General features: G+C 56.8%; 10 protein-coding genes, 2 long non-coding RNA genes and 1 other non-coding gene across 37 annotated transcripts; 4 read left to right on the forward strand and 9 right to left on the reverse strand.

The window, feature by feature from the left end:
- Positions 1-1,292: 1,292 nt before the first annotated feature.
- On the reverse strand, positions 1,293-11,789 carry NUAK2 (NUAK family kinase 2). The gene is made up of 7 exons (XM_048328272.1): positions 11,530-11,789; positions 6,914-7,034; positions 5,511-5,662; positions 4,632-4,697; positions 3,714-3,833; positions 3,350-3,482; positions 1,293-3,274 (listed from the first exon to the last, which is right to left on the reverse strand). Exons 1-7 carry the CDS (start codon positions 11,746-11,748, stop codon positions 2,166-2,168), a joined length of 1,920 nt encoding a protein of 639 aa, XP_048184229.1. The 5' UTR covers positions 11,749-11,789; the 3' UTR covers positions 1,293-2,165.
- A 1,586-nt stretch (positions 11,790-13,375) lies between these two features.
- LOC125338114 lies at positions 13,376-15,027 on the reverse strand. The gene is made up of 2 exons (XR_007208193.1): positions 14,744-15,027; positions 13,376-14,575 (listed from the first exon to the last, which is right to left on the reverse strand). It is a non-coding gene; the product is annotated as an uncharacterized LOC125338114 (long non-coding RNA).
- A 4,272-nt stretch (positions 15,028-19,299) lies between these two features.
- Positions 19,300-29,309, reverse strand: KLHDC8A (kelch domain containing 8A). Of its 3 annotated transcripts, XR_007208147.1 has the most exons (7): positions 24,366-24,842; positions 23,209-23,629; positions 22,503-22,667; positions 21,389-21,604; positions 20,753-20,854; positions 20,196-20,463; positions 19,300-20,144 (listed from the first exon to the last, which is right to left on the reverse strand). XR_007208147.1 is itself a non-coding variant. In XM_048328072.1 (6 exons), the coding sequence occupies exons 2-6, from the start codon at positions 23,582-23,584 to the stop codon at positions 20,270-20,272; spliced, it is 1,053 nt and encodes a 350-aa protein (XP_048184029.1). In that variant the 5' UTR covers positions 23,585-23,629; positions 28,945-29,309; the 3' UTR covers positions 19,300-20,269. The 3 variants fall into 3 exon arrangements, 2 of the variants coding, with proteins under 2 accessions (XP_048184029.1, XP_048184028.1); XM_048328072.1 differs by lacking the exon at positions 24,366-24,842 and adding an exon at positions 28,945-29,309 and having other exon boundaries at positions 19,300-20,463; XM_048328071.1 differs by having other exon boundaries at positions 19,300-20,463.
- Positions 29,310-36,319: 7,010 nt separating this feature from the next.
- Positions 36,320-37,090, reverse strand: LOC125337989. The gene is made up of 2 exons (XR_007208164.1): positions 36,875-37,090; positions 36,320-36,407 (listed from the first exon to the last, which is right to left on the reverse strand). It is a non-coding gene; the product is annotated as an uncharacterized LOC125337989 (long non-coding RNA).
- TRNAW-CCA lies at positions 36,848-36,919 on the reverse strand. Its single transcript has one exon. It is a non-coding gene; the product is annotated as a tRNA-Trp (tRNA).
- Positions 37,091-38,569: 1,479 nt separating the features above from the next.
- On the reverse strand, positions 38,570-65,265 carry BLACAT1 (BLACAT1 overlapping LEMD1 locus). Of its 5 annotated transcripts, none has more exons than XM_048328270.1 (3): positions 65,174-65,265; positions 40,537-40,711; positions 38,570-40,232 (listed from the first exon to the last, which is right to left on the reverse strand). In XM_048328270.1, exon 2 carries the CDS (start codon positions 40,669-40,671, stop codon positions 40,570-40,572), a length of 102 nt encoding a protein of 33 aa, XP_048184227.1. In that variant the 5' UTR covers positions 40,672-40,711; positions 65,174-65,265; the 3' UTR covers positions 38,570-40,232; positions 40,537-40,569. The 5 variants fall into 5 exon arrangements, with proteins under 5 accessions (XP_048184227.1, XP_048184224.1, XP_048184226.1 ...); XM_048328267.1 differs by lacking the exon at positions 65,174-65,265 and adding an exon at positions 55,300-56,668 and having other exon boundaries at positions 38,570-40,228; XM_048328269.1 differs by lacking the exon at positions 65,174-65,265 and adding an exon at positions 56,398-56,665.
- An 11,812-nt stretch (positions 65,266-77,077) lies between these two features.
- Positions 77,078-108,474, forward strand: CDK18 (cyclin dependent kinase 18). 2 transcript variants are annotated; one of them, XM_048328058.1, is made up of 16 exons: positions 77,078-77,435; positions 92,675-92,829; positions 98,826-98,974; positions 99,088-99,213; positions 100,434-100,490; positions 100,719-100,833; positions 100,937-101,031; positions 101,105-101,167; positions 101,499-101,622; positions 101,700-101,820; positions 102,531-102,628; positions 103,393-103,498; positions 103,687-103,729; positions 103,932-104,022; positions 104,280-104,357; positions 108,373-108,474. In XM_048328058.1, the coding sequence occupies exons 2-16, from the start codon at positions 92,706-92,708 to the stop codon at positions 108,414-108,416; spliced, it is 1,434 nt and encodes a 477-aa protein (XP_048184015.1). In that variant the 5' UTR covers positions 77,078-77,435; positions 92,675-92,705; the 3' UTR covers positions 108,417-108,474. The 2 variants fall into 2 exon arrangements, with proteins under 2 accessions (XP_048184015.1, XP_048184016.1); XM_048328059.1 differs by lacking the exon at positions 108,373-108,474 and adding an exon at positions 104,651-108,207 and having other exon boundaries at positions 77,080-77,435.
- A 4,017-nt stretch (positions 108,475-112,491) lies between these two features.
- Positions 112,492-130,826, forward strand: MFSD4A (major facilitator superfamily domain containing 4A). The gene is made up of 10 exons (XM_048328165.1): positions 112,492-112,969; positions 118,507-118,705; positions 118,997-119,236; positions 123,122-123,290; positions 125,433-125,548; positions 125,966-126,139; positions 127,669-127,816; positions 128,411-128,481; positions 128,660-128,780; positions 129,686-130,826. Exons 1-10 carry the CDS (start codon positions 112,515-112,517, stop codon positions 129,748-129,750), a joined length of 1,758 nt encoding a protein of 585 aa, XP_048184122.1. The 5' UTR covers positions 112,492-112,514; the 3' UTR covers positions 129,751-130,826.
- A 1,186-nt stretch (positions 130,827-132,012) lies between these two features.
- Positions 132,013-158,970, reverse strand: ELK4 (ETS transcription factor ELK4). Of its 4 annotated transcripts, none has more exons than XM_048327712.1 (5): positions 158,780-158,970; positions 146,369-146,584; positions 144,126-145,055; positions 142,918-143,034; positions 132,013-141,754 (listed from the first exon to the last, which is right to left on the reverse strand). In XM_048327712.1, the coding sequence occupies exons 2-5, from the start codon at positions 146,573-146,575 to the stop codon at positions 141,656-141,658; spliced, it is 1,353 nt and encodes a 450-aa protein (XP_048183669.1). In that variant the 5' UTR covers positions 146,576-146,584; positions 158,780-158,970; the 3' UTR covers positions 132,013-141,655. The 4 variants fall into 4 exon arrangements, with proteins under 4 accessions (XP_048183669.1, XP_048183668.1, XP_048183671.1 ...); XM_048327711.1 differs by lacking the exon at positions 158,780-158,970 and adding an exon at positions 154,109-154,216; XM_048327714.1 differs by lacking the exon at positions 158,780-158,970 and adding an exon at positions 148,631-150,965.
- LOC125337708 (BUD13 homolog) lies at positions 137,207-138,438 on the forward strand. Its single transcript, XM_048327715.1, has one exon. It carries the CDS (start codon positions 137,207-137,209, stop codon positions 138,410-138,412), a length of 1,206 nt encoding a protein of 401 aa, XP_048183672.1. The 3' UTR covers positions 138,413-138,438.
- A 4,936-nt stretch (positions 158,971-163,906) lies between the features above and the next one.
- Positions 163,907-169,521, reverse strand: LOC125338137 (Krueppel-like factor 15). 4 transcript variants are annotated; one of them, XM_048328513.1, is made up of 4 exons: positions 169,446-169,495; positions 167,975-168,074; positions 166,155-167,117; positions 163,907-164,284 (listed from the first exon to the last, which is right to left on the reverse strand). In XM_048328513.1, the coding sequence occupies exons 3-4, from the start codon at positions 167,042-167,044 to the stop codon at positions 164,107-164,109; spliced, it is 1,068 nt and encodes a 355-aa protein (XP_048184470.1). In that variant the 5' UTR covers positions 167,045-167,117; positions 167,975-168,074; positions 169,446-169,495; the 3' UTR covers positions 163,907-164,106. The 4 variants fall into 4 exon arrangements, with proteins under 4 accessions (XP_048184470.1, XP_048184469.1, XP_048184467.1 ...); XM_048328512.1 differs by having other exon boundaries at positions 167,975-168,156; XM_048328510.1 differs by lacking the exon at positions 167,975-168,074 and having other exon boundaries at positions 169,446-169,521.
- LOC125338036 (translation initiation factor IF-2-like) lies at positions 169,030-170,822 on the forward strand. Its single transcript, XM_048328347.1, has 4 exons — positions 169,030-169,054; positions 169,152-169,360; positions 169,407-169,776; positions 170,206-170,822. The coding sequence occupies exons 1-4, from the start codon at positions 169,030-169,032 to the stop codon at positions 170,562-170,564; spliced, it is 963 nt and encodes a 320-aa protein (XP_048184304.1). The 3' UTR covers positions 170,565-170,822.
- Positions 170,823-171,106: 284 nt separating this feature from the next.
- SLC45A3 (solute carrier family 45 member 3) lies at positions 171,107-193,837 on the reverse strand. Of its 12 annotated transcripts, none has more exons than XM_048328088.1 (8): positions 193,365-193,457; positions 193,175-193,275; positions 182,240-182,545; positions 180,903-181,027; positions 178,522-178,918; positions 177,492-178,313; positions 175,772-176,037; positions 171,107-174,259 (listed from the first exon to the last, which is right to left on the reverse strand). In XM_048328088.1, exons 5-8 carry the CDS (start codon positions 178,667-178,669, stop codon positions 173,792-173,794), a joined length of 1,704 nt encoding a protein of 567 aa, XP_048184045.1. In that variant the 5' UTR covers positions 178,670-178,918; positions 180,903-181,027; positions 182,240-182,545; positions 193,175-193,275; positions 193,365-193,457; the 3' UTR covers positions 171,107-173,791. The 12 variants fall into 12 exon arrangements, with proteins under 12 accessions (XP_048184045.1, XP_048184043.1, XP_048184042.1 ...); XM_048328086.1 differs by having other exon boundaries at positions 178,522-180,197; XM_048328085.1 differs by having other exon boundaries at positions 178,522-180,273.
- Between the last annotated feature and the right edge of the window lie 9,991 nt (positions 193,838-203,828).

Raw genomic sequence — 203,828 nt, forward strand, 5'->3', positions numbered from 1 at the left:
CGGAGGCGGCGGAAATCAGCGCTGGGATGAAAGGAGCGTTTCCAGGGGCTGGCGGGGGAATTCCTGGAGCGCAGGGATGGGGGGCGGTCACCGCACCCCTCCCACGGACACCGAGGTGCCCTCGGGCTCTGGCTGCCTCCTCATCCAGCCCTCCAAGGGCATTTCCCACCCTTCCCAGCGCTGTGGCCCGGGATAAGGTGGGAAGGGACTCGGAGCAGCCCCAGGGAGCTGCCACAACTCAGGGTCGGGCTGAGCTGACCCCGACCCCAGCACCCGGGATGGGGCGGGCAGCGCGTTCCTCGCACGCAGCGGTGCCCACCCAGAGCTGCCGCGGCTCCAAACCAGCACGCGGGGACGTTTTCCAGCAAATCCCGAAAGAAACGGGGCTGCGGCATCCCGGGATACTCCAACACCGAACCCGAAAAGGAGCCTCTGCTCCAGGCGCGGCTCATCCCATCCCATCCCATCCCATCCCATCCCATCCCATCCCATCCCATCCCACCCGGGCAGCTCCCGGGGCACCGGGACTTTGCCCAGGCTCAGCTGGCCGCCCTCGGAGCGGCTTTGAGCGCTCCCGAGTTTCTCAGCGGCTCGGGAAACACGCGGGGAATGCGCGGCGGGGGGCCGAGCGCGGTGACCCCCCCCCGGCCGCAGCCTGGTGGGACAAGGGGTGGCATTCCGGGCATAGCCCTGCTGCGCCCTGGGAGGGAGGAGGCGCGGAAGGGCTCCGATTAACCCGACTGGAAACGGGAAATGGTTGCGGAGCAGTGAAATGGATTTCCATGGCGCAGCGGGAGAAGGGGGTGAAGGGAAGGGGTGGAGAGGCAGCCAAAACCCGGAGATATTGCCCAAATCTAAACCCACCCCGGCCCAGGAATGTGCGGGCGGCGCTGGGACAGGGGGCTGCCCACAGTGGGGAGGGGAGAAGGGGTTCGTGATCCCCCACTGCCCCACTTCCATCACAGCTTTCCCTGAATTTTGGGCTCTGCTGGTCCAGCAGCTGCTCAGCCTCAAAATCCAGCTGGTCCCACTCCCGGGGGTGCTGAGCCCCCACATCAGGGATGCGCCCAGTCCCAGTTCAGTACCACAGAGCACTGGGGAAGCACCAGTTAAACCCAGTTTGAGGAGGGGCTGAGCGCACAGAGTTGTTCCACCCTGCAGGACGTGTCTGAGCTCACCCACCCTCACCTGGGCCGGAGCACGGCCCCATCCCAGCGGGAAAGGAACAGGGACAGGGGCAGGAGCCTGGCCCGGGCAGCCCCTCCCTCACCCCCAGCAATCAAGGTGACAACTCAGCTTTACCATTTGCTTTTAATTTAAAGTTTTGCTCCAGCCCTTGCTGTAGGAGGGAGGGAAAACGCCCGCACGCCCCTGGAGAGGGGAAAGGGCCAGCGAGCACACGCGGCAATAGTGCAAGGGAGCCGTGGGACACCGGGGCACAGCCACCTCCCCAGAAACACCCCTGGGAGGCCGCTGTGCAGCCGGACACCTCCCGTGCTGCTGCCCTCCACAGCAGCTTGGACAGAGGCAATAAATCAATAAATAAAGACCCGGTGCCTCTCCAAAGGCACCTTTTTTTTCTTCTTTTTCTCTTTTTTTTTTTTTTTTTTTCACATGCCAGTGAGTTGTCGGCGTCACAGCCTTCCTCAGCCCGGGCTTTCGGCCACATCCAGTTCGGGTTTCTCAGCACTCAGGAGAGGGCAGAGCCGTGGCCTGGGCGCTTTGGCCACCAGCACCTCCCAAAGCCCAGCCCACGGGCAGCACCTTTGAGCCCTCCCAGCACCCTGCTACATCTCCAGCTTGTTTGAGGTATATCACCCGCCCCCTCCATTACCTTGTGCAGCCAAAAAACAGTGCAAAGAAAACAAAAATGGCCCCCCTCAACCCCTTGCTTTCATCCCCGCCATGAGATGAGCCTGTTTAAGAGGGGAGGACGGCGGCGAGGCACCTCCGGGACCCCCCAGCCCCTCCTCGGGGGTCACTCTGGGCTCTTTGGTCCATTAAATGTCCTGGCCCTGGGGCACCCCCCACCACCACCGAGGCTGCCAAATAAATCCGTGGGACGTGGATCAGCAGCACCAGCAGCCCCGGGGAAGGCTGGGAGGGCTCAGCCCCCTCCCCAAAATGCACCACCCCGGGCGAGCCCTGCGGGGAGGGAGGTGGCCTCAGCTCAGCTTCACCCCGACGGCCACAGCGCGCCGGTAGAGCTCGGTGACATTGTCACAGCCCGCCAGGGACGCTCTGCTCTCCGCCAAGGGGCTGCGGCAGTGGGTGACAGTCCAGCGGCGCAGCCGCCGCCCTTCCTCCCGCTCCTCCTCCTCCTCCAGCCGCAGGAGGCTGTCGGCGGACACGCAGCCCCGCATGGCCCCGGCGCCGGGGGGGCCGCGGGCGGGCAGGTCCAGCTGGTCGAAGGACTCGGTGGACAGGATGCTGTCCTCGCTGACGGCGCTGGCCGGCCGGGCGCGGGGGCCCTGCGGCAGCGGCACCTCGCTGAAGCCCCCGAAGCCCCTCCCGGGGGGGGTCCCCGGCTCGGCGCTGCCCGAGGAGAATTTCCCGTTGTGCTTGAGGATTCCTTTCCTGCGGGCTGGGAGCCCCTGCGGGCCCCGCGCCGGGGAGGGCGGCTCAGCAAACACGCTCTCGTCCAGGTCCAAGCTGCCCGCGTCCAGCACATCCCCGGACTCGCAGCACTCCAGGGACGAGTAATACCCCGACTCCCTGGCCGAGGGCTTCTTCAGGATTCCCTTCTTGGGCATGGCCGCGGGCGCCGCTCCCGTGCCGGTGCCGCGGGGCACCATTCCAGAGGACAGGACCCGGGAGAGCCCCGCGGGGACCCCCTCCCCATCCTCCGCTGGCGGGGGGCCGGGGCCGGGCACCTTCTGCTCACAGGAGTTCCTCTTCTTCAGGATGCCCTTGGGCCGCTTGAGGATGGACTTGGAGGGGTTCTCGGGGCCCGCGGGCGGCTCCTGCAGCGCGTGGGAGACGTCGTTCTCCTTCTTGGACTTCTTGAGGGAGCGCTGCCGCTCCAGGGCCACGCCGGGGATGTGCTGCTTCAGGAAGCAGCGCACCTTGGAGCCGTTCTCCAGCAGCGGCCGGGACGAGCGGCGCAGCCACTCGGCCACCGTGGCCAGCGGGGATTCGCTCTCCCGCAGCAGCTCCTGCTCGCCCAGAGGCATCTTGTAGCCCCAGTTGACCCACCAGTGCGTGGCGATGTCCTCGATGGTGGCCCGGCGCTCCGGGTTCACCATCAGCATCCACCGGATCAGCCCGCAGGCATCTGGGGAAGGGACAGATCAGGCACGGGAGGGGACACGGGGATGGGGGACACACAGGGGGATGGGGGTGGCCCTACCTGAGAGCTTCGTGGGCTCCCGGTAGTCCCCGCTCGTGATCTGCTTGACCAGAGTCTTGTAGTCGTGGCCATCGAAGGGCATCGTGCCGTGGACCAGGATGTAGAGGAGGACACCCAGGGACCAGCTGTCCACCTGGGAAAGGGACAGAGGAGCCTGGAGGGGACAGCAGGACTGGGCTGTCCTGGTCCCCATCCTGCCACAGTCTCATCAGGGCTCCCAGGATGGCAGCAGCCACAGGAGGGGACAGGGCATGGGGCAGGAGCTCAGCACATGCACCCACCCCGCAGTGCCCGGGCTCAGGGGTCCCGTTATCCCAAAAACCCCCGGAGCGATTCCCACACCCGGCAGGGAGGCACAACCAACCTCGGGGCCCTTGTAGGGCCGGCCGTTGATGATCTCGGGGGACGCGTACAGGGGGCTGCCGCAGTAGGTCTGCAGGAGTTTGTCCTGCTGGAAAACGTTGGACAGCCCGAAATCTGCAATCTGGGGGGACAAACACAGCTGTCATCCAGCGGCAAAGTTCCCTTTCCCAAAGTTCCCAAGGCTGAAAGTTTCCCTGGACCTCTCCAGGGATGAGCCTTTGGTTCTGAACCCCCTCCGGGGGCACCTCCAGCCTGGTTTTCCACCCCAAGGTTGCTCCTGTTGCTCTCTGTCTCCCAAAAGCCTCATCCCAGCCATGGCAGCAGCTGCCCTGCGGCCCTGGCAGTGGGAGCAGAGTGGGAAGGTGAGGTTGGAAGGGCTTCCAGGCTCTCCTCCAGCTCATTCCCAGGCACCCCAGGCTGTGCCTTGCACAGGTACTCATTATCCTCATTACGGCTGTCACCTCACACCGAGCAGGAGCTTCTGTGGCTGCCCGCGAGCTCCATTGCAAAATCATCCCTGCTGGAGATAAATCCCGCAGCCCGTTATCAGTGACCACAGGGATCTCCGGCCGAGGCCGCCCCGTGCCCTTCCTCCCTGGCAGAAAGCATCACTCGGGGCCCCTGGAGCTGGGATTTCCTGGCTGGCATGCACAGAAACCAGGAAAAGAGCTCTTCTCATCCACCCAGCGTTGATCTGGGTGCGCAGACTTTGCCCCCTTATCAGCAGGCAGATATCACTTATGGCTTTGCCAGATCTGCCAGGCTCTGTTTTTCCCAGGCAAACCGCATTCCCAGGCAGTGCCAGAGCTCCGGGAAGCCCTGAGGGGACTGAGGTGCTGTGGTCACCCCTTGTCCCTCCACGCTGGGCAGCTCCCCTCGGGTGATCCCCGAGCGTGGCCAGGCCGTGCCAGCCCCTCACCTTGATGTTCCCGTTGGCATCCAGCAGGATGTTCTCCAGCTTCAGGTCCCGGTGGACGATCCCGTTCTGTGGGAAGGGCGGGAGAGCCGGGGTTAATTCGCGGAGGGTTTGAGGGAGGGGAAGTCCGGCACACCGGGAGGGAGGTCACTGCCGGTCAGGGCACGGCGAGCAGGGCAGAGGAGCCGCGCACAGCGCTGGGTGTGGCCCGGGTGCCACCAGGTCTGGCTCTGCTCGGCAGCAGGAGCAGGGAGGTGCCTGCACCAGGTGCCACCCTGGGCTCCTCCATTGTCCCCAGCACCTGGTGCCAGCCCCACCAGGGCACAGCTCCTGCTTGGCCAGGGCCTGCTGCGCCCAGCTGAGCGAGACCCCGATGTGCCTTGGGGTCAGGAGCTGCCCTGCCACCCCCTGCTCCCACCGAGGACTGAGGCACAGCCTTGGAGCATCTTCCTGGGAGACCCTGGTCCTGCCAGGGCATCATCCCACAGCCCCGGGGAGGGTCCTGCAGCTTCACGTTCCCGTCAGGAGCAGGACAGGTGACCCAGGGCTTGGCTTCCAGCCCCGCGGGCAGCCCTGGGCGTCTCCGTCTGGTTGGGTGGCAGGGGAGGTGACACCTCCCAGGCCGGGTTAGTCACCCCCACACCGCAGCAGCCGAGGCCAGGACCTCCCAAAAGCTGCCGGGGCACTGCCACACCCTTCAGACAAAGGCAGCATTAACCCTTCTCCTTGGAAAGGCGCAGAGCCACGAGCTCCTCTCACCGTCCGCGGGGCTGCATCCCTCCCCAGCCCTCTGCTGCAGGGCGGAGCTCTCAGGAGCCCATCCAGCCGCTCTCCCGCCGGGAAAGCACCGGCAAAGCATCGGGAAGCGCGGTGCCAGCCCACCTTGTGGCAGTAGTAGACGGCGGACACGACCTGGCGGAAGAAGTGCCGCGCCTCCTGCTCCGAGAGCCGCTGCCGCTCGCTGATGTAGTCGTACAGGTCCCCTTTGCTGGCGTATTCCATCACGATGACGATCTTGCTGCTGTTCTCAAACACTGTGGGACGTGGGGAAGGGTTAGGAGGGATCCTCGGGACTGTGGGAACGCTCATTAGGACATCGCTGTTAACGAGCAGCTGAAGCCCTGATTGACCCTAACGCTGCCCACCCCAATCGCTGCCCTCAGCCTTGGCCTAAACAGGGACCTGCAGGTCAGGGGAGCCACCAGAGCTGTCACCCACATCCCCCAGTGCCACCGGGGCTGCTGGCCCAGCAGCTGTGCCACCACCGAGGCTCTGCCACCACCGGCTCTGCCACCACCGAGGCTCTGCCACCACCGGGGTGACTCAGGCGTGCGGCTCTTTGCTGGAATCCCCCTCCAGGGGGGAAGGCGACAGCGCTGGCACCGCCAGTGACCTTCCTGCCTGTTCCCACTGCTCCCAAAAAAGGCTCTGGCTGGAGCCAGGAGCCGGAGCGTTTTCTTCCTGTTTGCAGAAAGCCACCTCGGTGTTTTTGAATTCCAGCCGCCGGTGTGACTCAGCCCTCGCAAACACGGCGGAGGAGCTGCCAGCCCGCTCGCTTTTGTTTGGAGGACAAAAGGGCTCTGGAGCCCTCCCAAGCGCCGGGAGCAGGGGCAGAGCAGGTTCCAGCCCAAGGACTCGGTGTCTGCAAAGCCTGACCCACCTGCGAATTTGGGCTGAGCCCGGTTCTGGTTGGACCTGGAGGAGTATCCCTTGGGTTATCCCAACCCCCGCCGGTAGCAAAGCCCGGCCCTGGCCATAAAGCCAAGCCCGGCAGCACCAGGAACTCTCCCAGCACTCTGTGGTTTGGTTTTCCAGTGCCCCGGGGGAGGGAATGAGGAGGACTCCAGGACTGAGATTAAATCCTGCCTCAGGCTCAGAGTGGATCCACGGAGATCCCAAATTCTCCGGGATGAGCGTCCGCCACAGCCACACACAGCCCCTGCTCCGCAGCACAGCTCAGCCTCCCTCCACAGCCCCACCGAGGCTTCCAGCTCCCAAAATCCACATGTGGAGCTGGATTCCCTGTCTGGGAGGGAGGGACGGCACAGGAAGGGCTATTTCTGGAGCAGGTATTTCCCCTCGGCGGGGAAAGCACAGCCCGGGAGCATCTGCTTTCCCTGCTGAGTCACCGGGAACGGGAGCCAGGTCCTGGAAGGGAGGAGAGGGCCGGGCTGAACCCACCCAGCCGGGCCAAACCCACTCCAAGGCCCACCCCCCCCCCCCCCCCGTTCAGGAGGCTCCGATCATGGATGCAGCTGGAAAAGGGAGGGGAGCAGAGGCCTCACCTTCGTGCACAGCGATGATGTGGGGGTGGTTGAGGGAGGACATGATCTCAATCTCCCTCCGGATGTGGACAAGGTCCTGCTCATCCTTGATTTTGTCTTTCCGGATGGATTTGATGGCCACCTGCGGATGAGCACAGAGGGGGCTGTGAATTCCCAAAGCAAGAAATTCCCCGCTCCCTATTTTAGGAAGGGGCTCACAACCAAGATCCCAACCACCCAGCTTCCCCACGTGCCGTATCCAAGAGCTGAGCAGCGCAGCTCCATGGAAACAGCTCTGGGAAAAGCGAATTTGATCGATTTGGAATTTATCCTTCCCAGTTCCTGCTGCTGCACGCACGGGAGAAGCTCCCCCCGAGGGACACCCGTGCCAGCTCCTCGTTTTGGGGGGCTCCCCGAGCCTCCTCCCGCAGGTAGCGCAGCTCTGCTCCTCATTTTTGGGCTTTGCATGGATTTTATGCCGCCGCTGGAGCACGGCCAGGCGCAGGAATGCGCCCTGCACACATGACTCGGGAGATAACCACAACAACAACAGCCCGCTCCTGGGCTCAGGAAAGGGGGAACAAAACCCCACACCTCGCGTTTTGTGTGCCCCTAAGCCACTTTATTTCTAGGAGTAAGAGAAAGTTGGGATGCAAAAGTAGATCCCCGCTCAGAACGGGGTGGGAGACCCGGCTTTTTCCAGCCTTTCCTTTGGGTTTTCAAGCTCTCCTCCACAAGGAGGTTGAGAAGGGGGAGGAGAACGAGGAGTAGGTGCCGGAGAATAGACGCCTTCTAATCCCCTTTCAAAGGAGCTGTGGGCACACAATGCGTTCCCAAGGCTGAATTTACAACTGAATCCAGCAGAACCTTTCATTTTTTTTTTCCCCCCCTCTTTTCCCCTCCCAGACAAGAATGCGGAACAGCTTTAATCCCGCCAAGGGACCCCCGCGCCGGTCTCCCAGCAACGGCGAGAGGGGCCACAGACCCCTGCCGGCCCCAGCTGCCCGCACGGGGACCTTCCTGCTGCTCCGAGGGATGCTCAGCCTCGTGTCCCTGCGATTTAGGGGCGCTGGAAGCCTCGCTCCTCAAAACCCAGCCTTGCTAAGCCAGGCTTGTGGCAGCAGGCATGGAACCAGCGAGATCTCGGCAGGGAGAAGCCCCTGAAAGGGGGGCTCGGGTGGGCACTGAAGTCCCATTTTGGCCCCAAATCCCATTTTTATGGCACTGAACCACCTCAGGCAGCACCAGCCAGAGCAGGAATTGCTCCTGGAGGATCTGGGCAGGGCGGACTCTGGCCGGGGGAGGTTCAATAACCGCGGCCCAAGTTTCTGCAGAAAGCAATACTGAAAGTGTTCAACGCTTCTGGGAAGCCCAGCCAGGTTTTCGTTCCCCTGACCTTTGTTTAACAGGTTAAATTTTAACAATTTTTTTCGCTGCTGCCCCAGTTACCTGACCCCTGCAGAGCCTCCCTGCAGCCAGCCAGCCTCCCAGACTCCTGCTGGCTCACTCCTTCCATCCCCCTGCTAGTGCCTGGCACCCAGCCCAGCACCCTCAGGAGTTTGGGGGGCTCACAGAGCATTTCCTTTGTGCCCCCCACACCCCCAAAATTCTGAGCCAGGGCTCAGGGCAAGAGCCACAGTCCACGGAAAGATGGAGCAGCTCCAAGAGATGCCTCCGGCTGGATCGAGCAGTGCTGGATCCTCACCATGATCCCAAAATCAGTGACCTCCAGGCAGATGCAGCCATCCCATCCTCCCCCAGCAGGGCCAGGCAGCAGCTTCGTTCCCAAACTTTCCCTGCCCAAGAGGGCTGGGAGCAGAGGATGTCCCCTGGAGACAGGACAGCAGCCTCGGGGACAGGCGGTGCCACAGCCCCACCGGGAGAGTCCCCTGCAGGGGAACAGCCGCAAGGAATCCCACTGGAGCCTTCCTTGGGAGCCCAGGGAGCTCGGGAGCGCTTTCCAAGGCAAAAAAAGCTTTTAATTAAAAGTTTTTTGGGGGCAGAACAGGTATTTTCAGCAGCTGCTGAAAAATGCATTAAGCTACAACCCCAGGCAGCGCTTCAGAAGTTGTTCCAGACTGCGAGGGCAGCGTTTCGTGCTCCATGAAATATGGATTAAAATTCACCCTGGAACAGCCCAGGCTTCGCCCCTTCCTGGAGATCAAAAGAAGCTCTGGAATATTCCAGGTGCTGCCTTCTCCTGTCACCAGCACGGGCCCCTAAATTACGTTTGTGACACCGAGGAGAGTCCCACGGGAGGTCCCCCGGTTGTGTTTGGCTTGGCTGTGGGCCAGGGATCGGGAGCCAGGCTGGGAAAAACTCCAGGCTGGGAGGGAAAGAAAGAGCGTGGAGGCTGCCCCGCAAACAGGTGCGGTTTGCAGCACCACGGTGCTGGATATTCAACCCTGAGCACAGAGGGGGAAAAGGGGGAAGGAGGAAAAAAAAAAGGGGGAAGGAGGAAAAAAAAAAAGGGGGAAGGAGGAAAAAAAAAAAGGGGGAAGGAGGAAAAAAAAAAAGGGGGAAGGAGGGAAAAAAAAAAGGGGGAAGGAGGGAAAAAAAGGGGGGAAGGAGGGAAAAAAAGGGGGGAAAGGGGAAAAAAAGGGGGGGAGGGGGAAAAGGGAAAAAACCAGAACGAACAAAAAAGGGAAGGAAAAAATAAAAAGGAAGGAAAAAATAAAAAGGAAGGAAAAAATAAAAAGGAAGGAAAAAATAAAAAGGAAGGAAAAAGAACCAGCAGCTCCCTCCCCACCCGATGTGATATTGTGGGGATTTTTGCAAGGATTGGGAAAGGCAATGCTCAGCAGGAGCATCGCTTCAGATAAAGGATTTCTAGCCAGAAAAAAGGGTGGGTTTTTTTTTTCCAGACAAATAATTCATGGAAGTCCCAAACCATCCTCCAGCTGCAGGAGCCTGGAATTTCCTGTCACCTTCCCACCAAATCAGCCTGCTCTGAGCCCAGGTATTTTAAAATTCAGAGAGGAACAAGAAATCCGGGCAGTAAAACGAGATGGTTCAACACTCAGCGCCTCTGTCAGAGGCAATTCCCGATTCGCCAGAGGCAAAATCCTTGCGGATGGAGCAGCTCCAGCTTTTCAGCCCGAGCCGGTGCCGTGGGATGCCCACAGCCCACGAGGGGTCCCTGCCCTCACACCTGCGGGGTTGGGAAGTGAAAGCCACTTAGGGAAGGAGCGAACAACAGCCGAGCTCGGGATAAGGCTCGGGATTAAAGAGGCCCGGAAATGCTGAGTGCTGCAGAAAAGAGTTTGTGGGAAGAGGAGAGATTTGTGGTTTAGGGCTCGTGTTCCTTCACCAGGCCGGGGAGGTGCTGGTGGCAGAGCCTCTGATTATCTGCGGCGGTGATTGAGGGCTCCGTGGCCTGTGGGTTGAATTTGCATGATAAAAGAGCGATGCCGGAGCCGGTCCTGAGGGGCTTCCGCAGCCGGGCGAGTTTTGGGGCAGAGAACTGAGATTTCTGAGCTGCGGCTCTCTCAGGTGCGGGCAGGGAAAGCCAAATTTTCTCGCCCATGCCGAGGGGAGGGATCCTTCCCGCTCTGTGGGTGGAAGCTGCATTTCAAGGCCCTGATTATGCAGCAAACCAGCGGCTTCTCCCGGCTCGGACGAGAGATCTGCCGTGGGATCTGATTTCATTAAGAGCCGTGGTGTTACACAAGGAAACCTCGCGAATTCCCAGCTCTTCCCCTGGCGTGTCCCCGTGGGATGTCGCTGATCCCATCTCACGCCCTGCTCAGCCCCTGGCAGGGCCAGTCCTGCCGCTCGCAGCTCGCCCCCTGCTCAGGCCGGCCTGCGAGGGTCTTTTTGGGTCCCTCCCACCCCTCGGGGCTGGGAAATCACGGCCAAGTTTGAATCCTTGCAGATTCCCACAGGACAGAGCAGCACCCGGCGCTCCCGGGGGTTCAATCCCCTTTTCCCTGAGGAAAGCTGCGCCCTGCGCTGAGCCGTGCCTCGCACGGAGCCTCTTTCTCCCGCGGGCTGGCGTGAGTCAGGATTTTGGGCTGAGCCCGGCTGAGCTCTGGGTGTCCCACACCGTGTGAAAGCCAACAGCAAACCCGGCCCGCACTCAGGGTGAGAGGAAGGGAAAAACCCTTCAGACTCGAGTGCGGTGTTTGCTTTGGCGGCCGCGTCCCCGCCCGCTCCTTCCCCCAGGAAGCCCGACCGCGGTCAAGTGGGCGAGAGGAGCTGCAGCCCCCCGAGAGGAGGGGGGCGAGACTCCCTCCGGGCTGCCCCCGGCCCCACGGGGAGGGCAGAGCCGCAGCCTCCCGCACGCTGCGGAGGAGCGGGGCCCGGGGAAGGCTGCGCCGAGCCGGTTACCGGCTGCGGAGAGCCGGGGCCGGGGGATGCAGCGGGGACGCGATGCTCGGAGCGGGGGATGCTCGGGGGTCCCGCTCCGGGGCACCGTGAGGATGGGAGGTGGAGGGGGAGCACCGGAGGGGGAGGCACCGGCGCCGGGCTGCGGGAAGCGGGGGGTGCTCAGGGACCGCCGAAACACGGCGGGGATGCAGCGGGGACAGGGAGGGACGCACCGGCCGGGGGGATGCAGGGGGGACGGCGAGGATGCAGCGGGCCGGGAGGATGCTCGGAGACCCCGCACGGTGAGGATGCCCCGGGGCGATCCTTACCAGCTTCCCGGATCGCTCCCGGGCTTTCTTCACCTTCCCGTAGGTGCCTTTCCCCAGCGTTTCCAGGAACTCGTAGCGGTGCTTGAGGTTGTGCTTGTGGTGGTGCCGCTTCACCGCCTGCTTCTTCATCAGTGGCCGCGGCGACTTGATGAGCCCCTCGGCCAGCGAGGCGGCCAGCGCAGAACCGGAACCGGTGCCGGGCCCTGCCGCCCGCTCCATTCCGATCCCGGCTCCGGCTCCGCCGCCGCCCGGCGCGTCCCGGCCCGTCCCGGCCGATAAATGCGGCGGCCCCGGCGGCCGCGCCCCCCCGCGCCCATTGGCGGCTGCCGGCGGCCGCCCCGCCCGGGGCCGGGACCGGGGAGGGGGAGCCCGGGCTGCGGGGAGACCCCACGGGCAGCGCTGGGAGCGGGGAACCCATGGGGAGCGGTTGGGGGGAGACCCAGGGACCAGCGGGCACGGGGCAGCCACGAACTGGGGGTAAGGGAGGGGGTGTGGAGAGGGGGGCAGGAGGAATCCAGGGACAAGGGAGAGAGGCAGAGGACAAAGGGGGACACGGGGGTGGCTCCAGGATGGAGGGAGACGAGGATTTTCCAGGGCATGATGCAGGGAGAGACTTTCACCCAAAGGCTGGGAAGGGGTGCAGGCCCGGAGCGCTGGGAGGGTCAGAGGGGCTTTGGACAAGAGCGTGGAGTGCCAGGACACAGGGAATGGCTTCCCAGTGCCAGAGGACAGGGTTAGATGGGATTTGAGGATGAAATTCCTCCTGTAAGGGTGGGCAGGCCCTGGCACAGGGTGCCCAGAGAAGCTGTGGCTGCCCCTGGATCTCCTGGAAGTGTCCAAGGCCAGGCTGGATGGGGCTTGGAGCAGCCTGGGACAGTGGGAGGTGTCCCTGCCCATGGCAAGGGTGGCACCGGGTGATGTTTAATGTCCCTTCCAACACAAACCATTCCGTAATTCCATAATGTGGAGCAAATTCCGTAATGTCTCACACCGGCGACAGAGGGACACACACAGTCAGACGTGATTCGCTGCAAGGAGTCCCAATGCACCCAAACCCAGGGGAAAAAAAATGGCATTTAGGGCAAAATCAGGGAGAGGAGAGGCCTGGGCGAGTGCAGCCTGTCCACACTCGCCACAGGGCCACGCTCTGCCCTCCTGGACACACAGCTTGGGAGGGAAGAACAGGAACTTTCTCCAGGCCCGGAGCCCGGGGGGGGGAAGCGGCTGCTGAGGCTCCCACGCGAAGACTCCTCTCGGCCATTCCCGGCTCCCTCAGCAGCACCTTCTCCCCGTGTGGTCTCCCTGCCCCTGCGGTAAATCTTTGTTTGGAGATATTAAAAGAATGCAATTATTTCCCAGAACAGCCAAAACAAAGGCGCTTGCCCAGCTCCGGCATGTGTGAGGACACCCCGCGTCGATGGCAGAGGGAGATAGCTGCGGGATTACTCATCCAGACCTGGATTTTCCCACCGCTCCCCGCAGCTCCGGCAGAGCAGGGGGTCCGGAACGCCTGCCAGGGGTGATTTAATCCAGCGCCGACTCCTCTCCGCGGGCTTCGGAGGTGACACCAAGGTGACACAGGATGGGGCTCTCAGCATCTCGAGGCTGTGCCTCGGTGTCAGGAGAGACCCAGGCGGGCGGCACTGTCCCCTGGCTGGTTTTGTCACCGGGGTGAGGTTATGGAGTGACCTGTTGAGGGCAGCTGTCCCTCAGGGAAGCTGAGGACAACAGATCATGGACACAGCCTTGCACCAAACCGCTCCCCGTGGCTGTCACCCATCCCAGTGCTGTCCCACGCTCCTTAAACACCATTTGGATACAATTAAGACACACAGGTCTCTTCCCCTGCCACTGTCACCGGTTTTTATTGCCGGTGGCCACGTGGCACCTCCGCCTCTCACAGGGAAGAGCAGCTCCAGGCTGCTCATCCCCACCTCAAGCCTCCCCCCGAGCTGAACAAACCAGGGACGAGCCGCTGCCCTCGTTTTAAAATCAGCCCGGGACATCCGAAGACGATCCCGGGCCGCAGCAATTGCGATAACGAATTGCGATAACGAATTGCGATAACGAATTGCGATAACGAATTGCGATAACGAATTGCGATAATGAGTTGTTTACTGAGCAGCACCAGGAGCCGTTTCCATGGGGAAGATAAACAAGGCGGAGATGAGCCGAGCTGAACCGAAGCGCCGTAATTCCAAAGTCAAAGCAAACAGCCGGGATCCTGTCCGGGCACGGCCCAGGGACTGCGGCAGAGCCGGGGAGGGAAGGCACGAACCTCCCGGGCTGCGGTGAACAAAGGGACTGCACCGGCCTGAGGGGAAAAGTGTCGCTGTCGCTGTCGCTGTCGCTGTCGCTGTCGCTGTCGGTGTCGGTGTCTCCCGGAGCTGTCCCAGCTGTGGGACCGCTGCTGGCTCGGCCCAAAAAAGCGCTCGAGCACACACCGAACTGCAGGCACGTGTTTGGCATCCCCGTGGATTTACCGGGATGCTTTTCCCAAGGCTTTCGCCGCGAGGAAAGGAAGCGCAGCCCGGCGGAGCTTCCCCTTCTGTTTCCACCGGATAAATTCCTCTCGGCGATGCTGTGCTGTGGCTGCGAGGGAGGGAGGCTGAGGGATGCGTTTCTTCCAGACGGGCTCAGGAAGCCGTTCCCGTTTGCATGGAAATGCCAAGGGACCGGAGCCGAGCCCGCTGGAATCCGCTGATAAGGATCCTCTATTGTAGCAGCACCCACGGCTTTCTCCACCGGGGAAATCCACCGAAATTCCACAGCTCAGCCCTGGAAATCCCAAACTGGGCTTGTCCCGCGGCCCCAGTGCGTGTCCACTAAAGCCAACCTGAAATCCAGCCAGGAATTTAGCTCCATGTCTGGGAAACCCGCTCTGAACTCAGCTTGGTGCTTGGATATAGCGGGAGCTCTGTCTGCTCGCAGGCTCCGAAATTCGTATTAATGAATTTATTACATTGAAATAAATCCTACAGCGTTATCCCGGCGCTGAAAACATCCACGTCCTGGCCAAAACCTGTGGGTTCGGCGGCCACAGGCTCTGCTTGTGGACTGGGAGAGGAACAAACGTTAGGCAGAGGATTTTCTTGCAGCAGGGAGACCTCCCACGGGGAAAGGAAGAGCTCCCGGAGTCATCGAAATGCCAGAGACAACAAAAGGTTTCACGCTCGCCCCTCGTTAGTGGCCCCGCAGCCTCAGCATTCCTCACCTGCTGCCGGGGGATGCTCGGGCAGGTGTGAAACCCATTTTCCCTCTGAAAAATCCCGGCGTGCTCTGATCCTCCCCATCCATCAGCAGGAGAAGGGAAACTCATCAGCGGCAATGGGAACCTTTGGAAAAGTCATTTATGGCCTTTCACTGATGGTGAGAGCAGCAGAGGCCTCCTCGCACCCCAGGAGGGCAGCTGGGGGTTCCATCCATCCATGGATCCATGGATCCATGGATCCATCCATCCCTCCATCCCTCCTTCCATCCATCCATCCATCCATCCACCCATCCATCCATCCATCCATCCATCCCTCCTTCCATCCATCCATCCATCCATCCATGGATCCATCCATCATCCATCCATGGATCCATCCATCATCCATCCATCCATCATCCATCCATCCATCATCCATCCATCCATCCATCCATCCATCCATCCCTCATCCATCCATCCATCCATCCCTCATCCATCCACCCATCCATCCCTCATCCATCCATCCCTCATCCATCCATCCATCCATCCATCATCCATCCATCCATCCATCCATCCATCCATGCCTCCATCCATCCATCCATGCCTCCATCCATCCATCCATCCCTCCATCCATCCATCCCTCCATCCATCCATCCATCCATCATCCATCCATCCATCCATCATCCATCCATCCATCCATCCATCATCCATCCATCCATCCATCCATCCATCCGTCATCCATCCATCCATCCCTCCATCCATCCCTCCATCCATCCATCCATCCATCCATCCATCCATCCATCCATCTGTCCCTCCTTCCCTCCCACCATCTCCTCTGGATAAACCCAGGCTCATTTCAGACCGATCCAACGGGCAGAATTTGTGTCCCACTTTGCAAACCCCACCAGCCTGATGAGGTTCCAATCATGAGTCCAGGCTCTCCCGGCGAGAAAGGAGATTGGGAATGTGCCGCAGCCGGGGCTGGATCGCGGTCGGACAGAGAACATTTCAGTGGGAAGATGAGCAGTGAAGCACATCGAGGAGAGGAGAGGAGCAGAGCAAAGCCCTAATGAGGAGTGGCTGGCTTGGAGTCCTGCTCGTTCCACAGCTGAACCAGCCACAGGAATTCCCAATCCAGCCTGGATCCACGGCAGTGGATCCTGGAGTTCAAACTGGGATGAACCCAGGAACCGGCCCCTCCAAAATCTGGATTTTCCGATTTTTAATCTGTGCTATCAGGTGATAACGAGATCTTTGTTACTGTGCCCTGTTTGCCTCAGAAAATGCTCCACATTGATAAGGGACACGTGCAGCGTCTGAGTGACAAAAACTCTGAAAGTTTTTTGAATAAAATCCAACCCAAGCCCTGTTTCAACCCCAAAATTCGTCACCCGCCGTGGTGAAGCCTCCAGCAAACCCCAGGTGAGTGGCAGCAGGAGCTGAGCAGGCTCCAGACCAAATTTCCTCCCGTTTTTGCGAGTTTGGAGCAATTCCCAGGTATTTTTCTCCCCTCTCATTCATCCTCCAGACCACAACACTCGCCCACACCAAGGAGATTAAATCTTATAGATATAATTCATAAAATACATGGTTATCAATACATTTTTTCTATTAAACCACTCCTTCAAGGCTCCCTTAACTACAAATCCACCCCGCCCAGGCTGTCCCTGACACCCTCCCGGGCGCTGGGGGGTCACACCACGTGGGGCTGCAGAAACCCCGAGGCATTTAGAGGAAAAATAAGCAAAATTCCCCTCCAAAAAAAAAAAGCTTTTGAGAGCAGGAAGCGTCTGTGTCTCAGGATGGTGACTCCACATCCGCCCCAGCGCCGGCGGATGCAGAGGGAATGGGAGCAGACGGGAGTGACTCCACTGCTGGTGGCCCCACAGGGTTGGGGACATCACCGGGATGGGGATGGCAGTGACAGAGGTGCTTCCCGGAGCTCCATTCCCAACTCTCCAGAGCGGAATTCCCAGCTGAAGCTGGAACAGCAGCCACACAACCCCACGCCGGGCTCCTTTTGGGAATTGTCAGCCACAAAGGGCAGAGCTGACCCCAAAGAGCACCGCTGACCCCTAAAGATATTGTCCCTAACAGCCAGGACCAGCCCGGGTGCGTGTCCTGGGCCCACGGCAAGGTGCAGGAATCATTTCTGCTCCGCCACCGGATCCTTTGGAGGTTGTTCCTTGAGGAAGTTTCCTGTTTGTGCAGACAAGGTCTGCTCGGGGACAACAAATGATGATTTTTGGCAGCAGGGCCAGCTCAGCCCTCAGCCTCTGTGTCGGAGCAGCCACCGGGGCCAGGGCTGAAAAGCCTCTCAGTAAACCCCGAGCGTGGGGAGTTCAGGCGAGGACACGGCCGGGGCCGCTCCGGGATTTTTTTTGTCGCTGGAAAACTCCAAGGGCTCGGCTGGGTTGGGATAAAGGCACGCAGGGAGCGGAGCGGGCACGGAGGGTGCGGGGGGGTCCTGGGGGCTGCCTGGGGCAGCGGGACCAGCCCGAGGCTTTCTGCAGCCCCCCAGGGACAGGAGGTTGGTGACAAACCCGCTGAAGATCCCAGCATTTATCCAGGGATAACCTCTCATCCCGAGGGATTCGCTGCAGAGCTCAGGGAGCTGCAGCGGGACCCAGACCCGGAGATATTTCCTGGGCTGGCTCTGGGCAGCAGCATCAGGGACTCTTTGGACCCAAACCCAGCTCTGTCACGGCTCCCTGGAGAGGTTTGGGGCTCCACGGGGATGTCTTTCCATGGGAATAAAACGCTGGAGGAGGCGCGCAGCATCCTTTGCACACCAAGTTATGTGTTGGATCTGGGAAATGGGGTTTTAGAGCCAGCCCGGCCCATCACCGCCCGGCCAGGGCAGCCCAGGACAGCGGGAGGGCTGCCGGAGGTGCTGCTCCAGCCGTAGCTCAGCCCAGGGATGCCATCTGCTGTTCACAGCTCTGGGAACAGACCTGGAGCCGGCCCAGCACCGCTCTGCCCGAAACAAACCACCCAAACCCGCTTAAACAGCGCAAAAACACCCCGCCCGCACCGCCAGGAGCGCCTGAGCCACCCGAGCCTTGGCTCAGGGTCACACCTCCGTCACCTGCAGGGTGGGCGCAGCCCTTTGGTGACAAAACCCAGGAGGTTGTGTCCTGCAGGATCCCATTTCCCAGCAGGAGCATCCCAGGGAAGGGCAGCATCGAGGCGCAGCCGTGAGAAGCGTCAGGGGAGGGCGGTGAGTGCCGCGCTCACCCTCCGGGTTCTGCAGGGCTCCATCGCGCGGAACATCCCCCCCCGAGCCAGGAGCACCGAGGGCGGGCACTCAACAGCTCCAGGGATGTCCCAGGGATGGGAGCTTGGGATTCATCCAAAGGCAGAGACCTGGATCTGCTTCTCCTTCCTCCACGGGGACTCAGAGCTGCTCCTTTCCCGCTCTCTGGAAGCTGGGGACACCCCCAGCTCTGATTCTGTCACCCCCAGTGGCTGTCACCTCTCCGTGGAGTGCCCCAGCGGGCTCATTCCCAGGATGCTGCCCTGTCCGTGCCTCCCTCCAGGATTTCTGGAGGCAGAAAGGGAAGGATCAGGCTCCAGCTGCACTGCAGCCACACAAAGGATCCCTCCTCCCCCTGCTCCAGCCGAACAAAGCACCGAGCCCGGAGCCGCGGCCGCTGAGCTACGCTGATTCCAGGTGGAATCAGGAGGAAAAGAGCTGGAAAAGGACAAAGGAAAATTCCTCATTAACGGCCCGGCTCGATGCAGAGGCGACTCAAAGGGAGATTTGCTGTGCCCGGCTTTGGGCTAGAGGGGAAGGCTCCTCTTTCCCTCCATTTCCCCTCCTCTTCCCCTCCCTGTCACTCCAGCCGCGCAGCGCTCGGGATCGGGGGAATCCCACCTGGAATGACCGGGAGAAGGAACCGGATCCCGGCCGCCGGTCCCTCCGTCCCCGCCGTGTCCTCGGCGGCCGCGCGGTGTCCTCGGAGCTCCACACGGGGTCCCCGGAGCTCCGCGCGGTGTCCTCGGAGCTCCGCGGCGACGGGAGCGGCCCCGCGCCCCCCTGCGCCGCACGGAGCGGGGACAGCGCGGGGACAGAACGGGGACAGCGCAGGGACAGCGCGGGGACACCGGGACCCCCTCCCCGCAGCGCAGGGAGCGCGTTAAAGGAGGGATGTGACGCCTTGGAAGCGAAGCGGCGATGGGGTCACATCCCTGGGAGTGTCCAAGGCCAGGCTGGACAGGGCTTGGAGCAGCCTGGGAGAGGGGAAGGTGTCCCTGACCATGGCAGGGGTGGGACTTTAAGGTCCATTCCGCCCTAAATTATTCCATGATTCCATGATCCCAGCCTGCCCTGACCCCTCTCTCCCACATTTTCACATCATCCCACCCCTGACGCAGCCCGGGCTCCTCCGAGGGCTTTCCCAAGGACAGCTTTTAACGGGACAACTGCTCCAAGCTGGAATTGCGTCCCGACAGTTTGGACACTCCTCCCAAAAACTGCCTGGGGTGAACGGAACCCAAGAGGAGGTAGCGGCTGGGGTCACTTTGGTGTCACCAAAGCCACCCCCGGTCCCTGGGGTGACAAACTGGAGGCACAGCCCTGGTTTGCTCCTTTCTCCCAGGGGAGATCCCAAATCTCCAAAGCAGCCAAAAAACACCTGAAAATTGCAGGTTGAGGCCGTCTCCTCCTGACACCCAGCAAAGGCAGCAGCTGTGCCGGTCCTGTGCCAGTCCTGTGCCAGTGGTGAGGAGCCAAAGCTGTCCCCTGGGAATTCATCCTCCGGAAGCCTCGGCAGCCCCCGGTTCTGCCGGAGTGCCAGGGAAATGCCACGGGATTGCAGGAAAAGCCTCGCGGTGAAGGCGAAGAACGATGCCCCGATCCGGCTGCAGGTCTGGAGTATCCCTTGGGAGAAGGGGACCTGTAGGGAAGCACTCACAGATCCCAGGATCGAAGAGGACACCACCACTGTCCCCCCCTGAGCCACCACTGACCCTCTGGAGAGTCCCAACACCTCCCACGCTGTCACCTGTGGCCGGGATGGCTGCAGGGACACAATTCCCACGCCGGGATCTCTGGAGTCCTCCCCACAGGCAGGAGATGTGGAGAGCGGCTCCTCCAGCTGGGTGTCCCCACGGAGCTGTGACAGCGACTGGAGGGGACCCCTGGCCAGTGTGGGGGTGCCTCACGGGGGTGCAACAGCAGTGCCAGGGAGGGAGGCACAGAATCCCTGGATGTGGTTCCAGAGGAGCTTCCAGGCTCCTGCAGCAGTCTGATGGTGCTGGGAGCTGCCAGCACCGTCCCCAGCGCCACTGCTGGGGACAGCCAGGGGCAGGCGCCTCTTCCAGGTGGGGTCCTCTTCCAAAGAGCTCCAGTCAGGAATCAGAGGGGCACAGGGACCTGTTCCAGGTGGAAACCTGCTCCGGTCAGGAATCAGAGAGGCACAGGGACCTGTTCCAGGTGGAAACCTGCTCCGGTCAGGACTCAGAGGGGCACAGGGACCTGCTCCAGGTGGAATCCTCTGGTCAGGACTCGGAGGGGCACAGGGACCTGTTCCAGGTGGAATCCTGCTCCAGTCAGGAATCAGAGAGGCACAGGGCCTCCACGGCCGTGCTGAGCCCCTGGCTCACGCCGCCCACAGCCAGCAGGCAGTCCCGCAGAGCGATGCTGGAGCAGGCGCAGCGCGGGGTGGGCATGGGGGGGAGGCTCTCCCACTTGTTCTTCTCCGGGTGGAAAGCCTCTGCCGACTCCAGCACCGTCGGCTGATTCCCTGGAAGCACAAATGGAGGCGCTGGATGATAAAAATCCATCTCCCCCCGCAAAAAAAAAAAATCCACTCAAGGACCAGAATTTGCTGTAAACCCACAAGAAAGTTGGATTTGAGCCCCTGGAGCTTGGAGCTGTCCAGAGCATCTCTTGGCTGCTCTGTACCCCAACCCCTTATGGGGGCTGCTTTCCCTGCTCCCTCCCACCAGCCAGGATCGGGATTTCTCCCTTTTCTGGGATGACAAAAATTCCCACATGATTTTAATGGGTTCCCACCAGTCCCAGAGCCTCACCCAGGCCCCCGGCCACAACAACTCTGCCTTGCAGGTAGCCGGCCACGAAGTCTGCTCGCCTTTTCTTCAGGAAACAGGAGCGCTCCATCTTCATCCACCCACCTGGGAAGGGCAGGACACGCTGGGTTTTATGGGATCATCTGCTCCTGCAGAAAGCATCTGCCCCTCTGACCCCCTGGCTTGTGGAAGTGCAGTTTGGCTGCTGCACCTTGGGGTGATAAAACCCCATGGAATGGGTTGGGTTTGCCCCCAGCACGCCAGGAAGGAGCTGTTGGATCCAGCTGCCTCGGGATTGTGGTTTTCCCATTTCGCTTGTTAATTCTGGCTGGAAATCGTCCTCTAAGCTGAGCTCAAGACAGCAGCTGATGGGAACTCTGAGCTCTGCAAGGCCAGCAGAGCCCCAAACCCAGCCCTGCGTGGGCCCAAACCCCAAAACCAGTCATGTGTGTTCTCAGACCCCAAATCCAGCCCTGTGTGGGCCCAAACCCCAAACCCAGCCCTGTGTGTCCCCAAACCCCAAAACCAGCCATGTGTGTTCTCAGACCCCAAACCCAGCCCTGTGTGTCCCCAAACCCCAAAACCAGCCCCGCGTGCCCCCAAGCCCCTCTGGAAGGGAGGGGCAGGGCCAGCCCCCACCTTGCTCCAGGTCGAACACGTCCACGGTCCTCATGAACTTGGGCTGCCGGTAGAGCCGGCCCTGGCGCAGCCCCCCCAGGCTGAAGAGCTTGTCCTCGGTGGGCACGAAGCTGGAGAAGGCCCTTTTGTTGGGAATGTTGGGGAACTTGGCCCACGACCTGGTGTCCGTGTCAAAAACCTCGAAGGCATTGACGGCGTACTTGGATTGCCTTCCCCCTGGGAAAAGGAGAGGGAATCCCAGCTCAGGGGCTGCAGGAGCCTCGGATCTCCAGGCCCCTGAGTGAAACAGGGGATTTTTTTTGCCTCTCTGTGCTCCTTTTCTCTGTTTCATGGCAGGAAAAAGCCGAATTTTCAATTTTCCAGCCTATCCCCCTCCCCGCGGTGTTGGCACAGGGAGGTGTTTGAAATGCACCCGTTCAATCCAGACAAACCCAGAGCAGAGCCAGGATCGGGCTCAGGGAGCTTTTGCAGCTCTGATGAGCTCGGATCCAGAGAGAGAGGAGGAGGATGAGGAGGAGAAGGAAGGGAAGGGGAGGAGAAGGAAGAGAAAGGGAAGAAAAGGGAAGAAAAAGCAGGAAGGAGAAGGAGAAGGAGAAGGAGAAGGAGAAGGAGGAGGAGGAGGAGGAGGAGAAGGAGGAGGAGGAGGAGAAGGAGGAGGAGGAGGAGAAGGAGAAGGAGGAGGAGAAGGAGAAGGAGGAGGAGGAGGAGGAGAAGGAGAAGGAGAAGGAGAAGGAGGAGGAGGAGGAGAAGGAGGAGGAGAAGGAGAAGGAGGAGGAGGAGGAGGAGGAGGAGGAGAAGGAGAAGGAGGAGGAGGAGGAGGAGGAGGAGGAGGAGAAGGAGAAGGAGAAGGAGAAGGAGAAGGAGAAGGAGAAGGAGAAGGAGAAGGAGAAGGAGAAGGAGGAGGAGGAGGAGGAGGAGAAGGAGAAGGAGAAGGAGAAGGAGAAGGAGGAGGAGGAGGAGGAGAAGGAGAAGGAGAAGGAGAAGGAGAAGGAGAAGGGAGGAAAAAGGAGGAGAAGAAAGAAGAAAGAAAGACAAAAATGGAGAAAGAAGAGAGGAGGAGAGAGAAGGAGAAGGACAAGGAGGCCAAGGCGGAGGGGGCAGGGCTGGTCCTTACCCAGCACGTAGATCTTGCTGCCCCTCAGGACGGACGTGGCCGCGTAGCGGGGCGTGGGCATGGCAGCCAGGGACACCCAGATGTCCTTGAGCACGTCATAGTGCTGCAGGAAGTTGTGGGGCCTCAGGTCCGAGCCCATCCCCCCTGCTGCGTACACCCTGTAGTCTGGATGGGGGGAAAGAAACCACGCCAAAAATCCCACAAAATTATCATAGGAAAGCAGCAGAAATCCAGAAATCCCCCCCTGAAAAAAATTCCCACAAAACTGCTACAGGAAAGGAGCTGAAATCCCCCTCCTCTGCACAAATCCATCCCCACCACCAAAAAAATCCACTCAAGGACCAGAATTCACTGCAAACCCACAGAAAAGTTGGATCTGAGCCCCTGGAGCTTGTCCAAAACACCCCCAGGGACCAGCAGAGCCACCAGGGCTGGTGACAAACCCGGGGGTGGCTCTGTCTGCGCTTCCAGCCTCCTGTGGAACATCTCGGGAGGGTGGGAGGTGACAAACGCACGAGGCCCAACTCCTGGAAGCACAGGAGATGTTTTGGAGACGAACGAAGCCACCCTGGGCCATCACCCAGAGAGTTTTTGCGCCTGAGCACAAAAGCTCAGAGAGTCAAACCTAAATCACCAATTCCTCAAGCAGATCCCGAAATCCCCCATCCCACCACTCCACAGGTGGCCCCGGCAGGTCCCTCCTTGCCTTTGGCCGTCACCGAGATGCCCATGGCGGCCTCCCGGAGCGAGCTGCGCTTCCTCCAGCGTCCCTCGTCCGTGTTGTACATCTCCACCACCTTCAGCGGCAGCTGGTTTGTGCCCACCCCGCCGATCACCATGATCCTCTTGCCCAGCGTGGTCACGGCCACGCCGGCCCTGGCCGTGGGCATGGGGGGCAGTGCTGCCCACTGGTCAGCCTCGGGCGAGTAGACCTCGAAGGAGTCCACGGGGACGCCGTTGTCGTCGCAGCCGCCCACGGCGAAGACCTGCCCGGCCGCCTCCACCAGCGTGGAGTACACCCTGCGGCTGGGCAGCGGCGCCAGCGATTTCCACTGGAAGTCTTTGGTGCTGGGCAGCTCCATGGTGGCCACCGGGGGGTTTCTGCCCACGGGAAGGGGGGGGTTATGCTGGAAAATAGAATTCTGGAATCACTGAGGGTGGAAAAGGTCTCCAGGATTGGCCAAGCTGTGCCAAATCCCTGCCCCGAGTGCTGAGCGCCACGTCCAGGCCTGCCTTGGACGCCTCCAAGCCTCCCTGGGCAGCCCCTGCCAAGGCCTGAGCACCCTTTCCATGAGGAAATTCCTGCCGAAATTCCACCCTGACCTCCCCGGGCACAGCTTGAGGCCGTTCCCTCTCATCCCACCCCAAATTCCCTAGGATAAGATCCCAAATCTGCCCCCCCCGGCTGCCCCCTCCTGTCAGGGAGTTGTGCAGAGCCAGAAATTCCCCCGGAGCCTCCTTTACTCCAGGCTGAGCCCCTTTCCCGGCTCCCTCGGGACTCTCCAGACCCTTCCACAGATCCCTCCTGAACTGAGGGAAAACACCAGAGTGCCACCCCCACCGCAGAGCAGCACCGCCGGCACCTCTCAGTGCCTCTCCATCAATCCTGCGCATCCAGAGCTGCCTCGGCAGCTCACGCAGAGACCGAGCCTAAAATAAAACCAAACCAAACCAAAAAGGGGTAGGAAAGAAAGAAAGAAACAAACAAACAAACCAGGGAAAAAAAACCAGGCAAGAAGGTCGGAGTCAGTTTGTCCTGCTGCTTCCCGAGCTCCCCGCCCCCAGGTGACATTGAAACCCGGCGTCTGCCCGTTCCACGCCTGTTTTCCGGCCTGCTGGCCAACTTCTCCTTCTCTGACCCACCTGGTTCCTCCTCCTGATCTTCCTCACCCTGAGGAAAACAGCAACCCCCAGCTCCCTCCTCTCCATCCCCGGGAGCCGGGAGGGATCCCAGGGGAAGCGGGCTGGAACCCCCGCGGTCTCCTCTCTCCAAACGTCATTAGGCGCGATGCAGATGAGCTTAATGAGCGCGGGAGGACGGAGAGGGGGCGAAGGGAGAGCGGCAGAAGCGGTTTTGCTCCGACATCTCCGCCTTGGTGTCCAACACCTGCCCTCAGCCAAAGGCAGAATTCCCTTTGTCCCTGCGGCGGCTCTCGGCGGCTGCTGCCCGCTCAGATTTTGGGACACGGCTCTGAAGGGCAAAGCCAGCCTCGGCCAAAAAATCCCCAAAAAAGGCACATTCCTGGCTCAGCTGCGCTGGGAGAGCAGCATTCCCTCTTCTCCCCGTGCACAGATTCCTAAGGGTTTTCCATGGGGATGCTGAGGTCCCACTGAGCCGGGAAGAGCAGCATTCCCTCTTCTCCCCGTGCACAGATTCCTAAGGGTTTTCCATGGGGATGCTGAGGTCCCACTGAGCCGGGAAGAGCCACGCTGGCAGCAGAGTGGGGCTGGAGCAGAGGGTCACTCCCAAAACAATGTCCCTGACCCCCGAATCTGTGTCCCTGATCCCTGAATCCATGTCCTTGACCCCAAAATCTGTGTCCCTGACCCCCGAATCCATGTCCCTGGCCCCCAAATCTGTGTCCTTGACCCCCAAATCTGTGTCCCTGACCCCCGAATCCATGTCCCTGACCCCCGAATCCATGTCCTTGATCCCCGAATCCATGTCCCTGCTCCCTGACTGACACCCGGCCCTGTGGCTCTGTCCCATCCAAGGTGCCCAAGCACAAATAAATCATCCAGGAGTGACACCCCTTGGGTTTTCCAGGGGGAAATTCCTCCTTTTTCCCCCCAAAAAAGCAGACGCAGACTTGTTTCCTGCTGGAGCAGAGACAGAACGAGGGGGATCCGGAGAATTCCCTGCCCCAGGACGGAGCTGCCGGGTCTGAGCAGAGCCGGCCGGGAGCAGCCGCAGGCGTGGCTTAGCAACAGCCCCCTCCGGCCTCCTGTCGCCACCCGGGCCCCGGGATCAGCCGGGGGATTCCCGGGATCACAGCGTGGAGCAGGATCCCCCTGGAATCCTGCATCCCCCGCACCTCCTGAGTGCTGGGAATTTCATGTGGTTTCTCCTAAAAATTCCCGGCTGCTGCGTCCCCCGGGTCAGCAGGGGGACAGAGGCGGCCCTGGAGCCAGCGCCAGGGACAGCGCAGCGTTCCTGCTGAGCACGGCGCTGCTGCCATCCTGGGATCCCTGCAAACCCCAGAGCCGCCCCAAGGGGGGATTTCCGGGCTCCTGTTTGCTCCCGCAGCTCCTCTGAAAGTGGGAATTACACGAGGCTGGCAGGGATCCCACACCCCTGGAAGTGGCCAAGGCCAGGCTGGAGCAACCTGGGATAGTGGGAGGTGTCTGTGCCCATGGCAGGGTGAGGATTTTTTAAGGCCCTTCCAACCCAAATCATCCAGGGATTCTATGATTCTATAAAGAAAATTGAAAGCATCAGTGAAAAAGGGCTCATGCCTGGACTGGAATCCAGGAAAATCCCTTCCCATCCAGCTCTGAGCTGCCATAAAATCCAATCATTCCGAGCAGGGCTGTTTATTTTTATTTATCTTCCCAAATAAATTTTCGGGAGCGCACCAAACATCATTTATGGCATGAGGAATGGGGTTGATGAATAAATCCTCCTTGGGCTGGGGTCCAGGACCTGCTGTGGGCTCATCCACAATTCCCGGCGCAATTCCAGGCTCCACAGGGGCCGCAGGACAAAGGAACACAAAGCCACGATAAAAAGCAGCAGCAGCACATCAAGCCACGCTTCCCATCCTCCCAGAATCCAGGGAAAAAGGGGCGAACCCCAGCCCAGATCCCGCTGCTGCTCTGCCCTCCCTGAGCAGCTCCGGGATTTGTGCCCTGCCAGCTCCAGCGGCTCTGGGATTCTGCCTCCGTGAACGATTTTTTTCCTTTCCAGGTGAATTTTCACAGACAAATTCAGCCTGGGCCGGCTAATCAGCAAAGCAGAGCCAGCTCCTGTTTCCAGCAGCACGATGGATTTGCATCCAGACATCCAGGAAATCCTTTTTTTACCCCGTGCCTCTCTTCCTTCGAATCCAAAGTGCTGGGATGAGGCACAACCAGCATCGCTCTGGCGCCTGCCAGGAGCAGAACCTGGGGCCAGGCAATTCCTCTGTCCAAAGCTTAGGAGTAATTGCCTCAAATTGCCTAAAAATTCCTTTTCAACATCCCAGCACGCAGAGAGCGCTTGGAGAGGGATGAGGATTTCTCTGGGCAGGTCCCTCGCGGGAACAACGCAGCAAAGAGCTGGGAATTCGGCTGGAATGCAGAGCTCTGCCTGAATTCAGCTGCCTTGGCACACAAAGGATCCGCTCCTCTTCCCTCCCGTGCTATTTTAAGGAAATCAAGGTCAGGCTCACACGCTGATCCCACGCCTTCGCCTCCGGCTCTCCAAAATCACCTGGATTTCACCGGGAAGCGACACCAGCGCCGTGCAGGGAGCTGGGAAAGCGTCCCGCAGCCTCATTCCCCTCCCGGGCACAGGGAATTACGGCTTCGTTATCCCAAACTGACCGACGTCTGAAATCCAAAGGAAGGGAAATTGCTTTTCCAGCAGCGGAGGCAGCAGGGATGGGGCCGAGCCCGCTCCAGTCCTTATCCCTGCAGGATAAAATTCCCGGCTCTAAGAGCACCCACAAACCCTCCAGGGCCTTTTCCAAGTGGATTTGGAGCATGGATGGGCAGGGGCAGCCCCACAGCACGCCCTGAGAGGGGGTCAGGGCTCCAGGGGACAGCGGGACCTCTCCCTGGATACTCCCTCCATGGAAAACCCATTCACCATTTGGGAGAGGCCCTGGATTCGTGGCATTTCTGGGCCTGCGGTAATTTGGGATTTATCGGAGCCAGGCTGGTGGGGTTTAAAGGGATTCACGGGATGAACGGGGAGAGAGGTCAGAGCACGGCAGCTTCTTTCCCTTCCATTCCCATCTCTCTTCTCTCCAGGATTTGGAAGTCTTGCTGCTCCAGGGTCGAAATTCCAAGGGCCAGCGCATGAGCTGTCCGGAACCCAAATCTCCTCCCATTTGGGAATGGGACAGATCCAGGGTGATCCCCACAGCCCCAAAAATCCCGTCTGCCAACGCCTCCGTGCCACCAGGAGCAGGTCAGACACCCCCAGCCAGTCCTCAGCGGGACAGAGAAATCCACCATGGAAACTTCGGGAAAAAGGATCCTCCTCTCCCTCACGTCCCAAGGGAAAAGGGGCCGGGAACAACCCGATTCTGGTGCCTTTGCTCCAACCCCGGCAGCTGGGAATGAAAGGAGCAGGCATGGAATTGTCAGCCGGGGATTCCAGACCTGCCCGCCTTCCCTCGCCATAGTAACAACCGCCCGGAAAATAACAACAAAAACAACAACAACAACCAAACGCTGCCGGTTCCCTGCCTCTCCCTGGGAAAAAAAAACAGGCAAAAAGAGGGAAAACCACTGGAATTAGAAGAGATTTCGTTATGCCAAGCAGAGGGAAACAGCAGAGCTCGTTTCGTACCCCCCGATCCCGAGCATCCTCCGGGATGCAGGAGCAGCTGGGACCGCTCCGGCCTCCCCCAGCTTCACCCCCTCCCCCACCCCGGTCCCTCGGGATCCTTTCCAGCCTCCTCCTGCGGGCTGCAATTTTCCTGCTGATGGGAGGGAGGGGGATTGTGGAAGGAAATATTCCCCAGCAGGATGATGGCAGCCACAGCTCCGGGACAGGGACAAAAGCTGCTTCATTTTTTGAAAGAGGGGAAGGAGCCCAGATCAGCTTTTTTTTTATCGTGGGTGCGCTGAAAAAATCAGTGGAGCAAGGTGAGGTTTGCTCATGTCACAGTTTAGCCCAGGAGATTTTATTTTATTTTATTTTATTTTATTTTATTTTATTTTATTTTATTGCAAGGACCCACCTGCAAGAGCAAAGGGTCTCCCTTCCCCATCCAGCTCCCACCAAAATCTCCCTCTGCCCCAACAGCTCCTCTCCTGCGCGAGTGAAAGCCAGAAGGGCTTTTCCGAGCCCTGCAGCCTCTCAGGTTGTGTTTCCAGAGCTCCTTTTCCTCTTTATTTCAGCTGCACAGGGAATGGGAAGAGCTCCGGCCGGATCACAGCTGGGGGAGGTCACAGCAACCCCAGCACTGCCAGGGCCTGGGCTGGAAGAAAGGCTGGAAAAATGGCAGTGGGGATGCTGGGAGGAGAAAGGCTGAAAAGAAGGGATTTGGGGGCTACTGGGGGGAAAAAAAAAGTAAGGGAAAACCCCATCCTTCTTCACAAAAAGTAAGGAAAAAATCATCTTTCTTCACCCAATTTTTGGAAGGGAAACGCAGACTCCGAGCTTTGTTTGAGGCTGAAAAGCCTGGGAGGACCCGGGGTCTCAAATCCCCCCCCAAATGACCCAGTGACCTCCAGTGAGGAATTCCCTCCCTCTCTCCTTCCTTTCCCAGGATTTCTCGGGAATACTCACAGCTCCGGAGCCGCCGCGCCGAGCGCAGGTGGAGCATGGCTGGAAAAGCTCCGCAACTTCCCCTTTTCCCAAATCCTCCGAGCATCCCCTTCCTTCCTCCCACTCCCCGCCGGGCTGCGAGCGGCGCCGGGAGCAGCCGGGGTTGGGAATTGCTGCGTGGGAGGGGGGGAAAAAAACGGGAACAAAAATCCGCGTAAATCCAGCGGCGCTGCAGTTCCCCCTCTGGAAGATGTAGGACGCTCAAGGCGGGGAGGGTTTCCCCATCTGGGCTCCTCCTCGGAGCGGCAGCCGGGGCTGTGCGTGCGAATTCCCGGCGTTCCCAGTCCATCCCTAAGCCTTTTATGGCTCCCCACGCTCGCACAGGATGTTCTGGAACGGCCGCGCTCCCCCCGCTCCCCGCCCTAAACCGGCACCGACAAAACTCCTGGGAAAGGGAGGCGGGAGGGCAAAAATCGGGAAGCAGGAGCTGGAAAGACGGAGCTGAGAGGAGGCAGAGACCCCGCGGTGATGGTGGGAAGGGATGGGGGCTGCCCCTGGGGGAATGCCAGGGATCAGGGAGGGAAGAGCCCATCCCATGGGTGTCACCCCGGAATGGGGAAAAGGGGCACGGCAAGGCAGCAGAACCCCCAAATTCTGCTCCTGCACCCCACAAGGAGCTTGGGGGAGTGGGATGTTGGGACCTTCTCCCAGCCCGCCGGTCATCCCGGCGTTTTTCTGCCTTGACCCGATTCCCTCAAAAGGTGTTGGAAGCGTCTCCTTCTCCTCCAAGTGCTGCAGATGGATCCATGGATGGATGGAGGGATGGGTGGAGGGAGGGATGGATGGAGGGATGGATGGATGGATGGATGGATGGATGGATGGATGGATGGATGGATGGATGGATGGAGGGATGGATGGACCCATGGATGGATGGATGGAGGGATGGATGGATGGATGGATGGATCCATGGATGGATGGAGGGATGGATGGATGGATGGAGGGATGGATGGAGGGATGGATGGATGGATGGATGGATGGATGGATGGAGGGATGGATGGAGGGATGGATGGAGGGATGGATGGATGGATGGAGGGATGGATGGAGGGATGGATGGATGGATGGAGGGATGGATGGATGGATCCATGGATGGATGGAGGGATGGATGGACCCATGGATGGATGGATGGAGGGATGGATGGATGGATGGATGGAGGGATGGATGGATGGATGGGTGGATGGAGGGAAGGATGGAGGGATGGATGGAGGGATGGATGGAGGGATGGATGGATCCATGGATGGATCTATGGATGGATGGATGATGGATCCATGGATGGAAGGATGGATGGATCCATGGATGGATGGATGGAGGGATGGATCCATGGATCCATGGATGGATGGAGGATCCATGGATGGATGGATGGATGGATGGAGCCAGCCTCACCTTCCACGATGAACACCCGAGATAAACAAGAAAAATCGGGATAAATCAGGGGGAAAATGGGGAATTGAAACATGACAGGAACAGCTCAGCCACAAATCCCAGCTGTTCCAAGCTTCCCGATGGCTGAGCCGGATCCAGCAGGCTGGAAAATGTTTTTCTGGGAATGATGGATTCCCGCTTTTTTTGGTGCCTCAAAAAAAGCTGATTTAAATTCTCCCAGCCTGCTCGGGAATGGTAAAGGAGGTGTCGCTGTTAAAAAATTACCAATAGTCCTGAGAACCTCTAGAATCCCTGCAATTCCACATCTGTTTCCATGGGAACAGCAGGAGAGGTGCAGGAATTCCTGCAGATGACACCAACGAGCCCAACGGGGAGGTTTTAATTCCCGGTTCTAATTCCCTTTTTTCCACCTGCAGCACCTCAGGCTGAGCCAACTCCATCCCTAAAACATTCCTGGGATGGGAGGAGCTGCAGGAGGAAGGAAAATGGGGAGGAAATGGGAAAAATCAGCTCTGGAAACACAGGAAAAGGGGTTTTTTTTGGGAATAATGAGGATGTTGTGGGTAAAGAGGGAAAACAGGGAATTTTTTCTGCCAGCAGGGAGAGAAATGCAGGGGACTGGAGGTCCTAAATTTTTCCCAGAGATTTTCCAAGCTGACAGTTAATTAAGGAGTTAATTAAGGAGTTCTCCAGTGCAGAGAGCTCCCTTAATCCGGGCAGACAGCAGCCAGGAACTCCGGGATTTCTCCATCAGATTTTCACCCACGGGGAGAAGTCCACCAGCTGTGCTTGGCCGAGTGACAAACGCGGGGAGACAGGGCAGGAACTCAGAAAAGACAGGGAAAAAAAGGAGAAAACCACCCCAAAACCCATCCCAAATCAGCCACAGCTCGGGGAGTGGCAGCTGAGCAGGAAGCAGAATCGAGCTGTGGATTTTAGAGGGTTTTTATAATTAAAATAAATTTTAAAAAATGAAAAAAAAATCAGAATATAAATAAAAGTTTGGGTTTGTATCCAACTGGAAAAAAAGCAGTTCCCAGGGCTGGGAGCTGCTGATCCCACATTCCCAGAATGCTGAATAAAGCAGAGTTTTTTGGGATCACCACCTGTATTCCCCTTCCTGGGAAGCCCAACCAGTCCATAAATCCCAGAGCAGGGCACAAAATTCCCTGGATTCATCCCAGAGTCTGTTTGGCTCTGGGAAGGAGCTGCAGGGAAATCTGAGTGGGAGAAGAGGGATTTTGCTCCTCAGCCACAGCCGGGGTTAATCATTGATGGCCCAGGCAGAGATAAGAGCCAGGAGCAGCTCTGGGTGAAAAAAAACCAGAGTAGAATTCTGATTTTCTATGATTTTTCAATATTTTAATAGACTCAGAGCGCTGATATTTTAATTAGAGTTTAACAGAGTGAACGAAATCCTGATCCACCTCAGAAATCGTCATTCAAACCGCACAGAAATGTGGTTTTATTTCCTTTGGGGCTTAAATACGGAAGCATTTCGTGCTTTAAAAAGGCAAAAAACCAAACCCATCTTGGAAACAAAATTTCAGGGGCCCGGATTTGTTCCAGGGGTTGCCATAAGGAAACTCCTGCATCCCTCGGAATCTTCCTCTTTTGCACATCCCTAAGGCTGAGTTCATGGGGGAATTTATTGATCTGAAACAATGCAGGGTTTAGGTGAGGTATTGGGGGGGAAAAAATCACGGAGATGGTTGCGAATGTTGGAATGGGCTGTGCAGGGAAGTGGTGGAGCCCAAACCCCTGGAAGTGCTCGAAAAATGTGGATGTGGCATTTGGGGACAGGGCTCAGTGGTGGCCATGGCGATGGTTGGACTCCTGGGTGGAACATGAAGCAGCAGAGATCCCAAAATCCCAGAATTTAGGTTGGAAAATCCCTCCGGGATCATCGAGTCCGAGCTGTGCCCGATCCCCACCCTGGGCACTGAGTCCAGGTGACGCCTCCAGGGATGGGCACTCCAAACCTCCCTGGGCAGCCCTTTCCAACCCTTTCCATGAGGAAATTCCTGCTGAAATTCCACCCTGAGCCTCCCCTGGCCCAGCCTGAGGCCGTTCCCTCTCCTCCTGTCCCTGTTCCCTGGGATAAAAATCCCAAATCCCCCCCGGCTGCCCCCTCCGGCCAGGGACCTGTGCAGAGCCAGAAATTCCCCCTGATCCCCCTTTTCTCCAGGCTGAGCCCCTTTCCCAGCTCCCTCAGGACTTTCCCAATCCCACCAAGCCTCGCTTTCCGTATTTCCCACTCTCCAGCCCATCCTGGGGTGTTTTTGGGAATGGGGCCGTGCCACAGCCGCTCTTCAGCTCCCACTTCCCTGTCACTGCTGTCCCTGCGTGTGCCAAGCTCAGCTCTTGGCTGACAGGTCTGGAATTTCAGTGCCTAAAATTAGGGATGGGGTGGAGGCAGATTCCCAAATTCCTCCCCCGCCCCGGGATGTCCCAGTTCTCCCAGAGCAGACACGGATGTTTTTGGTGCGAGGCTGGAGGAGGAGGCTGAGAACGGGATGTCAATCCCGCAGAAATCCCAGCCATGCTTCCCAGGGGGAAACGGAGCAGAGCCGGGGAAAAGGGGCTGGGGGAAAAGAGCCAGGGGGAAAAAAAGAGGGAAAACACCACGGAACGGGAACCAGCCCCGGTATTTTCTCTGCTGCCACCCCAGGAGGGCCAAGGCTGGTTCTGCTTTGGGGCTGGAGGTGCCACGTGTCCCCGTGGGATGAGTTCCTTAAATCCCATAGGTCCCCAAATCCATGGAATCCCGGACTGGTTTGGGTTGGGAGAAACCTTAAAGATCCCCCAGTTCCACCTCTTTCCACGATCCCAGGTTGCTCCAGCCTGGCCTGCGACACTTCCAGGGATGGGGCAGCCGTGGATTTTCTGGGAATTCCATCCCAGCCCCTCCTCACCCTCCCAGGGAGGAATTCCTTCCCAAAATCCCACCTAAACCTTCCCTCTTTTAGTTTCAAACTGCTCCCCCTCGTCCTGGCTGCTCTTGGATAACCCAGTGCTGCTCCATCTCCTGCTGGACACCTCAAATTCCCAGGGAAAGGAGTTTGGGATGCAGGAATGACATCCTGGGATGGGTTTTCCATGTGCTGCTGGAGCTCGAGCTCAGCCAAGACTCCAGGTCAGGGCCCCTTTGGTTCCCTTCATCCCTTGCAAGGCAAAATTCCCCCTTCCAGGATTTTCCAGCAGCAGCAGGAGGGAGTCTCCCAGCGTTCTGCCCATGGAAAACCAGGAAGAATGGGAGTGGGAGTGGTTTTTCCACAAAGCAAATGAGATATTAGATGAGATATTAGGGGGAAAAAAATCATGGAAATGGTCATAAATATTGGAATGGGCCACTCAGGGAAGTGTTGGAGTCAAAATCCTTGGAAGTGTTGGAAAAACCAATTGGAAAAATTCCCCTGTCAGGATTTTCCAGCAGCAGCAGGAGGGAGTCTCCCAGCGTTCTGCCCGTGGAAAGCTGAGAAGGATGGGGGTGGTTTTCCCACAAAACTGCCCTCGAAGGGAGCTGGGAGCTGGAAGAGACTCTGGAGGAGTCTGTGGAGCCCGGCAGGGATTTGTGCCAAGGTTTAAAACCCACCAGGAGCTCATCCCTTAAAGCCGTGACCCCACAAACGTTCCCCAATCGTTCATCTCTCGCTTCCAGGCACTCCTGAAACAAGGTTTGGGAACGGGGTCAGGAAACTCCATCCCGGGAAAGCCCCGGAGCATCCCCGGTGTGAGGATAAACCCGACAGGGATGAGCTTTCAAATGGATAAAATTCCCGATTTCCAGCTTTTCCAGAGGAGCAGCACGAAAACAAATCCTTGAGTTCAACCCCGTCCTGCTGCAAAGCAGAGCTGGAGGAAGGAAAGGCCGAGGAAGGAGCGAGCTGTAATTAACTGATTGCAGCTAATTGCTGCGTTTGTCACGAGCGAACACAAAGAACGTCAGTTTATATCAACTTGTAATTCCCTCATTTGGCGGAGCAGACATCAAATATTCATGTTGGAGCAGATTACTGCCTCCAGGACAGCCCGAGGCGCAGGCTGCCGGCACTTTGACCTCTTTTGTTTCAAAGGTTACTCCGGCTTTTGCCTGGAGGAGAAAAAAGGGGAGAAAAAGCCTTAAAATTCGCGGAATTCACCCGAAATGTCCCTGCCAGGTTGCAGAATTTGATGCTTTGAAAACAAAACCCCAATTCAGGCCATTTTCACAAGTTGGAATTGTTTAATTCTCCTTGTGGAGCACGCTGGGACTGCAGGTGTGGGGTGGGGAAAGGGTTGGTGCAGAAAGGATTCGTCATCCCAAAAAAAACCCCCCCAGGCAGCTACCCAAAAGACAGAATTCCAGAAAAACCCAAAGTCTCCAAACCCATCCGAGCCCTGAAATTCGAGGAAAGAATTGGTTGAGAGCCCATTCACCTGCTGGGGATCCCATAAAGTCAGGCTGCACACAGGAGAACCAATAAATAAATATAAACGTAAATATAAATATAAATATGGATATAAATACAAATATAAATATAAATATAAATATAAATCTTTATTATGTATTTATTATATAATTATATTTATACATATAATTATTAATTATACTTATATTTATATTTATTCTATATTTATTATATATTTATACTTATAATTATTATTTATATTTATATTTATATTTGTATTTGCATTTGTATTTATATCTATATTTACACTTATATTTATACTTACGTTTATACTTATATTTATACTTACATTTATACTTACACATATAATATTTAAAATATAAAATATAAAACAAATATAAAATAAATATAAATATAAATATAAATATAAATATAATATTAATATAATTATAAACTAAATATAAATTAAAGATAAACGAAATATAAACGAAATATAACTTTAAATACATCAATAAGTAACCTTTTCCTTTAAATCCTTTCCTCTCACCCCACAAAGCAGCGGCGTTTGGAGCAGCCCTGCTTTTGTTGTGACAGCTGCTGCGCTGTCAGATTAGGCCAGAGCACAGCTGTTGGCTCCGTGTTTTCCTCCAAACATGTCCAAACCGCTCAGGATTTGGGAATTTTCCCCTTCAAGCAGCCCCCCAGGAATGCCCCCACCGAGCTAATTGCTCCGACAAAGGCGGGGATTCATTCCGGGCTGCGGAATAAACGAGGGAAGTCGGCCTGCAGCTTTTGAAGGCCACTTCAAAGGCCGCCTCCAGAAAGGAAAGGTGGGGGCAAAGCAGCTTTTAGTGCCCAGGAACTCCCCAAAAGGCTTTTGGAGATTAAAAACTGAATGTTCTACTTGAGTCAAAAGAGTAAAAAAATCCCTTTCAACTCCGATTCCCCCCCCCCCAGGATATTCTAAGACCTCTGCAACGCTCCACGTACTTCATTCCCTTTATTCCAGCTCCTTTATCTGCTCCTGCAGCAGCATTTTGCTCCCTTCCCACCCAACTCCCTGCCAAAGCCTTCCCTGAGTTGGTATTTTCAGGGATTTCAACCTAAAAGAAGCAAATACGGATAATTTAGGGACGGCCCATAACGCTCCCTAATCCCAAAGGGGTCGCTGATGTTTCTTTGGCGTCCCAAAGCCAGGAAAAGCCACGTCAGAACCCCCCCAAAAACCCCAGCCCAGCTCTGAGCACAAAGGGTTATTCCAGCAGCACATTTCCATGGATGTTCCCGGCACAGGGAATACCGGGAATGTCGCGCCCGGCTGGATGCGACAGCTGCTGCTCCCTGCAGAGCTGATTCAACATTTGCCACCCCCACCAGGGGCAAAATAAAACATCCCCAAAATCAACCCCTGGCGGGAGTTTAAGGAGCAAACCTGACTCGTTCCGCTCATTTAATTCCCTTTACCAGGGCTCCGAGCTGCTCTTTAATGCCTCTCCGGATCAAAAATCTTTCCTTACTCCATGCCAGAAAGTCAAGGAATAGGGACAGGATAAAGGCAAACAAACTCAGACATCCACATGGTTTTTATTTCTGGTTCTGAGGCTCGGGACAGGTTCTCGCAAGACCTCACAGGGCACCAAACCACTGGAAGCGCTGTAGAAAAGTGAAGTTTTATATCAACAGAGCCCTTGTGCCACCAGCACTCACTTCACCGGGGCCTCGATAAACATTCCCACGGAATTTCTCAGCGCTGCCTATTGGAATTCCCAAGGAAACCTCAGGAAGAGCTGGCAGATCCCTCTGCTTCAGGGATCTCTCTTCATCAATCCCCAAAATACTGGAGGAAGGATGGGCACCCATCCAGGAGACCCCTTCATAACCCGTATTCACCCCCAACGCGACTTTTTAACGTTCAATACTCAACATTCGGGAAGAATTCCTTCCAACCCTGACGCTCAGGGGCAAAAAGGAGGCGGGCGGAGGGGCTCGGGAACCGCGGGAGCTCCGCTCGGCCCAAACCCGCGGGGTCCGCGCCCCGAACCCCCCGAAAACCCCGGGGGGCGGTGAAAAAGGGAGCCCCCCTAGGGGCGCCGTGACCCCGACGTGATTCGAACACGCACCCTTCTGATCTGGAGTCAGACGCGCTACCGTTGCGCCACGAGGTCTCGGTAGCGCCCGCTCCGCCCTTGCTACAAGAGCCTGCGCGCCGCCCCTCGCGCAAACTTCCGCTGCCGAGCTTCGCTCGCCCGCCCGGGAATCTCCGCACACCGGAAGCTCTCCGCACACCGGGAAGCTCCGCACGCCGGGAAGCTCCGGTTTCTCCGGGATGGCCCCGCAGCAGCTGCCGCGCCCCCCCCCCCCCGCCCCGCCCCGCCCCGCCCTGCCCTGCCCTGCCCTGAGGGGCTCCGAGCCCGCCGCGCTGGCCACGCCCCCTCCACACACACACGTGGGCTGTACCACCGTCCGTGGAGGAGTGGCGCGGCCTCACCAGCTGCGCGCTCCAGCGGCCGCGGAGGAGGAATCCCCCCCCCTACCCCGCGGTGGTTTGTCCCACGCCGGCCGATTTAAAGGGGCCGCGCGGGGAGAGGGGCCCGGGACGTGCGATGAGTTGGGGGCGTTCTCAGCCCGGCCGAGCCCAGGGGGTGGGGGGAGTTCTCACCTCCTTTTCCTGCCTTTTTCCATGTGTTTCGAAAAAAAAAGGTCTGCCAGCGAGCTGGAGAGGGACTTTTGATATGGGCATGGAGTGGTAGGATAAGGGGAGTCGCTTTATACTAAAAAAGAGGAGATTTAGATGGGAAATTGGGAAGGAATTCTTCCCTGGGACTGTGAGGAGGGCCTGGTAGAGAAATTGTGGCTATCCCATCCCTGGAAATGTCCAAGAGACTCCACCTTTCCCTGTCTCCCTCCCCAACCTCCCCTTCTGTTCCCATCCCACAGAATAAACCTCAATCTCCGAGCGGTGCCATAAATCCCATTTATTCCCGCAGCTCCACGTGCTGGATGGGCTGGGAAAAAGCTCATTCCAAGCGCAGACAGAGCCGCTCGAAGGAGAATATTCACCGGGAGGAGACGGATCAATAGGGGAGTCTCGGGGCAAACCGCACCCGTAATTTATGGGATCACCGTGTAAACGAGGGGCGATGCAGCGGGAGCCGCCGGGATCGGGGTGTCCGCGGCTCCAGGAGACCTGGAAGGGCTAAAAGGGATCGGCATCCATCGGCTGAGCTCTCCTGATCCCTTCCCATGGCGCTCCCGGGATGCTCCTGGATCCCTCCCTGACGCTCCTGGATCCCTCCCTGACGTTCCTGGATCCCTCCCTGACGTTCCTGGATCCCTCCCTGATGCTCCTGGATCCCTCCCTGATGCTCCTGGATCCCTTCCTGATGCTCCTGGATCCCTCCCGAGGAGGGCAGGGAGAGCCGGGAGATGCCCCAAATCCCGCCGTCCCCCAGAGGACGATGGATGTCGGAAGAAAATCCTCCAGGAAAACGCTAAATCCCGGCCAGCGATGCTCGTTAGGACGGAGCCCAATAATTACTCAAATAAATTGTGGGGGGTTTTTTTCCCCCCATCTGACTTCCAAAGCCTCTGGCTGGGAGTCTTCCCGACATCCCAGGCATCGCTGTGGGGCTGGTTTACGCCTTAACAACCCCCGTGCCCTCCCCCGCATCCATCCCATCCCCAAACAACGGGAATTTCTATTTCAGGGCTCTTTTGGAAAGGGGCATTTTGGGAAGAACCAGCCGAGAAAAGGAGGGAGCAAAATCCCTCACCTCCAAACGACCATAAACCCCACACCCCAAGAATCATCATAATTAATTAATTAATTGGTTTGTTTATTTATTTCTTCCTCTGGCATAGGAATTCCGATAGGAAGCGCTCTGCTCTGTGCGTGGAAGACGCCCGTGCTTATTTACAAACGCCACGGTTATTTTCTCCCCCCCCCCCCCAAAAAAACCCAACCCCCCCAAAAATAAATGTACAGTACGGATTCCTATGGCTCCTGGGGCCGGGAGATTCCCGAGGAACATCTCAGGAGTCCCTTCCCGATGAAATCCGGGCAGCTGGGATTTAAAAAAAGAAAAAAAAAAGACAATAAAAAGAGATTAAATTCTTTGATCCGTGTCAGGGAGCAGGAGGGAGAGGCTCGAGGATGGTTCTGTGCCTTTCCTTCTTTTCCAGGGATCGATGCAGGCTGGAATCAGGAAAATTGATGGGGTGGAGCAAAATCCCGAAGCAAAGCCTCAGGTTTAAGTAGGGCTTTGTGGAGTCAGGACCTGCTATGAGGCTGGCTTTGGTTTTGCTGGTTTTTTTGTGTGTTCTTGCATAGGAAAAAACCTGGAGAAACAGGAAAAATCTGGGGGTTGGGAGCCAGTCCAAGGTCATTTCTGCATAATTAATATTTTTCTACGTATCTCGGTGTCAGGCTGTCCCTCTGGATTTATCCTGGAAGAAAACAAGGCTGGAATTCCACCCTCATCTTTACACTTGTGATAAACTCCAGATTAACCCCAAATGAAGTCTTTAAATGTATTGCTCGTGTGGCCACCAGGAATCCTTGTGCAAAAACGAAGTTACATTCAGGAAATGCCCTGTGAGTTCCGCCAACTTCCTCGGATTTTTGTTTGGCCCAGAGCTGATCCCGAAGGTCCTCGCCAAGGGCAGCGCTGGGGATGCCAAGGTGGAATTCGGGAGGATCTGCTGATGTGCAAAAATAGGAGCAGACAAAGTCAGCATTTTCCCAAAGCAACGGGAGCTTCCCTGGGCCCACCTGGAGCTGCCTGGGCCCTGTCCTTGCAATAACATTTGGAAAAACGCCGAGTTTTGGGGCAGCCGCAAACTATTTTGGACCATAGGAAGACTGGAAGCAGCTGGAAGAAAATCCTGCCCACGGCAGGGAGAAAGGACAGCTTTGACCAGGTGATTTCTGGGGAAAAAAAATTTTAAAGGGTTTTTTTGTTGTTGTTGTTTGGGGTTTTTTTCTCTTGGCTGCAGGATCCATTCCTTGGATGCAGGAATTGCCCTGCCTGGAGCAAGCAGGGCCCGTGGTGAGTCCAGTGCTCCAGGTGGAGCGGGCTGGAATTCTGTCCTGCTGGGGAATGTCTGCCTCAGGATCTCCAGGGTGATATTCAGCTCCTTTTTCCCATCTCCAGCAGAAGCTTTAGGAAGGTGGTAGAGGATGAGGAGCTCAGGCTGCAGCTTTCCCCTGGCTTTCCTCCTGCAGCCGCTGCTCGTGGCCTTCCAGCTGAGTGCCCGGGGCCGGGCAGGATCCCTCCAGCACCAGGATCCCTCCAGCACCAGGATCCCTTATCCACCAGGACCCTTCCAGCACCAGGATCCCTCCAGCACCAGGATCCCTTATCCACCAGGACCCTTCCAGCACCAGGATCCCTCATTCACCAGGACAATTCCAGCACCAGGACCTGGGTGACATCCTCGGCGAGGTCATTCCTGGGCTTTGGCTCTTCCCTGGCCTTCCTGGGGAGAGGGAGGGGAGAGGAAATGAGAGAATCTGCAATAAATGAGAGAATCTGGGATAAATGAGAGAATCCGTGGGATAAATGGAGAACCTGTGGGATGAACGAGCGGATGAAGCAGCTCCCCCCGTGCTCCCCCAGCCCCTGATTGCTCAGCTCCCCTTCTCTGCCCAGCACCATCCCGGACACTTTGGATCAGCCCCTGAGCCCCCCGAGACCCCCCCAGACAGGGCAGGCAGAGGTGACACCGCCGGGGAGGTGACGAGAAGGAGGCACCCGCTGTCCCCCCGGCAGTCCCGGCGTACCCAGGGGACAGGAATGGGGTCCCGGGCTGCTCCTCACACGGCCGTCTCCTGCCCCCCGCTGGCCTCTTCCTTCTTCCTCTTCATCTTGCAGAAGCCGTGGAGGCCACAGAAACAGGCGAAGGTGAACTGGGGCATCCCCCGGAGCAGGAGAGGCTCGGGAGCGACCCCGGGAGACCTGGATGGGGACAGGGAGAGGAGTCAGGGCGGCAGCTGGGAGTGCACGGGCAGGAGGGAGGGTGGAGAGCAGAGCCCCAAATCTGGGACGTAAAACTGGGACATCACCCTGGAGCGGGACACATCTCATCCATCTTCAGTCCCTCTCCCTCTCCCTTCCCCTTTCCCCTTCCCCTTTCCCCTTTCCCCTTTCCTCTTTCCCTTTCCCTTTCCCTGCCACTCTCTCCCAAATTCCCCACCCCGCCAAACCCGTGGAGACCCAAACTCGCCCCCAGCCCCTCTCTGGCCAGCAGGGAGCAGCTCCCGGTGCCCGTGGAGCTGAGGATCCCTGGGGTTACCCCGGCACAGGGGCAGCACCGGCGGTGCCGGCACAAAGGGGCTCAGCTGGGACCGAATTCCCTCTCTTTGTGTCCGTTTTCCAGCAGATAAAATAATGCCCCAAAGCCCAGCCCACGCCACGGCCCAACAGCTGCAAAATGTAATTATGCAAATGCAAGGCTGGGGGGTTTTAAATAAATAACAAATCCTCACAGAAATGCTGTCTGAAGGGAAATCTTCACTCGCTCCCTGCTTGAATTCTGAGCTTTTCATCAAATCACAGAATCCCAGACTGGTTTGGGTTGGAAGTGACCTTAAAGCCCACCCAGTGCCACTCCTGCCATGGGCAGGGACACCTTCCACCGCCCCAGGGTACTCCAAGCCCCGTCCAGCCTGGCCTTGGACACTGCCAGGGGTGGAAGCTTCCCTGGATAACCCTGTGCAGTTTGCAGATGGTTTTGCCCCAGAAGGGGCAGTGCTGGTGCCCAGGGGGAGTCTGGATTTGGGATCAGTTCCCATCAACACCAGCACGGACAGGGAGCACTCGGAGCCTCAGTTTACCCTCCGTGAACTGGGCATGAGCTCGCAGGGTTTGGGGCACTGTTTGGGGCTCCCCATCCCACAACCCTGTCAGAGTTTGGAGCAGCCCTAATTCCCAGCAGGGCCAGGTGGGAGGAAATGAAGCAGCCAGAGCAGGTGGAGCCCCGTCGGTGACAGCGGTGACAGCGCCGGGGGGCGATGCCACATCCCCGCCTTCCCCTTCTCCCTCTTTCCAAGGGGCCCAGCTGCAGCACAAAGCCTGAAACATCCCCTTTAATTCCCTCCTGCCGTCCGCGGCCATCTGGGTACCTGTCTGGGGGCTCCCAAATTCAATCAGGCCACCTCTGGAGCTCACAAATCCCCACGGCCGCCCCTCTAATGAGCGCCCCGCTCTGAATGGCTTTCCCGCACCGCGGCGGGTCCCGGCGTCCCCTCTTTGTGCGGCCGCTTTTTGTGTTCGCCAGCGCCGGGATGGGAATTCGGAGGGAGCGGCTGGGGCCGGGGGGCCCGCGGGGGCCGGGGGGGCCGCTCACCTCCCACCCCCGCGGCCTCCCGGGAACGCGCGGCTCCAGCTGGAGCGGGGAAGGGAAGGGGGGAACAGGGAAAGCTGTGGGGGCTGCTCCAGCGCTGCCCAACCCCGGTCTGGCCGATGCTTTCCTTGCTCCGGGGGTGTTTAACGCTGTCCAGAATAACCAACCCCCCCTCCCAGACCTCCCAGGGTGGTCCCCAGGGGTGCCCTGTGCCACCTCACATCCCCCTGTGCCCGTCCCCCCCCTCCTTGCAGACACAAAACCACCCCGAGAGCCTGGGGGGTCTGGCTGGGACCCCATTAGGGACCTATTGAGATATTTAGAGGGGCTTGTAGCGCGCGGGCTTTTCAGGCTGACCCTCTGCCTCCCATTCAGGCAGGGGACAATGATGAATGAGCCCCGGAGAATGGAGGCAGCCCAGCTGAGGCCGACGCTCCTGTTCCTCTTGAAAAGGTGGAAAAAGGGATCCTGGAGGAGCAAGGAATAATTAAAAAAATTAAATGGACTGGCTCGGGCAGCGCTGACAGAAGCCCTGGCTGATTTGCAAGGGCCGGGCAGGCACCCCAGCCCCGCGCTGCCCTTTCCATTCAAGGGAGAAGATCCTCGGGATAAAACTCAGCTGCAGCCGAGAAAATGCGCGGAGCATTAAAAATGTAAAGCTGGAGAATTCTCTTTAGTCAACTGCATCACCGCGGGCCGTGTTTGTCACTGTCACAGTGATGAATTGGGAGCTGTCTGCAATCAGCATGCTCACTTTAATAATGTCACTTTCCTGAGCCCGGAAAAATATCTTTCTGAAGCAGCTGGACCGAGTCTGTTCCTTAACCCAGCAATTCCCATTTCCCTGGGATTTGCTGGGCATCCGGGAAAGCTCCTGGCACTAGGAGCAGGTTTAGGAGGGAAGGAGAGCAGGGATGGCTCGGCACAGCCACACTGCAGGGACACTCCCAGGTGACACCAGTGGCCGCCAGCCCCCGGGTTGGGATGCTCAGGCACCAGGATCTTTCATTCCAGCTGATTTTCCTCCCTCTCCCTCAGCTCTCCTACTTCTGGGAGACACCCTTGAGTTGACTTTTTAGCGAATCGGTTGGAAAAAACAACAAGTTTTGCGTTTGAACCCTCGGATTTCAGAGCTGCCTTTGCCGCCGGCGTGCCGGGCGCTTTCCTCGGGAAAGGAGATCATTTGCAATGGAAATCGGGGCTGTACTTTTTGCAGGGAGCCGAATGGAATTGAATTGTGATGAAATGGAGAAAAAAAAAATCTCATTTCATTTGCCTTTCGTGATAACCAGTCCATCCATACCCACAGCCACGATTTTTAGGAAGGACTGATGATTTGGGGATCACCAGCCTGGCTTTCTAAAAGCCACTGAGGAAAACACCCTTGGAAGAGCCACAGCTGGGGCTTGCAGGAATTCCCTCCTGAATCCTGGACTTCTCTGGGTGATGGGGATGCTCCACGTACGGACCTTTGCCTGGGATTCTTGTTCCTTTTGGCTTTTCAGCATCCAAAGTTCAGCTCCTGCATCCCAGAACTCTCTGTTGGGGCATCCTCTCCCTGTGTGGACGCAACCCCTTTCTCACACTCCTCATCCTCCTCCTCCCAGCCTCAAAATCCATCCAATTTAGCATTTTTCCAGCCAAGCTTTCAAACTCACTATTTTCTAGCCTGGCTTTTTAATTAATCCCCAAAAAAAACCCCTCGGACACTTCTCTGCTTACAACCAGTCCTAAGCCAAACTCCACTTCAAAGCTGCTTCCCTAATGAGCAGCAGAGCTTTAAAAACCCAACAACAGAGGAGCCAGAGGAGGGGATAAAACCCACCTGAAAAGCAGCACCATCCCTTTAAGGGGAGATAATGAAGGGAGAAGATGTTGCCTGGCATGTTTGCAGAGAATCGCTAATTAAAACATCGCTTCTGTAAAGTCTGCTGATCCCATTGATTCTTTCCCCCCACACAGTTAATTTGCTGCTAGCAAGGCAAAGTCGCCAGGGTCCTCATTATAAAAATTTCACTGGCTGCAGCTAATGGTTGTAATTAATAGGTGCAATAAATTTCAAATGGGCAGCCGGGGTGTTCATTAGCTCGGGGCTGACTCAGCACCGGTGGCCTCACCAGTTCCTAAATAACCATTCCCAGGCAGCCGGGAGGAGGAGGAGGAGGAAGAAGAAGAAGAAGGTGCACAACTGGTGCAGCCGTAATTCCCCAGCCAGGGCAGAGCTGGGTAAATAATTCCAGGATTTGTGTCCTTTTAGTCTCGTTTCTTTTTGTCCCGCCGGTGAATTGTCAGTGCAAACCTTCCTCCAGCTCCCCAGCTTTCCCAAACGCCTGGATTTGGGGTGAGATCAGCACTCGAGGAACTGAACCCTCTGAGGCAAAATATCCAACAATAACACCTCACATCCAGGCATGGATCAAACCCAGGCATGGCTTGGGTCGAGGATTTGGGATTTAATGTGGATTTTCACGTCCTGGTTCCTCCTCTCCAGGCATCCCGAGCCAGGGTTGAGCTTCAAACCCACCCAGGCTCCTGCTGAGCATCATTCCCTGCCTGGAAGATCCCATGTGAGCACCAACCCTCCCAGGGAGGGTGCTGGGTGTCCCACAGGGCCGGGTGCTGCCACAGCTTTGATTAAAAAACTCAGCTTTTCGGTTCATTATCATCTGGCTGTAATTAAAATATTCATAATTGGCACGCTTCCGCCAATTTATCCCCTGGCACCGGCAGCCGCGGGGCTGGGTGACCCAGCAGGGAGGTGCTGCTGCTTCCCTGCATTGCCCATCCCAATCCACGGCGGAATTTGGGAGCTGGCGCCCTGTCCCTGCACATTCCTGAGCCAGAATTTGGGCTGGTGCCCCCCAGGGATGCCCAGGGGCTGATGTGGCAGCGCAGGGGCTCCGTGCCGGGACACGAGGCTGTAATTCCCACTCCAGGCAGGACAAGCCCGTGCCTCGCCCGGTTTTGGGATGCTCCACACCCAGAGCCCGGCAGGAGCCCGGCCGGGGGATGCCTCCCTCACTCATTATCTGTAATTAGTGCTTGTCCTGCTCTCCACCATCACTCCTGCGAGCTCAGGAAGGACCAGCGAGTGCTGGAGGGGTCCAGCTGCTCCAGAATTTGCCTTTGCCGGGTGTTTTTGGGCACAGAACTACCCGAGAATGGCTCGGAGCCGCTCCTCCTCCAGCTCCTTTCAGCCCAGCGCTGGGATGAACTGGGAGTCCGCCGGGCGCCTGTTCAGAACCAGCCGAATTCGCGAAGATGCTTTGAAAATTCCCACCCGATCCCGCTTTCTTCCGCCCTGCCGTGAATGTTTCATCAGCCGGGGCAGCCGCGGATGTGGCCCAGCCCTGCCCTGGCCGCGGGCAGCGCTCGGAGCCGTGCGGGCGGAGCCGCGCCAATCGAAAGGTGCCCGAGAGGTGATGCCAGCCGGGCTGGGAGCTCGCCTGGCGCTGGCAGCTCCTCCTCGGAACGATGGAGCTTTTCCAAGGGGCTCTGCCAAGGTTTTCTGCTCGGCAGCGCTTTCATGGGAACGCTCAGGGGGCGCTCGGGGGACCCAGATCTGGATGGGGTCTGTGGGGTGCGATCGGCAGGAATGGGGTCTGTGGGATGGGATCAGCAGGAATGGGGTCTGTGGGATGGGGTCTGTGGGACATGACCTGCGGGATGGGGTCTGTGGGATGGGATCAGCAAGAATGGGGTCTGTGGGGTGCGATCAGCAGGAATGGGGTCTGTGGGGTGCGATCAGCAGGAATGGGGTCTGTGGGATGGGGTCAGCAGGAATGGAGTCTGTGGGATGGGGTCTGTGGGACATGACCTGCGGGATGGGGTCTGTGGGATGGGATCAGCAGGAATGGGGTCTGTGGGATGGGGTCTGTGGGACATGACCTGCGGGATGGGGTCTGTGGGATGGGATCAGCAGGAATGGGGTCTGTGGGATGGGGTCAGCAGGAATGGGGTCTGTGGGATGGGGTCAGCAGGAATGGGGTCTGTGGGATGGGGTCTGCAGGAATGGGGTCCATGGCAGTGGGATCTGTGGGATGGGGCTCCTGCGAGCCCCTGACTGAAAACCTCGACTCAGATCTCTCCAAATCTCTCTGTTAAAGCCCTGGGGGGGCTGGGGCTGGCAAAAAACACCAGGAGATTGGGCACAAAGTTGCCAGGCTTGGCTGCTGACCACCAGCCACCCCCACCAGCGTGCCCAGCCCGTTTCCTCCCCCCAGCTGCACACAACTGGCCGTGCTCCCTCCGTTCCTTTCCAGCCTCATCCGTGCCTTGCTAAAGGAAAATCAATCCAATGAAAGGCAGTGACAGCCATTCCCGAGGCTGCGGGATCCGGGAGCGCAGACAGGCTGCCGATATTCCTGCCTGGAGCTGCTGTGCCCATGGTAGGCATGGAAATATCCACAGGGGCCGGTGTTTGGGGCTGTCCCATCCCTGGAGGTGTCCAAGGCCAGGCTGGACAGGGCTTGGAGCACCCTGGGACAGTGGGAAGTGTCCTTGCCCATGGAATGGGATGAGCTTTAAGGTCTCTTCCCACCAAACCATTCCAGGAATCCTCGTGGTGACAGCGGGGACCATCCCGAGAGGATTTTCCTTCCCCACCACAACACTTTGGGTCGCAACAAAGCAAAATGGCAAAAACGGGGGACGTTTGGGTTCCTTGGCCCTGCTCTCCCTGCCTCGGCACCCTCATTCCAGGCTCCCATTCCCGGTCTGGAGCAGCCCCGGGGCGGGGGCGGAGGGGCCAAGCCAAGCGTGTCCCTCTGCCCGGCGTGAATGGCTCGGGGCAGGCATTGTCACGGGTGAATTTTCTGAATGAGCAAATCCTCATTAAAAAATAATTAAAACAGCCCGGCGAGATTGGCTTAATTCCTTTCATTTTGACGGATGGTGTTTGGTTTGGATGATTTATGTGCCAGCTCTCCCGCTTTCATTGTCGGAACTCATGGGATTTCACCATTTTCTTCCTTCCACACCTCCTTGAGTCATGGGATTACAGCTGAACCTCAGCTTTTTCCCCCTTTTTTTTTTGTTTTTTTCCAAGGACTATTATTTTTAAGGATGCATTCCAGGCTGGTGAAATAAACTTGAAAGGCTGACACCCAAATGAGTCAAAGCTCAGGAAGTGAGAAAAGAAAAAACTGAAGGAGGGAGAAATTGCTCGTTTCCTGCTCTGCGAGAGAGGGTGGAACCCCACGAGGTTGTTGGGGTGGTTGTGGAGGTGGTGGGGGCTGCAGGAACGGGATGGGGCCTGTGGGAGTGGAGTCTGTGGGGTGGGATCTGCAGGAATGGGATCTGAAGCCGTGGGATCTGCAGGAATGGGATCTGAAGCCGTGGGATCTGCAGGAATGGGGTTGGTGGGATGGGATCTGCAGGAATGGGGTTCATGGCAGTGGGATCTGCAGCACCCCCCTCCTCTTCCGCCCCATGGCTCCAGCAAACTTCACCTTTGCACATTTCAGAAGTCCCAATTTGCCAAACCCTGCCCTATAACTAAACCCATCCTCCTCACATGCCCCTGGCCACCACCTCCCCTCACCACCCTCATGACCCCGGCCAGGCCACGACCTCCTGGGAGCTGTGGGGACAAACTGGGTGGCCCCAGCTCTGTGGTAGGAGACGGGGCTGGAGGTGCCCAAACTTCCCTGAACCCCCTTCTCAGGGGAGCACAGGGCTGCTGCCAGCACCTGGAAAATGCCATTCACCCTTGGAAATGACCTTGGAAATGCCCTTGGCCTCTTCCCGGCGCTTTTGTCCCCCGGGATGCAGGTGGGGACTCTTTGAACCATGCAAGAAAAGCTCCATCCCAAAGAAAATCGGCTCCCTCGCCGCCGCTGAATGGGGCCGGCCCCACCATCCCCGGCCCCTTTTGTCTCCCCTCCCTCTACCCCATCCCTCTGGCTCAGGCCCTGCAAGGCTTCAATGCCCCCTTTCACTCGGTGTTTGGCCCCAAACAAATTTGAGTGGCTCGAGAGGGGCTCGGGGAGTCGGTGCGGAGGTGCCTGGAAGGTGGAGTCCCTCCTCTGTGTAGCCCATGGCTTTTCGCCCTACATGAGTTCGGGAAAGCAATCACATAGGAATAAAAAGCCATAGACCACAGCAGAGGGCTTACCCTGGACAAGCCAGCAGTCTTTGGGAAAAGGGGAGGGAGAAGGGAAAGGAGAATGGGGGAAAAAAGTGACTCTTTGGGCTAAGTTGTCCTCCCTCCTTGTGACCAGCAGGAGCTCAGCCCCAAAAACAGAGTGGGTTCCCCCACAACCCCAAAACCAGGATGAGTTCCCACCCCAAACCCCCCTCAGCGCCACGGGGTGGCTTCTCCTGGGTTACCCAGGGCTCAGGAAGGAGCAATCCCAGCCTGGAATGCTCCCCTCTCTCAGCAGGGAGCTGACCCCAGAGGAGGACCCCGCATCCTGGATGCTGTGAGGAGCTGGGATTGCAGGGACAGCTTAAAAGCCACGGTGCCATGGCCAGAATTAATTGCAGCGTGCCCCGGGAGCAGCCATGGAATGGTTGATTTCCCCTCACCCGGTGTCCTGGCCACGGCTCCACCTCATCCCCGTCAGCACCTGGCATCCTCTCATCTGTGCTGCTTCCCAGAATCCCAATGAACCCGACAAACCTGGAGTTAAAACCCAGGCGGCCGCTCTGGCTGCAAATGGAGCAGCACAAATTTCCACCTGCAGATCCAGCATCCTTCTCCGAGCAGGAGCTGCTGGAGCCCGTGGCATAAATCCCATTTTTGGGGAGAAGCACTCACCTTGGGGTGCAGCCGCAGCCTGCCGCGCAGCTCTTTGGAAAATCTGACCTGTAGGGCCACCAGGGGATTGCCCGGGGTGGCTGAGCAGGACCGGGATCTGAACCCCGTGGTGGCCCCGCTGCCCCCAGAGCTCACCTGGCTGCAGGGGCGGCGGGTGCTCGGCCAGGTTCATCCAACAGAGCCGCCTTTGTGGGCTCAGACAAAGGCCCAAAGAAAGGTCTGGCTGCCAACCCTCCTCCTGCTCGCTTCCCCCGCCGCCGCTTCCCCCCTCGCCCCCCCGGGCCTTTTCGGGGGAGTTTCCGTCTCCGGACCCACAAAACAGGCGCTCGGGACAAGGGGATGCGTTTCAGGGGGCAGAAGCTCTGCCGAGAGCTGGACACGGCCCTGATTCTTCAGGAAAAGCCTCTCGGCACCTGGGGGAGCTCCTTGGGTGGCACCAGAGCTGCGCAGGTTGTCCCTGGGAATGCTCTGGCCTCCGCCTTTGCTCCCTCCCCCTGCCAGGACACGGCTCGGCTCGTTCATCAGCGGCTGTTAATTGCCAGGGGCTGATGAGGTCAGGGTGGGAGACTCCCCAGAATCCCTGGGAAATCCCGGTTCTCAAACGCCCCAGCCGCCAGGACGGGAGGCAGGGAGGGATTTTGCTGTGGTTTGCAGTAGAAAAGAGCACGACTTTGACCTACAAATCGAACTCCTGGAGCGCAGGGTGGCTCTGAACTGGCATTTTCCCAAGGTTTTCCCTCTTTTATTTCCCATGAATGGTGAGGGGAAAGGGCCACCGTGCCCCCCACCTGTGACACGGCCACAGTCCCCTCCAGCCCCTCCCCAGGACGGTGTCCCCTCCTGGTATCCCAAAACATGGAGCTATTCCAGAGCGTCACTTGATCCCAAAATTCCATCCTTGGGAGCAGGTGCTGCTCTGGGAAGAGCTTTTGGGAAAGCCCCCAGCTATGGGGTGCACGCCAGGAGCCCCACATGGATCCCTGCACCCACCCACCCCTAATCCCCATGGATCAGCCCTAATCCCCATGGATCAGCCCCAGTCCCATCGTGCGGGGGGCGAGTCTGTCAATTTGTCCTTCGCGGCTCTTTGGGACGTGGCCCTGTGGCACCCAAGGCCTTCCCACGGAGGTGGCACCTGGCAGGGCACAGGCTGCTGTCCCCAGCATGGCAGCGCGAGGACACGTGTCCATCCCAGCGCCACCATCCCCTCTCCACGCCGCAGGGACCCCAGGACTGCCCGGAGCCGCCGGCCGAGCGCGCTGAGCTCACCTTTGGCAGAGTGGCACCGTCTCCGCGGGAAGGGCCCGGTGCCAGCGGGGACAGGGCTGGCATGGCGGGGACAGGGCTGGCATCACCGTCCTCTCCTTCCCCCGGTCCCCGCGGGGATGCCCGGGGCTGGGGGTGCCCAGCGCTGCTTGGAGGGGGGGGGGTCACCCCGCTGCTCTGAGGCTCTTTTGGACCCCCCAACCTTTCTCTTGTTGCCACCGCAGCACCCCCGAGCTGCGCGGGCACATGGCTGGGGTGGTTGTGCCGCGAGGGGCTGGGAGCGGAGGGAGGGAGGGAAGCGGGGAAGGAGGGAGGGAGAGAGGGAGGGAGGGAGCGGGGTCAGGTATTTCTCCATCCCTGGCTCCGGAGGGCCGCTAACAAAGGCGCTATTGAACTGCAGCCGCTCTGGTCTGTGAAGCAGAAACCTCTTGTATCTGCTCCGGTGCTTTGATCTCCCTCCCCCGGTGGGATGGGCATTACTCATGTCCTGCTGCTCGGGCACCGCTGCCAGCGCGGCACGGCGGGGACAAACCCCCGCTCGTCACCGCGGCGTCGGGAAATGTCCCGCCGGCATCACGCACCCGCCGCTCACCCCACTCCTGTCCTCCCTCTCTGCCTTTCCTCTGCAACCCCCCCCCAAACCCCTCCATCCTCGCAGATCCCAAACTTTCGGGGGTCGGCGCGGTGCTCAGCCGAGCGTAGGGGCGGGAGGAGCCGCGCTCTGCGCCGCGCATTCCTCTCCTGTAATTAAAGCCGGTGCGCTGGGTGGAGGGGGAATTTCCCAAAGGGTTTTACTGGCGTGTGGACAAGGGTCAGACAATGAGAACATTTGACAGGGTGCCCAAATCCGCTGTATCTTGGATACGCTCAAAGCCTCCCCCGTGCTCCTCGTCCCAGGCGCTCCTTTGGGGGAGGTGGGGGAGGTTGGGGCAGGTTCGGAGGTGGCGACGGCGCGGGGGGAGCTTGGGGACTCTCACAAAAACCCCGCAGCTTTCAACCCAGCCAAGTTGCCCCAAAAATGCCAATGCTTGAACAGCACAAGCTCTGGAACCACACTCCCGGCGGGATGCGCCTGGAAGTCCTGGGAAGAGGCATCAAACGCACCTTGGAGACTCTCAGCGCTCGGATCGGTGCTTTAAAAAGTGCTCTGCTGCCTTCAGCAGGTCCCTGCCTCTCTCCCTGTGGATCCAGGGGCACTGGGGGCTTATCCCGGTTTTGCCAGTCCCATGGGATGCTCTGACAACCTGCCCAGAAACCATCGCAGTTTCCCAAAAGCGCTCGAGTGCCTTTGGAAATCTCACTCCCTCCTGCCTCTCCAGCTCATTTGCAGAAATCCTGGCAGCTCCCACAGCACCCAGAGGGGCTCATGTGGGAATCGCCTCTGGAGCAGGGAGGCCCCTGGGGTGACCACACGGCAGCGCCCAAAATGAGGGCACCCGGAATTAGAACATGGGAGGGATCCTCCATGGAGCCAAGGGCTCCCAGCACCATTCCCGAGGCGCATTCCTGCTTTTCCCAGCTCCCAGGTGTGGGGAGAGCCCGGGACATGTGCAGAGCCTGTTTGTGTCCCCGCCGTGGGGTGGACACAAATAAAACCCCCCGAGAACTGGGATGGACAGATGGACAGACAGATGGATGGACACTCCAGAGCAGAGCCGGGAACATCGTGTTTCCCACAGAGATCCACACCAGTTGCATCCCCATGGAGGCAGACTCAGCCTCTCTTTTGGGAGATCAGCTGCAGCTCCCCCTCCCCAGGCCCAAACTGGCTCGTGCCCCATCAGGCCCTGATTCCTGGTGGATTTTTAAACATCAACCCTCAGAATTTTGGGGAGTTTGGGAGTCAGAATTTGGGCAACGATCCATTTGCAAACTGTCTTGCCAAGTGGCTCCAGCACAGCCAGATTAGATCTCCTAATCACATTTCCGAGGCGCCCGGGATCATGGATTGGGGATTTAGAGAATATTCGTCATTGTAACAATGTCATTTCCCAGCCCTTACCTCGTTCTCCGAGTCATTATGCCCGGACTTTATGGCTTCATGGGAACATCTCCCAAGGAAAAGGGAGGCTCCGGAACATTTGTGGTGCAGCTGAAGGTGCGCCGGTTGTCTGTCACCTGTGCATCCCATGGACGGGGTGATTCCGGGGTTATTTATGGGTTTTAATCAGCTTCCTCATCACCACCTGATTTTCTACTGAAAGCTGCTTGAACAGAACCCAAATCTTTGCAGAATTCCTGATAAATCTTCCAGGAATAAAAAGCAGGGAGGGGAGGGACCAGGGAAGCTGAGGAACGGCCCAGATCCTGCAAAGCTCGGGAGAGCAGAGCTCCCCTGCTTCCCTGCGGAGCTGAGGGTGAGACCACAGCATCTCCAACACCTTTATGGAGGCATTCCAGGAAAATGAGCTCCATAAATCCCTGTTTGCAGCCACAGCAGCCATGGCAGCAGCGCAGGCAGAGCTGCAGCATCACAGGCAGAGCCCGGCTCCCTTCCCCGGGATGCAGCCATGGAAAACCACTTTGGGAAGGGCCAAACTGCTCCTGGTTTTCCAGGTGCACACACAGCCACGGGCTCCTTCCAGGGCACAGAATCCAGTGTGGAACTGCTCCGGTTTGTTTGGAGGAGGGAAGAGAGATCTTTCATTCCTGGCTGCTTTTGCACTTCGCTTCATTCCCGTTGGGATGCTCCTGCCCACCCCTCTCCAGGAGCGCAGGTGTTGCCCCCTGGCAGCCCAGGAGATGTTTCCCTTTTCCAGTGGGCATTCCAGGCTTTCCCTGAATCGGATTTGTGTATGAAAAGTGGGGCTGGAGAGGTGCTGAGGGGACAGCGCTGTCCCCACACCGGGCAGTCCCACAGGAGTGGCTTTTCCATGGGTGCCCGAGGTTGCAGGAATGTTCCCCCTGGGACAGTTTTGGGCCAGGAGGGATATTTTGTGTCTCCAGTTCGTTTGTGCCACTCAGCTTCAGGCACAACACCAGCCTGGAGGAGCTGCAACCTCTCCTTCCCACTTTTCCATCTGGAGCAGCACGCCGCTTCCAGCCCTCCTTCCCTCTCCCCCAAACGACTATTTTAGGTGACGGGAAATGCAGCGAAAGGTTTTTCTTTGTACCGAGCAAAGTATCCTCCAACCCTAAATGATTTCGTTTCTCAGCTTGCTGGGATAATTCAGGGTAAATTCATTTCTGTTTGACCCCTCGGTGCTCTGCAAACCAACAAATCCATCCTGAGCAGGGAACCGACCCTTGGAGAGGCCCCAGGATCCCAAAATCGTGACTTGTGTGCCCCAGGTCACAGCCCAAATCCCTCTGCTCAGCCCCACTGCCCTTTGCAGAGCACCGATTCCTCTGGATTTATTTCCAGGTGGAAGGATGGGAGAGGCAGAGAGGGAAGGGACGAGATAATGACCCAGATCTGCTCCTGCTCCCTCACCATCAATTTTTCCATGGAGCCCATTAGGAGACGGCAACAGCAGCTTGGGAATCCAGGTAAGGCCCTCGCTAACAAGATCCTCCTGGGCCTTTTAGCACCTTCCTGGTCACAGATATCTCAGCTCCTGCAGCCCCAGCTGTAATTAAGTCTGGGCTGCGAGGCAGGAGATGCCGCAGGAGCTGGGGGGGAATCTGTCTCGATTTGCTGGAGCAGCTGCAGGGCTGGTGAGGGATGGTTTGGATCAGGCAGGGATTGGAGCTTGATGGCCTGGATCTGGATCAGGCTCAGTGGCTTGGATCAGGCAGGGATGGGGGACTGATGGTCTGGTTCCATCAGTTGTGGCGAGTCAGTGGTCTGGATCTGGCAGGGATGCGGGGTCAGTGGTCTGGATCTGGATCAGGCTCGATGGTCTGGCCCTGGCAGGGATGAGGGGTTGATGGTCTGGTTCCATCGGGGATGAGGGGTTGGTGGTCTGGTTCCGTCGGGGATGAGGGGTCGATGGCCTGGCCCTGGCAGGAATGGGGGAGCTGCCCCTGAGCCACGCTGGGTGCTTCAGGGGCTGGTCCCTGGTGAGGGATCCCTCGTTCTCCAAGTCATGATGACTTTTTGCCTTTATAGGAACATCTCCCATGGAAAAGGGAGGCTCCAGAACCTTTCTTGCACTGGTGCTCTGGACAGCTGAAGTGGCAGAGGGTGTCAAGCCTCACGCAGCTTTTCCTGCTCTCCCAGGGTTTGAGAGACCCTGTCTGGGTGCTGAGGGGCCAGGTTTGCTCTGGGTTTGGGGTTTCAGGGTTGTGCTGAGCAAAGGGAAGGTCCTGACAGCCGAGCTCAGGCTGACCCCAGGTCTTGGGCAGCTCAGTGCAACAGGCAAGGGATGCGTGTAGGAAATGTGGGACTGGAATGAGGCAGCACATGGAGTAGCCCCTGGAGAGGGAGCAGGGCCATCCTAGAGGCTGTTGGGCAGCCGGAGTGCTGGGGGCATCTTCCGTGTTGGGTCCAAGGGGAGGCAGATGTGGGGCCACTGCCGGCCCTGTTGCTCCCTGTTATTCCCCGTTATTCCCTGTTATTCCCCATTATTCCCTGTTGCTCCCTGTTGTTCCCTGTCCCCAGCTATTCCTCCTGTTCTGCTGACTCGTGACACAACGTGGCACCTCTCAGCACGAGCAGGAATTCACCTGGAGCCGGTGTCCCTTTGCCGCTCCGGAGCCGGTCCCTTCCCTACTTGCCCCCCCCTGGGCAGGGCACTGGGGGCTCACTGTCCCCTCCCAAGGGACAGCCACACCTGCAGCGTGGCCCAGCCCCACGGGGACACCCATAGGGGCAGTGTGAGGGTGTCCCACCCCTGTCCCTGAGCCTGCTGTCCCTGCCTGGAGCCAGCCCAGCCCTGCTCCCACCCAGCCCTGCTGCTGCTGCAGGTCTGCCACTGCTCCCTGGGGACACACAAAAACCAGGAGGGGACATTGTCTGAGACCCTCTGGGCACTCCCAGCCCGCTCATCAGAGAGGGGCCCAGGGCTTCTGTCCCCCTCCCCTCTCCTCAGTGGCACTGGAGCTGCTGGCAGGGAAAAAATCCTCATTTTCCTGAGCGGGTCTTGCAGTCCAGACGCGTGAGAGCACCGGGCACCGCCACACCACATGCACAGAGCCCCCACACCAGCCCCCAAATCCCTGCACGAGCCACTGGGACCCATCTGGGCTACCCAGACCTCTCAGGACCCCCTCGTTTTCGGCACCACAACACACCTGAACGAACAGCAGCAATCAGGTGACACCAAAATCGCGGCAATTCCTCTCTCCAAGTCCTTAATCTGCTTTCTTCTGGCTGACATCACCGCTCAGGTTGATACACGAGCTGCTTCCCTTATCTTTCTTTGGGATTACCTCATCGGAGAGGACCCGGAGAGCCTCCCTCTCCCTCTCCCTCTCCTTCTCCCTCTCCCTCTCCCTCTTCCAGCTCGGGGCTTGGAGCTGCAAGTTTGCAGCCGGAGGAAGGAATCGCTGGGATGCGGCTCCAGCAGCACCCCCAGCCCTGCCGGCCACTTCCTCCCGCATCCTTCCAGGATCCGGGGATATCCAGCCAGGCGCAGGCAGCGGCAGATCGGCTCTCTGCCCTTCAGAAAGCAAGACGCACCTTCTGCAGCAGGCAGAGGCTCCGTGGGGTTTGTTCCCGCTATAAACAATGCCAAAGCGTTCGCACGCACGCAGAGCCCAGTCCTGCGAACCCCCCGCCTCACCTGGGAGAGACGAAAAACTTAAAACGTAAATTCGGGTACGGGAGCACCCATTCCAGCCCCGGCGGAACCCAACCGTTAACGAGCTCACGTGTAATTAACTGATAACTGCCTTAACATGTGTTGCATGTAATTCTCTGTCAACATAAATAATGGGGATGTAGCATGAATATACACACACACCTCACAGATATTCACACAGAGATGAATTTTCACCAGCTCGGGATTATTCTCACCCAAAACAAAGCCAATTTAATTTTTCCCCAAGCTCACCAGCTACCTCCACAAGAACAGAGCCGCAGCAAGCCACAGCCACCCTTCGGCTACAACACCGCCAGGAGAATTAAATCCATATATTCCCACGTTCTCGGCACAGACTGAGGGCTCGGATCGCTTTGGGATGCTCCAGGCTGGCATCCCCGGGGATGCTGCCCAGGAAAGGCAGCCGGGAGCGGGGGGATGCAGGTGCCTGCGGGTGCTCCGCGTGTGCTCAGCGCCGATCCCACCGCGGGCTGAGCGTTCCCCCGGTGCCCCCACTCGCCCTCACGCACGCAGCTCCTGCAGGCAACGCTCCAGACAAAGAAAGCGAGAGAAAAAAACGCCGTCTTACTTTTTTTCCTCCTTTTTTTTTTCTCCTGCTTTTCTTCCCCCCTCCTCTCTCCTCCCGCAGCCTCACCCGCGGGACTCCAGCGATTCTTTTTTTTGGGGGGGGGGATCCTGCAAAGCAACTTCAGGAGGCGCCGAGCGCTGCTCGGAGCCGAGCGGAGGCACCGGGGAGAGCTCGGCCGGCGGAGAAGAGAAGGAACAAAAGCCCCGGCGCTGCCCGAGCGGTGCTGAATAGGTGTCTTCCTAATTGTAAAGGGGATTGTGAGGCTGTGTGTGGCTGCGGGGCGGGAGGGGGCGGGTGAAGGGGCGATGGGGAGAGGCCTCCCTCCCTCCCACCCGGCTGGGGCCGGGCCGCCCGCAACCCCGAGCCGAGCTGGTGCATAAATTATCTCCTGGCTCTCCATCTCTCGCCGCCGGAGCCGCGCATCCCCGGCAGTTTCCCATTCCCCGCACGGCCGATGCGGTACCCGGGGCACGGACCCCGCTGCCCCCCGCCCCGGGCAGCGATGCCGCCTCTCCTTGTCTCTCCCCGGCTCTCCCGGCTCTCCACGGCTCTCCCGGCTCTTCCCGGCTCGCTTCTCTCCCGCTTTCCTCCTTCCTGCTTTGTCTCCGGCCCCGTCTCGCAGCCGAGCAGACACAAAAGAGCCTCTGACCTGGGGGGAGAAATCCCCTTTTCCGGGAAAAAAAAGCCCACCCGAGGTCTCCGGTGCGCGCTTTGAGCAGGCAGGGGAATTAAAAATAGCTGGGCTAGCTCGGAATCGGAGGCAGCATTCCTCCCCTAATGAGTCTAATTAGCGGGGTGAGGATGGAAGCGGCTTTCCCTGCGCCTTTCCCTGTCTGCAAGCACTGCCCGCGCTCTTCCAGGGGCTTTTGGGGGAAAACGGCGTTTTCCCACTTCCAGGAGCTGCTGGGGCAGGAGCTGTCCCTGGGTGCAGCTCTCGACCTACGCCTCAGCTGCCTTAAGCACCTCCGTCTCCAACCAGAGGGGTTCAGACAGGATTAAACCCCAAACGCGCATCCCGAGTCCTCCGGGGCTTGGCAAAGCAAAGACAAGTCGGATTTGGGACCTTTTTTTTTTTTGGCTGGTCCTTTCCGCGGCTCGTTGCTGTCCCTGCACCTCAGCTCTCCCAAATCCCGGGCTGTCAGTGGAACAACGAGGGATTCAGTGGGGATTTAGCCGGGCTCGGGAGCCAGATCCTCCTCCCGTGGCAGCGCCCGAGCCGCCTGAGCACGGCATTACCTCACCCCGAGCCGGGACAGCGGGTGCGGGGCTGCTCTGCCCTGGGGACACGGGAGGTCCCCGGAGGGGGGCAAGGACCCCTCCTGCTCTCTGCCCTCTCAATAACTCCAAAAATCCAAATTTTAGCCATTAATTTTGGCTGCAGGGGTGTGGGTGAGGCGCGGGATGGGGGGAGGATGGAGCAGGGTCCATCCTGCGCATCCTTCCCCTAAACAGGGATGGCACAACTGATGAATCCCCCTTGATGTGCTGGGCATCTCATTAACTGTTGGGCCTAATGAGCTGCTGGGGTTGTCCAACAAGCCAGGAGCATTGGGACTGGGGGGACAATGTTGGATCTGGGCACGGGATTGCCGGAGCAGGAAGTCCAGGCAGGCCAGGAGCGGTCAGGGAGGGCTGAGCCGTCTCCCAGCATCTGCTCCGCTCTGACATTGTGCTCACTTGGGCTTTTTTTTAATTGTCTTGATGTCCCTCATTTGCATAATCCCCCATAATGCAGCGCAGCAGGACTTTTGCTCTGAGCTAATAAATAGACGACAAAAATAAATGTGTCATGTAAGATTTGCTTCCATTCCTTGCCTTTGTGAGGGAGCTTTCACCAAGGAATGACGCCGGCGGCGTTGATCTCACAGGAACTGTCAGCCTGGCCTGCCACGAGCAGCGACTTCCCCTCGCCCCGGGTGCTCAACTTTGCCAGATGTTTTCAGCCGAACTCGCCAGCGAGCAGCAGGAAAAGGTGGCTGCGGAACGCCGGCACGCGCTCCTGGCGACCTGGGGATTGCCCCCAAAGCTCTTCCCCCAAATCACCCCACCCCAAAAATGTCCCCCAGGCCGCCAAAATGTTCGTTGTTGTGATTTTGCATCCCGTGATGGGCAGGCAGGTGCCTGCGGTGCCTCATTCTTGGGGTATTTAATTCAGAATTACGGGGCGCTGTGGTTTCCTCTCCTCTCCGGAGCCGTGCCCAGTTCTCCTCTCACGGCGGTGATGAATTACTGATGAAATTCGTTCCCTGAGCTGAGGAAAAGGAGTAATTGCTGTGCCATGAATATCCAAGTGGGCTCACGAGGCCGGGAAAGCGCCGTGTGTTTGCTGCAGGAGGATTTCCCCCTTGGTTTGACAAGAGTTTATTCGTCCTCTTCCAAGAATTTGGCTGGATGGAGCTCGGGATGTTGATGGGAACAGCAGAGATCCCTTAGCAGGCTCCGAGTGTCAAAACACGGTTTTAGAAGAAGTTCGCTGAGTGTTTTCCCAGGATGGAGCTCGGCTGGAAGTGCGGGAGCTGCGGGAGGATCCCTGGGCTCCAGAGGATCCCTGGAATGCCAGGCCTGTGAAGAGATTTCGATCTGATGGAGCGATGAGACTCCTCAGATTCCTGGAGGTGTAGCAGGGATGTTTCCTTTGAAATTCCTCGGGATTTCACACCTCGTGCATTCCAGGAGCTGGGTTTTTCCTCTTTCTTCCCCCAGCCCTGTGATCCTGGAGGATTCTCAGCTCTGACCTAAGAACACTTCAGCATTTCCCACTCTTTTGTTTGCTGAGAAAAGCCTGAAAACACCAGTCCTGAAGGGTAAATGCCACAAGAGAAATAAAAACCTGATCGTAGGTGAAGTTCCTTTTTCTCTTTTAAACCCTGACCATTTTAACTCATTTTTATGGCTGTCCATAACACGACTCTGGAGTGGGAGAGCTCTCCACCCTGGGAAAAGAAATTCCATCCACAACAACTCCTCTCCCAGCTCATCCCAGCAGCGACATCTTCACCCCAATGGTCTGGACCAGCCCCTGAGCACCAGATCCATGCACTGGGATGAGAGACTGGAGCGCTGGGAGCTGGGAAGGCAGAGATCCATGAGGGTGGAAAGAAGGGAGAACCAGCGGGAGCGAGATGAGGCGCAGGAGCGAGGGATGGACGGCTGTGGAGTCTCCCTCCAGGATGCAGCGAATAATTTCCCTTTTCCCCACAGCACCAGGGCGAGAGGACGGGATCATCCGTCTTCATTACATCCCTGGAATAGGCTCTGTCAGGTTCCGCTGTAAAACCAATCAATATTCCCTTGGCCTGGCTGCCCACAGCTCCCGCCAGGCCGGGAGGAGCTGCACAACCAGGGCGGGCACGGGACATGCCAGGCACCACTTTGGGTCCCCAGGGGGCTGAGGGGACACAGACACACCCAATTATTGCCCCGGGCTGTCCACACACGCTTGGGTTTTGAAAGGAGTTCACGCTTTTTCTCATCCGGCTCCCCGGGGGTTTTCCTTTGCCATCAAATCTGCAGGCAACAGAACAAATCTCCTGCCGCAAAACCCCGCAGGAAGGAGTTGTTCAGGGAACAAAAAATCACCCAGGAAAGCCTTCTTTGCCCAGTTGCAGTCACACAACCCCGCTCCGATTGCGAAGCCAGCTCCAATCAGAGCTCCCACACAGAGCAAGGCACCTGCAGGGGAGCTCCAGGGATCAGCCCTTCCCAGGCCAGCAGCATTCCCACTGTCCGGTTGCTCCTGAGAACCACCAGAGAGAGGACAGACCCTGGAATGGGAGACCCTCAGGGCAGACACGTCCCTGACCACCACACCTTTGGACATGGAATTTGGATTTGGGGTCTTTGGGTTTTACCGGGAGATGCTGGAAGCAACCACAACTGGGGGTGCCTGGTTGGGGCAACCGCCCGGCAGCAGGCAGCCCTCAAACCGACCTCAGGCCTGGCATGACCCCTCCATGCCCACCCTGCAGACCTTTCCCGGGGTGGGAACGGGGCTCTGGTGATCCCCCCTGCCCTGGGAAGCTCCCCCAGGGCCGTTTCCACGCCTCGTGCCCGGGCTCCTGCTGCAACAAAAGTCTCTCAGCAGGCGAGACAAGCCCCATCCATCTCGCTCCCAACGCGGCCACGCAACTAAAAATAAGCCAATAAAGGAGCAATCACCTCGGAGCGGCAGCGGCAGCTCCTCTATCAGAGCAGGGAGGGCTGCGGCAGCTGCGGCAGCTGCGCCCAGCTCCGCGGCCAGCCAGGACCCCCAGAGCCCCCTGCCCCTCTCTGCCGTGCTGTGCCAGCAGTGCCAGCACCTGCTGCTGCCCCACAGCCCCGGCTCTGCCTCGCTGGGCTTGTCCAGGGTGCTCCTGGTTGTCCCAGGGCACCTCTGAGAGTGCTGGCAGGAGGTGGGGACAGCTCCGAGCTCCCGGCACTGCTGGGAGCAGGAGAGGGGCTCCCCTGACAGAGGAGAAGTTTAGGGTGGATACAGGGAAGGAATTGTGCCCTGTGAGGGTGGCACAGGGTGCCCAGAGCAGCTGTGGCTGCCCCTGGATCCCTGGAAGTGTCCAAGGCCAGGTTGGACAGGGTTTGGAGGAGCCTGGGATAGGGGAAGGTGGGGGAGGTGGAACTGGATGAGCTTTAAGGTCCCTTCCCACCCAAACCAGTCTGGGATTCCGGGATCATGGCAGGGTTTGGGTGACCACCCCAAACCCTTTCTGCAGACAACAGCGAATAACTCAAACACCCCAGCCCTGTGTGTGGATCAACTTCTGCGGGGTGAGGACGCCAATTTGGGACAACACTCCCACCCCTCCTTTCTGTCAGCTTTTAATGAACGATCTGTTCAAGTTCTGCTCCTCTCCACTGTCCCAGCAGCTGAATTGTCACTCTGGGGACCCCGATCCTGGTGGTGCCGCGTCCCTGTCCCTGCAGCTGTCGGCCCTGGGGCAGCTCCAGCCTGGCGGGACGCGCTGGGCGTTTGCCTCCGTTCGCGCTCGTTTGTCATGGAGATCTCCTGGCATTTTTTAAAGGGGAGATGAATTTCGGGGAGCTCTGGGCTCCGATTTCCCCGGGGCAATGGCTCTGCCGGGCCGCGCGCAGCGGAGCAGCGCTCCCGTCCTCCCGCTGCTCCTGATGGAATTTGATTCCGCGCTGCCAAATCTGCAGGGCTGCGAACACATTCCCGCTCCTGATTAATGGGAGTAATTTCTGCTTGAAAGAAGGTTTGAAATGAGCAGCCGAGGGGAAGCGAACGCTGAGGGTTCCCCCCAGTCCCCCCCTCCCCCGGCGCTCGCTGCTGTTTGCATTTCCCAGCTCGGGGATGGGCGAGCAGCTGAACAGACTCGCTGGCCCCGTTTCAGCGCGGCAGAAGGTGTGGGAGGCAGGGGGGTTGCGGGGATGGGCAGGGGGACGAGCCAGGGGACCCCCAGGACCTCGGGCCGGACGGGGAAGGGACCCCCGGGCCCACGGAGCCCGGCCCGGCTCTGCCGCGCCGGAGGAAAAGGGGACACACGGGGGGGACACTGGGGGAGACACGGAGGGGACACGGAGGGACGCGGGGGAATACGGGGGGACACAGGGGGGACACGGAGGGACACGGGGAGACACGGGGGGCCTGTGCGGGGGGTTGAGGGGCACCAGGGGGCTGCACGTGGGCGGCCGGTGGGTCTAAAGGTGAGGGAAAAGAGGGGTCCCGCCTGGGGGTACCCCGGCTGCGGGGTCGGGGGTGTCGCGACCCCCCGTGAGCTCAGCCAGGGCTCAGCCCTCCTGTCCCCAGCCTGGGGCCACGCTCCTGGGGTGTTCCCATCCCTGTCCTTCCCTCCCGCCCCACCGTTGTAGCCCCAGGAATCACGGGAGCTTTCCCCCGTCCCCTCCGTCGTCTCCCTGAGGAGCAGCGGTGGCTCCGCATCTCCTTTTCAATTTATTTTTATAAGGAAGGGGAAAGAGAGAGAGGGAGAGGGAGAGGGAGTCACATCCTAATCTGGCAAAATGTCAGGGAGTGATTCAGAGAAGAGGAGAGCGGCAGAGAGAGGCAGCCCACACAGGAGACTTGTTTCTGATTTCCAAATGTCAGCATGTCCTTTAATTAAATGCTGATTAACAGGGGACGTGCTCCCCTGCGCCGGAGCCGGGGCTGCTGCTGCTGCAAGCCGCGGCTCCACGGAGAGGCCGGGCACCGCTGCAGCTCTGCCAGCCCCGGGATGAGCTCCTGGCAGTCCTGGAGAGCCGCGGGAGCCGAGCCAGGCTGTGCTCGAGTCCCCGCTCCTTGTCCTGTCCCCGAGCTGGGACCCAGCCCGTGATTTTTGTCCCCATGTGAAGCTGCAGCAGGTGCAGCTGAGTGAATCTGGATGCAAACCCTGAGGTGGATGCTCTTGCTTTAGTTTGAGCAGCTCTTTCCTTCCTCAGCTCTCCCTGGGCACTCCAGCCAAGCTGCAAAAATGTTACTGGATTTGGGATCTCTGGGAACAACCTGTGTCCCTCGGCATGATCGGCTTCGATGCTGCTCTTTGTCGTCTCGGGCTGCCTGGGCTTTGAGCTCGGTGGGAGGGTGATCCTTGAGGGAAGGAGGGCTGGGCTGGGCCCTGGGGGTGTCCTGGGGGTGACAAACCCTCGCTGACCCCTGGAAGTGGGGAGTAGCTCCCTACGGACAGAGCCAGGCCGGGCAGTGTCCCGCTGCCTCAGTCCTGGCCGCTGTTCCCGAGCCCCAGGGGTTGATGGAGGTGGGATTGGGGATGGAGGTGGGATTGGGCATGGAGCAGGTGAGTCTGGGCAGCACCTGTGCCTCACTCCATGTTCCCACTGCCATTCCTGGCCTGGCAATTGCTTTGCTGTGTCTGGATTCTCCTGGGGAACTTCACCAAGTGCCCTGGGATGGGTGATTCCCAATCCCGGCCCTGCCCGGCCCTTTGGGATGGCTCAGGATGGTTTTATAAGGCTTGGGGCAGCCCCACACGAGGTTTATGGGACAAGAGAGGAACGTTCTGCTCTGCACCCCTGGCTGGCCACGGAAGTGCTCCCGAGAGGACAAAAGCTCTCCAGGCTGCACAGGAACTGGGGCAGGTCCTCTGCGGACCTGTGTCACACGGAACCACTCGCACAAAGCTGCCAGGGAGGTGACAGGGCTGAGGCCACACGCCAGACAAGGCTAAATCTGAAACGGGCTGTAATTAAAATCAAGATTTCGGTGCCAAAACGGAGAGGAAAAGCTTTCCATGGTCATCCTGCCACGTCCACAGCTCTGCCTGCTCCGCACATCCCTCCCAGTGCCACTGGAGGTCCTCTCTCCCTTTTTGTGTCACCTTGGGGGGTGTGAGACGGGGTGACCAGGGGCCCTGGGTGTCCCCTGCCCCGTTCCCAGTGCCATGTGCAGATCTCTGTGTGCCCCATGTCCCTGTTTCCTGTGTCACAGGGCTCTGAGTGTCCCATGTCCCTGTTCCCTGTGTCACAGGGCTCTGAGTGTCCCTGTTTCCTGTGTCACAGGGCTCTGGGTGTCCCCTGTCGCCGTTCCCGGTGCCATGTGCAGCTCACAGCAACAAGTGCTCCCTCTCCAAACTCCCGCGGCGACGCTGCCTATTCCCAAGCGCCACCTGATGGCATCAGCCCCAGGAAGGATTTGTTGGACAACATTTGCACAGACACAGACACAGGAATCAGCTCCGAGGGTGGAAATGGGGAATGGGGGCGCCGAGGGCAGCCCTGGCCCAGCACCTGCCCCGCTCCCGTCCGGAGCAAAGCCGGGTGCAGGGAGTGCACAGCCGGCTCCTCTCTTCTTCCCAAGAACACAAAAATTCTTCCAAGCTCCCCAGCAGACAGATTCTCCTGCAGGATCCCCACAGCTCCCCTGTTTCCCCTTGACAGGCCTGAGAAAACAGCTCCGGGAGAGCAAATGACACCGAAATCCCGGGAGCAGCAAGCCCCAAACACCTCCCACGGGGAAACGAGAGAGGAGCCACTTTCCTCTGCCACCAGACATGGGGTTTGTCGCACCAGTGTCACCTCCGCCTCCCTCTGGTGCCTCCCAGCTGCGTGTTGGGACCCTCCAAGCGGGAGTTTGGATACGCTGCAGCTGAAGGAGAGGAGCTCCCCCAGCACAGCGAAGAGCTTTGCACAACCAGGAACAGAGCCAGGCTTCTGCCTGCCCCTTCCCCAAACCGCTCCAGGGCAGGGGACACAGGTGACATTAACCAGCGCTGGGTCAGGGTCCTCTTTGAGCGTTAAACCCTCGGAGAGGGGAGTTTAACTCCGCCGTGCCCCCGTTTCACCGCTGCCCCTCCCCGGCGAGTGCCAGACACGTGTCAGGGAGAAGCTCCCGTTTGGGGCAGCCCCTGGATCCTCCCGTGAGCTGAGCAGGGCTCCCAGGGATGGATTCACCAGCTGGGATCCCTGGAACGAGCCAACCTGGCCGTGTCTGGCTCCCCAGGGATGGATTCACCAGCCGGGATCTCTGGAATGAACCAACCTGGCCGTGCCCCGGCTCCGGAGCCCACCCAGCCGGCGGAGACCACCCATCCCTGCTGCTCTCCCCATTCCCGATTTTGTCACACTCAGGGAGCACCGAGACCCCGCAAAATGAAGGCTCCCAGATGGAGAGACCGCAGCAAAGTGTCGGTGCTGGGAGGGACGGGGAGAGCACGCCGGAGGAGGGGAGGTGGCGGCGCTGGGGAAGGGGGGGGATGAATCATTCCGAGGGAGCCAGATTTCCATGATTCCCCCTGCCGGAAAATTAAAGTCTGCTCCGAGTTTGCATCCCAAATGTGATTGCTCTGGGCTCCCTGCCTCGGAAGGCACGTACCTGTCTCAGCAGCCGGCCCTGGCGGGCTCAGGGTCCATGCTGGCTACCTGGCAGCGGGCTCTGCCTTCTGTTCCCGCTGAGCAGCATCTCTGCTTTGCACACCGAGGGAGTTAAAAGCTGCAACTTAAGGGCTCGAGGGGGGGTGGAGGTGGACGCACCCGCTGAGCATGAAAAGCAGCCATTGGCTCTGCCTCGCCGGCTGCTCTGCCGCTGGGTTGGGCTGAACATGTGTCATCCTTCCCCTCGGCTCCCCTCGGCTCCCGGGCGCTGGCCGGGCCCCCTCGGGACCGGCGAGGCGGGGAAGGAGGCGCGGGGTTGAGGGGGGTGACCCTGGGGAAAGAGGCGCGGGGTGAGGGGGATAAATCCTGGGAAGGAGGGGCGTTATTGAGGGGACAACCCTCGGGAGGGAGGGGTGTTATTGAGTGGGATAAATCCTGGGATAGGAGGGGCGTTATCTAGGGGGATAAATCCTGGGAAGTAGAGGCGTCGTTGAGGGGGTAACCCCGGGGAAGGAGTTGTTGTACCCCGGTGTGATGAACCCCAGGGAAAGGAGTCCTGTTATCCCCGGGGGGATGAACCCCGGGGAAAAGAAGCGCGTTATCCCAGGGGATAAACTCCGGGGAAAGGAGTCCCTTTACCCCGGAGCGATGAGCTCCACGGGCAGGACTCGCGTTATCCCCGGGGGATGAACTCCACGGGCAGGACTCGCGTTATCCTCGGGGGATGAACTCCACGGGCAGGACTCGCGTTATCCCGGGGGGATGAACTCCACGGGCAGGACTCGCGTTATCCCGGGGATGAACTCCACCAGGGATAACACGAAGCAGTCGCTTCATGGCGGGGGCTGACCCCCCCCGCAGCCCGGAGCGCACCTGCCCGGGGCAGATGCGGACGCCGCTCCCGACGCTCCGCTCCCTGCCGGGGCCGCGCGGCATATGGTGCCTGAGTTTTAATTTCCTCGGCACGGCGGCTCGTGTGGCGACTGGCAGGTTCCTCACGGAGCTCCAGCAGGCCTTTGATTAACCCCCGGTAGGTCCCGGCGTGCCAAGTGTCCGTATGGGCTGAACAAAGCGCTTCCCGATCCCACCGCTCCCGACTTCCTGCTCATTAACGGCGGGCGCTTCGCTTGAGCCCCGGCCAGGCGAGCGGGAGCTGAGTCCTGCCTGCCTTTAAAGCTGCCTCTTCCCACGTTGTGGCAGCTGAGATCCCGCGAAGAGGAGCCTGGCTATCCCTCTTTTCCAAACCCTGCCTACCTATTCGCCAAGTGAAATGTTTCAACCAGCAGCGGCGGGAGAATCCAGGTTTTTCGCAGGGCTGCCGTCCCGTGCTCCCTGCAAACACGAGTGGAGCAGCAGGGTTTCACTGGGAAAGCTTCCACCGCAGCCAAACCCACTTTTCCTGCGAAATTCGAGGTCCTTTATTCCATGAGAAATCAGCGCACTCCTGTGACAGGTCCCTGCGGGATTACAAGGGGTGTCTGGGGCATTCCCGACACACACACGGTGCTCTCAGGGCTGCTCATCCTCCTGCGTTAATTCCCGATTCCTCACGGGAATTCCTTCCACTCCACACTCTCTTCAAGCCGCGGCTGGGCCGGGGATGGTGTGAGCACAAACGGGACACGAGCGGCCTGGCGGTGACCTCTGGAAGGATTCTGATGTGGCTGCGACAGCGGGGATGTCACTTCAGCGCGGGATCCTCGCGGGAGCAGCGAGGGGGGAGCCCCTCGGGTGGGTTGTGGTCGGTGGGAGGTTGTGGGGAGCAGCTGTTCCTCGGGGAGGCTGTGCGGGCGCTTCCCAGCTCGGATCCCGCTCTGCAGCATCCTCAGGGCACTCTGCTCCTTCCCTGGCATCAGAGGGAGCAATCCCGGCAGGTTTCTGCAGATAAAGAGCCTGAAATGGGTTTGCCGTCTTCACGGGCTTGGGTTTTTAACAGTAGCAAAACCTGCTAAAAATGTAATTGGTTTATGTGACAAAACAAAGCTGAGCCCTGCTCAGAGAACCCCATTCACCTCTGCTTGGGCACAGAGGGAATCCTTGGGACAGCAGATTCCATCAGGGAGTTCCTTCTGTTAATTTCGTGTGGCTGCTCCATCCCTGGCAGTGTCCAAGGCCAGGCTGGACGGGGCTTGGAGCAGCCTGGGACAGTGGGGGATGTCTCTGCCCGTGGCAGGAGTGGCACTGGATGGGCGTCAACATCCCTTCCATCCCAACCCATCCTGGGGTTCTGGGATTCCATGAAACCTCAGTGTCCTACCGGACCTGTGTGAGAGCTGATGGCGTTTTCCTGGAGTATCGGAGATCAGGAATCTCCCGCAGTGGAGCAGAAGAGCCTTTCCCAGCAGTTCCGACTGCGCTGGTGGCAGCATCAGGACGGGGACCCCCACGGGGCTGTGACCCCTCCCCCTGCAGCATTTCGGGTGAAGCCCTGAACCTCACACGGTGCCTGGCGCTTCCCGAAGTGTGCCCGAGGCTTTTCCACTCTGTCCCCACCCCAGCTGGCCGCGCAGGCGGATTTCGGAGGGGCAGCAGCAGTGGCGGTGCTGTCCCCTGGCAGAGCGGGTCCGGCAGCTCCGGCTGAGCTCTGCCAGCACTCGTGTGCTGGGAGGACTGGGAGGACTGGGTTTGAACAGACCACGGCCTCCTCCAGCTCCGCCTCAGCCCTGGCCCGTGCTTATCCCGCGGGATGCGCCAGCGCTGGTCCCGGGATCAGCAGCACCCAGAGCCGAGAGGAGCACTGGGTGACCAGGGAGGGTGGCACGGCCGCGGCGGTGCCTGGCTGGGTTTCCCGGGAGCGGCCAGGCCTTTCCCAGGCAGGCGTTTCTCCAGAGGGCCACGAGGTGGAAGCATTTTCCAAAAACTGCCGCGATCTCCGCGGGGCTGGGGACGAGCCGAGCGTGCCCGGAGCAGGGGACAGGGCAGGCGGGGAGCTGAGGGGTGGCCGTGGGTGGAGGAAAGAGCTGGGGAGGGACCAAGGAGAGACACAGGGAGGAAGCTCCTTCTCCAGGGAAAGGCTGCTGCAGCTCTCCATGATGTGAACTGCCCGCTATCCAGGGGAAAATGTCCCGTGTCGTACTCCTCAAGCACAGGGACGGTTCCATGCTCCGTGCAGGGGCTGCCCCGTGCCATTTGTAACTTCTGGACCCCCGACATCCTGGAGGGATCATAAAACCATGGGGTATCCTGAGCTGGAAGGGACCCACAAGGAATCATGGATCCAGCTCCTGGCCCTGCACAGACACCCTGACAATCCCATCCTGTGCACCCCTGGCAGCGCTGTCCGAACGTTCCCGGAGCTCTGGGGTTGTGCCCATTCCATGGGGAGCCTGGGCAGTGCCACAGAACCTTCTGGTGGAAGAACTTTGAACCTTTTCCTGATTATCCAGCCTATCCCTCTCCCCTTCCCGACACAGCTCCACATGACCGGGTTCCCCTTTTCCCTCCCCTGCACAGAATTCCTGGACACTGGGAATGTGCAGCTTTCCTGGGAGGGCCAGCACAGGTATCCAGGTGCTCCCTATGGATCTGTGATCCTGGCAGGGCCCACCTGTGCCTGTTTGGGATCACCTGAGCTTCCCTGCGGGCTCAGGTACCACAGCCAGGGCAGGATTTGTCCCTTGGCACAGTGACACACTCAGCGCTCGTCCCTCACGCCCGACACGCGCTCGGGGTGCTGAGTCATGGCCGATTGTCCCTTATCATTCCCGGACACTGCCGGGCAGGGATGGATCCAGGCTCCATCCAGCCTGGAGCGTGTCTGAGCTCACGGAAGATGAAAGAGCTCGGCCACGGCCACCCAGGCTCTGGCACAAAGCAGGGTGGGGACAGAGATCCCATCAATGTCACTCCTTAGGGCCATCAGGCTGTGTGAGGGTGCTCTGTTCTCCTGCAAAACCACATTTCCCCGGAATATTTCATGAGGGAGGCACAGAGAGGATGAAGGAGCTGGCAGCGGTGAAACAGAACCAAGATTCACCTCTGTGAAAGGCTCCTGTCCAGCGCTCTGGGGACACAGTCCCAGTCCCTTCACCTCTTCTCTGTCTGTGACAATTGAATTGGACATTTCTTTGCTGGCTGCGGGTGTGGAGGGTTTAAAAACGTTAAAAAAAACAGGGAAAAAAGGATCTATAGAGGCAGCAAAATGGGGACTGCACCCCTGCGAGAGATGATCCCACAGCCAGGAGGCCACCAGATGTTTGGAGAGGGGGTTAAAACATCACCAACTTCCAGGCAGGACCAAATTCCTTGGCTGGCTCTGCTCCAGCCCCAGCTCCCAGCAGCTCTAGCACCCCCGTGTGTGACGGGGACATGTGCAGGCCCAGCTGGGAATGCAGGAACGCCCTGACATTCAGCCTCCCCTGCCTGTGTTTGGTGAGGAAACAGCTAAAAATAAGTTGGTGATACCCAAGGGGCTTCTGAGGAGCACCAAAGGCAGCGAGGGAAGGCTGGGTACAGAACTGGTGTTTTCCTCTCCATTGAAGGGGTTTTGTGGACTTTATTCCTGACTGGAAGCAGCAGCAGCAGGGCAGGATCAGGCTGAGGGCCTGGGTGGGGCTGGGCCTGACCACAGAGCTCTCAGCATCCCTCGGGAGGAACCCTGAGCCTCTGCCAGACAGGAGAAGTCACTGGGAAGGTTTCTCTGAGTCTGGCAGGGAGGAAAGGGGGTGTCAGGCTGCTGGGAGAGACTCAACTTGCAATTAAAGCACTTTTTGGGTGGGAAATCACAGAGTTAATGAAGTAATCAGTGCAGTCAGCAAGGAAGAGGCTCCTCTGGAGCTTCTCCCCAGACAGGGAGCTGGGCACTGGTGGCTTCCCCTGGGCAGCTGCCTCAGCAGCAGTTAAAACAAATTCTGACCACCCTGAGAGCTCATTTTCCCCTCCCTGCCCAGCCGAGCAGCACCTGAGCCTTGTGCTGTCCCTGGGACGCTGAGGCTCTTCCCTGGGACGCTGCCAGCCCTGCCAGGCTGTGCCAGCTCCTACCTCCTGGAATTCCTCTGCCCTTTGCCGCTGTCACGCCGTGTTTGCTCGCGGGGAAGGAGGGGGCAAGGTCCTCGCCTGCCCCGCCTGCTCCAGCCGGCTTTGTTCGTGCTTTTTGTGGGGAGAAGCAGCACAGAGCAGCCTGCGAGGGTTTTCTGAGGAGGGAAGAGGCTGGAGCAGCGTTAAGTTCCCCTAAATCCCGCTGGGATGAGACCAGGAGCGGCCCCGAGGCGCACAGACCCTCAGGAGCTCAGGGAAGAGGAACCGCGAGGTCCCTGCGGTGCCCCTGGTGCTTTGACCACACTCACCGTGCTTCTGTCACCTTCCGCCGCCCCCAGCTCCCAGCTGGGAGTGTTTTGGGGCTGCTGTCACTGCACCCAGCCCCGGCAGCGTGCCCTGCGCTCCCGGAGCTGTCGCTCCCAGAGGGAAGGACGCAGCGCACACAGCGAGCGGCAGCTGCGGGAGAGGTTTTCCCTCTTGCCAGCCGACTCCGCTGCCATCTGCTCCAGTTCCCTAATTATCCCGGCAGAGCTAGGGGATGTCAGACGGGACGGGAGGCGTGTGGGGGGAACAGCAGCTCCAGCAGCCTCGACAGCCCCGCGGGTGCTGCAGGAGCTCGGCTGGCACAGGAGTGAAGGTGGGGCTGCGCCCACTCCGCTCCCAGCTCGGCCAAGCGTCTTTCCCGGCTCCATCCCTGCCATTCCTGCCCTCTCGGGGATTTTTCCTCAGTGCTCCACCGTTCCTGTGTCCAGCCCTGCAGCTCAAGTCCGTCCTTGGCTCTCTTTCTTGGGAACGTTCTCACATTCATCATCCCTCTAATGCCCGCTGAAGTTTATGCCTGCATCAATGTTTTGGGAAGCCAGAGCTGGGCTGGATTCCTCATTTGGGCTGAAAATAGCTGAACAGGCTGTGAGTCAAGCAGCAAATCCTGGCCGAGCATCCCGAGGCTGTGCGAGCCAGCAGTGGGGGAGTCCCTTCCTGGTGCCACCCAAGCTGTTCTGGCTGCACAGTGCCAGCTGCTGCCACAGCTCCTCCTGCTCCACCACCCACCCATCCACGCATCCCTGCGCCCAAAGCCTCGCAAAAGTCCTAATTATCCTCCAGCCAGGCCTCCTACACACAGGATTACCTCCTGCTAACAGGGTCTGCTGCTTTGGGCTGGAAAACCCCTGTGTGATGTCTGTTCTGGGTGTTGCTGGTCCCAGTCCAAGCAGGGACTCCCAGTTTGTGCCAGCAGGAAAGCACCAGCCCTTCTCTGGTGTGTTCGGTGTTCCCTGGCAGGGAGAAGGATCTGCCAGCTTTGCTCAGACACATTTCCCTGCAGAACTTTACCCCCGGTTCCCGTTGCTGCTGAGGAAGCAGCTCCGAGCCCCGGGTGCGTTCCCTCAGCCCTTCCCTGCCGGGAGCGAGCAGCGTTCAGCCTCCAGCTCACCCCGTGACCTGCCCGGGAAGGGGAAGCTTGTCAGTGACTCAGTTCGAGAGATGGATTGTTCCCTGAAAAAACAGCTTATCTCCTCCCTCGCTTCGCACAGGGTGACCGGGGACAAGGTTCGCTCGCAGGAGCAAACTCTGGCTCTTTCTAAACTGCAGCGCTGGCAGTGGGGCTGAGGGGGTTCAACCCCTGCGAAACAGCTGCTGAATCACCTGGAAACATCCAGGCAAAGCCGTTCCTGCAGGTCCCAGGGCTGGGTGATGCTCAGAGCTCTCAGGGGTGACAGCTCAGGTTCTGTGTGCGCTGAGCTTCCCTTCTTTGGGAGGGGCACCACGCAGTGAAACGCCAAAAACAGAGGCCAAACCCCGCAGTGGCACCACAAGCAGGGCAAGGGAGGCTTTGGCACCTTCTGGGGCAGAACTTTAGGGATCTGTGGTGCTCTCTGCATTTTCCTGGCTTGCCCAATGCAGCTCTGCACACCCACAGCAGGACCATGGAGGAAAGACTTCATGCAGGCTTTTTTTTTTTTTACTTTGTTTTGCAATTTGGCAGCTCCTGGTTGCTAAGGGCCTGGATGTCTGGCGTGGATTGGTGGAGCTGTTGTTATGGTGATGCTCCATGGGCAAAATTCAGAGGAGATGCTGCTGGATTCACAGTCGGCCTTGTGGTTGCCATGGTCAGCAGGGCTGGGCACTTTGGGGACGGGGATTTTGTGTCCCACAGCACTGAGAATTTTGATTCACTCAGTAATTTCCACTGAGTTTGGATTTAGGGTGCCTGAGATTCATAGAGAACCAATTCCAGTGTGGACGAGAGCAGCCTGCTGTGATCTGGGCTTGGGGATTTGCAGGGAGACCCTGAGGAGCTCCCTCAGCTCTGGGACACACACAGGGATATCTGAACTCGTCCCCGTTTCTCCTGGTCCTCATTTCACCCCCCTGTGAAGCGGGAATCATGATATTCCTTCTGTGCTGCCTGTTTTGGGAGTGACAGGACAAGGGGAATGGGTTCAGACTGAAAGAGGGGAAATTTAGGTTGGATAGATGGAAAAAACCCTTCCCGTGAGGGTGGGGAGGCCCTGGCACAGGGTGCCCAGAGAAGCTGTGGCTGCCCATCCCTGGGAATGCCCCAGGCCAGGCTGGACGGGGCTTGGAGCAACCCGGGATAGTGGGAGGTGGAATTTTAGATGAGATGATCTTTAAGGTCCTTTCCAACCCAAACCACTTTATGATTGACATTTCCTGAGCCTGTGAGCCCACCAGAGGTGTGACTGGGGGGGGGGGGGGGGGGGTTGATGTTAAATCAGGGTGTCCCACCTCTCGTGAGCCGCAGGCTGGGGTGCGACACCGCCCTCCCAGTGACACCACTGGGCACATTTGCCCTCTCCAGCATCCAGCTCCCGCCGCGGCAGGCTGGGCACTGGAGCACGGCCCTATTTCCCAGCTTTCCTCGATTCAGCAGCCAGCTTTCACCCCAGCCCTGGGACTGCAGCTGAAGCGCAGCGCTGCTCTCCAGGCAATGATTTCCACATGCCTGCGTGTGCACCGGGGGGAGCGGCCAGGCCAGGCCAGGGCAGCGGCAGCAGCAGCAGCAGGAGGAGGAGGCATTGAACACATTTTTCTTTCCATGACTCGCTGCCCGTGCTCCCATTGAGTGGCAGGGCAGCGGGGAAGGGATGCAGTGACTGTGAAATGTTCCCCGCAGAGCTCCGGAGCCGCCGGCTCTCCTCGGGAGCGGCACACATGTGAGGCCATGTGAGCCGAGCGCTGGGGGAAACGTGCCCAGCAGCTGCTGAGGGCTCGGCACGGCTCTGCATCCTCAGCAGGAAAACAGGTGAATGTGAACCCCCTGGAGCTGACCTGCGCTTCCTGCAGGAGTCAGGCACTTTCCTGTTGCTGTTTCTCCACAGCTCCAGTCTGAGCTGTCAGGTTTAATCCACTCTCTGCCTTTACTGGCGATGGCCAGGGCTCTTCTGGGCTGCAGATCTCAGCTCTGCAGCTCTCCCCAGGGACACAGCGGTGCCTGCTCGGTAGAGCTCGGTTAGGAGGTTGGATCTTTCTTAACTGGTTCTTACTGGGCCTGGTGTGTCGTCGCTGGGTGGGTTTGATCTCCCCTGCAGCCTGAGGATGGTGCAGGTGAGCTCTTGTCTCTCTGTGTGTGCTGTGGGACGAGTGGGATGAGTCCCCCACTCTGGGGACAGGTATTCATTCCATGGGGGCCAGCAGCTGGCAGCCAAAATTAGGTGTTCTTACACCAAAAACTTGGTGCTTTTACAGCAAAGGACTCTTGGCACGGCTGTAGCAGGGCTGCTCCCTCCCTCTGTGACACATTTGGACACTGCTGTCACCTCTGCTCAGCCTGAGCTGCTCTGCTCTCCTCCTGAGGCAGCTCTGCCAGGCTGTCCCTGCTCCCCAGGCTGCCCCGGGCTCTGTCCCCCTCCTCGCCGTCCCAAACCCAGCACCAGGGCCGGCTGCAGTGTCCCCAGCGGGGCCTCACCATGTGAGGGAGAAGCGGAGGATTTAATGTGCCTGGCCAGGAGCCACGCAGGGAGCGGGAGTGCGCCTGAGGCAGGCGCAGTTTCACAGGGCAGGCACTGCCTGGGCTCCAGCTCCGTGCCAGCCGCTCGGAATTCCCAAATCCCTGTCCTCAGGCAGCTCGCCACAGGGACAAGGGGCGCACAGTGACGTGAGACCGGGGCTGGGATTGCCGTGCTGCTTCCTCACCTTCCTCTTGTCCCTCTCACATCCCTGCGCTGGCGTTTGCTGGCAGGGAAGGTTCTGGAGAGGAGAAGCCCCGGGGAAGCCCTCGGGGTGTTTTTGGGATGCTGCTCAGGATGCTGCAGCATTCCCTGGTGCTCCTCACCGTCTCTGCCACCTGCAGCCTGTGGGGCACAGGAGCCACTTTGCCCTGGGTTTGGGAAGGAGCGCAGCTCAGCAGCTCCTGGTGGGTTTCTGGGGGTGCGTGTTCGGGTGAGTGATGCTCTGGTGTGGAGCACAAACAGGATTGCTCCTCTGGATCACAAAAAAGGGGAAAAACAACCCCAGAACGCGAAGTAATTGTAGAAACAAACTCACAAAAAACCCCCCCAAAAACCGCAGCCCTTTTGTCTGCCCTCTGCTCGGCCGTTCCGCCGGCGTGTTTGGAAAATGCCCCGAGGCTCTGCCTTGCAAATTCACTGCGGGATCGCAGAGGCGTCTCAGGTGAGCGCCGAGTTCAACCCCGGCGACCTTAGAGCACACGAGAAGTGTCAAGGGACGCTTTGCTTTGGCCTCGTACGGGTGGGGCGGCCCCAGCCCCATTTCCAGCCTCGTTATCCCCCCTCAGACGTGCCCTGCCCCCGCCCCCCATGCTGGGATCATCCATCCCGATCCCTCCGCTCCTCTCCCCTCTTTGAACGCGCCCGGCCCGGGATCCCTGCTGGGTGCTTTCCCTCTGCACATCCTCCTCCAGAGCCGTCCCTGTCAGATTTCACAGCAATCCCCGGCATGCTGGTGGCTGTAATTTGTGTTTATGAGGAATGTTCTGCACCAAGGAGCAGCTGGTGTGACGCAGCCACCGAGCTCGTGGCTCTGTCCCCCAGTTGCTGTAACCTTCCTGCCCTTTGCACGTCACTTTCTCTTCATGGTTTCTCTGAAGCTCCAGTTTGGGGCCTTCTCCTTAATTTGCTGGAGCTTTTCCTGGGAATCTCTTTTCCTTTCTGTTTCAAGCTGGGTTTACAGCGCCAGGTGGTCTCGGAGCTGTGGCATGGGGGGTGTGGCAGCAGTCGTTGGAGCTGCACTGAGCTGGGAATGACGCAGAAATGCTTGAGACATCTCCCCCCCCGGGTGACATCTCCCCTCTAAACAGAGGAGACGGGTGAATATGGAAGTCAGAGCCATGCCAGAGCCTGGGATGTGGGGAAAAAAAACCCCAAAGCTGCCCATTTCCGCAGCCAGCAGCTGGAAGGGAACGTGATGGGCACTCATGGGGAGCTGACTGTGCAGCCCACATGACCAGGTACTCATTGACCAGGGGTGAGGGGAGGGCAGGCGTCCACAGGAGCCACGAGCCAGCCTGGACATCACACCGCAGCCCTGGACATCACACCGCAGCCCTGGACATCACACCACAGCCCTGGACATCGCACCCTGCACATCACACCCTGCGCATCACGTCACCCCTGGGTCTCCCACTTTGCTGCTCCTCCCTGAGCAAAGGATGCAAATCCCCGTGAGATGCAGGTGACAAACGAGCCGCTCGCCCTGTGCCACCAAGGATGGAGTCTCACCCCGGCTGCAAAGCCGCCACGTCCCCACTGGGTCACTGTGCTTCAATCCTGAACCCCCCACCTGCGTCTGGAGGGGCAGTTCCAGTACAGAGCCCGCTGGTTCAGCTCCTGTTCTCACTGAGGAGCTGCTGTTGAAGCTTTTACCCCACTCCCGGAGCGCTCAGACATTGCTGAGGGCCTCAGGGGTGTTGCCCCGGGACAGGCTAAAGTGGCCAAAGGAGATGGATCCTGCTAGAACATCCCTTTCCTCCACGGGGGCTCAGCTTTGACGCTTCTGCCGCGCCATCTGGGAAGCACTTCCCCGCTCCTCGAGGTGTCTCCCCGCCAGCCTGGCGGTTCTAAGATAAGAAATGAGAGTCAGCAAGTCCAGCGAGACTCCCACGTTCAAAAGGGAAAAGGTGGAAAGGAGTTCTGGCAGCAGCAGAACAGAGGAAGCCCAAATTTGTGTCTCCTGGACGGTTTTCTAGTGGAATCTCCATGTCTGGAAAGGAGACCCTAAATGCTTCCCCCAGTAGGATTTTCCCCCAAGGAACTTGTGTCCCCTTCCCTCCTCCTCGCCAGCCCTGCTGTGTCCTCCGTGTTCCCACCCTCCAAAATCTCCGGAGATGGATTCTGTGCCTTCCCCGCCCAGGTTTCCCCCTGCCCTTCCCCACCACCTCAAACCTCCTGCACATCCCCCAGATTTCGGCACGATACCCGCTAATCAAAAAACCTCTGCTGACAGACAGGGCGGTGTGTGGAGGGAAGGGGAGGATTAATATAGCTGAGGATATAAGAAATTAATTACTTTCAGGCAGACAATGTTGGCACCTCCAGTCAGCCTGATTTATTTCCATGGCTGCTCTATTTTTGGCGAACCCAGAATGTTTGACTAAATATAAGACAACAAGTAGCTGGAATGGGTGGCGGAGCCGCTGCTAAACCCACAACCCCGAGAGGCTGAAATCCCCACGGCTGCCGGTCCCGGTGTCAGGGCTGCCCCGGCTCTCACGCATCTGCCGAGAGCCTCAAGGACGGGCAGGAAGAGCCGCAGGAGGAACCCCCGTGGCTCGTGTGCGCGGCCGGGATCGCTGCGTGTGTGTTTGTTTGCGTGTTTCTGTGTCCGCCGAGCGCGGCTCCCGCCCGGGGCAGCGGGGCCGAGCGGGCTCCTTATCCCGGGGCTGCGGCGGGGAGGAGCCAGCGCCGCACGGAGCCGAGCGCCGGCAGCGCTCCCGCACCGCGCCGGGTCCCGCACCGCGCCCGCACCGCCCCCGGCTCCGCTCCGGCTGCCCCTGCTCCGGTACCGGCACCGGCACCGCTCCGGCTGCCCCTGCTCCGGCACCGGCACCGCTCCGACTCCCCCGGCACCGGCACCGGCCCCGGCCCCGCTCCACCCCTCTCCTGCTCCGGCACCGGCTCCAGCATCGGCCCCGCTCGGGAGCCGGTACCGCTCCAGCCGCTCTCCGGTCCCGGCCCCGCTCCGCTCGCAGCCCGGCCCCGTTCCCGGAGCGGCCCCGCGGTCCCGCAGCACTGCCCCTGCTCTGCCCCGCAGCCGGCAGGAAGGAGGAAGGGACACGGCAGAAGGGAGAGCGACCTGCTCGGCGGCCGGTGAGTGCCGGGGTGACCCCGCCGAGGGCCGGGGGGCCCTGCCCGCCCCCCAGCCCCTCCGGCCGGCAGCGCTCGGGGGGCCGCGGCCGCTGCCTTTGGGGCTGGCGGGGCAGAAAGTGCGAGGGGAGGGGAGAGCTGAAGTTGGAGGTGCGGGCGGGGAGGGTTCAGCTCGGTACGAATTTCTGCCTCGATGTTGCCTGGTGCGGGGGATGCCTGCGCGTGTTTGCTCCTAATCCTGCTTTAGGGAGCCCAGCTCAACCCCAGTACTGGACTTTGACAGGCACCCCTGGCGTGGGTCCCGCCACGTGTGAAGGGCCTGAGGGGACCCTTCCAGTGTGGAATTCCCTGGAGGTGACACCCAGGGTCTGTCCGGAGGGAGCCCTGCCCCGGGCTGGCAGCTCGGCATTCCCCTGGCGCTGCAGTTTTTGGTGGCTGTCACAATCAGCTGCATCTCTCCAGCGCTGCCTGTTGCTGTGACAAGTTCCCGGGGCTGTGCCCCAGAATGTGTCCCCCTCCTTGTCCCCAGACAGCCCGCTGGGAGCTGCCCTCCGTGCCCTGCCAGCCTGAAAAGCTTTAATAGCCTCATCTCTCCGTGAAAACAACCTGGACCGAGCGTGTTGGCACAATGGTGGCATCAGCTCTGAAAGGAGGAAAGAATCAGGGTCAGGCCCGGGGCTGCTGGCGCTGGGTTTTGTGCTGTGCATCAAGGAAACGAGCAGTGCAATGTGATGTGTGCAGTGTGTGCCGGGCTTGGCGAAGGCGCCTGAAGGGGGAAAGGCTTTGAACAAACATCAGGCAGAAAGTTGGAGCCTCTGCATGAGGTTTGTGAAAGGGCAGGAGCCGTCAGACAGGGCCCTGCGAGGAGCCAGGGTTAATTAATTCCCTCCTCGGTGGTGTGGGGCAGATCTGGGGTGTGGTTCTGGGATGTACCAGCGCATGGGGCTGAAATGTGGTGAATGCAAGCAGAGTCCTGTTTTCCAGCCTCACGAGGCTCTGACAGGGCCTGTGGGTCAGGGGAGAGGTCGTGAAAAGCAGTTCCCATGATCCCAAAGAGATTCCCTTCAGGAATTTGGCCATTAGGTAATGGTCAGTTCGTGTCAGCGGGCACACACAGGTGGCACAGAGGTCTCAGAGTGCATTCGTGGTGTGGAGCATCCTCTCCTCCCTAGAAAAAGGTGGGAGGTGATGTACAAGAGTCCCAGGAGGAAGGAGCAGGAATGGGAGGGCACCTGGCTCACCCCATCCATGGAACTCCCTCAGCATGTGAGGCACCCAGCTCAGACTTTGCTGATTTTCAGCCTCTCTGTCACGCCAGATTTCTGAGCAAGTTTTGGTGTCCATGCTCCAGGCAGGACCATTCTGAGGGCAGGGCCTGCAGATTTGTTCCCAAGTTCCCAGGCTTACTCACTCGCGCTGGAAAATATCGGTACCACGTCCAAATGGGAGCAGTTAATAAATGAGTAGTGGAACAACCTCGCCAGCAATCTGGGGAGTTCCTCCTCTCTCATCCTGCTGGAATAGAAAGAGAGAAAAAATTACAACTACTCAGGGCTCTGGAGATCTCCCCCTGTCCACGGCCTTGCCACGGGTTCTGCCCGGCCTTGGCCACGTCACTGCCGTGTCCCCACGTCTGAGTTCCCCCATCTGTCAACTCCTGACCTTGCTTTGTTCTCCGGGCTTTGCTCCCTGAGCTCTGCGGAGCTTTGGGATGCTGGCAGGGATGGAAAGCACTGAAATCATCTCCGTGCCGCGAAGGCCCCTTTCACCAAAGCAGCTCCCTGGGGTGCCCTGAACGGACCCTTCGGAGAGGCTGCGCTGGTGACGGAGTGGCCGAGGGGAGCGATGGTGTCACAGCTTCGTGGTTACAGGTGCCTGAAGTGTGGTTGGCTGCTTTTTATTGGCTTCCAAACGAGCTGCTTTAAATCTCGAGTTTCTGCCTCTCATTGCCAGTGTCACTTGTCCCTCAGGGGTACAGAGGGGTACAGAGGGTGCTGCAGGGGACAGTTTTTGCCGTCCCTCGCTGGCACTGGATCCAGAGCAGGCAGATGAGAGCAGCTGGTGTTTTGCACAGGGCAAAATACAGGGACAAGATGGTGCTACAGGGAGTTTTGATCTCCCAAATCCATGAGGATTCCTGTGTCCTCCCTGTCCTTCCACCCGGCCAGGCAGAACCCTGGGTGTCCGCTCTCCATATGCATTAAAATATCCACGTTGCAGCTTGCACTGGGTCCATCCCCTTGGTCCGGCCTTCTGGAGAGAAATGAATGTTTGGTCAGTCCCTGTAAGCCCTGCGACATTCCTCTGGCTTCCACACAGACCTGAGGTTTGGGCCAGGAGGGCTGAGAATCTCCAGAAAAGCTGGGATCTGTGTGTTTGGAGTCATGTCCAAGAAGAGTAAGAGTTTCCAAGAAGGCTTATGCTCAGTAGGAGCCTCCCAAATTCTCCTTCCATCCTCAGGGAAATTGAGGCAGCTTCTCCACGCAACAGGACAGGCGGGCTTGGTTCAGCTCAGAGGAGATCCCAAGCCTGGAGCGAGCTCTGCTCTGTGTAATCCGTGTGCTGACACCCCCAAAGCTCAGCTCTGCTGGGCTGGGTTTGCATCTGTGCAGGCAGGAGAGCAGAGAGAGGGCTCTGTTAGGAAAGGGCCCTTTGCTGTCAGTGAACCCTGTCCGGGCAGAGTTCTGCCCTGCTGGGTTTGCTCTCCTCTAAATCCACTGGCTCCTGCTGTTTGTCCAGGGAAACCCGACGGCAGGAAGCAGCCCGTTGATGGATGTGGCCCGGATCCCAATCTGGTGAACAATTAACTTTGCCGAGTCGCTCTGTAATCAGCCGGAGCATCTTTTGCCCTCTCTTCCTGCTCCCAATCTCCCAACCGAGGGCTCTTTCCGAGGCAGCGTTTTGCCCGCAGCCAGTGCTGCTCATCTGCTGCTTGTTTGCTCAGTCGCTCCCAATCTCTGGCTCCTATCTCTTGTCTGGCTGGAAAAGAAACGGCTGTGGGATTATTTTCGAGCCACGGAGCAGTGCGGGAAGCGCCGGGAGAGGGCTGGGGTTCGTCTGTGCTGCTGCCACCGCTGCCACCTCTCATCTGTCTGCTCGTCCTTCGTCTCCCTCCCTCCCCACAGCTCATTCCAACCCCAGCCTGAGACCTGTGTTCCCTTTCCTCCTGGCTTTCCCTGCTGGTTTAGGGATGAGCTCCAAGCCACCCCAGTTACAGCTGGATTTTCGCAGCCACATTCCCTGCCGGGGATTGTCCGCATCTCTTCCTGCCCAGTGGGCTGATCCCTGCTGGAAGTCCGGGCATTCCTTCCCACACCTGAGCAGCAGCTGAGCTCTCGTTGGAGCTCTGAACGCAGAGTGCAGCTCCAAGTGGAGGCAGGACCTGCGGGAATGCAGCTCAGGAAGCGGAAGGATGCTCCAGGCTGTGGGGCACTTGCTCCAGCGAGTTGGATCCTGCTGCCAGCACCAGCAGTTCTGGCTTTGATTGTGGCTCTTCCTCCCATTTTCTGCCGTCCCTGCCACCCCCAGGGTGCTGGGGGCAGAAATAACTTGGGAAGTGTTCAGAGGGGGATGCCTGAGCTGCTGTTTTCAAGGATTGCTGCTTTTTGGGATCCAGGAGCAGCTCAGGTGGGACATTTCAGGGATCCCAGCTGGCTTTGCTTCCCTTTCCTCTCCCTTTGTGGGTTTAAACCAGAGACAATTCCTCATTTCTCACCGTGACCCCTCCATCCCCGGGGCCTGCAGGCACTGCCACAACAGAAATCATAAATTGAGTGGCAAATTCCTGATCCAGAGCTGGCAGAGCCTGGTCCCTGTCACCTCTGCCAGCGCTGCAGGGGCACCTGGATCAGCTGAGCTGCTGCTGTGATGCAGAGTGGGGGAAGCAGGATGGACTGGGGCTGGATTCACTGCCCTTTCCTGAGTGCCCGGGAAGGGAAAGCTCCTGTGGGCACCTGGAAGGACACTGCTGATGAAGACACTCCAATTAATGCCATTTTCAGTTAATTATTTTATTCGTTTTTAATTTATTAATTTTTTTTTATTTTTTAAATAAATTTTAAATATTTTTTAAATAATTTTTTTTATTTATTAATTTTAAACAATTTAAAATTGTTTTCCTTATTAATTTCATTGATGACACCCAAAAATTCCACCCTGGCACCGCCCTTGTCACCTCCATTTATCAGCTGGGAAACCGAGGCACAGAGTTTATTCCTGGCGTTAGGAAAATCCCATCGCTGGCTGCTCTGGATCTCAAACCTGAGGCCTAAAACTCTCTCCAGGACGTGTTGATCTGAACCCAACAGCTCCTGTCTCGCTGTGCTCTGGGTTTCATGAATTTAATTCATCTTTTGGGCACCCTTTCAGTGTTCGCTCATGTTTTTATTATTGAACCTTCTCCACGAACCCCCTCCCTCTCTTTCTTCCCCAATCCCTGAAATCCTCGGCCATTTCCTTTAAAACAACCCAAATTTTCCCAGCTGGAGTGGGGCAGGGCGCTGGGTTTGACCAGTTTTTTGTGGTGATTTCGCCTTGAATTGCTCCATTTAAAAGGAGAGGCTGCTGAAGCCGCCCATAGACACCGAAACCTCCGAAGAAATCAAAGTGTGCCTTTTTTGGGAAGCAGGGAAACATTCCTAACGTTCCATTGATTTCTGCTCTTTCTCCATTTCCATTTTAATGGTTTATTTTCTATTTAATTATTCGGGCAGCGTTAATGTGCTGGTCACTCAGGGGCTGGAATTCCTGATCCCAGGGGGATTTATCCTCAAAGGACCCCCCAGTTTTTCCCTCTCTCCAGTTGCTCCCAGCACTTCCTACTCTCAGAGCCGTGGCTTTTTTTAGTTGCTAAATCTGACAAGGTTTGGGAACAGGAGCCTCGGTTCTGCACTCGGGAACACGCACAGGAATATAAATTCAGCTCTTCGGGGTTTGTTTTCCTGCGTTCCAACACGGAACATCACCTGGAGCCTGGATTTATGCTGTCCAGGACTGGAATTACTGGGTGGAAAACCTTTTAGGATGGCAGTTTATGGGCCAAGCCTGTGCTGGAGCAAATGTTGATCCACAGGGATCTTCAGGAGATCTCAGAAACTGAGGATGCAGTCCTGATGCAGGAGATCCATAAACAACAGAGCCAAGGAAATGGTGCTGCAGCAGTGGTTTGGAGGGAGAATCCAGGGTTTGAGGGGGGGGATCCGGAGTCTGAGGGATAGGAACAAGGGTTTGGAGGGAGAATCCAGGGTTTGAGGGGTTGGATCCGGAGTCTGAGGGATAGGAACAAGGGTTTGGAGGGAGAATCCAGGGTTTGAGGGGTTGGATCCGGAGTCTGAGGGATAGGAACAAGGGTTGGGAGGGAGAATCCAGGGTTTGAGGGGTGGGATCCGGAGTCTGAGGGATAGGAACAAGGGTTGGGAGGGAGAATCCAGAGTTTGAGGGGTTGGATCCAGGGTTTGGGTGTAGGTTTTGGGATCTGGCGGTAGGCTCCAGATTTTGGAAGTAGGATCCAGGATCTGAGGGGTAGGATCCAGACTTTGGAGGCAGATTCCAGGATTTGGATTAGGTATCGGGATTTGGAGGCAGGATCCAGGGCCGGATCTTTTCCTGGCTGTGCCATTGGCTGCTGCTTTGAGCCTGGGTGAGCCCCATCCCATCTCCAGATCTCTGATTTTCCTGTCCCTGTGGGAGGAAGGATAACGGCCCAATTCACAGTGAGGCTGGGGTGGGATGGGATGGGATGGATTTGGTCCCCATGGCCCTCTGGGATGGGATGGATTTGGTCCCCATGGCCCTCTGGGATGGGATGGATTTGGTTTCCATGGCCCTCTGGGATGGGATGGATTTGGTCCCCATGGCCCTCTGGGGTGGGATGGGATGGGATGGATTTGGTCCCCATGGCCCTCTGGGATGGGAGGGGATGGATTTGGTCCCCATGACACTCTGGGATGGGACACGATGGAGTCCATCCCCCACATCTCCCTGGGCTGGGTGTGCTGAGAGTCTGAGCAGGGTCTGAGCAGAGTCTTTGTGTGCCTGGGGAGGCTGAGGAGGAGGAGGAGGAGGAGGAGGAGGCAGAACTGGAGCTTTCACTGCTCTGTTTGGTTATAGACAGAGATCGGCTTGGGCTCATCCAAATTAAAATGCAAGGAGAGTCTCTGTGTGCCCAAACTGCTCCCTGAATTTAACAAATCACCCCAACACCACCCTCACACCCCCCCTTGCACATCCTCCTGCTTGAGCAGTGACTCCCAAAGGCCCTGGGGAGAGCAGGAGCAGCAGGAGCTCTCCCATCACTCTCCCATCGCTCTCCCATCGCTCTCCCATCACTCTCCCATCGCTCCCGTGGGTGCTCTGGCCCTGCAGAGCCCTGGCTGGGATGTGCAGGATCTCCCCAAATTCCAGCTGCCGCCACACAGGGATGGGCAGAGCTGTTTCCTCACAGAGCTGCGTGGAAAAGGCCCAGCTGGGGGATTTTAATTCCAGGAAAACACGGCACAGCATCCAGAGGGAAGGAGCGATTTCATAAACGACCATTAGCAGCACGTGTGCTGTTTAAGGACTTAATCCCTCCCAATCCCTCCCGATTAATGATTAATTGTGCCACTAATTGCGCTATCACAGCGTGGCAGGCCCAGCCACACCAGTGCTGAACCAGACCACACCTGGGAGCACTGGGGACGGGGCAGCTCTGCTGTGAGAGCCTGGCCCAAATCCCTCATCTCTTCGGGCCTCAGGATTATAATCCTGCCTTATCTCCAGCGTTTCCTTATCAGCCGTGAGGCAGGAGAGGATTGGATGCACTTGGAACAGCCCTGCTCCGTGTCATCCCTTTTTTTGCGTGGATTTTCCATGACTCCTGTGAAAACCACATGGAAATTGCTCCGTGTTTCGATCGGGAGGAGAGGAAAAGCACAATGTTTGAATTTATTCCCATTATTTTATGCTTTGGATGCCTCTTTCATGCACAGCAGGCTGCAGGCCAGCACCTCTCTCTTCCTTACAGTGTCCAAGGCCTTGAGGGCCCAGCCATGAGTTTTCCTGGGGGAGATCCCTCTCCTTCGTGCTCCTTCCTTCTGTTTATCTCACTCTGAGCTCTGTTATCTCCCCAAGGCTTGTGCAGGAACCAGTCTGGCTTGTCAAGGACAGCAGGGCTGGGGGGGCCTCCCCCAGCGAGGCTTTTCAAGCACAGGGAGGAGGTGGGTTTGGAGTGAACAAAATCTTAAAAAAAAAAAAAAATTAAAAAGGGATTAATTGATGGTTTTCAACCCCACCAATGTATTTGCTTTGTCTGCCAGTGCCATGAGTGACACTGCAGCTTTGAGGACACGGGGCTGGGGCTTGGCTGGGTGGCACAGATGGCATTTACAGTTTAACGAGGAACAAGGTTTATCCAAACACTCTGTGCTTGCCCAGTTCCCAGACAGGCCTGGAACGTTTCCTTCCCGGGGAAGGGAGCAGAGCTTGGCAGGCACCGAGGCAGGAATAATCTGTTTATTGCACCTGGGAGCTCCTATTCCCTATCCAGGAGTGTCCGTGTTGGGATTAACAGGAAAATGTTGGAGCTGGGGATGGGTTTTAGGGTGGATTTTAGGGAGGGAGGTGCAAGGGTGGCTGAGGGATGGAGGATTCCTGGAAGGCAGCATCTCACCAGGGTCTGGGATCCTGGAGGGTTTGTGTCATCACATCCCTGGGCACTCCTTGGACATCCCTGTGCTTGAGGAAAAAGGTTCAAGGAAAAGGGAGAACGGAACCATCCCTGGAGCGTGAGGCAAGGATGTCCCAAAGCCTGGAACTTTGGCAGTAACAGGGATCTCATGCCAAGTTTGCTGCCCCAAACCCCTGCTTTTATCGCCCTGGCATCCCTGGCAGCCACCTCTTGGCTCAGGAAGGTTTTTTAAAGCTCCTGCCTTCCTCCAGCAGCTCGGTGGGACAGAAATCCCTGATCTCAGCTGGAGCAAGGACTGGGGCACTCCCTTCCCTCGTCTGGGAAGCAGAGCCAGGCCGGGAGGATCTCAGAGATCCCACATCTCACCTGGCTGGGGCTCTGAGATCATCAGCACGAGGAAGGGTCGGGATAAAAGGTGTTGCAGGATTTCCCTTTGTAGGAGAGAGGGATCCAAAAGTAATCACTGATCACAGCTCCTGCTGTGCTTGGAAACCCTCTGGTTCCTCAAGCGTTGGCTCCTCCTCGCCTCCCTCCCTGTGGCCGCTTTTCCCTCCCATCTGAGGGGGAAATACCCCACACGTGCACAGGGCCCTGCAAGGATGGGTGCAGGACTGGTTTTAGATTAAATCCCAGCTTAGTGCAATCCTTGGCAGGGCAGGAGCCTGGCAGGGTTTGCTCCCTCCCTCCCAGCCATGTGACCCTGGCAGGGCTTTAAATAAAGCAGATTTGAAACCCTTCAGGCCAGGGGTTTCTGTGCCTTTAACGCCAAACTGTGGCACTGCTGCTCCACAGCTTTGTCCTAGGGAAAGCCCAGGCCACGGCTGGGACTGGGAGTGACCGGAGTGGGGACAGGGGGTGGGAGCAGTGACCTGAGCCCCCAGGTGACTTTAATTCAGCCACAGCAACTCAGAGAGCTGCTGCCGAGTCGGGAAGGGTGCTCTGTGTCCAAGGGGAAAAGTCCTGCTGGGAGTTTTCCTGAGATTTCCCACTGCTGGCCCTTCCGGAGCAAACCAGCTGTGCAGGGAATCTGCTGATCCAGAGGCTGTGAATCCCTGGATCCGGGCTGCTCACGCCCTGGGGATGCTGAATGTACCAGGGAAGTGCTGACACCACCCCCAGCAGGGCAGGGACAATGCGAGCCCTGAGCTCCCCCGGCTCTGGGGTGGCCAAACTGGCCAGCAGTGGCCCCATTGTTGTCGCAGCTGAACACTGGACACTTCTCCCAGGTTAGGGAATAAGTGCCCAGTGTTCCAGGGCCGCTGGAATAATGACTGGCATTGGGATGCTGTGCCCAGAGCTGCCCTGAGCTCACCAGGAGCCGAGGGAGAGCTGAGGGCACAGAGAAAGGCGAAATATCCCGGGGCAGAACAAAGGGCCTTTGTGTGCTCCCGTTACTGGGCTCCTTGTCAGCTCCAAGTGGGAGTGGGAATGTGCATCCAGGGAGTGGGAATGTGCATCCAGAGAGTGGGAATGAGCATCCAGGGAGTGGGAATGGGCATCCAGGGAGTGGGAATGTGCATCCAGGGAGTGGGAATATACATCCAGGGAGTGGGAGTGTGCATCCAGAGAGTGGGAATGAGCATCCAGAGAGTGGGAATGGGCATCCAGGGAGTGGGAATGAGCATCCAGAGAGTGGGAATGGGCATCCAGGGAGTGGGAATGTACATCCAGGGAGTGGGAGTGTGCATCCAGAGAGTGGGAATGAGCATCCAGGGAGTGGGAATGTACATCCAGAGAGTGGGAATGAGCATCCAGAGAGTGGGAATGAGCATCCAGAGAGTGGGAATGTACATCCAGGGAGTGGGAATGAGCATCCAGAGAGTGGGAATGTACATCCAGAGAGTGGGAATATACATCCAGGGAGTGGGAATGTACATCCAGAGAGAGGGAATGTACATCCAGAGAGTGGGAATGAGCATCCAGAGAGTGGGAATATACATCCAGGGAGTGGGAGTGTGCATCCAGAGAGTGGGAATGTGCATCCAGGGAGTGGGAATGAGCATCCAGGGAGTGGGAATGTGCATCCAGGGAGTGGGAATGAGCATCCAGGGAGTGGGAATGTACATCCAGAGAGTGGGAATGAGCATCCAGAGAGTGGGAATGTGCATCCAGGGAGTGGGAATGTGCATCCAGGGAGTGGGAATGTGCATCCAGAGAGTGGGAATGTGCATCCAGGGAGTGGGAATGTGCATCCAGGGAGTGGGAATGTACATCCAGGGAGTGGGAATGTGCATCCAGGGAGTGGGAGTGTGCATCCAGGGAGTGGGAATGTGCATCCAGGGAGTGGGAATGAGCATCCAGCCAAGGGCTTCCCTTCCCCTCCCATCCCTGCACCGAGCACAGGTTGGAATCCCATCCCTGGAAGTGTCCAAGGCCAGCTGGGAGCAACGTGGGATGGTGGAAGGTGTCCCTGCCCATGGAAGTGGGATGAGCTTTAAGTTCCCATTCCAACCCAACCCGTTCTGTGATTCCATGATTCTGTAAATGAACTGGCAGGAAGCTTTCCATGGATCCACATTTCCCAGGCTATCACCATGTTTTCCTGACTCTCAGAACGTGGCTTTGCCCATGTCATTGTCTCTTAACAACAAATTCCCAACTGGAATTCTGCAGAGGAGGGATGGGAACGCTGCTGTGCCGGGTGCTGGACACCCCCAGCCCATGATCTCACATCCCAAGGGAATTCAAACCAGCTGAGAGGGAGGATGCGTTGCCATCATTCCCGATTTATCCCTGTGACATTCCAAGAGAGCCCAAGCCGGAGCGGGAGCCAGCCTCAGGCATTTCCTGGGAGATCCTTTGTCCTCCCAGCCCCGAAGGGAGGACAGAGGTGTCCTGGCTGCCACAGCCGCGTTCCTGCATTTGCTGTGATCATGCAAGGCAGCAGCACAGGAGGGCAGAAACTGCAGCCTGAGGATGGCCTGACTCCCTGGGGCTCCCAGGCTCCCTTCCCAATCTTTCCCAGGATGATGGTGCTGCCGTTTGCTGCGGGGGTGCTGGAGATTTATCGGGATTGATGGCGCTCCCTTCCCTGCGGGATCCTGGCAGGGAAGGGGGGAATGTCAGACCCTGACTGGCAGCACTGAGGGCGGGAGGAGGGAGAGGTGGCCTTGCTCTGTCCCCTCATCCCTCAGCTTTTGGGGAGGGTAATTCCTTGGCTGGGAATTCTTCCTGAGCAGGATCCGGCCCCAGCTCTGCAGGTCCTCGCTGTGGGATTGTTCCACTGGGGCTGTGCTCCACAGCATCCTCCTGGGCAGGGAGGTTGTTACCCCAGGGAGGATTTATCCCAGCCAGGGGCTGTCCCTCCGACCTTCCGTGGGAGAATTCCCAGCTGCCACAGGAGATTTAGCCTCACCTCCAGTATGACTTTGAGTCATTTCCCTCCAAGCCCCCGGAGCAGCCCGGAATCACTGGAATCACTCCCCATCCCCTTCTCCACATTTCTGAGGACCTCAGTGTGGCCCTGCAAAGGAAATCCGGCGTGGGGGAGGAATTTGGGGGGTGCTGAGCTCCTGTTCGCACAGGAATGCGCAGCACAGAGGGGCTGGGATCTCTCCCATCTCAGGCAGCTTTTCCCTGCTCCTCCTCCGTGCTGGAGCTCGGGAGAACCTCAGCCGGCCCAGAGGGACCTGCCTGGCTCTGGGGCTGTGCTGGGGAGCTTCTGCTTCCCCTGGCTCTGTGTCCAGGCCATGCCATGTGAGGAGGGGCACGTATTGCCCGGGCAGCTGGTTTGTTCAGCCCCGTAGCCACACGCAGCGTCGCAGGACTGCCGTGTTTGCTGAGCAAATAAAGGCTCCACGAGGAGCAGAATTCCCCATTTCTCCGGGCCTTGCAGGAGTGAATCGATGCCACCTAATAGGCAGGAGCACGAAGTGCTGAATAGGGCTGTTCACTTCGCCTTGTAAACACAACCGGTAATCTCTCCGGGGATTAAAATTTAAAAAAAAAAAAAACAGATTAGAAGAAGCGAACTTTTCCCTCCAAGCCTTCCTCTCTTTTGGCTGGGAAATGGGGGCAGGAGCCTGGTAAAATGGTTAAAAAAAGGAAAAAATAGAGAATTTATCATTTTTTGAGAGGCAGTAATTAGTGCTGGAAAGCTTTGCTTCCAAACCCTGCTGAAGGAGGGAGGGCACGGTCCCATACTCTGGTGAGGCCTAAAATACCTGGCTCAGGAATTCCAGAGCAGGGAAGCCGTAGAAACGTGGGAGAGATTCACTCCCAGCCAGAACTCCTGCAGGAGCACTTCACCCAGGAATGGTGAGGCTGATTTCTGGACACAGCCTTGAAGGCAGCGTTTACAGGATTGTTAGCTCCGTGTCTGGATCCCGTCAGGAGCTTTCCTGCTGGGATTCAGCTCTGGGGCTCTTTGAAGTGTTTTAGGCGGGTGTTTTACTCTCCAGCCCTGTTCCAGTCAATGCAGATCGCTGGCTTTAATCCTGGCCCTTGGCCGGGTTCCAGGCCGGGTGATTTCATTTTCGCCCGTTGATGCCGAAATTCCTCATTGCCGTGTGAAACTGCTCCTTCCCTTCGTGTCCCGCCGTGCAACGTCGTGTTCCTGCCTGCTGTTAATTATCCAGCTCCCTCTCCATCCCGGCAGCATCCAGGGATCGCTGCTATTCCTGCCAGGCTGCAAAACCCAAGTGATGTCATCGCTTTATTTAACAAGTCTCACTTTCACTCGGAAAGTCAATAAAAGCCAACATTTCCTTTAGGACACTGGGGGAAAAAAAAAAAAACCAACCCAAAACCAAAACAAGAGGCGGTCGCCAGGAATTCTTCCTTTGAAATCCGTGCCGGGGGAGAGCAGCTGTAAAAGGGGATTTCTTTCTCCCACAGGGAATGCGGCTGGAGGGTGGGTGACGCTCCTCGGCCCCCAGGGTGCTCTGGGGCACGCCACAGTACCCGGCCCGACTCTACATTTCCCCTGGAATGCGGGTTGGGGATGCTTTGCTTCCAGGAACACAGCAGCGAATCCCGGCTTCGGGACACCTGGATCCATATGGGACAGGGCGAATTCCTCTCGGGGAAGGAGAATTCCTGTCGGGGAGGAGCCGAGGGCTGAGGACAAGAACAATCCCATAAATCCCAGCTGAGCAACGTTTTAATGTGAACTCCCCCCAGCAGATCCCGAGCAGGTTCTGGTCCAGCTGGAAAAATGAGCCCAGGGATGTGAGGACCATGAGCAGGGGGCAGCTCGGGCGTGGCAGGAGAGGCTGCAGCGATCCCGGGGCTATTTTTACCCCACTCCCAGTTCCTCTCCGAGGAGATTTATATTTAGCAGCCTGGAGCTGCCGGCATTCCTACAGGAAGCAAGAGAGGGGGAAAGGATTTGGATTTGTGGAGCAGTTTTTTGCCAGTGAGAAGCTGATTCCCTGCTAAGCCATCCTCGGCTTTTTGGGGAGGGGGAGGGAGATGGAGAGACCACTTCCCCTCATTTTCCTCATTCACCTGGGGTATCTTCCCTGTTCCCTGCATCTGTCCTGATCCAGATTTGATCTCCTGATCAAAGGAGGTTATGGTTCGGCTCGGTAGGGGACTGTCAGAGCAGGAATCACTCAGCAGAGCACCTTCCCGTGATCCCAATGTTCTCCTTGCTGTCCTGATTATCCCATTCCAGTCCCTGCCGTGCTCTTTGGAACCCAGAGCGTCCCTGGTGCCGCCTCTTTATGGTGCCCAAGCACGTTCCTGTAGCACTGGGAAAACATTCCCATGTCTGCAGGCTGGAGTGGAGGTGTCTGAAACCCTCCCGCCTCTCTTCCCACCCCCGCAACCCCCCCCCCCCCCCCCCCCCCCCCCGCCCCGATTCCAGGCAGGGCCGAGCCTCCAGCCTCGGGAATTTGCGGCGTTAAAGGTGGGAGCTGAGCAGGGGCGGCTGCTGCGTGGGAGTTCCCGGGATCCAGGTGAATGCCCGGGATTTGCAGGGGATTCACCCACTGCAGGGTGCCGTGCCTCACCGCAGAGCCTGGCAGGCGCCCAAACCGAGTGTTTATATTGCTGACGGATAATCTTTTAAGCTTTCAGATGCGGGCACGCCGGCCCGAGTGTTCCCGTTGTCCTGGCGACGGGATGCGCCGGCTCCCGGATGCGGTGTCTGATCGCATCAGTCTGGAATGCTGCGATCACCCTTCGGGTGGGCTGATAAGCCTGGGAGGGGGCTGGGGGGCTCTGGGGACAGCCAGGGAAGAGCTGGAGCAGGGACATCCAGGAGAAAGGGCCGAGCTGCGCCAGGGGTGTGGGAGAGGGTGCGGGATGTGCAGGGAAGAGCCGCTCCCTGCGGGAAGGAACATCCCTGAGTGGTTTTTAGGGCCTGTTTGGTACCAAGGGGCGATTCCCTTCTTCGGATGGGGTTGGGAGCAGCTTTAAAGTCCAGGGCTGTTCATGGAAAATCCCCTGGCGGGCAGGTTGGAGTGTCCAGAGCATAAGGGATGCAGGAGGAGCATTCCTACTCTCCTGGGAGTGGGAAGAGGAGAGGGATGGACCCAAACCTCCTCAGGCCTGAGCGCGGAAGGGGCAGAGCTGTGGCTGGTTGGGGGTGGGACGCTGATGTCCCATCCCTGGAAGTGTCCAAGGTTGGACGGGGCCTGGAGCAAGCTGGGATAGGGGAAGGTGTCCTTGCCCATGGCAGGCGGTGGGATGAGATGATTCCTGAGGTCCCTCCAACCCAAACCAGTCTGGGATTTGGGAATTCCATGTCAGTACGCCCAGGGAGCACTGGGTGCTGGGTCCGTGCTGGGCAGCAGGAATTGCAGCGGAGCAACACTTCCAACCTGATCCCATCCACGCTGAGCTCAGGAAAGGCAAAGCCGTGTCCTCCAGGGCGAGCTCCTCGCCCGCCCCCGTGGCTACTCCGCCCCGTGCCCCTGAGGGGTTTTCCTCCTTTAAGGGTTTTGTTGCTTTAATCAGATCTGCGGCTAAGGCAGATCTGTAAAATCTGCAGGAGGAGTCACCGGGAGCTTGGGGGTGAGCTGGGAGCTCGGAGTATCTCCCGGGGCTGGGATTTGGGGGATCCCCCCTCTGCTCGTGCTGCCTGCACTCAGCATCTTGCTGCTGGCTCAGGAAGCTTTTGTTGCAGGGGCTAAGCAGAAACCAAACTGCCGGGGGAGAGGTGCTTCCTTTTCCAGTGATAAGTGTGAGATTGAGTCTTTTCCATCACTGTTTAGCCTGTTTCCTGCTTTCCTTCTCTTTTTACCCCTTTCCAGGCATTCCTGCAGTTTCCAGGGATGCCGTAAGGCACAGCCTGTGTTGGTTCTTGTGTTTGATTGTGCACAGCCCTGCCCTGGGCTCAAAAAAAAAATCACCCTCCCTGCACCTCTTGACCAGAGCCAGCTCTTAAAACCACGAGGAGCCCGATTTCTCTGGCAAAGACGTGGCTCCTCTTCTGCTGTGCCCCAGAGAAGGGATGTCCCCAGGGTCCCCTGGAGGGGAAGCTCACTTTGGGACATTGCCAACCCCAAAGAGCAGCAGCTGTGGGGTGGAAATTCAGGATGCTGCCAGCCCCAAAAAGCAGCAGCTGTGGGGCTCAGGGCTCATCCCAGTGTTGTCCGGCTCTCTGAGCCTGCTGTCCCCTTCCCCGCAGGGCTCAGCCGTCCCTGGCAGCACGAGGGAAGATGAACAAGATGAAAAACTTCAAGAGGAGGTTCTCCCTCTCGGTGCCGCGCACGGAGACCATCGAGGAGTCGCTGACGGAGTTCACGGAGCAGTTCAACCAGCTCAACAACCAGAGGAACGAAGGTGAGGAGCCCCTGGGTCCCTGCCGTGGGGCTGGGGCTGCTCAGGACCGGCTGGGGTGGGTAAGAGCCTCTCCAGCCCCCCAGCCATTCTCTGGCGTGTGTGGAGAGTTCCTGCCCCTTGCTCGGCGTCGCTTTCCCCATTATCTGCCCGTGGGGATGAATAACACCTCGTCATTAAACCTGAAGAGAGATTTATCCTTGCGTGAGGAAAGCCTGATGGGAGGGAAAGGAATTTGCACAGAATGGGGAGCAGTGACACAGCTGCGGTTAAGGTGGAGAGTGGGAAAGTGTGGGATCTGCTCCTGCCTCCCCAAAAGAGGGGGTGACCCCTCTGGGGGCTCCAGGCTGGTGTTCCCCCAAGCCAAAGGGGCCGTTCGCTGTCCTGGGCAGCACCAGGGGCTCGCTGGCCTTTGCTCCTTCCTGCGAGTTGGTTTTCAGCATCCCAGGCAGATTTAGGGTTAAACCCCTGCCTGAGCTGCGCGGGGCGGGCACATCCCCTGTGCGAACAGCAGCCCCCAGAGCAGGCTGGGGCAGGCTCCGGGCAGAGCCGGGGATGCTGGAGGCGCTGGGAGCAGCCCCGCTGAGGCGGCCGTGCTCGGGCAAGCCGGGCAGAGCTCGGGGAGCCGGGCAGAGCCGGGCTCGGCTCATCCCGGGGTGAATCCCGGCCATGCCGCGGTGCCTGCTGCCAGCAGTGCCACAGCCCGGCCCCTTCCCGTGCCCTCAGCTCCCGTTCGAGCTCTGTTTGCCCTCGCCCCGCAATCGCTGAAGCTTTGGCTGCGGGCGGGGGCTGAGCCCTGATGTCACCGCCTGGCACCGGCGCTGCCCGGCGGGGAGGGCCCGGCCGTGCCAGCCGAGCTGCTCCGAGGGTGCTGTAACCTCGTTTAGAGCCGCCTTTCCTCCCTCCCGAGGCTCCTCTTTATCTCTGCAGACACCCGAGCAGCATCCCCGGTGGCTCCTGCCCCGCTCCCACACGCCCCGGCGGGCAGCGAAGGCTGTAATTAGACCTGAGCCCTTAATTAGCCGTGCAGGAGCTGTGGGTATAAAATGGGGCAAGGCTGGGGAAGTCCTGAGCGCTGACAGCTGCTCCTGCTGTTGGCCTTGATCCGCTCCGGGATGTGGGATCCCCTCCCGTTATCTCCTCCCTGCAACCCCCAGAGGTGATTTCCCTGCTACTCTGCTTTAATGAGACTTCGGTCACGGGTCTTCCTTTGCCTTTGGGTGGCAAAAAGGGCAAGCAGCGTCTGCCAGCCCCTCCTGGGCTTTTGGGCTTGATCCCGAGGTAGCCAGGAGAGAACAGGAGTAAAGTCTGAGCCTGTGGCCGGAACCGAGGGTGGGTCCATGATTTGGGGTGTGCGCCAGCCGGTCTCTTGCAGGGTTTGTGGTCAGCTTTGGAGCTGAGTTTGGATCTTTCTGAGGGCTTGCTCCCCTTTTTCCAGGTGGAGGATCAAAGTGCAGAGGGGAAAAGTGACTTTGCTCCAGCTGTGGGGAGCAGAGCTGAGCCTGCAGCCACGGCAGCCGCTCCTGAGCTGCTCCTCCTCCCCACAAAACAGCTCTGCGGCAGGTTTTACCTTCCTTGTCAGGATCTCTGGGGCTGTCCCTGGGCTCTCTGTGTCCCCATGGCTCCAGAGCCCATCCTGTCTCTCCTGGTGACAGCTGATGAGAGCTCAGGAGCTGTGATCCTTTCTGCAGAGCCAAGAGCTAATCACAGCAGGGATCAACACCTCGCTTCTCCTTCCCCCACCTCGTGTCGCTCCCCAGGGAATTGTCTGGAGTTCGTGTTTTCCCTCCAGCCTCAGAAATCCTGGGTTGGAAGCATTCCCAGGCTGCAAACCCCACACTCTGCTGGCTGTGGGTGCCCATACCCATCCTTGGGGAGCAGGAGGAGGCCAGGCCTGCTCAAGAATCACAGAATCAGGGAATGGTTTGGCCTGGAAGGGACCCCAGATCTCCTCCCATTCCACCCATGCTGTGGGCAGGGACACTTCCACTATCCTGGGGTGCTCAAGAGCTGCTCTGGGTCCTGTAAGGGGATAAGCAGGGTTCAAATCTGCCCCATCTGTTGTGTTTGTGGTGAGAAGTCCCTGGCTCCGTCCTCCCCACTCCGTCATTCTCATGACCTCACCCCCACAGATGCTGATAAAAGGAGGAAAAACAGCCTTTTAATTTCTTTTTTTTTCCCAGGCTGGAAAATCAAACAGCTTTCCAGCCTGGACACATCCTGTCACTGGCAATGTCACCTTGGTGGACCCATTTTTTCAGAGGGATCAGGGCTTTGATAAGAGCTGGGAATATCCAGCAGTAGCTCCAAAGCACCTGCAGCCCGCTCTGCCCTCCCAAGCCAGATAAAATTCAGTGTCTGGGCTGAAAAGGGATAAAACAGAGCCAGCTCTGACCTTGGGAGCACCAGGCCCCAAAGAAACGGTGGTGAGGGGGAGGAAGGAGGATGAAAAACCTGAGCCCTGAGCGGCACAGAGCCTGGAGAGGAGAGCTCACACTCAGCAAAGTAATTAAAAGTTCTAAGGCAGGCAGGCAGCGCAGGGTTCTGGCCCCTTTCCTTGGGAGATCAAAGCTTGTTTTGGCACAGGCAACATTTAAATATATTTATAAAAAGGGCTGCCGGTGTCTGCGGCCTCCCTTTCGTTCTCTTTGATATCCCAGAGGCCTCGTTCCTGGTGGAGTGTCAGCGCTCCCCGAATCCACGTGAAATGAATTCCCTCACGGTCTGCACGCCCACAGCTTCACACTGAGCACCCAGCAAGGTCCTCCAAGCCCCGAGGGCAACTCCAGCCCTTTGGGATTGGGAATCTCCCGGTGACAGCACAGGCTGGGCTGGGCTGCCATGTCCCCCACCCCAGGGCAGCCCAAACCCCTCTCCCCTCACTTCTGTGAAGTTTTACTTGCTGTTCCCATCCCTTTTGGACCAACTGGAGTGTCCAGGTTGTCAGTTCACCTCTGATTGTGACAAAGAGGCTGGCTCGGATCTGCTGGTGCAGAGAGCCAACGCTGCTGGTTTGCAGCTCTCAGGACAGGCTGCACCTTTTACCCAGCTTTGGGTTTGTTTCACCTGTGGGAACCAGCACAAATTCACCCAAAATATCATTTCCAGTGGATTAGTCGGGCTCCAGTGAGTCAGATCTTGAATGGCCTTTAGTTTCCTTGAATATAATTTGCTTGGGAAACGAGGAAGTTAAAAAGATTTGGTCCAGTTGAGTTAATCCACGTTATTTTCATACCTGTGGTTAATTCAGGGGACGTTTCCTGATGGCTGCTCTAAAACAGATGGAGGGGAAGGGACAGGGAGCAGAGGAGGGGTTTGCCTGTGTGCCCAAAACCCCTGGCACCGTTTCAGCCCCTCTCAAGCCCCGTGGCATGGGCTGAACGCACCCCTCAGGTGCAGGCTGGGCACCCAGAACCCCTCAGCTCTCAGCTCCCTGCTTGCCCGGTGCCCATGGCACAAACCCACAGCCTTTGCCAGGTCACTTGCCTGCCACCTCTCATCCGTCAGCCGAGCGAACCGCAGCCAGGTCCCAGCCCTGCTCAGCACCCCGTGAAAATCCAGCCCTCCCTTCCCGTCCTCAGCCATGAGATCATCCCTGGCTGCATCTCCGGGTCCGAGTGGGGATTGTCGCTGTGCAGCGCCGGGGACAGAGCTGGGCTCAGCCCGGGGCACCCCCTGGGGAACTTCCCTCCTGCACTGCTCCCCCTTAGTCTGGGGAAGGTCTGCAGGGAGGGCACCGGGGATTTTGGGGGATTTTGGAGCGTGGCTGCAAAGCTGGGAGAAGGGACAGAGCGGTGTGGTCACCGTGGAGGGGACAGGGTGGTCCGTCCCGCTTGAGCCCACACCGTTTGTCCAGCCCGGCATGTCCAGTGCATCATCCTCGCTCCCAGCACGCCCAGTTTGGTGCTGCCTCCTTCTGAACAGCCCCCGGAATCAGCACCCATGGATTCCCCGGGGGAATCCTCCTCACTGGGGGCCAGGTGGCCCGCGCTGAACGCTCTGTGCTGGCTGTGCCACCACGGGGCTGGGAGTGCCGGAATGTCCCTGGAGTGCCAGAATGTCCCTGCTGGTAATCACAGAGTGAGGAGCTTTAAGTGCAAACCTCAAATCGGGGACCAGAAGGAGCTCAATGGTTCATTTTGTCCTGATTTCGTGCTCCTTTCACGGCTTCTTGAGCCCAGTGAGGCTCCACACCTGGGGTCTCAAGGGAGGAGTTGTTTTTCTGAGCTGCTTTGATGTTCAAGGAGCTCTTGTGCTTCTCTCTGTGCCTGGCTGAGGGCAGCAGGATGGGACAGGAGAGCCTGGAGTGGTTTGTTTTGCAATGAGTGACTAATCCCAAACTCCCTCCGAGAAACGCTGCCTTGGTTTGAAAGACAGGTGTCTGCTAAGGAAGGCAGGAGCCTCCCTTGGAATGGAAAAGGTAACCCCCTTCCCTCTGAGTTATCATTTTGAAATTAAGGGGCTTTCAGGCAAAGATATGAGAAATAGGAATAACAGTTCTTTACTTATATATGTATATGTATATGTATAACAAGGAAAACTGCAGCAAAACTCGGAGCAGGGGCAAAGGAACGGCAGGGGCAGGGCGGCCGTGGTCCGGCTCTGAGTGGGGCAGGGAAAGGTGGGCTCTGGATCCCGGGGGTTACCCCTGAAGCACCCGAGCAGACGGTGAAAAGTCCCTCTTTTAGTGAAGTAGGGCGTTTAATAGGGTCCCAATGGAACGGGCGCTCCAGCGAGCAGGGCTCCAGTCACAGCAGAAGAAAGGCAGCAGGAGAGGAACCTCCCCACAGCCACCGCAGCCTCTCCGCCCCGAACACCGAGAGCACAGGAGCTGGGGGCTGCAGCCAAACCCTTTTCCCAGTCCGAATCCGGCGGCACCTCCGCCGCCGCGAGAAACCCGCAGGTGAAGCCGGAGCAGCCGCACCCCGCCCCGAGCTGGAGCCTGGGCTTTTGTCTCGCTGAAGTTTCCAGGCGTTATTGCCTCCTAGCAACACGCAGGGGGAGAATTCCTCAAGAGGAAAAGCAACCAAACAAACCAAAACCAAAAGGAGAACTCCTAACCAAGCGAACGCTCCCATCCCGGCAGGAAAACATCCGGGTTCCGGGGGGTTTGGCGGTTCCCGGGGCACGTGAGGCCTGTGTGTGTAAACTCCTCGAGGAAGGGCTCCTTCCTCTTTCTGTTTTGCCTTCCTGGCCCGGCACCGAGGGATCCAGAGCCAGGAGCGGGCACCTCGGTGTTCCTGAAGGGTTGTTTTGCCTCAAACACTTGGGAACATAAAGCTGGGAAGGCGAATCCTCATCCCCGAGAAACCCCGCGGTGCCGCCGCAGGGCGCTGCAGGGAAAGGGGGAAACCGGACGGGGCTTTTCCTGGAGTACAGAATGGATAAGGGGGAAAGTCTATTCCGTACTGCGGGAAAAATCCAGTCCGGGTTTTCCTCTGAGTCCATTCTGTACTCCGGGAAAAGTCCAGTCCGGGTTTTCCTCCGAGTCCATTCCGTACTCCGGGAAAAATCCAATCCGGGTTTTCCTCTGAGTCCATTCTGTACTCCGGGAAAAATCCAATCCGGGTTTTCCCCTGAACCCATTCCGTACTCCGGGAAAACTCCCGTCCGGGTTTTCCCCCATTCCGTAATCCGGGAAAACTCCCGTCCGGGTTTTTTCCCCCATTCCGTACTCCAGGGAGAATCCAGTCCGGGCTTTCCCCATGCCGTACCGCGGGAGAAATCCGGGCTGAATTTTTCCCGGAGCACTGGGATGGGATTTGGGACCGCTGGGTGGGGAGCAGCTCCCCCCGCCAGAGACCCTCGTGGCAGGGCGTGCTTTGGGAGTGCTGTGGGTGGGGAGGCACCAGGAATCTGGAGCAAAAAGCAGAATTCCCTGGGGATACAGAGAAGGCCGTAGAGATTCCCGTGTCCCCGGAGCAGCCCTGCCCCGCCCCCGCTCCTCGCGGCTTGTGCCGCCGCTGCAGCCGCTCACTGTGCTTCCCTTCTGTCCCCAGACCTGGCTCAGGGGCACCTGCAGCTGGCGCAGCTGGGCAGGGACCTGGCAGCTGACGGCAGCCCCGTGTCCCCGCCGGAGGGGCAGGGCCGGTCCCCGGTGGCGGCCGTGCGCTACCGCAACCACGGCCAGCGCCGCTTCTCCATGGAGGCAAGTGCTGGGGGCAGGGGGGACCCGGGCACCTCTGGCTGTCGCCTCCCCGCTGGCTGGAAGGGCCGGGCTGCGGCTCGGGATGTCACTTGTCCTCTGTCCCCTCCCTGCAGGACGTCAGCAAGCGCCTCTCGCTGCCCATGGACATCCGCCTGCCCCCCGAGTTCCTGCAGAAGCTGCAGATGGAGAGCCCGGAGCTCCCCAAGCCCCTGAGCAGGATGTCCCGGCGGGCCTCCCTCGTAAGTGGCCCCGAGCCGCAGGGGCAGCGCCCGGCCCGGCCCCTCCCGAACGGACACCCGGGCCCGGCCGTGCTGGGCCGTGCTGGGCCGGCTGCCCCGGGCTCACTGAGGTCCCCTCACGTCCCTGCCCAGCCCCAGCCCTTCCTGCACACCCCCAGCAGCACCGGCAGGAGCTGAGGGAGCTGGGAAAGGGGCTCAGCCCGGAGAAAAGGGGGATCAGGGGGAATTTCTGGCTCTGCACAGGTCCCTGACGGGAGGGGGCAGCCGGGGGGGATTTGGGATCTTCTCCCGGGGAACAGGGACAGGAGGAGAGGGAACGGCCTCAGGCTGGGCCAGGGGAGGCTCAGGGTGGAAGTTCCCTGAGGAATTTCCTCAGGGAAAGGGTGGTCAGGTCTTGGCAGGGGCTGCCCAGGGAGGTTTGGAGTGCCCATCCCTGGAGGTGTCACCTGGACGTGGCACTCAGTGCTCAGGGTGGGGATCGGGCACAGCTTGGACTCGATGATCCCGGAGGGATTTTCCAGCCTCAGTGATCCTGGGATTCTGAGATCTGCACCTGCTGTGCCATTCCCACCTTCCTTCACTCCCCTGAGCACACCTGGCTGCCCTCTCGGCCTGGCTCCTTCCCAGAGGGAGGAGAAGGAAAACCCTCCTGCGATTCAGCCGGAGCCTCTTGCCACTGGAAATGCAAATGTGGATAAATAATGAATCAGCCTTTGCTTCAGCGGTGCCATTTCGGTTTCTTTGCTGCAGAGCAGCAGCAGAAATTGGAGCAAAAACTCTGAGTACAACAGAGCAGGAGCAAAAACCTCTGTGTGCACCTCCAGGTGTGCTCAGAGCTGCCCAGGTACCACAGCCAGGCCGCAGGAGGCATCTCGGGATCCGAGGTGCCCGTTCAGGAGGAGGGAAGGAGAGCTGGAATTCACCTGCCTGTGCTGCCTGAGGATAAAACAGACCCCGCCAGGGTGATGTGTCGTTAATATTCACATCCCCTCGAGAATAAGGAATGGGGCTCTGGGGCTTGTGCAGCACCTCGGGCTCCAGCACCTTCATTCCTCTGGTCAGGACACGGCTTTTCCTGGGATACACAGAGGGTTTGGGCAGAAAATGGAGTAAAAATCCCAAATGTCACTGCCCAGTGTCCCTGGAAACCCCTCTGGAGGTGAAGCCATCCTGGGATGAGGCCCCCCCTCCCCAGTGATGTTTTCCTGTCTCTCCCACAGTCAGATATCGGCTTTGGGAAGCTGGAAACCTACGTCAAACTGGACAAACTGGGAGAGGTGAGTAGTGTGTGACACCCCTGTAAGGAATTAAGTGAAATTCAAAGGGCAGCTCCAAGTGCAAAGGGCAAAAATCTTCAATATCCAGAAATTTTCAGACCAAGTCTTTCTCATGGGGTTCAGACCTGGTGCGGTCGGTCACTTCAAGTGGTCCTTCCCCCAGATGTTTTGGGGACACCAGTGCTGTGCCACCCTGGGAAATGGCCTGTGTCCCCTGTCCCCTGCCAGGGCACCTACGCCACGGTGTTCAAGGGCCGCAGCAAACTGACGGAAAACCTGGTGGCGCTGAAGGAAATCCGCCTGGAGCACGAGGAGGGGGCTCCTTGCACGGCCATCCGGGAAGGTGAGGCCGGGAGGGGCCTTCCCCAGGGTCCCAGCAGGATTTGGGATGGCTGTGCCCGTGCTCAGCCCCTGTTCCTGCTGCCCCAACCCCGCTGTCCCCGCAGTGTCGCTGCTGAAGAACCTCAAGCACGCCAACATCGTCACCCTGCACGACATCATCCACACCGAGCGCTCCCTCACCCTCGTCTTCGAGTACCTGGTGGGTCTGGGGGCTTCTCTGGGGGCTGGGGGGGACAAGGGAAGGACAGACTGACGTGTCCTTCCCGCTGCAGGACAACGACCTCAAGCAGTACCTGGAGAACTGCGGGAACCTGATGAGTGTGCACAACGTGAAGGTGAGGGGGGTGCCCGGGACCCCCTGCCCTGTCCCTCATCCTGGGTGGGGGTGTTTTGGGGCTGGGGGAGCCTGGAAATCCCTTCCCCCTTCAGTTGTTGCTCCCTTTGCCCTTTTCCAGCCTGTTCTGAGGCTCCCCCAGCGTTTCTCCCTAAGTAAAATCACTGCACGTGCAGAATGCTCATCCCCTTTTGTGACACCTCCCCACAGCGTTTCCCACCCCAGCACAGCTCCGAGGGGTCTTTCCTGCCCTTGACATCTGGATTCCTCCAGGCAGGTTTATTTTTAGTGCCCACATCCCTGTCCTAAATGCAGCCCCCTCCTCCCCGCAGATCTTCATGTTCCAGCTGCTCCGTGGCCTGGCCTATTGCCACGGCAGGAAAATCCTGCACCGAGACCTCAAACCGCAGAACCTGCTCATCAACGAGCGAGGGGAGCTCAAGCTGGCTGATTTTGGTAGGTGAAGCCCTCCAGGGACGGTGCAGGATTGGAAGAAGGGGCAGCTCCTTGACGTGCGTCCCTTCCGCCCTCAGGATTAGCCAGGGCCAAGTCGGTCCCGACAAAAACCTATTCCAACGAGGTGGTGACGCTCTGGTACCGGCCCCCCGACGTCCTGCTGGGATCCACCGAGTATTCCACGCCCATCGACATGTGGTGAGGCACGGAGCTTCCCGGCAGCTTCCTGGCAGCTTCCCGGGCTCTCCAGGACGGGGTGGGGCATTTCCACCTTCATCCCCACGCTGTTGGGTCCAACAGAGGCTGGGGGGCTCTCCCAGAGCTGTTTTCCCTTTCCCCTGGGGATTTTTACACCACAGGTTTGGAGGCTCTCCCAGAGCTGTTTTCCCCGTCCCTTGGGGCTCCCCAAAGCAGTTTTCCATGGGGCTCTAGTTGACATCAGAGGTCTGGGGGCTTTTTTCCCTTTTCTCTCTGTCCCCAGGACTCTCCCAATGCAGTTTTCCATGGGGCTCTAGTTGACATCAGAAGTCTGGGGGCTTTTTTCCCTGTTCTCCCTGTCCCCAGGACTCTCCCAATGCAGTTTTCCATGTCCCCTAGGTCTGTTAGCACCGGAGGGTTTGGGGCTCTCCCAGAGCTGTTTTCCCTGTCCCTTGGGGCTCTCCCAGAGCTGTTTTCCCTGTCCCGTGGGGCTCTCCCGGAGCTGTTTTCCCTGTCCCCAGAGCTCTCCCAGACCTGTTTTCCCCATCCCCTGGGGCTCAGGGGGTCGGGACCGTGCCATCCCCGTCGGGGTGGATGCTGACCAGGAGGGATCCATCTCCCAGAGCTGATTCCCCTCTCCAGCAGCGGCGAGGGCCCCGCGGGGTTTGTGTCCCTCCCCACCTAATCCCGGGGTGTCCCCTGCGCTTTAGGGGGGTCGGATGCATCCACTACGAGATGGTGACGGGCCGGCCGATGTTCCCCGGCTCCACGGTGAAGGAGGAGCTGCATCTCATCTTCCGCCTGCTGGGTGAGCGCTGCGCTGTGCCCGCGTCCCCGCGCGAGGGCAGTGGCTGCCCGCGGGACAGCCGGGCGGGGCTGCGCTGGGAAGCCGGGATGGGGCTGGGATGGGCTGGGATGGGGCTGGGATGGGCTGGGATGGAGCGATCAGGGCCGGGATGGGGTGGGATGGGGATGGACAGGGGCGGGATGGGGTGGGATGAGGTTGGTAGGGATGAGGGGGCTGGGATGGACTGGGGTGAGATAGAGTTAACAGGGGTGGGATGAGGTGGGCAGGAATGAACAGGGGTGGAATGGGGTGGGCAGGGATGCGGCTGTGGGCTGGGATGGACAGGGGTGGGGTGAGAAATGAGCAGGGATGGGCTGGTATGGGCAGAGATGGACTGAGGTGGGCTGGCATGGGCAGGGTTTGGCAGGGGTGGAACTGAAGTGGGCAGGGGTCATCTAGCATGGACAGGGGTGGGCTGAGGTGGGCAGGGGTCATCTAGCATGGACAGGGGTGGGCTGAGGTGGGCAGGGGTCAGCTGGCGTGGGCAGGGGTGAACTGGGGTGGGCAGGGGTCAGCTGGCACAGACAGAAACTGCCCGCAGCCCCCTCCAGGCTGGCACAGGTGTCGGGATGAGAGGCTCCTTGCTGGCTGCCCCCTGGGACGTGCAGGCAGTGCCAGCCCACGGAGACATCTGTGCCCTCTCTTGGGGACAGGGGACCCGCACTCCTGAAGTTTTTCCTTCTGCACCGAGTGCCCACCGAGGTTCCCTCTCTCTGCCCTTGCAGGAACCCCCACAGAGGACACCTGGCCTGGGATAACATCCAACGAGGAGTTCAAGGCTTACAACTTCACCCACTACCGAGCACAGCCGCTGATAAATCACGCCCCAAGGTACCCCTGGAGCAGGGACAGCTCAGGAATGGGGGTTTGATGGGTGTGGAGGGGAGCCTGGGCAGCCCAGTTTCATTTTCCCCTCGTGGTGCTTGAGGCTGCAGTGCCACTCATCCCTCACTCGGATCATTGCCGTCTCCTCGGTGCAATAATGGTGCAGTTTTGGTTTTATTTCCCTTTTCTCCCAGGCTGGACTCGGAAGGCATCGACCTGCTGACAAATCTGCTCCTGGTGAGTGGGGGAGCAGCCCAGGGGGGTGGAAAAGGGGGTTTGCTGCAGGGAAGGTGCAGCTGGAGCAGGGCAGTGCCACGCACCCGGCTCGTGGCACTGCTGGGATGTGCAGAGGTGCCCAGGTGTGTGATGTAAACGTGCAGAGGTGCCCAGGTGTGTGATTTAAATGTGTATTTATGGCTTTTCCTGGGGCTTTGTGCAGTACAGAGCCAAGGGCCGGATCTCAGCCGAGGCAGCCCTGCAGCACCCCTACTTCAAGAGCCTGGGAGAGCGGGTGCACCTCCTGCCTGACAGTAAGTGCCGCCTGTCCCCGCCCAAAAAGGGGCAAAACAAGGGCTCCTGGTGCCTTCAGGTGCCTCTTTGCTCCCTCAGAGGTGCTCCTGCAGCAGGGTGGGGTGGGAGCTTGAGGGCTGTGGGAGCGAGGAATAATAATAATGATAATTAATAAGATTTTGGGTGGGATGAGGTGGGGTAGGAGAGTGAGAGCAGAGCTCCGTGGAGGTGCCACCCTCGGGCAGGACTGACCCCTCTCTCTGCCCCCTCTGCCCAGACGCTTCCATCTTCTCCCTGAAGGAGATCCAGCTCCAGAAGGACCCCGGCCACCGAGGCTCAGCCTTCCAGCAGTCAGGTAGGGCTGGGGAAAAGCCGGGATCTCTCCCAGCCAGTGCCAGGATGGTGCCGGCATTGGGCTGCTCCCAGGAAAAAGCCAAACCTGCTCTCTGTCCCTTCTTCAATCCACAAATCACCCCTGGGCATCCTCGTTGTCACCTGCCAGTCACATTTGGGTATCCCGAGGCACAGCTCCTCCTCCAGGAATGCCACAGGCTCGGAATCTCCTCCCCCGGGCACCCTCCGGGCTGAGCCGCTCTGCAGAGCCACCGTCCGACCCCCCTGACCCCTCTCTGTGTCTCCCTTCCCCAGCCCGAGGCAAGAACAGGAGGCAGAGTATATTTTAAACTCGGATCTCGCGTTCCCCTCGTCGCCATGGAGATGGAAGCGCTGAGGAAGGAGACGGCTCCCACCCGACCCTCCGCAGAGCTCCCGGCTCCAGCAGGACGAGGCCGACGCTGTCCCCAAACCCCTCCATGGACCTGTGGCCTTGTCCCCCCGCTTGTTTTCATGTTGTCCCCACTGCGAGGTGCTCCAGGCCCCTGCGCTGCCCCGGGAGGGTTTGGGGGCACAGGGAGGGGACTCCAGGGCTGGGCTGGGGATTTGTGGAGTTTGGCCCAGGCAGGAGTTGCTGAAAATGCACCTTGGCTCAGACAAGCTGCCCTGCACCCCCTGGTTTTTGGGGATACCACGTTAAGACTGCTCGGCATGGCCCAGCCTGGCACTGGGAGCACCTGGGGCACAGCTGGGGCACAGCTGGAGCACAGGAACCAGGGCAGCCCCCCCGCATTTCCCTCACCTCTGCCTGCAGAGCCCCATTTCCCCTCCCTACTTTGGTACCTGAATCCAGCTGAGGATGGAGCACCCGGGCTTCCCATTGCTCCCCCCGGCATCTCCCGGTCCCTGTTCCCAAATCCAGCCAGCTGGGATGTCCTGAGCCGAGAGCAAGGCCTGGCCTAACCCCGCTGGGCTGCAGGAACCCGCAGGTGGGGCTGTGCTGGAGCGGGGCCGGGCGAGGATCGGTTCCGTGCTGCCCCCCGAGCCATCGGGAATCCGGAGCACCCTCGGGAATCCCATCCAGGGTATCCCTGACCTGTCTTTGTGCGGTTTTCCTGCTCGATGGTCCCGTCCCCGTGCTCTTGAGAGCGGGAACAAGGCACGGATGGAGCAGCCCCTTCCTCATCTCCATCCCACCACCCCAAGGAGCAGAACGGGGGTCCCAGAGGGGTCTCAGGGCACATCTCGCCCCTCTCCCATCGCTCTGAGCCCCTCCCCGCGCGGCAGAGCCCCAATCCCGGCGCCAGAGCGCTGCTCACGCCCACCTCGGTGTGTTTGTGCCCAGAGGGAAGGGGGAGAGGTGCCAAACCTCCCACAGCTCAGCTGTGGGCACCCGAAATAGCTCTGGGGAGCAGCACAGCGCCCCTCAATCCCCTCCCCGGCCCCTCCCGGACCGGCCCTGCTCGGATCGGTGCTCAGAGCTTTGTGCTCTGCTGGCCCGGGGCTGCTCCAGGGGGGTTTTCCCCTCTCCAAACGCTTCGGGAACAAATCCATCCCTGCTGCAGCTCTCCCCCACAGCCTGGGAGCGTGTGAGCAGCGCGAGGAGCCTCTGTGCTGTGCGGTATTCACATCCTGGCCTTGGCTTTCCCGGGTGATCGGCTCCCTCTGGATGTGGCCGGGACTCTCTGGAGCTGGGACCGGGGCTGGAGCATTGCTCCAGGATCCAGCTCTCCGTGGGGCTGCTCCCCCCTGGAGCAGGGCGTCATTCCTTCAGAAATCCTTGGAAAACGCGCAGTGGGAGGAAAAATGTGGAGACCCTGGAGCTGCCCGGGACTCCCGGGGTGGCTCCTCCCGGTGCCAGCGCTCGGAGCTCGCCGGGAGCTCCCCCGTGCCACCAGAGCTCTGTCCCAGACGAGCCTCCAGACGTCTGCATTGTTTGAGGTTTGCCCATCCCTGCTCCGTTCCCTTCCCGGTATTTCCAGCACACGCCAGGCTGGATTGTTCCCTAATTGATTCCAGTGGATAGGGAAGAGCAGGAACAGCCCCCAGCACCCAGTGACGCGTTCGGGGCCGTGTTTTCCTGAGTGGTCCCCATTCTCTGAACTCTCCCATTGCCATAAAGGAATTTCCTTGGGATCAGAGCTGCACTTCCCAGGGCTCCTGGCAGGAACTGGCAGCTCAGCAGGCAGCACAGCTCCTGGACACGGCTCCTTCAGGTGCCTGGGGTGAGGAATTCTGGTGCACCCAGGGGAGCAGAGCCTGGATCAGGCCAGGAACCCTTCCAGGACATCCCTGACCTGTCTTTGTGCAGTTTTCCTGCTCGGTGTTCCCATCCCCGTGCACTAGGAGTGGGAATAAACTTCCAGGGGCACTGGATGCCCAGCTGAGCTATCCCACATTACTGCTGGGAGGACCGGACACGCTGGGACCACCAGATCCGATATTCCTGCTACCAGATCCGATATTCCTGCTGAAGGCCAAGGCAAACTGCTGGGGAACAGCCCATGGAGCCAGGGCAGCATTCCCAGCATCAGGGAAAGGCCCTGGTGGCTCCTGTTTATCCTTCCATACCCTTTACCTTTTCCCTACAAATCCCCCCGAAAGGAGACACCATTACTTCATTATTTATTACCCCTGAGAGCTCCCAACAGCCCCAGTTCCAGATAACCCCTTTTATCCCAGGGATTTCGTGGATATTTGATTCCCATGGTGAGTGTAAATATTTGGTGCCCCGCCGAGCAGGGTTCGGGGTTGGCAGCCGAACCCTGAGCTCTGATCCCCACAGCCGGGAAGAAGAGGAGCTGCAGGTGGGCAGGGATTAAAGCCTGGAATTAAATCCTTCTTTTCCTCCTCTGGGATAACATTCCAGCCCTTTTAGGCTGCGTTTAGGAGGAGAGAAACCTCCTGGATGCCCCATCCATGAAAAACCCCGAGCAGAGCAGTCCCCCACTCCCGTGTCTGCTCCAGCAGCTCATCCCTGGGCCAGGATTCCCCGGGTTTTGGAGCGCCAATTGGAATTTTCATGAAAATGCTGGGAATTTGTGTGGCTTCCCAGCATTTTCCCCTCATTTTATGGATTCTCCCATCCACCACGTCGAGGAGCAGCCACCGCTCCTGGCAGACGGGGAGCTGTGGCAAAAGGAAGTTGTCACTTTGTCTTCCACACATTTTTCTTGGAATTTTTTCCCTTTTTTTTTTGTTAGCAGAAAACAGGAGTTTTGGCTGTGCCCTCAGGAAAGACTTCATTCCTGGTATTCTTTTGTCTGCCCAGCCGATGGTTGGGTAAAGGAATAGAAATGAGTCCATGTGCAGAGCACTCGGAGGCAGAGCTGTTCCGTTCCATCCCATCCCTCCATTCCCACATGGATACACCTTTCCTGGCCCAACCCGTGGCCAGATCCACGTGGAGATTTTAAACAACAAAAATTATTTGGATTTTGGAGATTCAGGACCAAATAAATATGCTGCTTTTTTTTTCTCTCCCCCTCTCCTTACACACAAGGGGAAAAAAAAAAAAGAATTAAAGGGGATTTTCCCAAGGTTTTCCAATGTTTTGTTTGGGTTTTTCCACCTGATCTCCACCTGCTCCAGCTGTGCTGCACATCTGTCCACTCAAGCCATGTAAAATTGGATTTTGGATGTCCCTGTGAGCGATGTCTGGACACAAACACTAAAAATCCCCATTTCCTCATTGCCTTCCTCCATCCTCAGCATCCTCCAGCAGGAAAAACCGATGGAAGTGGCCAGGATGGATCCCCAAACTGGGAATGTTCTCTGGGGTGACTCATTGGCAGAAAACCAAGAATAAATGTATTTAACTAGTGCTGTACAAACGGGAGATGCATTTTAAAATAAATGATTTTAAAGACTTATTCCGAAAGAAGTAATGGATTTTTTTTTTATATATATATAGAGAGAGAAAGTTTTTCTGGAATCAAAGGAAAGGTACAAAAGAATAAAAATAATAAAGGATTTTATCCATCTGTCTGTCTCTTGTCTGGATGTTTTATAAGAATATTTCAATTTTTCTCTTTCAGATGTGACCTGGATGGTTTTGTGCTCCTTTTATTGCCAAGGCTGATTTTCCAGTTGGATTGTGAATTCTCCGAAGACTGGACAATAAAATTTATGGAATATGGGGTGGGTCTGTACAGGACATAATTTTCCCTTGGTTTTTTTATTGTTTTTTGGTTTTGTTTTTTTTTTTTTGTAGGAGGAGGATCTGGGGGTTTTTTTGGAGTCCAAGGAAGGTGGGAAGTGCCAGGAGTGCGGCTCCTGGGAAGGCCGAGTTGTTCCAGGGAACGCAGCTGGGTCATTCCGTGCCCTTCCACCTTCACCCTGCATTCCCACAGCTTCTTTCCCTGCAGCTCCAGGACTCTTTCCCTGCTGGAATTCTGGGCTGTGCTGAACTTCCCAAGGAGCACAGAAGGAGCTTTCCCAGCCCCTGACTCTGCCGGGGGTTGAAACCCCAGACCCGGGAGCGCCTCGTGCGTAATGGGGAAACGTCCCTGGTGTCCCTTGCAGGGATCCCAAGGCCCTAAATAAATATTGGCACAACCCTATCGGGCAAATAAAGGCCGAGGCTGCCAGGCCCAGCCCAGGCTGGCAAAGCAGCCCGAGGACAGAGCTGGGCAAGGGACAGGGGACAGCTGGGCAAGGCTTTTTCCATGGATCCAGCGGCGAGAATCCCCCCGGGATCAGGGATATTCAGCTCAGGAGCTCCCCTGGAATATTCCTGTTGTCCAGCCCGTCAGTGCTGGAGAGAATCCGCAGCCCCCAGCGTTCCAGGGAGCTGGCGGGAGCCAGGTTGGGGTGGGGGGGATCTGCGGGGTCTTTGAGACCGGAGCCAGCGGGTGATGCCAGGTCAGGGAAGGGGACAATTCCCTCCATCCCCTCCCAGGCTGCACCTCCGGCACCGCCCGGCCTGAGTCACAAACCAGTTCCTCCATCTGCCACTCTCATTCCTCCAGCCCAGCAGGTGCCGGATCCGGGGAATGCTGCCCGGCATCCCCTGCTGCCTCCCAGATGTTCCCAGCTGCCCAAATATCCCAAGGAGCCCCTTCGGGATGCTCCAGGGTCTCTCAGTGTGACTGACACCTGCTGCCCTCAGTGGGATGGTTTGGGTGTCCTGGTGCATTTTTGGGAGGCTCAGTCTGGCTGTCCCATCCCAGCTGCGCTCTCTGGCACGGATTCAGTGCCGGGAAGGAGGAAGCACCCGGATGGCAGCTCCAGGGGAGTGTGTGTGGGAGTTATTTCAGCTGGGCGGGAGGGAACCGTGCAGGGAGCACTTCCTCCTCCCAGACAAGAGTTATGAGCTCAGCCACAACTGGGCCAGCATGTGGGGCTCGTGTTTGACCTGGAAGTGGAGCCAAGCTCCCCAAAGCACCCAGCCTGTTTGGGAACACCTGACCCCGAAGCACACGGGGTGAACACCTCTCTCTCTCTCTCTCTGCGTTGCTGAGCATCTTTCCTGCAGCCAAGAATAATTTGGCCCCTCGGATGCGGAGTTTACTCGGTGTTGCAAGAGGCACCAGGATTTGCTCAGGTTCAGCGGTTCAGAGTTATTTTCTTATCAGCTCAAGCTTTGGGTGGTGCTGGGATTTTTGGGCGATCCCATCTCCAAATGCTCCTGGAGCTCCTGGACCCATCCCATGTGGCTGCTGGGGTAACTCTTGGGGTTTTAGGGATCTCAGCCCCAATTTGCCCTAAAGGGGGACAGGGAAAACTTCACCAATATCGGAGCTCCGAGTCCTTGGCCAAGCTGCCAACCCAAACATTGGGGAAAGCCTTGGAGGAGCTCCAGGACTCTGCTGTCCTGTGGGGCCTCAGGTGGTTCCACCCCAAGGAAAGCCTTAGAAAATTTATTTTTAGAGCTGGATTTCCCCTCTGTGCTGAGCCTGAGGTGATTCCAGCAGCTCAGCAAATCGGGGTTGCAGCTCTGCAGTCACTGCAAGCAGGACCCAGCTCGATAAAAAATTGCTCCTCTGGTCGAAAAGATTAATTTATGTACATAAAAAAATCCTTGCTGCCCCGGGAGTGTGCGAGGGCACGGAAAAACTAAAGGAAGGTGTTTCCCAAAGGTCGCTTGGACCCTTTGGAGCTGCCCTGGCGCTCAGCTCTGCCGTCCCTCCATTCATGGTTTCACTCCGCAGCCTGCAGCAAGCGCAGAACTTGGGGGTGTTTTAATTCAGTGCAAGCACAACATTGATTCGAGTTTGGAAAACAGCCTGGAAGTGCCTCCTCGTGGAGCTAATTCGGGGCTTGCATCTCCTCGGAGCCCTGTGGCTCGCATTTTGATGAGCTCCCTCCAGGGAGAGGAGCTGGATTTCTGTGGAACCAGGAGGGATCTGTGTGTTCTTGTGCTGACTAAACCCACCCACGCCTCGGGGCTTATTTGCAAGCAGATCCTGCAAGGTTTGTGTTAGCCCTGATGGAACAGCCCGATATTCCTGGGAGCTGGCATTCGGGTCACTCGGTGGCATTTGGGTCACTCGGTGGCATTCGGGTCACTCGGTGTAGCTGTGGGGTAGGGGTTGGGTTGATATTTGTCATCTCTGGTGGTGTCTGGGCGCTGCCTTTGTGTCCGGGGGTGGTGCAGAGAAGCTGCAGAGGCGGGGAGGGCATTGCTGAGCCGTTTTAGGGCTGGGAATTCAAGGCCTGGAGAGCTGATGCTCTCCCGAGGGGGATGGAGCAGTGGAATTCAGGTCTCCCAGCTCCCTGGATCCCCCTTATCTCCAGATAAAGATCCGGAATGTGGCCCGGGGGAGGCACAGGGAAAGCTTTGTCAGTCGTTGTTTTGGGGCAGAGCCCCTGGAGCGTGGGAGATGAGAATCAGCTCTTCCATCAGCTCCGTGCACAGGGAGATGGATGGGAAAGGAAGGCCGGGAGATCGCAGAATCATGGAATTGTTTGGGTTGAAAAAGACCTCTGGAGATCACCCAGCCAGGGTTACCTGGAGCAGGTGGCACGGGAACACGCCCAGGTGGGTGCAGCAGTGCCCCTGCCTGCCTTTCCCAGCAGGTTTTGATGGAAAGGCCTTTGTCATCCCAATCCTTTCTCCCTCATCCTCCGCGTGTGGATGGGGAATGGAGGCAGAGGCTGCTGCAGCAGCGCGGCCTCAAATCGAGTTTCTGCCTGGCAGGGAGAGCCCGAGGCTGTGGCTCAGCGTCCCCATCCCGGCTGTTTTGGGAGGCGTTTGTTCTCCTAATGATAAAACCCAATTTCCGCCCTTGCCGTTGACTCATTCCCTGTCCATGAGCAAATCCTGCGCTCCCGCCTGGCCCTCGCCATTCCCAGCGGTCACGCAGGATAAGGACGCTGCTCCCGGCCCTCCAGGCGCTTCAGCTGCTCTTTGATTGCCTAATGGCTTCAGGCGCCCGGCAGCCGCAGGAGCGCCGAGTTTGGGGCAGTTTGGGGGGGTGGGGGTGCCATTATCACCTCTCCCTCGCTCTCAGAGTCCCTTTGTCCCCTGCGGCGGTGGAAGGGGCCGTGATCCTGCGCTGTGGCGAGGATGGCACGGAAGAACAAGGGCTTGGATGCAATTTGGGGTTGGCTAAACATTAAGCTATGGCCAGGTGGGAATGAGCACCTGCAGCCCCGGAGCGGCATTCCAGAGGCACGGGTCACGGGATGGGCGAGTTCCTGTGGCCGGCCGGGCACCTGCAGCCAGCGCTCCGTCATGGCCGAGCTCCACCGGGTCTGCTCTGCCTGGAAAGAGTGTTCTAAAAATTGCCAGCCTTCCCCAGCTAAAGTAGGTGAAATATTTATAAACCCATCCTCTAGAGAAGACCTTTTGCGTAAGCATCAACCGCTCCGGCTTTAAAACACGCGCCCTCCCCCCGCCCCAAGGCAGCCTGTGCTGCTTATCCAGGGAAGGGGCAACTTTAATTGCGTTTGTCTGGCACGGTGGCACCTTTTTAGGGCCACGGGGGACCGCGGGGAGGGCTGGCAGCAGGGAAGAAAAGGGGGATTTCTGGATTTCCTGGCTCGGCTGTGCTCTGTTCCAGCGGGTGTAGCTGCTGTGGCAGTGGTTTAATGCCGGGGGTGGGGGGGCGCGGAGCACGCAGAGGGGTCGCCCCAATTTTGGGGGGATGATGCGACCCCCGCGGGGGGGAATTGAGAGGGAAGAGGGGGAAGAAGATGAGGGGGGACACAGGGCTCTGCTTTCAGCCCCTGAGGGATGCGCCGAGGTCCGGCGGGGCGGCTCCGGGGGCGGCGGGGATGGAGAGGGGCCCCGCTCCGCCCGGCCCCGGAGGCGGAGCCAGCGCCCGGCGCGGCGGGATCGGGAGCCACATCCCGCAAAGGAGGAGCGGGGCCGGGCACGGCAGCGGGGCGGCGGCGGGGCCGGAGCCCAGCGCCGGAGCTCCAGCAGCGGGGCCGCCCCGCGCCGCCGCCACCGCGCAGGATGTGGTGGGACGAGCGGGTGTCGGCGCGGTTCCGGAGGAACCTGCAGCCCACCCTCACCTACTGGAGCGTCTTCTTCAGCTTCGGCCTCTGCATCGCCTTCCTGGGGCCCACGCTGCTGGACCTGCGCTGCCAGACCCAGAGCTCCCTCTCGCAGATCACCTGGGTCTTCTTCTCGCAGCAGTTCTGCCTCCTGCTCGGCAGCTGCCTCGGAGGGGTCTTCAAGAGGACGTAAGAGCCTGGCAAACTCAGCGCTCCTCCCTCGGGGGGTTCAGCGCCCCGCAGACCCCCCTCGCTTACCCCGGCTCGCGGGTGGGCAGCGCCTTCCCGGGATTCGCCTCCCTCCCGCCGGGATTGCGGGGCTGAGCCGGGATGCTGCGTGGGAAAACCATTCCCGTGTGGAAGCGAGCGCAGGGGGCGTCGCGGAGGGTCCGCAGCGCTCTCGGCCTGGGAGGGGAGGGGGCTTCCCGGGGCCAGCGGGGCCGGAGCCGCTCCGCAGCCGCCGCTCCGCTCCCGGTGCGGTTCCATCCCCTTGGAGAGGAGCCGCCGCTCTCTGGAGCCCCGCGCAGCCACAGCCTCAGCGTGAAGTTCCAGCCAGAACTTCCCGCCAGGGTGGTTTGTTTTTTTGGTTTTTTTTTTCCTTAACCTTGGCTGTTTATCGGCAAAAATATTTTGGAAGTGTGTTTTAATAACCTCGGCGTCGGAAATGGTGGTGGCAGTGCCGCGTTTTCCAGGAGTTTGGGCAAACACGTGGAGGGATGAGAGTGGTCCTCGTGGTCTGGCTGAGGCGGGGGGACACCGGGCAGGGGCTCGGGGGTTCAGCAGGGACCTTGAGGGGCCGCTGAGGGACCCAGACAGGGATTCGCACCGAGCCTCGTGTCCAGGATGTGTTGAAGATAAATAATCCACGCTGGCTCAAGCCTGAGGATTGTCAGGGAGGCGTTTGATTTGAGGCTTGGTGACAGCTCCGAGGATCAGCTGATTATTTTCATTGTCACTGCTCCTCAGGGCGGTGATGTAACGCGTCAGCTCCGTGTGCGTGTGAGATCCACGCACCACGAGTGTGCCTGAGGTGGAGATGGGAGAATTTCCCAGGAATCCTTTAAAAACCTCGTTGAAAACCACTCGGTGTTAAATATTTGCGAGTTGAGGGGAGCCCTGGCTGATGGAGAAGGTGTTGGAGCACCTGGGAATCGCCACTGTGGGACATTGAGCTGTCCTGGTCCCCCGAGGCTCCCTGGAGCCGCTCTGTGGGGCTGTGCCGGGGGAGGAGGGGGCAGGTGGGGCGCAGGGGAATGGGGACAGCACGGGGGGACCTCGCTGCGGCTCCGGCACGGCTCCGGCAGCGCTGGGTCAGCAGCAGAGCCGCTGCCAGCCCCCGGCTGCCTCGCATATGTTTGGAGGAGCAGGGAAGGAAAATGCAGAATTGGTTCCTGCTGTCAGCTCCTTCCCAAAGCTCTGGCCCCGTGGGAACACAAAACCCATTTGGGGTTTCGTGCTCGGAGACTCCCAAACTTTTGACTCTGCAGCTGCGCTTTGGGGGGGAAAAGAGTGTGTTTGGTGCTGGTTGTGAAGCAGGATGTGTTTGGGATCTTGGAGAAAAAGGGGGTTGTGAAGTGCCTGCAAACCCCACTGGGGACTGACAGCCCTGCCAGGCAGGCAGGAGGGAATATTTGGGATATTTGGAGCTGGTGAGTGTTGTGAGGGGGTTACTCAGAGCCTTGCAGCCTCCAAACGTGTGGGAATAATAATGTTCAGGCTCCAGGAGCTCCGGTACAATCCCTCCTTCAGGGATGGATGGGTTGAGCTGTCTTGCCAAGGGTTCATAAATCAAATTACGCCGGCCTCGGGGCCTTGGTGCCAGGCAGGGAGGAGCACTGGCCAGGTCATCTTTTCCAGTTAGGAGATGGAAAGCTGCTGTGGAGCATCCCGGGAGTCTGGCTGCGAGCTGGGTGTGACTCCTGGTGCCTGAGGGACGCAGACTCTGCTCCTTTGGATCCAATTGGTCCGGGCGATGGACTCATGAGGGACAGCAGTGCCGGGGTCTGGGGCAGGAATGGGTGGTGGGACCTAAACCCAGCTCCCTGTCCCCAGAGAAGCTGCTGGGTGCTGCTCCCTGCTCCTGGAGCCCTGGGAGGAGGGATCACAGCGCCGGCACCTGTCCCTCCAGCACAAGCCGGCTCCAGAATTCCCTCTCGTGCGAGATTTCAGGGAAGTACAAAGTTTGCCCCTGCCAGGCTCCCCGAGGGATGGAGCAACGATGCTGCTGCTCTGTCCTGGAGTCCTGGGGTTGCTGCTGCTCCCTTCCCTGAGCCTCTGGGTGGGGCAGAGCCGGGGCTGGGGGAGCAGCCCCCCAGGAAACGCAGGGGTTGTGGTTTGCAGGTTCACTCCAGGCTGCTGCCCCCCGGTGCCGCCTCCCTGGGGATTGCTGGGACCTGTGACAGGCTCTGCCCCAGACATGCAGCTGTTCCCAGGGGTTTTGCATCCCTGGGGTCGGGGTTTGAGCGTTCCTCGATCCCAGGGGCTGCAGGAGCACAGAGAGCCCCGGCAGGAGCTGAGCCCCCGGAAGGAGCCCTGAGCTCCTCTGTGGGAGCATCCTGAGGATTCCCCTTCCCTGGAATGACCTGGACAGGATTCCCAGGAGCCCCCTGCAGGAGCAGCCCCAGCGATGGGGTGGGAGTGCTGGGAGGACCAGCCTGGGCTCAGACACACGAGGGGGAGGTGAAATTTTGGGGAAATTCCCATCCCTGGCACTGCCAGCTCCAGTGGGAGCTCTGTGCACCTGCATTTCACTTTCCTTCCCTATTTTGTTGCATTTCAGGCTTGAATTGTGAAGTTAAAATCCTGCACACACTGGTGATGGGAGCACCAGAGTGCCCCAGATTGGCGTTTGGGGTTTTTTTTTAATCCAGGACCTGCATTTTTGTGTCTTGTTGAAAATTTGCTTTTGCTCCCAGGGTTTGGGCCAGCCCTGGGCTGATCCCGCTGGTGTGGGCAGAGATGAGGAGGGCACTGGGGGCTCTAGAGCTATGCTGGACCCTGGGCAGGCTTCTCTCAGTGTGATCCACCCCATTACTGCAGGGCCCAGGAGATGGGACCCTTTTATTCTCCTTTCACAGCGCCTGTGCACGTCCCCAGCTCACAGGAATGACCCCAATCTCTCCCTGCCCTCCAGATTCCCATCTCCTGGAGGTTTCTGGAACTCCCAGGACACTTCACTTGTCACTGCCACCTTTTGTTGCTCAGAGAGCAGCGCAGGATGAGCTCCTTGGGGACACAGAGCTCCCCGAGCCTGGCCCTGCTTCCTGCAGGAGACGGGGGGGCTCTGGAGGCTGCTGTAGGATCCTCCTCCCCTCCTCCGCATCCTCACCTTGTCCCCTCGGGGCTTTGGGTTTTTAATGATCGGTTTTGCAAGTCTGAGCTGGCCTGATTATCATTTTTCTTCTTGATGTGAGGGACTTGGAAAACGCTCCCTGGGGTGGGGGAAAAAACTGTGCTTGGAGATGAAGAGATCCTGCTGCAACGGGAACACCGGGGTGGGGGTTCCTAAATCCACGTGGGAGGGAGAGGGGAAGCTCTGCTGCTTGGAACTGCAGGATTGACTATGGAATTGCCCATCCTGATCCTATGGAGATCAGCCCAAACCTCTCACAGGCAGCTGCAGGCTTGCGAGGGAGCCAGGATCTGCTCTGGGTGCTCCTGAAACAAAATCTGGGACATTTCAAGGCTCGTTTCACACCCTGCTGGAGTGGAGCCTGCCCTGGGCCAGGCCAGAGCTGTGCTGGGGACACAGAGACCAGGCTGTGACATCAGGGCTGCTTTTCCAGCCCTTTGGAGGGGTTTGGCATCATCAGGACATGCTGGAATCACGGTGTGCCTCATTTCAGCTGCTTCCCGAGGGGTTTGTGTCTCAGGAAATCCTTCAGTGCCCCCCTGGGTGCTGAGCTGTGCCCCCAGCTCCAACCCTTGGGGTTCCTTGGTCCCCGCTCCTGCCAGGGGCAGCAGGGCTGGGTGCCACCCTGTGCTGGCATTCCCAGGGGATCCAGCTGTGTTTTTAACCCACAGCTGCAGGCAGGAATTTTTCCCCATTGGGGCAAACCGGGGTGAGATTTTTAACGCTTATTAAGGACATAACATCACCCCCCAATTAGTGTTTCGCACTGGTGATGAACCTGCTCCCCAGCCAGGCCGGGAGGGTTCTGCAGGGGAGGCGTTTTGGGAATGGTTTGTGAGGTTTTCCCTTCGCTCCCGGCCTCGGATGCACCAGCTGCTGGTGCCGCTGCCTCTCTCCCCTCCCTGGAGGGAGCTGCCTCGGCTCTCCGGGCTGGGAGCTGCTCCTCTTTCATTTGCCAGGCGCTTTTCCTGCCGTGACTGTGCACATCTTGCCCGGCTCCCTCCCTCCCTCCTTCCCTCCCCCAGAAATCCCACGGCTCTGCTGTCAGAGGACCATCAGTAGTCACAGCTTTGAAAAATACTGTTTGCTCCTGCCCAGCCTGGCTGGGCCGGGCACAGGGAGGCTCTGGCACGGCCGGGTTGGTGCCACAGGGCAGCAGAAGAAAAGAGAGGTGCAGGAGAGGTGCAGGAGAGGTGCCCTTGGCCCGTTTGCTCCAGCGGGAGCGGTGAGCAGGACATGGAGGGCCAGGTCACCGTGGGGCTGCAGAGGAATGAGGGCAGTGACCGGGCCGGGGCAGTGACAAGGACATGGCCAGGCTGTCCTGGCAGGGCAGGAGGGTTGGCAGCTGGGCCTCCTCCACCCTCCTCCTCCTCCTCAGCGCCTTCTCCAGCCTGGCTGCGGGCTGTGGAGCAGGGAGGGGGGGGTGCGGTTTCCTTGCTGGGGATGTTCCTGAGCGCTGATCAGCCCCACATCCCCCAATTACTGCTAATTACCAGCTGCCATCACACCGGGCTCCTCCGGGGCTGGGACAGGGACCTGTCTGTGCCCCTCGCTGTCTGCGGTGCCTTCCCAGTCCCATCCCTCGGCTCGTTCCAGCGCTTCGCTGTCGGGTCCCTCCTTCCCTCCTTCCTTCCTTCCTTCCTGCCTTCCCTCTTGGCAGCCCCGGGGCCGCGCGGTGCCAGCCCGGGTGCTGTTCCCTGGCTCGGCTGCTGCTGGAGCCGGGAGGGGACACATCCCAGCCCCCGGGAGGGGACACATCCCAGCCTCCGGGAGGGGACACATCCCAGCTCCCGGGCCGCTCCCGGGGACAGCGAGGGCTGGAGAGCGGCTGGGAACGGCAGTGGTGCCGCGTCCCAGCGTGTCCCGCTGGGAGCAGGAATGGCGCTGCCAGAACGGGGCACAGGGCACGGAGAGGGAGCTGCAGCCGCTTCCCTGGGAGCAGGGCAGCACCTCCAGGCAGCTCTGGGATCGCCACCAGCCCTGGAGCTGCTCCACAGTCAGGATGGGGCCTCACCTGCACAGCCCCACATCCCTCCGTCTCCATGCCCAGCCTGAAAGGACAGGTTGTTATCCTGCCCTGAATGCGGGTTTGGAGGGATGGTTGCTCTTCTCCTCAAAAGCTGGGTGCAAAATCTGCCCCTTGGAGGCATCACCCTCCAGGCAGGAGGTGGCAGCGCCCCAGAGCTGCTGCAGGGGTGACACTGGGCTGTGGGGTGTGGAGCATCTCCCTCCTCTCACCAGAAAACCTGGAGCTGCTGGTGTTGGAGCTGCAGCTCCCGGGGGGAGGTTGGGAGCAGGAGGTGGGGGTGGTGTGGCTGCAGCTCTGGTGGTGGCACTGGTGGCGCTGATCCTGTCCCACCTTTCCCCGCCCCAGGCTGGCCCAGTCCCTGCTCGCCCTCTTCGCCTCGTCCCTGGCCATCTCGCTGGTGTTCGCCATCATCCCGCTGTGCCACAACGTGGTGGTGCTGGCTGTGGTCATGGCCGTGGCCGGGCTGGCCATGGGCTGCATTGATACCATCTCCAACATGCAGCTGGTCAAGATCTACCAGAAGGACTCTGCCATCTTCCTGCAGGTGAGAGCGGGGCCCTCACCCTCCCTGGGCAGGTTTAGGGTGGACATTAGGGGGAATTTCTTCCCAGAAAGGGTGGTTGGGCATTGAAATGGTGGAGGAACAACCCCTGGAGGTGTTTGAGGAAGGCCTGGCTGTGGCACTGAGCCCCATGGTCTGGTGACAGGGTGGGGTCAAGTCACAGGTTGGACTCATTGACCCTGAAGGTCCTTCCCAGCTTAATTGATTCAGTGACTCTGAGGAGGTGTTGGAGGGCTCTGCCTCCCTCCTGCTCCACTGCCTCACCTCTTGCAGGCCCTGCACTTCTTCGTGGGCTTCGGGGCGCTGCTGAGCCCCCTGATCGCTGACCCCTTCCTGTCGGACACCAACTGCATCCTGGCCAACGGCACGGCCAACGCCTCCAGCAACCTCCCGCACATCCGCAAGTCCCTGGTGCCGCACCACCCGGGCAACCTGTCCCACTACGACCTGCCCATGAAGGGCATGGTGGTGACACGAGTGTCCTACGCCTTCTGGATCATGGCCCTCATCAATGTGAGTGCTGCAGCCAGGAATATCCAGCTGGGAACATCCCTGCTCCGGGGATTTGCAGGGGTTTGTGGTGTTGGGGGGTCCTGGCAGTGGGAGGAGGCACAGGGATGGCTGTGCTGCTCCACAGGAAAGGTGCATTTGTTGCCAAATCCGGTTTCCACCAGGACACTTCACCGCTGGATGGATTCAGGGATTTGTCCGAGCTCTCTGGGACAAAGGCAGGAGCTGGACCAGCAAACTCTGCTCAGATCCAGAGTTTTTCCTTCATGCTCAGCTGGGGAGGAGCTGGTGGTGTGGGGAGGGCCTGGCAGCAGGGGATTTGCAGGGATGTTATCCGTCAGTGATGGCTGACAGGGCAGAAGGGATCAGGGTGTTTCTCAGTTTATTATTTTTCCTGGAGGTCCCAGCAGGTGTAAAATTCTTCCTTTGGGAGGGAGATGAGGGGCCTGCTGTCCCCAGGGGGCTCCTGCAGTAAAATGGGTGATCCTACCAGAAGGACCTGCCTGGCAGCTCCTTCCCTCTGGAATTGAGCTGTCAGAGGCTGAGGCTGTGCAGGCTCCCCTTCTCCTGTCCCTGGCCACTGAGCAGCCCTTGGTTTGGCACCTCTCCATCAGCACCAGGCAAAGGGAGCTGTAGCTGCTTCCCTTGGGCTTTCCCCATTTATTAAATTCCTAGAACATCCCCATTTCCCCCTATCCAAGGGTTTTGAGGCCCTCCCAGCTACCTGTGGGAGGAGCTCAGGCAGGTGAAGCAGCTGGGCACGTGCTGGGATGAGTTTCTGAGCAGAGTTACCCAAAAACTGCCCAGCCTGGGAGGAGAGGCAGCTTTAATTACCTCCAGCTCTGCCTGTGCCATGGGAAATGAGCTTTTAGTTACTCCAGAGCCAGAGGACTCCGAGCAAACCAATTTAGTTTGGAAGCAGAGTTTAACACCTGCTCTGAGCCCGATGATGTGTCACATTCTGGGAGCACTGATGGGGATTTCCAGCCCCTTCTCTGTCCCCAGCAGTGTCCTGTGGGTATTTTTGGGGTGGGATGGCACCACATGGATTGTGGGTTTGAGCTGGGTTTGTGCATTGGGACACGCTCAAGTGTTGCATGCACGGGCGGGTGGGTGGAATACAGAATTCCCAGGATTCTCACAGGCTGTGGAGGAACACCAGGAATACGGCAGGGAGGCTGGGAGACCCATGGGTTTGGGGATAAGGGTTAAACAACAGATGCAGAGCGGGCAGTTGGACGTCTGTGATTGCTTTTCCCAAATCCTCACGGAGGGAGCTACTTTTATTCCCTGTTTGTTCCATCCCAACCCACTGGAGATGCTGGGAGCAGCTCAGCTCCAAACTGCTGACCCTTTTCAAGGTGGAAGCAGCAGAGGAAGATGATGGGAATGGTTTTTTAAACCTCCAGGGACATGGATGAAAAGAGTTAACGACAGAAATGGAAACCAGGAGCAGCAGCTTGGTTTTAAAATGGCCAAATCCCACATTTCCATCCCGGTTTTTGTGTGGATTCTGACAAGGCACGAGCTGAAATGATTCATTTCGAGCTCTTGCTTTTGTTTAGAGTGGAAATGTCTCAATCTGACTCTGGCACAAGTGCTCCGTGCAGAGCTGACAGTGGAGTTGTGCCGATGTTATTGAAGCAAAATGGGTTTGCTTTGGGAAAATGAGGCAGCTCAGCATAATCAAAACAAAGCGCTTGGATCGCTCCCAGCCGAAATCTTTCATTTGACGAGAAAGATTTTTTTGCCTTTTCATCCCGATTTTGGAACAAAACCCCCATGTTTTAAAATTCAGTTCTCCCACAGAACGGAAATTTCATCATCCAGCCCGTTCCAAGGGGCTGGAAATCAGGAAAATGTTCCTCGGAGAGGGATGTGTTTGTCCGGAAGGTGCTTTCCCAGGGGAAGTGTGGGACACTCCATTGTGCTCAGGCTGCTCCAAAGGAGCCTGGGATACAATGGCAGGGAACAATCCTGGATTCCTGGGGGGACAGACCGAAATAGCAGTGGGAAGGAGCTGGAATATCCCCACGCTGAGCTGGGGGATGCAGCAACTTAGTGAGTTTATGAGGATGGATAAAAGCTGCCAGGGCAGGGACGGAGCAGCCCTGGGAATTTGGGAAGTGGAGCTGGAGCATTGGGTGCAGGGAATTGGGGTCTCTGCTCGGCCCTTGGCTCCTGCTGGGGGATGCTCAGGTGCCTTTTCCCCTTGGGAAAAGAAAATCTTCCTGCCAAAAAAAAAAACAACCTAACCAACCCAGAAAAGCAGCAAAAAATATCCTGGGAAGGAATTTGGTAGTGGTATCCAAACCTGGCTGCCCAGGAGGGATGGGATGGGATGGGATGGGATGAGATGGGATGGGATGGGATGGGATGGGATGGGATGGGATGGGATGGGATGGGATGGGATGGGATGGGATGGGATGGGGGGTCCAGCTCAGTGACCACAGCCAGGGCTGGGACCTCCTAAAAATGTCCCAGCCTGGTTAAAGCAAAAAGGACCAGCTGGATTTGAAGGTGAGGGTGTGGAGGGCAGGGATACACCCACGGTGGGACTGGGAATTGGGGAATCCCAAACTGGGGCCTTGTCCTGTGCAGGCTCCTCGAGGCTGGGAGTGCCCAGGGCCGTTATCTGCACGGCCAGGCCCCTGGTTGGGGGTGGGAGAATATTTTTGCTAAATCTGCAATTCAGAAGAATAAAATCTGGTCCTGACCTCCGGAAGGATCAGAACTATCAAGCAAATGCACTTTTCTTCCATGGGACCGAACTCACTGTTCCTATTCCCATTGTTCCCAGAACAATGCAGGCCTCATAAATGAATTCAGGCGTGAGGGGCGGGGTGTGAGGGAGGGGGGGAGTTCTCCATACATTTAAATCATGCCACGAGCCAACAAAAGGCAGGAAATTTGGAGCTGGAGCTCCCACTTGCTCCCAGACATGTAGAAAACAAGGGAATGAGCTGTCACTTAGGATTTCCTGGCTTTCTCCCCCAGTTGGTTGCAGTGTAAACACCGCTGGGTTGTGCTGGGAGGAGACGGGAGGGCTTCGTTTGCTTCCCTCTGTTTCCTCAGCAGGAGAAAAAGAGCGATTCCCTGTGGATTTGGAGGCACCACAGAGTCGTGGGTGTGTGCTGGGAGTGGGCTCATCCCATGGGATCACCGTGCCGGGGGGTCCTGCTGCCCCATGGATCCAGTGGGGATGTGGGGTGGGACTGTGGGACTTGTGGTGGGATCGTGGGGTGCTGGAGCATCCCTGGGTGCACAGAGGACCCCAGAGCCGCGGCTGGACCCTCTCTGCTCTGCTCAGGCTGTGCCCAGGGGCTGCTGGAGGTCACTGGGCTGCAGCAGAGGCGTCCCTGTTGGCCTGGGAACCACGGGCTCCTCTCTCAGGAGGTGCTGAGCAACCCCTTGCTAATGGCTGGGGACGGGGCTGGGAGCAGCTCCCCCTTCCCTCCCGGGGAATTCCAGCTGCAGCTCCAGCTGCTCCGCTCCCCACAGGCAGCAGCGGCTTCGTGGTTTCGTTCTCCGGGCAGGAGCGGCCGAGGGTTGGACACCGGAACGTTCGGGGTTGGAGGGCTGGGGTGGCACTTTGGGAGGTTTGTCCCAGGGTCCCCGTGCCCAGCTCCAGGTGACTGCTGGAACCTGGCACTGGCTGGGGATGTCCCAGCAGATCAGGAGACTTTTCTCCCAATTTTCTTCCTTTTTTCCCCCCACCCAGCCTCCATCCCTCCCTCAGCCTCTCCTTATCCCATCCCCACCTCTCCTTGCTCTCGGCACCTCCCCTGCGGAAGCCGAGCACAGCACCCCAAAACGCTGCTGCTGGGGGAGCTGCGTTGTGTTTTTGGGAGGTTCAGGTGCTCAGCCACCCCTCTGTCCCCTCCCCAGCTGCCCGTGCCCATCGCTGTGTTCTTCCTGCTCTACAAGGAGCGGATGGTCCCCTGCTTCAACGGCAGCAGCCACCCGCTGCTGTCAGCTGACGAGCTGGCCCTGGAGACACGGCCTGGCGACAAGGACGAGCTCTCCACGGCCGGCCAGAGACCCCACACGGCTGCAGGTGAGCTGGACATGCCTCTCTTATGGATTTTGGGGAGAAAAAGCCGTGTTTGAGCGTGTCTGGATGTAATGAAAGATCCAGTGCTGCTGTCTGAGGAGGGAACTTTCCAAAGCGTGCACAGGGATCCAATCCAGGAGTATTCAAACAATCCATTTGGTGCCTAATTGCCCTCAAATTAGATGGAATCTTGAACAGAGATTGGTATCCCAATCCTAATGAGCTCTCCAGGCTGTGTTTCTCCATTCCATGCCATCCTAAAGCCAACCCCGGCTCCCCCCAACCATTTAGGGACACGTGGCAGTTGTGCCCCTTCATTCCCTCCTGGTTTTGGGACATCTTTCTTGCTGGATGTTCAGTTTAAAAGTGGCCACTGCGCTGCAGATGCTGATTTTTATAGGATTTTTTTTTTTATTCCCCCCTTCTTTGAGGGAAAGAGTGAAATAGTTTACTCTTGAACTCAAGGCTGCACCCTGTCTTGGGGACAATGGTGACATTGTTCCTTGCTGCCCAGGAGAGACGTGCCAGAGTCAATTCTTTGGGTAAACAGTGAATCTCGGAAGTAAATATGGTTTAGGGCTATGGGGAGTGTTCCCTGTTATTCCTGGAGAGATAGCTTTGCCCCTGGGCAATAAAAGGGAGTTTTAGGGAATTCTGGAAGGTGAGGGGGAGTTGGGATGTGGTGAGGTGCTGGCGGGAAGGCTCGGGGTGATGCCAAGCTCTGTGTGTGTATCCCCGTTGTTGGGTTCAATATCCATTATCCAAGGAATGGGAGCTCTCCTGGGCAGGGCTCTCCTGTGATCCCTCCAGGGATGAGGGGATTTGGGCCATGAGTGCTTTAGTCAAGGTTTTATTGCCTGTAAGAGCAGGGTCAGAAGTGCGGAGCCCCAAACTGGGAAGAGGAGCACGAGCAGCTGCAGTAAGAGAAGTGGCAGGAGAGCCCAGGATCCCGGGGTGTGGAGAGCCCAGGATCCCGGGGTGTGGAGAGCCCAGAATCCCGGGGTGTGGAGAGCCAGGATCCCGGGGTATGGAATGCCAAGATCCTGGGGTGTGGAGAGCCCAGGATCCCGGGGTGTGGAGAGCCAGGATCCCGGGGTATGGAATGCCAAGATCCTGGGGTGTGGAGAGCCCAGGATCCCGGGGTGAGGAGAGCCAGGATCCCGGGGTATGGAATGCCAAGATCCTGGGGTGTGGAGAGCCCAGGATCCCGGGGTGAGGAGAGCCCAGGATCCCGGGGTGAGGAGAGCCCAGGATCCCGGGGTGAGGAGAGCCCAGGATCCCGGGGTGAGGAGAGCCAGGATCCCGGGGTATGGAATGCCAAGATCCCGGGGTGTGGAGAGCCCAGGATCCCGGGATGTGGGAGAGCCCAGGATCCCGGGATGTGGGAGAGCCCAGGATCCCAGGATGTGGGAGAGCCCAGGATCCCGGGGTATGGAGGGCCCAGGATCCCGGGGTGAGGAGAGGCCAGGATCCCGGGGTGAGGAGAGGCCAGGATCCCGGGGTGAGGAGAGCCCAGGATCCCGGGGTGTGGAGAGCCCAGGATCCCGGGATGTGGGAGAGCCCAGGATCCCAGGATGTGGGAGAGCCCAGGATCCCGGGGTATGGAGGGCCCAGGATCCCGGGGTGAGGAGAGCCAGGATCCCGGGGTGTGGAGAGCCAGGATCCCGGGGTGTGGAGAGCCCAGGATCCCGGGGTATGGAATGCCAAGATCCTGGGGTGTGGAGAGCCCAGGATCCCAGGATGTGGGAGAGCCCAGGATCCCAGGATGTGGGAGAGCCCAGGATCCCGGGGTGTGGAGGGCCCAGGATCCCGGGGTATGGAGGGCCCAGGATCCCGGGGTGAGGAGAGCCCAGGATCCCGGGGTGTGGGCAGCAGGTATCCCAAAGAACCAGGATCCCAGGCTGTGGCGATCTGGGATCCCAGGCTGTGGGCAGATCCCGTACCCATTCCCATTTCCTTCTGGAAGCTTAGAGGAAGATAAAAGCGAAGTGGAGCTCCCCGAGCTCAGCACTGCCGCACATTCAGGTCCTGGCTGGGTCTGTCCTGCAGCAGCTGTCCCACAAACCAAACCCCTCTGAGGGCTGGCAGCCACCCAGCCCCGGGGGGACGTTCTGGCCAAGGTTGCTTTGCATTGTTCTCCACCAGGTCACGAGGATTTGTTCAGCTGCTGCCAAAGCAAAAACTTCCGAGGGGCTTCCTACACCTATTTCGCCGTGCACATCACCGGGGCTCTGGTTCTCTTCATGACCGATGGGATCGTGGTGAGTTCAGCTGACCAAATCTCTGGATTTTTTCCTGCCAAACCCCTGTGACACCCCCAGCCCGGCCGCTGGGCCACAGGGGTTAATGATGAGCAGGGCTACACGGCTATGGGAATATCCCAGGCCCTCCATCTCCAAGGATAACCAACCCTGCGCTCTCAATGGGACGTTTGGAGGGTGTGGAACCCCGAAAGGGCAGGGCAGCCCCTCGGGGACAGAGCTTTTCCCGGGAATTGCTGTGGAGCTTTGCCCTTTCAGGACAGATTAAACCCCACGTTCTGCTGCTGGTGGAGCTGCGAACCCTTTGGGAAGGGGTCCCAGCATGGGTGAGCTCTCCAGAGCTGCCACCATGAATAACTGAGGGACAGAGGAGCCTGAGGTCCCCACGAGGGTGTGACAGGGTGGTTTTTCCTGCAGGGAGAGTACTCGGGCTTTGTGTACAGCTACGCCGTGGAGGAGCCGCTGTCCGTGGTGCACAAGGTGGCCGGGTACCTGCCCAGCCTGTTCTGGGGCTTCATCACCCTGGGCAGGCTCATCTCCATCCCCGTGTCCTACAGGATGAAGCCAGCCACCATGGTCTTCATCAACGTGGTAAGGATGGGGTTAATTCCCTTAATCTCTCTTTCCTCACCCCAAAAACTGCGGGTGCTGGATGGGGCCTGGATCCTGCAGGACAACCTGGAATGGGTAAAACTGGGGGGGGGGGGGGGGGGAACCGGGAATTTGGGGATTTTGGATTCATTTGAGGTGAATTTGGGGGGATTTTGGTTTAATTTGGGGACAATGTCAGTGATTTTTTGGGGGATTTTTGGGTGATTTTAGGGGATTTTGAGGGGATTGCTTTGGAGCTGCAGCTCCTCTCACGCCTGGGGGGTTTGCACAGGTACGGTGGACAAGGTGCCCTCCAGGTAGCCACAATTTAAAACTCGGTTGCCCAATTTTCCTGAGCCTCAGTGGGTCTGGTGTGAGAGTTGGGAAAACCCCAGCAGAGTCAGCACTAAAAAAGTGCCAGTTTTATTTATTAATTAATTCCTGTGGCAGCCGTGGGAAAGGGACGGCAGATCACTCCATAAATGCTCTGCTTAGGCTGCAGCAGCTGTCAGAGGTTGCTGAAGTCAATAAAACACCTGGGGAAAGGGGCAGGAATCCTTTTGGGATGCGTAAGGAAGATCCATGTAAGGACGTGGCAGAAACCAGGGAGGGAGCAGATCCCATTCCCACTTCTTAGAAAGAAGAGGGAAAGCACGAGCAGGCAGTTAACTCCTCGTTTATTTGAACCAGAGGTGATTTTGGTGGCTACGTTTTGGTAATATAACACATTACACACATCTAACGGGGTGGGGAAAAGATTTTGGGATGTTCTGAGTAAAAAATCCACCTGGCTGAAGCCGAGCCTGGGCAGTTCTTGGAGCTGCTGTAGGATCCGGCAGCTCCTGGAGTCGTTGCAGCATTGCCGTAACAAATTCCAGCTCCAATTCGGCTTCTTTAGGACCCAAATTGCTCCTGAGCGCTCGCACAGGGCCGCAATCAGGGCCCGAGCAATTGAAACAAAACCAGCCGGAATCTCAGAGCTCCCTCTGCTGCCCCTGCCCTGCGTCACTCGGGCATTTCCCAGGGGTTTCGGTTCTTTCCCCTACAAGCCAGAGGTGAGGGAAAGTTGATTTAAATGCAGTTGGCTCTTCGGCTTTAATGCTGTGGCTGCTTTCTGAGCAGGTATTGAGAGTTAATTCTGTAATTATCGAGAGTGACTTCAGCCTTATTCAGCAGAATGAAGAATTATTAGTGATTGAGACATGTCAATATTGTGGAAGTTGTTGTACTCTTGTATTTAAAGGTGTTTTTCAGATACAATTTTACGTTTCTACATAATGAAATTGAGATTTGATTTCCAAATTACATTATAAAAATTAGCCAATTCCTTAAAGCCAGATGGATTTTCTTTGGCCATTCAGTTTCTCAAACACTGATTTTCTTTTCCCAGCATATTTTCTCTTCCAGACTATTTCCTATTAAAAATAAACATATTTTCTCTTCCAGACTATTTCCTATTAAACTCTAGAGCCTGTTGCACTCAGCGTTTTTCTGACTGATTTTTTTGCGTGTATGTTTCTTTCTTGCAGGTCGGGGTCCTCATCACCTTCCTCCTGCTGCTGATTTTCTCCTCCAGCGTGGTTTTCTTGTTTGTGGGGACAGCATCCCTGGGGCTGTTCCTCAGCAGCACCTTCCCCAGCATGCTGGCCTACACCGAGGACATCCTGCAGTACAAAGGTGAGCTGGGATTTGGGCAGCTCTAGGACCAGGTGGATTTTTGGATCCCATCCCCTTTTTGCAGCTCCTTCCCTCCCCCCTCAGCAGGTTTTTGCCTTTTGAAGGCAGATTTATTGTAGCTCGTAGTCAGAAAAGTGTAAAATTCTCTGCTTTGCTGGTGAATAATGACCCCAGGCAGGGATCAGGCCTTGGTTCCTGGTTTGGGGATCTCAGGGAGTGGCAGGAACGCTGCTTTAGAGGGAGATGGTTCTGAAAACATCCCCAGATTAGCAGTGAGCTGGAAACCCCAGAGCCTGGCCAGGAGCTCTCTGCCAGCCTGTCTCAGGGGCAGTGAGACAGAAAAACAAAAACCTTTCCAGCAAGAGGCAACATCAGCTCTGCCAGCAGAGCCAGGCGGCAGGAGATTGATTTTTGGGCTTTAACTTTCACCCTTCTGCACCACTGCAGGCCTGCAGAGGCATTTCCAACACTAAATGGGAACATTTTGTGGCTGTTGTGTGGTGAGATCCACGGAAAAGCTTTAAAGGAGTGCAGGGTGGCCCTGCTGGCGGTGCCACCTCGGCTGCCACCACCCCTTGCCCTGTTTCCTTGCAGGTTGTGCCACAACCGTGCTGGTGACTGGAGCTGGCATTGGAGAGATGGTGCTGCAGCTGCTGGTGGGGTCGGTGAGTAGCCAGGAGGTGGCAAAACCCAAAATAAATTTGGAATTTAGAAGTCAAAACCTCAGTTCTGCTTTTGGGCACTGCCTGAGCCTGGAGTTATCGGCCAGCAAAGCCCTCCCTGATTATCCACGAGGAATCTGGATGATGTCTGATCCCTTTTTTTATGTCCATCCCACTGCAGATCATCCATGATCGGGGCAGCTACAGTTTCCTGGTCTGTGGCATGATCTTTGGATGCTTGGCCTTTACCTTCTACGCCCTCCTGGTGTTTTTCCACAGGATGTACCCCAAGCCCTCCCCAGGTAAGAAACCTCAGCCCGAGCCCTGCTTTGGGATGGGAGCGAGAGCAGCACAAGCCCCACTCCAGAGCATTCCAGCAAAATGCAAGGAAATGTTTATTTTTCTGCTGCTTCCTCTCTCCTTTTCCTGCTTTGTCTTGCCCACAAAGCCTTGGCAGCCACAGCCCAGGGTTTGCTTTCTTTTCTGCTGCAGGAATGGTCTGTGAATCACAGACAGCACCAGCTTCCCTGGGCTGTCCCCTGGCTGAAATCCAGGGAATCAGCAGGGCTGCCATGCAAGGGCAGCTGTCAGGTTCTTGGAAAAGGCTTCACTGATAAAGGAGTCTTTAGTTATCACCTCAGTCTGGAGCTGCTGTTGGTTTTTTAAGCACCTCGTACAAAAGGAGCAGAGTGGGACAGGCAAAAATGTGGCTGGGGACACTTGGGCTGTGCTGGGCACTGGGGGGGTCACACCTCGAGGGCTGTGTCCAGCTCTGCACCCCCAGTTTGAGGGGCTGGAGCGTGTCCAGGGAAGGGGATGGACCCAGGGAAGGGTCTGGAGAATCCTGAGGGAGCTGGGAGGGCTCAGCCCGGAGAATTTCTGGCTCTGCACAGGTCCCTGACAGGAGGGAGCAGCCAGAGAGGATTTGGGATCTTGTCCCAGGGAATAAGGGGTGGGATGAGAAGAAACAACCTCAAGCTGTGCCAGGGGAGGCTCAGGTTGGACAGCAGCAGGAATTTCCTCACGGAAAGGGTTGTTAAACATCGGAACTGCCATCCCCAGAGGTGCCCAAGGAAGGCCTGGATGTGGCACTCAGTGCTGTGGGTGATGGAATGGCAGCATTCCTGAGGGGAAAACCTCATGCCCATCCCCTTTAATCTCAATTAAACCTTCCATTCAGGTGAAACGTTGAATGAATCTTTTGCAGAGCTGGACGAGGCCTCCCCTGACAAAGCAGCAGCGCCCGAGGACACGGGGCAGTACCAGCGCTGAGGGAGGGCCGAGCTCTGCACAAGCAATAAACCCACCCCCAATTCAGCATTACTCCTAAGGGTGATTTCACATTTAATGAACTGAATCATGCAAGTTCTCTGCAATCAAAAGCACAGTAGGTGGGGTAAGTCAGAATCGAGGAAATCAAGCCCAAAACATCTGAGCTGAGCACGAGGTGCCAGTAGCACTTGTGCCAAAAAGACTGCGAGTGCCAGCCTGGCCCTGGGACTGAAAGCAGGGACGTTTGCACAGCACTTCCTCCTGCAAATGAACTTTTTTTACCTGTTCAGAAAAGAGGGTGGGAAGGAAAAGCTGCTCTCCGCTCCTCATCCAAGACTGAATGTTCTCCCGGCTTGGTCACTGCATTGATTTTATTTTCGGCCTGTGATGGCACAGGACCCCCTTGAATTTACAGCACAATCCTGGGTTTTAATTCATTTTTTGTGCAGCAGGGCCTCGAGTCAGTGTCACCTCCCTCGATCCTTCCAAAGGGGGGAAAGTTCCACATGGGCAGAGCCCCTCCAGGTGCACACAGTGGTAGCAGGGCCTGTCTCGATTTGCACACTTGATTCCTGTATATTCCACACTCTAACCATGGACAGTGTCTTACTCAGCATGCTCAGGCCTCTTGATTACTTAAAATAATTTGCTTTTCTTTCTTTTTATTTTTATTTTTTCTTTTTTCTGGGGGGGGGTTTCTGTTTGGTTTTTTAAGTCAAGAATGAGCCGTGCTGCTTTGTTTTGCTTTAAGTCACTCCTCGAGCTGCAGTGTCTTTTTTAGAGTGGTTTTATTTCCAGCTCCAAGAGAAGGGATTTTTGGGAGCCAGGCTCCAGCTGCTTCACCTGTGCAATATCCTCACATCCAGGTGCCTTGTGTAAGGTACTCCCACAGCCCACGCATGGCCTGTCCCAGCCACCAGGAAAGGACTGGATTTTTGAGGAATGTAAAGGCTCCATCCAGCTCCTCCTGCCCGGAGTGGCTGCAGATGTAACTCCTCGCTTGAACTGCTGTATGTGATGTACATATGTACGTGTGTATATAAAGCAGTGTTTAATTAAAGGTGATTGATTGCTAATTGCTCACTGACTGGACTCAGGTAACTCCGACACCTCCAGTTCTCAGTTTTTAAACAGCCTGAATTGAATAGATTTTTAATTAAACTGCTTTTAGCATTTGCAGAATTGTGGAATGGGTTGGGTTGGAAAGGGCCTTTAAGCTCATGCAGTTCCCCCCCTGCCATGGGCAGGGACACCTTCCACTGTCCCAGATTTCTCCAGCCTGGCCTTGGGCACTTCCAAGGATGGAGCAGCCACAGCTTCTCTAGGAAATTCCTATTTTCCCAAGCAGCAGCTCCTCCCTGCCATAAAACATCTCCACAAACTCCTGTAGAAAAGAGCCTGGAGTCGCTGAATTGCCTTTTTCTCCCTCAAGGTGAGTTTGGATGGGGTCAATGCAGCTGAATTCTGGGTTTAGCTCATCCCTGGACTTCAGGGACCCCCTCCTGCCTCACACCCCACAGCTGGAATCTATTCCATGATCCTATAATGAAACTGAACCTAATTCCAGGCCAGGCTGGACAGGGAGATGTCCCTGCCGATGGAATGAGAAGATTTTGAAGATCCTTCCACCCCAAACCCTTCTGAGATTTGATTCCAACCCCAGAGCAGATCCCAGCCAGGCCAGCACGGGCTGTAATTCTGCTCCAGCTCCCGAGGATGCCACTGTTCCTCTCCTGGAGCTGCCCAGAATAAATCACCCCGAATCCAATAACCACGGACTGCAAAACCCCTTTACAGCAAACAAAACCCCCCTCCCTCGGTCCTTCCTCGAGCCCCTCCCACCGTGACAGCATCTCTGGGCCCTGCTCGGCAGAAATGAGCACCAAGAAATTCCAGGAGGGAGCCGAGCTGGGAAGAAATCTCCTCGGTTTGTGTCACACCAGGCCTGGCAGCTTTCAAATCAGCTCATTCTGGCCTGGCAGGTTTGAGAAGACACAGCTCAAACTCTTCTGAATTAAAATCCACAATCACATTTCTTGGGCTTGATAATTCCAATCTCCATTTTGGCTACTTAGAGAAAAAAAACCCCCACTATTTTAAGGAAAATTTCTCCCCAGAATAGCACCTGATTTAGCAAAAAACTGTAAAATACAATTTACCTCAAGGTCTGATGAACTCCCTCCTTATCACAGCCCCTGCAGCTGTAACTTTCTATTTCCTCTACTGAAAGAACAAAACCAAACCCAGTCAAAAGAGCAGAAACTTTGTTAAAAATATTTATTTAAAAAAATACAATTGTTTTGCATGTCTGGTTGCACATAACTATTAACATATGATTGACTTGAATAATTTGCTACAATGCTTTTTTAAAGCCAGCTTGCATTATACAAAGCAAAATCCCTCTGTCAGTTCTTACATAAAATAGTTTTCTTTAACTATTCCCACCCCATTGTTTTTTAAAAAAAAGATTGCAATACATTGATTTTTATTTTTAGGTTTTTTGTTGGTTTGTTTTGGTTTTTTTGTCTGGTTTTTTGTTTTTTTTTTTTTTTTTTTTTGCACAAAAATCGAAGCAATAGAAAAAAGTCACCTGATTTCTCAGGAAAGACCTTCACGATGTTTGAATAACAATTCCCAAAGAGCCTCTGCCGAAGCAGCGTTTGTCACTTCCAAGTGTCAGGACAGTGCAAAGGAAGTTTTGCATCTTTAAAAACTTTGCCTCTCACTTGAATTCAAACCTGAAATGTGCTCAAACAACTCCATCCCTGCCCTAATCCAGTTGCTCAGACTTTTCATTTTCAGGATAATTTAACACACTGAAGGTCTTCCTAAATGTTATCCTGGAAGGTTAAATAAAAGCAAAATTTAGTAACACTGAACAATTACTGAAAACTTTGGCTATTTATGTACTTGCATTACATACCAGCATTTTTTTTTAACACAATGGCATTAAGATACTCTTAATAAGGTATTTAAAAATAAAAAGTTAGACTGAGAAGCAATTCTGTCCCAGGCAGGGTCACCCGGCTGGAACAAGGGGTGACTTTTACAGTTGTCTTGTCCAGAAAAGTCTCCAGTGTAGGAAGTTTCAGACACTCACTACAACATAACTTTGCCTCTTGAATTTGTACTATATATATATATTTATAGAGAAAAGAAAAATGCAACTCTGTTCTGGAAAGAGCCACTGGAAATGTTCCCCCTCTGCTGCTTTCGGGGGAGTTTCCACCACTGATTGTTCTGAAAACCCCAGGAAGGTAAAACTGGCTCCAGCCCAGAGTTCCAGAGGGAGGGATCTGCTCCCAGCTCCCAAAAAAAACTGCCGAGAGCCCAGCTCAGCCTGAAAATTCCAGCAAGGAATCCACACCAAAACTGCCTTCCCAAAACAGATGTGCACTTCAGGAATGAACAGGACAACGCTGGCACACGGCACCACAGCTGGGTGGGGGTGCTGGAGTTGCTAAAAATTGATTTAAATCCCTCCAAGACACAAGAAACTGCCCAGCCCAGGGAATCTGGAGCAGCTGCTGCTGGATCTGTGCTGATTCCCAGGATTCTGGCCTCCCAGGACTCACTCCCAGATTAATTCCAGCTGCCCTGATCTCCTTTAGGGGACACAACCGCTGTGTTTCCCTAGAATTTCCCCCTTTAAAAATTTTTTTTTCCCAGCTTGATTATTTCCAAATCAACTTCTCAGCTCTAAAAACAGAGGGGAATAAGCATTAAATGTGCTACTGTACCCATCACAAAGCACTGTGACGTACGTAAGGCCATCTGGTAACACTGCAACAGGCTACAAAACAAGTTGGAAAAGGGAATTTTAGGGGTTTTTTTCCAAACTACGAGGAATAAATCTCAACCCTGTTCACAGAGAACGAAACGTTTCGAAAGTAGATTTTCTATAGAAAAACTCTGTGCAACTGAACAACAGCAGAACAAAATAAAAACAACAACAACAAAAAAGTCAACACGATTCTAGGAATTCTAGGAAGCAGTTTCAAAGCTTGGAGGGTTCAGGACATGCTAGGGAAAAATAAAAAACCAACCCCACAACACATCCCAAGGAACTCAGAGCAAAGCCAGGGATTGGAATATTGGAACCCCCCACCCCAGCACACAGCACACCCCAGGAACCATGCACAGGCCACCCTCAGAGCCTTCCTGTGTTCCGAAAAACACGGAAAAAATAACCCAGAAGGAAAATAAAAATAGAAATGAACAACAACAGCTTCCAGTTATTGGTACAGCACTGCTGCAGGGACTGCTCAAGGGCTGAAATGGGCTCTGGAGTCACCTCCAGCCTCTCCTCGCTGTCTCCACTCAGATCCCTGTTTTCCAAAGGCTCAGGACTCTCCTGTTGCAGCCCTGCTTTGAGATGAAAACCTCCTGCAACACAACCTCAGCAGAGAAGTCTTTTAAATCAAGCCCATCAAACACAAAACTACTCAAAACCACGTTTAAGACACTTTTTTTTTTTTTTTTCAGGAGATGTGGCATCCAACAATGTCAAAAAATAACCTTTGGCAACTCAGAGTGGGGCAGGATTGATCTGAGTGCTAAAAGGGAAGAAAAAGCCCCAAAAAAACCTCACCAGGGAGTGCAAAACATCTCAAAGTGGCGACTGCACAGCGCAGAATCTGCTCTGAGGGAGGATGGGGATATTTATATGGATTTTTGGGAACACCTCCTACCAGGCATGACCCACGTGTGCTCCAGGCAGAGCTGTTCCAGCCACGCTTCAACACCGAGGAATCTAAAAAACCACAATTTCAGCTCTCGGAGTGTGCTTCTCATCAGGGCCTGGAACAGCTCCACAGGCAGAATCTTGCTGCTTTCTTTGGGAGGGGGAAACAAAATTCAATTTGAGCCGGTTTTAGGGTGGTTTTGTTCCAAAAGAATTCACAGGAAGCAGACATTTTGCTATTCCAGCAGGGAAATATTGGAACATCCAAGGAGAAACAGGGCCCTGCCCACCTGTGGTTCTGGTCAGCCAGGAAAACCATCTGCAGGGAACACATTCTCCTGATTCCTGCTTGTTCCTGGCATAAAGGCAGGAATAACAGCCCTCACTTCAGGATCCACTGACGCCAAACCCCAAATTTCACCTTTCTGCTGGAGACGGCTCCGAGTCCGTCAGGGAATTCCCGCAGGAACGGGCAGCGCTGCCCTCACTGCTGTGACTTTGTAGCTCCTCTGTGGTGCCCTCCTGACTCAAACCAGGCTCTGGAAGAAGATTTGGTTCCATTTCCAAGGATTTTTTGCTGTCCAGAGCCACCTCTCACCTCCCCGGTCAGCACCACTCACTCCCGGTGGAATTCCCTGCCCAAAAATGCTGATCCAAGGCAAAGGGACATCCTGGAGAGCCGCATGGAACTGTCCCTGCACTTTATCCTCCAGTCTTCCCCTGCCAGCTCTGATCCCAGCAGCTCCAGCTCTGATCCCACTGCCCTGGATGGCCAAAGGCTGCCCCATTCACAGATCTGCTCACGCTCCCCCGCCCCTGCTAATTGCTGCTTAATCAACTCCAAACCAAGCCATAAACACCTCATCAAACATCCCGGAGAGCTCCTGAGTGAATCCTCATGGATTCTGGGCTCCTCTGCCAAGTGGGAGACCCCAGGGGCTGCTGGCAACACCCCACTCTGTGATTTTGAAGACAAAATAACCCCATCCCCACCACCTCAGAGGCCAAAAGGTCTTTTTTCCCCCCCCCCCCCCCATTTCTGCTCTTCCAGATCCAGGTTCTGTTCCTCACACAGAACTGATGAAGGAAACAGACCAAAACTGTCACCCAAAACTCAAACGTCAAGTTTGTTGATTTTAACAACATTCCCTGTCCCACTGCTGAGGTTGATTTCCAGAGCTGACAATGCCAAGAGAGCCTCTTGATACAACACTGAGATGCCTGTAAACAAATCTGCCTTAAAAATGGAGATTAAATTGCAGAATACATCAAAACCTGCTGTATAAAACAGGAGCAAAAAAAGGAAACTAAAAGATAATGAATAAACCACGGGAGACAAGGGAAGGGCAGAGCTGCAGGTTCTGATCTCAGTTCGAGGAAAAGCTCCAGGAGGGGATCAGGGCCCTACATTCCCATCCCAGGGAATCCCAGAGGGATGCAGCTCCCTGGGCTGGGGGAAGGGGGAGAAGGGAGATCTGCACCTCAGCAGCTTCACTGCCCTTAGAATGAACATTAAAAACCCAAAATGATCCATTTGTGAGACAGCTGAGGTTTGAAAATGCATCAGAGGGAGAAATTATCCCAACCAGTGCCTTTCTGTTTGCACACACCACTCCATTACCCCAGAGATTGCATGGATACTGAAGCCTTGGGATGCCCCAAGTGAAAACAAGGAACTGTCCAACTCCAGGAATTTTATCCCTTCCTGACCTATTGCAAAACAGAGCTTGAATGTGTCAAAATCAGGGCACAGGGATTGCATCCCCCGCTGAGGACAGGCCCGGAACAAGGCTCTAAACCTAAAGCTGCTGCTAAAAAAGCCCCAAATCTCCTGCATCGCCCTCTTCTTACCAGGATCACCTTCCCAGGAAGGACAGAACACAGACGGTTCCATAACCATAGGCCACTCTTCTGCTTCCATGGGCTGCTCCTGCCAGGAATCCTGAAAATCCAGGATCCCAAACGGAGCCAGGCACGGCGCAGGCAGCGGCAGCAGCTCCCCAACCCTGCAGTAGGGCCATGGAAAAAAAGATTCCCAGAAGCAAGACACGAGTTCAGCTTCCATGCGCCCCAAATCCCACCAGCAGCTGCGTCTTGGGTTCCATGGAAGGTGTGACCCGAAGTGTGGATTCTATTCCCACCTCCCTGAGGTGGTGAGAAAAGGTGACTCAGCCCTGATAACACCCGATAACCCCTGATAACCCCTGATAACACCTGATAACACCCTCGGCGGGGCCATCTCCGCTAACGGGCCATCAGATCTCCTGGAATGACTCACGGAATTCCATCATCCCATTGAGAGACGCCCCACCCAGAGGGGAGGAACTGCACGTTCCTACCTGGATATAAGCCGAGGCCTGGAACACCGGGGCACTTCTTCCACTGGATTCCCAGAGGAGAAGAGCTCGAGAAGCACCCCTGGACCTCCAGGGACAGCCCAGACTTTCCTGTGGGATCACCACTTCAACAAGGCCACGTCCATCACTCCAACGGGACTGCAGCCACCATTTACCGGGACACCCACCAGGGTGCCAGGCTGGATGCTGACTCTGTCAGTTTAAGCTGCTGTTTCTGTATCATTGCCTCGCTTTTAATCTTTCCTGTTAAATTGTAGCTCTGGCTTGGACCCTCTGGTGATAAATTCACCTGGGGTTAATTCCTGCGCTGCTTTGTTTCCAGACTAGCACGAATTTTGGTGCTCAGCGTGGGGCTCGAACCCACAAGCCGGGGATTGAGAGTTCTGTGCTCTACTGAGTGAGCTCTACCATCGGGATGCGGAGCAGGGATGACAACGTGAGCTGGAGCGGCATCGCCGCTGCCCTCGAGGAAGTGGAGGAGGATGAAGAAGACGTGCCCGTGGTGGCAGAGTTCATTGATGAACGCCCTGATGAAGTGAAGCTCGTGGAGGAATTCCCAACGAACTCCAAATGGAAACTTTTAGGAGACCAGAACGAAGATTCGCAGAGTTCGGATATTTCGGGACCTGCCAGGTCTGCCATGAGGCAGCAGCGCCACAATTCCCCCGAGCCCTCGGCCCCGGGAGGGAAACACAACGGCTCCTTGGAGCTCTGTGCCCTGAGATGGCAGCGTCACGACACCCCTGAGCCATCCCCTGCCAGGAGACGACGTCCTGGCACCCCAGAGCTGTCACCTCCCAGGCAGCAGCAGCGTCATGACACCCCTGAGCCATCCCCTCCCCGGTGGCAACGTCAGGATTTGTCACCTCAGAGAGAGAAGCCGGGGTACCCAAGTGGGAAAAGGAGCCGAAGGAAAGGACGGACTCTGCCCGCCGGGAAGGCCCAGCACAGGTCACGGAGTCCCCCGGAGCACTGCCCGCGTCGCTGGGACGCTGAGGGATCTCCCAAGAAGGCTCACACGAGGTCATCCAGGGCCAAAGCTGGGTTGCTGTCGGCTGATGTGCGGCAGAGGGAGAAGCAGGAGCTCCAGAGGCACGAGAGGAGCACCAAGCAGCTGGAGGAGGAATCCCGGAACGCTCAGACCGTGTTCCGAGACAAGTCGGGCCGCAAGAGGAACCTGGCCCAGGAGCAGCTGGAGCAGAGGCTGAAGGCTGAAGCAGAGCCCAAGAGAGAAAAGCAATATGCCAGGTGGGGAAAAGGGCTGGCACAGGAGAGGCTGCAGCAGCAGCAGAATGTGGACGATGCAATCAAGGAGATGCAGAAGCCCTTGGCCCGTTACATCGATGACCAGGAGCTGGATCGAATGCTGAGGGAACAGGAGAGGGAAGGAGACCCCATGGCTGCTCTCATCAAGAAAAGGAAGGCCAAGGAGAAGAAGGAAAAAGAGAAACCCAGGTACAAGGGACCAGCACCTCCCCTCAACAGGTTCAACATCTGGCCTGGGCACCGCTGGGACGGCGTGGACAGGTCCAACGGGCTCGAGCAGCAGCGCTCTGCCCGCAGTGCCAACATGAAGGCGATGCAGGAACTCACCCACAAGTGGAGCATCCAGGACATGTAGGAGAGAGAGCTCCTGGAGTGACCCACGAACACCCCCCGCTGCCAGAGCCCCGAGGAATGGCCTCTCTCCCTGCAAGGAGCCCTGTCCTCAGCATTCAGCATCCCACTGGACATTCTTCCGAGAGGCAAGGCTGCATTTCCCTGTCACCGGTTTCTTGTTTGTGCTCTAACGAACTCTTTTGTTCTGTGCCAAATGCTTCGACCTTCCATGGAACCCAAGACAGCCAGGAAAGAACTGACGCAAAAATTGCCAAGCATTCCACAAAACCAAGGCTACTCCAGCAACAAGAACCTAAGAAAAAAGTTTCTGTAATGCTGCATTATTTCATTTGTTTTAAAATCACCACGGTACAGAACTAAAACAGAATCTACTCTAAGCCCACCTGCCCTACGCTAAATTAAAAACAAGTTGCGAGGAGCTGCACAAACTGCTCCTGAAGCGACCTACAGAACCAGCAGTTCACAGAAGCGAGCCCCCAGGGAGGCTCTGCCAGGAATGTGATCCGAGGAAAAGCTGGCAGTTACCTGTCAGTGAATGTGGCTGACGAGGCAGCACACGGACAAGGAATATTCCCTTAAGTGACCTGAAAATTGCAGCGGAGAAAAGGCAGCGAAAGCTGCTCCTCTCCCACCTCTCCCTTTTCCATGAGCTTTCCCAGCTGCCTCCTGAGGTTATCATCCTATGTGGACTCGGATTTTTTCCTTAAGAAGCCAAAGCAATCCCGTTCCTGCTCTGCCTGCTGGGTTTTACCTGATGGAAACCATCCCATCCAGGCTGTGCTTCCATAGGAACTCGGCATTCCCAAAGGAAAACCTCAGTCTCAGCCAGCTGTGACAGAGCAATCTTGGGGAAGCTTCTTGGAGAGCAGCAGGAGCCCAGAAATAGCATTTTTTGGGTCTGACCCTCTGCCCAAAGTGATAAAAAGTTCACGAAGAATTAAGTGCACAAATTTTCACTTTTCAACAGCTAAACTTGGCTTTTCTCCACAGGGGGACAAGGGGGAAGGGAAGCAATTAAATTGCAAGTTTTTAGTGCTCATTGATGAATTTTCAATTCGAATCCCAGCCTGCAAATGTGGCTCTCTCCAAAGTCCACGTATTTGGTAGGCGTAAAATCGGCCAACCTAAACCAACCAAAGTGCTGCTATTTATACATAGCCATAGAAATTTCCCAGAGCAGGCTCTGAACATGCAAACCAAAAAAAAAAAATTCCAGATGCCTGCTCTTCGTGATCATCTGCAGCTTCATTTCTGCATTTCAAAAATAAAAATAAATTTTTTTTTTAAAAAAAAGGTCAATATTGCACATTTTAAGAGCTGCTGGCGCAGGAATTTCCTCCTGCAGCTGCTGATGTCTAAATGTGAAACATTTTTGCCTTTGCCAGGACCCAACAGGGAGACAAGGTCACTCCATGAGCTCACTCCCTGCTTCTCCACCTGAAAAAGGAAATATTCTTTTTCTCCCATTTCCCCCCGGGCAGGTGAACAATGCCCAAAAAAGCAACTCTGTTCCACCCACCTGTCCCAGGTGTCACGTCGGGAACACACAAAAGTGGTTTTTCTGTATCTCAGTGTCAGCTATAGCAAGGTAACATCACTGCAGGGAAAGAAAAGTCTTGGGTGTTGTGGCTTTAAAGGGAATTCCAAGCCTGCAAATGTGGCAAAAGGAAAAACTCTGGAAAAGCTCGAGTTCACCACTTATCCATGGAATAGGTGCAGTATGTACAGCAAACACTGTCAGCTCCTCGTGCTGGAGAGGGAAAAATCTTCCTCTGCTCATGGCAGCTCGGAGGATGCTGAAGGAAAGAGATGTCTCCATCTGTTTTCTGGGAATATTTTATGGAGAAGATCCTCTGACACCCCCAACTCAAACCCAGAAGTTGCTGCCTGACATCTGATGCCCAAATGAGAGGGACACACAGACCCAGGGCCCAACACACCCAGACTGAGGGGCTGAGAGAGGAGAATCTCTCACTCCTTTCACTCCTCAGTTCTCTTAAAAGGCCTCCTGAGGTGTAAAAATCCACCTCCAAATTCCATCTCGTCTCCAATGGCTCTGGAAAGCAATCCTGCATTGTTAATCCAGGACACCGAGGAGGTGAGAGCAGATTTACCACACGGTTGATGCCCCGTGGAACCTTCCCTCAGCCTGACCTGGGGTCAGTACTCCCTCCAAAAAACAAAACCAAAAAAAAAAAAGCAACAGCTCCACTGCAAAACTTGGGATAAGAGCTGGCAAAAGAGGAGCTTCTCCATGTGGGGAAAAGCAGGAAGCTTTTCCACAACTGTGGGGAAAGAGGAGCGACATTAACGCTGGGACGTTGCTGTTCTCACCCCGCTGGGGTCTGGAATTCCAGGTCAGGCAGCAACCTCCCCCCAAAAGCACAGGGAAAACCCCCCCATCCTGCTCATCCAGCAGGGAGGTCCCAGGCTCTGGAAGAGGTCTCTGGCACAAGAAATGTTTGGACTCCAGCATTCAAACTCTGTGAGAAGCGAAAGGAGCTCATCCCACCGTTCATGGAAAAGGGAGGGAAGGCAGGGGAGCATCCAAAATCCAGCCCCACCTCTTCTCCCAGGGGCTGTTGGGCCACGCCACCGCTCCACAAAATTGTCCTGCACACAAATTTGAAATAAAATCCTTGGAAAAATGTCTCCCTGAAAGAAAAAAATAATAAAAGAAGAAGAAAAGACAACGCCAGCAGAAAAGCCTCGGCTGCTTTTGTCACTGCACGAGTTGTGGTGCCCGCGGGGCGGAGCTGAGAGCACACACCCCTTTCCCAAGCATTTCCTGGAATGCCAGCTTCCATCAGGATTCGGGGTTCTCCTTGCCAAGCACAGGAAGCAGAAGAACAGAGGGTTTTGTTTTTGTTTTTTTTCCAAGAGTCACAGAGAAAAGCCTCCTCTGGTGCTGTTTGCTGCAGTCAGTGCAGACTCAGGTGCTGCAACACCACCCAAAATTCCTTTTGGACACGGGGAAGATCTTCCAAACCAAGGAGGAGAAGAGACTGGAGCTGCAGCTCCTATTAAGGCGTTTGCATATACATTCCCAACCTGGGTTCTTCCAAAAAAAGGGGGGGGATTTTTGCAAAAAAAAGGCATTTTTTGATTCGGGAATGGCAACAACTACGATCGTTGAGAACCTCTGTGGAATTACAAACTGGTCGTTTTTAAAAAAGGTGGTTCAACAGAAGTGTCCTATCTTTGCCTTGCTTGCCACTGTGTCCTTTCCCAGCAATTCCATGTGCTATGTCTTCTGGAGATCGGGGGAAAAGGGGCCGGGGGTGGAGGGTCCATCCAGTCCAGACAGGGTAAATGGGCCGTGACTGTTCAGCACTGATGGAAACTAAGAGACAAAAGAAGAATCATCAGGCAAAAATCCACTTTTAATTCACTGCTCCTCCCATATCTGTGCACAAAGGAGGGAAAAAAAAAACCCAAACGCAACAACAAAACAAAGCAAAACCACCCCAGGCTTCAAAGAATCCTCTTGGCTCGCCAGTTTTAATTAACTTTTTAATGCCAAGCAGTGTCTCAGTGACCCCTGAGCTGAGCACTGCCCCACATCCTCATTAATAAGTGATTTAATCCAGGTTGTGGGGAAAACAGGGTCTAAATCATCCCTCAGTTAATTATCAGCTCTTTCCAGGGTAAAATATCCAGTGTCATTTCTGCCCTCCTTGTTTATTCCCCATCCTCATGGTGCAGATGAGGAATTTCCTTCATCTCCATGGAGATGACAGGTCCCAACCCAGAAGATTTAATTAAATTCTTTAATTTCAATGAAATTAAGTAAAAATGAATTCAATTGATTAAATTTTACCCTTTGCCTCAGCAACCCCAGGCAGCAGATGTGGTAATTCCAGTGCCAGAGTGGAAGGTGAGGGAAAAACATGAGAATTACAACTAAAGGAGTGTTGTTTTTTTTTTTTAAATACAGGGGATTTTTGTCCTATATAGTAAAAAAACCCTGGCCTTGGACACTTCCAGGGATTCAGAGGCAGCCACAGCTTCTCTGGACAACCTGTGCCAGGGCCTCCCCCACCCTCACAGAGGTGAATTTTATAGATTTCTTCCATAAAAATCATCAAAACCTGTGCCACACATCATCACAGAGATCAAACACGCACTCTTCCTCCTCACCAGTTGTCAGATTAATTAATATTTTTTCAGCAGGAACGATTAGAACAATCAATAGAGTGGAGATATTCAAAATTCAGGAAAAACCAGACCAAAACAGTTATAGGGAGGAAATTTTTACAGGAAGAACAGACCTAAAAAAGAAAAAAGAATCTCTCTACCAGCAGCCTGTGCCACAGTTAACTTCAAACATTCCTGAAACACCAACATTTACAATATCCTTAAATAAAACCGGGCAAACACTAAAATTAATGCTCTCAAAAGCTAACATGGGGGTAGAAAACAACAACTCGTGTTTTATTTCCACAGCAGATTTTTTGGGATAAACTGATCCCTGGAAATCCCTGGAGAAAGAACCCTGGGACTCACCTGGAAGAGGGTGTTAGCACCTTGCAACCTGGCAGGGCTGAGAGGAGCCACCGGGCTCAGGGTGCTCCAGAAGTGGATGCTGGAGAGCAGAGGGCTGGGAGTCAGCAGGATGGGAGTCTGAAAATACAGGAGAAAGCAGCTGTGAGAGCCTTTCCCATGGAATTCCAGCCTTCCCCGTGGAATTCCAGCCACAACACCCTCAGCTGCCACAGATTTCAGGAACTCCCCATCCCCTCCTTCCTCCTGCTCCTCCTCCTCCCTGCCAGCCCCATCCGGCTCTCCCTCCCTCCCCTCGCTGAGCAATCCAAGCCCTCTTTTCCCAAATCCTGCTGGAACCCACAGCAGGGCAGCTCCTCCTCCAATCCAGCACCTGGAAAAGTGGGATTATGGATTTAAAAAGGAAAAACAGTGGGTACACGCCTGCTCCTGGTGCCACTGACAATGCCAGCAACAACAAAAGGAATTTCCATCCAGCTCCTGAATATTCCAGGTTCACCAGCCAAGCACTTCCCAGGGTGCCAAAAGAACAACTCCACTTGGATTTTGTTGGGTTTTTTTTTCCCCACCCTGCCTTCAGCCATTTCAGTTTTCAACCAGCAGCTTCCCCACGGTTTCACTCTAATTCCGATTTATTGCAGGGGAGAGATTACACAGATACAGAATGATTTAACAGCCCTGCTGGATTCAGTTCTCTTCCAAGTTTTCCATGAGACATGAAAGCTCTCCTTTCCCACACAAAGATAACAACCAAATTAAGCAGCTGCTCTTATTGCTGCTCGCTCACAAGACTTTGGCTTTAACTAAATGCTACTGACTGAGTGAAAAAAGCTGAACAGACACCTCTGTGGGTCTCTATTTTTGAAGGATTTTCAGGCCCAGCTGAAGGATTTAGGGTTTCTGGAATAATTCAGTATCCCCCTGGCAATTTACAAAGATCCTGCTGGGGCTGGTTTGGGTTCTGCCTCCACATGCCAGCCCTGTGTGCACGGCTGAAACAGCACCTGGGCACACTTTGGGGTGAATTAACACCAACTGTCATTCAAACTTGTGTTTGATTAAAAAACAACAACCAGGGAGTGACATCCTGAGTTTCAAACCTCCGCACGCAATCAAGTATTCATTTTCCACTTGCTGTTTTCATCACTATTGTTAGTTAAAAAAAAAAAAAAAAAAACAAGAACAAAAAACCAGGAAGGGAATTTGGTTACCTGAGAGAAAAGTGCTGGAGTAAGAGAAGCAGTTGGGAGAGAAGGACTCAGGATGCCCAGAGGACTTGGATCGCTGCCTGTGATGACCAGAGTGGGAGCCAACTCCAGCCCTTTGGGTTTTTTAGATCTGGAGAGGTGATTGGCAAATTCCTTCTCCAGCACAGCTGAATCCTGCTGCTCTTTGGGCTCTGGGGATTGGTGCTGGAGGCTCTGGGCCTGCTCCAGCTGCTGGGAAGCCACGGATTCGATGTCCGTGTCAATGTCCAGGTCGGGGTTGGAGCTCAGGGGCGGCGAGGGGGGCGTGGAGGGGACCTGGAGGGTGGGAGAGACTGAGGACATGGGGGGGGTCGGGGTGAAGCTGGTGCTCAAGTTTGGCAAAGGTGCTGGAGGAGCTTCGGGGACGGTCAGCTTGGGCAGGACGAGCGTCTCCAGGGTCTGCAGAGTCTCCTCCGAGCCCAGGGGAAGCGAGGCGGACACGGTGGGGGTGGCAGAAGCCGTGGAAGTGACAGCCACTGCTGAAGTGGTGGAGACCAGGGGGGCAGAGGGAGGCTTTTTGGAGGGCATGGTGACAAACTTGATGACAGAGGGGGTGGGGTCCTGAGGTTTCTTCTCCGCCAGCTTCTCGGCCGGGTTCTCGATCTTGATGGACCTGAAGAGCTTCACGCTGGAGGAGTTGAGGGAGTTGAGGGTGAAGGAGGAGTACAGGCCTGAGTGGATGTAGTCGTTGCGGCTGGAGGACTTAGCACAGGACTGGGATTTCTCCTTCCCACAGTTTTCCACGTCCTTGGGAGCGCTGGTCACCTCCCCAAAGCCGGGCATTTCGGGGTCTCCCTCGATCCGGCCCACGACGAGCGGATCCATGTTCAGGATCTCCGGGTACGACACGAACTTGTACACAAACTTCTTCCCATTCACCTTCTTAATGATATTCTGTGGGGAAGAAGACAAAATATATTTAGACCTTCTTCAGATTAATTTTCTTCCTACAAACACTGCCTAAAATAGGCAGAGGAATTAAAGGCTGTAATCTTTCAGCAAAAAAAAAAAAAAAGGTTCTTTTTTTCCTGTTTTAAAAACACCCTGTGTGTTCCAGTTCTGCTCCCAGAGCTGGCAGACAAAACACTGCAACAGGTGAGCTCAACCTGACATTAAACATACTAAAACCAGCCTAAAAACTGCCAAGAAGTCCTGTTTAACATCTTAAATTAAATTAAAAATATCCATTATTCCCATCAAGGATCTCTGGGTACAAGATCCACAAGGAGCTGGGTACACTAAGGGTAACTGAATAGCAGAACTTGCTAAAGGGTTTCTCCAGGATTGCAGAATTGAGAGCTCGTACTTCAAATCAAACCACCTTTATTCTTAATAAGATGATAATAAAGGAAAATAAGCAGCTGAACCAGTCAGCAGAATGCAGGCTAATCAGCTATTTCAATACCACAGAACTGCATCTGTCAAACTTGTTTTCCTCCTCAGTGAAATGCCACACACACTTGGGACTTGAGATTATCCTTATTTATCATTCTGTGATTGTTGTTGAGATCTCTCAGTGCACCAAGGCAGATTTGTGCCACCCAGCAATGAACACCAGCAACTTCCCACCTGCTCCAGGCTCCTCAGGAACTGGGGGTTATTTTTATCTGCTCCACTCACACGAGAGAAGTCGTGGGATAAAGGGAAACAAAGGTGAGACCTGAAGGTGTTGGATAAACAAAAGCTTCTTACTCTGCTGGGCTGAAAACAGTGGCCAAACTAAAGGTGAAGCTCTGAACACACAGAGAAAATAAAGATACTTTGGGCTGAAAAACGTTTATTTTGAAGCCCCTTCGTAGAGAAAGCTGCAAAAAGAGCTGAAAGTGGTGCAACAGTCACCCCCTCCATCATCATCCCCTCCCAGTATTGCTTTAACTGGAGTGCTGAGGATTTTAACCCTTGCAAGGGTGTGTCTTTTTGGAAAGGGAATTAGGATCCAGAGACAGATTTGTATCACCAAACACACCGAGACAACACTTTGCACAAAGCCACCAGAACCTCACAAAACAACCAGCGAGGAGGAAACAGCACACCGATAAACGAAATTAAAAACCAAAACAGCACCTTTAAACAAAGCAGCACAACTTCCTTCGACCTGGCAGAGACACAGCGGTGACACCCCTCCCCTGAAGGAGGGAATGCAGGAGCAAACAAAGCTCCTTAGGCTGCTGAGAGGGATGAGGATTGGAGCAGGATTTCCCACCTACCTTCACGTAGTAGTAGCGCAGCGCCCGGCTGAGTTTATCATAGTTCATGCTGGGCTTGTTCTTGCGGATCCCCCAGAGCCTGGCCACCTCCTCTGCCTGCAGCAGCTTGAACTCGCCGTCGTTGGAGGTCCAGCAGATGATATTCTTGTTCTGGGGCTCTTGGAGCAGCTGGAGGAGGAACTGCCACAGGGTGATGGCACTGTCCATAGCAGAGAGCTGCAATTCACAAAGGCAGGTTAAGCCCGGAGCATTTCCCTGCTCTCCCTACAAGGGGGGGAAAACGGAGCAGGGATTGTTATTTCCAAAGCCAGCAAGAGTAAAAAATTATTAGTCACCAGTCGTGAAAGATGTTCCCTGCAGAACCGAGGGGCTGAGTGCCAACTCCGGCGTCTCCTCCCACATGTCAGTACTTTTCACATGGGTTATATTTAGCCTCATTTAACTAAATCAGGTCACTTTGGGTAAGTTGCAGTGAGTCACTACCCCCAAAAAAATGTTTCTAAGTTGTTCCATGTTCACCCACTCTGGCTTGTGCTGCTCTGTGAGAAACAGCTCAGGTACACCCAGGTAGGAATCAAACCACCCCCTCACCTCCTCCTTTCCGTACCTGCTCCCACCTCGGAGAGAACTCAGCACAACGAGGAACTGCAAAGCTCCAAGAAGAGGATGCCAGAGCAAAACCAGCTCCATTTTCCTTCAGTTTCCATTCCTGCCTCTTTACCAGCAGCCCTCTCAATCACCCCGAATCTCTCCTTCAAAGCTTTCTTTCCCAGGTATCACCCATTTTTTTTATGAGAGTAAACATAAAACTAAATTTAAATTATTTCAAATACTGCCTTTGCTCGGCTCTTAATTCCTGCCATGTCTTACCCACGTCAGTGATTTAGGCTGGGACTTTCTAGAACTGATATCTGCCAGTTGATTCCTGCACTGAAGTTGCAGATGCATAAATTCATCAAGGACAGACCAGGCAGAGATAATGTTTTACCTTGACCATATCTGACTGCACCAAACAGCATTCCCACAAATATTTTTAAGCGGAACCCTCATCGTTCTGTACAAGATACACTGTGAATTAAACTAGACAAAATATTAATTCAGCATCTCCTATAGATTCTCTTAGTCCAGAACTGTTTAATTAACACACCTTAAACTTCTTCCTGTGAAATAAAAACAGAGGAAAAATGCTCTGGAATAGTGAATTACACTAAAAATACACATAATCACTGTATTTTCCCCCCTAAGTAAAGGGGGTCCAGGGGCTCCATCTGGATGAACTTGATACTCAAAACACTATTCCCAAGCTCCAAAACAAAGGCATCAAGCCCAGCCTCAGGGAGCAGGAGCCAGGCTGGTGTTGGTTGAAGTCCCTGTGCACACAGGGCTCAGTTTAAGATCCAGCTGGGCCTGCCAGCTCATCTTTGCTCCCAAAGCCTTTTATTTCAATCTCATTAGTGCCCAGCACTTATCCAGCCCTATATAAGGAAGGGAACTGTGTCCACGGGAGAGGCTGAGCCCTGGGACAGGATTAGAGCTGACAGCTCACACAGGGCTCTCAGGGAAACGAGGTGCCCCGGGGCAGGTACCTTTCTGGGCACAGCCCATGGCATTCCAGACCTTCTGCAGAATCCCTGCCTCATGGCACACGCTGATGTGACATTGATCCAGCCAGGTAAAATTGCTGCAATTACATGGAACAATCTCAAAATGAAGGACACCCACACCCCCTCGTTAGGCTGGCCCGAGGTGCTTTCCCCGTTAATTACTGCACACGTACAGCTCCCTGCTTGCCCAAATTAATTGCTCGGCACTCGAAGAAACTGGAGGCTGTGCTTCCAGACTCTTCCCACACTGCTCTGTGCTGTGCCAGCTGATCCATACAGGATTTAGGGACCAGGCAAACACCTTCAAACTCCTCCAGGACCGCCTGGTGTTGCCATTTGCCACCGACATCCAAGATCTGGAACGCCGGGGTTGTGCCTCGTTATCCACGGGGATGATGCAGCCACACGTGGTGGCGTGGAGAGCACGAGGACTTGGTTCTGCCACCCTGCAGAGCTGTCAGGAGCAGTGAGATGTGCTAAGAGAGAGCAGGGAAACGAAGCTGAGTGATTATTCCCACGCTGCGTTTATCTCCAGCACTCCGGGAGCACTGCACCAAACGGCGCTGACTGATGCAACGTGGAAATCAGATTAGCAACAGGATTTCACAGTGGCAAAGGCTCTTCTTTTTTTCACCCCTCCTGCTAAAAATCCACGCACCTTTCATCCCAGAATTTAACTGGTGTTCTTTCATGAAGCTGCCTCCCTTTAGGCAGTCCCACCTTGCTGTTAATCCCAAGCTGACCAAAGCCAAGCGTTGCTGCCCAGCTCACAGCTGGGCTGGAATGCAGCTGGAGATGCACAGAGCTGCCAGAGCAGCACGAAGTTCTGTAAAACAGCACACGCAGAGTGGCCAAAATGATGGAAGAGACCAGAGATTAAAAAACAAAACAAACACCTTTCCCAGAGATGAGCTAAGTTGTTCTGAGGAGCGTTTACCAAAGTTGTTAAAGAGTTCACGCTGCTCAAATCCTGCTGTTTTCCAGCTGGAAGGATCCTCCTGCCAGGGGCAGAGTTACAGACTGTACTGGAGTGCAATTTTGATCAAGTTCCTCCTGATGTTTCTGGCATTTGCAGCTTCAGGCACGTCACGATTCTGTCCGTCACTTGGAGGACACATTGCACAGCCCCAGCCTGAAAAAGCCTTGTCTAAGAAACACTAAAAGGGTGGAGAGGTCTCCCTTATTCCCTGGCTGTCACAGAACAGGAGCTGAGAGTACTCTGGGATTGTTCCTGGAGGGGTTTTACTGGGTATAACAGAATGAATATTCCTCTTTATTAAATATCCACTGCGTTCATCCCCAGGCAATGATGGAGAGCCTGCAGTGCAACCTCATGGAAACCTCAAAGAAATGGGGAATATGGAGTTTTTCTGGAGATTTTATACAAAGGGAAGGCCAGAAAACAACCTTGGTCAAAGCAGTGGGATCACAGGTGGATTTTACCCCTTCAGAGTCCAGGAGCAAGCTGTTACCTGGGAAAGTCCAATGTGTATTAGGAGACAATGTTGTGTTATGAACTAACACATCTCATTTAGCTTTAGTACCCAAGTTGCTTTGATACAGCATGAGAATACATCCAAAAAAATGCTGTTTCTTCAGGAAGAAGAAGAATATAAAAAAACATCACACAAGATGCAAAATTAAAACCAGCACAGGTGAGCCGAGCACTTCTCTTTGCCTGAGAACCACCAAAAGTGGGGAAAAGGCTTTTCTTTCTGCAGCCCCTGGGGCAGGAGGAAGCTGCTGCCTGTCCTGAGCCCTTCCTTTGGCACCACAGGGATGAGAAGTGGCTCAAGAACCCCCTGTCCCACTCCTACCCTACATTACTGAGGGTGAAATGTTCTCTGATGATCTGTAAACAGCATTTCAACGTTTCAAATTTCCTCAAAAGGCCCCAACTCCTCCTCTCACAGCTCCCCACCAGCACAAAACCCCTCCTAAGCCCCACTGCTTCTCCTCCACGATGAACACACCAATAATTACAAACACACCACTGCAAAACATCCTTTTGCTGAAGGCTCTTTTTCCTCCTAAGAGCCCGAGGAGAAAGGAAAAGGCCTCACTGGAAAAGGGAATGAGGCAGAGAGGCAAGAGCCTTTCCCCTCCTGCACCATGTGAGCAGGAGGAAAAAATAGTTGCTAGAGGCAGAGGGCAGCTCTGCTTTGTAATGAGGGAGCTAAAATAGAGCACTATTATTGTCTTGAGATCTTCTCCGACGCCTACGGATGACCCTCGGAGTTCAGCAGGAGCTGGCAGGGTTCGGCTGCGCGGCTCCAGGCACGAGCACAGCAAACCTGAGCCTCCTCCTGCTGCTGCAGCTCTGCTGGAGGCCTGGGCTTTGCAAAGCCTTGAGTTTATCCTGAAAAGCCAGGATTTGGGAATTTGTCTCTTTTCTGGTGACTTCCCTGTGGCACTGGCAGCTCGGTGCGATCCATGGGATTACAGAGCCCGGAGGCTCGGCTTTTCCTGGGAATGCGAGGGTGCAAGAAGGGCTGGCACCGAGGAGTTTAGGAAGTGGCACGGTCTCCCCCGTGGGCAGCAGCTGCACTGCCTGTGGCACAATAAATCCAAATATTCACCCTCTGTGCTCCAAAAGAACCCCTCTCCACGCGCCGGGAAGGGAGCAAAGGCGGGATGTGGGGTGTTAGGCCTGCCCTAAACCCCTCCTTCGAGGTCTTCTGGCAGATTTCCTGTGCTTTGACTCAACACCAAATACTCTCCAATAATCTTTCACCTCCATTTGTTGCAGCAGCATCTGCAGCCTGATGACTTCTGCAGATGGGCTGAATAAAAAGCCTTGTCAGGCCCCCACACAGGAACAAAGGCCCAGAGGAAAGGAAGGATGTCACAGCCACGCAGCAAAATCATCCCCAGCACGGCTGAACTGGCACGGTGACAGCTGTCCCAGTGTCACAGCGAGGGGACGGCCCCAAAAGGTGGCCTGGGAAGCAGCAGCGAGCAAGAGGAAACTCAGGGAGACACAGAAACAGCTCCCAGCTCCAAAACAAAAACTGAAATAAAAGGCAACAACAGGTTTGGGGGAGCTCACGGTGCAGGTGAGCAAATCAAGGCCTCAATTCCAGGAAATTCCAGGAGAGCAGAGCTTGCTCTGGGATTGCAGCACACGAGCGCTGAGCTGCTCAGCCTTCACCTCCCAAAGCCATTCCCAGGGATTTTTAGCACTTTGGGAAGGCCACGGTGTGTGAGCAGGAGGAATTCTGTAGACAATAATAACTCCTGCTCTGTTGTGCAATATTCCTGGGGACACAAGGCCTCGGTGGCTGTTCCAGGAAAACAAACAGCGGAGTTGGGTGAAGGAGACTTTTGGAGGTCACAGGCCCAAGCCCACGTTACAAACCTCCAAGTCTGAGCAGGATTTTCCCTCTCTTTGCCCAATTAAATAAATGAATAAATAAATGGGTGCCCCATCCCTTTCATTGTAGTGGCAGGTGTGATACAGCTGATGAAGTATCCAGTTCAGTGGTTATCAAAATAAAACCAAGCAACAATTTCATCAGCAGTATCCCATTCCTAATAAACCTTTCCTAAAAGCTTTTCCAGCTCCCAGGGCTGTGACTCACCTGAAGTGGTACTTTTAGGATTTTATCAATTTTAATTAATTTTAGAAAGAGCGTACTGTCAAAAAAAACCCCAGAAATCCACAAACCTGCTGCCCAAAACTCCATACCCTGATGTGGTGGGAAGCACGGAAAGGAACTGAGTCCTTTTCCAGAGCACACAGACAGGTGAAACGTCAGGTAAAAGCCTCTTGTATGTGTAAAATAAAGGAACTGAACAAGGAATCCAAACTAGACATGCAGAATTCTACACCTCCCTTAAAAAATTCCAACCCCTGGCAGCTCTCCAAGGAGTAATCAAATCATACCATCTCTAACAAAACTAACAAAAATCAGGCAAAAATAAGGAAAAAACACCCCAAACTGCAATAAATTCTTGTTTTCCCCTTGGCTCCTGCATTCCCTGCACCGTTGTTCCCAATCCAGGCAGGAAAATCAGCCTGTTGTGCAGGAGAAGCTGTGGTTATCGAGGCAGGAAGTTCCTTGGAAGGAAATGCTGAAGGATGTCCTCATGATAAGAGCTGCTCCAGAGTTTTCATTGCCTAATCCCACTCCAAGCCTCTCTTTTTCTTAACCCAAAACAAATGTTGCAATAAATTTTGTCTCCCTGGCTCAAAAATTAAGTCACTGGAGACGAAATTAAGGTGTTTTAGCAAATATTTGGGAGGTTAGGAACCAACTGTTTCAGCTTTTTAAGCCCTGAGAAAGAAGTATTTATTTTTTCTTCGTATTTTCCATTTTTTCCTCAGTATTTTCTGGCCTTCCCTGCCTTTCTGAATTAGCCAGGATCGGGAACAAACCATGAAGGACAACAATGACATCAGGATTTCCATGGGACTCACGGCTGCGGACGCAGGCTGGCAGCAGATGAGCCCAACAGCTTTTTTGGGGATATTTTAATCCTGATGCAGAGACAAAGGGGCCCCCTTTTGTTATCAAATATGATTTTGGTTATCACGGCTGACTTTTAATGTTTCACCTGATGGAAAACGGCAAAAAAAGGGGATTTCAAAGCCCACTCCATGTAATTCCTGCAGCTGCTACAATCACTCTGCTCCTCCATCCCTGCCTGGGGATGGCTGACATCCCAACACCAACAGTTTTATGGACAGACCCAATTTCCCTGATTTTCCACACTTGGATGGGCATTATCCCTTTCTTACCTCTCTTTTTTTTTCAGGATATGAGAGCGCAGGGAAGGTTTAGGACCCACAGAGGGGATAGGAAACTTCAAAACCAAAACGCCTTTGATCAGTTTGTGACCCTGCTGGGGATTGTTCCTGAGTAAGCCGTAAAAACACTGATTTCCTGGAAGCTCCTAAGGAGATTACACTCGCTTCCTCCTCATCTGCCACCACCATGGGCTGAGGGCAGTGTTTACCAACAGCAGATTAAATTGGCTTCCACGGGCACAATCCCTCTGCTGGAAGGAAAAGCATCCCCGGTTGAGAGCAGGAATAATCCCAAAGCACAGGTTAAAACGCTTTCTGTCTATCCCAACCGGATCGTGAAAAGGAAGTCTCCTTTCAGCTGGAAAAGCAGCTCCTGAACAATGTTTATGGTACACTCAGCCCCGTTGCCATGGCGATGGAACAACTATTCCCTGCAAACAGGCGCGGAGACCCTAAAAATAAACAGCCCGACCGAAATCACGCACACGCCGCCGCGTCAGGCACTGGGATCGCGTTTGGTGGGAATGGGATGAGGGGAGAGAAATCCTAATAACGACTGGAGCCGGCAGCCTCCAAAGCAAACCCCTGCCTTCCTCAGGAGCTGCTCCTTGAAAATCGGCACAGCTCTGGATGCTGGCAGGGCACAGGGGGGTGCTGGAGGTGGCACACAGGTAATGTGCGCGTGTGTGTGTGTGTGTGTGTGTGTGTGTGTGTATAAGCGCACAGCAAATAAAAAGCAGGATTTGCATACTTTCCCCTCCGCCTCTCCTATTGATGTGGGCAGGAATCCACCCAGCTCGGAGAGGGGAGTGCGGGAGGATGAAAAAAAAAAAGAATAGTGGTGGAGTGAGGAATTAAAAAAAAACCAGCAACCATTGGATCCAACCAGCCCTTGGAGCCAAATAACCAAACCCTGGAGCCACCAACAAGCCCTGGATCCAAACAACTGCTGGACTCAACCAACAAAGCTCTGCACCCAAAAACCTCCAGGATCCCACCAACCAACTCCTGGATCCAGAAATTCCCTGGATCCCACCAAGCAGCCCCTGAATCCAAACAACCCCTGGACCCAAACAACCAATCCCTAGACCCAAAAATTTCCCGGATCCCACCCACCAAACCCTGGATCCAAACAACCCCTGGACCCAAAAATCTCCCGGATCCCACCAACCAACCCCAGCACCGAAACAACCAAGCGACTCAACCAAGCCACCCCTGGATCCAAACCAAGCCCTGGCTCCCTCCAGCCCCTGGATCCAGCCTCTCGCTGTGCCTTGTTCCAGCACAGAGCGCCAGGCGGGGCAGCGCTGGGGGACACCGACCGCACCCCGCAGCCCCCGCTCCCCGGCCCGGCGCTCCCCCCGCACCCCCCCCGCCCCCGCTCACCGAGGAGGAGCCCCGCCGGTGCCCGGGTGCCGTCGGGTGCCGGTGCTGGGCGCGGCCCCCCCGCCGTCCCTCATGCCCGGCCCGGCCGCCGGGGCCGCATCCCGGGGCGGGCGGGCGCAGCCGGGCGGGCAGCGCGGGGCGGCCGCCTTCGACACGGCCGGGGGCGCGCGCGCGCGGGGACCCTCCGCGGCCGCCGTACCGCCGCTTCCGCCCACGGGCCCGCGGCGCTCGCGAGCGGCGGCCAATCAGAGCGCGGCACCGGGAGGCCGCGGGCCAATAGGAGGGCGCGCTCGGGGCGCGGGGCGGGGCCGGGGGCGGGGCCTGGGGCGCGGGCGGGACGCGCGGTCCCTGCGCCCGGGCTGGGCCATGTGCGCGGCCCGGCCCCGGCGCCGCCCCCGCCGGGACCCCCGCGACCCCCGGGCAGGGCAGCCCCCGCCGCACCGGCAGCGCCCAACTCCCCGCCTGCCGCTCAGGGGGCTGTGGGGGCAGAGGGGAAGCGCTTCTGTCCCCCCCCCTCCTCCTCCTCCCCCCGGGCACTGAGGGAGGACGGGGCGCAGCGCGTCAAAATGGTTCATAATTTTTAAAAAAACCCTCTATATTATTAAAATAAATGCAAAGATAAGTTATTTGGACGCATAGGGACTGCCGGCGGAGCAAGGTGAAGGGAGCAGGGGACTCGCTTTTCCCGCTGCTTCTCTCTCCCTCTGGAATTGGGACTCGCAGGTTTTTCCCAGTCCTGACAAACTTGGGCACAGAATTCCTCTTCCAGCGCTTCCCCGCACTCGTGTTCTCCCTGCGGAACATTTCGCTCAAGAGCCCACCTGGGTGCTTCCCCCAGGGAAGGCTGAGGCTGCTGAGCCAAGGCTCTGCAGATGTTGGGTATTCCCGGTTTTTTTTTCCGTGGCTCTCCCGATCCCAACGCGCCGCTGGCAAAGGCAACGATGCCTTTTCGCTCTCCAGGCTGAGCAGGGCTCGCTGCAGGAGGCACAGCGGGAGCACTGATGATGCTGAAGCTCATTAAAGCTGCCCCTGCTCTCGCTGGAGTCCCCAGGAAGCGGCTCCTCCACCGCCATGGGATGGTTCGGGTTGGGAAGGGACCTCAAAGATCCCCCAGTGCCACCCCTGCCGTGGGCAGGGACACCTTCCCCTATCCCAGGCTGCTCCAGCCTGGCCTGCGACACTTCCAGGCATGGGGCAGCCACGGGGCAGCCACGGATTCTCTGGGAATTCCATCCCAGCCCGTCCCCACCCTCACAGCCAGGAATTCCTTTCCCAAAATCCCATCTAACCCTGCCCTATGGTAGTGGGAACCCGTTCCGTGTGTCCTGGCACTGCAGGCCCTTGTCCAAAGCTCCTCTCCAGCTCTCCTTTATCAGAACTTTCTGCACAGAAAAACAGAAGGGAGATAAAAGCAAGGAAAGCCAGAGAGTTTAGGATTTGAGGAAGGCCAGGGGTTTCCCCCAAAGCACATTGTCACAGGCAGAGAGGAAGTTTTCAACCAAGCTGACCATTATTTATTCATTTACAGGAGTTCATTTTCTTTTAAAATGCAGCAATTAAGAGAACTCTTTGTGTTTTTCCCAGCTCCACTTTCAAATCAAAAACAAAACAGTGAGAGAGACCAGGGAGGGAGCGGAAGAAGGAAAGAAGGAAAAGACACAAAAAATCCTCCAGAGCCAGTTTCCTCAGCTTTCAAAATAATTAAACCCCTCTGAAGTGAAAGTATGGACATTTTCCCTCCTCTTTCTCCTGTGGAAAGCATCAGGCAGTATTTCCGCATCTCCACATTACCAGAGCTGCTTTTCCCTGGGGAATGCCGGAGGCAGGAACATCCGGAGCTCTGGGGGCCCCTCCTCACGCCCACCTGACCTGACCTTCCCCAGGGGAGCCCAGCGCTGCTGACAAACCCCGCAGGCTTTTCCCTGTGCCCGTCCCTCTTCTCTGCCAGGCTCCATCCCGGCCCTTTGCCCTGCTAAAGCCTGGGCTCCCTTTTCCCCCACCAAACCCCAGAGGGAAATAAAGCAAAGCCCTCCCAGGCTCTTCCTGTCGAGTCACAGGTGGGAGCTTTGCCAGCATCTCCAGCGAAGCTCAATCCCTTTTTTTGGGACAGCTCCAGCACCTGGCTGTGCACAGCTCGCTCAGGGAGCACTCCCAGATCCAGCTGGTTCCTCCAGGAGCTCCTGTGGGGATGGAAAAAGCTCCTTTGGGAAGGCAAAGGGCAGAGCTCCACCTCTCCACATCCTCCCCTGGCTTTGCCTCCACTCCCCACCAGCAAAATCCCCCAAAATTTTGGCACTCAGGAAAAAATGCAGGAGCTGAATCAAAGAAAGAAAAAAAAACAGCACAGAGAGGGACAGCACCCAAAAATCAACCCCACCCCAGCACCCCAAGCACCTAAAGCTGCATCACGGGGGTGGCTCCAGTGACAATCAACCTTCCTTTTTTTTTCAGGGGATAAGAAATTTCCTACTTCGTGCAACTCCCATTTTGTTCTGCTCCCACTGCCGGGTGTTTGCAATTCAACGTGGGCTTGTTCCTAAGATTAGACAGGGAAAAAATATAGGACAGACAAAGGGATGGAATAAAAATCAAGCAGGGTTTGGGAGAAAAAAAAAAAAGGGAGAAAAAGCTCATGTGCAAAGAGCTTTTAGGAAAGCAGCTCCCGTGTAAACAGCTCCCATTTTAACGAGGAAGAGGCAGCAGAAAAGGGAAAATAAACATATTTAATTGGGTGCTTCTGGTGAATGTTAATCAGGTGGCAGCACCTGGAAATGGATTTTGCAGTTTCCGAGGCAAGGACAGAGTCGTGAAGGGACACAGAGCCCCCAGTTCCAGGAAAGCGCAGGACAGCCCAGGCAGGGGAGCGCAGGGAATTCCAAACCGTATCCAAACTCTTCCTGCACAGCTCTGGCTTGGCCATCACGTGGCTGGAGAGGGTGTCAGGAGGGAATGGGAAGCACAGGCATGGGGAAAAGCCAGGACGTTATGCAACAGCTGATCAGAGCCTAACGAGGCCCTGCTCCAGCACGTGGAGGTGCTATTTTGATCCAGCACTGGGAATCCAAAAGCCATGGAATGAACAGAGCGGCTCCGGGAGGTTTTGTGCCTCTCCCACAGGAAAAGCCTTTGGGTTGGGGAAGGGTTGTTTGGTTGGTTCATAAAATTTCCCAAGGAAAGCTGCTGGTTGCTCTCTCAGGAAGTTTAATATTCAAAGCCTGCTTGGAGCTGGAATTCCAGCCTGGTTTGGGTTGGAAAGGACGTTAAGAGCTCATCTCATTCCAGCCCCTGCCACAGGCAGGGACAGCTTCACCAGACCAGGTGCTCACAAAGGCTTCAGTTCCTGGTTTTAGGATCCCAGCATGTGGTGGCATCACCTCTCAGAGATCCCAAAGACTCTGCAGGATGCCCGTGGAATATTCCAAGGCACTGAGGGACCCACAAACACCAGCAGCCCTTGCTTTTAGGGGCACCTTGATGGTGATGGAGAAATAACTCAGTTCCCATCCCTGTGCTCCCTTCCATGCCCAAAATCTCTTATTTTCCAAATAAAGCCTTTTTTTGCACTGGTTTGGTTTTTTTCAGTTCTCTGTGTTTCCTGCTCTGGTGTTTGTGATGCTCTCAAGAAGCCACAGATCCGTGCTGCTTTCAAACCTTTATTTCTGAGCCTACAGAAAAAAAAGCTCCCGGCTCCTGTGATTGCATTTTATGGGCAGGTAAGAGGGAGAGAGGAAATTCAGCATCCACAGGGGGATTATTCCAGTCCAAAAACCTCCATCCCCACCAATGGGGCAATTCCAAGGCTCACCAGCAGCCAGGGGAGATGGGATAAAATCTCCAGAATTCAACATTTCTCCAAGCAGCACTTGGGGATGCCCAGACCATCCAGCAGCTGTTAACGCTCAAAGGGACGCTTGGTATTTCATTTCCAGAAAAAAACCAGGATCACCCAGTGCCGTGGGAGCTGCAGCACACCACGAGGAGCGGGAGGAAGGCTGGAATTTCTGTCGGAAGGGCTCCTCAGCCCAGCTCCGAGGTGGTTTAAGGTTCAGCCCTAGAGCTGTGCACCAGAGGAGCTCTGGTTCTTACACAACGCCGCCAAACTCGTTTCCACTGCATTACACAGCCCCGCTAAATGCACAATTCCCCTCGTGAAGTTCCCACATCCCGAATGGAATTCCTGACGCAGCTCACAGAAACCTCCCTGCTTCTCCTCACCTGACCCAGCAGCACCGTCCCAGCTGGAAAGCACAGGGCAAAGCCCGTGGAAATGGCATCTGAGAATCTCCTTGCAGAGCCTGCTGTTTGTGCAAACAACCCCAGGCCTGAAATAGCAGAGGTGTGAAACTGTGCTTGGGAGGAATTCAGGGAAAGTCACAGAGAAAAAAAGCAACGTTTCCAAAAGCAAAACAGATCCGGGGATGTGGAATCACGTCTCTGATCCGCCCCCCCCTCCTTCCCACCACGTCCTTTCTAAGCCAAGAGAGGCTTTATCTGGGTGGATTTTCTGGGAAGCAAGGAAAGAAAAGCCTTTTCTGTGGCACTGCCCAGTCCCTGGATCAACCAGCACAAAACATCGCGGCTGAGCAGGTCCATCACTCTCATCCTCTCCCACAGGGAATTCTCCCCAGGAAAGGCAGCTTGGGCCAAATATCAGAAAACAGAGGGTTTTACCTGCAGCGGAGAGCAGCTCCCGGGAAAGGTGAATCCCTGCAAACAGCCTGGCCCAAACCCATGCTAAGGACAAACGCCCGGCCTGGGGTCACCGAGCCCTGCAGGGCACGGGAGGGACAGAAGCCGCTCACTCATCAGCCCGGTCCTACACGGAGATGTTCCTTCCCTGCTCCGTCCCTGGGAGTGGACCTGTACCTCCTCAGCAAGCTGATTATGAGGGAATAATTCCCCCAGCCCAGCCAGCTGTTTTAATTAACTCGTTTGCTCATTAAGCTGCTGTGCCCTGAACCCTCCCAGCCCCGGGCAGAGCCTCAGGTGGGAGCTCCTGCAGCTCCAGGCCAGGCCAAACCCACATTTTGTCGTGTTTTGTGCTCAGTGATGGCTCCAGGAGAGCCTGGACCGTGTCCTGGGATATGTGTGACCCAAAAAGGGGCTCCTGTTGTCCCTTTTCCTCCCAGCTTCAGGCACAAGAAGTGCTGTGGGGACACCTGAGGGTCATCACCCTGCCCATAGGGGCTGCAAACCTTCTCTAGGTGTTTGTCATCACCAGCTCCCACCTTTGGTCACTCAGGGCCAGGAGCTGGGCCAGCTGGTGGCTGGAGGAGCTCTCAATTGTCCCTCTTTGTCTGTTTTTCAGATCCGATTCCCACAAAGGCCCTTCCCTGTTCTTCTAGGAAATCTCAAGCTCTGATTTTCTCCCCACCTCGAGCCAAATTCTGCTGCCGAACCACTGTGAGCAGCAGAAACTCCTCCAAGAACTGCATTTCCCCCCAGTAAACCTGAAACCTGGAAGGGAGAATCATGAATCAAAGTCCAGTTGTGACTTTTTTAAGGGAAAAAAAAAATAAAAAGAAAGAAGCCCCTAATGCAGTGATCCGTCTTAGGGCTGTATTTCCAAAGGGGCTTTAAAGCAGGCTGGGGATTTGCAGTGGCCCTGCAGGATGAGCAGCCAGCACGAGCTCCACGTGGGCAGCCCGGGGATGTCACTGCTGTCACTCGTGCTGCCAGGGAGGGAGGGAGGGCTCTGCTGCTCGCTCCTGCTTTCCCCACAGCCCCAGCTGCAAATTTAGCAACAGCGCCTGAGTTTCTCTTTGTGCTCTCCCACGTCCTGCCCTGCTACAACTCCCGTCTGCTTGCGTGGAGTTCTTCAAAAGCACTGCTTAGCAACCTGGCAGCCTTTGGGCAACGAGGCAGCCAGGGCCTCCTGTCCCCACTCCTGCCGTCCCCACTCCTGCCGTCCCCACTCCTGCCATCCCCACTCCTGCCATTCCCACTCCTGCCATCCCCACTCCTCCTGTCCCCACTCCTGCCATTCCCACTCCTGCCGTTCCCACTCCTGCCATCCCCACTCCTGCCATCCCCACTCCTGCCATTCCCACTCCTGCCATCCCCACTCCTGCCATCCCCACTCCTCCTGTCCCCACTCCGGCCATTCCCACTCCTCCCGTTCCCACTCCTGCCGTTCCCACTCCTCCCATCCCCACTCCTGCCATCCCCACTCCTCCCATCCCCACTCCTGCCATCCCCACTCCTGCCATTCCCACTCCTGCCATTCCCACTCCTACCATCCCCACTCCTGCCATCCCCACTCCTCCCGTCCCCACTCCTCCCATTCCCACTCCTCCCATCCCCACTCCTCCCATCCCCACTCCTCCCATCCCCACTCCTGCCGTTCCCACTCCTCCCATCCCCACTCCTCCCATCCCCACTCCTGCCGTTCCCACTCCTCCCATCCCCACTCCTCCCATCCCCACTCCTGCCGTTCCCACTCCTGCCGTTCCCACTCCTGCCGTTCCCACTCCTGCCATCCCCACTCCTGCCATTCCCACTCCTCCCGTCCCCACTCCTCCCATTCCCACTCCTCCCATCCCCACTCCTCCCATTCCCACTCCTCCCATCCCCACTCCTGCCATCCCCACTCCTGCCATCCCCACTCCTGCCATCCCCACTCCTGCCGTTCCCACTCCTGCCGTCCCCACTCCTCCCATCCCCACTCCTCCAGCAGGGAATCCATAGCAGGCACAGGGCCCTGCTCCCTCTCAGCACCACCCAAGAGCCAGGTGATGACCCCGTGACACTCGTGTCACCTCTTGGCAGAGCTGTGGACAGACAGAAGGAGCCTCGTCCCTGCTCTCAGCTTCCACAAGGAATATTTCTGTGGAGCAGCATCCTCACTGGAGCAAAGGAGAGGTAATTAGAGAGCCCTCAGTAAAGCTTTGAAGCCACCCAGAGTCCCCCAGAGGGAAGCAGGTGAGACTCCAACAGGCATTGCACAAGAGATATGGATCTAGGGTGGTTTGTTTTATAAAAATATCTCCTCTCCCTTTGTGGTTGGTTGAAAGGGATGGCAAAACAAAGTCAGCGGAGCTCCAAGTCCCTGCTTCCAGCACTCCCAGCCCTGTCTTCCACAGCAGAGCCACCCCAGGACCAGCGTGGACCCTCTGGAGAACAGAGAAGGGCCTTGGATTGAGGATGAGACCCAAATCTTCTCACTCCAAAGTCTGGAAGCTCTGCCATGTCCCCATCGCCTTCGGCTGGGAGCGGAGCAAGGCAGGATGGGGCAGGTCCAGGACGAGCAGGGAGTGCTGTGAGAGAGTCTGGAGCAAGGGAGAAGAGCAAAGGGGGACAGATAAAAGCACGAGACAGGCGTGAGTCAGGCTGGCACGTGGCCTGTGCCCAGAGCCCCGGAGCAAAGAGGGCATGGAGCGAATTCCAAGCCAGGCAAAAAGCCACTGAAACAAAAGGCAGCCCAAAATAGGCCCTGGCAGACCTGTCTGCTCATCCTTGCCCGTTTTAACGGGGAAGAGGCAGCAGAAAAGGGAAAATAAACATATTTAATTGGGCGCTTCTGGTGAATGTTAATCAGGTGGCAGCACCTGGAAATGGATTTTGCAGTTTCCGAGGCAAGGACAGAGTCGTGAAGGGACACAGAGCCCCCAGTTCCAGGAAAGCGCAGGACAGCCCAGGCAGGGGAGCGCAGAGAATTCCAAACCGTATCCAAACTCCTCCTGCACAGCTCTGGCTTGGCCATCACGTGGCTGGAGAGGGTGCCAGGAGGGAATGGGCTGTGCTCCTCCCTGGCACCTGGTGACACCTGGCCAGGCCAGGGCAGCGCCGGAGCACCCACGGCGCCCAGGGAGAGCTCCCATGGCTCTCCAGGGACTCCCTGGGAAAGCCACCTGCCCTCCCCAGTGGGGACAGCTCTCTCCAAACACTCCCCAGGAGCACTGCAGGGCTCTCACACCTCCACCTGCACGCCCAGGGGAGAAAACCCCGCCGCAGGCAGCGATTGCTGTGCGGCCAATCCACACCTGGAGCTCAGGATGGGGAGTTCAGGCCGGGATCCAGGACCCAGCCCTCCCAGACCACTGGGGAAAGCTTGGGTCCGAAGGGGAGCAGCGTTAACTCCAGCTGTTTCTGTCACAAACCCTGCCTGGGGATCGGGGAAGGCAGGGATGCAGGTGTTTTTTGGGAATCACACTGAGGGCACTCCCCAGGGGCAGCCACAGCCCGTTCCCGGGCCAGCTGCTGTTTCCACAAGGAAGGATCCAAACCCCAAGCCAGCTTTTATTACGTTTCTCCTCGGCCTTTTCTCGCTGGGAGTCTGGACTTTTAGAGGAATTTTTGCTGTTTGTGGCGGAAAAGGACACTCCTCCTCAGTGCTTGTCCAGCAGTGGGTTCCAGGCTGGATTGGGGCCCCTGGAGCGACAAACAGCAGGAGAAACAAGGACATCGTGGGATGATGAACCCTCAGTGCACCAGAGAGCCTCGGAGGTGGGAAGTGCCCTGCCCTATCCATCTCCAGCTCCTTCAGAGGCAGTGTGAGCATCCCCAAATATTTTAGAATAAAAATAAATGAAGGATTTTCAGCTCCGTTGCTCCTCTTTCCTTGACACTGCAGCCACCAACACCAACAACTCCAGCCCCACGCCACCATCACGAGGGTGGATCCCTTCCCAACCTCGTGTTTTCCTCACGGAAGTTTGGTGTCTCACCCGGAGGTGCTTCTCTCAGCCCTTGGAGCAGGACACCACCTCCATTTTCACCACTCCAGCTCATTCCTTCCTCACAAAGTGGTGTAGGGAACAACCTCTGCTGTACAAACCTGCCCTCCACAGCGCAGGGAGAAGAGCTGAGCTGATTTCCCTGGCGTGTTTGGGGCTCAACTCAACCCCCCTCACCCCAGCAGCTCAAGGGCAGCACGTGGAGCTCTGCCCTGGGAGGGCATCGGGGCATCAGCAGGAGCACAGCCCAGCTCAGAGCCTGCAGGCACGAAAAACCAGCCTGGGACAGGCTGGCACAGCCACGTGGAAAGGGCACCCGGCCTAACTGAGCTCCTGACGCTGATGCTGTGTTTGTACAAGCGCCTCGTTCCCTCCCGGGTGTTTGCAAAAGCCGCGGGAGTTGGCACCGTGGCGAGGAGCTGGCCTTTAATTAACCAAAAGGCAAATACGGGAAGGACGTCAGCAGCCTGGGAGCTGCTCTGCTGCCCTGACAGGAGCTCTCAGCTCCTCTGGGCTCCTCACACATCTGTGTCTCTCCTTGGAAATGTCCTTTCCTGGTGGAAAGGTGCTGCTTTCAGTTCTCCTGGTCCCTTGGGGGCTCCACAAAATCCATCTCCTGTCCCTCTCGTGCTGTCAAACGCCTTGAGGACACCATGGTGCCCAGGGCCAGGCAGGGGGGAAGCCACCAGCACAAAAAAAGCAGAGTTAGGGACAAAACAGCCACGTCAACCACACTGGAAAGGCCCCGCTGGTGTCTGCCTCAGCCCCCGCAGCTGCTGCACAGCACAGCCCGCACCCATCCCCACTTCATCGGGATGGAGGGACAGCACACAGGGAATGGCTTCATTCCCCCGCAGGGCAGGGCTGGATGGGGTATTGGGAAGGAATTCCTGGCTGTGAGGGTGGGGAGGGGCTGGGATGGAATTCCCAGAGAATCCATGGCTGCCCCTGGATCCCTGGAAGTGTCCAAAGCCAGGTTGGAGCAGCCTGGGATGGTGGGAGGTGTCCCTGCCCATGGGAGGTGTCCCAACCCAAACCATTCTGGGATCCTGGGATTCTAAAATGCCTGATTCCTGCTGTACAGTGTGACCCCAGCTTTCCTACACACACCCCAAACCCACGCTGATTTCCATCACGTGTATTTCAAAGAGGGACAGTAGGGCCAGAAACAACCTGGGAATATCATCGCCCCTGAGAAGAGGGGTAACAAAGTCTCCTGTCGTTTGTTCAGGAGTCATTTCCCGCTCCTCAGCAGTGGCTTCTGAGCTGTTTCCCCAGCTCTGGCACCTCCCGGCCCCGGCTGGCAGGGATGAGCAGCAGGAATTAACTCCTGCCCGCCCCTGCAAGTGTCCGTGGGCTGCAGGGCTGGCCCCGGTGGATCTTCAGGTGCTTGGCCAAGTGGTCACTGCGGGCAAACTTCTTCTCACAGGCAGAGCACTGGTAGGGCTTGACCCCGGAGTGGGAGCGCTTGTGGCGGGAGAGCTCATCCGAGCGGGAAAACCTGCAGGAGAAGGGAGGAATGCTGGATGCAGCCCTCGCTGCTGGCCAGGACAGGGAACACAGTGAGCCTGGCACGAGGGAGGCTGAGATCTGTCCCTGCCACAGGCTCTTTGTCACCCCACACCCTCCAGAGGCACCCCTGGCTCCCGAGATCAACCCCTCCAAGGATTTGGAAATGGAGGGAAAAGAATTCACCCCCGGAGATCTGAACTTCTTTCCCCTGCTCTCAAAGGACACTGTCCACCTACTTCCTCCATTTGTTTTCCCTCGCTGGAACCTTCCGGCAGCCAAGAGGCCCAGACGCTGAGGAAAAAATTGGTTTTTTGGGAAAAGAGCTCAGGCTGGCAGTGGCCAAAGGCCATGGGCCAGGAGCCTGGGTGGGAATGCTTTCCAAGAACTCCACAGCCAGCCCGGAGCAGCGTCACTGGGGAGGGAAGGTTTGTTTCCCCTGTGGCTGTGGATTCTCCCTGCAAACCCTGAGCATCCCCTCGTTTCTCACAACAGCAGCGAAATTTCCAGCCTGGGCTGGACTGGGAGCTGGGAAGGGAGATGGGTGAAGTTCTGAGCACAGGGGAGGAAAAGCAAACAGAGCCAGCCTGGAGCACAGGACAGAGGCTCCAAGCCAAAGCCAGCGCGGTTCTGGGGTGCAGGAACGAGGAGCACAGGGATAGCCCAGCTCACGCTGCCTGTCTCTGCAATTCCCACACCTGGAGGGGATCAAAAGCCTCAGGAAAATCCCTTGAACCACGCGTGTGTCCCTCTTAATTCCCCTGCACCTTCCCTCCCCCTCTGGCACACACAGCCCAGACCTGGGGGCACCTGCAGCGGGTTTTTAATCAGTGCCACCCTCCAAGGGAGCTGGAGCAACTCCACGGCTCTGGATTTTTGGATTCAGGGAGTGCTGGACGGGAGGCCTGGGCTGGATTTGCTCTGCACAGATGGCAGGAGCATCAGGGCAGGAGGGTTTTTCCATCCATGGCTGGGACGTGCCTGTGCAAAAAGCACCGAGCAAGGAGCTGCAGCTGCAGCCCCAGACTGCAGGCAGAGGATTTCGGGATTCTCACACCTGGGCTGGGAGATTCTGCTCACAAAGGGCTCTGTGGAAACAAAACCTGTCCCCAGGCCACGCTCAGGTCTTCCACAGGTTCTCTCCCAGCTTTATGGCGAGGAGTGAGTTCCAAGGGCTTGGCTCCCCAAAAAGAGCAGATTCTGCCTCCTCAGAAAGAGGTGACAGATTTATTTGGAGTGAGGGACACTGGAGAGAAGGGACAACCAGGCACAGGTGAGGACATCGCCTGCTGGAAAAGCTGCTCCATGGAGGGGGAGCAGAGCACAGCACACAGGGTTCCATGGTCCGGGCTGGCACCATCCCATTCCTCCTTCCCAGAGGGAAAAGTGACTCTTGTGTGGCTTCTTCTGTCCCCTCCCTCAGTCCCCAGGAAAAGGGTGGCAAACCAAACAGAATTCCACACTGGCTGCTGAGGAAGGGCTGAGGCTTTTCCTGGGACAAATATTGCCAGGAAAAGCCATTTTGGAGCCCAGCTGCTGGAATTGTCCTGAGTTAGACACAGAGAGTTTCCAAAGTTTTCCAAAGTTACAGCATCCCTTGGAAAAGGGGCCTTGCCAGAGGGAGTTTAGGCACCCAGTTCAAGGAGGATTCGGGATGTTGGGAAGTGTCAGCTGCACATCCCCAGCTGCGCTCCTGGACTGAGTAAAAACTCCCAAAAACGCTGCACAAACTCCAGCCCTCAGCTCTCCTTCCAAAGATTCCCTCGGGAAAGGCCAGTGGGGACTTCACCCTGGATTTCCACCAGCCAAGAGCTCTCCTGCTCCTGGGCAAGAGCCCCCCACCCTCGGGGACCCCCACTCACCTCCAGCCGCAGTTGGGCCAGGCACAGGTGTAGGGTTTTTCCCCCGTGTGCCGCCGGAAATGAGCCTTCAGGTGGGAGCTCTTGGAATAAACCTTCCCGCAGCCGGGGTGGGAGCAGCGGTGGATGCGGAGCAGGGAAGGGGGGCCCTGCTGGCACCTGGGGGCCGCCTCCGCCTCCTGCACATCCCCTGGCCCCGTGGCCACTGGCAGGGGGGCAATTCTGACGTATTTTTGGTCCAGGATGGTGCCAGGGGGCTGGAGCTGAGGGAGCAGGGACAGGTTTGGGGCCTGCAGGCTGATGAGCAGCTGGGCCACCCTGACACCCCCACCCTGTGCCAGGGGGGTGACGCTGTCCCTCGGGAGAGGCTGGATCTGCAAGACAAAGGGAATGCTGCCAGCAGCCACCGCCTGGCCACCAGCAGCTGTCCCTGCAGTGTTTGGGACATCTCCTCCTCCTCCTTCGTGCACCCTGGGGGTGAGCTGTGCCCCAGAGCCCAGCTCAGGTTTGCTCTCCACCTTCCACCCCGCGGGGTGAGGATCGCCGGCGTCATCCCTGAGGAACTCTGCCTTCTCCCTGAGGAACTCCTCGATCTCCTCCAGGGTGGGGATGAAGTTCTGGGAGAGGCGGAAGTCAGGCAGCCTGAGCTGAGCCTCGGTGAGCTGGGCTTTGGGGGGTTCCCCCTTGGCACTGGACAGCGGGACACTCTCGGCATGGCCAGTGCTGCCCGCCAGGACATGCCCAGAGCCCTCTGAGTGGCCACATGTCCTGTCACCGCCACGTCCTGGCAGAAGGGATGGTGGCATCCTGCACTGCAGGGCACTGGCCAAGCTCTCGAGCAGGGAAGGGCTGGTCAGGGAGGGCAGCAGGTCCTGGCAGCTCACAGAGACCATTTGGTGACTCCCCACAGGCGGCTCTTGGCTCAGCAGCCGCTGGGAGAGCTCAGCTGGGGAAGTCTTCGTTCATCTGCAAGGGAACGGCACCAAGGTTATTTCTAAAGGAGAAAACAAACACGCAAACCTCAACCTTTTAACAAACCCGGGCTGTGCACCGAAAAGAAAACAGCCGAACCTGGCAGTGGCCTTTGTTTTTAAAGAGTCTGCTGCTGGAAAAAACACGAGCGGACCGCTTTCCTCTGCTGGCTGCCAGCAAAGAGGCAGATTCCCCCCCCAAACAAACTTCTCTGGGGAGTTCATGGAGGTAAAAACACACAAAGAAACCCTTCATCCCTCCCCGTGCCACCCGCGCCGGAGGGCAGCTGTGCGCTGCTGGATGGCGCAGGGGGTGACTCCTGATTAACCGGGAGTTAATTGTGATCCAGGAGAGGCCGCTGGGGCTTCTCCACACTGCAGACGTGGGCAGAGCCATGCCCTGACACAGACACGGGGCTGGCTTAAAGCTGCCTCCCTGCACAGGTAACCAGAGCTCCGAGGTGCTGCTGCCAGCCCGCCCCGGGCGCTCTGAGTGTTGCCCCGGTGCTGGGGGCACCGCGGTGCCCGAACACGCTGCAGCTCTGCCTGGGCAGCTCTGCCCAGCCCCGGTCACACCTCAGAGAGCGGCTCAGCCTGGCTGGGGTCAGCTCCGAGGGCACAAACAGCGCGTCTGCGAACAGCTGAGAGAGAGCACAGCGTCTCCAGGTGGGAGCTATGCGGGCTCAGGAGGGGACTGGTGACTGCCCCAGAGCCCACGGGCCCAAGGACCTCCCCGAGCAGCCACACTGTCCCTGTCCCTGTCCCCATCGTGCTCCAGAGCACCAAACCACCCAGGGCACAGGGATCTGTGTGCATTTAATGCAGAAATGGAATTTCCAGGGGAAAGAAAACCTTTGTCAAAGTCCCTGAAGAACCTTTCAATGAGATTTCTGTGGAGCTGCAAACCGGTCCGGCCAGTCCTTGTTATCAGTGCCCATCAGGGTCCTGAGAGCTGCGAGAGGGAATTTTTGAGCGCTCTGGATGCCATACAAATGTTCTTCTCCTTAAGAAATAACCCCCACGTCGTTCCAAACCTGCCAGGAACGAGATGCAGGGGCATTCCCAGTGCTGCCCAGTGTCTCCAGCACAGCTCTGCACCAACAAGTCGTGGAGAGCAGGGACTGTCCTGGTCACACGAGAGGTGAGGGAGGTGTTCAGGCCAATCTCAGCCTCCAGGCTTCAAATTTTCACCACAGCCCAAATGTGTGCCCTGAGCCACCCCTTCCAGGCAGTTCCACACTCCTTCCTCCACTCCAGTTTTAGGATCTTTTTTTTGTCTCTTCTTCTCCGTCTCCTCTTTCTGCAGGGAAAGCCTCCCCCCTCTGGCTACCAAAGGCTTCTGTTTACCTCTCCCACAGTGTCCTAAAACCTGATTTTCCAACCAGATCCTGCAGAGCAGCTCGGGGAGTCTCCATCCCTCCAGCATGTCCCCAGGACAGCTGAATTAAACTCTAAACTCCTCACGGAGTACAACCCTTCTGCTGGGCTGACAGCGGGAATAAAAGCATGACCAGAGGGCAGAAAGGTCCAGAGGCTCAGGACCGAGGAGATCTGAGCGGGGCAGCCTTGGGGGAGTTCCTGGAGTGCTCTGCTCCTGTTTCCCATCCCATTTGCGGCAGTGCCGACGTCCCAGCTGGCAGAGCAGCGCTGTGGGGCAATGTGTTGCCTGGTGGCACATTCTGTGCCAGCAGACTCCGCAGGTACCTGTCACAGGTGTCACTGCCCCATCAACCCAAGGCATTTTTGCAAAATGCCACCAGTGCTGTCACCCCAAAGCCACTGCAAGGGAACAGAGCCCTGGCTCTGTCCCTCACTGCAAGGGCTGCATCGTTCCCAAGCCTCACTTTGCATTTCTGCTCCTCCAGTTTTTCCAAGCCCAGGGAGCAGCACATGTGCAGCCCGAGCACATGGAGAACAAGCGGCTCGCCCAAGGTCAGCCAACAACCAGCGGGAGCTGGGAACTCAGCCGAGGGTCACGGCTCCCCTCCCGTGACCGAGCAACGTGAACCAACACCTGTAACCTCCGCAGAGCCGGGAATCACGCGGGGCCCGTGCAGAACCGGGGCTCGCCGAGCCTTTGGGGACAAATCAGACGGTCCCGGGCAGTGCCACGCGTGGCCGATCCCTCGGCGCAAAGCGATGCCCGAGGACAAGCGAGGCTCTGGCTACACCGCAGCCCCCAGCCCCAGCGGGGCTCAGAGCCGGGGCGAGCCGGGGACACCGAGCCCGCTGCTGCCGGTCGCGAACCCCCCGCCCCCGTGCCCCGCGGAGCCGCCCCGGGTAGCGCTGCCGGCGGGACCCCCGCGCCCCCCGCGCCCCTTACCCGGCTCCGCCGCCCGCGGGTCCCGCGGCTCCGCCGGGGGCGGCTCCCGGCCCGCCCCGCCCCGCCGAGGGCTCGGCAGCGGCCGCCGATCCCATTGGCACGGGAGCACCCGCGCCGGGAGGGGCACCGGGATGCCCCGGCTCGGTCCGTGCGCGGCTGCTGGAGCAGCTCCCGGAGGAGATCCCGCGACCCCGCCGCTGTTTCCTCTCGCTGCTCGTTTACACTGGAAGCGGTCCAGGTCGCTGCAGCGTTCCAGGAAAAGGAGGCGAGTCCCGGCACGTCGCGGAGCAGCGGGTGCCGCTGGAATCCAGGTGGATCCAGGTGGATCCAGGTGTGCGGGAGGTTTTGGGCAGGGCCGTAGCGCTCGGATGCTGCTGCTGGGACAAGGAGTGAGGTCTGTCCTTGTCGTGGCTTTGGGGGTCCCTAAGGGGGTCCCTGAGGGTGGCTTTGGGCCACCAAACCACACCGAGTTCCTCTGCTTGGGGAGAAGCGTGAGATTTTGGGCCTGAACAAAAGACCTGGGCCAGGGGAAGGCTTCACATTTATAAAATCCAAAACAAAATGAAAGAAAAGCCTCAAAAAAACCTCCAACAGCGAAGGTGCACAGAAAGGGAGGCCCGTGGCTGTTCCCTGAGCGCTGCTGTGTCCCTGTGTGTCACCGACCCCGTGTCACAGCCTCGCAGTCCTTAACATCACTGCTGATAACACGCATCAGGTAGGTATCGATAATAACTAATAATATTTATTGATGGCCTTGCAGAGATTGGGAAGGTTTCAGCTCCTCAGAATCCTCAGGTGCTCCCGGCTCCGATGATCCAGTCACGGAGGGCTTTGATTTACAGCGTGTCGCAGAATTCCTGGGGACAGCAGCCGGGAGCGGCTCCTGCTCGGAGTTTGCACCGCGCCCGGTGGAGCGAGAGGATCGGAGCTTTTTTTGGGGGGAAAAAGGAGCGGCTGTGCGGCTCCACGGCCGCGGGGAAGAGCCCGTCCCTTGTCCCGGGGACACCGGTGGCACTCGGAGCCGGGACACCGCGACGCGGAGCCCTCCTGGCCACGCTCATTGCCACACCCAGACCTCGCCCAGCACGCCGATTTCCCCGCCCATGTCCCCACCCATAAAACCTTAACCCCGCCCTGTGGCCACACCCGCCTGTCACTGACCTCACTGCCGTCCCTCCCCTTTGTCCCTGGCCACGCCCAATGACTCCGCCCCATTTTTAGCTCCGCCCTCCGACCCCACCCATGCCCCACCCAGTAACTGGCCCCGCCCCAAAGTGATCACAGGCCACGCCCCCTGGCCCAACCACGCCCCCAGCCCACCCCTCATTCACTGGCCACGCCCCAAATTGATCCCAGGCCACGCCCCCTGCCCTAACCACGCCCACCCCTCATTCACTGGCCACGCCCCCTGGCCCAACCACGCCCCCAGCCCACCCCTCATTCACTGGCCACGCCCCCTGCTCTGACCACGCCCCCACGCCCCACCCCTCATTCACTGGCCACGCCCCCTGCTCTAACCACGCCCCCACGCCCCACCCCTCATTCACTGGCCACGCCCCCCGTGTTCGTCATCCCTTGGCCACGCCCCTCCCTCGTTGGCCACGCCCCTCCCCGCGCGGTGGTGGCGCCCCCCCGCGGCCGGCCCGGCGCACACGCGGCGCTTTTCCCGTTTCCACACCTTTTATTCCCCCCCGCTTTTTTCCATAAAAATTTGTAATAAAAGCCTTCCTCTCGCGTCGTATACAAAATATTCACTCTACCGAATAAATAGAACACGAACGTCTCGCGGGCAGGATGTGACCTCAAAAGGAAAACCAGCATCCATCCATCCATCCATCCATCCACCCCCCGATCCTTCCCTGTCCGAGGGATTCACAACAGCCTCAGTTACGCTCCCACTCCCCCACACTCCAAACTCCCAGCTCGCCAAAAGAAAGGTGAGGCAGGAGTCATCTGTCAGGAGAACACCTCATACCGGGAAGGGAAAAGCTCCTGCTCACCAGCTCTGAGGAGCTCGTACCCAAACCTGAGGAGCTCGTACCCAAACCTGTGCTCAGACAGAACCAAATCCTAGAGAAAAATCTGTGGTCACACAGGGAGTATCACTAACAGCAGGTGAGGGATGCTCTCACCCAGACTAGAGCATCCCTTGCTGGTCTTACATGTGATCCTGACACAGAAACTGTTCTTAGAAGAAGCCAAAAAAGCCAATTTTGTAAGGATTTCCTCTTCTCCTGCTCCCTTGCCCTGATCTCCTGTTATAAACCCCAGCTTGCACCCTTCTGCCCCTCTGCTTTATCACCTCGGGGTTTGCAGTGACAAATTTAAGGCCTTTCCCACCAAATCCCTCCACCTGGAGCTCAGTGTGGAAGCACTTTAGGCACTTAAATTATCAAAAGCACTGCAGCATCAGAGCAGCCTCTGTGCAGGGAAAGTTCCCCACATTTACGTAAGAAATATTAAAAATAAAGGGGTTTTCAGCCTTGGGTCAGGGGAGCATTTCTTCACAGACACCCAACCTCTGGCAATAAGATTTTGTCTCAAATCCTTCCTGCTGCAGCCAGCAGTGGACAGAGCCCGGGGTAGGAAGTCCAGAGCCCAAAAACGTTTCTGGAAGTGGTTAAGCCACTGCCAAATCCGTCCCCAAAACAGCTGCATGTCAGCACGCTGACCCTGCTGTGGGAAAGGGAGGCTGGCAGGGCTATAATTTGAGAAGAACTAAAACAAAAACAGTGACCCCTGACGGGAAAGGGACGATTCGAGCGCTGAGCAGCCCTTTGAGGGCCCGGCTCAGACAGCAGGGGAGTCACCCGGCCTCCCTGCCAAGGAACGGGCTGACAAAACTCTGCCAAAATAGCAACGTTTCACCCTTCAGCCCAACCTCACATGTGCATCTGGCTGCCCACACACCTCCACAAAAAAATTAGTGACAAACAGCTCGTTTAGCGCAGGCAGAGTCGAGGGCTGCTGGGGTTCTGTGCGTGCTCGCAGCACCCATCCAGCCTCTCCTCCACGCACTTTGGATCACTCCTGACTGGGGGCCAGCACCTCAGCTCCTCCCTGGTGCGTGGGGAGTTCTTGGAGTGGTTGGAATCTGCCAGCAGCAGATTTGTCCCAGCTGGGCCACTGCAGACAGGGAGTGGGACTGGCCAGGGGGACTCGTGCTCTGCTGCCAGCGGGAAGTGACTCAGAGCCGGGAGCCAAAACAACCTGGACATCCCAGGAGGGTTTGGGCCCTGGGTTAGGGCAGCAAGAGGTGCTTTGCCTCACTCTAACAGGGGTTTGCTCTGCCTCAGTGAGAATCTGGACTCCTGACTGGAAAAAAAAAAAACATTTTAAGGCAGCCCAAACAGCCACAGGCAGTGACCAGCTCCAGGTCTGAGTTTAACTCATCAGCAACTCCCCCGGGCCTTCCAGGAGAGCTCTTCCTGCTCTACTTCACTGCCACAGGACTGAAAACCCCTCTGGGAACAGATTTCCCTGGTGTGTGGCAGCATCTTTTAGGGGCCATGTGCGGGAGAGGCACAACAGGATCCATGAGGGGAGAGAGCAAACGCAGGCCGAGGCACTGAGGTGAGGAGCGAGAGGTCAGAGTTACTGGGAACTGTGTGAAGAGAGCTAAAAACAATCATTAAAAGGAAAAATAAAAGCTCAGAAGTCCTCTCTCTATCTGATGCAACCTGGTACACAGGTAAAGGTGAAGTCACCCTCTGGAACTGGTCCTAATGGGATGTTCCTTGTTTTTCCAAAACAAGGCACAGTGACTTTTCTCCTGGATGGTTTTGGATCAAGGTGGGGAAGGACAGAAGGGCAGAAATGTGGGTGCACACCCGGGCACCCCCTCGGTCCCACAGCCAAACCTTCGCCACCCCAATGCTTTTTTTTCCCAGGAAATCTCCTCCCAGCGTCCCATTTGCTGAAGTATTGCTCAAGAAGTTGGGTAAAACTACAACAAGCAGGGGGAGAGGGCACAGCTGGAGATGGAGGAGAGCCAGTGATTTATCCCCTCCTGTGCTGCTCCTGCTCAGGAACACGAACCCGTTATCAGAGGGAAATTCCGATTCCCTTTTCCCCTCCCCGTGCAACCCCTTTGGTGCTGCTGTGCCGTGCTTCCCTCTGCTAAAGGCACCTTTGGAAAGCACTTCAGGCCCGCAGGACAACGCCCCAAAGCCTCTTATTTACACCTGAGATTAACTCCGTGCTGCCCCCAGCCCCAGAGCCACCCCCAGGGCGACAGCAGCCACTCGGGGATGGCCGGTGCCACACGAGGTGCCCCACAAGCGGCCCCGTGGGCACACACACAGCTGGTTCTGCCACGTGCTGCCACCCACGTGGCTGCCCTGCTGTCACACAGAGTATTTGGCCATGTCACCCTTGTCAAAGACAACTTTGGTTGCGAAGTAGATGGCGACCAGCCCGAATCCAGCAGCTGACACCATGTAGGCAGTGACCGACTGGGTGAACTGGACGATGGAGCCCATGAAGAGGGAGGGCACGACCTGAGAGAGGAGGAAAGCGCTGTCCAGGATGGCCAGGTCCAGGCAGATCCCTCGGCCAGGAGCCCCCGGCTCTGGCTCTCCCACCATGATCCGGAGGGAGACGTCGCAGGAGGAGCTGACGCACAGAGCGGAGCTGGACACGGCTGGAGGGGAGGACGGGGAGGAGGAGGAGGAGGAGGAGGAGAAGAGGCTCCCAGCGTGGCCATTCTGGTAAGGCAGCTTCTGGCTGGAGAGCAGCCCTTTGGTGAAGGCCGATTTCTTGTCCAGGAGAGCGGCGTCTTCCTCCTCTTTCCTCTTGTATTTATGCAGAAATACCTGTGGGAAGGAGGGAGGTGTGTGAGGAAGGAGCTGGGACTCTGAGGGGGCCTTGTTTTTGTGCAGGAGAGCAAAATGAGCTTTGTGTGTGTTCAGGGGAGTGCCAAGCCTGAGCCTGGCCCACGTGAGATGGGCTCTGGGAGCCAGGCTGGCTCTTCCCCACTGGCACAGGATCCAAAGCAGCCCTGACTCACCGGGGGAACCCGGCCAAGCGGGGCCTTGGCTGTGCTCAGGCTCTGGGGCTCAGCAGCCCGAAGCCAACCTGGGGACATTTCGTGCTGAGCCCTGGGCTGTCACCTCCTCAGTGGGTGCCAGAGGAACCTGGGCTCAGCCCATGCTGGCATCAGCCGAGGCAGGGCAGGAGTGAAGGGCCAGAGTCCCCTGTGGGCTGTCAGGCAGCCAGCGCAGTGCGAACAGCAGCGTTTGGTGTTTGTGGGGTGGGTGACTGGGAATCCCAACCCTGCCTGCACAAAGGATCAGCCCAGAGCCCGGGATGAGCGGCCACTTCTCATCTGGGATGCTTCAAAGTGACACCAGCTGGGACACAACAGCCCTGGGAACTCAGGGAAGGGCTCTTTTCTCAGCTCTGCAACAAACCTCAACTGAGTTGCTTCATCTGCCTGCCCAAAGTCTTGCTCCAGCCAGGAAAAGGGGGCAGGAGCGACCAAAATCTTTTCCTTCTCACCCTTTTTTGCCTCACTCCGCTCAAGCTGTGAGGTCTCTGGAGCATTCCCACAGAGCATTTGTTCACACCAACAGGCCATGGGCACGAGAGACCAAAGCCAGCTGTGCCCTCCCTGATTGCACTCCCAGCCTTTCCCTGTCGAGCCTTCGGCACAGCGTTGGGAATGTGGCCTTCCCATCCCCAGCCTGTGGAGTTTGGGTTTCATTCCATTGATGAAACATCCACGGGAGATCCCAGCCAGGCTGGAGCCCTTGCCAAGCTGAACATTCCCTCACCCCCCTACTCTGACAGGATTCCTGGTGCCATTTGGGATGGGTTGTTCCGAAGGATTTGTTCAATGGGAACATCTGGATGCCTGTGGTAACAACTCCTACTTACTCCATGGCACAGCCAACCACTGCCCTTGGGATGAAAGAGCTGCTCTCAAACCACAAATTAATTCTGCATTTGCAGCACAAGAGAAACTCCCATTGATCCAGTGTGCAGCTCAGGAACCTCCTAGGACTTCTCCACAAGGATAACATCTGTGGGACAGGGTTACGAGCTTTTGTGCTGGTGTCACAAGTTTCACAAGGTTTATTTTCCTTGGAGCTGAGGGAATAGGAAGAGCTTCAGTTTGCATTTTACTGATCTTGGTGCTGAGGACGAAAACTGGAAAGCAGGACCTGTGAGGACTGAAAATCCTTGAGTTTTGGACCTCCTCAGGCTGGCAGAGCTGCAGAATTCACACAGGGATAACTAAACCAGACCAGTTTCCCTAAAATATGGGAAAAACCTAAAAATATGCAAGGCCAGGCTGCCCTCAGCTCCCTGCAGCAGATCCCTACCTGCTTGTCGTGGTGGTAGAGGGATGCCAGCGTGTAGGGCAGGATCTGGAGGGCAGAGAAGGTGAATCCCGTCAGGGCAGCGGAGATGGTGACCACGGTGACGCTGTGGGACAGGCACATGACAAAGGCGGCCCCGGGGAAGAACACCACGCTGGCCAGGTACACTGCCCGCGTCCCAAAGTGCTTCACCAGCCGGTCCATGATTGTCGAGAAGAAGATGGAGGTGATGCACTGCAGGAAGAGGCCCAAGCTGCCCATCCGGACACCTGCGGGTGGAGAGGGGTGATGGGCACTGCCCTGGCTGCCCCCGGGATTCACACAGCCAAAAATCCTTCCCTCAGTCCCAGACCCCAAAAATGTCCTTCCCTCTCCTTCACTCCCAAACCCTGAAACATCTTTCCCTCTCTGTCAGTCCCAAACTTCAAAAAAGACAGTGAGGCACAAACCCTGCCAGCCTGGGCTGGCTCAGGGAGCAGAGCAGCATCACCCAACAAATCCCAGGACTGCACCAGCCACCCTCCAGCCCCCTCCCTCCACCGTGGGCACCCCAGTCCAGCTGGAGATGGGAACCCAAATGCCATCCTTGTCTTTGGAAATCATTGTCTGCCCCTTCCTCCTGCTCTTGCCCCAGGACGCATCACCTGATGCTGAAGCAGGATCGGCTGTTATCTGATGCCAAAGCCAGCAGCAGAACAAAGGGAAGCAGGAATTGTGCTTAAGCCAAGGTAAAGTACAGAACATGCTCTGAACTGCAGTATCCGGTAGCAATCCGGACCTTACCCTTTTGCAAAGATCTCTCTGATTTCAGGGAATTAAAACCATTAACTCTTTGGAGCGGGGATCATTACTCAACACATGTTTCTATGACAGCCAGCACAAGGCAGGGCTGACCTGCTGGCAGCTAAACAGTGCAAGTGTTAAATAATAATTAAGCTGCCTCTAAGTTAAACAGACACCCAGCACAAAGGGGCAGTGTGCTGCAGGGCCCTCCGAGTGGAAAACTGCAGGAGGAGGGCCAGGAAGGTGCCTCCAGAATAAAAGATTTGGATTAGGGAGAGGAAAAGAGCGGTTGGGCAGGGAACCAACGCAACAGCCAAAATGGGACAGCAGGTAACACCCGTGAGGAGGTGAAGTGCTGCTGGAGCAGTGTCCTGGGGTGGGGATGTGGCATCTACAGGCTTGTGATCAGCACTGAAGCACTGGAGAGGGGGCTGAGACCGGGGAAAGCTGCTGGAGGGCTCCCAGAAACATCTGGGAGGTGGGAATCTCCCAGCAGCACGCAGGGAAGAAGCAGCAAATCCCATCTCACTGCTACAGAACATGGCCTGCCTTCCCAGTCCCTGCTCTCCAAGACATGGGGAGCATCCTCACCCCTTGTTCAAAAAGGGGGGGAGAGCAGTGCAAGGAGCTGGCAGCAGCCAGCAGAGCCTGCAGACAGAGCCAGCCCCATCCTGCTCCGTGTGCACCCTGCCAGACCCTTCTGCCACTCAACCACCCAGCCCTGGGCCAGGGCTGCCTTGCCAGATCAGCGCAGGGAAGAACCAGGGGGTGTTTCCCAACCTGGTCCCCCGTGCCACGCTCTGGGAGCCATGGGAAAATGTTCTTTCCTGACCCATCTGCAGAAAGCCAAGTTTGCTGTAGCTTTTTTTCTTGCATTACCAGCAGAGCTGAGCTCGCACTAAACCCTCCTGTCCGAAGGAACACCCGCCTCACTTCTCACCTTCATCGTAGTGGCGCCTGGCCTCCGTGCCCGGCTTGGCCCTGGGCACGCCGTGGTACAGCCCTTCCCCAACAAAGTCCGTGTAGAACAGCATGAAAGTCATGAGAGCCATCCAGCTGCAGAGCTCGGCCACGAACAGGCGCCGGATGACCCTGGGGATGCGGCAGTAGAGGCCGTGCAGCCGCGGCAGCAGCGCGCACAGGTTCCTCAGAGCCTGCAGCACGTGCCTGGCCTGCAGCAGGCAGGAGCCCCGGGCCAGCTGGCAGCAGCAGCACGACAGGGACGGCTTTGGGGACGTGTCCTTGAGCGCTGGCCCATCCAGGATATCCCCCTGGGCGGCCTCCTCTGTGACGAAGAGCGTGGCCAGCACACAGCCGAGGAAGATGACGGCCAGCAGGCTGAAGAGGCAGCTCTCCTGCCCGCCCAGGTAGGGGGCTAGGAAGGCCCAGTCGATGGCTGGCAGCAGGTAGCCGATGCAGCCCCCCAGGCTGATCATGAAGGCGTACATGGAGAAGGCCTGGCGGCAGTTGTCCGGCTCCTGGAAGAGGTCGGAGAGCAGGGCCTCCAGCGGCGTGAAGCACACCTGGCCGCAGAAATCCAGCAGGCCGATGCCCAGGATGAGGAAGGCGATCTCCAGAGGCCGGGGGTTGAGGGCACACAGGCTGGCCAGGCTGCTGGCGTGGGGGATGACGAAGAGGCTCAGCAGCACCCCCAGGCACAGCACCCAGATGAACGGTCTCCTCCGGCCGTAGCTGCTGTGCCAGTGGTCGCTGGCCGAGCCGATCAGCGGCACAAAAACCAGCCCAAGGACGGGGCCTATCCCTGGGAAAGAGACGGAAGGCAGGGGGGGTGTTACAGGGACAGAGCTGGTCCGTGTGCACTCTAAAAAGGGATGTTTCGTGAATTTGGGAGGTTTCAGTGGGTCACAGCCCCTTCCTCCACACAGCCCTGCAGGGACAACTCTCCCCCACCCGCCGGACTCAAAAGGTTAAAAAAAACCACCTCAAAAGAGGTGACAAAAGCTACCTACCCAAAACCATGGTCATGAACTTCTCCTCCACGCCCACTTCCAGCAGCAGCGGTGGCACGTAGGTGATGCCGGCGGCCAGGCACACCTCCAGCCCGAAGGTCAGCGAGTTGACCAGCAGCAGCTGGGTCCGGCGGCTCTGGAAGGACATGCTGTCCTCAGCCCCCCGAGCCACGCTGCCCCGACCCCTCAGTGGCACAGGGCTGTGTCCTGCCAGCTGCAGAGCTCCCAGGGATGCTCCCCAGGCAAGGAGTGGAGCTTCCCTTCCCGGGCTGGTGAGGAGATGCTGCTTCCCATTTTATCAACGGTGAAGGAACTGTCTTTTCCTCTTACTGCAAGATGTGGAGAGTCCAGGCAGGGATCTCACTCCAGGCTTCTCCTCCTGCTCAGCGGCTGTGGTCTGTGGGCAGAGAGAGCGTTAAACACAGCGGGGCCAGGGGTGAAGCCAGGGACCACACGGATGTGTCGCTGCTTGAAAGGGACAGTCCCCATCCCAACAGGCCGGGGAGGGTCTGGGAGAGGGGCAGGTTGAAGGATAAAAACTGCATCAGTGCCAGGTTTGTCCCCAAGGGTTTGTGACAGGTGAGAGAGGGTTTGCAAAACCCAATCCTGCCCTCGAGGATTGATGACCTCTCTGTCCTGTCCAGCCACCTCTTACAGATGGCAGAGACACAAAGGATTTGGGGTCTCCTCTCCCACAGAGATCAATGAAGAGCCCCCTCCAAGGATCAGGGGAGCGCCTGCAGCCACACGGGGTCATCTCCAGAGCCCACCACGCCTGATGCCCAGGACATCCCCCCTGGTGTCCCACAGGTTCCCGGGGAGGCAATTTCACCCAAATCCCATCTCCAGCCCCCGGGATGGGGCAGGGAGAACAGATGGTGCCTCCGTGGAGTTTCACAAACAAACCTGACCCACTTTAGCCTCATCTAACAGCGACTGGTAATTACCTTACTCATTAGACTGAGTCATTTATTTGCCCTGTAACTGCTCCCTTCTCTCCGGCTTCTCCGGAGGGGAGAGGCCACCGGCTCAGCACAGGGGCTGAGCAGCCAGGGCAGGAGGGAGCAGAGGCCTCTCAGTCCCAAACGACAGAAACCCTCCCAGGTCCCCAGAACCCAGCCCAGCAAACTTTGCTGAGAACACCTCAGGGAGGTGGCCTGGTGACACGAGTGCTCCCGGACTTCACAGAGCCCTGCCTGGCCTCCACCACTGCCCAGGTGCTTGCAGGCAGCTACAGACGGGACAGCTTCTGTCACTTCTCTCTCTCGCCCCGTCTCGCCATCAGCTGATAACCCACCAGAGGGTGGCTGGAGGAAGCCGGCAGGATGGGGATGAGGCTCAGGCATCACTCCCTGCCTCTTGTTGCAGCGGAGAAGCCACTCCTGAGCTGCCAGGCTGCCAGCGACACTCAATAAACACCGATTATTCCCCTTCTGGGACCCTTCACCTTCCCCCTCCGCACTCACCCAGACCTCAGCTGTCACAGAAGATCTTCCTTTCAACGACGAGAACGTTTAAACGCCTCGCCCAAGGTCAAACAGCAAACAGAGAGGGAACGGCAGCGGGTTGGCTTTAATCACCAGAGCCGGCTTCAAAGGAGCCCTCGGCGGCCCCAGCCGGGCTGAGCATCCCTTCAGTGCCTGGATCTGCAGGGAAGCGCCGGGGGCAGCGCCCACCTTGCTCAGATGTGGGTTAGCCACAGGATGTGTCAGCCTGGCTCGGTTAGGAGGGGTGCCCAGCTGGATCCCAGCCCTGGGATAAGGAATTTCAGCTCCAGCAGCACGAACTCGGGTGCCGTTCCCAGAGACACGAGGCGAAATTAACCGAGCCACCAGTGCTCTGAGTGAGACCTCAGAGGGAGGCGGAATGTCCACTGGCTGCTGCAGTCCGGGGTCTGGAGAGCTCAGACAGGGGGAGTTATCCCAAAATAAACTCCAAACATCAAGATTAAAAATGGTTTTCTTCCCTTTTACTGCTATGGCAGAGGCTGGGGAGGCAGCAGGGATGTGTCCATCTGCCTGAGCATTCCAGTTTGGAGGCAGAGCTGGATTTCTTATCTGCAGGTAGGAACAGACCTGTCTCTGCCCCCTCCACACCCTCAGAGGGCTTTAACGAGAAAATAAACCCAGAAAAAATAATCATGAACAGCCAGAGACGGGAAGTCTCAGCAGCCATAAAGCTGTGGATACAGTTGCAGCAGATAATGAAATTTCCTGTTTGAGCTGAATTTTATCCCAATACCCATCAATTACTCCTTTATTCTTTCCCACAGAATAGAGACAGGGGAAAGACACCCCAGTGCTGAGTAGGAAAATCCCCTGATCTGGGAGGACAAGGAGTGGGAAAGGGAGATTTGGGAGGCTCAGGGAGCCAGGACTCACCTTGTCCCTGGCAGGTGCTCCCTGCAGCCCAGCCCGGGCACACAGCGCTCAGCAAAAGCTGCTCCGGTGTTTGCAGGGCAGCAGAGGTGGAACGAGCACAGGTTTGGTTTCAGGGCCCTCCCTTTCTGCTGATAACAGCGGCGTTATTAACACCACACCACTCCTGTGGCCGGGCCCCTCGCTGAGGGCTGGGCAAACACTGCTGGGCACCCCCTCACACAGTGCTGCCCTGAGGGAACCCCAGCTCTGGGCTCGCACCTGAATTCTGCCCAAAAACACCCCTGATATTCACATTTATCACCATCCCCTCGCTGATCTGCTGGTGCTCCAGCACATGTAGGATGTGGGGTTGGTATTTTCTTTTTAAAGCAAACAAGGTGTCCCTGCAGCTTTGCAGGTGACAGGCTGGCCCTGAGTAACAGCCCCAGCAGCAGCAAGACCAAACACCCTTCCCTGAACTCGCTAATCCAGTCTTTCCCAGGGGGATTTATCCTCTGGACTATGCAGGACTGCTTTGGCTCTGGCGTGGAAGGAGCCAAGAAAATCCATCCCGGAGCTGGGAGATCCTGGTGGAACAGCAGCAGTTACACCTCAGCCAGGGGAGCTGGCAGCGCCCTGCCCATCCCAGAGGGATTTTGGAGACCTTTCACAGCCCCACGGGGGCGGCCGGTCCAGGTGACACTGGCACTTCTCACCCTCTGGCCTCGGTTTCCCCAAATTCCCACAACAGGGGCAGAATTTGTCCTTCCCTCCTCACGGAGCATGGTGACAAGGGTCAGAAATAGAAAGGGACACCCCAGGCTGTGCCCTGTGAGGTTCCTTGCTCTCAGCAGCAGCAGAAGGGAGCCACATGTGGGGCTTTCCCACAGCTGCTCCCCGGGCTGGCGTGCCATGGGACATCAACTGCTGCTCTTCCTTCTCCCTCCCTAAGGAAAACCAAACCATCTCCAAACCCACGGGTTTCTGCTTCACAAACCCAACTTTTCCTCCCCTTTCCCTGCAGAGAAACAGCAGATCAACTCCCAGAGGCTGCCTCAGCTGGCAGCCAGGTAGGAGGGCGGGTCCAGGGCAGGAGCAGAGCGTTGCTGGACAAAGGAGAGGAGAGGAGGGGATGAAGCCAGGGAAGGTTTTAGGAAAAAACAACCCCAAAACACCTGGGAAAGGTGGATGATGTGCAGGGCACTGATGGACACACACAAAGACTGAAAGAAGTCTCTCCTCATCCCAATCTCCTAAACCTTCCCAACACAGGATCTTAGAAGAAATCACATCTCAGCAGTGCTCAGAGTGAAGAGTGAGGGCTGGTGATTTTAAAAATAAAATGCAGGGGTACTCACTTGGCAGAGAAAAACTCATTTATTCCTGGAAGAATCCATGTCCTGCTACTCCATAATCTTTCCAGTCTCTCCCGTGGGTGCAGAGGGGCCAAGAGACGATGTTAAATGTGGTTGTAGGCTTTGGTCTGTAGTGGTTGTGCACCTCCTCCACAGTTCAACAAACAGCAGTGGTCAGACAGCAGAGAATCTGATTCAAGGTGAGGATGCTGAGGCACTGGAATGGGTTGCCCAGAGCAGCTGTGGCTGCCCCATCCCTGGAAGTGTCCAAGGCCAGGCTGGAGCAACCTGGGGTGGTGGAAGGTATCCCTGCCATAGCAGAGAAGTGGAAAAAAATGAGACTTAAGATCTCTTCCAACCCAAACCATCTGATGATTTTATTATTAATTATTTCTGACCTGTCAGGGCTGCCTTATTCCCTTAGGAAAGGAAATCCCTGAGCTCAGGTGGGGCCGCTCCAGCCCAGCAGTCCCCAGGTGATCCAGACCCTCACTCCCCCTCCCTCCCCAGGGCAGGTTTGATGCCCAGAGAGAGGGGAGGACAGGGGGTTCCCATTCACAACCCCAGAGTTACATTTCCAACCTTCCAAGGGGCTCTTGATGAACGTTACGAATTCCCTGGAAGCCCTTTGGAAGAAAGGGTGGGAGAGAGCACGGGGAGGGGAGGAAAGAGCTCAGGAAGCCGCCGGGGCCTTTCACAGCTATCAGTGTCCATTCAGCGGCGCTGAATGGGAAACGCACCATGGAGAATAGCTCTGGCAGCTCCTCGGGATGGAATGGAAACTCACCTGACCTCTCCTGACCCCCTCCCCGGCCCCCCTCCCCTCCCAAATCTCCTTGACCCCATTCACAGCGCGGGGAGAGGGGAGCGCTCACGGAGGGAGGGGAGAAGGGCGATTGATTTGGGCTCTCGGAATTAACCCCGCGTTTCCTTTGAGCCCCGGGGCTCCATTCTTAAGGAAAGAGCAGCAGCCGCTGGAAATCCCCTCCGGGGAGAAGAAGGAAGAGCCGGGAGCCCCGGGGGATTTGGGATTCCCTCCCTCATCCCACAGGGCAGTGTCCAGCAGGCAGGATCGATCAATCCATGACAACTCCGACTTCCACACAGGGAGACCCTTGGATTTGTCGGGACTGGGGCTGGTTCCCTCCTGCCTCGCTGGAACCTCTGCACTGCAGCACCCACAACAGGATCCTGCTGCTTCCAGGGCTAAAATCCCGAGCTGTCCAAGCCTTTTTGGGCTCCTGAGGCACAGAGGGATCCCTGGCACAGACACACGGCCGAGGGCACCTCCATTTGGGAATGGGCAGCCCAGAGAGGATGTGTGCCAGGGTGGAGACAGCTCTGTCCTGCCTGCCCTTCGCCCTGGTACCTCACGCTCCTCTCAGGAGCTGCGCCAACAACTCCAGGGATGCTTTAACCTCATCCCACACCACGACCATCACCCAGAGCAGAACCCCAGGCTCCTGTCCCACAGTCTGCTCCTTCCCTGGCCAAGGAATTGCTCCTGCCAGGAGCCTTTCTCCCAGCAGAAGATAAAGCAGCAAAGAGTGGCCAGTTCCAGCCAGGCCTCCTCCTCCTCCCGCTCCAAACAGGAACCGCCTGTCTGACTAACGGGGTCACTGACTCAGCAGAGGCCACGCTGACACTTGTGGAGCTCTCTGAGGGACAGACACGAGCCCAGGGCCACGGCAGTGCCAGCACGGCCCAGCAGCTCTTGGCTGGGCTTCGCCCTTGGGATGCCCGGGACATCCACGCCGGGAGCACGGCCAGGAGTCGGGCACACACACTGGAGCTGGGCACCCTGAGTCCTGCAGCCAGCAGGGGCCAGGGCTGGTGGGATGACCCTCACCTCATCAGGGGCACCCAAAAGATGAGTTCAAGTCAGTGGTGATGGGGTGAAAAGCCCCAGTAAAGCTGAGCTCCGCTGCAGAGAGATCTCCAGCCTGGGCTGAAGGAACCACACTGGGACTGGTGCTGGTGCACAGCGGGGTCTGGCAGCGTTCTACCCACTCAGGACTGGCATCTCCTCACCAAACTTCATCAAGCAAATCCTCCCAAACTCCTCAACGCAGCCAAGAGCAGCAGCATTTCAGCCCCGAGAGCCTCAGCCCTCCTGGTCACGCTCCCCTGAGCCGGCGTCAGGTCTGCTGCAGGCAGCTCCAGACCTCCAGACAAGCTTGGCTGGCTCCACGGCAGAGCCACAGCTTTGTTTTGCTGCTGCACGACCCAAGCTCTCGCTTTTATTCATGAGAGGAGCCCCCGTTCCGGAGCGGGAGGGGAAATGAGATGATCTGCTTCTGCTTTTCACTCGTTTCTGCTGTTTAAAGACTGTGCCCATCACCCCTGGCACTTGATCCAAATCAACCTCTCTGCTGGCCTTTCTTCTCCACATTATTTTTTTTAGCAGAAGAATCAAAATGTAAATTGAACTAGAAAGGGGGAAAAAATAAGCCCCCTCCAGGTGCCCCCTTCTCCTCGGCGTGGGGACGAGCACAGATTATATCCGGCAGCACATGACCAGGGCCTGTATTTATGTGTCAGAGTGTAAAACCCACCCTGCTGAGCTGCCTTTTCTCTGCCTGGGGCTGGGGGCTTCTGCTACGCGTCTCCTCAAACAGCCCCACAAAGGGGATTAAGGAGAGCCCCTCAGCCCCGCAGAGTAATCCATCAAATTATCCCTTGTTGGCGTTGCTGTCCTCTTCAGGGGAAAAAAAAAACCAGAAAAAAAAAAAATAAAAAGCCCTCCAAAAGCTTTTAAAGGCACTGAAATTACACTTGAGCCTGAAACACTCCACCCAGCTGCTGGAGCCCACAGCACAATGGGCTGGTTGTAAAGGGAATCCCGGGAAGTGAGGAGCAAGGAAAAAGAGACGGACACTTAAAAAGGGCAGCGGCCTCCCCACGGCTGCAACGCCAACAGGTGGCTCAGATCCCCCCACACTCGGGACCCTGCAGCAGATCCAGCCCAGTAAGGCCGGCTGGACATCCCAGTTACCCACTGAGAGGGAATCCGGGGCTCTGGGATGGGTTTGCTGTGCCCCGATGGCCCTGTGGATGTGTCCTCAGCAGAGGTGAGGCTTGCAAAGGTCTGCAGTCACGGGGGAGCATCCAAACCGCTCCTGCAGGGAATCCAGCTGGGATCCACCACTGTCACCCTCTGTCCTCGCTGTCCCCAGAGCCCTGGGACTGGACAGGCCCTCAAAACCCTCACAGAACCCCCACCATGAACAACAGGACTGTCCAGGGCTCAGGGCATCTCCACCAGTGACCCCACAGGCAAAGCAAAGCCAAACCACACTCACCAAAATCCTGGGAACACTTGGAATCTGCTTTTCCTTCCACTGCAGCTCCCTAAACTTCACAGGAACTTCTGTGCTGCTCGTCACCACCCTGCTTGGAGGGATGAATCCTCCCTCTCCACCAGCCCTGCCTGAGCAAGCACATGGGATTTCCTGAGTTTGCATTGCTGCAATCTTTTGGAGAAAACTCTCAGTGAAACAGGGATCACGAAGTGCTTACCCCAACAAACTGGAACTGGGAAAGAGAAGAGCAAACCGGTGCTGGTGGCACACAGAGCACCCACGTGGCTGTGCCACCGCAGCCACAGCAGCCAGCTCAGACTGGACACAGTGACACACAACGCCTGAGTTACAACCACCAGTGCTGAGTGAAAGAGAATTATTTCCCCATCTGTCCCAGGGAGGAGATGGGGAGCCAGAAGCCCTCACTGCTCTGCTGTGTCTGCTCACAGGGCTGGGAAAATGGGAAGTGAAACTGCAGCTTCTTGCTTGCAGCTGGAGCAGAAATGCTGCGTGAGGGGACATCTGACCCCTCGGCAAGTCAGCTCCAGCTCCTCCGTGGCTTCCAGGCAGCTCCAGCATTTCTACCCCATCATTTCTGGCTTTATCTGGAAAGCTGTGACAGGCATGGGGCCAGCGGAGTCTCGGGACTGGCTTTGGCGTGGGTAAGACGGTTCTGGTGTCCGAGCAAAAACCAGAGGCCAGAGCAAAGGCCAAGGCTGGACACAAGGCTGCAAATCCAGCCCTGGGCTGGGATCAGCTGGAGCAGTGCAGGAACAAACTGTGGAGCTCTAGGAGGGATGAGGGGTGTCCATGACCCCAAACTGTGCCCACACAGGGGTCAGACAAGTTTCACCCCAGCAGGAGCCACCAGCACCCAACACTGAACTCCAACCATCCCTGGTTTTGCCAGGAGCCTGCTCCTCAGGAGAAAAGGGAACAATCCAAACTGCACACATCCTCGGAGAGCAACAGGCACACAACTTCCAGAGCCCCTCTGGCTGGAAGTTTTGGGAGCGTGACCTCGAGCTGTTGCTCAGAGGAGACACCGGGAGCCGTGGACACAAACACAGAACCAGCGGGCCCTTCTGTAATCACACAGTCCTTCGGCCATCCCTTCATGGCAATTTTCTGCTCCGCAATCCCAGTTATTTGTGTCCCTGCCGGAGAAGTGGGATGCTAACAGATCCCTCAGCCAGCCCTCTGACCTCCCCTGGCAGGTTGGGGGGGGTTTCTCCCTCTCTGTTTTCTGTCTGTAAAATGAGGTCATGGCTTTGAACGAGACAAAAGAGCCTTTGCAGGGTGAGGAATAGCCCCGGGACAGCTGGGAGCGCTGAGCCCCATCACTCACAGCCAGGGCACAGCCAGGGTGTGCCCAGAGCTCAGAACACCCCCCTGGTGTCCCTGGCACGGGAATGGGCAGTGGGAACGTGCAGAAAGGAGGGAATGAAGTAAAACTCTCTAAATATTTTAAACCGAGAGTTGCTCTAAGATTCGTTGTCCCCCCACCCATTTCCGCCCTCCCAGTCCCCCTCTGGACCTGTAGGGGGTTTATGCCGACATCCCAAGGCACTTTCTGCCACACCAGCCCAGGCCAGCACCCTCTGCCACAGGGGGAGGTGGGCAGGGAATAATGGGAGTTTTCTGGGGTGTTTTAAAGCAAAACCCACAGATCAGAGTTGTAAAAAAAAGCAGTTTTACGTGCCTGGGGCAGCAAAAGCTGCCCAAGCTCTGCCTCCTGCCTGCAGCACATCAGCCCCTCGGGGTTAATGAGGGCCCTCAGATCACTGCTGGAGCACAGGGAGACTTCTCCTTATCGTGGCAGACCAGCCATGAGGCCTGGGTCTGAAAACAGGAGATTCCACGATTTTATTTCTGCCCGGTAATTGCGAAGATAAGGAGCAATCAGATTTTTGTTTTGTAAGGCAGATAAGTTTCACTGGAAGGTCTTGATGGGGAACTTAAGAAGCCTTTTTCCTTTCCCCATTCTCACTATCAGTTTAACGGGGTGCAGACTCCAAACATGCAGGGATTTAACATTCACCCAAAAAGCAGAGCAGCAAGGAATATCTGGAAGGGACATTTTCCACTTTAAAAAACAAAAAAAAACCAAAACCAAGGCTCAAAGCTGCCATTTCTCCAGGAGGCGAATGGAGTGAGGCATTTTTACCACCCCCTCACTCCCCACCCAAACAGGAACCTCACTTCTATTTTGAGCCCTGGAAAGAACTTCAGCCCTAAATTATTAGCTTTTTACTAATCAGGCACAGGGTTCAACTTCAAAGCTGCCTGGATTTCGCAGAGCCCTCTGAGCAGGGGTTTTGTGGCACAGGGCACAGAAGGGACAGGCAGGAAAGTGCTGTGAGAGCTGGAATTACTCCATGCTTGCTGCTAAAAACCCTGGAATGGAAGCTTGTGCATCGAGAACTCGAGCAGGGGCAGGGTTTTCTCTCCACACTGGGCTCCCCCTTGCCATTATTTGCTGGGGTGAAGTTCAGAGAGCCACAAAGGAAGCAGAGAGACCTCTGATATTCCTGCAGCGTGCTCTGGGCTGCCTCAGGCACACAGCCAGGGCACCTCGGGTGAGAGCTGGCAAAGGGCTGGTGCCCAGCACCTCCCGGGCCATCCTGGCTGTGCCACCAGCGTGCGCTGGCTGGCCTGGCACCCCGAGGGAGCCGTGCCCAAAAGGCTCATCCTCTGCTAGCGGCATGGGCCACAGGCAGCGATGGATCTGGGGGCAGCACAAGCGCAGCCTGTTCGCAGAAATCAGGGATGAAAGAGGCCCTGTTGAATCATCTTCCCCGGGGCTGCCGCAGGACTGCTCCCAACAGCACATTCTCCAGCCTGAATGGAGGGATCTCAGGCTCTGAGGCTGCAGGAATTTCCCCTGAAACAATATCCATGGGCTAGAAAGATTTAATAGCTGGGAAGTGTCCGTCCGTCCTTCCTTCCTTCCCTCCCTCCAGTTATCCCCCCGTGCAATTCCTGCGCTCTCCTTTTGATTTGCACGCTCAGACCCCTCTCCAGACTGCGCCCAGCCTCTCTCCTAGACCCGGCTTCAGTCAATTCCCATGAAAAGCCGCCCTTCCAGGCCCATTAATTGCTCAGTCGGCCTTGGCCGGGGCACAGCAGCCTTTTGTTCCAGCGCCGCTCCAGCTGCTCCCGCCGCCCCTGGCGCACAGGAATCGTTTGTCACCAACATTCCCGAGCGCACCTCTGGAGCCCGGCAGCAGCAGCGGCCACACAAAGCCCTCCCCTGTCACGCCACGAGCCAGTACCTGGCACCACAGCCCGCTGCCACTGTCACCTCCTTGTCCCTTTGTGCTCCAGCTCTCTGGATTTATGAGCCGCCACAGACCTCCAAGGAAGCGCTCGCCCCGTGACCACAACAATCCTTTATTCTCTCTGCACAGCTCCGAAGGGAGAATTTGGTCATTTATGCCAGAACCCAGAGCGAGGTAGCGCAGGGATCACAGGGAGAGCACTGACAGGACACTCAGTGTCAGCTCAGGGCCTGGAGATGACCAAAAGGTCACTTTGGGTAGCTCCTCTCCTGACTGAAGTGACCCCCACAGCCCTGGGAGAGGGGAACGAACAGGAAAACACCCTGGAGCAGTGGCAGATCCTTCTCCAGGGGCAGATCCAGCCCAACATTCCCAGACTGAGCACTGCTGGTAGGAAAGGCACAAAATCACCATCAGGGGGGAAATCACTCCCAAGGTCCAGTCAAGCTGGAGGGGTTTGGTCACACTTCAAACCTCACCCCAGAGCCAGTTCTGCCCATTAACCCTAAATTAAGAACAGGCAATTAGGATGCGAAACAGCATCAGAGCTGAGGTCTGATCCTCACCTCAGCTTCTTCATGCAGCAGGTCAGAGCCCAGCAGGATTCACTCCTAATGTTCGGGAAGGGAAAGTGTGATCCAGGGATTTTTTTCGCACGCCCCATTTCACCCAAAGTCTCAAGCCATAAATCTAAAGCAGGGTTTCGGTGTTGCCCACAACTCTGTGCACGTTATTCCTGGAGCTGGCTCCAGCCTGCTCTGCGAGAACATTCATGTCCTCTGAGTGCTGACAACCCGCACGGATTTGAGTCACTGCACTCATTATATTTCTGCTTTTCCTGAAGTCCCAGCTCCTGCAGACAAACCACCACGGAGAACTTCAGCTCCCAACAAAACAAAGGTGGAAAAAACCCCCAAAAAGCAGCTCCCTTGATTAAAGGGAAAAATTTTTACACCTCACAAACCAACCCCAGCGCCCGGCATCGTTTTAAGTTGCTATTTTCAAATAAACCTCACTGCTTTGCCAGAGGCCATCCTTAAACCTCCTGAGCATTCCAGCCCTGGCAATGATGAGAATCCATCTGCAAGTCACCAAGAGCTGGCTCTGAAATCCCCAGATCAACAACCCACCAGGCTCCCCTGGATGAAGGACGGGGCCAGTCCTTGGGATGTGGGCTAAGAGCACTTTCTTTTAGCTCATGTGTAGCCACGGAGAGGAAGAAAAACGGTTCAGAGCTGCAAATCAGGCACCTGCTCCTTGCTGTGTGTGTTCCAGCCGCCTCCAGCCCCGAGACAAAGGAGCCTTTGGGACCACATTCCTCCATCGCTGCCCTTATTTTGCCAGACAATATTCACGGGGGTCTGTTTCTCCTCTTCTGCAGGCTGGCAAAATGTTAAGCAAATATTTGGGAACGGCGAGAGGAACCGACATTTTAGGGTATGAAAACAAGGAGGAAGGGCACAAATTAGGGGGACCTCCAAGGAACACCACGCAGACAAACAAGAACGAGATGGTGGCCCCAGAGTTCCACTGAGCTTTGTTTTCTGAACAAGCAGCTCAGCAGCTCAGCGGGTTGGGCACATCAGCAACTTCTGCAGCTCCGTGACACAGGACCAGCCCCTTCCAGCAGCGAGGAGCAACAGCAGCACGAGGAACAGGCTGGGCTGTCGGCATCAGCAATCTCAGATAACTGAACACTGGGGCACAGAACTGTTAAAATAATCCTGTCGTTTACTGTTTTCCTGTTCTTTTCTTTATGGTGGGCACAAGATTGTGCAGATCCACGCCTGACTGCCTTGCAGGGACGGCTTTAAAACTTGCCCCTGCTCCTTAAAAGGCAAGATTCCTCCCTGAGGGTCTCCAACCCCTTTCCCAGCTGAGCCAGGGGGTCCCTGTTTTCCCATGGACAGTCTGGATGTCTGATATGAAGCAATCAGAAACCAAGACACCAGCACTGAGAAGAGCTGACAGCTGCTCACGAGCTTCTCATGACTCCCTTGCTCCACTCTCAGCCTCAATCATGAGCTGAGCATGGCTGAGAGGTCATGAGACGTGCCAGGGTGGCTGTTTGGGCTGAGTTTTAGCTGTTTGGGCTGAGTTTTAGCTGTTTGGGCTGAGTTTTAGCTACCAGGAGCTGTCCTAGGCTGGCTGCTGCTCCAGGAGCCACAGGGCACCATCACCTGAGGGAATTATTTCCAAACAGAGGAAATCCAGCCCATTTTGGGTTTCTGTGTCTCCCTCTCCATCCCCCCTGCTCCTAACACGGCTTTACACCTGCAATTCCCTGCTCACCCCAAGCACCACCTCCCACCCCTCTGCTGCTTTCCCTCCTGGCTCCCTCAGAGCCTCGAATCCATCACAAACCTCCCCAAATTTCACCTCAAATCCATCACAAACCTCCTCAACTTTCACCTCGAATCCATCACGAACCTCCCCAACTTTCACCCAGCAGGTCAAGCGTTGCTTTGATGTTGCCCCAGCAGGGAAGAGGAGACAGCAACACATTAAAGAGCACCTAAAGCAGCCCCACAGCAGCCACTCCTTGGGGATAAACACAAACACCACTCACACCTCTCAGAGCTCCTCTGGAGAGCTCAGCCATCCCCACTGTGACAAAAGCAGGGTAAAACTCTGAGGGGAGTAAAGCAGAGGAGGAAGAGAGACCCTGAGCACAGCACTAAGGTGATTTTTTTAATTTCTGAGAGCCTGCACTCCCAGTGCCATCAGCCACACGAGCCCAGCCACCACCCGGAGCCCCGTGCTGAGGCTTCAGCTGAAGAGAAGAGAGATGAAACTCAGGGAGGAAAAACCAAAAGCCCCTCCTCCCCTCCCCAGCCCTGCCACTTGAGTGCTCCAGCGAAATAAACAGTTTGGGGAAAAGGTTACCAAGAGTTTATGCTAAACATCATTTCCTAGGGACTCTGGGGAAGATAAAGTGCACCCAGGGCTGTATTTTTTAACTGGGGGATCAGGCCAGTGATTCCAGCCTCTCCCACCATGGGTATGGACAAAAAATCTGCTGATAAAAACCGGTTTTGCTCCTTCAAAATGATGCCGCTGGTGGAGTTTGTCTGGAGCACCTTGAGGCACCTACAATTGCTTTACTCCAGGGGTGATGAGCTGTGAAACTGCTTCACTCACGGCATGGTGCTGGTTCTGCATGGCCACAACCTTCCAGCAGCCTCCCGATGCTGGGGAACACCTGGAGGCTCGGGTGCTGTAGCTGGGACCTCATTGAGAGGACGCAGCACCCACAGCGGTCACTGCACAGCTCTGGGCTGGAGGGGAATATCCCCAGAGCAAGGAGAATTTCCTCCCTAAATCCCAACACCGGTTTATACCCTGAAATACAGGGATTTACATCCCCTGTAAAGCTCTGATTTAATTTGCTATTAATTCTGGAGATTCTTGTTATCCATATCAAATTTCTAATCCTTTTTATTTCCCCCTCCCCCCCCCCCCCCCCCCCCCCAAATCCCATAAGCCAAACGCTCTTGGCTTCCACGATGTTCTGAGGTAATAAAATCCAGGGTTTTAGGCACTGCCTGGGATCCCAGGGTTGGCAATCTGCCTCCGGTGCCACTCCCCACAAGAGGAAGGAGCTCTGGATGATGCCAGAAAGTCCAGGTAGCATCACACATTGAAAAGAAAAAAAAAAAAAAAGAAAGAAAGAAAATTGCAGGTGGGGTGGATAATAGAGAAGCTTTCAAGGCTGGTACACGTTTTTCAGGAGTGCCTGCATGACTTCAGTGCCCAGGTCATTTGGGTACTTTTGAAGTTCTTCCTCAGGTTCTATTTCTATAAATTCCGAGTTATTCTCATGTTACACACGTAAAGGCTGCTCTCCTGAACCACATCGAGAACCAGGACAGGGCAAAAATGGGATTTTGAGCCTGGCCACTGTCTCTGTGCTGCTCACGAGTCTCACAGGTCCAGGTGAGCAGCAGGAAAGCTGTTCCTGATCTGTATCCCATCCAATTGTTAGTTTGTTTGAAACATAAAAATGGAAATCAAGCATCTTGCCCGGTCTGGCCATCACCAGCATAAAATGAGAACGTTTATTTTAGTGCTTTTCCCTTCCTCCTGAAGCTGTCATCCATGGGAAGACAAATGAGTCTGGTAGTTTATGTTTATCATAAACTACGACAGCATTTTACCACCAAAATCTCGAGTCCTGCCGAAGTCAGGAACCCCTGGAATTATCCCCATTGTGGCATTTAGGGACCGCTGCTGAGGCAGCGGATCCCCCTGAGCTGGAGGGGAGGCAGCGAACCCAAGCAGAGCCTACAACCAGGCGTAATGAAAACTCCCCTTTGCCAGGTGCTGCCTCGCTTGGATTCTAAGGATTCACTGACCTGTCCCTGCAAGTCTTCAGGATTTCTGGGAGTCCATCCCGCTTCCCGACCTCTCTGCCCGTTCAGAAATCTTTAAACCGACGCGGTCACCGCGGCTGTCCCTGCAAGAATGAGAAGTTTGGGAAGCACCCCGGGCACACGGCTCTGTCCCGGGGCTCGGGCAGGGCAGGAGACCCTCCCACAGCCCCACCTGCGGCCACTCCTGCTCCGCTTCCCGACGCGCGAGGGGTTTTTGTTTTCCCGCAGCAGCTCCAGCGCAGGAGCATCAAACCCGGAGCGCTTCCTCCTCCTCCTCCTCCTCCTCCTGCTGCTGCTGCCGCTCCGGGCAGCGCCCCCGTCCCGGCCGGACCCGGCGGGCAGCGCTCGGTGCCGCCTGCCAGTCCAAGTGCGGTGTGACCCCACAAAGCCCCCGACCCCCTCGGAACCCGCCGGGGAGCTCCCCAGGAGGGGCAGCGGGAGCCGCATCCCGGCACGACCAGCGGCATCCCGGGGCAGCCGCATCCCCCCCGCGCCCCCGGCCCGGTCCAGCCCCGCGCCCATTCCCGTGCCCAGCCCCATTCCCGTGCCCAGCCCCATTCCCGTGCCCAGCCGTACCTCAGCGGCGGCCGGGGCTCAGCCCGGCGCCCGCGCCTCCGCCGCCGTTTAAAAGGGCAGGTTCTCCCGGCAGGGAGCATGCGCTGCCGCGGGCGGAGCGCCCCGAGCCCCCCCGGCCGCCCCGGGCCACCCCCCCCGCCCCGCGGGCCACCGAGTTCCGCCGGCGGAGCATCCCCGCGGCCCCCGCAGGGAGAACAGCCCCGTTCCCGCAGCCTTCCCTGGAAGAACAATCCCATTCCCGCAGCCCCGCAGGGACAACAGCCCCGTTCCCGCAGCCCTCTCTGGAGAACAAGCCCGTTCCCCGCATCGCTGAGGCCAAACCCCTCCGGTACAACAGCCCCGCTCCCGCACCCTGCGTTGGGAGAACAGCCCCCGTTCCCGCACTCCCGATCCCCGCAGCCCCTCTCGGTGGAAGAACAGCCCCATCCGCGCATCCCCGATCCCCTCAGCCCCGCCAGGACAACAGCCTCGTTCCCCACATCCCTGAGGCCAAAGCCCCTCCGGCACCGCAGCCTCGTTCCCTGCAGTCCCCTCCGAGAGAGCAGCGCCGTTCCCCGCATCCTCAACCCCCGCAGCTCCTTTCCCTCCGCCCCGTTCCCGCAGCCGAGCTCCCGCCGCTGCCGTCAGCCCCAGCAGCCCCAGCAGCGGCCCTGTCCTGCAGGACCATTCACCCCAAATACCCGGCCTTTCTTTAGGAAAATCCCCCTTTCTCTCATCCCTTTCTCTTTCCCCCCTTCCCGCCGGAGCATTACCCGCAGCACGAGCAGTTTCTGGGTTTGTTTGGGTTTTCTGAGCTGGTGGTTCCCTGTAATGGTCTGGTTTGGATGCAAATAGGGCCCCTGCTATGGGAAGTTTGTGACCTGGCCCTGGACATTACTCGTGGTGGATGAGTGCTTAATCTCTCGTGGCGTGCGAGGGAGAGGGACACAAAATATATACATTTATAGAGAGAGAGATCTAGACATCGTATCAGCACCCAACGTGAAAAACAGGGGCTGAACAGAACCCTAAATTGAGGAAAAATCAATGTCCTATTCATCCCCACAGCCCTCGAGATGAGAACCCTCCAACAGAACATTCCCTAAACATCTGCAGCAACAAGTATCTTATTTTTGTGTGTGTGTGCGAACAAAACGAGCAGAGGAGAGGAAAAATGAGACAAGAATGCAGCTGAGAACACCAGCTGTTCCTAAATGAATGTTTGCGAATGCTCGGGCCAGTTCTTCAGCTGAAGACTTCAAAAAGTCACCAAAAGCCTTGTGCTACTTTGTGCTATTTAAAGCTTTGGCCCTTTGTTTTGCGGCGAATTCACGCAGCTCTGTCAGCTACAGAAGCATTGCAAAGATTAGTTATTTTTAATCTTCACAGGGTCCCTCCTTTGAGCAACTTTGTAGCTCTCAAGGTCAAAAATCCCATTTTCACATCACATTTCAGCTTGGGTCAGCGGGATAGCGGCGTTTTCACTGCGAACAGCTGTTCCCTCCCAAAGTTTGCTGGAAGGACTCGCCCTGCACGGAAAAAAGCAGAGGAGCACCTGCATTTGCTGTCACTTGAGAACTCGCTCGCTGGGGTGGCTGACGAGGAGAAGCAACACCGCTGTTTCCTGGGGGGAAAAAAAGGCATTTTTGGCAGTCCAGCTGCAGATAGGAACTCAGTAACAAAAAACCCCAAACCCAACAAAAAGTGCTGGAGAGCTGGGCTATGACTTCAGCTGGGAAAGGGCCAGGTTCCAAATTTGGGTGGGGAGAGCTGCCCCTGTTTTTCAGTCAAGAGAAGTTCACAAGCAATTAAATAGCCATTAGTGCTGGGTTTTTTTCTCTTTTCCTCCCTCTTTAGCTCTGGAGCAAATGACTCTCCCTAGGTGGATTCCCAAACCTTGTGCCCACATGGAGCTGGGCACTGCAGTGGTCAGAGAAGCAGCATGAATTTCAGTTTCCTATCTTCTATTCCAGGCTCTGAGTCACTGGCTGATGTTGGTTGAGGCAGTTTGGAGGCAGAAATTACAGCCTGTGGTGGTGCTGGATGCTCCTGGATGTCCCTGAGAGGGTGGCACAGGCCAGAGAGGGAGCAACAGCTCCAGGGTCATCTGCACCACCACCAGGACGTGGGGAGGGAGGTCACAGAAAGCCTCGTTTCTCTCAAAAGTCATGAGATAAATGAACGTTTTTTAGGTCACACCAGTACAGAAGACCGGAATCTCTCGGAGACACAGGGTTTGCTGTGGGTCACACGATTATTCAGGTGGAAAAATCCCCCCAGGGCCACCAAATCCAAGCTGTGCCCAATTCCCAGCCCAGAGCACTGAGCGCCACATCCAGGTGACACCTCCAGGGATGGGCACTCCAAACCTCCCTGCGCCGTTCCAAGGCCTGACCATCCTTACCAGGAGGAAATTCCTGCTGATGTCCAACCGCTGAGGCCGTTTCCCCTTGTCCTGTCCCTTTTCCCTGGGAGCCTTCCCATCCCTCATTTCGTTTTCCCTGTGTTAAGCAGTGACAGCACCACTGACCCACGCTCTGACCAGCACTTGGCACCTTGTTGATAAACAAATCTTTGTGGCAATAATCCCTTGAAATTCCAGCTCCGTCCCTCCGTGGAAAGCAGCTGTGGGTTGGAGCTGCAGGTGAACACAGCTCTGTTCTCCCTCTCCAGCCAGGAATTCTCACCCTCAGCCCTTTATCTCCCCTGCTGCTGCTGCTGTGCAGGGCTGACTCCATGAGGAACTCAGAGTCCAGGGAGCACAGCGGGAACAGACCCCTAAACTTGGGCACCCGAACAAGAGCCTGGCCTTATTTACACTAATGGTTTTACTAGATCCAGTCCTGGGCTTAAAAATGGATGAGATTTCTGAAGCAGGACCAGACTAATGTGGGATTGAGCCATCATGGGAATCTGCAAAGCAGAATTATTTATCAAGCAGGAAATACAGAGTCAACGGCCGTGTCAGCTGCTCCTGCCTGATTAGATCCCAGCACAGATTGGCCCTGCTCTTATCTAAATCTGATGGATCCAGCCAAGCAGGGCTCATGGCATTGACCAGAACATTGACAGGGGTCAGGCAGCATCACATGGGGCAAAAAAAAAAAGGGATCCAGCGAGCAGGAGGAGCCTCAGCTTCACCCTGGGCACAGGATGAGCTGTGACAGCTCAGATCCTCCTGCTGCAGCTCCTCAGGGAGAATCCTCTCCCCACACTGACTTCGTGGGTGCTCTGAGTTACTCTGGAAGCCCCAGCTCGGCCTGAGGTGGCTTTGAGCCCATTTTGTGCCAAGTTACAGAAAATGCAAGCCCTGAATTCGGCTGCTGCTCAGAGCCTCTTTCTGGAGGCAGAGAGCACAAACCCGACCTCAGCACCCCACCCAGGGAGGCTGGAGTGGTTATTTACCAAACTTTCATATCCCAAGGGGAGAAGTGTCAGAGAAATGCAAAGTAAAACGCTCTTTGGGGGTGTCCAGTGCTGCTGCCTCGGGAGCAAAGGTGGGAACTCACACCGGGCTTTAGAAGGATCTCCCCTGATGAGCTGATGGTTAAAAAACTCTTGTGCCAGTCAGGAGCGATGCTGGACTTTGTTCAATTGTGTCTAAAGCACCTTAAAAGAGGAGAAAGCCGCTGGAAGGAGCTCCAGCAGCTCCAGCAGCGCAGGCTGTTTGTAGCCGAGGTAGCCGCAGCTCTTCAGGGCTGATCTTCGCTCTCTCTCTAAACAGGAAATGTATTTTTGTCTCGAGCACTGCAGGAGAAGCCACCAGGCCCCGACGTTCAGAGCGTGGGGTGCCAAAAAAGAGCAGCTCAGCTCCCTCAGGAGGGCTGGGAGGTGCTGGGGGGGAGCCCAGAGCAGCAGGGGATTGAGGGAGGGACCTCGCAGGGATCCTCCAGCACATCCGAGGGACAATCAAGGGATGGAAATGGAGCCACGGGAGCAGCTCTTGTGCAGCAAAAAACTGCCCCAGTCAGCACTGCTGACTGAGGAGGGAGAATCTGGGGCAGGGGAACTGCAGGAGCTGCATTTTCCACGGCAGGAAGAGCTCGGGGTGGCCAGGGGGTGGAACTGGGTGAGCTTTCAGGTCCCTCCCAACCCAGACCATCCTGGGATTCCGTGATTCCCCGTGGCTGGAGCAGTGCCAGGCTGGAAGGCGCCCATTCCTGAAGGCTCCAAGGGTGGTTTTGCTCCTTCTCCAAGAGCAAAGCAAAGCTGCAACATCCCACAGCTCCTTCCTCAGCACCATCATCCCCAGTTTTCCCTGGAAGAGGCTGCAGGGAGGACACTGGATCAGCACTGCGCTGATCCCATGCTGCATAATTTTTAACTCCTCCAAATTTGCCCAGAGTTTCACAATATTTGGTTTCCGAGCACTTGGAGTCATGGGTTCAACAAAGGTTTTCTCTTTTTTTTTTTTTTTTTAATTATTTCTCTTTCTAAAAATACCAATTTCCGCACGTTTTGGTTGTGGAGGAAAGCTTTGGAACCACGGCTGGCCACAAACTGCCAAACCCAGGCAGCAATTCATTTATTTACTTATTTATTATCAACTGGGAGCCTCGAGACTTGAACAACCTCAGGATTCTGAGCCTCTGCAGAGCTTTTTCTGGGTTCAGGATCTGGTTCTGAGAGATCTCCTGGTCTGCTGGGGCCGTGGGGTCACCGTGTGCCTCTCGCTGGGCTCCAAGGCCTTTGCAGCCAAGCAAACAAAGCCTCTCCCTCGTCCACATCCTCATCGATCCTGGCCTGGCTGCCCCGTTTGCTGTCCAGCGCCAGCTCTGCCGGCCCTGCAGAGAGGACGAAGCTCTGAGTGCTGCAAGCGGGTCTGAAATCTGGGATTTCTGCCCTATTTACAGAGAGCATGACAAACATTTCAGCGTTCCCTGGGCCGCCTTCTTCACCTCGGCCTGATGCAGCCGGGCTCCCTTCCCAGCACAGCCTCACGGGCTCTGCTCCCCCTCAGGGGGACCCTGAGTTCGGAGAGGAGTCCCCAAAGCTGTGGCTGTCCCAAGGGTCTCAGAGGTGTCCCCAAAGCTGTGGCTGTCCCAGGGGTCTCAGAGGAGTCCCCAAAGCTGTGGCTGTCCCAGGGGTCTCAGAGGAGTTCCCAAAGCTGTGGCTGTCCCAGGGGTCTCAGAGGAGTCCCCAAAGCTGTGGCTGTCCCAGGGGTCTCAGAGGAGTCCCCAAAGCTGTGGCTGTCCCTTGTCCCTCCAGGGGAACCCGCCAGGGAGGGGTGGCCTTGCCGGGGCAGTCCAAGGACAATGGGGCAACAGCAAAACCAGCAGAAACCCAAACAGCTCCAGCCGGGGGAGGTTCAGGAGGAGCAGAACTCAGGCTCTGCTGAGCCCTCTCCTCTCCCCTCCCCGACGCTGCTGTGCTGTTTTTGTCGCTGTCACCTCCGGTGTGCGCAGGTGACCCCGAGTTTCCCGTGGGTGGAAAGGAAGCTCAGGGCTGGTGCCCTGCCCGAGAGCAGCCACAGCGCAGCAGGGCCGGCTCCAGCTCTCTGAACTTCCATCCTCAGCGCTGCAGTGCCCCCCACACCCGGCCCCGGCAGCTCTTGAACCCTCTGGAACCCCGGGACAGCCCGGGGACACTCAGGGGACACCTTGCAGCCCTCATCCCACAGCCTGCGGGGCATCTCTGACACCGCCCAGGGCATCGCTCCTGGCCCACCTCAGCCCTACAGATGAGGCAGGGAAGAACTTCCCACTGGGTCCCAGTGCCCTCTGACAGCTCCAGTTTCCCTCTCCAGAGCATCCAACAATCGCTCACATCCCACCCCACCCGCTGCCTCCCACTCTTACCCCGAGGGGGTCAATTTGATTTGGCCGCAGCCCAGCCTCCCTTTGCCACGGGGCAGCTCCAGCGTTCGCAATTCGCAGCTCCAGGCTGAAGATTTGAGGCAGTTCCTGGCCCTTTCTCATTCAAATCTGCTCGGGGAAAGCCGTGCCCGTGGGCTGAGCTCTCTCTCACCCCGCACGGAGGGTCCCTGCAGCTCGGAGCCACCCCTGAGCCTCGCAGGGAACAAAGGCACGGATTTCTGCCCGGTCCGGGTGCCAAGGAAACTGTCAGCTCCTATTCAGCCTCCCTGCCTCACATTTGCTCGGCCACTTGCAAATGATGCACCCCAGGAGCCATCCGGGCGATTTCCCAGGACAGCATCAGCCCCGGGATTTGGGGATTGGGTGGGACACGGCCAAAGCCGGGGGATGCAGGAGCCTGGGGACCTTCCCTGGACAGTCACTGACCAAAGCACGTCCCCTCGGACAGGGACAGCCAGGTGAAAAGCAGGGCTTGCTCATTGTTCCTGACATTTCTTTAACCAAATTCTGCTTCTCTGCAAAGATTCCACTTGCTGGCATAAAGCAGGGCCTGAACAAGAATTCCTTGAGTCTCACTGCAAACCCTTTCTCCAGGCAGCACCTAAAGCCACACTGGAGGTGTCCCCAGACTCCTCCTGACAGTGCCCTTGGCCTTTCTGCCTCACTCACAATCCTTTCCTTTCCCTTTCCCTTTCCCTTTCCCTTTCCTTTCCTTTCCTTTTCCTCCCCACAACCCCTCCACTCAATATCCTGAGCTTCCACAACCCCTCTCACGTTTCCCAGCCAGTTCCGTGCAGAATTCGGGGCCAATTCTTTGAGCAAACAGCCACAATTCACCACTCCTGGGTGAAGCAGGAAACCCAAAAGAGAAAAGAACAATAAAATATTTACAGAAACCACCCCAGTCCTATCTGCTGAAAAAGGCATTTCTTGTCAAACCAGTTGATCGGGAACAATTCTCCATGAAACTTTAGAGGATTAAAGTGCTGCCTTTTCTCGGCTGTTTCATTCTGGAGCCGGCAGGCAGATATTTGCTGCAGGTAAACAACACAGCCCTGTTTATGGGACACAGTGCAAAAATTCCCCAGCGTGTTTATCCTGCAGGCAGGAAGCGATTGCAGAACGAGGACACCCCAGCCCTGCTCCTTTCCAGAGCCTTGGAAGCAGCTGTTGGATAAAATCCATCCTTTTTTTGGAGGATGAATCCTGCTTTGGTAGCTGAGGTGGAGAAGGATGAGGCCATACACCTGTCTGCCCTGAAAGGGATCCTTCAGGATTGGGAGAACCTTAATTCTGTTTCATTAATTAAAGGGTCATCAAAAGAATAATAAGAGAGTTTGCCATTAAATTCCACAATGACAGAACAGGCCAAAAATGGTTTAATGATCTTATCTCACTCGCTCACCACCATCCCAGGTTTCTGTGCCTTCCCTTCTCTGCCTTTCATCTCCCTGAAAGCTGTTTTCCTTCCTGTCACACTCCTCTGGAATTTTTGTTGCTATTCCAGCAGCAGCAGTCGGGCAGGAGGTGTCCTAGAACCAGCCCAGGCTTCAGCTCTTCTGCTCCTGCCATTCCCAAAATGAAAATATCCCCAGCAGGGACACACTGGTAACTTTGTGATTAATTTGATTCATTCTCCTCATCAGCCTAATCTCAAATCCCAGGGGTGACTTTAACCTTTCATGTGAGGAGCTGCTCCCTGATGAACTCTCCCCGATATTCCCACTGACAATTCCGTGTCACTCCCAGCTCCGGGGGTCACCAGCATTCCACAAATCCCGGGATTAACGAGGGAAGAAAGGAGGAGCTGCCCTTTGGGGTCAGGACACACAAACAGCCCTGGAGACGTCCCCAGCAGCGGGGCCAGACAGGGTCCCCCCGTTCTCCATCCGGGAGAGTGAGCACCGGAACGTGACGTGATGAGTGTTGGCACAATGGGATCAGCCCCAGAGCTCCCTCAGCCCACCTCGTCCCCCTTTTCACCTTCCTTATGGAGCCAAGGAACCACTTCTGGAGAGGATTTTGCTCCAGCCTGGCTTTTCAAGGGGAATTTTTCTCTTGCAGGAAGGAGCCTGAGCAGGGGAGCTGGCAGAGAGCAGAGTTAATCCTCACAGGACGAGTGCATTTGCTCCTGTGCCTCTCTGCAGCTCCCAGCTGACGGGCCACGGCCACTTCTCCCTAAAATCCTGAAGGAATCTCCAGGTTCTCCAGACATGGAGTCACTCAGTGGCAGCCTCGCGAGGATGAGGCTCCTGGAGGTTTTTTTCCCCATTTCCCTGACTTTTGTACAGCATTTCTCACCTTTTCCCCCACAGAGAGAACAGCTTCTCCTCCATCCAGCTGTGGAAGGGCTGCAGGGCCCCGAGACATCAACTCTGCTCCTCAGCTGCATGCAGAAGATTCCCAAGGACACGAGGAATTGGCTTCAAATGGCCTTTCCCTATTTTTCTGGGCAGATATATTCCAAAGAGCAATGTGCTGTAATTAGCAGTAGGTCCATTATCAAACCCAAATTATTACCAAGCCCAAATTTATTATCCAACCTCTTCAGAACAAACTTTGTCCACACTGCCAAGTTTTTACCCTGCTCTGGAAGCACAGATGTATCACCAGCCCGGAGATGGCACTTCCCAGCCCTTTCCTCGTTGTTTTTCAGAGAAAAGCCTGGACACCAAAGGCAGTTTGGAGAAATCCTGCAGGATCAGCGAGGAAAAGGAGGTGGCAGCTTTAATTTTGTTTTATTTTGAAAGTCTGTTATGCCAACAGCTGCTCTGCCAACCCTGCCAGCTCCACCAGGCCCGGGCTCTTTGTTTTGGTGTCAGCAACGCCTTCCAGCACTGAAAACCTTGGGAATTTTTGTTTCTTTTAATTAGTTCAGATCACAGGCCCTGTCTCTTCCTGGTTGGGTTTGAGCTGGAGGTGCAGAGGGAGAATTCCCAAATTCCCCGCTTCCCACGCTGGGCTCCGCTGCTCTTCCCAGCCCTGGGGAGGCAACGCCGAGGTTGGGAATTCTCCTCCAGCCAGGGGTCAGGGGAGGTGGGTTTCCCTCCCCAAACTCTCTCAGGGTCCAAGCTGCTGCAGCAGCACTGGAATGGGTTTTCCAGAAAATCTGTGGCTGCCCCTGGATCCCTGGAAGTGCCCAAGGCCGGGCTGGAGCAGCCTGGGGTGGTGGGAGGTGTCCCTGCCCGTGGATGAGCTTTAAGGTCCCTCCAACCCAAACCATTCTGGGATTTTGGGGCCCCTCTCCCAGGAGATCTCAGGGGTTCTGTCCTCACCCTGTCCCAGCACAGGGGCCCAGCCAGGGCAAGGCAGAATCCCCGGATTCAGAGCGGACTGAGGACACATTTCTGGAAAGAAACAAACACCCAGCAGGCTCCCCTTAGATGTGAGCCAAGATAACAGCGTTTAATAACAGCTGCCTTTGCCAGGGTGATCCGGCCCGTTAAGAACATTCCTGTTTGCATTAACTCACTTGGGAAAATGCAATATCAGAGGTAATAAGCTGTTAAACTCCCCAGCTTGGTCTTTTTTACACTTAAAAGCCCTTGGTGCTGTGGGGAGAAGGAGACTCAAGAGTGAGAACAAGGACTTGCACCCATGGATATTTTCTTTTTCCTTCTGGCACCTTGCTGTCCAAAAGAAGGAAATGGGGAAAACATTTCAAAGTCACTGAAGTGGTTTTATTTAAAGGTGTAAAACCAGTTGAATGGGAATGAAAGAACTGAGTCACTTCCAAATGTGAGACCTGCTCTGCCTCTGAGAAATGTGTTACTTATTAATTTAAAATTAATGGGCTGAACTGTTTCTGGGAACAGAAACTGCTTCAAATCCAGTGCTGTAATCAGCAGTGAAGTAAAATTAAAAAAAAAAATAATAATAGGGCCAGTTTAGGGAAAAAGAAGTGATGGCTCTGTGTGGTAAATTGGATTATACTCGAATTATTCCTTCACTCATGTCTCAGGAAGTGAAGCAGAAACACTACAGTAACATCACGTTCATAAAACACTCAGAAAACCATTTAGCTAGAAAAAAAAAAAAAATTAGAATTCCAAGCAGAGACTTTAAAAAGAAAAAATTCAGTGGTGGCTTGATTGCAGGAGAGGAGGAAAACAGAAATCCTCAGACATAAACCACTGCAATTAATCAACAATATCTGAAAAGGGTTGTAACGAGCAAAACCAGCAGAGCCCTGTGGTCAGGGAAGGCACTCACTGATAACAAAACCCCAAAACCTCCTCCAGGGCCAAGAGCTCAGCTGGAAACGC

The sequence above is a fragment of the Corvus hawaiiensis genome, chromosome 24, assembly GCF_020740725.1.
Source record: "Corvus hawaiiensis isolate bCorHaw1 chromosome 24, bCorHaw1.pri.cur, whole genome shotgun sequence".
In the NCBI taxonomy this organism is placed as follows: Eukaryota; Metazoa; Chordata; class Aves; order Passeriformes; family Corvidae; genus Corvus; species Corvus hawaiiensis.

Coding starts and splice junctions, on each gene's coding strand:
- NUAK2 (XM_048328272.1), bottom strand. CDS start 11,748: ATGGAGCGGGCGGCAGGGCCCGGCACCGGTTCCGGTTCTGCGCTGGCC. Junction 4,698..5,510: donor CCGTCTACTACTGCCACAAG/GTGGGCTGGCAC, acceptor CCCTTCCCACAG/AACGGGATCGTCCACCGGGA. Junction 3,483..3,713: donor GGCCCTACAAGGGCCCCGAG/GTTGGTTGTGCC, acceptor TCCCTTTCCCAG/GTGGACAGCTGGTCCCTGGG.
- ELK4 (XM_048327712.1), bottom strand. CDS start 146,575: ATGGACAGTGCCATCACCCTGTGGCAGTTCCTCCTCCAGCTGCTCCAA. Junction 145,056..146,368: donor TGCGCTACTACTACGTGAAG/GTAGGTGGGAAA, acceptor TCTTCCCCACAG/AATATCATTAAGAAGGTGAA. Junction 141,755..142,917: donor GTGCTAACACCCTCTTCCAG/GTGAGTCCCAGG, acceptor TTTGTCTCTTAG/TTTCCATCAGTGCTGAACAG.
- SLC45A3 (XM_048328078.1), bottom strand. CDS start 178,669: ATGTCCTTCCAGAGCCGCCGGACCCAGCTGCTGCTGGTCAACTCGCTG. Junction 178,314..178,521: donor GTTCATGACCATGGTTTTGG/GTAGGTAGCTTT, acceptor TCTCTTTCCCAG/GGATAGGCCCCGTCCTTGGG. Junction 176,038..177,491: donor CAGGCGCCACTACGATGAAG/GTGAGAAGTGAG, acceptor CTCCACCCGCAG/GTGTCCGGATGGGCAGCTTG.
- LOC125338036 (XM_048328347.1), top strand. CDS start 169,030: ATGGAGAACAAGCGGCTCGCCCAAG. Junction 169,361..169,406: donor CACCGAGCCCGCTGCTGCCG/GTCGCGAACCCC, acceptor CGCCCCGGGTAG/CGCTGCCGGCGGGACCCCCG. Junction 169,777..170,205: donor GTGGATCCAGGTGGATCCAG/GTGTGCGGGAGG, acceptor ATGGCCTTGCAG/AGATTGGGAAGGTTTCAGCT.
- MFSD4A (XM_048328165.1), top strand. CDS start 112,515: ATGCGCCGAGGTCCGGCGGGGCGGCTCCGGGGGCGGCGGGGATGGAGA. Junction 126,140..127,668: donor CCATGGTCTTCATCAACGTG/GTAAGGATGGGG, acceptor TCTTTCTTGCAG/GTCGGGGTCCTCATCACCTT. Junction 127,817..128,410: donor GGACATCCTGCAGTACAAAG/GTGAGCTGGGAT, acceptor GTTTCCTTGCAG/GTTGTGCCACAACCGTGCTG.
- KLHDC8A (XM_048328071.1), bottom strand. CDS start 24,431: ATGGAGAGGAGGGAGCTGGGGGTTGCTGTTTTCCTCAGGGTGAGGAAG. Junction 23,630..24,365: donor AGATCAGGAGGAGGAACCAG/GTGGGTCAGAGA, acceptor TCTATTTTCCAG/CATAACCCCCCCCTTCCCGT. Junction 21,605..22,502: donor CAGCAAGATCTACGTGCTGG/GTAAGGACCAGC, acceptor TCCTTTTCCCAG/GGGGAAGGCAATCCAAGTAC.
- BLACAT1 (XM_048328267.1), bottom strand. CDS start 55,385: ATGTCAGCCAGAAGAAAGCAGATTAAGGACTTGGAGAGAGGAATTGCC. Junction 40,712..55,299: donor GATTGCTGCTGTTCGTTCAG/GTGTGTTGTGGT, acceptor GTCCCCATCCAG/GTCTCCCGGGGTCGCTCCCG.
- CDK18 (XM_048328058.1), top strand. CDS start 92,706: ATGAACAAGATGAAAAACTTCAAGAGGAGGTTCTCCCTCTCGGTGCCG. Junction 100,834..100,936: donor TTGCACGGCCATCCGGGAAG/GTGAGGCCGGGA, acceptor CTGTCCCCGCAG/TGTCGCTGCTGAAGAACCTC. Junction 103,499..103,686: donor CTGATAAATCACGCCCCAAG/GTACCCCTGGAG, acceptor CTTTTCTCCCAG/GCTGGACTCGGAAGGCATCG.
- LOC125337708 (XM_048327715.1), top strand. CDS start 137,207: ATGCGGAGCAGGGATGACAACGTGAGCTGGAGCGGCATCGCCGCTGCC.
- LOC125338137 (XM_048328510.1), bottom strand. CDS start 167,044: ATGGTCTCTGTGAGCTGCCAGGACCTGCTGCCCTCCCTGACCAGCCCT. Junction 164,285..166,154: donor TGGCCCAACTGCGGCTGGAG/GTGAGTGGGGGT, acceptor CTTCTCCTGCAG/GTTTTCCCGCTCGGATGAGC.